The sequence below is a fragment of the Cupressus sempervirens genome, chromosome 11 (assembly GCF_028749045.1).
Source record: "Cupressus sempervirens isolate cs-2001-9-10 chromosome 11, ASM2874904v1, whole genome shotgun sequence".
In the NCBI taxonomy this organism is placed as follows: domain Eukaryota; kingdom Viridiplantae; phylum Streptophyta; class Pinopsida; order Cupressales; family Cupressaceae; genus Cupressus; species Cupressus sempervirens.
In genome coordinates this window covers 254,154,620-254,408,328 of record NC_143128.1, presented here as the reverse complement: position 1 = coordinate 254,408,328, position 253,709 = coordinate 254,154,620, and the positions used below count along the sequence as shown (strand labels likewise).

General features: G+C 35.7%; 1 protein-coding gene across 2 annotated transcripts; it reads left to right on the top strand.

The window, feature by feature from the left end:
• Nucleotides 1-10,483: 10,483 nt before the first annotated feature.
• LOC149529116 (CBBY-like protein) lies at nucleotides 10,484-233,895 on the top strand. Of its 2 annotated transcripts, none has more exons than XM_089810563.1 (11): nucleotides 10,484-11,004; nucleotides 38,690-38,739; nucleotides 39,082-39,145; nucleotides 39,469-39,517; nucleotides 68,421-68,489; nucleotides 69,362-69,423; nucleotides 121,659-121,739; nucleotides 135,628-135,782; nucleotides 135,925-136,009; nucleotides 154,294-154,437; nucleotides 233,470-233,895. In XM_089810563.1, exons 1-11 carry the CDS (start codon nucleotides 10,718-10,720, stop codon nucleotides 233,570-233,572), a joined length of 1,149 nt encoding a protein of 382 aa, XP_089666689.1. In that variant the 5' UTR covers nucleotides 10,484-10,717; the 3' UTR covers nucleotides 233,573-233,895. The 2 variants fall into 2 exon arrangements, 1 of the variants encoding a protein (XP_089666689.1); XR_016358876.1 differs by having other exon boundaries at nucleotides 10,579-11,004; nucleotides 154,326-154,437; nucleotides 233,470-233,791.
• The last annotated feature ends 19,814 nt before the right edge of the window (nucleotides 233,896-253,709 follow it).

Here is a 253,709-nt window from a genome sequence, read left to right as displayed (position 1 = left end):
TGCCCATACCTGTAATAAGGTGGGGAACCCTATACTCCTCCCCTACAAGCCAACCCCCTGATACACAATCTGGTGTAAATCTTGGTACAAATCCATTAGCATCAATGATCCCCAAGCCACTAAGACTCCTGCATCCACTACTCGCATGATAATTGGTATCAGTGCCAACGTCACTCCTATCCCACCTATATATGGGGAAATGTACCCCAATACTAGCTTGCACATGTAGGAGTAAATCTATCTCTCCAAGGCTACTCGATCCAAATGCTCATCCAGTGCAAACTGTCCTCTCTGAATTTGGAATGGCGTGCCTAGCCCTACCAACCCCTGTACCACAACCTCCACTGTCATCTCTCTCGTTGCCATCACTAGTGTCCCCCGCACTGGTAATCTGAAAACCCTATATACATCCTTTGGTGTCACTGTCATCTCTCTTGTAGGCAAGGGGAATGTGTTTGCCTTGTTGTGCCACCTCTCACACAATGTTGTCACCAAGGCCATATAAATTTGTGCGTGGGGCAACCTCGCCAAATATCCCAGACCAATACCCTCGATCCTCGCCCAATCTGCCATTGTTAGCTGATCTCCCACACATAATATGGTTGCCCGTCACTCGCATGACACGAGAGCGTCCAGCGACCACTACGCACCAAAACCAATCACACATCAATATTCATTTGCATACTTTGCTACCCTAGCTTTCCACCCATTCCCCTATCAAACCCCTTATTTTGTCTACACTTTTTCCCTAAACCCGTGTTCCCATGAGTCTGTGAACCTCATGATCCCAAGAGCTATGTTCTTGTGGGATTACTCTTTGATTTTTTCCCCTATCAATTTGTTTGACGCATGATCCCACATGTGTTCCCATGCCAACTTACCCTGGAAATTTCATGGACCCATGTTCCTACGAGATCATGTTTACATTTTTCTCTCCTGGTCAAACCCTATCCCGTTCTTGTGTTGACTTCATCCTTGATGTGAGATCGTGTTCTCGCAAATATATTTGCATTTTCCCTGGCGGGTGCATGATCCCGCTTATTTACCCTCAATCCCACATAAACTTTCTGTCCCAAATTAGTGATCTCACAAAATTTGGTTATCAAGCCCTTTTTGTTCCTTACCCCTAGCTATTCTTGCGGGATCGCGATCTTGCTGATCCCGCATGTGATCCCATTGGACCTGTGCCTACAGGATTATGTTTTCTCATTTGCGGGAACACTCTAAACTAATAAAATTAAACAATACTAGAAAGGTTTTCGATCCTACCGAATGATTTGGTGTCTACTACACTCGTACTCGTCGCACCACATTCGATTGATGCTCAGGTTGTCCAATCACAACCATCATCTCGTCCAAATTAGAGCTCCTAGTAGCAATATCTCCTTGTCCATATGAGAGCAAATAAACCTTTCTATCCCTCTTCCAACCCCTTATAGGCCCCCCAGATGCCCTGTCTTCCTCTACGACTCCTCCAACAACCTCCTTTTGCCCCCTACCCTTCTTCTTGTTGTCGTTTATTCTCCTTTTTACCTTCTTTTCACTCATCCATGTCCTCTTGTACCCCTCCCCCCACCCCCAACTTACTGCAACTTCTTCAAGAAGCCGTTGTGCCTCATTTTCTTTCCCTGCCACCTTCTTGAGGGAGCATCACCTAGTCCATTCTCTCCTCTTCCACTCAAAACTGGGGCAACCATGTTGCTTTAAACAATATTCTTCACGTCATTTATATTTAAACTTCTTTGAAATAATGTTGTGTCAACACTATGTCAAAGAGGGGCAAAATGTAAACACCTAAATTTGATTACATCACTAGGTAATCGTATTTAGTCATTTCTTAGGACACTACTGATGGAATATTTATTATTTAATTAGTTAATTGTCATCCCCTAGTTAATTAATTAAGTTAATTAACTATAGTCCAATTGATCAAATCAAATGATAACCCAAAATCAATTTATCAATTAAAACCCTATTCCTCTATTAAATTAAATAAATTCTCAAATCTATTTAATTTAAGTTCATACCCTCATTTTATTAAATAAATCATTTAATAAAATATCTAAACCCCTAAAATATCCCTAAAACCTACCTTTATCCCTAATCCAACCCATTCACCCATACTAACCTCACTTAACCACCTAACCAACCCATCCCATCAAAGCTAAACCACTTGCCCCCCTAACCCCTTTCTAAGAAAATCCTAATCCCCCTCCTAAACATGTGCACAACTTTAAGCAAGGGTTAAGACTTGCTAACCCAAGCTAAAGTCAACAAACTCATCCTCACCCTCACCCTCCAACATTTATGGCTCTTACATGCCATTAATGACTCTTACATCCCCCTTTATGACTCTGACATCCCTCTTACACAGTCAACCTCCCTCATTACTCCCTTTGACCAACCCTTATCCTATCCTCTCACACTCATCCTGCTTGTGACAAGTGTCACCTCCTTATTGGCTCTAAACAAGCAAAATCCTTATGCTTCCCTTTGAGTGCATCTCAGCCCTCCCTCACCATCCTTGCATCCTAACCATCCATTTCACTACCCCTTGGCCTATAAATGGAACCCTCTCCTTTCACAACTATCATCCACTTTTCATGCAAAGTTATAATGCTATTTTGATAGCCTAAAAACTACTAAAATACTATCATAATGTTGAAACCCCTCCATACCTCCACTATTGAAACCCTCATCCATACACACATTTGATAATCACCCATCCACTTAAAGCTTGAGCACACTGTGAGCATACATCCCCTCTCATCAGGGACATAGCTTCGTCATCATGAGAAGCACTTGAGGAGTTTACCATCCTTGGTCTACTTTCCTCCATATTGTTTTATTTGGTCCTATCTGAAGTGTTAGCTTGTTAAGTTATGTGAATGCTCTTGTTAGTATTAGTATTCCTTTTACACTAACTAGATTAGGTGATACACTTTCAAATTTGCAAATTGGGATCAAGATTTCACAGATAACTAACTGACATTATGGAAAGTACTAAGGAAGGAAGGCATTCCTAAAAAATTCCCAATTATGAAAGGAATAAATGTATATATTCATTCTAAAAGAAATCATGATTGCAAGTAACTATAATGTAAAACTGGGGTATGCCCCTTTTATTTATGTAATTTATGTATAGGACAATTGTCTTGGGCAAGACTGGAGATTTTTTTCTCCATTCCTTCCTACCAGTGTCCGCTTGAATGGAGAATCATGTAACTTTTCTTATTTTAAATATAATTCACATGGCATTGGTCATTTACTGATAAAAAAGAAAAGAAAAGACAAAGGGGTTTATTTTAAGCCCAAATCCAAGTGTGAATGATTCATTTTAAGCCCTTTTTCAATGTCGGGAAGATGCACCAAACAACTTGATGAAAAGCAATAAATAATTTAATAATGAAAAAGGAAGGAACTAATCACTTTTTACAATGAAAATAAGAAGGTTTGGAATGTGCACCTTGATTTCACGCCTAATAATTTATTTTCCCATTTTGCTCCTTTTACCTCTAAATTGCCTTCACAAACTTCAATCAAGTACATGAAATAATGAAGAAATAGGAAAATTCAAATAAAGTACATTGAAATAATTGGTTTCATATAAAATGAAAACCCGTATCATGCATTTGACTATGTGCAAATAAAACTCAAGCTAATCACCAAATGCTCCTTTTTTTCTTTTTTTGTTTTTTGACCTAGTCAACACGATTGGATCTTTATGCTATGAATTTTGCCCCAAAAATGAAAATCCAAAGAAGAGACGTATAGAAAAATTAAAGAGCTTTAATAAAATAGAATTTTTTTAGCAATATCTCTTAATTTGCACCCTAGGGACCCATTTTCCCAAAACATACTAGTTTATTCAAATTGAGTTATTGAGCCCTAATATGGCATCTAAATTCAAAACACAAAGAACTAAGCCCCTGTAGAATTTAAAGACCTTTCAAAAAATGTAACATTTTCTGAAAAAAATGTTGATATGTGACCAAAAACAATTTTTCATGAAAAATAAAGAAAAAATAATAACTCACACAAATCACCTCCAAATATCTGGATTTTGGCTTGAGTTGTCTCTAATACATTGCCTATTTGCAAAAAAAACTTCAGATCTAAATACAAAGTTCTTTGTAAGATATGGTCAAATCTTTCAAAACCTAGGGTTTTGGCCTTCAACTCAACATACACAAGGGTTAACCTAAAAAAGAAAAGTGAGAGCCTTTCAAAACCACTTGATTAGATCCAATAAAAAGTAATTGGAAAATTAGAAGTGATAAATGCGACTTAAATGCAAGAAAATTAAAATACCAAGATTAAAATAATGCAATAAAATAGAGCTATAAGCTTGGTTCTAGCCCCACAGTGGGTGCAAAAAATGTATACCAAAAATCAATATATTTCTTTAAGAGATTGTATCCAAGGGATCCAATAGATTAGGAGCCTTGAATGACGACTTAGAGCTCTTTATCTATGATGTGTAAGAGTGCAAATAGTAGTATGGTGCCTCTGAAATGAACCTAGCTATGCAACCCTTCCAAGGTACACCATAGAACAAGAGATTCAAATGAAGATGTAAGGTAAATGAGATGCAAACTAGTCTATAATGAGGGATGCAGTGAAAAGGAAAGTAAAATCTAATCTACTTGCAAGAAAGTAAAGATCTAAACTAACAATGCAAGAGCTATGTGATGATGAAGACAATGCTATGATGATATGCAAGATGCTCCAACAATGCAAGAATGCCAAGAGTATGGTGGTGCTCCAAAAGTTATATGAAAACCTGCAACATAATGTTAGAATAAGTGAACAAAATATGAGAGAGCCTCATTTTAAACAAAAAATGATGGTATAGATTAAGAGGCAAGATCAAGGGTGGAGAATGAGCCTTGAGTTATCCATGTGCACAAGAATCTCACCTAAGTAAGATCAATGATGATGTTTAAGAGGCAAAAGATGTGTGGAGGAGAATAAAGACTTCACTCACCTTGGAAAGTGTGCACCTCATGTGAGACAAAAAAATATTTTATTATTATTTTAAAATAGGAATAATGCTTTACATGTGCACAGTTAGGATAAGTGGGACTTTATTTAATCAAAAGGGAGAAAGTTCTTTCAATTAAATAAAAGACTTAGGATAAGGTGGCTAAACCATAGGTTATAATCGAATAACAAACAAAGTGATTATTTGATCAAGAATAAGCAATGAATAAATTATGCAAAATTACTAAAAAGAGGACTCATAGTCCAGATGACCATTTTTTGGGTGATTACATTGGGTTAATGGCTATAAGTACATATACATCCATGTGCAGTAGGTGGATATTGGTATGATAGACTTTGATGATATTTCCAATAGGGGTCAAGGCTTAAGAAATAGAGTTTCAAAGAAACAGAGGGATTTTCCCCACAATTACCCACTTAGAAAAAGAAAGGGCAAGAATTTCATCAAAAATTGCATTAGGTGTCCAAGGTAGGGCACCAAAAATAGTTGGGCCAATTTTCCAGTATTGATTATCTGCCACATCTGTTTGATGCATAGGGTTGCAAATTAAAACTAGAAACAAGCTTTTATGAGTCAATCTGAAATATGTAAATTGGAAAGTAAACTTCTTGTTCCATATTGTTGTCCTCCATTTTGTCACTACAAAATGTAGGTAACAGAACAAAACTTTTTCAACAAAATTTTTCATCTCTCTGAGATAATTCACTATTGAATTGGCTAACATTGATCAATCCATCATTCTCAATTCGCATAGTGAATCCTTTTGCTAAAGGATTTTGTCAAGTCTTTTTCATTTTTTCATTTTGTTAGCCTATGCATGAATTTTGAGGCATTTAACGTCCCTTTTTGCATTTTTGAGTTGGTTTTAGTCTTTTTGTTTCCTTTAGTCTCTTGCTTTTAGTTTTCCCTTTGATTTTATTTAGTGCTTAATCAAACTTGTTACTCAAAAAATATATCCATTTAAGTGCCAAAAAAGTGGACTCTCCAAGCTCAAATGCATATTTAAAAATATTAATGCTATATTTTAATGTTGAATTACACTTTAAAAAAATAATAAACTAAATTCACTTTATGTTATATTTTTTAGTTAATGACTTAAATTTATCACTTAAGTGACTATAGAGTACTTTAAGTTATATTTTAATGTTAGAGTTTCTTTTTAATTTTTTCACTTAAGTGATTTTATTACTTTATAGTCCATTTTGATGTTGAGATTTACTTTAATGTTTTATTTTAAAAATATTAAAGTGAAATGTTACTTTTTGAATATATTTTTACTTTATATGTAAAATATATCATATAAATATGATATTTGATCCCTTTAAGTGATATTTGTTCAATAATCAATTTGACATATGCTAAAAAGATCACTTATATGATGCGACTCAACAAAATGTATTTTCTTCTAACATGTTACATGCAAATGCATCTAGAGAGTGAGATTTACCTATTGCATGGAAATACAAATAACTTAAATATGTCATTGCCCTCCAAGAGTACAATTTGCCTTGGATGGTCAAATATAAAGACATGTAAAACCATGTTTTAAAAATATGCAATCACACTCCAAGAGTGCAATTTGCACGTAAAGGCAAAAGTAAAACATGCAATTTCCCTTTGAGAGAGCAAGTTTCTCTTGGGGTGGGAATGTTTGACTTGTGCAAACCAAAAACAAATTTTTAAAACATGTAATGACTCTTAGAGAGTGTGATTTTCCTTGTGGACATGTTTTCCAACCAAATACAAATATGAAAATACCTTCCAACAGTGTGATTTGCACTAAGAGACTATTTCCATGCATTTTTTAAACATGCGATGAGGCTCCAAAAGTGTGATTTGCCTCTTGGTTATCAATACTTGCATGTAAAAGCATTTGAAGGGCATATTTTCCCAAATGCATGCTAGGCATTACATGCAAGTGCCCACCAAGAGTGTGATTTGCACTAAAATCCATAAATACATGTATATTTAAAACATGCATTTGCATCAAGAGGGTGTGATTTTGGTTTTGAGCAACCATAAATGCTCTCAAAATCCATGTTTTTCCTCTTGGACTTCAAAAATGCTACGTGAAATACCTCTCGTAGAGTGTGATTTGGCTTGAAATACATGTTATGTGTATTTACCTTCATTTTTCTCCTCGTGCATTTGCATCTCAAGACCATAATTTGTTTCGTGCAAGGAGGCGTTAACATGCAAAGAGCCTTGGATACCACAATTTGCACCTTCAAGGAAAAATGCCCATGCAATAAGACCTTCTAAGTTAGATTTGTATCAAACATTTGGAGAGAAAGAAAGTTGCAACAACATCTTGTTCATACATGCACATGAATTTTCCCTTGGAGATCGTGAATTACCTTAGAACTTTGAATTTTTCAAAGGTTTTTGGTTGCTACATGCAAATGCACTTGGAGAACCCGATTTTGGAGAAGACTTGTTCATCCAAACTTCTCTTTCCTCCACTTTTGGCTCATTGATCTCCAAGTAAGTTTAAGGATTCAACTTTGTTTGCATTTATTGCTTGTTTTGCTAAAATATTGCATTTTTTGGCTCATTTTTGTCCATTTGCTCAAATGCAACCCTAGTTTTTTGCATTTGGGTTTTAAAAGTTTGGAATATTTTTTGTTGTTGCAAATGCAAAGTTCTTCCAACTCCAACAATGAAATTGCACATAAAGAGAGGTTTTGAATTTGGTCAAATTTGAGTCAAAAGAAAGAGATAAGGTTTTTTTTTTTTTTTTTTTGTCCCTTTGTTTTTGGAGAAAAGTTGAATTTTTTCACCCAAGAATGCAAGAGCATTTTTGTATTTCCATCTCTCACATTTCATCTGTTTTCCATTTGAACTCACTTATTTTCCACTTGTCCATACATGTATTCACACCCTTCACACTTGATTGCATATTTTAATATAAAATGAGAAGTTTTCACCACATGTAATGACATCTAGAGAACCCGGTTTGGGTGAAAACTTAGATTTTAAAGCACCCATACTCTCATATCTCACATACCCAAATGCCTCCAACTTGCATTATTGACCATTTCCAACCTTCCAAAGTGTTCAATAAGTATCTAATCCATACTTCAAACATTCATCCCTCATGGATTTGTCATTGTAACTCAAATCCCAAAATTTTCATGGATCCAATCTCATTGAAAGATGCTTTCATCTTCATGTTGCAACACACTCTTCAAGATATGTCAGAACTTCTTCAAAGAAAAGAGATATCATGTCGAGAAGACATGGTTTGACTCTCAAAAAGCAATTGTTCATGTGGTCTCCACTTTCCCAATGACAACCTTGGAACCTGAGTTTGTGTGGGCATGTGCCAAGCATTTTGATACCAAAAAAAGAATTAAAAATAATCAGTTACAAGATGTTGATGGGAAAGTTATTTTGGGTTTAAGTTCGAACATCCTTAAGATGGTTTTCAAAGTATCAAAAATTCCAGAATGTGCAAATTTGACAAAGTAGAACTCACAACTATGGAATCAGGGAAAGCTTGATTACATCAAGTTTTAAAATGCCAACTAACAATTCATCAAAGAGAATGCAGTGACATAGAATACATAATCTCCCAATTTGTCGATCATCCAAGATTGCACCATCAAGGACAAGACCTTTGTTGATAATCTATATGATTAATTCATGTAGAATGAAGAACTTCAACATTTTCTTGAAGTATTTTTCGACTTTTAAGTTGCAAAAGATGAAATGCATGTGGTGCAATTGCATGTCCTCATGACATGTAATCCAATAATTCTTTTGAGCACCTAGTTTGACTAGGTCAAGGTGATTGAGTTCCTCCCACTTCTTTCTCCTTCTTTCTCTCACTTCTTTTGCCTATATAAGGTGTGCACCTTTCATTGTAAAAAAAAATCTTTTATTTTTATGCAAGAAAGTTCTGCCAAATTTGTGCAATGATAACTTTGATTGTGTATAGTACTAATTTGAAAGAATAATGAATACAAATAAACAATTGGAGCTGAAACTTTGATTGAGAACAATTGTGATAGAGAAAATTAGAAGCTTTGACTGTACATTGTGCATATTGTCTTTGATTCATGTTATTATTATGTGTTTAACAATAGAACACAGTGAGTTAAGAAACAATTAGAGCCAAAGCTTTGACTAGGAGAGATTGTGGTGATACATAGACTAGAAGCTTTGACTGTAGCTTGTATTGCCATCTCAAATTCATGAAAAATAGTTAGAATTCCCTACTTTTGGTCTTTGCGCCCCAATGGTACAACTTATTCTTATAGAATAGATTAAGATAGGACTTAGAACCAAACCGGTACGCTTTCAACTAACCTTTGAGTTGGCGTTGGTTTATCGATATCACCATTTCCAACTATTAGATAGAAGTGTAGCTTAGAGATTTGATCTTTGCCCATTTACTTGCTCCGCGAGTAAGTGGATTTTTTCTTGAAAGATAAGAAGAAAGAACATTGGTAACACCCCTTACAAAATCTCTCAACTTCTTGCTTACCTTGAGTTGATCTAATGAACAGTGAGAAAGGGGAGCCTTCCCTTTAAGGTAGGAGAGACTTTGTCTCACACGTGGCTGGTGTACCTATGTTGTGACTGAATTTGCACAAATTGTTGGTTGCAATATATCCACCCGAGACATACGATCTAGGTCCAGTCGTTCATGTATTTTCCAGAAGGGAGATTATTTATGTCTTGACCAACCAAAAAATTGCAGAATTCTTAAGTCTGTTTTTCTTAGAATCTATAACTATGGCCGTGGAAGCATTAGGCTTGATAACAATAGATTTGGTGTAAGAACATTTTAGATTCTAAGGGTTGGCAAGATTATGTTTGGGGTTGTTCATAGAAGCATGTGCCATTAGGGACTGATGCAACTTTTGTTTTGGGTAGGATGACCTTGCACCTTCATTTTGAAAATGCCATTGCTTTGTTTAGAAGAACCCATAAATCAAGTCGAACAACTTGGAAGGTTGAATAACAATAAATATAAGGGGCCTTCCGTTGGTCGGACGGCCTCCTCGTGAGATGTGCCCTAAGTTGCAGAAGGACCTCAATAAAAATTACTCCACCTATAAACTTTTTATATCAAAATTGATATGCATTTTAATCCAAAATTAATTTTCAATTTAAATTTACTTTCTTATCCCCAAATGTCAGAAAGATAATTATAATTATTAAATAAGACTTCAATTATTCAAACATTTTAGAAGAGGAATTTTAATATTAAAATTATAATAAATTATAAATAATAATTTTATTTCATAATGAATAAAATAAAATAAAATAATAATATTTAAGACAATATGTTGAATAAAAAATATACATTCCTAGAATGTTGTTCATTTTTCACTTTTCTTTTGGTTCTATATGATTGATTGAAAAAGTGAAACATCTCATAGGTGTAATCATCGTTTTCTTCTTACAAAAGCCAGAACAGGAAGTACACCATCGATTTAAAATATCTACGATCAATAAAATATTTTAATATTTTCAAAAAATAACCGCGGACTGAATGCCAGACACAGCTTCTCGATAGTGCAAGAGAATGAACGGCTATAGGTATATATAGCATTTACAAGTCTGAATATGTTGTTCTATGACTCTATTGAATGGAGGACTCGAATTTGAATTCCCTGTTCAAAATCGTGGGTAGGGTTGTACGGGTTTCAGTCCAATAAATTTGTATATCAACATCAAATTTTTCTTTAAATCTTGATAAAAATGGCATCGTGCTCTTCAAGAATTTATGCTCCCCCGCACGGTCTTCTGCTTGGCTTGGCTAGTATTAAAAGAAGCAGCGCAGGCACTTTTAGTGAGAGGCATCTTTCAGGTTACAGGGGCTTAATTGAAGCGAGAATGGAATCTGCTGATTCTCTGCAGAAGGCACAGTTACGCGAGAAAAAGAATAAGAGGGTCTCCTATAGAAATGCGCAAACTAATGGCCGGGAGTTGCAGACCGATGATGATCTAGAAAAGCCTAAGATTGCCATCCTTCTCGAAGTTGAAGGGTATGAGTTAAACGATTTATTTTGATTGATAATTCGGAAAACAATTATCTGACAATAAAATGTCCTTTTTGTACGGCTAACCTTCTGTACGGGAGTTCGTATCTTCAGTCTTCCGTAGTCCATGAATATTGTGCAAAGATACTTTCAATTAAACATAGATAATTGATATTGCATAGTTTTTGATTGGATGGAAGTCTTCCAAAAGGAAGGAACAAATGAAGGAAGGAATTTTACTGACATCCATGACACCAGCGGTCCATGGGACTGAAATTTCTTCAAATCTGCATTGAGAAAGTTATCATTGTGTAATCTTGCTTTTTCAAAATTTCATTCAGACTATTCATTGTCGTCGTATTGGCTACGAGCTGCACATTGTTTGGTGCAAAATCGAGAGGTTCTTTCATCCCACACCTGTTTGGGAGCTTTCCATCTACCAGTTTTACATCTAAAATGATGAGAGCTGCTTCCTAGTTGAGCAAATTATGTTAACATAATTCATAATTCATTATTGAAAAAATTGATAGGTTAATTGTCTCTTAAATTATGTGGCAACATGATTCATCAACGCATCTTAACTATTCTGATCTATCTTACAACTGATTTAATTACTGATTCATAGGCAAATGTGCAGAATTACAGTTCTCATTCTTTGAACTTGTTGTTGTTAAGTGCAAAATATATAGAGGAAGATTGTATTAGGAAGAACGAGAGCAAAAAACAAGCATCAAAGATTGCTTTTACACATAGATTTGAGGGCTGGGCTGCATGCCACTATCCTCTTGTTGCTTTCCAAAGTCTTACTACCTGCTTGATACCTTCACGGACATCGTACATATGTTAGAACATTTCCAAGCAAGTAAAATATGATCAATCATAAATTAAAGAGTACGCTTCACAATGTATTTCAATGGGGAAAATAGCTTGTCCGATTTTCCTTTGTCGGCAGGCTCTGTATTTTTATCTCATCTGATATAGTCTTGGCTGCAGACAAAACCATCTTGGATGCATTTTTCGATTAGGGGTGTTATCAGTCCCAACCAAAAAAGTTGAAATTTTATGACATTTTTGGCTGTGGTCAAGAGCACCAATGATGCTTCTTTTCCTTCATTTTGACAATCTTCTAATTGTTTGAAGTCAGGTGAATTCTGTGCGTATTTTGATTTATTTTCCTCGTTTTGTGCAACCTATTGTCTGATTTTTCTCTCAGGAAGATGAGTCCAGTGAGTGTCATTTGAATGAGAAATTCTTCAAGTGTATGTTTCAGCAATTTTTGCCGACTTCAGCAACATGTGCGATCCATTTCGAGTCATACCAACTCAAATAGGAGGCTTTGGTCCCAAGCTTAGGAACTCAATAGACGACAAAAGAATTTCCATACCTTCTCTTTACAATGCCATTATGTTGCTCAAACTTCCTGTGGTCAGCATAGAATGTCTATTATTATGTTTTGATAATATTGGTTATCTGATTCTGTATTAATTGTTCATAGTAAATTGTTTGTCATTCTTGGGTAGTTATAAGTGTTGATTGGTTGACATTTGTGTTCCTCTTGACAACTTTTCGGTCCTTGAAATATTGTGTATTGCCAACAGAAATGATATGATGTAATCAGAACAACTCCGATCCTTGGCTGATCATCTCGGGTCTCATTTTACAATAATTTCATGTGCGAATAAAGACATTTTACTCCTGTACTTGGCATGCATTGTCCTCTATATTCTTAATTCATGTGTGGAATTTGTCAGATACGATAGTAAACACATCCCATCTTATCACCCTCTCTCTACCTGTATGAGAACATCATCGGCTAATTATACTTGAAAACTAGGCCCAAGGTCTTTAATTGAAGGTATCAAAACATTAAGGAGATACCGACTATCAAGATTGACAATAGACTAAATCTTCATGTATGGCGTCATGGAGGATATTCCATTCATACCATTGTGTTATGGCTAAATAGTTTTTGATCTTTGCCTGCCAGGTTTAGAAAGAAAAACATAGATTTCCTCTATAGTCAATTTCTTTTCTTCTACAACTTCATACTTTTGGAAAATGGGTCTTCATTTCACAAGTCCTCCTGGTTCTTGAGGGATAATTTCCGGCAAGCTTGCTTATAATCTATTATCCACACTCTTAGATAGTTTCTTGAAAATCATGTCACATAGATCTAGCTGGCTCTAAACTTGTTCAGCTTCTCACATTCTTGGTTTCTGGAATGAAAAAATTAAGGTGGAGCTTAAAAGTACTCAAAATATTTTTAACTGCCTAGTCTCCTTAACAACATTTGTCACCTCTTGCTTAACAACGATCAAAAAACTGATGCAAGAATGAAGAAAGAAAGTCAATCAAGCTTGGCACTCTATCACTGTGCATATCGAAGATAATCAATTTCTATCTCTTTTTTATCATCCTCTTTAGAATTTGGTTATGATAAGTAGATTGTTAAGGAAGTAGTTTAACGTTCTTCTTGATGTTATATCTCTTTTAGATGGTCTTTAAATTTTGCACCACTTCCTTATCCATTGAAATAGCCCGAATTCTAGAATGTTATTCCTCTCTTGTTTAACATTGGCTGACCAATGAAAGGATATTTGTCTTTCCCCTGCCATAAATCAGCTGCTGTCCTCAGTAGTTCAAGATTTATGTACAACATAAAATCATAAAAATAATTAGTCAAGTGTAGTTGTAGCATTGCTAGTATCTCAGTGGATTTTATTTCTTAAATTTTAGATCTATTAAATAAAAATTTCAGGATTGACCCACATAAATACTCTGCTAATCAATAACATGATTATAACTATAAGTGCATTTTTGTATAAAATAAATTATAATTTTACAATTGACTAATTAATGATGGATTTAGCACCTAAATTTTTCAATTTGATCATTCATGTATTCCTTTATCTTTAATATAGATGTTTTATTGTTTTTCAAACATACATTTTACAAAAGTATAATCCTATGATTACACAACAACTACTTAGTGAATGACATTCATATTCTAGAATCCATACCATTTAGTCATGCATTTCTGATTGTATCTATGTGCTCAACATATATTCAAGATGACAATCATCTATATCAAGCTACATGGCTATTTGTTCTTCCTACACTAAAAATGATTTGAATTGCAACAAGTACACAATTACAATGCAAGGAGTCGAGCTCAATTAGGTAAAACATTGACTTCTCATTATGGAGGCCGAATTCCAAATCCCTAAAGGTACATAATGTGGACTTCTAAGTCATGTAGACTTTAATTATTTCTAGCATGGATGTAATATCTGTTAAAGTTGTAGCTTTAGTTGGATTGATTCGATCTGATATACATTATTGTTATTGGTAATCCTCATTTCCTATATATACTTATCCATGTTAATAATATATATATATTATTATACATATTATTATTATTCATGTTAATATAATATTATTTAAATGATGATTACACCATACAGACATGTCTCTTAATGAGACGTGTCTCCTCCCATATTTATATGAGATCCAAATCTGCATTTGGAAATTATCAATAACAATGGCTATGATTCTATATTTGCAGAAACGATCTTAAAATAACATGGTATCAGAGCCAATCTGCAAATGTGAAAAAAATTATTTTGATAAACATTGGTTGTGAATGAAATATTGATTCAAATAGCTCGTCATGCTACTCAATCTCATTGCAAATGTTTCCATCAAAAGGAATGGAGAATTGAACGCTTGGATTTTTGCTGGTTTGCTAAACAACAAGGATTTGAAAGAAAAAAAGAGGAATACTTTGTTGATCTGCGCAAACCATCATCAGTTTGTGGTTTTACTTTGACTTTGGCAGAGGCCAGTGCATGAGGCCCCTGCATGGAGTCCACCTCACCTGCATGGGAGTCTTCAGAAGGAGTTAGGCTATAACAATGATGATGTGCTTCCATGTGTGGATTTTGCTCAAACACTACTCACTGCATATTGGCATCAGGTTCAGAATTTGTCATATGCATTGGATGAAAATAAGAAAACAATGCAAATGTTAATTGAAAGATGATGTGGCCTCTTAAAATGAAGCCAACAAAGTAGTACACATGGCCAATATTCCCACGTGGATATCTCCAAGTGTGTGAAAAAAATGCTCCAACGTGAAGTCTGAAAGGTCTTATGCAAATCATTTCGCAGCAGGTCCCAAGATGAGGAGGACAAGGCATGTGGGTAGAATGTTGGAAAGTATAATAAGGGAGTTAGAGACTAATGTAGGTGCACATAAATAAAGGCGACCACAAAGATGTAGTAAGGATAAGGAGGTAATCTGCAGGCTAACCACAACGCTTTGAGGATAACAAAATTCTACATCCCTTTGATGCATTAGAATATATACATCCATGTGAAAAGGGTGGGATTGAATTTATTTCCTTGGTATCTTTACATGTATGGTGAATGTGCAGCCTTAAAGAGAAGACTCAATAAATCAATATCGTGTCTTCAAGCCGCGTAAAATATTCTCTAGAGACAAAGAAGATAGGTTGCCACGTCATTCTTTTCGGGTATTAAGAAAAAGACACATCTCATGGTGATGACGTGACTATTAGCTGCGAGTTTTATCATGGAACACATGAAGACTATCAAGCCCGATATCATGGATTGAAGCAAATAGTTTAGGGTAAATTTAGTCTTTTGCAGAGGTGTCATCAAACTGAGAGAAATGGAAAAGAGATCAAATAGTGAGGGAATAGAATATTAACATAAATTCATACCAAAGCACCACCAGATGTAAAGAATATTCCACATTGTTATAATTAGAGATCGGGTGGACAAGAATCAGTTTGGAGGATTAATATCGACTACATATATTGTTTAAAAACCTCTTCTGACAAGACCAAGTCTATGGAGCAATATGTGAAGGTACAAAAAGATTGAGATCAATCAAGCCACAAGTATGAAGGAGAGCATTCAATAAAGCATTTGGTGATAATGTGGAGAAAGGTTTAATATAATATGAGGCACCCATGGTAGAATAGCCCGCACAAAAGATATTGAAGTCTATAATGGAAGAAATGATTGAGCAACAAAATAATACCTTTAGAGGATTAATGTTTATTCAATATTCTTAAATGGTTTCCTAAATCTTCTAGCTTCGGAGGATTTTATGAAGAAAATAAATTTTAGCGGCAATATAACATCGCTAAAATAAAAGATAATATTAAAATAACCTTCATATTTCTTTTTAATGCTCACTATTGTATCTTATTATATCTCTGTAAATATTAGAATGTTTCTAATATTTAGGTGTAGTCTAGAATAGAATGTTTCTATTCTATTCGACTCTCCTCTTTGTATATATAGATCAGTTTGATCTCTGATTAATTCATTCAAGTATTCTGCCATTTACATTTGTAACATGGTATCAGAGCTAGGGTTTAAACCCTTTGTGCAAATCGACTGAAAAATTGTGTCTTCAGCTACTGGCGTTCTTGGAAAATCGTGGATTTGTTTTCTGCAATTTTTTTTTTGGAAACCCGTGGCTTAGTCTGTAAATCACAAATCCGAAGGTCGTTTTTTCAAATCTGGAGGTCGTTTTTTCAAATTTGTTCACACCCAGATCTCAAAAAGTGGGATTTTTTGGTTTTTTTTTCAAACATGGGTCTGTCTATCCCTGTTGGATATTCTGCTCGTGTTTCTGCTGCTAAGTTTTGTTGTTTTTTTACCTGCAAACATTGTTTTTCTGCCTTTTTGACCTCTTTGGTCGCCGACTGTTATTCTGCTCGAAACCCTAGTTTTTTGACTTTGAAAATTTTTTCTGATCACATATTCTTGGTGGGTTTTTTGAAATCTCAAATGGGTCTTCATCAGATTTTTGTGGGTGCCTCGTTTTTTGTGCGTCAATTTTTGAGCCAACGGATCCAGATTCCGACAACATTTTATTTCTGGATTTTTCGAGCTCTTTTCTGGGTACTTATCCAATTTTTTTGGGTCTTTCATTTTCTCACCTCAAAGTTTGTGCCATTTGAAATATTCACATATTATAAGCATATGTATTAGCAACATTAGAAGTCAGACTCAATTAAACAACAAGCCAATGCTGGCCAACACTCAGAGCAGAAATAATCTATCTACCATGCCTTTATGGCCAGCATACTTGCAAATCATGTGAAATCTTCTGCTTGGTACATCGATTTTGGTGCCTCCCGACATTTCACTCATAGGCGTGATTGGTTTGTTGAATTCACTCCCTATTCTGACTCAGTAATCTTTGGAGGTGGCGAAGAATACAATATTGTCGGCAAGGGCAATGTTCAGATTCAGTCTGGAGGAAGAAAGCTCATGTTTCTCAATGTATGTTATGTTCCTGGCATGAAACATAATCTTCTGCCTGTTAGTCAGATTATGAAGCACTCTCCTCAATTGGATGTTGTTTTCAGTGGAAATAAGTGTTCGATTATTGATCGTGCTTCTCGCATTACCCTTGCTTTCGGTCTTGAGGATCATGGTAATTATAGGCTTGTAGATTCAGGCGATTCTCTTGAGCATGCCTTCATTGCCTAATCATCCGCTCTTAGCAGTCTCTGGCATCAGCGATACGGTCATCTGAACATTCAATATCTAGCACAACTTGCTCGGGATAATTTAGTCCATGGCCTACCTAATATTCAGACCTAGAACCATCGCGTTTGCGGAGCTTGCCAAGCAGGGAAGCAACATAGGACACCATTTAAGAATGGTGAATCATGGCGGGCATCCAGAGTACTCAAGCTGGTCCATGCTGATGTATGTGGTCCTATGAATACTCCTTCTATTACTGGGAATAGGTATTTTTTACTCTTTGTGGATGATTTCAGTCGCAAAATGTGGGTATATTTTCTTAAGCAAAAATCAGATGCCTTTCTTGTATTTCAGCAGTTTAAAGCTCTAGTAGAGAAAGAGTCTGATTCCTCCATCCGTACTCTTAGGATCGATAATGGGGGGGAATTCTATTCTTCTGCTTTCTTTGCCTTTTGTACTACTCATGGCATTAGACGTTAGTTCACCACACCTCACACCCCTCAGCAAAATGGTGTTGTAGAGCATCGAAATCGTACCATCACAGAAATGGCTAGGGCTATGCTAGAACATAGAAATGTTCCCAGAAAATATTGGGCAGAAGCAGTATCCACAGTTGTCTACCTTCTTAACCGATCACCCACCCTTGCAGTTAATCATAAGACTCTTGAGGAATCCTGGTCTGGTCGCAAACCTAGGATCAACCATTTGAAAGTTTTTGGCTCTCTAGCATATGTATGGATTCCTGATGCCAAACGCACTAAGTTGGATTCCAAAAGCCAGAAACTTATGTTTACAGGATACAGTCACACACATAAGGCCTGCAGACTGATTGATGTAAATACTGATCGTTTAATCTTCAGTCGTGATGTTGTGTTTGATGAGGAACTCTGACCATTTCTGCTCTCTGACTCCCCACCACATTTCGAGATTCAGTCTTCAGCAATCTCTGACTTGGGTTCTTCTATTTTATATGAGTCATTTGATGCTACTGATACACCACCTCAGTCACTTCCAGATAATACAACTCCTGCTCTTGCTTCTCATCCAGCTATTTTGACAACATCTGATATTGGCTCCTTGACGCTTCGGCCAAAATGGTGGTCTCAAACGATTAGTGATCTTCGTCCCGATGAACTCATTGAGGGTAGAACCTCTAGAAATAAGAGCCTTCAGCACAACATAGTTAATATAGCTCTTATGGCCAACATCCATAGTATCCCTGAGCCCCAGATATATGCAGAGGCCAAAAGAATTCCAGAATGGGAACAAGCAATGGATGCTGAGCTTTAGAGTCTTCAAAAGAACCACACCTGGGTTCTTTCAGATCTCCCTCCTGGGAAGAAACCCATTAGCTGTAAATGGGTCTATAAGGTCAAGTACCATGCAGATGGTACCTTGGACAAATACAAAGCCAGACTTGTTGCTCAAGGATTCACCCAGCGCGAAGGCATTGATTATGAGGAGACATTTGCTCCGACAGCCAAGATGAGTACTATTCGCATTCTTCTTGTAATTGCAGCTCAGTATGGTTGGAAAGTTCATCAGATGGATGTGAAGAGCGCCTTTCTCAATGGTGAATTACAGGAAGAAGTCTACATGACGCAGCCCATAGGTTTTAATGTTGTCGGTTCAAAACACAAAGTATGTAGACTCTAGAAGGCCCTCTATGGTCTTAAATAGGCCCCTAGGGCTTGGGACATAAAGATTGATCATTACTTGGTTGCTCAAGGATTTCAGCGTAGTTCGTCAAACAGTAATCTGTATATTAAACACTCTGGTAATGATATTCTTTTTTTTGTTGTCTATGTGGATGATTTGATCATTACTGGAAATTCAGAACATTTGATTTCAGAAATCAAACAAGGTCTATGCAGAACTTTTGATATGACAGATCTCGGATTGCTTCATTATTGTTTAGGTATTGAGGTTTGGCAGACTGACAACAGTATTTTTTTGTCTCAGTCCAAGTATGCCAGAAGTTTTCTTGATAGGTTTCGAATGCAGGATTGGAAATCTGCCTCCACTCCTATGAAGATTGGTCTAAAATTGTTCGCACAATCTATTTCTCCTCCTGTAGATGAAACACTCTTCAGGCAACTAGTAGGTAGTCTCATCTACCTTACTACTACTAGACCTAATCTCAGTTTTGCAATCAGCTACATCTCATGGTTCATGACAAACCCCAAGACTGATCATTGGATTGCAGCGAAACGTGTGTTACGCTATGTACATGGTACTTCAGATTATGGTCTTCTTTACACAAGGAGTACTACTCCTCAGCTCAGTGGATTCACCGATTCCGATTGGGTCGGCTCAGTTGATGACAGGAAATCTACTTCTGGCTATGTGTTTAGTATCGGATCTGCAGCAGTTACTTGGACCAGTAAGAAGCAACAGGCACATGCACTCTCCTCTACAGAAGCAAAATATAGAGGAGCTGTCAAGGCAGCTTGTGGAGCAGTTTGGCTCTGGCAGATGCTATGCATATTCCTCAAGCAGGTCCAACTTCTTTGTTTTCAGACAATCGGGGCGTACTCAAACTTGCCAAGAACCCCGTGTTTCATGAACGAACCAAGCACATAGAGCTTCATTGCCATTACATCCGACAATAGTAGAAGATGGATCTATTCAGTTACGCTATGTCTCTACCTCAGAGCAATCAGCAGATATTTTCACAAAACCCCTTGGTCCTGACAAGTTTGTTAAATTCAGGGGATCTATTGGTGTAGTAAATAGATTGAGCATTAAGGGGGGTATTAAAATAACCTTCATATTTCTTTTTAATGCTCACTATTGTATCTTATTATATCTTTGTAAATATTAGAATGTTTCTAATAGTTAGGTGTAGTCTAGAATAGAATGTTTCTATTCTATTCGACTCTCCTCTTTGTATATATAGATCAGTTTGATCTTTGATTAATGCATTCAAGTATTCCGCCATTTACATTTGTAACAGATAATACTATCAATTAAAGTGACAAAATGAATTATTTAAATGGAAATGGTATGAAATGGAAGGATAGAAGAATACAAAATAAAATGAAAACACAATATTGTGATGATAAAGAAGTTTAAATAAAATCTATGCGATAAGCCAAAGTATGAATAATCCAAGTGTCTCATGAAGAGGAACCATTTCTAGAGATACTACCTCTAAAGGATATTAAAAGAGATAAGTAATATTCATTATTATATTTTGAGAACTACCTTTATTTTTGTACTTAATCTCTTATTTATATTTCTATACATATTACAAGAACTATGTACCTTGATCTTTTTCGAGAATGTTCTTGCAAGAAAAAGAGGGAGATTGAGATTCAGAGTGAGACTGACATTTCATTAGAGGCAACCTTGAAAGAGAGGGAACAAATAGAGGAAACATGTATTCTGAAGAGTAAAACACATACGATCTCCTTAAAACCAAGGCAAACCCTACTACATATCAAAGTGAAAGGTGAGAAATATTCTTCAAGGAAACTACAAGGACCCTCTTGAAATTGGGAAATAAGATAGAATCAAAGTAACTATAGAGGGAACATTACATACACCAAGGAGATGATGATATGAGGAATAATAACAATGATGGTACAAGTCTTTATTGATCACTTGGATTAATCAAATGGATTATTAGCAATCCCAATTAGAAGTAATCTATGTGGAATGTTAATATGAAAGGAATATCAATTATGAAAGTAAATAAGGAGATTGTGATTTCATAATGATAGAGGTTGTGAATTTCAAGAAATAATAAGAGGTGATCTACATTTAATGAATGAGGATTAATTTTATTGAAAATATTGTAACGAGTTTGAAGATGTTGGATTTAGGGATGAGAATATTTTGTTAAGTATGAAAACATTAATATAATGGGGTTACCTATAGTTTTCAAGAATTTGTGATGGAAGGATCCACCTGTGCGAAGTTGTTGATCAAAGCATATGTTGAAGTAAGAGAATCATATAAGGAATTTGAAGGTGTGTTACTTTGAGAAGTTGTAGGTCACAAAAGCACAATGAAAGTGATGGTAGTACCTCAAGGTCTTCTTGCACATAAAAGCTACGACATGTGCTAGTGATATAATAAACTAAATCAGCTAGTTTTCCAAGCAGTAATGATTATCTTTAAAAATATCAATTATCATATGAGACATTGATCAAATAGACTAAGATTTTGAGATCTATTAAGCAGAAAGAAGGTTGATACAAAATTGTTCAACAATATAAGAATGAGTGGAAATTTTATATTGTGGGGGGAATAATAGTCAATGTTTCATTCCCACTTTACATATGCTACCAAATATATTGTGCAAACTCAATCTAATGATAGTACCTCCAAAGACCTTGATGATCAAGATGGATAAAGTGTAACATCCTGTTTTCTCGGGTCTAAAATAACATCCAACATACTCAAAGAAGTACAGTTACTACTTCGTTTCATAGGAAGACAGTTATATCATTCATGTTCATTCATGTGAATAAGATTTACTGTTAAAATCAGTTAAATAATTTTTTTTAACTAAATACTTGAAGTACCATCAAATTAAATTACTATAGAAATTAAAAACCACATACCTTGGAAAATTGAGTTCAAATCAAACTAGGGATGCTGCTGCAACCACCCGGGTTAGTCCACAAATACACTATAACAATTTCATATGATGACTATCATCTACAAACCGCTATCTTAAAATCAAATGATAATTTTAAATAAATACCACTATATTTTAAATTAGGGTATCACATACCACTGTATCAATTAGGGCATCATTTACCTTCGGTTCATTTAGGGCTTCTAATACTGCTATCTCACTTAAGGCTTCCGCTACCATGGATTCATCTAGGGCTTCCGATACCATGGATTCAATTAGGGCTTCCGATACTACTGATTTCAATAGGGCTTCCAATACCACGGATTCAATTAGGGTTCCAATACCATTGTATCATTTAAGGTTCCTGTCATCTCTCAAATCAATTAGGGTTTTAGATTCCTTTTCCTCTGATTACTCAATTGTGACAATATCTCAAGATTAGAAAATATACTTACATTTGTTATTTATATATGAAAGTAAAATGATGATAACAAAGAAATACTTCAATTTAATCTTACCTCATAAATAAAAATGATAATACCTGTTTTCCGATAAAACAATTGAATGCATGGCTTATCTCTAGCTAATGCACATCCGACATCTTGAGAGAGGTGAAACATTGTCAGGGGCTTAACCACCCAACCTCGGAACACAATATATCCCTACACGATCTCTAACGAGAAAGGCTCTCCCTACCTGGAATTGACAGGGAACATCATTCCATCCACTGGGCATCATGATATATAACACGCCATAGGACTTGGCAGCAGGAGATCACCATAACAGAAATATGCACGAGCTATTAATTAATGATAAATATTGAAATGTCATAACTGATACTGGTTCATATTATTGATGATTCCTTTCTCACACCTCATCACCCATCTTCTTGGCTACACAGCTAGGTGAGTCCCAAGTATCCGAAACAATTATTCAAGAAGATTACATACAATCATCATTTCACATTATGTGATTATATTCTTTAAAGATCATAAAATTGACAACATTCTTCCTGAGTGAAACATGCATAAGCTATAGAAATGTTTTATGTATGTTTTTATGAATACTGAAGTCAATCTCATTTTGCCGGTTCTCTTCACCTCCTCACCCTATTTAGGCCTCCAAGCCGGTGATTCCCAATTGTTATCAGATTTAAGATCACAATGATATTTTACAACTTCATCACCACATACTGGCATCTTCGCCTGGTGAATTTCTTGGTGTTCTGGTTTCAATACCTCATTCTCAGCTAAATATATTTCAGGATGTATCTGATTCTAAACTGGGTTGATATACTTTTTTTTTATCATGGATCCAAAGATAACTCAAAGTTGCTCTACAAATTCGTACATTTATACATATATACATATATAAGAAAGAATAAGAAAAATCGACTCTATAATTTCAATGTCATAACAAATTTGGAAGTATTCGGATTCTAAAAGAATAGTAATCATGAATATAAACCATTGCTGTAATCTTGCATAGAGCAGTCGACTGAATTCAAAGGATTACAATGATCTAAAAGGATTGAAGCTGGCTTTGGTTTATTATCTCATCAACTTTATATCAAATTGCATAATGAATGTTATCAGAGAAGATAGATTTTTAGGAATAATTTAGAGAGTTGCATATTCAAAAATTATAACAATTATCAGACTTTGATTAGAAACATTGCTATGGCAGTCGAATGATCACTAGAAGGTTATAATGATTTTTGAAAATATATAGATGACATTGTTCATGGTCTTACATTAAAGAAAAAGCAAATTGAAATTGGAAAAACGTTAGCTCTAACAATAGATCTATTTCACTAAAAGGAAACGATACCTTTGCAATGAAGGACGATTAATTCATTTACATCTGATATAGGGACGATTGCATAATTATCACCAAACATGGAAGGAGTGAAACACGTTTCCTATGAGATGCATTTAAGAATCCTTACGTGGCTCTGCCTGGAGACTATGAAGCTCGGGTGTTGAGTGAGTTTTCCAACTCGCGGCAAGAACTCTCAGCCATATGCAAGTATTCACTTGCTATTGTCCCTGCAATTCATTCGTATGCTAACTGGAAGGGTTTGGAAGTATAATGACTTGAAAGCCGAGAGTAGGAATGGATGCTAAAGGCTAGGAAAGAATGCTGAAAAAGAATACAGATGCAGGATGCCAATAAAGGATGATGCCGAGAATGTTTAAAGGTTTATTAAATAAGTTAAAACCTAACCTTACGGCTACCATCAGTTATAAAGAAGCTATTCAAATTCCCAAGGTAACCATTCAGATTCTAAATATTAAATTGACTAAGAAAGAAAAGAATAAGAAGTTGGAAAGAATTGGAAGATTAAAATTCAAAGATTATAATAATACAATTATTATTATTATAATGCACAATTATTAAATGATAATGGTGCCAAATCACTTTTTTATATTAAAAAGCACGTAATTAAATATTTTATTAAAAATAATATGACGAAAGATAAATTAAAATCCTTTAAGATACGTTTTATATTTGAACTCAATTAATTTAATTAAATTATTAAATAACTCATGCAAGTCCTGTAGATGTATTCTATTTCAAATTGTTAGGTCCTTTACCCGTCTGCCCAGTGATGGTGATGCTTTGCCTAATTCTTTTCTGACAATGCTTCCACCCCTTCGACATGCTCCCTGCAAGGAATTTCTCAATAATTAAATTATTTAATCATAATTTAATTATAACGGTTAACCTTTCATCTTAATTCCATGAATTCGCGATTAACGATCAACTAACATGTCATCTTCACTTGAAATCATAATGACCAACTATCTTACCATTTTGCCAGATTATATCAAATTAAACTGCCAACTGATTTCATGCAAACCTCAACGGCTATATTTCAAGCTAGGTCAAGAATTGGGATGTAACATAAAGCGAGGCTCTTGAAGCAAACATCTTTGATGATTGAGATTATGAAATTCTTCTACATTAAGAGGGAGTTTGACACTTCTTCTAAGGTAATACAGGAGCTTAGAAGATTGATACTCAGAGAGAGTCTAGAAATACATGTGTGTAATTGCATGATTTTGATGGACCCACTCCTATGCATATCATGAGGAGTGATGACTTATCACTAGAAAATTAGATATCAGATTCAGAGTGAGTCTGACAAGAATCCTTGGGGAAGAGAGTCTCTAAGGGAGTAACTACTGGACTTGACTTCCCAGGATCATTGTTCAGAGGGAGAATTGTTTTGAGGTGCAATCCTTTGTGAATGATATCTTCTCAATGAGGAAATGTTCTAAGTGAAATTCCTTGTAATGCATTCTTCTCTGTGAGAGAAAATTAAGTTGAAAGCTTTTGTACCACCCTCTGACTAGGTTCATGGTGGTTATTATTTCACATATGATATGTAATGAAAGGTGACGATCTTTCATTGACATATATAAACAAAAGGTAATCATTGTAATATGACGATCTTATAAATGGTAGATCTTTTATCATGACAGACTTCATTAAATTGTTGTCCCAGAGTGCTAGAAGTCATGATAACAAATGGACAGAAGGTAACCATTGTAAGGTGGCGATCTTATAAATGGTAGACCTGTTATAATGGTTCTTTGGGCCGGATTTTGTCGGACACTATGATAACCAATTTGTTATGGTTCTTTGGGTCGGATCTTGTCGGACACCATGACATAGTTACTATTATAGACCAGACTTAAGGTGGTGTTTAAGCTTATGTTAAAGTTACAGAATTTAGTTTAATTGTGTGTTATAAAAGGTGAGATGATATCTCTTCATATACTTGAGAGCATAATGTGTTCTATATCAATCCTCCGTAACTAAGAGGGAGTGTTAAAGTTGTAGCTTCAGTTGGATTGATCCGATTTGATATACATTATTGTTATTGGTAATCATCATTTCCTATATATACTTATCCATGTTAATAATATATATATATATATATATATATAATTCATGTTAATATAATATTATTTAAATGATGATTACAGCATAGAGACATGTCTCATATTTATATGAGATCCAAATCTGCATTTGGAAATTATCAATAACAATGGCTATGATTCTACATTTACAGAAACGATCTTAAAATAACAACATCTAGTGTGGATTTTCAAGTTGCAATTTATGGCATTCCGTTTTTAGAGTTTGGTATAGATATTGGTTGATGTGAAAGGGGTGTTCTACTAGCTAGCTCATAATCTAGATCCTATTAACAATTGTTACTTAAGTTTACTTGGGTACACATAGGACAATTATTACTTTCACTTTATGTCTCAAGTCTCAAGATTAAGACATATATCATAATATGATGCAATCCTATGTTCACATTGGTGTATATCAATAAAGGGTCACCTTTGCAATCTCATAATTATTTATCATCAAATAATTATTTATCAATTTATCATTCGCATCTTTTGGTAGAATAAGAGTATTCTCCATAGTTGATCTCTCTTGTGCTTTCATTAAGTTCCTAGATTGGTTACCTGCAATCTTTAGAAAAATGTTGCATGGTATAGAACCTTCTATACAAACTCTTATGTGGTATCAAAGTTTGTGGACTTGTTAGCCTTGATTGAGAAATCTAGGTTGTAAATCTTGGTGGATCTTGAAGGCTGATAATGTTCTCTTGCATCGAACGATGATCAAGAGAATAAGAAAAAATCGAAAGTAATACTAGATTTGGAGGTTTCCTCTTTGTGGCTTTGTATTCTTAGTGAAGATCAAAGATTGTTGGTGTGAGTTCACCATGAAGTTCAAAGGGTCACTTTTGTCATTTGTTTGTCCAAATCAGACATCTAATGTTTGATTAATGAGGATATGAATATGAGAGGTGGTTTCTATATACAAAAGGACTGCAATTTCAAGGCATTTTGGACCAAAACAGATCCATCCATCACACCCAAAAGGCCCAAGATCCTTAAGATTGATTGTCAAATCATTCAAATCTGAGTGCTTCATTGAGAGCTTGAGGGAAAAAATTGCTTCACTGTATCATTAATGCATTAGCACAAGTTTGTGCCAGAAAAAGTTCGATCATAGCCAAATAGAATATATTGTTTTTTTATTAAAAATCTCAAACTTTTAATCTAAAATAAAAAATGTTTATTGTGTAGGGTATCGCACAGACTATAGTACCCTCGTAGACAAGTTGTACAATCTGATTGAATCCTACTAAGTAATGTGTTTAAATCCCATAGAGATGCATAGTACTAGTCACTCTAATACTCTCTCATTGCTAGTTGAATATCTCACTTTAGGCGAATATTTTGACTACATTGTTGAAAATTATTTTCTTTACAAGTTCCCATGGTGAAAAGGAATATTCTAGTATATTAAAAAGATGCTATTCAAACTTACCAACAAAATAATATTTTGGAGAGTAGAGAGAACATTTTGGGCTTGCATCATCTCCTAACAAGTCGATGTCATAATTTTGGTGCCCATTGTGGATGTCACTTTCCCATCACTTGGTGCCATCCGATTGTCAACTAACATTAGCAAGTTGACCCAATTTAATCTACCCTTATCATTGGAGTTTTTTGGATTGTATATGTCAACTTCATAGGTTCCTAACTCAATTATCTGACCTCCTTTTTAGTCTAATTTTCTTTTGATTTGGGGCAGAATTGTGTACTCTTCGTAGTATTGCTATCAATTTTTGATTTTGGTGCCTAGTGTACTAGAAATTGCAGATCTTCATAGGTGTGGTTGAGTAATTCTCATTTTGGGAACCTTTAGGGCTCCATTCATGCTCCTATAGTAACATTTTTGTTTGTGATTTTTTTGCAAGTGCATTTTTTTTTTCTTGTAATTTGTAGTGGTGTGATCAAATTGACCTTATTTTGTGTAAAGACTACACTTTGAGCTTGCGACCAAATTTGGTATCTATATGTAGTATGTACCAAGATCAAGTCTAGCTTATTGTTTTTACCATTTAATCTCTGTGATGACTGTAAGTACCAGCAAGAATCATTCCTTTGTCATGCAAAATCTATTACTTATTCTCTTCTCTGCTTTCATTTGGTATTAGAGCACCAACCTTGGAGTTGTGTGACGTAGAGAAAGAGTAATAGACATCTCTGTGATGACTGCAATTGCCAAGGAGAATCATTCCTTTGTAATGCAAAATCCCAATCCCCTCTAGCCTTCTCCCTTCCTTTTGAGCCAGAACAAACCAAATTAGGAATTCAAAAACACTGATTGTTTTTGGCGAAACTGGTGTGGACAAGATAAGGGCTAGCTTGTATTGGCAAGCTTCTTCAGTCACCCCGCATTGATTCATTATTGATCGTGGATGCAGGAGTTTTGTATTGGGTGACCACTTGTGACAAAAAATGTCACGAGGGTAGCAATGTCAGAGGATTTGACATATTATGGCAAGTCAAATGATTGTGTGGGTTCGTAAAGTGTGATTTTATATCACAGTGATGATATTTTTATCATATTACTCATTCTAGTCACTGCACTCTATGCAGGCATAGATTTTGATATTTTTTGATTGTTTATAACGTTTGCTTTCGTGATAAAGATGTGTTAGATTTACTCAAACAATTATAGGTTCATTGTTTAAAAAAAGCAGTAGTTATGTTTGAGGACATTTTGAGTTGTCATATCTTCCAAACTTAATAGTGGCTATGTTTGAGTTATATTATGTATGTTGCATTTGAAAGAAATAAAAGAAAGCTGTGTTTCTCTATTCAATACGTAGATCAAAAACTAGCGCAAAGTTATTTGTGGCTTGTGCAGGTGGTGAATTTGATTGATTGAGCCCAGAGATTGATTCAACACAAAGACTATTTCAAGTGTCAACGGTCTTACTTTTCCCAATGGTATTCATGGATTAGGCATTGTTGAAGTTTTTTTTTTGAGGCTAGCACATAGTAAAGTTGATGAGGAAAGAAGCCATTTATTTTGGTATGATTGGTATTATTTTCCAGTGTTCTTGCAAGGTCAAAGATGGAGGTTTAGGTGTTATAAAGATAAATTAGTTATGTAACATAGTGATTTTCTTCTAAGCATCTTATCAAATAACCTATCTTCAAGTAATCTATTCAAGAGGTTTAATAGTGGTTATGGTATAGGTCCGTTACTAATTGATGTCAACATTGTCATCTTTACACACATGTTAAACATCGCTCACATCCTCATGGTCATTTGTGTAAGGATTCAAATGCTTTGAAAGGCTCAAATGTTCCTACTACTAGAGAATTTGATCTGGCATCATATAGATAGAAGCTAACAAAGAAATGGAGGTTGGAGGGCATCTATCATTGTTAGCTAGCTTCTCGCTCAAAGATTATTATTGCATGAGAAGCAACTATTTGTGTCCCTGAAGAGAAGAGGGGGCTTGGCAACACGGTTGTCCTTCCAAGGAGCGATGGGAGGGGGCTGGGGGGCAGGATTTGAATATGATTTGTTGAGCACTTTAAGAGGCATTAGATACACCTGGAGGAGATGTGGACTTTTAGAGGAAAGACGTCTCATGCGTAGACATATCGATGATGAATGTTTCTACAACAATTGAGGAGGTATTAGACACACTCATAGGAGATGTGGACTTTTGGAGGAAAGGTGTCTAATGTGCAACAGTGGAAATTTCAGAGGAGACATGGAATTTCAGAGGAAATGTGTCTTATTATGCAAGGGCGGTGGAAACACTCATATTAAGAAGACAACTTTAGGATTTGTGGTCAAGAGATCCATTGACGCGATTAGTTTGGTATTTCTTGAGCGAGAAAGGAGGATTGGTGAAAGTGCTTCATCATAGTCTCCAAAGCGTTGGTTTAAAACCCTTGCAACTTCCACTCTTGTTCAAATTGATGTAATAAAGGGGAACTTTTGGCGTTATTACAATTTTTTTAGGTTTAGCTTAATAAGAGTATTGGTTATAAAATTGTCAATAATTTGTTATTAATGTTTCCTATTCTAAGCATGATTTTTGGAAGATCTCTACATTGACACTAGCTTATTTAAAGCCATTATCCTATGTACAACCTTTTATAGGACTGCAACTTCCCGACTAACTAGGTAACTATATATTTATTATTTTATTTAATCTAAACCTAAAACTAACCAAATTATTGTAAAACTCCAACTTCCCCCCTTATTACATTAATTCCAACAAGAGTGGAAGTTGTAAGGGTTTTACCCCAACCCTCTAGAGACTTTGATGAGGCACCTTCACCAATCCTCCTCGCTCCCTCAAGAAACAACAAAATTATTGCATCAATGGATCTCCTGATTGCAAAACCTGAAGCTATCTTCACAACATGAGTGTTTCCACCTCCTTTGCGCAATGAGACACATTTCCTTTGAAATACCACATCTCCTCTGAGTGTGTTTAATGCCTTCTCTAGTGCTGCAGATGAGATGCCTTTCCTCTGAAAGTCCACATCTCCTCCAAGTGTGTCTAACAATTCCTCTAGTGTTGTGGAAACAATCATCACTGGTATGTCCGCTCATGAGATGCCTTTCCTTTGAAAGGCCACATCTCCTGCAAGTGTATCTAACGCCTCCTCTAGTGTTTGACATATAACCAACCAAATCATGCCCCTCCTCGCTCCTTGAAGGGACAATTATGACACTAAGTCCCCTCTTCTCTTAAGGGACAAATTTGCCAAATCTTGACTTTAGAGGGACACAAACAATTGCTTCTCATACAATAACCATCTTTGAGTGTGAAGCTAGCTCGAGATGGTGAAAATCCTCCTCCATTGCCTCCAACCTTTTATTAATCTTGTTACAAACTATCCATTTGATGACTCATATGAATCTTTAAAGATGTTGTCTTGTAAAATAAAGATAGTCGTAAAAATACAAGCAATATTCAACATATGTATAACCATTTCTAGAAGATGACAATGTTGACATCAATCAATACTATAATCGATCTTATAACTTCAATATGCCAAACACAAGCTAGATTGAAGGCCTTATAAACTTCACTTTTCAGGCCACTAATCAAATTTAGTGTTATAATCATTTTTAATGTCCACATATAATATGTTAGTTATTGTAACTATCAAATCCCATAAGATTTGAAAGTTGTGTTATCATCTTATGTTTATCACATACCAATCTCTTCTAGACAACTACTTTTTAGGCACTTGAAACTTCATCACATACTATTGTTCTGGCACGTTTGATGCAGGCTCCCAATGGTGCTGCAAAATATTACTCCAGTCTGACACCAACTATTTTTACATTGTCGATTATAGTAGCCTGTGTAGGGAATAGATTTTCAACTTGTAATACTCCAATATTCTAGAATAAGTTGCAAATGGAAGATATGGTTTTCAGTTTACACCACTGTAATAATATCCTTTGGGACTGTGAGTTTTCTCCACCGTTAGGCATTGAAGCATATGTGACTCAGTTGCAAGATAGGCTCAATTGCTGTTGACATTCACAGGTTTCCATCATCAATTTCTACACACTCACTCACTCCTGGGGCTGACTAAAAATACACACTCAATTGCAATACTTTATATTGAATGTCCAATCAAACAATAAACCAAACAAGGAAATTAATAGGAAAATGATCAAAGGCACAGGATGTCTTATTCAATTCAGAGCATAAATACAAGTGTAGTATCTATTTCAGAAACACAAAACTTCTAATCTTTGCTAATCTCCCCTCTTTCAACGGCGATGCATTAGTTCCATGTTGCCATTCTTTCTTCGTCTTTCCACAGGTTTTCCGCTCTCTCTGCTCAATTGTTCTCTCTCCATTCACAACTTAGAGAAAAAACTTCACACCATCCTCCCTCTTGACTTTTAAATCACCATGTTTGCAGGGCTCTACTCACATCGATTCTATGCACATTTTCAACACCATCTTTGTATCAAATTGCAGGAATTCTTTTAGTACCAATTTATTCTTCTCTAATACCAAATGAAAGAGCTACAGTGCAAAAAGGTTGATATCTTAATTCAGATTTACATTCAATATAATTGGATGATCTATACGTTGACACTAGCTTATATAAAGCCATTATTCCTGTGTATAACCACTTACAGCACTGCAACTTCCCAACTAACTAGGTAACTATATATTTATTATTTTATTTAACCTAACCTAAATACATTGAGCATAAAGATCTAGATCATATTTTGTTGGGGGATTCTTGTTTGAGTTATTTGAGGGGGTAATTTTGTGGTGCTTGATTGCATTATTTGGCTTTTTTTTTGTTTACACAATGGAGAAATCTCAAATTGAATTCCTAACTCTAAATAATTATGTTTCATGGAGAAAATTAGTATGGAACTATCTAAAAGGAAAAATGTTGTTTTGGTTATCTAAAGGAAACCAATCCTAAACCTACTAATGCTAAAGAATTGATAATATGAGAGATTAGATGTGAGAAAACACTTGGATGCATATGTTCACTAGTCTATTTTGATTATAATGTCATATTGAATCATGAAAAAAACCTTAGGAGGCTTGAGATTTTTTGAGTTTTTTTATGATAAAACTAATAAAATTAGGGGATGTCAGATTGATGATGATTTGCTTAATTGACATGGGTCTAATCAAGTCTTGTAACCAAGAAGTGTTGGTGGCTAGTGAGCCTAAGGTACAGAACAAAACAACTTATCTTGATAAGAAGCAAAAGAACAAAAGAACATGTTACACAAAGAATCTGACGCCTTTCCCTCTCACATGGAATCATCTAAGAAGGAGAATTCTAAATGTGCATACAAGAAAACAGGGCATGATGAACATCAATGTTATCAAAACTAATTGACGAGTTGAAGCATTTTCTTCAGAAAAATCATTTCAATTTGCTGTCAACAATGTCAGGGGGTTCATCTTCTTCGTCTTCATCAAAGTGAGAGAGATAAGGGGAAAACACTTGTTCTGGTTATAGATTTTGATTTAAATAGGTGGATACTTGAATCTTAGACATCCCATCATATAGCTTCATCACAAAGTATGTCTTTGATGGCTAACAAAACAAATATTGATATCATATAGCTTCATCACAAAGTACATCTTTGATGGCTAACAAAACATATATTGATATCAATGATGAATCATTCGATGATGTTCTCTGTGTGCCTTTTGAAGAGCACATAGAAAATACTGGGGGGAAGGGAGTGTGAATTGATATTTAAAACTTTTAAAAACATATGAAACCGCGTAAAATGGAGAATTAAAGTACAGAGAACAAGCATCAACATGAAGAACACAAATTTCATTTGGAAAGCCCTTTCTGGTAAAAACCCATGGCACTCAATAGATTTCATTAATGAAATGGGCACTCATCCAGATTACATAAGTAAGCACGAACTTGCTGAGAGCACCAACGCTCCTTGAAACACCAACTCAGTTCAGCTGAAGAAACAACTTCAGTTTGAGCACTAACTCGTGCAAAATTCAATAAAACTTTGCAGAATGCATACATCACTTCAAACACCAGTAAAAAATTACACAACACTCCCTCAATTTCTCCCTGTATGCAGCAATGATGAACAATGATTGGAATCAATGGTTGACGCAGGATTGGGCTGTTATCTCAAAAATATATCCTTTGAAGATTCAGGCCGTGAATTGAATAACAAGCTCCCAATAGGTTCCAGAATTCTTGCAGAGATTTGCAGGACTCAATCAAGAACAGGAAACCATAGCTTTACACCACTGATACCCTAATTTTCTTCACCTCTGCAAACACCTCTTCTAAAGACAAGTGATGGCAAGTATTGCACATTAATTTCAGGAAACTATGCTTGCAACATCACCACAGGAATACTCAGCTTTAGGATGTCTGTCTCCAACACAATACAGATGAAAAATATGTTTTATGGTTAAGTCGGCCGCCAGAAAAATATCAGAGGAATGAAGCGCTCAGAAACAATGTGTGCAATACTTAACTTTTTCTTACATAGTAAAAATTAATCCTTTTTACATTGGCATTCTGTAGCATGGTATCTTGTTTGCTCATATACTATTTTTTTACTGTCCATTAGTTATTTGTCATACACGTATGCAATATTTAAGTTGCTTTCATTTCGTTATTCTTGTATGATATGATATGGTACGATAGATTTTAATGACGTCCACAAGGCTAAAGTAGCCTATGGGACCCACACGATCACCTCCCCAAGGCAGGAGCGGAACTGATCTAGCTGCAAAGTTTTGGTTAACTTGTCTCTCCTTCTCTGAAGTTTGATAATCAGAGCCGTTGTTCTTTTCACTTGATCTTCCTCGAATAAGTAGTTGAAGTCCTTGTTCTGCAATATCTCTGTATAACTAGATCTGATGTCATTGTATTCCAGGCAATCCTTGACAAAGTGCTGCTCCATCTCTACTGCTCCCATATTACAGAATAAACACGTTTTGTATGCCCACTCTTCCTTTGGAACTTGCTATCTACTAGTTTCACATCGCAGCCAGTGTGAACTAGTTCTGAGTTGTGCCATCAACATTTTTGCTTTCCAATTAATAGGTGCTCTTATATAGGCCTTTTCATCATGACTAGAAGTGGGGTTAAATTCTTTAATGTAATAGGATTTTTTCTGCCCTATGTGCCTTGTCCATAAAATATTGCTAAATTTTCCCATGACAAACTTCTTTATTTCTTTAATGTTATCCGGGCAAGTATGGATGTTGATATCCCACTTTCACATCCATTTGTCATTTTGCTTCATCCATGTTCTTTTCCATCTGACAAGTTTTTCCTCTACGACTAGCTTGGGGCAGTGATGTTGAAAGATCCCTGATGGATCTCTGCTGCAAATCTGCTGTAGATTTATTTTATTTTTTTGTTTTTTCCTGTTTATTAATGTTTTCTTGTAGAACTAGACGGAAATGCAGAAGAGTTTGTTTGTTTTTGTGTTTTTGATGATTATTCCACATAGAAATGAGAAGTAGCAAATGGCAAGAAAAGAGTCTGAAAATAAATAACAATATGCAGTAAAGTCAGAGTTGATACAAATCGTACTAGGCAAATCTCTGAATTATAGAGCCAAATAAAAGATCCAGTACATTTCCTCTAACAATGACGCCACAACTGGCTGATAAGATGCAAGAATCTGCTGCTGAGTAACCGATTTTTCTATGTATCCAAGTGCTGCAAATGACAGAGTACGGCTGCAAGAAATGGCAGTGTACGGCTGCTAGAATTCACCTCCCATACGCCAAAGAACATGCCCAACAAAACAAACTGTAGGCCCAAGCTGAAGTGGCGTCTACCTTCCTCCTGAATACTGTTGAAACTACTGACAAACCAATACCCAATGCTACTGAGGGTTACGTCCCAGCCAGCAATTTCCCTGGGGTTTGCGTCCCAGAATGCAAATCGCTCAAGCAGAGCAAATCTGAAAAGAAGTGTTTGAAAAATATGCATAATCATGAGAAATGGCGCCCATCTCCTTATAACTCCTTGCAAAGCAATTCGAACCCTAAAGTGACCCCCAATTGGCGTTGGCTATAAAAAAAATGAATTAAATCTTATTTTAAAGTGACCATGTCACTAGAAAATGACCTTTTCCAGCATAGTAATAAATCCATTCACCGAATTGCCCTGAGACCAAAGAGGAAGATTTAGAGAATTTCAAGACCTTTCCAACGAGCTATCATAACATGGGATACGCATCCAGATGAGGCCAAAATTCCCTTATTACTCCAAAATGGCTATTAACTTAGCCTTATTTAAATATTAAACGCTAACTTAGGAAATATTAAAAATATAACCCAAATAGCCACAAACTGCCCAACTAACATCACAAACCATAAAATCATCCTGTCACCTGTTTGTGACTGAAGTCGGAAATCAAGGATCCACTGGCAATCTCATCCCTAAAATCTAGGGATGCTCCTAAAATTTAGGAAACAAGCCCTATCCCTCTGAAACTGAACCCAAAGGGTCATCTCATGGAAACCCAGCCCTGGGCATGATCATACCTCCTAAAAAGTAGGAATGAACCCCATAAATGTAGGAACTGCCTCCTAAAAACAAGGAACATCACCCAATTGATCAATACCCACCAGAAAACCAAGTTCCCTAACACTGAATAACCATACTGGGTCTCTATCCAACCCTGTCAGCCTACAAGACCCCATAATAAGCTGACTCACATGTCTCTGTTAGACTGAGCTAGAGTGGGGATATGACAGATGTGTTTCTAGACCTTGGGTTTTCTTGAAATAGCTTAGCATCCGAACCAATGCGACGGCTTCTAACGGAAAGGAACCCACCTCTGCCAATAAGATCTCATACGACACTATGGTCTTGACTTTAAGATTGAATGTGATGAAGTGTTTTTGAATTCTTTCTACCTGTTGCCATTTCTGTTTGGACATACCATCGCCCCACACTTCACATCCGTATAGAATAATCGAAGTGACCAACAAACCAAAAAGAGATTTCATAGTCGTCCAATCCCATAATTCTACATTCCTCCACTTGTTTTGTAATGAATATCACGCCTTCTAGCTCCCTTGGATTCTTTTTAATCTTCATGTATCTCAATTGAGTTTGTTATGAAAATTTATGCCCAAGTATTTGTACTCCACAATTTCAAGAAGGTTACCCTCAAACAGGAACTTGTCCTGTATACCCCTATTCTTCTTCAGCGAGAAGATCATAACTTTGGTTTTGCTAGTGTTCACTTGCATTCCCACGTCATGGCAAAAACTTTCTAGCGCTTTCAAGTGTTCTTTCAAACCTTTAGCCGTTCTAGCAAGTATTATGATATCCTCTGCATATAAGAGCAATCTTATCACAATGTGGGCCAGCTGTACCCCCTCACCATTGGTCTTGTTTATCCATTCTTCTAATTTGTCAATTTAGAGCCCGAATAACGTTGGAGATAGTGGACAACCTTGCTTAACCTCGATGTTGCTGCCAAAATCCTCTAATAGCCCTTCCATCGTTTTGATTTTAGCTTTGACCTGCTCATACAATATTTGAACAGAAGACCTAAGTTCTTTAGGAACTTCCAACTCTTCCATCCTGTCCCAAAGTTTGTTACGTGGCACTTTGTCAAATGCTTTTTTAAAGTCCACAAAACAACAGTAAGCCTTGGCCCCCTGAGTGTCCCAAACTTTCTCTATCAAATATCTGAGAGTGATGCCGTGATCTATATTAGAGTGTTTCGGTCTAAAGCCTGCTTGCCCTTTTGCTCTTTTACCTTCTGTTTCAGTCCATTTACTGATTTTTTGTTCTACCATGCTGCCAAATAACTTTCCAAAGAGTGGATTGATCATGATGGTTCGGTAATTAGAAGGGTTGTTTATATCTCCATTTTTGTGGAGTGGGATCACCACACTTGTTGTCCAATTTATAGCGAAGCCTTCTCTATTGACACTGTTGAAAATCTTAGTGATGTGTGGTGCCATGGTTTCAACACCCCATTGTAAGTATTCAGCTTGTAGCCCATCTATATCTTGTGCTTTACCAGCAGCTAACCTCCTTATGCCTTGAATAATATCCTTCTGGCTGAATAACTCACCTGTAGTCTTGGTTACCATGATTCTATTTTCTCCTAAATCACACTTGTAGAGGGTCGTGGCATATTCCAGCCATTTGGTTCCTTGTGTGTATTTGAATTGCTTATTTAAATGGGAGCAGGTTATTGTGACTCAAAAATTGTTACAAATGCGTGTCCTGTTCTGGTCATGACCTTTTGCCATTTTGAAACAGAAGTTTTTGTGATTATGCTGCACACTTCTTTGCTAGGCTTCTTCTCAACAAAAGGGCACCAAATTTGTTATGTTTTACAATTTATAATTCTCTTTGTTGCACAATCCTATAGCAAGGCAGTGGTGTCACCAACACAGTCAGGGTGTGTATCTTGATATGCTCAAGTTAAGTACAAAAATATAGCAAATATTATCTCAATAAAGAACCTGAGTTGTAACCAGCCAAAAATGTAAAAGTTAATATGATTCAGGAATTAATAAGAAATATCTTCACCTAGTTTGGAGACAGGTGAGGCACTTCACTTCTTACATACACAATGCATTGTGGATTCGTTTTTGTGAGGATTTTTGATTTCTTTTTTTTAAAAATTAGTCTGCTATAGTTTTTTTGCATACATATTAACTTGTTATTTTTGTTATTCATAAACCATATTCCAGTTTTAATATATCCAGGGCTTTATCAGATTCTGTACCCATATCTGTGTCCAGTTTCCTACATAGAAAGGCTTTATGCACTCACACTAGAGCAAAGCAGATTGTGAGATGCCACCCAACTGCTGGGAAACTGTCAGGAAAACTTCCAACAAAATTCTTAGATTACTGAAAGAATCTTCTGTATTCAGTATCTTTTTTCCAAAATACCACATTATTTGTAAACCTCGCATTCACTATGAAGGCATCCAGAGATGTAAATAGCTCAATTACATTTTTATTCTTAACTTGTAAATATAGAGTAATGATGATTTTAATCATGATTTTCTTCTTGGTATGCTGAAAGTTGAGCCATAATCTTTTTGGTTTTTTGTTGTATCATTAACATGCATATTTTTACTTTTTGAATGCCTTAATGAAATATATAATGCTTCCAGTTGTCAGAAACTAGGACTAATAGAGATGTTGTTTCTGTCTTTATTTTTCAGGGTCATTGCCGATGTTAGCTTCTCATGCAATTGCCATGCGTTTAATGTGGGTAAGTCCAATATCAATTGATAATTTGAGTTGTAATTCTAGCTATTGTTTCTTATTATATTTTTTCACAGATAAGTTAAAAATGGATTGGAATTTTGTTTCTTCTTCAGCTATAAAAATAATGCTAAAAGAATGAAAATGAATACAAAAGGAGAAGAAATACACATGGAGGGAAAAGGATGAAGGTTCTGAGCATGGTGAATGGATATTGAGAAAAGAACAGAAACATGTCTTTCTTCGCATCAGAAGATTAAATGGATTAAAATTCTATGAATGAGTAAGTTGATTGTGTATCAGAGGCCATGTGCTAAGACCATTACGCTTGTGGCTCTGTGAATGGCAGCTTTCCAGAAACTAGGATTGAACTATGCAAGTTGGACACGTCCAGTTTATATGAACCTACTAAGGTCTGGCTTCTGAATTGCTCTTGGATATTATTAAATATCTATTGAATTCGGTTTGCCAGGATGATTTGATTTCAAGTATGCTTATTAATTTTAAATCTTGGTTATATTAAGCAGTCTATTGTATGTGAAAGTCAAATCCAATGCATTCAACCATTTTAAAGGGTTTGTTTCATTTATTTTTTAAGATAGGAATCAATTTCTGTTTTTAATTGTCTTTATACTGTTTGGCATATTTCTAAAAAAATTAGGAATGTGGAACCCATTTGAGGTAGTACCAGGTTGCAAAGTGATGTCAAATTGCAGTTTACTATGAATTTTTGCAGGAAAGCAGGTGGAGATGATAAAAGGATGCTATTTATGTTTTTTGAGAGGGTATGTCTTTCTCTGTATTCCATTCTCTGTACTCTCCTTGTTTCATTTATTAAAAATAATATTGTAATATTTAGTTATAATGCTCAATTAAGCTGTTAGGATAGACTTTAGGAATTTTCTTTATTCTTTTAGTTGTCATCTTCTTTTCTTAGTATTGATCTTATCCTTACTGTGTAATGTCCTCAATTTTAATAAAGTATTTTAAATAATTAATGGTCCCAGAATTTAAATCATATTATAAAATGGACATTTAATTAATTAGTAAGGGGGCCCTTTTTTATTTTTTGACCGTAGATGTTGGCATGTTGGCCCTTTTTTGTAAACCCTCTGGAATTTCTCTCAAGACATTTAAATACCAGCGTGGAGTTTTTTTTTTGATAAGCAAAAGGCCGAGGTCATATTTAAATATAAAAAGAGTACAACCCAACTTGTAAGTGAAAGGACAAAATTGGGTGATGGTCCCTCATTTTAGCCCAAATTTTAAAATATATCCTTTATTCTACATCCAATGGTTATCTCTAAAGATATCCACTCTTGTGTCTTAAATTACCTGAAATGTCACAGAAACACTAACCAAAATAGACAACTCCATATTTCTTTGTTAGATGTTAGAAAACTTAAATAAATATGTGAAATTATAAGATCGATTTGGCGGAGATAGAAACTAATTATGATTAATTGAAATACTGTTCTGATTTAAATGTTTTCTCAACTTCATTCTTGAACTTTGATAATTTCTTTCCTTTCTATTTAATGATACTAACAATAGTAAATATTAAACTTCTCTTCAATCACATCAACTTCAGATGATTGAATATATATATCACATAATCGTACTGAATGAATATATATATATATATATATATATATATATATATATATATATATATATATATATATATATATATATATATATATATATATATATATATATATATATATATATATATATATATATATATGCACAACCTTACTGATTTATGAGTAGCAAACGACAGACTGCAGATATATCGAAGACTGTGTATTACATGCCTTATATTGATGATTTCCATCAGTCATTCGGTCGGCATTAAGTATGGTGGGAAGCAAGCCCATGTAGGGGCATGACCCTACATGGCTTATGCCACGTAGGGCCATGACCCTATGTTGGCATTGCCGACAAGGATGATGGCCAATACTTATATGAATTTGATTCTTTAACAATCGACTTGATCATAACTTCAACTTATGATTAATATGTAATTTGACATATGTTGATTATAATATATATATATATATTTCAAGCTTTCACATATTTTTCTTTCTATTAACACATATATATATATATATATATATATATCAAGCTTGATTTTATCAACATATATTACTCATCATATTTGCTTCAATTCACTATGAGGCTAATATTCTCAACACTCCCTCTTTAGCAAGGAGGGAATTGAAATAGATATAATACGAGATTAAACACCACCTTAAGTGTGGTCTATTAAGTTGTGGTGTTTGGCAAGATTCGGCCCAAAGAACCATAACAAATTGATTTTCATGGTGTCCAACAAAGTCCGGCCCGAAGAACCATGATAACACTTCCTCCAACAAATTTTGGTGTTAGGAGATAGATCAACTATCGATAAGGTCATCACCCTACAATAGTGACCTCACACATATGAAAGATCGTCACCTTTCATAACACAAGTTTGCAAATTGTCTAATTTTCGATTATTCATGAATATATTAACTTACAAATGTATTTACAAATTTGTCATACCAAGTTTACCTCTGAAGTACTCTATTTTCAACCTTGTAAGAGGCTTGGTGAAAATGTCAGCATTTTGCTCATTAAAGCTGATATAAATTAGTTTGATGACATTTCTGTCAACCATGTCTCTTATGTAATGGTATGGAGTCTCGATGTGCTTTGATCGATTGTGGGAAATATGATTAGCATAAAGTTTGATGCAGCTCTGGTTATCACAATGAATCACTGTGGGACTTAGTTACTTTCCCAAAAGTCTAAATGATAGCTTTCTTAACTATACTGCTTCACAAGCTCCCATGGAGGCTGCCATATATTCAACTTCGGTGGAACTCAAGGCAATTGTTGGTTGTTTTCTGCTAAACCAAGATATAATTGCTAACCCAAGACTGAAGCAACACCCTGTAGTACTCTTGCGATTTATAGAACAACTAACCCAATTAGAATTAGTATATCCTTCAAGTTTAATCTCAACATTTTTGTACTTCAAGCCAAGACCAATAGTACCACGTAGATATCTCAAGGTATGTTTAGCAGCCATCAAATGAATCTTCTCTAGTTCACACATGAAATGACTTAAAACATTGGTGGCATAGCAAATATCAGGCATAGTGTTTACTAAATACATAAGTGATCCAATGATCAGTGTGTAGAGAGTGGGATCAATAGATTATGAATTCACAACTTCTTTTAGCTTGTGTAGATTTGTTTCCATCAGAGTTGCTAGAGGTTTACGGTCCATCATCCCAAATTTAGTTAATATGTCATGTGTGTACTTTCCTTGATTTAGAAGAATATGGTCTTTCTTTTGACATACTTCTAGATCCAAAAAGTAGTGTAGAAGGCCTAGATCCTTAATTTCAAATTCAGCTATAAGATCTTGTTTGCATCTTTCAATTAAAGGATCTTCACTTGTTATTAATAAGTCATCAACATATAAAACAAGTATTAACATGTCATCATTAGATATTTGGAAATATATGTTAGGACTAGCTTCATTTTTGGAGTATCCTAGTTTGGAGAGGTAGCTATCTGTCCTTTCATACCAAGCTTGTAGTGCTTGTTTGAGGCCATAAAGAGCTTTCTTTAGTTTACATGTATACAGGTTCTTATCTTTTATAAAAAAACCTTTAGGTTGTTCGATATATAATTCTTCATTAATGACACCATTCAGAAATGTGGTCTTGACATCCATTTGATGTATCTTCCATCCTTTGGATGCTGCAATTGGAATAATTGTCCTTACTGAAGTGTATTGAGAAACTGGAGCAAATTTTTCCTTATAATCAATACCTTCTTTTTGAGAGAAACCTTGAGCAACAAATCTTGCTTTATGTTTTTCAATACTACCATCTGAAGCATACTTGATTTTGTATTACACTTTGATGAAACAACTGATTTGTCTTTTGGCCTCGGTATAATATCCCAAACATTGTTTTGTAATATGGATTGATATTCTTCGACCATAGCATCTTTCCATACTTGACAAGATAGGGCTTCTTCAACAGTTGATCATTCAGATTTTGTAAGCTTAGTTACTAGTGCAGTGTAACAAGATCTATTTATGGTTTTCTTGCTCTCCCTGGAGATTTCATCTGGGTCAACATTATTTTCTTCAATCATTTTTCTTGCCCATAATGGCCTTTTCTTGATATTAGAGATGTCTCTATTTTCTGTGTCCAGGAATAGTTCATTCCCTTGTGACATCTTCTCCCTTTGATTTTCATCTAATTTTGTGATGGGCTCATCTTTTGTACTAGTGGATAGTTCTAAAGCAGTGTTTTCTTCAAATTTGACATCTCTGTTGATTTCAATTGATCTTTGCCCAGGTACATAGACTCTATACTCTTTGGAGTTTTCATTGTACCCAACACATATTCCTTTCTTCTTGGATGGTTCTAACTTGGTTCTCTTTTCTTTAGGTATGTGAATGTAAATGGGGCCACCAAATATTCTGAGATGACTTAGGTCAGGTTTAATTCTTGTAAAAGCTTCTTCAGGAGTTATATTTTCTAGGATTGAGTGTGGGCCTCTATTTTGAATATACACAGTAGTATTAGTGGCCTCCGCTCAGAATGAGAAGTGTAAATTTTGATCATGAAGCATGGCTTTTGCTACTTTAACAACGGTTCTGTTTTTCTTTCTACCAGCCCATTCTGTTGAGGATTATAAGGTACAATATACTTCCTCTTAATCCCAACAGGGGTGCAAAATTCTTTGAAATTTTCAAAGGTATGTTCACCCCCATTGTCTGATCTTAGAGTTTTTATTCTTTTTGATGCTTGATTTTCCATAATTGCTTTGAACTCTTTAAATTTCAATAGAACCTCATTTGATTCTTTGACTTTTAGAAAAAAGATCGAGGTTTTCCTAGAAAAATCATCAATAAAGATTATGTAGTATGAAAATCCTCCTAGAGAAAGTGTTGGCATAGGTCCACATAAAATAGTGTGGACTAGTTCCAGAATTGATTTAGGCTTGTGTTTGCTAGGAGGAAAAGGTCTTTTTACATTCTTTCCTAGAGCATATCCGTCACAAATGCCTATATGGTTTGAATTTAAGTTAGGTGTTCCAGTAGTGATTTTTTCTATATTTGGTAGTGTACTGCATCTAATATGTCCAAGCCTTCTATGCCATATTTTATTAGGTTTTATTACTTCATGATTTAGGGCTTGCTTTTGAATGTTACACAATTTATATAGGGTTCCATCTCTAGTTCCTATGGTGATAGCATTCTTGAGGTTAGTGTTTTTAGGCCAGTACAAAACTTTGTCTTCATTAAAAGTGACTTGATACCCTTCATCAGCAAGTCCAGAGATGGATACTAGATTCCTTTTTATGCCATGTACAAAAAGAACATCTTTCAATTTTAGAGTAACCCCAGTTCTTAGTTGTATAGAATAGGTCTCAATTCCTTTTACTGGACAGGTGGAGTTATCTCCAATGGTGACTCCTTTAGTGAGATAATTTCCAAAACTTTCGAACTTATCTCTAAATCCTGTTATATGACGGGATGCACTACTGTCTATTATCCACACATTTTCGTTGGATTTCATCTCACTTGATAGTGCTGAGTAGAATAATAGATTTTCCTCTCCTTTTGTTTTGGCTAATGAGGCTAGAATTTTTTCCCTTTTTGGACAAAGTCTGAAGGTATGTCCAAATTTCTCGCACTTATAACATTGAACTTTGGAGAAATCTTTTCTATTGTTTCCTTTTCGTTGATAATTTTTCTTTCCTTTATGTTTAAATTTTCTCTTCTTCCCTATGTTATTAGAGACTAAGAAGAGAGCTTGATTTTATCCCTCCTGATTTGAAATGACCCCTCTACAAATTAATCTTGATTCTTCTGAGGTGCAGTCATTTTTAAGTTGATCAGAAGTTGGTATTGAAGGTCTACTTATGACTTGGATAAATGCTTCCCAATATATATGTTGTTCTCGAAGTGCTATTATTGATAATTCTTGATCTTCTACTTTGTTTCCTATAGAGGATAGTTGATTCTTTATTTCAAAAATTCTTCCAAAGTAGGATGAGATTGACTCTCCTTTATTCATTTTTATATTCATAAGTTGATTTTTTAATGTAAGTAGTCTATGCGAGTTGTTGATCTGAAATATATCTTTGATTGTTTTGAATACTTTGAATGCTTTCTTGAGATTTGATATGGAGGGAAGAATATGATCTTTTACTAAATCAATAATGATTTTCTTGGCTTTATTATTTCGCCTTTTCAAAGTGGCTTTTTCTGCCTCATCTTCAGGTATTGAAATATTTGATTCAATGAATGATTCTAATTCCAATTTTTTGAGGATTGTTGTAATTCAAATTTTCCATGAGAAGAAATTTGTTGCTCCTTCAAGCCTATCCTTGACTCTAACATTGTTTGCCATGATGTTTTAAGAATTTAGTTTTGCAATCTCTCTAGCAAATTGGCTCTGATACCATGTGAAATTATAAGATTGATTTGGTAGAGATAGAAAGTAATTATTATTGATTGAAATACTCTTCTAATTTAAATGTTTTCTCAACTTCGTTCTTGAACTTAGATAATTTCTTTCCTTTCTATTCAATGATACTAACAATAGTAATATTAAACTTCTATTGAATTAGATCAGCTTCAGATGATTGAATATATATCATAGAATCATACTGAATGAATATGAATAATACACACATACACACATATATGCACAACCTTACTGATTTATGAGGAATGAACAGCAGACTGCAGATACATTGAAGACTGTATTACATGCCTTATATTGATGATTTCCATCAGTCATTCGATTGGTATTAAGTATGGTGGGAAGCAAGCCCACGTGGGCAATGCCGACAAGGATGATGGCTGATACTGATATGAATTTGATTATTTAACATCGATTTAATCATAATTTCAACTTATGATTAATATGTAATTTGACATATGTTGATATATATATATATATATATCAAGCTTGATTTTATCAACATATATTACTCATCTATACTCTGCTTTGACTTGGCTGTTTGCTAAGTCTCAATTTGGTATGCTTGAAAAAATTCTTAGAGACTTATTGTGGTCGGATGGTATGGGATCCAAAAGAAGACATTGTGTTAAATGGGAGTGGTGCTGCCTTCCTAAACAGTTTGGGGGCTTGGGGCTAAAAGATATTAGAGTCCAGGGGACTGCTTTTGCGGCTAAATGGATATATAAAGCTTTTTTGTGGGAATGAGCCATGGAAGATTCTTGTGAGAAACAATATTGAACTGCCAGTAATTAAAAAAGGTAAACAGTGGGCTAACATTCCGTTTTGGGATATTATTATGGGGGACTTTAAGATGAAGATTTTCAGGTCTAAAGTGTTCAATTCTCTTTGGTCTGCCTGGTCACAAGTGAGGGAGTTCATTTCCTGCAGGAATGCCACTGGGGGTCCTCCTAAATATATTGTTGCTGACAGATCAATTTGGTGGGGATTGTATTTGAATAATAAACCTCTTGCTCTTACTCAAAGCTGTTCTACAAAAAAATGGAATGATAAAGGTATTTCTCTGATTAGTGATTTATTGGTTAATAATAAGCTAGGGTCATGGGATGAGATCTCCAACAAGTATGGTATCCCTAAATCTCAAAAGAAGACATATACTCTTCTGTCCAAAGTGATCAGTAAGGAGAAAGTTGGGAAAATCATGAATAGTGATACTTTTATTAGAAATACAAAATGGAAGGATTGTACTGTTATTGATAATACTTCTACCAAGCAGATTTATGCAATGTTTAAAAGTGATCACTTTGTATTCTTGCGTATAGCTAAATGTTGGGGTCTTGAGTGTCCTTTCTCAAACTGGCAATTTTTCTTTGATTATTTTTGGAAGGGTCCTTGCAAACCCAAAGTTATTCATTTTAGATGGTTGTTATTGATTAAAAAGCTTGCTATCGGATCAATTTTGTCTTCCATTAATGTTGAGCCTGTGATTTGCAGGTTGTGTAATAAGCCTAGGAGTTTTGAGCATGTTTTCTTTGAGTGTATATATGCCAAGAAAATTTGGGCCATTTTCTTTGGGTCTCAAATTGATTGGAAGAGTAGTATTGGCTTTTCATGGTATGAAATCTTGGCTGGTTATGTTAAATCTTTTAACTTGTTTTTTAACAGATTTTGGTTTGCTCTTATTGTTGAAATACTGTGGTTTCTTTGGAAGGAAAGGAACAAGGATATATTTCAAAATGTCAGAAGGTGCCGTATTGAGCTTAATCTTAAACTCATACATTTCTACATAATGTTTGAGGTATCCTTTTGCTTGGAGATCCCAAATTCCAGATTCATGAAGCTGATGCAAGATGGAGTTTTGCAAATATGTAAAGATGAAGTTAAGGCCGCATAGTATATTGAGAAGTTTCAAAGTTTTCTTACACAATCAGAGGTTGATGAGCTTAGTAGTCTTATGGAAAATTGTTATTTGGATTCTGATGGAAAAAATACTGAATACAGACATCATTACACAAAGAGCATGAGTGAAAGAGGGGCAAACACATTTGTTGCCTTAGCAACAACCCCTGTTGATAATCCTTTGCAGCTGGGTCATGGCTATTAGAGATCTTAGGTTCTGCTTCTTTTTGATTACGATGGTCTTTTGAATGTAAAGCTGTATGAAGTGCTCATGTAAGAATTGTGCAGTACTTTATAGGCTAAGCCCCTAGATGTTTAAGGCATCTCCCTCCTTTTTGTATCTTGGTGAGGGCTGGTCTTATATTCTGTGGTTGTTTCATACTGATATATCTCTTTGTTGTGGTTATGCTTTTTCAATATAAAAAACATATATTACTCATTGTATTTGCTTCAATTCACTATGAGGCTAATATTCTCAACAAAAGATACTATTAAAAAGATAAAAACAAGAAACTGCAGAAGGCCATCAATCAGAGATTGAGGAGCAAAAACCCATAAAGTCTTAAAGGAGCATTTGAATAGAAAAGCAAGACTTCAAATTGAATAAACATCAACACACCTAGACCTGATTTATAACATCACAATATACCTTGTTAAAATACTTCTACATACCAATCAGACTGAAACATCTCAAAATCCGATCAAACAGAGAGTGAGAAAGGCAAGAAACTTGAAAGAGGGGAGGCTTCTACCAATTCCTTAAAGGGAGTAATAAAAACCTCCCTTATGACCGCAGATTTCCAACTTTGCAAAGATTTAGAGCTTGTGAATGTAATCATGATACAGTGAGGGGAAGAGTGCAAAAACTAATCATCTCTCTCTTCCTACTTAAAAGAAAACTTGTATTTACCATCTTTTTCGAGCCTTGTAACTAATAATTAATAAGGAAGATGAGGCAATAATTAAACATTCGATGCTAGAAAAACGTTAATCCCCATATTAGCTAACTCATCCGCTTGCTTATTACCTTCCCGATAGATATGATTGAAAATAATTTTGTCATAATATTTGCAAGGTTCTGAATCTATAGCTATCTATTTGCCAGTTAGGAAGGGAACCTTTTCTGTGATGTCCATTGTATGATCTTCTATCAATGCTCACATATACCCACCTCAGATGTATACCTCAGATAAATCACTAGATTCCTCTAGAGATTCACATGATGGTAATTCTGGTTTTTTATTTACAGATATATAATATCCTCTAATCCTTAATATAGTTTATCTTGTGGATTTCAAAATTTTAATGGTTGAACTCTATCGATTGTAATTGAATAGACTTCTATCTGAATGCTAGGAGATGCTTTTGTATGTAGTATGTATGACTGATTTGCTGCTATATAATTCCAGAATCCCTATTGCTTACGGTGGATTGATGGTGTGGAAATCAGTTTATCCATGCCTTGATTTGCTTCTTGCTATTTATTTTTCTTCTAAGTTTCTAAATATATATATATATATACCTTTGTCATTAGAATTGAAAAACTTCCTCTATCCTTCCTTATAGTGGATTATTGTTATTCACGTGAGTATGCTGGTACATTATCCTCTTATGAATTTGTCGTCCCATTGTGCCTTGCTCCCCAATAACCAAACAATGGTTATATACTTTAAGTTAGTCCACTGTTTCATATAGTCTCTATTCAGAATAATAAATAATGAATTTTTGTTGTTCAAATGTCCAATAGTGTTTGTCAGGTAACCAGTACTAGACTGGTGCATTCTAAATATTCTCTTCCCGTGAATTTGATCTAGGCACAGAGTTCTCAATGGACGAGTGTGGGGTATTTTCCTTATCCTAAACTTTACTTCTATCTTTTAGGATATCTCTTTCCTATATTTTATGAGAAATGAAAGAGACGTTGAAATATCCCTAATAGATATTTGCTCGTTCTGACCCAAAATGTATTCAAGACCAAACGTATGCAGCTGTATTAATCGAAAGCAATAGAAACTCCAACAAATATTTATCTAGCTTCTTCTTGGAAATAGTATTCAAACTCAAACATAAATAGATGTAATACGATACAACAACAAACTAGGAGATGCTTCACAAGGTAATAACCTGTTCTTTTCTTAATAACATTCAAGATTCGAGCATATAACAATGCATTACAAACCAGTAATATAAAAATCAACAAACTCTTTAACTCCTTAAAATATGTTATTGCATTATACAACAGCAATACAATAACCAACACTAACGAATCCAATCTTAAATACATATTAATAGTCAGATTGGAATACTAGAATAAGAACTTGTAAGCGCATATGAAACACCTAAACTAATGTCTCCCTAGATAATGGGTTTGCATCCACTGTCTGCCGGCACGAGGGGCCATGTCCTCATACTAGCTAAAAGCTGAAACTTTCCAAATACTCTCGCAAGAGAGAACTGAAACTGAATCATAAATCAAGCATGCCTAAAAGAAAGAGTCTCTTCTCCTTTTAACTCCACAGTTGTGACTCTTTGACTTCCCTCCTGGCTTTTCGTCTTATCTCCCTTGTCGCTTTTGCCCACTTTATAATATTAAATTGACCTTTTATATTTTGAGTTCACGCTCTCTAGTCAATTTTAATATTATATATTGTACGCTTTTAACATTTCTAACGTCCCAGAAAAGGGGACATTACAAATCTACCCTCCTCAAAATTGCTTGTCCTCAAGCAATCAATACTAGGATCCCATATGAATCTGCAGCCAGCCCTAAAGCCCAATCTGAAAACAATTTTGGCCACACTGCGAAGCAAGGTGTCACTCTGCAATCCATCCATCAACCGGATTCCCGGATCCCATATAAATTGATAAGATTTCACTATACCTGTAGACTGTACAACTTTGACTATCCTCGCACCTAGTCTCAAATTGAGGAGAACTATAACCAACTCCTCAATAAGCCATAAATGCATACTGTCAACACCCAAATCCCAAACCCTGTTGTCATAACCGACCGATATTACAAAGTAGAAATGTATCAATGAACTATGCATGACCCAGTAGATGGTGACAACTCGACCAAATATATTGTGAAATAAACAAGCCACTCAAAGAGTGAAAGTAACACCCTGGGTGCATCAAAAAGCATACTGTCGTCATCAAACTGGAGAACCTCCAGGTACATAGGTACTATATGAATAAGAATGATGCTGAAAACCCGGTCCTTGAGATTGAAACATAACTCCCATCAATACTACACCAAAATCTATCCAAAAGTTGTTGTATGCAATCCAACCAACTCCTGTATGGTGTGAAATCGGGAACCCTACTAGGACTGATCCAATGATGAACAACTGTAGTCAATTCACCACTTCCATCCTGTGATCCATAATCATTGCTAGGAATCGCACTAGTATTCCATATCTTGAAATCAGAATCATCTTCTTCATGATAATCAAAAGGAGAGTCCTCATTTATCTCAAAAAGGCGATTATCAAAAATCCAATCAGCATCTACTTCAAATACGGGGTTATTGATAAACTGAATGTGATCTGAAACTTTGGTGCTTGGTCTTTTAGGACAAATCTCCAAGTCATAAGTTTGCTGAATGCTATCAAGCTCAATAATGACTTCTTTGAAAAATTGTTGCCTCACCTTACCCTCATGTTCCTGAGAGTGATTCGTGACCTTGATCTGATTTTCTACTTCCTGAAGGGAAATCCAAGCATCATCTAATGCCTCATGAGTATCCTTAAGCTCTCTATTGAGCTCCGTAATCTCATACCTTTCTTTATTCGGCTGATCAACATGTATTTCATCAACTTTAAGAATGTTATCCCTGTCAGAAAGCAAATACAAATAGTCTAATTTCATAGTTTCAATAGGTGTTTTGATCACTTGCAAATCAGAAATAAGCCAATCTTCTTCCACTCCCTTTTTAACCTTCCTGTAGAGATCCTCAACCATCTTGTGAGTGCTGTCATTACGTACCGACAATGCCACAACCATGTCATTACTAACCTTTAGCTGATTCCTAAAGGTATGCATTTCATTATTGTTATATTGAGACGGTTTATCGTCTTACAATATCATCTTGGATTGTTCCTCTGAATGGGCATCAGAAATATATAGTTCATCATGGAAAGATTCCAATCTTCTATTACCTCGTGTGCAACTGACCTCATCAACTTGCTTGTGAAAGCTAACCTCCAAATTGCCAACATAGAAACTTGCACCTTGATTAACATCTTTTACGTAATCATGGGACGACTGCAAATCAAGGGTAGTTGACTAATCTTCCTTTTCAAGATCCTCTATTTGATGATTTTGGTCTATCGGAAATTCTTCATACACACCTTTGTGCTAGTCTTTTGCAAGGAGATCCTGAACCACATCCAAATACTTTCTTTTTACCACATCAATTTTATTTTGCCACTCTAGATGAAAAATCCATGTAATCACTGAATGGTAAAACATTATGAATTCGGGTAGGAAGTTTTTGATACTCTTTGTAAATGTTGAGTATTTCTGTTCTTATATCTGCTGATTTTGGCACCCACAGTCCAAAGTATTCAGTCCTTTCCATATCTCTTTTTGTGTCTTTGTGTTTCGGACTACACCATCTATATTCATCAAATTCTAGGCTACCACCTTTAATCTCCTTTACATTATTATTACTTCTTGGCAACAACTTCTTGTATTTAACTGTCTCTTGGAGTAATTGTAAAATTCTCGCTTTTCCCTAGAGTAATCAGATGAAGTCTGCATAAGCTTAGTTTTTTGGAACTTGCTTGGGCTAGTGTGCCTAGTTGGTTTGAACTCTAAATCTTTGTCAACATTCCTCTCTTCATGATTTCCATCATCTGATTTTTTAAAAGACATGTTTTGAGCCACAAAAAAGTTGGTATTACCAACTTCATTATTATATTGAACTTTTTAAAGTTTTGAGTAATGAAGTCGAACCTTCAACAATAGAGAAAAACACTTAATATTGTTCTAATATGATTTTCAAGTATAGAAAAACATTCAGGGTGTTCAAATATTCAGCACACAATTTTGTCATTGGTTCTATAACAATGTTCATTTCTTCTGCAACCACTAGTTGCTCCAATACATACTATGAAAGCTCTGTCATTCTCGACCAATCTTGAACAAACCACAGATTTGCTTTTCCAGGTCTAGATGTCCAAAAGATTAATATCCTTTTAACCTAGATAAAATATTTCAGGACTGTGAACACTTCATTTTTTTGATTTCACAGGCTAGCAGGGTACACGGCTTTGATACCACTAAAATATCCCTAACAGATATTTGCTTGTTCTGACACAAAATGTATTCAGGACTAAACATATGCAATTGTATTAATCGAAAGCAGTAGAAACTCTAACAAATATTCATCCAGCGTCTTCTTGGAAATAGTATTCAAACTCAAACATAAATAGATGTAATACGATACAACAACAAACCAGAAGATTCTCCACAAGGTAATAACATGTTCTTTCCTTAATAACATTCAAGATTCGAGCATATAACAATGCATTACAAACCAATAGTATAAAACCAACAAACTCTCTAACTTCCTAAAATATGTTATTGCATTATACAACAACAATACAATAACCAACACTAATGAATCCAATCTTAAATATAGATTAATAGTCAGATTGAAATACTAGAATAAGAAACTATAAGCGCATATGAAACACTCGAACTGATGTCTCTTTGGACAATGGGTTGTGTCCACTGTTTGCCAGCACGAGGGGCTACGTCCTCATACTAGCTGAAAGCTGAAACTTTCCAAATACTCTCGCAAGAGAGAACTGAAACTGAATCATAAATCAAGCATGCCTAAAAGAAAGTCTCTTCTCCTTTTAACCCCATAGCTATGGCTCTTCGACTTCCCTCCTGGCTTTCCGTCTTATCTCCCTTGTCCCTTTTGCCCACTTTATAACATTAAATTGACCTTTTATATTTTGAGTTCACGCTCTCTAGTCAATTTTAATATTATATATAGTACGCTTTTAACATTTCTAATGTCCCAGAAAGGGGACATTACAGATGTATACGCATGCTTTCCTATATTTGTTCAATGTCCATTTTTTATTCTTTATTTTAATTTTATTCTCTATTGCTCTATATGCCTTCTATAATTACTACAAACGTTTAGTGGCAATGCCCTGATCTCTATCTCCTTATAATCCTTGCTATCGATAAATGATTTATCCTCACTAGTAATAGTTGAACTGTCTTGGTTTGTAAGCATCATGTGTTCTTTTGGTCAATATCTTCTTTTCTCCCTTCTCCTTTGTTCTACCGTATCTATTGAACTCCCCTTTTGGTGTTGCCTGTGCTAAATCCTCTCTCTGATATCTTCCGATATCTATCCTTATATCCCTTGAATATATCCCTGCTTATACCTTCTTATATGTTCGATAATAGTAGAAATGCCTCTTACAAAAGTTGTGACTATTCATCCAATAACTCACGACTCAAGATTTGTTCATTATAATATAGTTTCTATAATATAATTTTGTAAAAAGAATTATATATATTTTCATAAATTTATATTTATAATAATATTTTGTTGTATGTTTTAGGTTTATATATACACTTGGAGCATATATATTTTAGGTCAATATCTTAAATCTATTATGTCTTTAAAAGACTATTATTTAATCACGTTATATCATATTAATTTGTTTATTCATCATATCATTTTAATTCATCATATTAATAATATTATCATCATATATAGTAGAGGATATGATTATATTAATAAATATATTAGAAGACATGAATTTCCTTTATAATATATAATAATAAATTATATTATATTACATTTTATTTTATTGATAAATTATTGAATCTTATAAATACGGGGGCATGGCATTTTCTAAGGCATTAATTATGTTGGTGGAATCTCCCTCAACTTCTAAAAATTTAATATTTAAGTATCTAGAGGCTCCAACATAATTGAGCTTGAACCAGTTATCTTGGGGAGCTTGCCAAACACATTCTAATCTCTTTAATTTACCTAGAGTTCCTCCATTACCCAGAAAGGGAGGAATTTTCAGATTAATCCATCTACCTCTCATCCTTTCATCTCAATGAGTCATCTTAGTGTGTTTGGGGAGAGAATTAGGCAATCTGTTGTTAGTTAATTCAATGATGGAGACTCAATCTTTTTCGCTAATTCATCAACATGCAGCTTCTTATCCTGAAAGATTTTATGGTTCCTCTCCTTCCATAGTTCCCATAGAGTTATGAAAGGAGATGTAATCCAAAGGCTGTGATATATATTGATATATTTTATCTGTTCTTAGTAGAGGCCAAGAAGTCAACATACTCTTGATTGAATTTGAAAAAGCCAACATAACTTCCAGTTGTGAACATAGCCAATGCCAACATTAGCTTGAATAAGGGAAGTTAAGAAAGAGGTGGTCAGCAGATTCCTCATTAGATTCACATAGTGGACATCTACTGGGCCCCTTAATCCTAAATTTCTTAAGCCTTTCCGATGTAAGGGCCCTTTGATGAAGGACAATCGATGAGAAAAATCCTACCTTGGGAAGGTGGAACTTATCCCAACACAGATGAAGAGGCAAAGTACACATAGAGAATCCTTGAAGAGATTCAAGATATAGATAACCCATTTTTGAGCTGTACTCTCCATTTTTGCTCCCATTCCATATGAGTTTATCATCCCCTCCCTTAAAGGAGATAATTCTGGATCTTAGAATTGATTGAAGAAGGAATTTCTCTTCTAAGGGAATGTCTTCAACATCAAGATTTCTCCACTTCCATGCAATCCATCTTCTCCAAAAATCACATAGTCCTTCACCTTTGTTCCCCATTTCTCTACCAAATAAGATTTGGCTTTCAACACGGAAGGATAACGAACAAGAGGCTTATAGCCACCCCAGGAGTCTTCCCAAAACAAAGCCTCCTTCCCATCCCCAAGATTCCATGAGAGCTTTTTCTGAATAATATTTCTGAATTTCAAGAGGAAATTCCAGAATCTTGAGCCTTTGAGATGAAAGGTATTTGTGGGAAAGAATCCTAACCCATTTGAGGTTAGGAAACCTAACCATCCTCCATAATAACCTTGCTCTTAAGGCCATTCCTTGACGTTGATATTTTTGATACTAGCTCCACCTGGACTTTTGGATCTACAGATTTGGTCCTAGGAAGGAAGGGAAAACTTATGACGATCTGCATTACCCTGCTAGAATAAGGTTCTAAGTAGACCTTCAATTTCTAACACTTTGCTATTTGAGTGATCCAAACATGAAAGCTGGTAAATAGGTTGTGCTAAGAAAATAGTAGAAACCATAGTCTTCCTTCCTGCTGAGGAAAGCCACTTACCTTTCCATCCAACAATTTTTACTTTTAAATTTTCTACAAGGGGATCCATAGTTTAGAAACATTGTGACCCGAATTGAGAGGGAGACCCAAGTATCTACAAGGCAAGATATCTTTTTTAAAGTTTAAAATAGCGCAAATTTGAGCTTCCAAAGTGGTAGAAGTGTTGAAGAAAAAGATCTCTGATTTATCTCTATTAATCTCCTGACCTGACGCCTTGCTATAGTTACCCTGACTATCTTTCTAGGCATAGGCCTCTCTAGCCGATCCTTCTCCAAATAACATTGTATCATCTACAAAATGCTGATGTGTAGATGGTTCCTCCTCGTTGGTTATTGAGATACCTTTGATGGCTCCTTCTATTCTTGCTTGCATAATTGACTTCCCTAACACATCAACCATTAGAATGAATAGAAAAAGAGAAATAGGGTCTCCCTATCTAAGTCCATGAGAAATACTAAAAAAGCCTATAGGGTTGCTATTTATTAAAAAATACATTTTCAGAGTAGATATATATTCAAATACTAACTCTATCCATTGTCTAGAGAAACCATAAGCTTCAAGACATATGCATAAAAAACACCGGTCTACCATATAATATGCTTTCATAAAATCCAATTTGATGAGCATACCGGGTAACATATTATTTTGAATTGAATGAATAGCCTCCTGAGATAGAATGAATGTGTCATATATCAATCTTCCTTGGACAAAACTTGTTTGTTCCTCACTTATAAGACTAGACAACATCTTTTGAAGTTTGCTGGCCAAGATTTTAGTAAAGAGCTTGTAGAGAGTATTACATAAAGCTATGGGTTTGAAATCATTGAAAGATTCTACCTTATCTTTTTTTGGAATAAGGGCTATAAAAGTATTATTGACTTCTCTCAGTAGGTTGCTGGAGTTCCTAACTCCTTCCAAGGCTTTCATTACATCTTTTCCTATGAAGTCCCAGCATTTCTAAAAGAAAAAAATTGGAAAACCATCAGGACCTTGAGACTTGTTCGGATTCATTTTTGTGAGGACTTCTTCAACCTCTGGTTTGGTGATCATTTGCAACAAGATTTTCTTTTGTTCCACGCAGACTAATTTTGAGACGTTAGAGAGAACACTCCTCTGAGCTGTCAGACTAGAACTTACACCATTATTATATCAAAGTAAGAAATGACTTCTAAGTTGATATCCTCAGTCGAGTTCTTTGGATTTTGTCCATGTCTTTAATAGAAGTAATTTGGTTAATAGCTCTTCTCTGCTTAGAGCTATTATGAAAATATTTAATGTTATTATCCTCGGCTTCTAACCATGTTTCTCTCGACGTTTGTCTCCAGAAAAGTTCTTCTTTAGCCAAAACTTCTTTATATTGTTGCATAATCTTTCTTTCTTCAAGGAATTGAGCCTCTCCCATTCCATTTTCCATAACTTCCTTGTTTAATAATTCCAGTTTGTCTTCCAGAGTTATCTTGTCCTCCAAGATATTTCCAAAGAATTCAGAGCTCCACTCTTTTAACTTGCGTTTGATTACTTTCAGTTAACTAACTACCTGGAACAACTTTGATCCCGAGACTTCCGTTTCCTCCCACCATCTCCTAATAAGATTAATGCAATTGTCATTTTTGAGCCACATTTGCTCGAATTTGAACTGACAATTGCTAGGCCGTTTATCTTCTAGAATTTTAAGCTCCACAGGATAGTGATCTGATTTTGATATTGCTTTAACTTCAAAGTGAAATGAAACTGATACCATTGACAGATCTCCATGACAGAAAAACCTATCTAATCTTTCTACAATATTATTGAACCCTTTCCTTCTATTGTTCCAAGTGAAGGTGTCGTTCGATCTAGCCAACTCCACTAGACCTAAGCTATTTACCCAATTTAAAAATTCTTTTGATGTTAATGAGAGGGTATTGCTGCCTCCTCTCTTTTCTAAAGATCAAAGAATAGTATTAAAATCTCCTCCTAGAATAGATAAATTTTCCTATTCTAATGTTGGTCTATCTTCTAGCTCTTTCCATAACCTAACTTTATCTCCATTGTGAATTGGACCATAGACATTAAACAACCTTGCAAAATTCAGATCTAATTCGTTTCACCATACTACTCATACAATTTTTATGAATTTCTATAGATGAAATCAACACATTTCTAGGATCCCATATTATGGCAAGATCTCCAGAATTCCCTTCAGTAGGGGAATCTTTTATCTCCCTCTAACCTAATGATCTACTGAACTTATTCATTTCTTCACTATTAAGTTTCGTTTCCTAAAGAATAATTATGTCAGCTTTAGTGTTGGTACTGCAACAGTTTAGGAGTTGTTGCCTGTTAGGGGCATTGAGGCCCCTAACATTCCAACTTAAGACATGCATGGCGCTTGGGGAAGGAACTTCTCCTTCCCAACATTAAGAATATCGGTTAATTTAATTTGACCCTTAGCTGCCCCATCTTTTAGATGCAATTCTTGCAAGGATTTCCACCCTCAGTTTCTTAATACTTTCGCACAAATAGGACCTCCCCTACTTGAGAGGATGGCCCCTAATCCTCAAGGACCTGTCAAATCCTCAGCCAACTCTGCTAGCCCTTCTTTGACGGCTTGTCTCTCTTTCCATGTCCTCTACTTCCGAGATTTTAGAGATAAAATAGAGTTTTGCAACTTGAGTTCCTCATCACAAATGTCATTAATGAATTGATTCATAAGATCTTCCACTACCATATTATTCAGGGCTTCTATCAAGATGTTAAGTTTTGCTTCCTTTCTTTTCGGGGTTTCACTTCGATCTCCCTGAGAGTGAGTCGCCTGACTTAATAAATCTTTGCTTTCCATAGCAGTCTGGTTACTTTGGCTTATTGTTAATTGGGGTGGAACCTCTAGAGGGTCAACTACCTCATCTAGATTTTAAACAACGATGACCGAGTTGAGGTGGGGATGAAAGTCTCTAATTTCCCCTTCTTCCCTGTCCTCTTGGTTGATCGACAAATTTTCCTCTTCATCACTCCTTATAGTTTGAGTGTTTATTGCCTTCCTTAGATTATCCCCAAGATGGGGTTGAGACGAAGCTAAATCCTGATATCTACTGAAGAGGCCTTTAGCTAATCGTTGTTTAACAGAAATAATTTTATTATCAACGTTAATATCTAGGGTTTTAAATTCAGTAGTGTTAACATCTGTTTTCACTATAATAATTGGACTAGATGCAGCCAAACCTGATTCTACCAAACCTACATAAGTTCCAAAACTAGATGAGTTTGTTCAGAGAATGTCCTCTTACAAAAAGTCAATTGGCAAATTTGGTAATTAGATAGCTTTTTCTACCTCGAATTTAGCCGATTTTTTGGGGTCAAAAAAGGAACTCCAGTCTAGGAATTTAACAGGATAACCTTTAAAAACTAAAGTATTACAATACAAAAGTTCATCCTTAAGATCTATTTTATCGCAGGCTAAATAAATAAATTCATTTTCCATTACTATTGAGTTAACATGCTTACCCAAAATGCTTTTTAGCCAATTTGCCACATTATTTGCCTTCATCCCTGGACTTGTCCAGCAAGCAAAAAGGCCTTGGTCTTGACATCTCCTTTGACCGTATCCCACCAGTTGGCTTGATAGATAGGAGAGCAGATAATTTGAGAAATTTAAAACATATTTTGAATCTGCTTGACTCACTTATAACATGCATGCTATCAGGCTGTGAAACAAATTGAGAACATACCAAGTTTATGAAAAATCTTGTATTGCAAGCCCTTTTTCTGATATCGATCCATGGATGCATAATGTGCAGGTGGGATTTGCTACTATGTGGCAGCACTTAGTGTAACTCCATGATGATTTAATATTTTTTCATGAAGAATTTGATCGATTACACATTCTATAGACGACCTCTGTATTATAGTAACATGTATGCAGCTTGCGGAAGAATAAGTATTGATGATTATAAATAACTATTGTCAAGCTAAATGCCCAAATGAGTATGATAGGGGTATATCAGAAGTGCAAATTTGTTTGTCTGCCCAAAGCTATGGATCATTTCATAAAATAGAATATTTAAATTTAAATGCATGGTAATCTGGTATTGTATGTCTGATTCATCAAGAACATAGGAAAACTGAAACCATATGTATCGATAGAGTGACACAATTCTTATATGTTATCTGCATATATAGTACAAATCATTATTTCCGAACATAGCTAATCCTGATAAGAACTTTTAAGTTCTGTTTTCTTTTGACAATATTTATTATCAGGCACACATATAATGCTCTACAGAACTGGCCAAACTACCCAACATTGAGAAGTATCAGGTGGTTTCATATTCCTATGATAAATGAAGGCCCTATATTGTTTGAAATGCATGTAATCATGATTGAGTTGTCCCAATGGCAGCATGGAGCTCAAAAATTAACTAGTAACCGGGTCGTTGCCAATATTGAAGCCATGGTTGTAGACAAGTTTTTCATTCCTGGCAGAATCCACGAAGATTCCAACCGCGGTGGGTGCAACATGTTAGGTTGAGGTGAAGGTGATAGGTGCCAATAATGAAAAGATTGCTCAATCAGTGGCATCTTTATTACATGACAAAGGTCACCATTTATGATAGGAATTTCCAAACCACCCACCCAATCTTGATGAAGCACACAGATTAACAGTCAAATGCTTGACAAAATGCTAGCAAATGCACAATGAGATAATTAAGCCGCCATTTGCTATTGAGCAAACATATTTAATGCCTTACAGAGAAGGCATTGAACCAAAATGCAATGTAGTCATGGCTTGATGCATTCTTGAGATAAATACATTGGATGTCAAGTCGAGGGTAGAGGAAGTAAGTTTGTTGTGCAAAAAAGTAAAGAGAAAGATCACACACAACACCCCCTCTCCCCCTTTTCACTGGATCAGAAATCACCCCCCAAGATATTACAAGTTGGGCACTTTATAGTTTAGTGTGTTAACAATGCTGGAGATATTTTCTACAGTTATAATGTCCAAGAAATGGACCCATGTACTGAAGGTAAAAAAAAAGTTCTCAGAATAAGAACATCAAAACAACACTAATATATTGTGCTCGAAAAACTATCCACTTTCAAAAAATAGAATGATCTTGATCTAAGATCATATGTGAAAGTTATAGAAGTTTGAAGTTCAAAAAATGAGGCCTGTCCTTCAAATTCACTGGAGAATCTAAATTTCTAGGAAAAATGGGAATTTTTGAGAAGGAAATGATTACACCACTACACATATCACGAGTTCCTATCCCTTTTCGAAAAAAAATGCACTAAAAAGTACCTCCATATGACTGAGAATGAGTTATTTGAAGATCAGGTACAAAAATGAAAACTGCAATGGTGAGGGGTCCAGTCAAAGCATTCAGATGTGATCTGCTCATAATTGATTTCTCTAGTGCAAAAACTAATTGATACCCAGATTACTTTTTGATGAGACAAAGAGAACCTTAGAAAGTGTTTTTCTTCATCACTTGTAGAAAAATGTGCTTGTAGTGTAAAAAAAAGCCTTCATCAAGAAAACAATGGAATGCAAAAACTCCAGCGTTAGATGTGCTCGAGCCTTATATGGAGATGGGGTTTAGTAGCCTCCCAAATGCAATGGAACCACCAAAAATGCTTCCAGAATGCTCCAATTACCTAGTTCTAAAGAACAACATATATGCTAAACAAGCATTACTAGATCTTCATAAACCTTTTTTGTTCCCCAAAATGTATTAACGCAAGAGAAATCATAACAAAATTTTACAAGATCTCTAAGAATTCATATCTTTCAAAATAGGCTTTGATACCATGTTAAAATCTGAGTAAACAAATTTAAACCAGAATTAAATGAAAGAGTTAGATCAAACAATTAGAAAAAAATGGGCAGAAAAACAATAAGAGATAAACTTGATGAGAATGCTCAGAGGCATAATAACATCAAGAGAAATCTCCAAAACCCAATATCCCAATATTTCCAACATGCAAAATACAAGGCAAGCTGGCCTGTTTATATAGGCAAGAGCTGAGAGGAAACATGGACAAGGTTGAGGCAAGTGTCAAAAATTGGAGGAAGTAGAGTCTTGATAGAACTCAACAATATCCTCTAGAAGAGTTAAGACCCCAATTTGGACTCGACCATATCATAGGAGTTCAGACTTGAGAGTCCAAGTGGGAGTCAATACTTGAGTAAAATGGATAAAGATCACATACTCTAACAAAAAGAACTATAATAAACAAAGAAACACAAAAATGTCAACAAAGCCCAGAAAAAACATCATAGAGGAAGCAATGGCTTAGTATGTTAAGGAATTGAAACTGCTTTCTAGAGGAATCCAAACAACTCAAAAAACCTTCTTTAAAGCGTGAATTTGCAGAGTGATGGCAAAACAGTGAAGGCTTAATAAGTTTGCTGCTATATGATGGTATCAACAGCAAGCCACATTTTTCGGAAATAAATGCCAAAAGATCTCCACATTCTTTTTGAAAATGCAAAATTTAGATTTGGAATGTATCTATTTTGCTTGAAAGCAGACCACTATTTTTCCATACGAACTTGATGCCAACTTTCGATGAATTTTATATTGAAGTTTAAAGTTCGTAAAAGTTCGAATGTCATGGTTGAAATGCATCGAATGCTGTGACTTAGGTTGCCTTGATGAGATCGTCATTAGGATTGAGACCCGTCCAATAATTGCAGGTAAAGACTGAGACAAATTGATTAATATAATTGTGAAACCGTTATTCTCATAAAATTATCAGTCAGCGATTAGATCCTTTTGGAGATTCCTTCAGGCAGATTTTCTACAAAGATATGGAATTACCTTTGAGATTTGCATGAGATGTCAAATAAAGGGAGGGTCTTCTAGGTCTTCTTGAAGAATATGCTATTTTCAATCATGATGGACGAGGTGTCTTTATACACAAATAATCACCTACTACTGGTAGCATGATGGTTATAATGCTAAAAGGCTTACCATGATCTATGAGAATTTCATATGAACACTCAACATCATGTCTACCAGTGTTGACTTGTAGTTTGATGATTTGTGCAATAGACTCCTGCTAAAAGAAAGATGGAAGCAGTTTGTTAGCTATAATGTTTTATTAGCCTTTGCAACCAAGAACGAGGGCAAAAGCAAGTGGCCTTAGAAGAAAGGTCAAGGACAAAAAGTAGATTCTTAGAAGAATATCAAATGCCATTACTGTGTTAAACTTTGTCACATGAAAAAGCACTATAGAAAGAGATTGGTTGATCAGAAATCCAAGTAGGACAGGCCTCCCCCAAAGGCTTATTTCATAAATCTATTTGAGGAGTTAACCTTCTATTCGTTTATGGCCAAATGACTGGTAAATCACTCTAAGTCTTCTATGTGGTATATTGATTCTGGAGCATCCAATATCTTTCGCATTCTTTTATGGTCGAATGACTGGCAAATCACTTAAGTCTTCTATTTGGTATATTGATTTTGGAGCATCTAGATATATTTCAAAGAAGAAGGATTTGTTCATTGAGTATATGACTTGCATTGAGTAGACATTTCAATAGGAACTTTAGATGAATAATGCACATGCCTATAGCATCAAAGCACATATTGATATTGTTACAATGATATGTCATGGTGTTATTCATCTTTCAATCTATAGTGGGACTAAGATTACTATTCCCATTGCTGATTTTTCCATTGGAGTGGTAAAATGGATTCCTATGGTGGAAAGTTTATAGTTCAACGTGTGCACCTCTTCTTCAATGTAATGTCCCCAATTTTTTATGTAATAATTAAATTAAATTAATTAATTAGCTGGTCCCGGAATTTAAATAATATAATAAAAGGACCTTTAATTAATTAATTTGTGCCCAAGCTATTTAATGTTTGTATTTAGGGGTTCCGATTGATTTAGTATATCTCGGACCTATTTTTATTTAATTGTTCCATAGGTGTTGACCGTTGGCTATTTTTGTAAACCCTCAGGATGTTTATCCGAAGGGTATTTAAGCACGGCTTGTAGGTAGTCGTAGGTATGCTTTTGGATGATTTTCTATGTACTGTGAATTCCTGTTGGGATCCTCTGTTCACCATTTCGGAAGTGAAAGATCTTCCCAATTTGGCTTATTTGTGGTTTCGGTGGGAATCAACCCTCACCCTATTCCGCCCGTGTATTACTCGGCTCAGATCTGGCAAATTGGAGTGCCATTATTGTTTGCAAATATTTACATCTATAGTAATCGGTAATTCTTATTGTATAGGTGTACTGGTTTTATTGATATCTCTGGCAAAGGCGATCACTTGTATTCTTTTGTGTATGGCTTAACTTGGGATTTGGCAAATCAGAGCAACATTTTTTGACACATTAATTAAAGGATTGCTCGTGTTAAAGTTTTCTATTACCGTGTTTGAATCTATTTACGCAAGAATAAGTTTGCATCCTCTGTGTGGCGCAGTTAAGTAATCATGTGGTGTTTAGACATTTCCATATGGCCTCCTCATCACTTGTATGATATTCATTCCGACCATCTCCCACACACCACCGTACTTCCCCTCCCATCCACCGTACGATCACTACTTTCTACCATACGATCGGCTGACATATTGTACGTCTCTGTTGCTATTGTACAACCACTCAGTCTTTTAGGCCACGCAGCACGGGAAAGTGACCGCGCAACACGAGAGCATCTCCAGAACCGTCTGAGAAAGTGGTCGCGCAACATGGGTAGTGGCTGCGTAGCACGGGCAGTAGTCACGTGGCATAGAAAGTGGCCGTGTAGGTAGTAGTCGCGCAACACGAGTAGTGGCCGTGCAGCATGGGTAGTAGTCGCGCAGCACGAGAAAGTGATCGCGTAGCACGGGAGCATCTCTGGAACCGTTCGGGAAAGTGGCCGCGCAACACAGGTAGTGGCCGCGTAGCACGGACAGTAGTCGCGTAACACGGGTAGTAGTCGCGCAGCACAGGCTGTGACCACGCAACACAGGAGCATCTCCGGAACCGTTCGGGAAAATTACAGTGGTATTAGAGCTGGTGATTCTGCCAGCCTGTTGGGAGAATGGAGAACTTTGACTTGGATTACACTATGGCTCAGTTTCCATCTGATTGGAGGGCACATTTGATAGTCGAATACTCCAAGAATACTTTTGCGTGCCAATTGTTGGATGGTCAAGTGCAGGATGACCAATACAAGGTGGTTGGCAATGTCATTTACCATAAAGATAGAATCTATTTGGTACCTGAATCGAAGATGAAGGAAATGATTTTGGAAGAAGGTACTTGCACAAATAACATTAACCCAATGCTCGACGATCAACTTGATGAAACTTTGGGTTTTACTAGTGACCCTTCGAATAAGCAAGCTCTACCGGTAGTTGTTTAGCCTCGTGGTGATGTGGATTCGATTGAGGATTATTTGCAGGAGCAATCTTTACAGTTGGCTGATTATGAAATCTATTCCCGAGTAGTAATCATGATGGATTACAAAGATGAATTTGAAGTCTGGGATCTTGGTGACTCAGGACGAAACAATATTTATATCAAAATGGCACAGCGGAGCTTGAATGGTGATCTACTCATTTTAGTTGAATCCAATTATGCACATGTGATCCTGAAGAAGAATGGAGTTTTCAGCAATTTGCATTCGTGCATGGTTTGGGATCCTGGAGTTTGTGTATTGCTTGAGGACAAGCAATCTTTGGCCGGCAAGGATTTGTAATGTCCCCAATTTTTTATCTAATAATTTAATTAAATTAATTAATTAACTGGTCCCCAAATTTAAATAATATAATAAAAGGACTTTTAATAAATTAATTTGGGCCCAAGTTATTTAATGTTTGTATTTAGGGGTTCCGATTGATTTAGTATATCTCGGACCTATTTTTATTCATTTGTTCTGTAGGTGTTGGCCATCGGCTATTTTTGTAAACCCTTGGGATGTTTATCCGAAGGGTATTTAAGCACGGCTTGTAGGTAGTCGTAGGTATTCTTTTGGATTATTTTCTATGTATTGCGAATTCCTGTTGGGATTCTCTGTTGTTCGCCATTTCGGAAGTGAAAGATCTTCCCTATTTGGCTTATTTGCGGTTTCGGTGGGAATCAACCCTCACCCTATTCTGCCTGTGTATTACTCGGCTCAAATCTGGCAAATTGGAGTGCCATTATTGTTTGCAAATATTTACATCTATATCAATCGGTAATTCTTATTGTATATGTGTACTGGTTTTATTGATATCTCTGGCAAAGGCGATCACTTGTATTCTGTTGTGTACGACTTAACTTGGGATCTGGCAAATTGGAGCAACATCTTTCGACACATTAATTAAAGGATTGCTCGTGTTCAAGTTTTGTATTATCGTGTCTGAATCTATTTACGCAAGAATAAGTTTGCATGCTCCGTGTGGCGCAGTTAAGTAATCGTGTGGCCTTTGAACATTTCCATATGGCCTCCTTATCACCCGTACGACATTCATTCCGACCATCTCCCACACACCACCGTATTTCCCCTCTCATCCACTGTATGGTCACTATTTTCTACCGTATGACTAGCTGACATATTGCACGTCTCTGCTGCTATTGTACAACCACTCAGTCTTTCAGGCCGCATAGCATGGGAAAGTGACTGCGCAGCACGAGAGCATCTCCAGAACCGTTCGAGAAAGTGGCCACGCAACATGGGTAGTGGCCGCGTAGCATGGGCAGTAGTCACGTAGCACGGGAAGTGGCCGTGCAACACAGGCAGTAGTCGCGCAACACAGGTAGCGGCCGCACAACACGAGTAGTAGTCGCGCAGCACGGGAAAATGACTGCGTAGCATGGGAGCATCTTCGGAACCGTTCGAGAAAGTGGCCGCGCAGCACGGGTAGTGGCTGCACAGCACGGGTAGTAGTCACACAGCACAGGCTGTAACCGCGCAACAATGAAGCATCTCCAGAGCCGTTCGGGAAAGTGGCTGTGCAGCACAGGCAGTAGTCACGCAGCATGGGAGCATCTCCGAAACTGTTCGGGAACATTACATTCAATTGGTTGCAAATAGATAATTTTCAGCTACCTTTGCTGCACTGAGATTTGGTTCTATGAACAACTTGCATCACTATCATGATTTGCATGCAATAGGCTTGTTCGAGCATCTATACATTGTTTAAAAATATTTATTATTAATTGTGGATTATGTCACTTGATTATAGAACCACTGTTTGTTGATGTGAGTTTTGTGACTACTCCGACATGCATGTTGAAACACTCAGTATTAAGGATGAAATATCAAATATCAAATCCTCTCTTGAACAAAGGCACCACATATGCTAAAGATTTCAAGAAAGATCATAGTGGAGACTCCAAGGTTCATATTTCTATTGTACATAACTCAGTTTAATGATGTGGTTTGTTGGTAACCACACAGGGACTTACACTACTAATTTTGCAAATGTGAATGACTCGGCAATGATGGCTCTTCAACTAATTTGAACCAAGCAAACTAAAAGAGGATTGGGTTTAGAAAGCTATGCTAACTATAACAATGCAAGTCAATATTGATGGTGAAGTGAGACTCTAATTAGCCCTTTCTTTACCAAACTAACTATGCAAAGGAGGGCACTATTTTCTAAGAATGCATGGATCCTTTTCATATTGTCAACACTCATTCAAATACCCAATCATGGTGCAATCCAACTAAACACTTTCAATTGAACTTAGATGCTTGCACTGAGTTTAGACCAACCCTACACTTCTACTTGCAATCAACAAGTACCAAAAGGTCTAAACATAGTTTCACCATAATTCACTAGCAACAATATCTTCCATTCATCTACTTAACTACTTTTACCCAACATAAACAAAAGTCTAATGTAAGTGAGGAAATGTCGAAACCATAGAATACTCCAAACCTTCACAAACATTCACCATGATAACAATAATGAAGAAGGAATAATTTTGGTAATATATTAGCAACAATATCTGCAAACTTACTCTTTACAAATGAGAAACCTCACCTTATATAGGGACTGTTTGACTTCCCAATTAGATCAATAACTAGGCTACAAAACTCAACTCAGGGATTAGACATGCAGACTAAGCAACTATAATTTCTCATGGTGAAGGCTCATTTACTTTTCAACCCAGGGAACATGTACTTGAAACGGGCCAGCACTGCATGTGCACTAAGTACCAGCTAAAGCCATGCTATCTCACAGCTTAAAAGGAAACCATACTGGAAGATAAATGCTTGGAAATAAAGTAATTCAAATGCTTATCAAAACCCAATGCTAAAGCTATCTCATGCAAGCAGCTACAACAAAGTTCCGGACAGAAAAACAGGAAACTTCTCTATGTGGCTTGACTACAAGAACAGTCACAGGAAATTATTTCCAGTGAGTGCAGGAACAATCAAACTCCAGAGCAGTAACTATAACTGAAAGGAAACTAATGCTTAAATGAAAAGGGATAACTCACCAGTGGGCTTCCTTGGATGAGTATATCTAAAGGTCAGTTACACTATAAATTCTGAACTTCATCACTTTATTCATTCATCCAAAAAGTGAAGCTACACATCATAGCTGAAAGCTAACTGAAACTGTACTTGAACTAAAAACTAGAATGCTACATTATATTAAGCTTTACTTATGTCTGGCTAACCTTCGAAGAAATTTCAGATCCTTATTTATAACAAAAACTACTAACAGCCTGACAAAGGAATAGGCCAATAAGTATTATTAAGAACTAGGAAGAAAGAAAACTATCCATTAAATAGGATCTGAAAGAGGGAGCATTGATATCAATCTATATCTTCATTTTCTTTCTTCTTGTTATATCAAAATACCTATAGTCAATAGTTTTTATCAAAAAACTTAATTATAGTGCCTTCTTTTTTTGTGTATCTCATGACTGATCCCTGTTTTTGTTTCTCTGAATACTAACTCCTTAGAAATCATTTCTTAATGGAGTTATATCTTTTATCTTGATCCAGATGGGATGGCCGACATCATATCCAACAAATGAGAAAGAATCATTTCTAAAGAACCTTTTGCGGGAGAAGGTATTAGTATTTTGCAAACCTTGCATAAACATCACAGTTGACCACCAGATTTTTGTACTATATGCAATATTTTTAAAGTATTTTCTCTATTTACTCGACTATCCAAGCTTTATATACTTGATATCCATGCTTTCATTTTTCTTTTGTGATATTTCAGTGTTTGTTTGTTTTACCAAATATTAATGGCATTGTGCCACTGAAGTGCAATGACTCCCATACTTTTAGCAAACATTAAAATGAGACATAATAGCTTTTCATTTCATACCTAGCATGGAGAAAACATGTTGATTGAAAACACATATTAATAGGTTGTAGTTGTATTTAGAGGAAAATTTATGTTTATGCTGTAGCTTGAGTACATACTGAAATCTTCACTGAACTATTACAGAAGTCTTAAAATTTGCAAGATGGTAATGAACTGCATCTTCTCCTATTGTGTAGATTACTGCTATTTCAGTGTTAAATTTTGGTCTGGTGGTTGTAGTTGTTTTATTGAAACAACTCCCAGACATTAAAAAGATTGACATATTCACTGAATCTGTCTACTATTCTGTAGAGTACTATTTTGTGGGTGTTAGATTTTGGTCATGGTGGTTGCAGTTGTAGTTTTATTGAAACAACTGTTGGGCATAATTATTGAAGAATATATTTTAGATGGTGCCATCAGAATTGTTTTGCCTTATTATAGAAATTAGTGGAAGTCACTTTAGACTTGATTGTGCATCTGTTTTAACCTCTGAAGTTTTGAAATTAGTAGGGATTTTGCATAGTTTATCCTCTTCCACGATGCTTTTCTTCCCTTTGATTCTGTTTATATACACAAAAGAACTATAGAATTTATGGTAAACCAATGTAATCTTGATGATTGGCAGCGTTGTGCATTGGAAGATTATGTTAGATCCAGCAGTTTATCTTTGCGGCCAGGAATTGAGAAGTAAGTTTGAATGAACTTTTTATTTAGTCTGAATATGCATTCTGAAGCTTTTATTTGATTTGGTTTTGTTTACTTAAGTATAGGCTGTGGCCGTCTTTTTTCTTTTGACCTCTTCTTATATTCTGGGTGCATTGCTTCAATATTTAAAGATGAATGCCTAGGACTTCTTGTAAATATCTGGATGAGGTCACAAAAAAATTAATTTAGGATTCATCTTTTTGAGTTTTGTTATGAGTTGTAAAATTTGCTTTTTGTTTTGTAATTGGGTGGGGGTCTTTATTTAGGCGTGCCAATGTGAAAAAAATTGCATTACTATCTGGAACTAAGTTGGTCAATGTGTTGTAAATTGCACTAAGTAAATACTAGGACAAAGAAGAGCCCTAAGGATAAAAAAATGTAACTATTGCACACAATATAAAGACCAATACAAGAAGATGAGCTCAAAAAAGGGAATCCCTAGTCCTATGTTAGGAAGAGAATGATATAGCTGTGCGATGATGTGAACGAAATAGAAAGCCCATGAGAAGCATAACCAATGCTGAAAACTAGAAATGATTCATTTGAATCAATGGTTGGAGTATACAAGTCAGACATACCTATGTCTAGTTTAAATCTAGCTAGTTTCATCTAAGTTTGGGTAATGTGGTTGCTATGTCCATGTAGAATGTTATGTCCCCTCTTTAGCCTATCTAGCAGAGTGACACAGGGAGGGATGAAAAACTAGGGCCAAAGGCACACCCAACTATCCAAACCACGATGCAAGAGTTAACGTAGTAGAAACACAACACAAAGAACAACAACCAAAGGAGGAAGAAGAGCAAACACTTTTATTGATTTGCCAAATAATCAGCATACATGCCCAGCTGTAAGGCCTTCTAGGTTATGGCTAGATACAAAATACATTCGAATCCACGATCCAGCTTCAAATTCGGATTTCTAGACACATGCTTCCAACTTTCACATCCTCTCTGTTCTACCCTAAAACTCAATCCTAGGCCTCCTTAAATACTTGTGCAGCCACAGGTCAGCCTATCACAAAATTAAACCTTACACTAAATGCATGCAGAGCCACAAGTTGGCTCACATCAATTATTAACTATCAATATTGAAATTAAATATGTCCAAGATCGGCACAAACCAGAACTAGACACAGACAACTCGGTCAAAGAAGGACCAAGATAAATATTGGCACTCGACACCAACAGGAACACTCGGCATCAACAATAACACTCAACACCAACGAATTCAGTCGGCACATGAAGGAACACTTGGTCAACAGTGGATTGCTACATTAACTCGACATCCACTAGAGCTATAGTAACTCGGCTACAAAAAGTCGGCATCCACTAGAGCTACGATAACTCGACATCCAGTAGAGCTACAGTAACTCAGCATCCATTAGAGCTATAATAACTCGACACCAACATGTAGAATGAACAAAGATGAGCAGGATAACAAAGCAACTCAGTAAGCTCTTGTATCAGACAACCGGGGTTGAAAGAAACGATTCCCCTGAATAATTGATATGTCACAATCTGAGTTGAATCCAACTTAGTTCGAGAAATCCATGATGCATCTTCAATAGGTCTGTTCTTCCACTTCACCAAATATTCATAGTAATCCTTTCCTCTTGTGCTCTTGCCAACTCTCTGATCCAATATCTGTTCAATTTATTCAATCTGCTTCTTAGGATAATCGTTTGATACAACAACTTCATCATTTGACTCATGATACTTATACAAATCAGCAATATTGAATATAGGAGATAATCCATGTCATCAGGTAACTCAACTTCCTAAGCATTACCACTCTCAAACTTCTTCATCGTCAGCTTATTATATGTTCTAATAGGATATCTTCCTTTCTCCAAATTCACAATCACCTTATCACCAACTTCAAAATCATGATGCCTTCTAGACTGATCAGCATTCTCCTTATACTTCTAATTACTTTGTTCCACCCTCAACTTCCTTCTCTTATGCAAAGATTCCATTAAATTAGCAAATTCTTCCCCTGCAACACTTCTCTTTTCTTCACCAGCAATATTTCTCAAATTTGATAGACCTCTAGGTTGCATTCCAGTAACAATCTCAAAAGGTGTTTTTCCTGTACTCTTGTTCACAGAATTATTATATGCAAACTTAGCTTGTGCCAACACTACTTCCCAATTACTTGGCTCATCTCCCACTAAACATCTCAGCAAATTACCCAAGTTTGTATTCACGACCTCTGTCTGTCGATGGAATGTAGAACTAAACTTCAACTCAGTACCCATCTTCTTCCACAAAGTCTTCGAAAAATAACCATCAAACTTACTATCTCTGTCAGAAATAATACTTCTTGGTGATCCATGCAATCTCACAATCTCTTTAAAGAAAAATTCAGCAACATGCTCAGCATCTGATGTCTTCCTACATGTTATGAAATGAGCCATCTTAGAAAATTTATCCACCACAACAAATATAAAATCATACCCCTTCACTGTCTTAGATAATCCAAGAACAAAATCCATACTGATATCAGTTTAAGGATTCTTAGGAATAGTAATAGGTGTGTACAAACCATTATTTTGACTTACTCCTTTTGCAACTTGCCAAACCCCACAACTCTTTACAAATTTCTTAACATCCTTATACATTTGTGACCAATAATACTTAGCCTTCAACAAACTCAATGCCTTATTTATTCCAAAATGTACAGCCAATCCACCACTATGCTTTTCCTTAATCAAATTCAATTTCATAGAACTTTGAGGAATACACAACTGAATACCTTTGAACAACATACTTTCTTGAATAAAATACTCAGCATACTTATGTTATTTGTTAGATTTGGTGCTCTGCACTCTCTCCACGCCTCAAAAAAATCAGGTTCAGTATCATACAACTCTGTCATGTTTTCAAAACCAAGAACTTCAACCTTCATCTCAGTCAATAAAGACCATCTTCTGCTCAATGCATCAACAACTTGATTAGTAATTCCACTCTTATGCTTAATGACAAATGTGAAGCTCTGCAAGTACTCAACCCACTTCATAGATCTTTGGTTCAATTTATGTTGACTTCCCAAGTACTGTAAAGTTTTATGATCAGTATACAACAAAAACTCCTTAGGAATCAAATAATGTCTCCACTTCTTCAATGCTTGAATCTCTTTATCATACACATAATACTTCCTTTTAGCATCATTCAACTTTTTACTAAAGAAAGCAACAGGTTTACCTTCTTGACTTAATACAACTCCTACTGCATTACCACTTACATCACATTCAACTTGAAATACCTTATTGAAATCAGGTAAAGCCAATACAGGTAACTCAATAACCTTTTGTTTCAAAGTCTCAAAACTCTTGTCAGCTCCATGTGTCCACTTAAATTTCTTTTTATCTCCTCTCATTGTTTTAGTCATAGCATTACAAATAGAACTGAAATTTCTTATGAACTTTTTGTAGAAACTAGTCAAACCATGAAATGATCTTACCTCACCCACATTCTCAGGTGTAGGCCATTCCAAAATTGTTTTTACCTTCTTAGAATCCCTCTTCAAACCATTAGCTGAAATCACAAATCCCAAATTCACAATCTCCTCTTGCATAAAATAACAATTCTTCAAATTAATTAGCAACTTCTCCTCTTTCAATCTCTACAATACTTGTCTAATATGCTCAAGATGTTCTTCCTTAGTTTGACTGAATATTAGAATGTCATCCAAATAAACAATCACAAAATTACCCAAATTTTTTTCCAGAACTTCATTCATCAACCTTATGAAAGTACTAGGTGCATTAGTCAAACCAAAAGGCATAAGCAACCAATTATACAAACCATCTTTTGTCTTGCAAGAAGTCTTCCATTCATCACCTTCTCTAATTCTGATCTAAAGATAACCATTCTTCAAATCAATCTTTGTAAAATACTTTGGTCCACTCAAACAATCCATTATGTCATCCATCCTCGGCATAGGAAACCTATATTTCATTGTGATCTTGTTAATAGCTCTAGAATCAGTACACATTCTCCATTCTCCATTCTTTTTAGATACTAATATAGCAGGTACAGGCTTACAACACATGGACTCAAACTTTCTCTGATCAAACCTTTCTGCAACAACTCATGCACTTGTCTATTAAGTTCTTCATTCTCTGTAGGTGTCAATCTATATGGTGCTTTGTTCGGCAAACTAGCTCTAGGAATTAGATCCATACAATGACTTATACTCCTCATTGGAGGTAAACCATCAGGTATATCATTTGAAATAATCTCTTTATACTCATTTAACAATTCTATGATTTCTTCTAGTACTTGGTCAATACTACGAGTTGTCACTCGGTCACCGCTGACTGGTAGTTGCTTAACACTGTTTTCTGGCACTGGGTTACTATTGACACAACTCGGTCTCCTTGGAATTATAACAAAACAAACTTGATTCTTTTTTATTTCCTTTTCAAATTGTTTCCCATTAACCATGCAAATTTTTACAGCGGCACAATTAACCTCATCTGGACTTTCAATCAAAGGCAACAATATTTGTTTCTTCCCATTCACCCAAATAGTATATTGATTCAATCTTCTATCATGTATAACATATCTATCATATTGCTAAGGTCTACCCAATAGAATGTTACAACAATCCATAGGCATAATATCACACAAAACTTCATCAATGTAATGTCCAATTTTGAACGTCACCATGCATTTCTTACTTACCAATATCTTATGCTCATCTTTGATCCATGAAACATGATAGGGTTTACAGCCTTTGCAATTGCAACTTTGTAACCAACTCTTGTGACACCAAATTTGTAGAGCTTTCATGTCAATGATCACCTTGCAACATTTTCCAGCGATCTTACATTTGGTCTTGAAAAGACTTCTTAAAATAGGTTCTTCATTACTTTGCTTATAACATATGGTTCTTCTTATCATTAGATTTTCTCTAGCCTCAGGTCCACTTGGTGAACCCTCATCATCTCCTTGAATCGCAACATTTCTGTTACCTTGCCCTCTTTTAGAGGATCTACATTCAAAAGATCTATGTCCCTCTTTACCACATCTGAAACAATTACCATGAAAACCACCTCTAGAATAAGAATTACCTCTTCCTCAGTAAGAATTAGTACCTCCTCGGTAAGAATTACCACCTCTCCATTCGGTCTTGCCTTTGTCATCATTTTTCCATTTAGATTTTCCCTTATCTTGTATAGAATTGTTAGATCTGCCACCTTCACCATAAGATCTACCTTTGCCTCTCTGGAATCTGCTACCTCTACCTTTTTGTCTTTGTTCATGCTTTTTTGTCAAGATCTCCTCAGCCTTCAAGGCATATTGGTATGCTTCTTCTACACTTTCTAACTTCACAAAACGTATTTCATCTTGAATTCCAAATCTCAATCCATTTATGTACCTTGCAATTTTCTCAATATCATCATCCACATGTCTAGATCTGATGTCCAACTTGTAGAATTCCTCAGTATGCTCCTTCTGACCTTCACACTCATGTCTCTTCACCTCAAATTTTGCATCTTTCTCAACAAGCTAACTTGGTAATCAATAGGAAGGAATTTGTTCTTTACTTTGTTTACCATCTTTGGCCAGGTTTTGATCTTTTCCTTTCCTCTCTTTTGTCTATCAATTTGCAAATGCTCCCACCACAGTGAGGCATGACCTTTTAACCTTGTAACAACAATTTTCGCCATCCTATTATCAGGAGTATTTTCATATTCAAAAGATCTTCTCCATATCAGAGATCCAATCCAACACAACATTGGCGTCTAATTTTCCATCATAAGGAACAACTTCTACAATAGGTTTTGAATTTGCTCGAGACAACACTCTCAACAATCTTACTTCATCTTGGTCTTCTTCAGGTTTTGAATTAGGGTTTGGTGCTACTGCTTCATCATCACTTACATCATCAAGATGCGCTCCTCTCCTCTGAGCGATCTCTACAGCATCTACTCTAGCTGCAATTTGTTTCAATATATCCAATATTGCATTATCAACATTTCCTCTACCTCGAACTATCTTTACAAATCAGGCTCTTGCAAGAGCGTAATCCTCTGCAAGTTATAGGTCAAATCCGCAGATCTACAACCCTATAACCCAATTCATTCAGGGTTGTATATGATCTAATCACCACAAAGACGAACCTCAAACTCTAATACCATCTGACGCAGGGAGGATGAAAAACTAGGGCCAAAGGCACACCTAACAATCAAAACCACCATGAAAGAGTTAACACAGTAGAAACACAACATAAATAACAACAACCGAAGAAGGAAGAAGAGCAAACACTTCTATTGATTGACCAAATAATCAACATACATGCCTAGCTGTAAGGCCTTCTGGGTTATGTTGTCGGTAAATTCTAAATTGTAGCTAGCGTGTAGAATAGTATCTGAACGGGTGCGTGATGGTTGAGTCACCCTTTTGGGAAAGTATATGTACACTGGCCGGAAGGAACTTTGAATCATCATCAGAATCATTGTAATGGGCATAATCATATTGTAAGTATTGAAGTGCATATTGCGTATATGAATAAAGTATCTTTTATGTGTTATATCTTGCTATACTACATGTGATAAGTATCCTTTTACCCCGTACAGTAAACATTTGGCGCCGTTGCCAATCGAATCTGGAATGAAAGAAGTGTTATGAAGATTAATGTTGAATTTGCTCAACAAGGATAGGTATAAGATAAAAGATAACGATGAAATATGCACAGCACAAAAAATTTTAATTTTGGCACAACAGGCGAAGTGCAAACAGAAGCTTCAACAAATTATTGACGAACATTGAGGGGGTGAAGGAGCATAGATGGAGGGAGTGCATTCACCTTATAGATCGAGGAGTGCCAAGGAATTGCTAGAAGAGACTCGACAATGATTGAATTTGGTCGAAGAGACAAGGGAGGTGTTCCTTAACTTGTATACGCTGAGGGTAGGGCATCCAAACAGAAGGGAAGCAACTCGCACGGCTCGAAGTGCCGAAGGAGCACAAGCGTGGAGTGAACTCTTCATTCCCGATACACCCAATGAATGGATACAAGTAGAGAATTGAACAACTTCACTTGAGGAAGATCTTTTTTCACTAGGTAATGCGGTTGTTGGAAGGACGACGGTTGTTCGAAGCAGCGCGGTTGTGTAGAACAATGCGGGTGCTCAGAATAACGCGGGTACACAACAAGTACCATAGAATCAAAAGAAAGTAGCAATGACAGGACCAAAAGAGAAATTGTTGAAGTTTAATGGTGACAGAATGACAGATCCAATCAAACACTGTAAGACGTGTGAAACAATTGTAACAGACGAGGATGATTGGGTCTGGCAGTTTCCAACAACCTTACGGGATGTAGCAATTGATTGGTTTGTAGACGCGGATCCTCAAAAATTGATTACATGGGCAGATGTCAGGAAGGAGTTCATAGTAGAGTTTTGATTGCTAAGGGACGATAATGAAATTGTAGCAGAAATATATAGCACAAAGCAGGGAAAGAACGAAATGATCTGTGCCTATTCAAGACAACTGAAAGAGTTGGTGGGGAAGATGGAGAGCCAACCGGATGACGGATTGAATAAACGATGGTTTGTTGAGGGGCTATGGTTGGCTTTGAAGAAGAAAATGAAGATTGTACCTCCAACATTGTACGTAGATGTGTATAATCGAACGATGGACCTAGAGAGTGAGCAAAAAACAAGCAAGAAGAAGAAGCACAAATCGTTGGACTCAAATGATTCATCATTCGAAAGTAGCAGCAATGATGAAGAATCAAGCAAAATAGTTCGAGCGTTGCAGAAAGATATGCTACGAATGATGAAAGAATTAAAAAATCTGAAAAAGAATCCTGACTTGGTGAAGGGGGAATTGTGGTGTACGGACTGTAAGGTGGAAGGTCACACAAAGGGCTCGTACTCGAAGAAATAATTTTGTGATATTTGCCAGATTGCGGGACATTCCATAAAGAAATGGTCGTTCAGTATGAACTCAAAGGGACACCAGCAAGTGCTACTGACGTAGGAAGTGTCCATCGGAACAAATACGAACAATGATGCAACCTCAGGAGGATATCACAACAATAACCGGCACGGAAGGGGTGGTAATAATAATAACAATAATAACAATGGAGGCCAGAGTCAGATACAGTATGATGCGAGTGGATGATCGATGATCCAGTGCTGTGTGTGCAACCTTTGGGGGCACTTTGCTATAGATTGTACCACGAAGGAGATGCCGTAGTTGCTATGCAGATGGTGTGGTCTGGGAGACCATGAAGATTCGAAATGCCCAAAGAAAGGGGTGAATTTGTTAAGCATCGAAACATTTGAGGAGGAAGCACTAGTCATTACACATGAGCAAGCTAAGAAGGAAAAGTACCTTGATGCAGAGGAAGAAAAGAAGAGGTTGCAGCAAGCACGAATGGAGTTGGAAAAACATATGGAATCAGGAAAGTTGCAAGTAAAAGACACGGTCGATACCTCGAAGAGAAACTTGGCTAAACAAAACATGATAAGGCAGGTAACGCAAATAGAAGTCCTTATAAAATTAAATGACCCTACAATGCCTCAGTTACGGATGATGATTTTGAATATGACACCATTTTGATTCTGAATATGACACCACTTCCAAAAGCAATGGAGGAAATAGGAAAGGATGGTAGTGGAACGACTGTAGCAGACCCAATGCTACTGGCACTCATGACGGGAAGCCATCCGACAGTGGTTGAGATGGGTATCTTAGGACACAATTGTGGACAGAGGGTCAGGCGTGAACTTGTTACTAGAGGATATATGGAAAAAGTTGGGACAACCTATGTTGTGGCCACCTACATTCCAGTTATGGTGGATCAACGTGGAATCAAACCATTGGGAACCTTGATGGCACAGCTGGTAACTATCGGAATGCAACCATTTTTGTTAGATTTTGTGGTCATTACACTGAAAAGAAAAGGGTATGACGCTATCCTTGGACAGGGTTGGTTGGTGCAAGCAAAAGTAAAACATGAGTGGAAACGAAATACCCTATCCATGTAACACGGAGGCCAAAGATTTATAATTCACTTGCATATGCAGATGGTAGGTGAGGAGGCATCGTCATTAGATTCTGAAGTTGAAGGTGAAGGTGGCGATGAAGGAAAGAAGAGAATGGAACCAGACGAAGGAGTGTTGAGATTAGGAGGGTCGAATGATGACGACTTCGACTCGGTGAACGACCTATTCCACTAGTAGATGGAGGATTACGAGCTCTTTCTGAGCTGTAATATGTTAAGGGTCGATGAAGGTGAGAAAAGGAGAGAAAAATAAATGTTCAAAGAAATACAGAGAAGCAGAAGAAGGAAAGGCGATTATGGCTGAAGCTGAAGGGAAAAACATATTGTACGAACCCAGCAAAAGGAAATATTCCATGGACCACGGAAAAAAAAAATGTTGTGCCACAACACGGATTTAGTAGAAAGGTACCGACAACAAGGAAAACACATCGTACGGTCTGCACAAGAAATAAAGAGGAAGGGCTTAATTAAAACTTAAGCAGTATGGAGCGGAGGTTCTAAAATCAAGAATACAGTTAGTGACGACAAAGAGTGGCAGTCGACAAAATTCATGGCACCAAGTTTGAGAATTGCGATTGAAAATAAGTTAGGAGATATGGAAAACCTGAGAAAAAGATTGTATAGTTTAAATAAACTGGACGAGCGATGACTGCAGGCACAATGGGCCACATAAATTACACAAAATAGGCATAAGGTATGGCATGACAAGCATTCAAAATTGAATAAATTTCAACCAGGACAGCTAGTTTTGAAGTATAATGGGCGGAACGAAAGCGGACTAGGAAAGTTCAAAGTGAAGTGGGTGGGACCATACAAGATATGCGAAGTTGGCGATAATGGAGCAATCAAATTATGGACATTGGATGGGAAAGAGGTGCTTGATGTAGTAAATGGGTTGAAGTTGAAAATCTACCCCAAAAGAAATAACGCACCTCCGCATTCGAACAACTTGGAAAAAATATAAAAATAGTAGATAAAGAATGTATATATGTAAGATAAGTAAATGTAGATAATATATGAAGTTGAGCACATTTCCTGAGTACGGCCAGGAAATAATAAAGTAATAAATTCAAAACATTATGAGTGTTGTACAACTATTAGTCTTATATTAGCATATGAGTAACGGAGATGAGCCCTATATTAACATACCTTCGAGAAGAGATTTAGATTAGAATCATATGAAGGAAGATCAAAAGGAGCTATCCGCACAAGTAGTCACCGTACGACCATATGGACAGAAGGAGACACACTATAGCAAAGGTTGAAATGAACTATACGGTCTATACGACAACCATAAATAGGAATGCAAAGACTGTACGACAAAGGAGAGGGCGAAAGGAGGGATAAAAATACCGTACGACTTCAATAATTCACATGTATTGAGCATAGGAGAAGAATATGACTGTACAACTTAGTGGTTCACTAAGCGTATGATTCACAAAACAACACCGCATGGCTGTATCGACAAGAAGCCAAGCAAAGCTGTGCAGCTAAACATTTTGTGTTGCCGTATGAATATCCAATAAATGTAAAACATAATTGTTTGTACGACACAGAGTTATCGAGTGCAGAATGACCACCGTACGACCAGCTTAGTAGACTGTACAACCTTGGAAGGGGTTGTTAGCAAGCAATATAAAATCGACCATGCGGCTAGTTGAGGTAACCATACGGCCTAAGGAAGGTACGACCACCAGACAGCAAAGGAAAAGTGTCGTACGACAATGAGGATTGTTAGGAGATAGTAATGTTGTAGATACCGTACGGACAATATATAGGCATCTAGTTGTTTGAAAGGCATTGTACAATCACAGAGCAAGAAAGTGTCAAAAGGAAGCACATTTCGCGCCGTACGGAGGTAGGGAAATTGACCATCACACAACAAAGGGAAAGTGGACGCCACCATCGTACGGTCTGGGAGGAATTGAATGCAAGCAGGGAAAGTAGATCGAATAAACCACTATAACGACACAAAAGAAGGGTGATAGGAGGTTCTAAAAGAAAAAGAAACGACAAACCAAAACAGTTCGTAATGAATAACGTATGGCGCCGAAGGGAAAGACATAAAGAAGTAGTGAAGGAAACATAAGTAGTTGGTAGAAATAGTATGCGATCGGAAGAAAATCACAAAAATGGTGTGTTCCATGGACTTTTGTGTGGGTTTGAGGGTGCTAATTTGGTGTGTTCCCGAGACCCCTGGTTAGTTCAGTTATCATTCGTGGGAAGTGTGACCAGTTGATGAGACTTGGAGCTGCTGCAGGCATGGAGTGTCTGTTTGCCAGATGTGGAGAGAGCACTGGCGCAAGCCTTTGGAGAGGGTGTTACGCTTTGAGGCATTCGGAATAGGTGTTCAACATGAGGCTGTCTTGATGGATGCATAGAGAGCTCAGGAGGAGCTGACCATCCAGTTGGAGGCAGTAGAGTGACACTTGGCTCAACGTACCCAGGAGTTGGAAGCAGAGAATGCAACGCGGGTGGCTATCAAGGTCAGATTGGCTAAGGTGAGAGTATTGTGTTAGCAAAGGCTATAGATGCAATTTTTTTTTAGAGACTAGTTTGGTGCAGGCACTAGAGGAATGTGAATGGGATGTGACGGAAACAGATCTATCTTGTTATAGTTAGTGAGTTAATGTATTCCACTTTGTTAATCTATCTCGGATATTTTGTAATTGTCATCTGGAGATGACTTATTTTTGGGAATGATGTTGTCGGTAAATTCTAAATTGTAGCCGACAGGTAGAATAGTATTCGAATGGCTGTGTGACGGTTGAGTCACCCCTTCGGAAAAGTATATGTACACCATTCGAAAGGGACTTTGAATCATCATCAGAATTACTTTAATGAGCATAATCATATTGTAAGCATTGAAGTGCATATTGTGCATATGAATAAAGTATCTATTTTGTGTTATATCTTGCTATACTATGTGCGATAAGTATCCTTTTACCCTGTACGGTAAACAGGTTACGGCCAGATACAAAATACATTCAAATCCATGATCCAGCTTCAAATTCGGATTTCTAGACACATATGCTTCCAACTTTCACATCCTATCTGTTCTACCCTAAAACACAATCCTATACCTCCTTAAATACATGTGTGGCCACAGGTTGGCCTATCACAAAATAAAACCTTACATTAAATGCATGCACAACCACAAATTGGCTCACATGAAATATTAACTACCAATATTGAAATTAAATATGTGCAAGGTCGGCCCAAACTGGAACTAGACATAGACAACTCTGTCAAAGAAGGACCAAGACAAATATTGGCACTCGGCACCAATAGGAATACTCGGCACCAACAGATTCACTCGGCACATGAAGGAACACTTAGCATCCACTAGAACTACAGTAACTCGGCATCCACTAGACTTATGGTAACTCGGCATCCACTAGAACTATGGTAACTTGACATCCACTAGAGTTATGGTAACTCGGCATCCACTAGAACTAAGGTAACTTGGCATCCATTAGAGCTATAGTAACTTGGCACCAACATGCAAAATGAACAAAGATGAGCAGGATAACAAGGCAACCCAGGATGCTCTTGCATCACAGAGACATGTGAGTTAGCCTATTATGGTGGTCTTGTAGGTTAGCAGTCGTGGATAGAGACTCAAATTGAATATTCAGTGACCGGATTTGGTGTTTCAGGTAGTTTGTGGGCTTGTTGGGAGCAGTTCCTTGATTTTAAGGGAATTCCCTAATTTGTAGGAGGTTGTGATAGTTTCCAGAATTGAGGCTCCACGGGACCATTCCTTGGTTTCAGTTTTAGGAGGGTAGGCCATGTTCCCTAGTTTCTAGGAGCACCCCTAGATTTTAGGGATGGGACTGCCAGTTGACCCATCTTGTCCAGTTTCAGTCACAGACAGGTGGCAGGGCCAGTTTCATGCTTGGTTAGTTGTTTTATGCTATCAGAGGCTATAGGAGAAATATTTTAATATATTTTAATATTTCCTAAGTTAGCTATTAAATAAATTATAATAAGGCTATTTATATAGCCATTTCAGAGTAATAAGGGGAGAATTGCTTCATTTCGTTAGGTATGCCAATGTTTTATAGCTTGTTGGAAAGGTCTCGAATTAGCTTAACCTATTTTCACTATCCAAAGACATTTTGACCCCTTGAGTTATGATATTTTAATAAAGTAATGTTTTTCCTATAGCTAGACGCCTTTATTTGGGAATTATTATTTTATTATAAAGTGCAAATTGTATTCTCCTCTAGAGTTCGATTTGGATTTGGGAGGAGATATAAGGAGATGAGAGCTTAATTGTGGGGCATCTTTTGACATTTGAAGCTTATGATATATGGAATTGCTCTGGGAGAGCGATTTTGTGGCTTGGGACAAAACCTTCAAGTCTGTATTGTTGGGACGCAAACCTCAACAAGTCCTTAGGTGATTGAATTCTGAGATATTGGGAATAGTGAGATCAAAGGAGCAATTCATTTCTTCCTAGACAACTTTGCATTTGTGAGAGACCCAATTTCAGCTGGGCGACCATTATTTGTAGTTGAGGCATCTGTATTTGAGGCAGGTCGGCTTGTGTTTGGGCATCATTCTACATTATCACACCACGCCATTGATTGGAAAGTGCATACAAGGGTTTGAGAACTGCAAAGTATCATCATTTGCAATTGTAAAATCCTTTGTCAATTGGCATCAACTCCAATTCTGGACAACAACAATCAACATTGGCAATCTTTCTATTTGAATGCATAAATCTGATTATTGTGCCTGGTACAATTTGAGGCATTTCCAGATTGTCAAGTATTTTCAATAATGAATGTTGTTTATTATATGTAGTTCAGATTTCTTTGTTAGTTATCTTTTATTTTTGCATATATGTTCAAAAATCCAAAAACAATTGAAAAACCAGCAAGAAAACAAAAAAATTCAGAACTGAGCAAAGTCTTCCAGAGATGCCAAATGCTAGGCAAAGACTCAAATTGTGAAACAAATAGTAATTTCCAATACCTTCGGTATTGGGGATCTTTCATAGAAAAGAAATTCAAGAAAAGTAGTGGAAAGATTTGGGAATTTGTTTAGTAAAGACACTCAATTTTGTAGCTCATAGAAGTTGGATGAGCATGTAAATGAAATGACCTAGACAATTGAGTGCATTAATGGTTGTGATCTTCAGTTGCGATGACCTGAGGTTGAAGTTAGTTGAATACAACCACCTAACAAGAGTGTACTCCCCCCAATTCCTAATGAATGAGGGAGAAGGCCTTTAGAGTCTCTTGTTTTGTGGATCATAGTTTCAGTTTTTCTTTGAATCCAAAGATGATTTGGTTATCCCATGTCTGAGGTCTCAATATTTGGATTGTTGTAATAACCCCAACCAGTTATAACTTTGTGAAACACCAAATCCTTCTCAAATTCAATTGTTTGACATTTTGTCAAACACTTTGCAAACTAACTCTAATACCAATGTAATATCCTTTGCGCAAACTGACCGATTTTAGCTCAAGGAATATTGTCAAACACTTATATGTTGCCGTTCTCTTTTTTGATTTTTTTGTGTTTCAGATTGTTTGAAATAGTTTGAATGATGCTAAGAAATTTAGAATGTTCACAATTGATATTACAATGAACTAATATGCAAGTGCAGTTCTTTTTGGTATTTTCAATGCATATATATGAAAGCTAGATATGGAATGCATACCTACAACCAACTAACATTTTGACAAACAATTGGCATACAACTATTATGCTGATCATATATGCTATTAGATGGACATTTCGTCAAACAAATGGTATGCAACATATATCTCCTTATTTGAATTCATTCCCATGTACAATGTTACTATGAATTTACCAAGACAAATGGGCTTACAATAATGACTGCAACAATGCCAAATCTGATACTGAGTTATCACTTACAACAACAAAATTATATGCTTAAGATTACAATGCTAACTACTAATAGTTGCAAGAGGAACCTGATAATAGTGATGCCCACGGATGGAGATGAAAGTTGCATAAATAATGTAGTGCGACACTGTTCACGTGTACTCAAGCAGCAAGAAAAAAACGATTACTAATGGCTGCCAAAAATGAATTTTCAGATCTGCACTCAATAGTTCTTCAATATTCTTCAAACCCTTCGTTATTCCTTAACTTTAAGCGCAAATAGAACTCCAAAATGAAGCTCTCCTAAATGCCAAATTAAGTGGATATTTCACCACCTCAAATGGTTGCAACACTGAAGAATTGACGCTCTCCAATGGCTAACTGAAATCAGAAACCCTTAGTTTCTTCTCCCTAGTTTATATCAAATGCAATTGACAATAATTGGATACCTAACAATGGAGCTTTCGCCTCTATTTATTCTTTTCCTTTACCCTTCTAGAAGGAAATAAAATATTATTTAATTCCACTCTCTAGGAGCTTCCCCCTTTCCAATACAATAATTAGTTGTGCTTCTAGAAAATGCACTCTCTAGAAGCTTCCTCCATTCCAATACAATAATTAGTTGTGCTTCTAGAAACTTAAATTAAGTAAACATAAAGTCACCTTTAGATTTATTTATTTATTGACTTTAATTTAATTTATTTCTCCTTATTTCTACACTTACCCTTCGGAGAATGAAAAGCTAAGAACTCCATTGAGGGTCTAAAAGATGGAGAACATTACAACTCCCCAAGTTTAGCTAGTCTCAGTAGACTTGCAATGTTCCTATCCGAAGACTTCACTACAACCAGCATAGAAGAAAAAAAAAATTGTCTTGAATTGTCCAAAACATGTTTTTATTTGCCTCCCAATTCCTTAAAGCTCATTTCTATTGTTTACAAACCCAATGAGGAAAAAAGAGGCCTTTGGGCAAAAATATTGAGGCATTCAAAAGTAGACCAGCAGATTGATAGAAAAGGAGATAGTGTATACCCACCACTTGCTACTATTATAGTTTATATTGTCAAAACAACCTATCATATGCATGTTAGATCTTAAGTTATATTTGATGATTTTTTAATGTGATTACAATGCCTATTATTGATGCAAAACATTGATAACTTGTTTATATGATTTATATCATGTTTGGTAGATGATGATGTTTACAGGTATATGATTTTATGTATATTATGGTTTTTACCATAGTTACATCACTTTTGGGGATGTCGGGACAAGAGGACATGTTTTTGGGCATGTGGGACAGAGGGGCCTTAATTTGGGGATAGCGGGGGGTGGGGGGGGTCATACTATATACTATACATGTAGTACTTCAAATGCTAGTTATGAAAATATGTATAACAATATAAGACATAAAGATGTAAAATACTAATTTACTACAATTTAAATACTTGAAAATTGCATTGAACATTGAACGTGAAAGTCGAACATTGAACAATAAGTATTAGGATTTTAAATACTTCAATCAGCAAATTGAAGAGTTCTAACTTCTTTTATATAAATATTAATAGTAATAGTCATTGATATCAAAAGTATGAGTATCTCATCAAAAAGATGACTCCATTGAGCAACATGATATAATATTCAATACGGCCAATAGGATATTTAATTTTTTTTTAAACAAACCTAATTTTTATTATTTGTGGATAGGGGATGCCCAACCGTCGCCTAGAGGGGTCATGAGATGCCTTCCCATCCTTCTGTTACTCAAGGGACATCAGGATGTCCCCTTATCTCCGCCAGAATGACGACAAGCTTGTGGTGCCACTAGAGATGTTGAAACGACGTCCCTGGTACATCCCCCTCTCGGAGACATTGGGGATTTTTGGGGGAACGCTTCCCCATTTTACATTGGTTTTTACTTACCCCATACTTGGATGTGGATGGTTAGTGTGTATGTTTTACGTTTCTGTTTGACATGTGTGATATGGTGAGGCATGGAGTCGTACTCACTTTCGTAGTGAGATCTACATGATGTATTGATCCCTACCATTGACCGTTGTTTGTTATATATGTTCGTACATGTTCATCTTTGATGCAGGTTTTCAAGTACTAGGCATCAACTTCCTGAATTGCCAGGATAAGCATGCCCTATCACAATATCTCAATGGTAAGAGAGGGGAGATATCAGATATGTTTAAATCCTAATTCAAGCCCTCATTTGTTCTAAAATAGTGGACAAGTCTCTAGTTGACTACCTTCTACGAATTCGTGAAGGTGATGTGAAGTTGTGAACTATTGTTTGAGCATGCGTATGTTGCATCTTTTCTATATTTTGATTTGGTCGGCTTTCCTTCATGTTGCACTCATGTAGGTCAATATTGCATTTCGTCATGATGTCAGTAAAAGAGTAATTAAAGGTTAATTCTAAAGATTAAAAAATTAAACCTTCCAAGAATATTGGAATATTAAATATATAGATATTTAATTAATAGGGATAAATTAATACTTGTATTTATTAAAAGGGAATTAAAAAAAAGTCTAAGATAAAGTTTGGGGATTTAATTAAATATTAAATCTAAATGGAAATTAAGTCCATTCTGTCATGAGCCCTAATTTGCGTGGACAATGCAAATATATATTTAATAAATACATACACTTTATTTAAATAACTTATTATTATTATTGATAAGTATGATATTAAACATTAAATCATAATCAATATAATTTTAATATAGTATAATTTATTATCATATTATAATAGTGCATGATATATTAATATGAGAGTTAAATGTTATATTAGGCAATAAAATATAAAATTTAGATTAATAATACATAAACTAATGTATTATGTAATAATATAAATATTAATATAAGAAATATAATTGATATATTATTAATACAATATATGTTATAATCTAATCATTAATGCAATTATAATATCAATTTAATATAATTATATAATAAATGAAAAGATGCAACTCTTACAATGAAAACTATATCTATAGAATTCCTGCGTTAAGAGATGATCATTAAAAAAAATATGAAGAAAAATAAGAAAGAAATAACGGGAACAATTGGCAATCAAATCAGAGAGAAGAATTGGAAAATATATGTCAAATCGGGTTTCAAAATCTAATGTTTGAATCGGGGACATTACGCATTCATATATTGATGTTTGCTAGTTTCAATCGGATAAACCTATGAATATATATAATTATATATGAGATATAATTTATATATATGGGTTCATTATATTTGAGATATAAGTTTATTATTACAAGAGAGAAATTAATATAATAATGATATATATATATATATATAATGAAATTTGTTATTATGTTATATTAATTTTTCAGATTAATGAATGAACATGTCCCATGAAGGAATATGTCTTTCTATGGCTTATGCTCATTATAAATACAAGAGGTTGCTGCATTTGGAAAACACATACCAATTTGATAGTGCTTAGTACATGTGTAGCGATCCATGAAAATCAACATGGTATCAAACCCATGCTGCAAATAAATGCTAAGAAAGGTAAAAAGAACATAAAGGTGGCTGCATTGCAGAAGAGCTTGTTGAGTTTGTGAATACTGCAGAAGGCATGTCTTTATCTTTGGTCAGTGAAATAATATATTTGGGAAGTGCAGTTTAATCAATATGATTATAACGAAGAGTGATTGAATATTGCATGAGCTTTGACTCACACATTGATGGGCAATACAAATAACCAACAAAGATATGTAAATGAAAATCGGCCTTTGAGATGGGAGAGTATTGAAAGGAAACATATATAAACAATACATATTTGAAAGCAACGAATATGAAGGGCATCGATGGCTTGGAAGAGATAAGTCAATCTGACCACCATGTATTAAAGGGTAGCTAAAAGAAAGATATTTAACTCGTTCCCAGGAAAGTGTGACAACAAGTTTTTGGAAAGGATGATTATACAATAAGTACAACTCATCTACAACCACCCGAGTAGTACTAAAATGTCTTGATGTTAGCTGGCAAGTAAAGAATAACAACCCGATTGACAAACAAACATCAAATGGGCCTTTGGAAGGGAAACCAAAGCATATTGGAAGCATTACGAGGGCAATTAGTAAGGAGAGTGACATGGATAGAGGTTAGACATTAAGTCACCGCCACATGGCATATCTAATAGGCAGGTTTGATGTATGAACGATATTAAAAGCGAGGAGGTCTATATTGGTAGAAAAGACCGAAACTATATATCATGACTAATCGAGTAAGAGGTTAGGATGTGGACAAGCATTGACATCAACAAGGTGTGATTACCGTGCATCACAATAAAAAGAAATCCATTAAGCGTGGTTCCCATTGGTATGCCATGAGGAATACAAAAGCATGGCTCGATCAATGCATGCATGAAGGGAAGTATAGCCAAGACTTGAGTAAAGAAAGATTTGAACTAGGTAACTTGGCATTTATAATAAGTGTTGAGGCATTGAGCATTTTGAGATAATACGAGGTACAAACCCCTTACTTTTACAATGCAATAATAATTAGAATATGTTCTCATATGTTCTATATATCAAAGAGTTATGTGATTGAAACATTTTAGAGGGTAATAATATTATCTTGAATATATATATATATATATATATATATATATATATAATTAGAGTATTATGAATTCTCATTTTAAAAATGGGAATTCACTTTCTCACAATTGTAGATTATTGAATATAAATCTATATAAAGTATAAATATATGAATTTACACAATTAAGAATTATAATGTGAATCATGATAATATTAATGAGAAATATATTTATACTTTTGTAAGTATTTGGCACGAGTTAAACTACTAACATTCTTATTTGTATTATAAGTAGTATTTGCTGTGATCTTTTCCTCCAAGAATGTTTTTGCAGGAAAAGGGAGGTCGATATCGGATTTAGAGGGAGTCTGACACTTCGTCAAAGGTAAAGGAGCTCAGAATATTGATGTTCAGAGGGAGTCTGACACATCCATATGAAGGAGCATATAGAGGATATGTATTAGTTAATCGTTGGAGATCTTGATCATATTAGAATTAGGGGGAGTTTTGACTCGATGTAAATTTTTGGTATCATGCGTGTGACTGCATGATTTAATTGGCCTACCCCCAGAGTACATAATGAAGAAGTGATGACTTCCAAATGATCATCACTTGTATTTGTAGAAGTTATTGGAAGGTGACGATCTTACAATAACTTAAGTCATGATATACATTTAATGAAAATGTTGAAATTGATCATGATGGATTGTATTTTGTAAATCAACAACTAAGTGTTAGATGTCATTCACTTGACAACCTATAGTTGTTTGTGTAGATATAGAATAGGTATTTAGTGAATATCATGTGTTGATATTCTGATATGACAATACTCATGATATCAAAATAGTGGATATCTTCTCATCACAGATATCCTCAAAATTTGTCATTCCTAATATTATCGATGGTGTAATATTTGTCTTGTGTTTATCCTCCTTAGCTAAGAGAGAGTGTTGATGTTTGGTAGCTTCAGTCGAATAAACCTATATATATATATATATATATATATATATATATATATATATATATATATATATATATATATATATATATATATATATATATATATATATGGGTTGTTTATGTTTGAGATATAAGTTTATTATTATACGAGAGAAATTAAAATAATAATGATATATATATATATACTATAATTAATTTTATTATTATATTAATTATCTAATTAACCAATAGACACATCCTATCAAGGGACATGTCTCTTCATGGTAAATACGAGAGGTTTCTGCATTTGGAAAACACATACCAATTTGACAATGCTTAGTACATCTGTAGCGAGACATGAAAATGAACATCATACACACTGTAGACTTGTGTATGCGATCAAAGTAGGCATCTTATACTTCTTTCCAAAATTCTGACAACATGGAATTGAAGGCACAAAAACTGGGTACCCAAATAAATATGAGGACAACCCAATTGAGATCTCAAATGGTGCGAAGAATCTGCATTTAGTTTTTCAAACAAGCATGAAAAAAGAGAGATTTGAATGAAACCCTAGCTGGTTGCAAGAAACTAAAAAATAGCCGATGAGCTTAACATGAGGCTACAAGTACAAATGGCCGTGTGAGCTGCAAACCATTGAATATGAGTTGAATGGACATAGAACAAGCAGACCCACCAAAATGTTGCAAACTGATTTTTGGATGGAAACCCTAGACGAGTCTAGGAATAAATAGACTTGAACGGATTTATTTTGAAAAAAATTAAAGAGCATAAGAGTTCATTGTAAAATTCTTAATTTTTTCGAAAAAGAATTCCTTAGTTGTGATAGCATGTTATTGGGGCCAGATGATATAGTAATGAGATGAACTTGTTATATTAAACAGAGGAACGTGTTACATCCCAATTTTTGACCCAATTTAAAATGTTCATATAGTCGTTGAGGTTCACATGAAGTCAGTTGATAGTTAAATTTGTTATAATCGTGCAAAATGGTAAGATGGTTAGTCGTTATAATTTCATATAAAGATAACATACTAGTTGATTATTTATTATGAATTCATGAAATTGAAAAGGTGGTTAGCCGTTATGATTATTTATGATTAATAATCTGTTATGATAATATGATTTAACTGTGGAGAATTTCCTTATAGGGAGCACGTCTAAGGGGTGGACGTATTGTCAGAAAAGAATTGGGCACAGGAGTATCACCATTACTGGGCAAATGGGTATGAATCTTGAATCACCATGGTCGAGGACCTAGCCACTGCATAACAGGATACACACATTAGACACGCATGAGCTATTAGATAAACATTAAAAAAAACATTAACAATCTTTACTTAATTAAAGTACATACCTTTATTGGATTATGGTTGACATTTCCATCACTTGATTATAAAACATATTTATGTACATGCACATAGATATCAAAATAAAGGTGACACCAAGGTGTTATTTTATACAGGATTTTATCTATTTAATACATACATTTAAATACGTGTACAAGAACATAAAATAATCTTTCATATGAAACATATATTTAGATATACATATTTAAAAGGTACGACCTTGGATAAACATTTAACATGATGCCATCTTAATAAATATATTTACGTGCAAGTAAATAAATATACTTATAAATTGTCCTTGTTTTATAACCTTCGAGTTCTTTTCCATATTTATTCATTTCTTTATTAGAAACCAAAATGTACACTTGGCATATAATATCGGTGTTCAAGAAGACATATTTTAATTCTTTAAGAGTTATGGCTTCTAGGAAGATATATTTGGAAGTCGAGAGAAGGCAGAGACATGAATATTGTCTCCACATGATTTACCTCTGCATATTTTTCCAAGTTATTACTTCATATTCTATCCCCTTTCCGAAGGTCGAAAATCAGAAATATTTTGGAAATTGCATATAGATTGCTTACATGAGGGAATTGATTGTTAAACATCAAGCCAAGGCTCATGTTTCCATTAAGTCAAACCAAGTTAAGTGGTCACTTCCTTTTTGAATGATACATCTTCATTCTTTTATTTTTGCATTCGAAATTATAGCAAAAGGAAGTACATCCACGAGAAATCTATACTGTATTAATAATGAGACCAATCTTTCCGTATTGAGTCAAGACCACTTGTTCATGATAAGTCTAAGCATCTTTATTTTATTGCTATAAGTTAGAATCGAATTGTACTTTTGCAAGTCTTAAGATTGTTTTCACAAGTCATAAAAGTTGTGATATATTGAAACATGTAATATTCATACACTAGCTGAGGATCAGTAGAACGAGTTGGTTTACTCTGAGATTTAAACATTTGGGACTCACCCAGCTGTATGGCCAAGGAAGAGGTGAAGACATGATAAAGAAGTCTGCAATAACATGGAAACAAAATTAGAAATGACATTACAATTTATATATTATTTTTAAAAGAGAAATCATTTAATAGCTCATGCTTTTCCAATTCATTCTCTGTTGTCAAGTCGAGTGGTGTGATTAAGTTCCAGAATGCTTAGTGACTGATAGGGTGTTCTATGTCTATTCCGGGTAGGAAGGGTCTTTGTAGTTAGAGAAAGTGTGGGGATAAGTTTAAAGTCTGTGGTTGGGAGGTTAAACCCTTGACAATGTTTTCCCTCTCCATGATATGCCAGGACGTGCATTAGATAAAGATAAGTTGAGCATTCAAACATTTATTGGTAATAGGTAGTTTTACTTTTATGATATTTATACAAGTAGAAGATATGATGGATTAATTTATATCATTGAATTCGGTGATTTCCTTTGATGAAAGCAACCTTTCTCGTCAGCGTAATTGGTAACCATTTAGATCGGTTGACCTTCCAACTAAATATGGAATATATCTATAAGATTGTTATTTCAGTCTTTCATTTATAAGAATAATGATTATGAGCATATCTTTTAATCTTATGTTACTGCCACAGTTAGCAATAGGAAGAAAATGAATGAAATAGAGGTATTTGATGCCTGAATGATACAGTGGTATCTGATGCCCCAAATGATAGTGGTATCTAATGCCCTAAATGATCCAATGGTAATTAATGCCCTAATTGACACAGTGGTATGTGATGACCTAAATGATCCAATGATAATAGATGTCCTAAATGATACAGTGGTATGTGATGCCCTAAATGATCCAGTGGTAATCGATGCCCTAATTGATATAGTGGTATTTGATGGTAATTGTCATTTGATTTTGATATAGTGGTATTGGATGGTAATCGTCATTTGATCCTAAGTGGTATTTGTGCACTAACCTGGGTGCTTGCAGAAGCATCTCTAGATTGACTTTGGTTTCGAATTCCATGGTATGTAGATTTGAATTTTCATAGTAAATTCATTGATGGTGTTTTCAATTGTTAGTTATGAAGTTTCCGTTTAATTGATTGTTAACAGTAATCTTATTCACATGAAAATAACAGATATATAACATCTTCCTATAAAAATGAAGTAATACTTGCATTTCTTTGATATTTATTTGTTAGTTAAGACCTGGTAAAAGTTGGATGTTACAAAATGAACATTCCTAATAGATTTACAAACGTGATGTTTTTAAAATAAACAAATGTTGACAAAAGACAGAATATGATACTTTCCCATACAGACTAAAGATGACTAGATGACCATTAAAGAAACATTATCTTAGAAGATATTATCCTAATAGTCATTCCCTTGGTCCATGAAACAACAACAGGTGTGTTGGATTGTTTCAAAGATGGTACAAGGTAAAAATTGGTCTTGAAAGGACTAGTACCCTGGTCCCCTTGAACTTACGTTGGTCTTTGTCAATATTATTACTCTTTTTTTTTAAATTTTAACTAATGCATGCATGATCAAAATTTCCTAAATAACAACTTGCTTCCTCTTCTTTTTGCCTACTTGTTTATCTCTGTAGAATCATTTGGCCTCTTGGTCTTAGGTAGCATAATACCCAATTAATTTTATCTAAAATAAATGTATGCGCTCAATTATAGCTGGTGTTGGCATTCAAATCACTGTTTAAGTTGGCTTGTGTATGCCCACATCTAGGAAGAGTAAAATGGAATGGCTTTACGGAGAGGAACTCATGAGTCCAACTCGACTTCTTCCATATTCACAAGTAAATTATTCTTTTTCCATTATGGAAGAAGACAATGAAACTCTCAAAAAGGCTCTAAAGAGGGATTGTTAATACATAGTCATTTTTAGAACCTTGTTTGGAGGTAAAAGTCAAGAATTTTTTTCTCTAAACATCCTCGTATCCTCATGTGCAGTTGGTGTCAATTATTTTAGAAAAGAACTCATCTAGTTTAAAATTGCTCATATCCATGTAGCTATTGGGAAAATTATTGTTAGTGTTCACATATTTCTTAGAATTATTAGTTTTATAGTTTTCTTAATAGGTTATTCTTTAGTGGTCGTATGTTGAGTTTTTAAAACAATTTAGTCTATTTAGGAATATTGTTTCCTTACTAATAGGATATGAAAATCCTATAAATATGTTTTTTGTGTTTGAATGAAATGTGGAAGCACTGTATTGATTGATTGTGTTAAATTTGTTTGCATCTTCTATATTTAGGTGTGCCCATATTCTTAATACAATATTAGAGCAGACAAATTTTTATGTGCCTGAATGTTGAACTGTGCTTGCAATCTTTTCATTGTCAAGTGGTTGCGATATCATTGGTGATGTGGAACAGTCATTTTTAGCACGCTTCATTGCTATCTTCTATAATTTAACCTTTTAAACAATGGGTGTTTTGTATTTGATATCACTTTGTATTACTCTATATTCTTGTTTTGATTTTCTCAATTCATATTTAGAGCCATATCGTTTCTTTGCTGAAGATTAATTTTTTTTTGCGAAAGGTCGACCTTTATTTCCTTGTGTATAGCACAGTGATATATTATTATTGAGGTTTGTGCAAGGTTGTGCATTGTCTTTGGCGTCAATTAGAGGCTTCAATTGTTTCCTAGAGTTGTAATTGTTGAAGCTCGAGTCTTATTTTTGATGTCGCTTCTTCCACTTACTGGTGCCTCCACACAGGAAAGATTGCACTATCTTTCAAAATTGATGAATGTTGTGCTTGATTTTGTTGCCAAGGTTGATTTAGAGTAGTTGTTGTTATATAATAATATTTTGGTTTGTGTTCCTCTATAGTTTGAATGATAATTCCAATGTTTTTGTTGGTTATTTTCTTTTAAAAAATTATTGGAGCTTATAATTAAACTCAATCAGTCATTCTACTTAGGAATTTGTGTCATCAAAAGGTGCATTATTTGCATAGCCCGGAATTTTTTTATAGTTCTATTGATAAAAGGGGTAGCTATTCATAAATGAACTTTCATCGAGAAATTTAGTGGCATAGATTTTCATACATGGAAGATACAATGCAACTTCACTTGATAGAAAAGGATCTTTGGGATGTTGTCAAACTAAACTTAGTAACACTAATTGATGCAAGTGAACTTGCTAAGTGGAATATGAAAAATCAGAAAGCTTTAGGAACTATTGGTCTTGGCTTATAAAAAGCATATTTACACCATGTGGATTTTACAATGTCGGCAAGAGACATGGGAGTCATTAGACAAGCCTTTCAGATCTGAAGCAAAGATTGTATGTATTGAAGATGGAAGAAGGTACAAATATGACAATCATGTTGGGTAGATGTTTCGCAATTGACAATGTGTATAGCTTTTGTTGCAAAACAGTAGTACCAGCCACAACGTGTGAGACAAAGTCTGTCCTACCTTAAAGGGAAGGCTCCCCCTTCTCACTGTTCCTTTGATCAACTCAAGGTAAACAAAAAAGTTTAGAGATTCTTTTAAAGGTTGTTACCAATATTCTTTCCTCTTGTTTCAAGAAAGAATCCACTTACTCACGGAGCAGGTAATGGGAAAGATGGATCTCTTAACTATAGTTCTATCTAAAAGTTGGAAACAATGATACCGATAAACTCACACCAACTCATAGGCTGAAAAGCGTACTGGCTTATATCTATGTCCATTTTTCCTACACTATAAGAATGACTATGAAGCTTACAAACTCCTATGCAATTCTTCAAAGAATCTCTACTATTACGGCATATAGACTTCCAGAAGTTCACAATTTCTAAACTTCAGTCCTATAAGCTATTTCAATTCACAGACATGAAAGTAACTTAATTTTAATAACTTGCATGAATATAAGATAACAATACAAACTATCGTCACAACTTCTAGTTTGTATTACAACAATTGCTTCCAGTCAGAACTTCAAATTTAATTGCTTCTTGAACTCACTTTGTTGTAATACATAGACAAGATGAACATGAATCAAAGTAGTAAACACAAATTTTTAGTCATAGCTTCCAACTTCATCTACCACAATTGCTTCCAGACATTGGTTTAAAACAAATTGCTTTTTATATTCAGTTTTCTTTCAAATTTATACTACAAACCACAATTATGCTTGCACAAAAATGACATAGCTCTCTTGCATATAAAAAAGATGGATATTTACAATGGATGGCACTCCTTAATAGAGGCAAAGGAGTGAGAGAAAAAGGAAGAAAAAGGTGGGAGGAACTCAACCACCTTGACTAAGTCAAACTAAGAAAGAAGATTTCTTGGACTACATGACCAAATGTACATGTAATTGGGTTACATGAACATGGATTACATGCAACCTATCTTTAGAAACTACAAAGATGAATAGACACTTGAAGAAAATGTTAAAACTGTTGATTCTAAATGAATCAATTTTGTAGATTATTAGCAAAGTCCTTGTACTTGATGATGCAATCGTAGAAGTTCATAGGATTGAGAATTCTTGTATTTCATGCTATTGCGTTCACCTTGATAACCGCAATGTTGCATCTTTTGATGAATTCCCAGTTGTCATTTTGAAAACTTAATGTAATCAAGCTTTTCTTATTCCATAGTTGTGAATTCTGCTTTGTCAAATTTGCACATTGTGGAGTTTCCAACACTTTCAAAACCTTCTCAATGATGTCCGGATATAAATTTAGAATAACTTTCCCTGCAACAGCTTTAATTGTTTTTAAAAAAAGTGATTCCCTCACGAACTCAAGTTTTAGGAAATCCATTGGGAAAGTGGAGATCAAATGAATATTGCTTCGTTTGATTTGAAGCATTTATCTTTACGTTTGGATAGTGAAGGTTCTTCTAACATATCTTGACTTAAAGAGTTTGTAGCAACATGAGAAGTCCAAAGAGTGAAAACAACTTTCAATGAGATTGAATCCATGAGGGTTTCAAGATTCAAACAATGATGGAAGATACATGGAGGATAAGTATTCAAAGTATGGTTAAGAAGCTTTTTGAACACTTATGAATGCTGGAAATTGTTCGAATAGGTTGTATTCTAGGCAAGAAGGGCCAAAATCAGGTTTTTCAAGGTGGATTGAATGTAGGCAAAATATGGCTTTGCTTTGAATGGTTAAGATCGCAAGTTGGGAGAATATGGATGTATATGGATGAGAGTTTTGAGTTAACAACATGAGCTTTTCTCCCAAATTCGGGTTTTAGAGATGTAATTACATGTGATGAAAACTCATTTTTTTACCTTGTGTAATTATGCCATCAGGTTTTAGAGGTCCAATTGCATATTTGAGAAAATGGAATTTGGATGAGTTTTGAAGATGGATTGGATATGGAAGATGGAAACATGAAGGATGCTTGCATTGTTTTGATGAACATTCCAACTTTTCTTCTCAAACAAACTAAAACCAAACAATAACAAGCAACCGAAGTATATACAAAATAAAAAATGAAATGAAGAATAAACCTCTTGCTTTGACTTGATTTGATAAGTTTCAACACTATCTTGCACTGCAAATTTGTTTTTGAAGGAAGAACCTTTGCATTTACATAGAATGTGCTTTTTGAACTTATTCAATAACTTTGAACAAAAATCTAGGGCTGCGTTTAAACAAATGGAAGACAAAGAAAAAAATGCAACAGATATGAAAAATGATCAAGAAATGCAAACAAAACCCAAATATTATACTTACTTGGAGAGCAAAGAGCAAAACTTGGAGGAAGAAGTTGGAATGCGACTCTCTTCTCAAAAACTGGGTTTTAGAGACATGTTTGCATGTGTAGATCAAATGCTTTGAAAAATTGAAACTCCAGCCCTAAATTGTGGATTCCAAGTGCAAATGCATGTGTTGAATGATGCAAATGATGTTGCAATTGCCTCCTCAAATGCAGATCGCACTTCTCCAAATGTTTTACATGTTTGAAATAATCTCTTCAAAGGCAAATCAGGGTTTAAAAGGGAAAACACATGTGCATGAAATGATGTAAATGTTAACGACAAAAGCTTCTTCTTCCCAGCGTTTATGCAAATTGTGGTTCTCTAAACACTTTGCATGTACAAGATGGAGATCTTGATTCAAATCGGGCTTTACCAACATTTCTACATGTAACATTTTTTTTTGCATGAAAAGCCCAAGTCGAGGTCTAGCAAAGAAAACATGTGTTGGGAATGATAAATGTTCACACGAAAAGCTTTTGACTTAAATCAGGCTTAACCAACCCATTTACATGTTGCATTTTCCTTCAAATCCCCAGATTGGGGTTCGAAAGAGAAAATGTGTGTTTAAAATACGATGCATTTGAAACGAACATGCATTCATAACTTCGATGCTCAAATGGAGAGAAAAGCTTATTTTAGATGTGAACTTGTGGTGAAAATTGGGGTTTACAAGTTCATTTACTTATTTAAAATAACCTTTCTAATGCAAATCGTGGTTTGGTATGCATGCTCTATGTTGCATATTTGCTTTGCTATGCGAATTGTGGTTTGGAATGCATGGTCCATGTTGCATATTTGCATTCCTATGTAAATCATGGTTTAGATGATGGTTTACATGTTGTATGTTTGCCCTTCTATGCTGTTCTCCAAGAGATTTGCAAATTTCATTTTGTATGTAAAAGGGCAAATTGTGGTTTGCAAATCAAAATGCATGTAACCCCATCCAAACAATCTGTTTTGATGAGAAACAAGTAGTTTTACAAGCCAAAATGTCATTTAAGAAACCATTTACACATTGCATATTCAAAAACATGTAACATGCAACATGTAATTGACCCTCTAAACCATGGTTTGCTTCTTTTTGTGAGAAAATACAGACAAAAAGGAGGGTTTGTTGTAATGTTCCACTTCTATTAGAGACTGTTGGCGTATGGTAGCAACAGATGGGTTGTATGGTGGGAGCAAAGTTGGTTGTATGGTTCAGTTTGAGAGGTCATACATGTGCAATGGGGAGGGTCGTACGGTGCAGGTTGGATGACAGTACGGTTGGGGAGGATGGCCGTACTGTGCAAGAGGCAGCTATATAGAGTGCAACTGGATGGTGTACGGTGGAGGATGGTGGGAAGAACATACAAGGATGTTAATAGCCTTTGATCTGATAAGTAAGATACACCATAAAGATTAAATACGCACAAACATCAATTCAAAATCAAGTCTATAATATAGTTACAAATAATAGTAGTGCTTTGATTTGCCAGATCCAAGCCAAACAATATAGACGGAATAGGGTGAGTGTTCAATCCCACCGAAATTGGGAAGCCAAGTAGGGAAGATCTTTCACTTCCGAAATGGCAAACAATCCAGAACTCCAACAGGAATTCGCAGTACAATGAAATAATCCAAATCACATACCTACTACTACCTACTTGGCATTCTTAAATACCCTTCGAAGAAACTTCCCGATGGTTTACAAAGATAGCTGACGGCCAAACCTACGGAAACAATTGAATAAAAATGGCTCCGAGATATACTAAATTAATAGGCCCATTAACAAAGGTTTGATTAAATAATTATTTAATGACGGGAACATTACAGTCCTTTCGGCCCAAAATTTGCTTGTCCTCAAGCAAATGCAAATCCGATGTTTGGAAACCTTCTGTAATCAACTTCTTCAGTTTTGAGTCAGGTACCAAGTAGATCTTATCGCCATAGTAAATGATATCATCAATAACTTTGTATCTTTCATCATGTATATAGCCATCCATCAACTGACATGCAAAATGGTTCTCAGAGTACTCAACCAATAGATGGGCCTACCAATTATCCAAGGAATGGGGCAAGAAGTTGATTGTTATGTTTTTACTTGCGGCGGCTAGGATCTTATCATGTTTTAAAATGGCCTCCATCTTCTTAATTGTGACTTCCCTTGATCCTTTATTAGACATTACTCTTAGCAGTACCTTGTCATCTATCTCGAATGAAAAATCCATCCTCTTGAAACTTTGGGTGTATTGGTCAAGGGCCTCCATGTACTGGATGCCCAATATAATATTAGTATCAACCAAATCTATGACAAAGAAATCATCTATCAAGGTATAGTTTCCCATGGAAATTTGTAGCTGTGGGATCACATGAGTGTAGGGTAGCAAGGTTCCTCTAGCAACCTTAACCTCAAATCCTCCATGCTCTACTGCATGCAAGCCCTTACCAATGACCAAAGATGTATTGATGAAATTGAGTGTGGTACCACTATCAATCATGACTATGACTCATTTCCCATAAAGTGTGCCACAAACCCTGAAGATACTACTTCCAGCTATTGTAGTGAAGGTAGTAATGGAACCCCCTTTTTGTATTAGGGCACTTATTCCCTCGTACTAGTTACTTTCATCACCAGTCACTATAGGTACTTGTCCTTTGTTGTCATCAGGAAACACTTCAATGTAATGAATCTTTCCCTTAACAAGGCAGCGATGACCTAGTCCCCATGGTTCCCCATGGTTCCTTGCAGGTGAAATAAAGCTTTTTCCTTCGGAGCTCTTGCCGAGAGTCTTCATCCAACGGAGGTTTTTTCTGAATTGGCTCCTTGTCTTTGTCTTCTTGTTGGGACGGTGTTGGCGTAGCTACATGAGTTTTGGAGGAAGATGCGGCCATGTCACACACCTTCTTAATAGCCTTGTTGAGTGCGCACAAATTGAACCCTTTGATCCAGCCTCTCAAAGGCTCTTCCAGCCCATCCATGAATAACATGATTTGACGTCTTTCAGAAATGTCTATGACTAATAATGAAAACCTTTGGAACTCAATGATGTTATTGTTTACCATACTTGTTTGCTTTAGTTGAGCTAGATCTTTAAAGTTTAGTTCAGGATCCTTCCCATCGAAATGGTCAATGAGTCCTTCAATGAACTCAACATAAGATGTTACTTGGTCATAGTCGAGAGTAACCAATCGATGGTGCCACCATTCTTTCGCCCCTCCTTTGAGATGGAGTGTTGCAAACTTGATTGCTTCCTCTTCGGGCATCGGGTTGAGTTGGAAATAGGTGTCTACGTTCAGAACCCATGCCTATGCAGTGATGGCTCCAAATCCATCAAATGACCTGATAAGTTTACTTTTTCAGTCATTCTCCTAAGATCATCATTAAAATAACCACGATTTCCCCTACTTGAATATCTCATTCTTAGATCAACATAGTCTCTGTAAGATATATCACCTTCCATATTTGCGTTCCTCCAATCTTCCCGAAGTTTTTCTTGTATTTCTTGAAAAGTGGGCTCTCTTTCTTTGCGTGGTGCTTGTGTCCTTGGAAGGAAGATAGGTATCAAGGGTCGAGGGCGAGAGGGTTGAGAGTTTGTCCTTTCTGAAACAGAGTTGTCGCTATGCCCATTTTGTTCTCCTATTGTCTTTCCCTTGGCTAATTTTTGTAGCATTTCCTGCATAAACCTTAGGTTTTCGTTGATTCTTATTTAGTTTTTGCTTAGCTCTCTTAAAAGATTCATGAGTTCATAAGATCTTGAGGATCTGCCATTCTACCAAGAAGTTTATTTCACCTTATCCTTCGTATATAAACTTGCATTCACTTCCATAGGGTGGCCGAAACTTGGCTCTGATACCACTGTAATGTTCTACTTTTGTCAGAGATTTTGTTGGCTACGATAGCAACATATGAGATGTACGGTTGCAGCAGAGGGTCATACGGGGGGAGTAGAGGTTGCCTTAGGGTAGGAGCAGAGGTGGCTGTACGGTGGGAGCAGAGATGGCCGTATGGTGGTAAGAAGAGGTGGCAGTACGGTAGAAGTAGAGGTGGTCATACGGTTCAGTCTGAGAGGCTATACGTGTGCAATGGGGAGTGTCGTATGATGCAGGTTGGATAATCGTATAGTTGGGGAGGATGGCCATACTGTGTAGGAGGTAGCCATACGGAGTGCAATTGGATGGTGTACGGTGGAGGATGGTGGGAAGAACATACAAGGATGTTAATAGCCTTCAATTCGATAAGTAAGATACACCATAAATAATGAATACGCACAAACATCAATTCGGAATCAGGTCTATAATATAGTTGCAAATAATAGTAGCGCTCTAATTTACCAGATCTGAGCCAAACAATACAAACAGAATAGGGTGAGGGTTAAGTTCCACCAAAACTGGAAAGCCATGTAGGGAAGATCTTCCACTTCCGAAATGGCGAACAATCCAGAACTCCTATAGGAATTTGCAGTACAAAGAAATAATCCAAATCGCATACCTACTACTACCTACATGCTGTGCTTAAATACCCTTTAGAGAAACTTCCTAACGGTTTACAAAGATAGACGACAGCCAAATCTATAGGATCAATTATATAAAAAAGGGTCCGAGATATACTAAATCAATCAGCCCATTAACAAAGGTTTGACTCAATAATTATTTAATGATAGGAACATTACATTTGTGGGTGCAATTACATGTACAAGTTTTAATTTAGTACATGTTCAATTAATTCACTTAAGTGAAACTCACTTTATAGGGTCCATTAAAGTCCTAATTAAATTAATCATTTAAGACATGTTCAATATGTTCAAAAAGTGAAAAATTATTTAAGTAATTAAAATAAAAATATTAAAGTCCAACTCGACATTAAATTAGATCAAAATAAATCACTTAAGTTATAAATTAAAATATCAAAAAGTGCAACTATATAACTTTAAAACATAACATAAAGTGATTTTAAGTCATATATTTCAAAAAGTGTAACGTTACATCAAATTATTAGGTTCAATATTTAAAATATGTAATGGGGGTTTTAAACCCTCGTTACATATGCATTGAAACCTTAATAACTTTTGATTGAAAACTTCGATTAAATCCCAAGTTAGCTCAAAACGAGGGCATGACCCAAAGCAAGAGATTGAAGCAAACAAAAAGATAAAAGCAATCTAAACAAACACTCAAAAATGCAAAAAAGACTTTGAAGGCCTCAAAAATCAAGTATAGGCTAACAAAATAAAAAAACAAAAAGGACTTGATGAGAGCCTTCATTAAAAAGACTCATTATATGGATTGAGAATAATTGATTGATCAATCTTCATCAATCGAATAGTGAGTTACCTTAGAGAAATATGAAACTTAATTAGTTTCATAGTGTTGCCTCCATTTTGTCATCACAAAATGAAGGACAAGAAATTACACTGTAAGTTTCATTCTCTCCTAAATCAACTGGTTGGCATTAATGCGAAGGTAAAAGATGATGATGCTAAAGCAATACTCTTGAATAGTTTACGTAAACATATGTCTAGAATTGTTTTCACACTAAGGGAACCTTTTGTCTTGGAGGAGTAATATCTACTCTACTCAATCATAACGAAGATCTAGAAATATGAAGAGGTCTTATAAGTGAATAATAGAGCAAGAAAAGGAAAGTACAAATTGAAGCATATTCCTTCAATAGGAAAAATTGAATGCTTCTATTGCAATGAAATAGGACATTGATTATTGAATTTTAAGAAGAGGGATAAAGATCTACCAAATGAGAAATTGGATCATCAGGCTTCCTTAGCTACATAAATTGTAACATTTGGTCTTTTTTTACAAGCTAAATTATAGTCTTGAACTAACTAACTGATTTAGTCTTGTTCACATGACATAGTTTTTCCAATCTATTGTTCAAACAGAAACAAATCTAAATTACAAATGCTAATCTTCCAAGACTACAGATTTAAAACATTACAACTAACTCAGCTGAAAGTAATTATTTAACTACCTCTAGATTTAACTGAGAATAAATGTACTTGGAATGAGATTCAAATGAAATATATATGATCATTTAACTAACTCAATGTATTAATTTAAAGTATATGACTTTCAAGCTTGAAAAGAAAAACTAAAATTACAGGTTTAAAAAAACAGACAGATTATTTGTGAAGCTTCCTTAATCGGTTGTCCAAGCTCTGGCTTTGGTGAGAGAAGAAGCATTGACATAGGCTTAACCTTCTAGCCGCGGACCATTACTCTGCCCCACAAGTTCTAATTTAATAGAATGGCCCTCCCTACCTTGAGGTCGGGCTTGGGATGTTCATTGATCCAGCCATCAGAGTATCCAGGTGAGTTGAGGTCGCAATAGTTATTCGACGAAATAACTGAAGCATCTAGAAAACAACAAGATCAATTGTTCTGGCAAGTCTGCCTAATTCCACCCTAGTCAAGGATTTCAAAATGTGGGTTTATAACCTGATCTCCACCACTCAGCTTGACAACTTATTTCAGAAGTGGAAATTGGATGAGCTAATGTATTAGAAAAATTATGTATGTATTGTTTATTGATATCATTCTTGTATTTTCCTTTTACAGGTTCATCTACACCTCCTCACCATAATCAGACCATCTAGCCGGTGATTCCTCGGTGCCATCAATTAACTTTACAGATATGCCTTGTACCTTCTTCACCATATTTTGGCTCTTAGCTTGGTGAATTCCTTGGTACTTTGGTTTGAATTCAAGAAGATTTACAGAATATTAAATGTTCGAATATTATGATGATAAACAAACTTAAAACTGGAACAATATTATGGCAGTTGATTAACCTCGAAAGATTATATTAATCTTGGAAAGGCTACAACCGGCTTCAACCAATATCTTACATCATTGATAAATAAGAGACAGACTGAAATGGAATACGTATGGCTTTATTTACAGTTCGAATTCTCTTTTACATGAGGATACGACATTCTTGCAAGATTACTGGAAACAAGGAATTCATGTTGATTAAACTTAAGGCCAACTCAACATTAGAAAAAGATAATAAAAGAAAGGTAAATCACTTCTTACGTGACACACTGTCACCGTAGTCGGAGAAGGCTTCTGCTTGACTTTAATCCACTTCTCTGCTCTGTATCTCGTGGTGAGTGATAATAGTTATTAGAGGTTGCAAGTGTTATCAGATTTCGGGTACTAATGACATAGTATTCTAAGCAAGGAAATCAATGAAAAATTCGTGCATGAAAAGAAAGCCGATTTCAAGGTGGTATCCGATACACGACAAAGGTTTGCATAAATAAGTTTGAGCCGACCTTACGGCTACCCAACAGTTACAAAAGATCATACTCAAATCTTTAAGCAATCGGCTAAAAAGAAAATAAAGAGGAGGGAAAAAATGAAAAGAAAAGAAGATGAAGAGTTTATCTAAATAATTGTTATTATTTATATTTATCTTATTTTCTTGATTAAGTTTATAGATATGTAATGGTTAGGTGGCATCGTTAGATTAATATTTTTAATGTAATGGTGCCACTATATTATTATTTACTTACGATCTTAATTGAGAGAATAAAATAATATTTAAATGATATTATTATTTGATAATTTCTTAAAGGTAAGAACTTATGTTTATTTTGTATTGTTTTAATATATATATTGTTTTTACTTATAGCGCATGGGGTTCCACCATGAAATATATTGCCAAGTCCTAATAACCTTGCCACGGTGGTTTTTAGGTCAAACCTGTCACATCTGATGACTGAACCTTATGACTATCCCCTTCCAATGACCTCGTTTCACAATGCTTCCCCTCTCTCTCCGGTCTTCATCCTCTAATCATTCAAAACAACATTCTCACCAAGACATCAATTCAAGATTTATAAATTGCTAATTAAAATCATCAAGTCATCGTTAGGAATCTCATCAACATCATAATAGTTGACTTGTTCATCATCTATGCACAATGATTACAATTAACTGACTCTATTTCACATGATCACGAATAAATTAATACAACGACTAGAATTAACTAACTCAATTTCATATAGTAATTAGATCAATACAACGACTATAATTAACTAACTCAATTTCATATGGTAATTAGATCAATACAACGGCTATAATTAACTAATTCAATTTCACATGAACATGAAGAGATAAGTAACGGCTATAACTAACATGTTATAACAACAACTATAATGAATTAATTCAAATTCACATGAACATGAAAAAATAAATTGGGTTCAACGGCTATAATCAGTTTAAAATTTTAGGGCAAAAATTGGGATGTAACATACCCACCCCTTTAGATTTTTCATCGTACTCGATGAAAATAATATCAAATTGTATTTAACAGATTAAAGTAAAGAAAATGAAATATTTAGTTTTCAACTTCTATGAAAAGATAGGGATGTTTCGGAAAAATATCATGATAATCTTCCCAAGTGGCATTATCTTCTGTATATTGGTCCCATTGGACCTTGCACTGAGTTACCTCTTGATTTCGTAAGCGCAGCTTACATACCTCGAGTATTCTGAGCGGTTTTACCTCTACCACTCTTGGCTCTCGCACCTACAACAATTTTCAATCAATCATGTGCTCATGGTGACTAACAAACTTTTTAAGGTAAGACACATAGAAGACGTTATGCATCCTGACAAGGGCTGGTGATAAAGCAATCTTGTAAGCCATTGGGTTAACAACCTCCAAAACCTCGAAAGGTCCTTCATATCTGGGGGCTAATTTAACATTCTTGCCAAACTCGATAGTACTCTTCTGGTGCTTAACTCTTAGTAACACGTTGTCCCTTACTGTGAATTCTCTGGGTGTTCTTTTAGCATCAGCATAACTTTTTTGCCTGTCATTGGCTTCTTTCAACTTTTGACGGATCTGAAGTATTTTCTCTTCCATTTCCTAAAGCATCTAAGGCCCAATAATGACCCTGTCTTCCAATCAATTCCAACTTACTGGGTTCTGCATTTACGACCATACAAGGCCTCAAAAGGAGACATTTTAATCGAAGACTAATATGAGTTATTATATGCAAATTCAACCAAAGGTAAGTATGTTTCCCATTGATACTATTGATCCATGCAATAAACCCTTAGGAGATCATCTAATACCCGATTTACTCGCTTTGTTTGACCATTTGTCTTAGGATGATAGGCTGAACTTATATTTAATTTAGTGCCCAAGATTGAAAACAATGTTTGCCAAAATCTGGAAGTTATCTTGGCATCCCTATCTGAAATAATTTTCTCTGGAACCTCGTGTAACTTGAAAATTTCTTTAATGAACTTATGAGCTATCTCAGTTGCTCCATCGGATATATTCCCTGGTATGAAATGTGCAACCTTAGTTAATCTGTCAACTATGACCAAAATAGTGTTGTGGCGATTTTGGGTCATAGGTAACCCTTGTACAAAGTCCATGGATATTACTTGCCACTTCCATTCAAGTACCTCATTTGGGTGCAACAATCCTTTTGGGTACCGATGTTCTGTCTTCACTCTCTAACACTCTAAACAACTTGCTACAAACTCAATTATCTCTCTTTTCATTCCCTTCCAAAAGTATAAGGGTTTTATGTCAGATAACATTTTCGTTACTCTCGGGTGTCCTGAATATGGGGCTGAGTGATACTCACCTAAAATTAATCTACATAGTTCAAGGTGATTGGGCACATAAATTCTGTGGTGGTATCTCAACAATCCATCTTCTTCCAAATTAAATTCTGAATACTTGGGGTCCTATAGATCTCTAATGAGTGCCTTGCTGATTTCTGTATAAAACTTGTCATGCTTGAAATGCTGCAAAATTTTGTCCCTCAATCTAAATTTTACCTTAGTCATTGTTGAAATACGTCTTCTTTGACTTAAGGCATCAGCCACCTTATTTTCTTTTCCCTTAATGTAGCTTATGTCGAACTCATAATCTGCTAAAAATTCTAACCATCTCCTTTGCCTAACATTCAAATTTTGCTGGGTGAAAATATATTTTAAACTTTGATGGTTGGATTGGAGCTCAAAAGGTTTTCCAATTAAATAATGCCTCCACATTTGTAAAGCATGTACTATGGCTGCTAGTTCAAGGTCATGAGGTGCATAATTTTGTTTGTAATTTTTCAGCTTTCTATACTCATAAGCTATGACTTGTTCTTACTGCATTAACACACCCTCTAAACCTTCACCTGAAGCATCAGTGATTACCAGAAACGATTTCTGTGGATCGAGTACCCTTAGGATAGGTGCAATAGTCAATTTTTCTTTCAGAAACTCAAAAGCTGATTGACATTTTTCTGTCCAAACAAATTTCTTTCCCTTCCTCTGAAGTGAAGTGATTGGATAGGCTATTCTTGATAAGTTTCTGACAAATTTTCTGTAAAATTTAGATATGTTTCTAGGTATGGGCCATTCTTTAATTGTTTTAATCTTTAGATGGATCTATTGCTATACCCCATGCCGAAGTAATATGCCCTAGGTACTGAATTTCTTTTGGGGAGAAAGCGCACTCTGATAATTTCCCATATAACTTATGTTCTCTAAGTCTTTGTAGTACTATTTGTAAGTGCCTCTAATGTTCTTCATTTTTGGAATATATTAGAATATCATCTATAAAAACGAATACAAATTTGTCCAGACAATCCTGTAATATACTGTTCATTAAGTTCATGAAGGTCGCAGGGGCATTAGTTAATCCAAACGGCAACACCGTAAACTCATAATGTCCATATCCAGTTCTGAAAGCAATTTTATGTATGTCCTCATCCTTAATTCGTAGTTGATATTCTGATCTTAAATCAATTTTTGAAAATATAGTCACACCCTTCATTTGGTCAAAAAGATCATCTATTCTAGGCAATGGGTACCGATTTTTGATGGTGATTTTATTAAGCATCCTGTAGTCTATACATAGCCTCATGGTTGCATCCTTCTTTCTTACAAATAACACAGGCTCCCCATGGTGAAACACTAGGTCGAATCATCTTCTTATCCAACATATCTTGTAATTGAATCTGCAACTTCATTAGTTTTGTGGTGGTCATACTATATGGGGCTCTGGATATAGGTTCTGCTCCTGGTATCAAGTCTATGGTCAAATCAAATTTTCGAGTAGGGGGTAATCCAGGAAGTTCCTTAGGGAACACATCTTGATAGTTCTTCAAATAGGGATATTTTTCTTTGAATGATTCTTTTAATTTTTGCTTGATTTCTGCATCTTCATAAATATAATCATCCCCATATGTGGTTTCCCTTGTATCTTCAACTCTCACTGCGAATATTTCACAACCTTTTCTTCCATATCTTTTAAGTTGCATCACGAAAATCTGTTGTGCTCTAATTTTATGTTTAACCCCTGAAATACTTGTGGGTCTACATCTATCATCCACACAATTGATTGTTTTGGCAAGGCAATCTATCTTAGCCTTATGTTCACTAAGCCAATTAATTCCAATAATAATGTCATAAGACCCTAGCGGAGCTACATATAAATTTAGTTCTGTGTAGAAATTCGGGAAATCAACTTGACCTTCAAACAGGCATTGCTCTACCATGGCCCTTGACTGGTTTGCATATTCGACTGTCCATGGTTTTGCCACGAAACCAGATCTTTTTGGAAATCTGCTTAACAGCCTAGGTGATATAAAACATTTAGTTGCTCCAGTATTAATGAGTATAGATATAGGGTTTCCGTAGATCTTACCCGATGTTTCTATGGGACCTATCTGCTGCTCCGCTCCTATTATCCAATGCTGCGTGAATTCTTTGCTGAAAAACTTGCTACTACTGTGGCAAGGGTGGGCGTTGTGGTTGATTCAAGTTGGGGCATTGCTTCTTAAAATGGTTCCGTCCGCAAATAAAACAACCCCCTGGTGGTCCTCTTTTCTCATTGTTTCTGTCACTTTTGTTCACATGAAAATTTCCTTTGATCTCTTTAGTTCCACTGCTTTTATTCTCAAGTTTGTTCTTATAATTCCTAAATTGTTTTCTTGGCGGTCCAGATTCAGTGCCTTCTGAGTACTAGATAGTCTTTCTCTTATTGTCCCAAATATAATCGTCCTTCTTAACCTTATGTTATTGTCGGACAGCCTTTTCTAAAGCCTCTTCCATGGTTCGTGGTGCAAGAACATCTACGGCTCCCCCTATCCTGTTATTCAGTCCCATGATAAACTTTCTCACTTTCAGGTTAGTGTCTTGTTGGTATGGTGGTACATATTTAAGCAACCTAGTGAACTTCTCCCAATATTACCACAATTTTTCTCAATTACAACTTTGACTCCAATTGCTTCTTAGATTCACTATGCTCTATTTAAACACACAATAAGAACATGAATGAAAAATAATAGAAGTGAATTGCAGGCACTGGAGGCACAACTTCAATTCGTTCTATTGCAATTGTTTCTAGTCACAACTTACAATCCAAATGCTTCTTTCTATCCACTTTTTTTTTCCAAATTTGTAAAACACAATTCCAGTTATGCTTGCACAAGTTCGGTAGAGCTCTTTTCATATAATAAAAGATTAGATTTACAATGAGGTGGACACTTCTTAGATAGGTAAAGAAGTGAGAGAAAGGAGGAAAAACTAGGAGCAACACAACCACCTTGACCTTGTAAAGCTAAGAAAGAAGATTTATTGGATTACATGTACTGAAGGTTGATGTAATCAAATTACATACAATTGTGATTATGTATAATCGATCTTCTGCATCTACAAAGCTAAAAGTTGAATCAATCCTAAAGATTGTCAACAAAAGCCTTATACTTGGCAATATAATCATGAAGCATTGGAAGATCTAGAATCTTCATTATCTGTGAAATGGCGTCAATCTTGATTGCATTGGCATGTCGTTTTCTTACAACTTGGTAGTTTTTTGCAATGGAATCGCACAATTGCCTTGCCTTAAACTTATATGTGGCAAACTTGTTCATTGTATGCACTCCAAAATCCTCTGAATCAAAATCAGCATTAACTTTGTCAGTGAACTCTGAAGTCATTTCTGCTTCGGTGAACAAGTTTTCATCCTCTGTGAGGACCTTGCATCCCCTCTGTTTTAGATCGTTCATGATCGCTATTTCCACAACCTAGCAACTTTCTAGGGTTTCCTATGTCTTTGTCAAAAACTTTTCCATCACATGTTCCTATTGACCCATGAGTTTGTGATATTCATAGAACATATGTAGGGATGGAACGATGTCGTATGTGATCAAGACATCCAAATCCCCTTTTGTCATTTGATCTTAGGTGCCCAAATCTTCTTTCAGGGTGTTGATCTCTTAATTGTCTGTGGCAATCATATCATGGAGCCTTTCCTCAACACCTTTGATATGTTCAAGGACTTTGAGTGCATATTTAATTGAGTGAACTCCCTCTGAGATAACCTCCTTGAACCAAGCCTTAGCTACACTAGCCCTTCGATTCACCAGAGCTGTTTGTGATGTGATGGGAGGATTATTGGTGAATGACCTCATGAAGATGAGTATTCTCTTGCTTCAATTGATTTTTCTTCTCCCAAAGATCATTATTACTCTTTGACAAATTAGAGTGTGTTATGAGCATCCTATAAATACCCCAACCATGATTGTTTCCCAAGTTCAATTTTGGTGAATTTGAAATCAGAGGGATTAAGCTTTTTGGCTGGTTTATCCACCAGAGGTTCTGCAATCTTAGCATACTTGGTCTTCTCAGAATCAACAAGGATCCTTGAGACATCCTTTGCCTTCAGAAGCTTAGACTTGTTTTTCTATGCAGGGAGATCATTTGGGGGTAGTTTGATCTTTCTCCTCTTTATGATTTTCTAAACATGCAGGTAGGCTGAAACCTTCATCTACTAAGACTGGAATAGTGGCTATGATAGATATTGATCCTGATTGTATTTTTGTTGTCATAGTGCACGCCTTAGTTTGCACAGTTGGAACCATGGGTGTACTTTGGGACAACTCCGTCATGAATATCTCAAATGCTACAGTTGAGGTATCAAGTCGGAAAACTTGTCCTTTTGAAGGAGTTGGAAAATCGTCAAACACATTTTCCAAGTTCTCAGATTGTTCTGTTGTGAGGATATGAGTTGCAGAAGAGATAGGGAGTGTTGACATATTCACTTCTGAAATGTAAATTGTACGTGCGATTACAGTGGAGAATGAATCCACATCATTGTCTATGACATCCAAGAATGGTTCCTCTTGAGTAGACGACTCTTGGTTTCTTGGCGGTTGTGGAGGAGATATGACCATTATCTCTTTGTCTTCCTCTTCTTCATTTGATTCTTCTGCTCACAAGGGTTCTTGAGAAGAATCTAAGGGTGGAATCACAACTTTTCCACCTTTGAGCTTAAATTTGAGAGTTTTAGCTAGCTTTGAGGAGGATGAACCATCTTTCTTATTCATGTCCACTTGAGCCTTCCTTCCAATAGGTTTGAAATTACTACAATCTACTCCAACCTTCAGATGATCTCTTTTAAGGCCTTTTCTTTTCAGCTATTTGTTGGTATTCAACAAAATATTTGGAATCTATCAAAGCTAGAAGCTCCCACTTTTTGTTGCCATTGAACACGAATGGGAGAAAGCTCTCCCAGTTGGCTAATGCGATATTCTGGATCCAAGAGCATGCCATCATCCTCAATCTCGACCCCTTCTAGAATTTGAATCATGTTGAGGTCGATGATTTCCTGCAAAGTAAGCTTGCAATAGTCCATCTTGATAATATCTACTTCGCTGCATAAGTCAATCACACATGTTCCATACGATCAACATGGGTGAATGCCCTTTTTATCTTTGAATGCATTCCTCTGTATAGAAGTTGGATCTATCCTTGAACTTCTTCAAGGTAATGAGTTGAAGTTCAAACTCCATAGCTTTCCCCTTGTATAGCGAGGTAAGTGCATATTGACCAATGTGGAGAGGTTTGGCGGTTGTAATACTGAATCCTAGCTTGTGCTGCCTGGTTTGGTATGTTTGCAGTTCTACGAGCTATCTGGCCATTTCCATGTGAATTATCCTATCACTAGGATCTCTTGGCAAAGTGTATGGTTCTCCTTCAAAATGACCTACTCTTAAGTAGGTGAAAGTTGGAAATTGCAAGACAATGTACCCATATTGATTTACTCCCTCCGATGCCTCATTTGAGACATGATTCAGAGGTTGTTTGTTGCATTCATGACAGAGTTGTCATTGATGTCAAATAATTGGTAATAATGTGAAGGCTTACAAAGCAACATATAGAGTTTGGCTTTGCGAGGTTTGAGGAATGCAAATGAGCTTATGCAAATTTGGGATGATGTTCTATAGAGTGTGTAGATACTACATTTAAGAGCGCATAAGGACATATGAAGACAGGACACAGATATGATGGATTTAGTAAAGACAACATTCAAACAAAGTTTTTGTGTAGTAGTTACTATTGTTTGGATTGTATCTCCTAACAGAGAGAATCTGGTCATGTGGACTTGGAAAGAGATAGAAGACAGGATGAAGATGTGGTGGTCAAACGCGCACATCTTGATGAGTTGTCCTGCATTTTGTCACCACAAAATGTCGGTAACAACACGAAACTTTTCCACGCTAGTTTCACGTTTCTCTAAGTTTGAATTTGATATTTAATTGTTTAATGTTGATCAATTAATTAATTTCAATTCATATATCAAATTGTTTTACTGAAGGCCTTCATCAAGTCTTTTTCGTTTTGCTTTTTGTCGAGCCTTTGCTTGATTTTTGAAGCCTTCATTGTCCATTCTTTTCTTTTGAGTTTGCGTTTGCTTGTTTTTAGTCCTTTGGTTTTGCTCATGTCGTGCCTTTCGTTTTTTCCTTCATTTCAGTCTAACCTAGAGGTCAACCGGAGTTGCCAGTCAAGAGTTATGCCCGTTTTAGTGCCTCAAAAGTGGACATTTTAGGTGAAACAACACAAATTAAAAATATGATGTTATATTTTCAATTTGACATTCATTTTTTGAAAAATATAACTTATATTCACTTTTTGTTATGTTTTTAAGTTATTTTAACTTTAAATTTTTAACTTAAATTGACTATAGTGCACTTTATGTTATAATTTTAAGTTGAGTTACTTTTTAATTTTTCTCTTAAAGTAACTATATAACTATACAGTTTCAGTTTAATTTTTTGTTTTAAAAATCAAATATTTATTTAAATGTTACTTTAAAATGATGTTTATATATTATATTTCATAATATGATAAATAAATATTGTTTATGACCCATTTTGTAACATTTTTATAATTTTAAGTGAATTAAATGACTAAGTCTTCAAAAGTGGGCATTTTATATGCAATAACATGTAAAATTTATCAAAAGTGGACTTTTTACATGGCATTGTATATAAAAGTTTTACTTTGGTGGACCTTTTTGATGTCATTACATCAAAAGGTTATCATAACTGGACCTTTTTGATGCTATGGCATGAAATGTGAAATTTTTATATTTAAACATCTAAAAGATGAGTTGCATTTTAAAATATGCTTCCTCCTCCAAAAGGTCCGATTTTACCTATAAGCATGTTTTAAAATATGTAATGACACCAAAAAAGAGTGATTTTAAAGAGGTGCATATTTTAAAATGTGTATGTGACGCAAAAAGGTCTGATTTTGGAGAAAGACGTGTTTTTAACATATGTATTGACCTTCCAAAGGTCTATTTTTGAAGAATAATATGCTCTTGCCCTCCAAAAACCTGATTTTGATCATAGCTTGAGATTTTCTCAATGGATTTGCATGAGATTTGTTCCATTGGAGACGTTTTTGGTTGGCAATGATTTCTCCTCCTAAAATGGATTCATTAACCTAAAAAACGTTTTTGAAAGATTCATGATAGATCACGTTTTTGGAGAAATTTGCAAAAAAATTCATTTTTAATGTATGTTTTTCCTCTCAACCAAATCGATTTGGCATATTTTGGAGGTTACATTGCATTGTAGTTCACATTTTGGTGTTTAATGATCAAAACGTTTTGATCTTGCAACATGAGGAGAAATGTTTTTTGCCAAAAACGTCTCACAAGCATGAACACCCAAAAATATGGAGCATGAATAGGGCACGTTTTGGCATCTCCTAACAACTTCTCCTTATTTGCTGTGCTCTCCCATTCAAATTTGTTTAGTTGGAAAAAGTCTGGGAAGATTTTTTCAAACATTGGAGCATCTTTTCCCTTCATTTTTGGCACATATAAGTGGACTTTTTCTTTCTTGCTTTAAATTCATGCTTATCTTGCTAATTTTATGAATGAAATTACTTGATGGTTGCCATTTGTGAAAATCTTTGCCATGGAAAGTGCATTTTTCTTTTAAAAATGAAGTTTTTGTTCATTTTTATGTTTTTGGTTCTTTCCCAAGTCCCAATTTCGAATTTAAGTGTTGAAGTGCATTGCATCTTGGTTTATTTGAGTCATTTTTCAAAGAGACATTGTTTCTTTTGTGTTTTGTGCTTGCTTGCCGGTTTTCTCCACTTGGAGAAATTGCAAGTTCTTTCCCAAGAACTTGTTTTTGCTTCATTACATGTGAAAGCATCGTCATAATCCACGTGTCGTTTCCATGTCACAACACTTCATCTCTCACTCTACGAAATGCGATTACATGTTTATGATCTCATTCACCATCCGCATATGCATGTAATCCCATTTTCCGCTTCCATTTATACGACACGATTACATGAAATGTCTTACGTGTAATTTCATAAAAAAGGTCCGATTTTGATTAAAAGTCACATTTTGAAAAGTCAAAAAGATGTTAGTTTCACCTCTTATGTACTTTGACTTCTCCTTTTCACCAAAGGTGACTATAAAACTAATTATCTCACTTCCATTTTCCATTTCCATTCCTCCATATGCATTTGCACCTCCATGAGCAAATACATATTTCCGTATCTTTTCATGCTTTCCATCTCATCTTTCATTTACACTTACATACGAAGTGCATCCTTCACCTGCATTTACATATCATTTCACCCTCCACCTCCCGTTACATGTTGCATTTATATATACTCATTTTTCATGCAATAATGTCTTGAAAACTCTAAGTCACTTTTGAAATCAACAATTTTCATTTGCACGCATTCCCATGTGTTTCACCTTCACGCATTCTCATTCCTTTCCATTTCATTTCATCTTCTATTTTCTCACTTTCATACCATTGCATTCCGCATTTTGTTCATTTTATTCCGCTTTTCATTCCATTGCATATGCATATGCTTTCTCTTTGAAGTAACTTTGTTGGATTTGTATAGTCTCTAATCCATTTTTGAATCTGCACTGCTAATCCGGAATTCACTTGTATGGAGATTCATTTTGATGATGTATTTATGTTTTGGGATTTTTGTGTTGTAGCACAAGCACAAGACATGTCCTAGCTATCCAAATCCAAAGGCAAAATGAAATATCAATATGATAAGGAATTGGCCCATGCAGCTCCTTCTTTAGTCATATCTATTTTGGATAATGTGTTTGACAAAAAGATTGGTGATGTGGACGTGGCTGATTTTCTACAAAGAGTTGAAGGTCCAGCTAGTAATGAAGTGAAGTGCATTAGAAGAAGCAACATTCATCTGGTATCTACATTTCCTATGGCGGCTATAGAACCTGACTTTAGTTATGGGTGTGCAAGGCGGTTTACTTTCAAGACAAAGACTATCAAAGATGCTGATGGCAAGGTTATCATTAGCCTAGATCTTGAGGTTATAGAACAAATCTTCAAGGTTCCGCATAAATTATAATGTGCTAATTTGACTAAAAGATCATCATTGGCCTATTGGAATGAGCAAAAGAGTAATTATCAGAAGTATGTCAACCTTTATTGGTTAGACAATAAAAGAAGCAATTTCTCTAGATGGCCAAAGACTGTTTATCGGTCAAATTTCAAACAAGAGTATAAGGATCTCATCATCCTTCTCAGTAGGATTTGTGGTCTTAAAGATTCTACTGATTTTGAGCCGTGGATGTATAAGTTCATGTTTCAAATTATGGATAATAAATAACACATCTTTTGGGGAGAACTCATCAGTACTGCGTTTTGCCAGCAAATATGCAATGTGGGAACATCAGTGCCTTTCTTTATGAATTCTTATCTTGTTTACATTGCTGCTGCCATGGGGTCTTTTTCTGGTCTTTCTACCAAAGGAGATCGTCTTCAAGTTCCTATTTGGGATTAGTAAGACCAAATCACTTTGGCAAATAGTAAATTCCACTATAGAAGAGTCCAAGATGCCTTCTTCGGACATTTCTGGTGTTTGTTCGATAAGCAATTGTCTATCAAAATAGTATTTGATGCAGCATGGGAGAAGGTGAACCAATATGGCTATATTTTTCTTTAGTTTCCCACTTTCACATACTTGAGAGTTGGATATTTCATAGGTGAGTTGTATACCTTACCTAGTTATGCTACAAATCGAATCATCCTAATGGAGCTAGCTAGACAGCTCATGGACATGCAGTGTGATCAACATACTTTGCATAGGCCAGGCTTTGGCATTACCTTAGCTAAGCCTTTGGCTATTAGCAATTATTCAATTATTTCTGTGCTTAAAGCAAAGAACATGGAAGCAAAGTTGTAGTTGATTACCTTAATGAAGTTCAAGGCCAGAATTGATTTTGACTACCGAGAGATGAATTCTCAGATGAAAAGAGCCTACACTCATGTTCATAGCATCGAAGACATCCGGATAGATATGAGGACAAAACTTGACATCATGAAGATGGATTATTGCAGATTAACTTTGTAGTAGATAATTGATCTTAACATGTTGGAAATCCCTTCAAATTTTCAAGTTGAAGATGATGGCGACATCCTTGATCCGGAGTTTCATCAAGCCGGTGTTGATAAGAAGTGCCGTTTTCCTATCCAATGACAACAAAAGGAAGGTACCTCTATCATGGACAGATTTCGATCCATCTTAGTAAACGCCAACAAATGGTTGAAAAGTAAAAGCCTTAAAAGAGTAAATCCTAAGATGGGTTTGGATTGTGGAAGTTTTGGTCCTCCTAGTAGGAAATCACAACTAGAGATTAGAGGGAAAGATGGTGCCTCATCTTCAGATGCCAAGGGTTCCCTCAAATTCAAATTGAAGGGCGGAAAAGGAGCTAAATCATCTCAACTTCCTGAACCAATTAAAGAATCAGTGGAAGAATCAGAACAAGAATTGGAAACAAAATCTGATAAAGGAGATTCAGATGAAGAAGGGGAAATCACGATTATATGTCCTCCAAAGCTTGCACAAGCGTGTACGTCTTCTATATATGAAGAGCTCTTTTTTTCATGAGGTTGATGATGATGTGAAATCATTTTCTATTGTTTTCACTCCTTCCATTCTAGTCTTGGAGGTTAATATCATGGCTCTTCCTATTTCTTTTGCTGCTCCTTGCGTCCCTGCACATGAACAATATGATCACTTAGCAGATGTGTTTGAAGATTTTCCGACTCTTACCAGTGGTCAAGTTTCCCAACTTGATACATCTTTGACAGGATTTGAGCTTTCTATGACAAAATCTTCTCAACATTTTCCTATGCCTTCAACAGTACATATTGAATCTTGCTCAGTCACTACGGATATACAATCTAGATCAATGCCAATGGTCTCCATTGTGTCTTCTTCTTTAGAAGAAAGTTTCAGCTTGCCTGCATGGTTGAGCAAAATAACAACAAAGAGAATGAAAGTGGTTGTTCCTCCTGACAATCTTCCTATTAAGAAGACTAAATCCAAAGCTTTGAAAGATAAAATTGTTTCTCGAATTTTGGTTGATTCTGATAAAACCAAATTTGTTGATGTTGATGAGCCCTTGGTAGATAAATCTGTTGAGGAGCTTATTCGTTTTGACTACAAGTGTACTAAGGTTGAAATTGGAAAGCAATCACATTTGAGTTGCTTGCAAGATGCTCAAGATGTATTGGCTGATGTATCAAAGAGCAATCATGAGCTTTGGGAAAAGAAGAATCAACTGAAACAGGAGGTCTCTCGTTTGAATGAGGTTATCTAGAAACAATCTTCTTAGAGTGTCGTTGTTATGTCTCAAGTGTCTAAAGAGAGAAGGTTGATTGAAGTCGCCAAGTCTTGGATATAGGAAATCATTTTTGAAGGAGTTCGAGCCATCACAGAGATATTTGTTGTTCTTAGGCGTGTCAAAGAGATGAATGAAATGGAGCGAAACTTAATTTCTTCTTTGACTCAAGAAGCAGATAACTTGAAGGAAATCCTTGATGATTGGGATGAAATGGTTAAATTCGATTTAGATGCCTTGGTCTCACGTGATATTCTTCCGTCATGTGACATGTTCTTTAGGTTTCAAGGGCTCATTGGTTATAAAGAGAAGACATTAAGGAAGTTGATAACAAAGTTGCAGGTGGCCTTTGGAGATTGTCAAGTAGTTGAAACAAGTGTTACTTGTGATTTGGAACAAATGGGATGTCGTGTTACTGATGAATCTGATAATCTTATTGCAATAGCGATAGTAAATTCAGAATATACAATTAGGATCAATGCTGATGTAGATTCTGAAGATTTTGGTTCACTTACGATGAACAAGTTTGTCTTGTATAAATCCTTGACAAACCATTTGTTAGATACTACGGCAACAAGTTCCAAAGTTGTGCAATCAACATATGAAAATGCAGTGAAAGTTGAAGCCATATCGAAGACTATGGAAATTGCTGATCTTCCTACAGTGCGTGACATCATTGTCAAATTCAAGGCACTGAGAAACAATCTCTAAGATTGTTGTTTTGTTTCTATTTCTTGTTAGTAGTTGTAAAGAATGCATTACATGAAAAAGCATAATTACATGTAATGTGAGACACATGTATGTAAAATGATGTAATGCGAGTTTCATGTGTAGTTTCATGTAACCCTTTATTTTCTTTTGTAATTAGACTAGGTACAAAGTTGGTTGAGTTGCTCCCACTTTTTTCTCCACCTTTTTCTTAGCTCCTGTGCCAATATAAAGGAGTGCTCCCTCATTGTAAAATCGTCATTGTCTTCATACAAGAGAGCTGTGGAGAAATTGTGCGAGCAGAACTTTGTTTGTGTAAGCACTATTTTGAGAGAAAGTGAATACAAAGGAGCATTTGAGACTTCAACTTTGATTAAGTGAGATTGTTATTTGTGTGGGTTGTAAGCTTTGTCTATAATTCATCCAAGTTGTCTTTGATTCATGTTATCTTGTGTTATTGGTAATTGTATCTCGTGAATTTAATAGAAAAGAGTTAAGAAGCAATTGAAGTCGGAGCTTTGACCAGGAGCAATTGTGAAAGTGTATAGCTAGAAGCTTTGCCTGTAGCTTATACTTCTTTCTTAATTCACAAAATAGTTAAGTTATTTTTACTTTTAGAAGTCTTTGTGCCCTAATTGTAAAGATTTTCCATATAGAGGTACGACCAGACTTAGAGCCAAACCGGTACATTTTCAGCTAGCCTTTGAGTCAGTGAAGGTTTATTGGTATCACTGTTTCCAGCTCTTGATAGAAGTGTAGTTAGAGATTCACCCTACCCATTACTCGCTCCACGAGTAAGTGGATTCTTTCTTGATAGATAAGAAGAAAGGATATTGGTAACACCCATTTTATAAAAATCTCTTGACTTCTTGCTTACCTTGAGTTGATCCAAGGAATGGTGAGAAGGGGGAGCCTTTCCTTCAAGGTAGGAGAGACTCTATCTCACACGTTGTGGCTAGTCATCCTATTTTCTGACTGGATTTTTACCCAAAATTGTCACTTGCAAAATATCCACCCAGTAATGAGCATTGAGTGAAGATTGATGAATAATGTGAGCCGGCATTTGTTTGTAGTTGTGAAAAGTGTAAAGATGTAACGTAACGTGTAAATGTAATATCATAACTTGGTCCTATATTATTATTATAAATTGGGAAAGCCTCAAGGCCGACTCAATAATATGTTTTAGGACATGGTATAAAGGAAAGATGTTTTCCTTGTCGTAGAGTGAGGATCATGAGATCCAGTGTGGATATTTGTGTAATGCGGATATGCAAACTTGTATGTGAGATCCAATGAACCTTATAGCGAATATCTTTTGATCAGAGAAGTGTTTGGTGCAGTAAAGCATGGTGTGCGAACAAAGAGTTGTATTTGGCAAAGAAGTTGTTGTTGGACAATGTTAATGGACCATTGTATTATTAAGTTAGGATAATATTGAAGCTGTTTGAACAATGGGTCCCTTTGTCTTCCTTCGCAACTCCTAATAGGGTTGGAATCTCATAACAGGGATTCAAAGTCTCCTAACAACGATTGATATGTATTGAATGTATTTCATTGACCCCTAATAGGATCCATCCTCTTACAAGGAATATATAGATATTAGTACATCATTTTGTGCATACCATCCCTACTAGGCACTTGTTAGTTCTAAGTCAATCTGACCTTGACATGGCAAGCCTAATTTATAAATTGTAATTCATAAATTTCTAAGTCAATAAGACCCCTAATTTATAAATTGTAATTTATAAATTACAATCCCTACCAACTTGCCATTGGCAAGCCTGAACATGGTCTGGACACCCGTTTTAGATGCTAAGCCTTGGCTGAGTTGGTTACCAAATTCAGCTCATCCTTTCTGCTAGAGTAGAGTCCAGTAATTAGTCTATCAGTGTTGACTTAGTGATTGATAGGTTCAGTTTATGAGGAAAGAAAATGCCACTAAATACGTTCTGAAAATTCTTTGATTTGTTCTTGTCCATTCTTTTTGTACTTGAATATGTAGTTGGTTCAATAATTTTGCTTTTAGTTTTGTAAAGAAACAAATAGTTGCCACAATTAGCTAATCAATAGCTATGTGACGTGCTTATGAAAACTTTTGCAGGTTTGTGGACGATGCATTTGAGGAACAAATACCAGTGATTATATTATCCGCATACAGTAGAAATGGAGAAGAAACTGCTAGGTCTGTCGCATCTAACAGAACCAAATATAGTTATATTTTCCCAAGTGGAAATTTCATTAGCCATAATTGCATATTAATGAATTTCCGACTCTTCTATATAACATTTGATGAAATGTTGACTGCATTTATTTATTTTTATTTGTAGATATGATGGTCTAGGGAGCATGGAAATGATTTTCTTTTTGTATTCCATTCTTTTGCATTAGATTTTCTGTGAGAGTAATTTGGGTATTTACTCCCTGAAATAGTGTAAAGGTTTTGTCAATTGTTTATAACATTTTGATTACTGTTTAATTGAATTTTTAAACCGTTGAGTGATGGACATTTTTGTAAAAGGCATTCATTTTTCTCTCAAAGCTTTCTTTGCATCATAGCAATGCAGTGAAATGAGAATTTTGGTACATATATACTGGACACTTAATTTTTTATAGAATGGATATGAAGCTTAATCGTCAAGAAATGTTTAAAAACAAGTGTGTTGCATTGAATTGAACTTTTGAAGCTCTTTTCCCATACATGCACTCAACACTAAAAAGTTATGGAAAAAATCCATTGGCAATTTCATTGAAAATAGGAAATCTGCATTTATTAGAACTGATCTAACCTATCCTTATACATGCATTCCGTGACCTCAATATTTATGCTCACGTTAGTACATTTATTCACAAATTTTGGACTTAATTTTTTTATCATGATTGACTGTTCTTTGAAGATAATATTGGTTGTTTTTCTATTTATTTTTCAAATATTATTTAAAATAGGTGGCCTTGAAATGCCTTGGACCAGATCCACTTCACTAGGATCCATTTTTGGTAGTTTGAGTGATGTTTTCCTGGCTTAGGCTTTGTATGTGATGTATCCAAAGGTTGTATGAATTCATTGTTGGTTATGGATTTCCATTCAAGTGAGTTATATCTTATTTTCCCTTGAGATTCTTTTTCCTCTCCTCACTCTCAGCATAGATTGATATAAGTTTTGTCTGCTAAAGTTGGGCAAAAAAATTACATCTTCAAATCTCCATGTATTTTACAAAGAATCGCACTCTAGATAAACTTTGTACAATTAGTTAGCACCTTAGAATGGATTGGTACAAGTATGCTATAATTTGTCATGCTACTTTGCATGTTCTATTAAGCTGGGACAATAACCAAAAATATGATATTCAACTTGTTGCTAGTACTAAGTGGAGGGATTACTGTAAGGAAGAGAAACAATTTGCTTGAAGATAGGAAGCCAATGAATCCTTCAAACACCAAAGATGTGGTTCCTACATGTGGTTCCTTTCGATGAGCCTTTGCATTGGTGCTGCAAGTTTCAAATTTGTTCCTTGCATTCAACCTTCCAAGTTTAAAATCTATTCCTTGCCTTCAAAAATTGACTAAAATGCCTTAGACAGGTTTCTTGTAATCAGCAAAAGTATAACACTATGGGATCAGATGGTACCCAACACTTTCATGGAGATGTTACAAGCTGTAAAACATTGAAGAAAAGCACCGACGGGATTCTGAGCTATTAACGCAAGTGCTGGGAGTGATCATTTCTCAAAAAACATGCACTCAATACCTTATGACGGGTTTTTGTATTGCATAAACATGGCAAAATGCTTGCATAAAGCAATGACAAAATTTCATATTGCCTTAGCAAGTCATTTTGATGTATAAACAACAACTTAATGCAAGTTCGTTTATGGATTCGACTATGAATGTTTTGATGCTAAAAAACATACACAATTGAATCTAGAAACAAACTTGCATAAAAAAAAGTTTGTGGAAATCTAATAATGTTAACTTAGACTTTATTGATAATGACGAGCTTTTTAATATGTATAACACATCAAAATCATCATTTTGACCTCAAATATCTAACTACGAGTTTCTGGAGCACAATACATGTCATTATATAATTAAAAATTATTTTTATCATATGTATGACATATAGCAAAAGACATACTTGCATAATGATGGGACTTTATTTTGTCATTGCAAGTAAAAAGAAAAAAGGCAATGGGATTCTCATTTCCACATACATGCAATAGTTTAAATAAAACTTATTCTTAAAACACCTTTGGACGGGTTTTAAGTTATGAAATGCACTAAAAAATCAGCACTTTTAGCATTTTCAGCCAATGATAGGCTTCTTATGAGCATTTGCAAGTCATTTAATAACTTTGAAACTCATATTTTCAAAGAATCCACCTTGTCTTTGGACAGGCTATAGGAATTGTTTTGCATGAACATGCCTCAATTTAAAACAAAAAATAATACTTGCGAATAAGCCTAAAACATCCATTAAGCATGCATTAGTTTAATTAAAAGCCATCATTTTGTTTTAAAGATGGGTTTGTCATGCTTATTTACAAGCATATTAACTTTCAAAGAGAAAACATGTAATTAAACTCAAAAAGCCCACAAATGCCTTATAATCTCTTTAAAAGTCATATATTTATTATATTCCCTTGCAAATATGTAATGGTGGAGTTTTAGTTCCAAATTGCAAGCAAATGACACCCTTGATGACATGTAATGAGTCAATGACTAACAAAAAGCCCACTTAATCAAGATATTAAAGAATAAAAGAAGATATGCAGAGAGGCTTAAAACCCCGCCCATAGTGCACTTAATTCCTCATAATCTCTTGAAATACAACTTTGATTGAGGCCTAAGAAGGCTTGAAATGAGTGGAACTGAAAATTGCAACAAACCTAGAGCAAAACCAAAACCAAAAAATCAACAAACAATTAGAAAAAATCAAAGAAAAACTTGAAGATTACCAAAATTGAGCACTTGAAGAAGAATGTTTTTGCTAGAAAAACAAAAGAAAACTTGACAAAAGCCTTCAAAAATGGAATTTGTAGGATGAGAAATCTAGGCCAATTCAAGGTACCGTTGATTGCCTTTGAAAAACATCCTTTTGAACAAAAAATGAGATTTTGCCTACGATTTAAGGAGAAAATTGTATAGAGTTCTCCAATTTTTGTGAATTCTAAATTGAGAACAACACTCCTCAAACTAATCTCTCATAGAGAAGAATTCATTAACAAGAGATTGCAGCTCAAATGTAACAACCAGTTTCCCCAAGTCTTAAATAACAACTAACATACTTGAGAAATTCAGCTGTTACTTCAGTTTGATAGGAAGACAGTGATAACAGTCATGTTCATGTGAAAGAGATTTACTATTAAAAACAGTTAAACAAAATTTCTTAACGAAGAGCTGAGAACACCATCAATGAAAATTACTATAGAAGTTAAAAACCACATACCATGAAATTTGAGATCGAAATCAAAACTAGGGATGCTTCAGCAACCACCCGGGTTAGTCCACAAATACCACTATAAAAATATTATGTGACCACTACCATCTAAAACCCGCTATCTCAAAATCAAATGATGATTACGATTAAATACCACTATATTTAAAATTAGGGCATCATATACCACTATATTAATTAGGGCATTGATTACCATTGGTTCATTCAAGGCTTTTAGTCATCTTGGTATCACTTAGGGCTTCTGATACCACTGATTCAAATAGGGCTTCCGATACCACTAATCCAATTAGGGCTTTCGATACCGTTGTATCATTTAGGGTTTCAGTTACCACTAAATCAATTAGGGCTTCCGATTCCGCTGTATCATTTAGGGTCCTAGTTACCACTGAATCAACTAGGGCTTTCGATTCCTTTCCTTCCGATTACTTAACTGTTGTAGGAACTCAAGATTAGGAGATATGCACATATAAATGGAAGTTTGACATATCAATTTATCAAATAAATCTATCCTTCTCAACTAATTGTAAAAATAACTATAATTATCATATAACTCAATTATTCTTACCTTCATCTTGCATGTACATCATAAAAGTAAAGATACCTGTTCCGATAACACAATTGGATGCATAGCTTATCTTGTCCAACACACATCCGACAACTTATGGAGAGGTAAAACATTGTCAGGGGCTTAACCACCCAACCTCAAACCAAATCTTATCCCCGCACGATCTCAAACTACCCAGAATAGACAAGGGTCATCTTGCCATATACTGGGCATCTTGGTAATTAACACACCATTGGAGATTACATCAATAGGATTATGCATGAGCTAATATTTATTCATTATTCCAATCTGATTTCATTATTGATTATTGCCGGTTAATTGCACCTCTTCACCATTCATTGGCTTCCCTGCTAGGTGAAGTCCTCAGTGTCCGCATGATTCTGATTTGTTTTACACCTCTTCACCAATTCTATGGCTTCTTTGCGAGGTGGATTTCTCAGTGTCAAAGTATTCTAAATATGTTCGGAAAGTTTATAAAAACATGTGCATTGATGTGGATTTATGTAATCAATCAAGTCTGATACAAATACCAAATGAATTCATAGATGATACAAATACTCAGGAATTCTCGTGCATGGTCTCATATACACTTTAGAATACTTCAGCCAGTTATATAAATTGATCTCTATTTATCAAGCCAGGCTGGTTACAGTTGGTTACTTAAATCAGAGAGAAAGGATTTGAGAAAAAAACGTATTTGATTTGTTCACAATACTATCATTATGAACCAGCTGAAGATGGAAATAAAACTCAGTAAACAAAATAATCGGTTCATGATATACATTGCATCTATGGTATTCAATCATAAAGAAATAGAAGGATCCGCTTCCAGTCGGCTCATCATGAACACAAATTAAAAAGGGAAAACAGGATTCGTAACCTGAACTTGGATTGGGACTCCCGTGCTCCAACTAGTCTCTTGCCCACCCAGTAACTTTGAGGCTACTACCTTACTTCAGTCGCCGGCAGTCTTAAAGAAGAAGATAGGGATTTAGGGGTGTGTAAATAAAAATAATAATCAACTGAGAACTTCCTAACTCAGCTTAATAAGAAAATGTAGCAATATGGAGTTAAGAGAGAATGAGAGATGGAAAGAGGCATCCTCTGCCTAATTCGATCATGGCTTCTTAATGTGTTAGCTGAGACTCCTCGGCTTCCATCCGTTTTCAAGAAGACTATACGAATACCAACATGAATTCAATTTGAAAAGAAAAGAATTAAAGAGGGAAAAGAAAATAAAAAAGGTTGGAAGAGAAGTTGGAAAGATTATAAGATAATTCAAATTGCCAAATATTAAATTGATTTATCATGCCAAGTGTTAATCGATTAAAAGAAAGAATAGAATTGGAAGATTATAATTCGAATATTATTAAAATTCAAACGTTATTATATCTTGAATATTATTATTTATATAAGCACATGTAAATATATTAATGAGGTGACAACACTTAATTAAATTATTATAATATAATGGTGCCATTTCATTTTTATATCTACATGCACGTATATAGATATGTCTATAATAATATGATGAAAGATTATTTAACTTCTTTTGAGGTATGTTTTATAATTCAATTATTGTGATTAAATTATTTATTTAAATAGCTCATGCGGGTCCCACAGATGTATCCTCTTTTTCGAGTTGCTAGGTCCTCAATCCACGTGCTCGGTGATGGTGATGCTCTTGCCTAATTCTTTTCTGGCAATGCTTCCACCCCTTCGACATGCTTCCTACACAGAAATTCTCTTTAGTTAAATTATATTATCATAATAAATTATTTAATTATAAATAATCATAACGGTTAACCACCTTCTTAGATTCCATGAATTTGTGATAAATGATCAACTGACTTGTTATCTTCACTTGAAATTATAGCGACCAACCATCTTACCATTTCACAAGATTATAACAAATTAAACTGCCAATTGACTTCATGTGAACCTCAACGGCTATGTTTTAAATTAGGTCAAAAATTGGGATGTAACATCAAACTTCTCCCTCATAGAAAAGAATTCATTATTAAGGGATTGCATTTCAAACTTCTCCATCATAGAGAAGAGGAATTCATTAACAAGGGATTCCACCTCTATTTGCCCCGTAGGGAATTAGTTAATGCATACGAGAATAACTAGAAATATAACAAAAGAATAAATTGATTCATCAAATGCTTATAGTGTCTACAACAACAATCACGACAATTGAAACAACTACTTCTATATCATCATGATGTCTTGCAATACCATGTATTGCAATCATCCCAACGATCTACTTCTCTGAGTAAGTAATAATCACTAATAATTCATAATTACCTGACAACATCATCTTCCAAATATGAAAGGCATATCTTGATGATGCACAACAAAATAATAATAGTATTTATGAATTGCTTATTTATGTAAGTAATTGTATAATTCAAATGTCAAATTGACCTATCGGTCTTTGACATTTGAGTTTGATATACCTACAATAGATAACTAGAGTGTTACCAAAGAGGTGTCCAAAGACAAGAATATTTATCAGGCTCTGAAAGGCACCCTAAAATGTTGTGCATGAAACAGGGAATGTGCTAGAAAAACTCTAGAAGCAAGCCCCCAAGCCTACAAGAAGAGATTGAAAATTGTGCTTAGAATCATACAAATAAAGGTATCCCAAACAAGAGTCACCATCAATATTGCCACACTTCTTTCCACTTCCATAGTAAAGGATCCCACCTCAAAGGGAGTAGTCAAGACAAAAGGCAGTCATTGAGACATCACCACTTGATTCCAACCTGAGGAAATTTGGAAAAAATAACTAGAAACCAACAAAGGAACAACAAAGGAGAAGACATTTACATAGAAGATTCAGATTTGGATCTACCCCTTATCCAAGTAGCCAATGGCATGAGTAGATCACATAGAGTCATCATCAACCATCTCCACCTGACAAAACCCATCTCTATAGGCAAGGCCATTTCCTCAATGGGAAGAGAGGAAGAGAAGAGCAAAATGAAACCAACCCACTCTAAAATTACAAGAACAATCTCTACCTTAATAGAGGACAACCCCACCTCTAAAGGAATCACATGTATGAGAAACCAGATAGAAAAAATAGGAACCCTTGAAAGAAAGAAGGAAGAAATGCTCCAGGTTCCATCGGAGTTAAACCCAACTCCAATAACAAAAGATCACCCTGACCAAAAGAAGAGATCAGCCAAATGAGGTCGAAGGACAACAGAAAGATCACTAGAAGAAGCAAACACACCACCAAAAAGAGAGGCAAGTTGCTTCAGAGAAAAGAGGAAACCCTCCAAGAGAATAGATTGACAAAAGGACCCCAAAGCCTAGACCCTCAAATGAAGCAACCACGGGCATGAAAACCCAACTACCAACACCACAAAGAGCAATGAAGCAATGGCCAAAGTCTGCTAGAAAACCCTCAACAACCACAAGGAATCCCAAGCTACTGAAGAGAAGGGGATACCACTGCCACAAAAGACAATCAAGAAAGAAAACTTTGAGCTCAAACTCTATAAACACCAAGAACACCACATACCAACCAAAAAGGAGTGCAATGAGGAACAAAGAAAAACCCTCTAAATCAACCTCTACCACCAAAAATAGCATAGACAAGGCCAAGACCAAGGGCCAAAAGGGTATAAAGAAAAGGGCCCAAATGCAACCACAGGTTATGTAGCATGGATCCCAAAAGCAACGCCAAAGGGGCCTCAAAAAATAACCACATAACAAAAAAAGTGATCAAAGCTCCAAAGAAAGCTATAGCAACAAAACTAACTACATCCTTAGAGTCATCCTCAACATAAGTCGCTCCTAAGCTTGCCAAGACATGGCACCAAAAACACACAACCCTGGTCGCGATAGAACTTGACAAAAGGAAAGGGGAACAAAAAACCCAAAAACGAAAAACATGGACCTCCAAGGAAGAAAGAAACCCCAACTGCAAGAACTTGAGATCCTTGATGCAACTCGAACCAAGGAGGGTGGTCAGAATTAACTACCTCATCTCCATCAACATCCACACCATCATCTGGTCTAGCACAAACCCCTTCCAAAACCTTAATAGAGCTCCTGCTCTTGCCTCTCATCTTCATAAAATGAATACGACTCCTATACAATGTTACTATGGTAATTGTGTTATATTATTTAAAATAATGAAAAATGTATATACATAGCATTTATATTGACAACATTTCCTAAAGAAACAATCGTTTGCTGAAAAAAATTAGAAACTATCTAATCAAACTAAAATTACATTGTTAATAATTAAATAATTAAATATACAAGTATTATTCTATGTAATTGTAGAGATTTTTTAGAATGATAACTTTTCTCATGTACGTTTAATATAAGAATATTAAAATTGTAAATGCCCCATTTCTGTGCCTAGCTAAGGATTAGTTATTTCTAGAGGTCTTTTAGGCTAAATTTGTATAGTTTATTTTTGTAAGTCACTTGGATGTTTGGTGTCATGCTATTTATATTAATTCATCTGGATGGTCGGAGAATGCTACGGTTATATCCAAAAGGTAGGCAAGATCAATTCTTGGTTTGATATTTGACATTTATTTGGTTTTAATGATTTAATTAATGTTTAATTTGGCATTAGCTTTGATCTAACTATTTGAATTAAATAGCTTTACTATTAATGGAGATGTTAGGGGTCAAGTGTGCATTTAATATATAAATGTTATAAAGTATTCAATTATTATACCAAATGAGGCACCAACAAATGGAGGCATAAGGAAATGAAAGTGACTTTATATTAATGAAAAAATAATAAAAGGGGGACACTTTACTATCATTTCCCATATGCAAGTTAATATTAAAATGTTAAAAGTGGGAAATTTAAACTAGAAACTTCACGAGAGAATTATCAAGGAGATTTGCGGAAATCATTTGATATACTTGGTTTATTTTATTTATCTCTCTAAGAATCTGGGACACTTGACTTTCAATGCATGAAAACCAAGGGCAAAACCCCTTGGAGTTTCTAGGTGATTTGGATGGAAACCCCAATCCATCTTTGGTGTAGATTTATCCAAAATTCACCAGTGTGCTCATTACTAAATTATTCAAATAATATTTTTATCATTTATGTGATTTCGCACAAGGGTTTGCATATTTTCGGAGAGTTGGACAATGCTCAGCTAGGGTTTGAAGTTCAACACTTTATATAAGGTCTTCAAAGAGAATTTGTTGTTATTAGTCATTTAGATCACCATTTGACACAATTGTACCTTCTTCTAAATATTGGACTTTGTAATTTCAGCTTTATCGTTTACAACACAATGTTATCATTAGCCTATTCCGCTTGGTTCCATAGGCTAACTAGAACTTAGAGGCCATTTGGCCTAGGTAGTTGTGGTTGCATTCATCTTGTGGTGATCTAAGGTAGTTTTGGGGGTACTTAATATTTATAGTAAGATCATTTTGGGCATGTTAGACTTCCAATTGCAGTGGCATGTCAATAATAAATTGGTAATATTGACAAGATCATCTGTTTGTTATTCATATAAATTACTGAGTTGATAAAGTTAAATTTTATTATTTTAACTTTATTAATGCATAGTCTATAGCTTGTGAGAAATATTTAACTAAATGGCCCCCCTCTATTATATAATACATTGGAAGCATAAATAAAAGTTATTGGGGACTTAAGTGAAGAAAAAATATGTTTTATGGCATGAAATATTAAAGACAAAAACAATCCCGATAAAATAGGAGCCAATAAATTGGCCGCATGAAAATAGGGGCAGAAAATATAATCCCAAAATTATAGGAAAGGGTAAAAAGTGATTTTGTTTATCGCACATTGTCAAGGTGAGTGGTTGAGCTCTTAGAAAGTGTTCTAAATGAGATCGAAGAACTATTTTTCAGCATGCTTTAATAAAATATGAAATTTAGTGAAATTGTGATGAATTTCTCTTAAGCGCTTGGAGGACGAAATCCCTCTATGCTAGCATTCTTCTCGCTCTTGCAAGACACAATCAGGACAGTTTATGTTGAGTTTCAAGGTAGAATCTGATCGTTGAGATATTTACTACTACTTTCATTTCCCAACTGCCAAGAGAGTTTGTTTACAAAGGATTAGGATTGTATTTGAGTTGCCTTGCGGAGACAAGCTGCTGGAGATTGGTCTTATCATTTGGGAAGGAAAATTACATACCGTACTGATGAAGTAAGACACAGAAGTGAGTTGCATTGGCTAAAGAAGAGTCTGTTCATCAAATTAGTACGAAAAATTATCAGAAACAGCTATGGGTTTGGAGGTAACAGTTGGATGCCTAACTGGACTGAAATAGTGAATTATATTCGGACGTGTGGAGCCTTAGACTATCATTGCAGCTGCAGATCTGAAACAGCGAATTGGGTATGCAATGTAATGTATTTGTGTCCATGGTATAAGGGAAAACATCACATTATCTATTGTGTATTGCATTGTAATTGTTCCTTTGAAGAAGTTAGTAATGTTATAATCAGAATATTCATCTACAGCTGTAACTTCAATTATCAGAAATTAACAAGTTGTTTTACATTATGTATTTGTGTCCTATTCAGTGGTGTTGGAAATACTACACATTAAATTGGGCATTGAAATGAAATAGAAATTCAATAATCACTTGCAAGTTAATTTTTTGACAAAATTCCTTAGAGTAGAAGAGACCAAAATTCCTTAGAGCAAGGGGGTTACTTCACAGGCTTCCATCCTTGTTTCTGGGTATGTACGTGTCCATATTGATTTGTAATAAACTTCAAATTTGAGAGATTAGAATGTAATTGTAATGATCTGATGCTAATAAAGTGAATTTTATTTCCAAAAAATTAAAAATAAAGTGAACTTTGATTGAGAAACTTGATGTTTATGTTTTATGCATTTAGTATTTGCGTATCTACATGTTCTTCATTATTGGGCATGCAAAGTGTTTGAACTTTTACAAAATGTCAAACATCCAAAACTTTAAAATAAAAAAAACAGCAGGATTTGTAAAGATTCTTACACACACAATAAATAATCAAATAGAAGTTACTTGCACCACATCACAAGTGTATATCAATTACATGACTACAAAAGCAAAGCTAGTTGAAGGAAACAATAGTTTAGATAAATAAATAAATGTTTTAGGTATACAAAACTGATGGACTATGATGTCCATTGCATCAAAACAAAAAAACGCAATGTGGAGTCATAACTATAGCAGGAAAGAGATTGTAGCTTTTAGCCGAGCTGTAATATTCCTTGCCAATTCTGATCTCAAAATGCTGATTAGAGGCTCAAGGAATACCATCAAACACTTTGCATACAACCTCTTCACTTCTTATTTCAATGTTTCAGTTTGATAATAATTGCTTAAAATGAAGTCAATTCTGATTTAAATGCTTTCAAATGGTTACTAAGATGTCTAGGCAAAAAACCATAATGCAAATGTAATTCTTTTTTTGTCTTTTGAATGCATATAGAGAACCTGCATAATGTAAATATGGACTTACAGTGGCTATTGCATTAAAATAAACAGTTGGCATTCAAACTAAATATGAGAGAGACAACTCTTGACATTCAAAATCCTTGGAATTTTAAGAATTGATAATGAATATGCATCTAAATCACCGTTGGCATTTTAACAAACGCTTAGCATGCAAGCTAGGATTAATGAAGTATTTTATTGATAATTCTCGTGCCAAATAGTTACAAAGATATAGCATGTATTTCCCAGAACTTATGAGAGCATAATTAGAGATCCTAGTATGTAAATGCCTTCTGTCAATGACGGTCTCCACCTTACAAAGTATATATTCTACCAATTTGACATGTCCTTGCTGTAGTTGTACATAATCTGCCAGTTGCTTGATTTCTTAATTTATAATGGCAGCCAATATAAATCTCCAGGTCTTCTGTAGATATACCTTCCAATCCTTCAAACCTATATGAAATTTTCCACCTGTTAGCACAAAGTGGACTCAATCAAGCAATATTTCGATTGGTCTTTCTCAATCTCAAACTTGCAAACATTTGAAGAGTTTCCGTTCTTCAATGAGGATAATGGCTGCAAACTGCAATTCAAGCTCTAAACCCCAATTTTCGCTATAAACAAAGTCAGATTCATCCAAGCACAATGAAATTGATCCTTGTCATGTTTTTTATAGTTCCTTCAATAAGGTCAATCACAAAGCTTCTCAATCATATTTCACAAAACTAAAAACATATTTGCTTTTGTATCTTTGGGTGTTGACTTAGGGAAAACATTTAATGAGTCGCTTAATAATATATTCATTTAATGCACTTATAATTTGACATTATAATCATTAAATGTCCTTTTATAATAAAATCATAAAATGCTCTCACTTTATAATATTAAATCCACTATAATTATAAAGTCACATGAAGTCAATATAATATTCCTTTAAAATGATCAAATTGTTTTTAAGTAACACTTTAATAATAATAACAAATTTAAATGTCCTAACTCCATTAATAACCATTATTTAATGATTCTGACTTCATCACTGGCTAAACCATTGCTCCCACTATCAATCTGGATGCGTTACTAAAAATATTAAGGGTTCTTTTCTAACATCCACTGACTTGCTATAAATAGCAAGTCTCTCAAAATGAGCCAGAAAACTCTGAATATCAATGCCTTAGAAAAAATGACAGATCTAGTGATAGAAAAATTTAGAACAGCCAACTGAAGAGCTCCAAAAGTCCCAAACTGGACCCGCTAATCCACCATACTGGCCTAAATAATAGGCTAATCCTTCTAACTTTGATGTGGATGAAGATGGGGACGTTACACAATCATTGCTAGCTCTATGTGGATTCATAAGCTTTTATCTGAAATAGGTATGTAAATACTTCTTTAGCCATAGGAGAATTACTTTGGATAGGGATTGATTCAAGAAACAAAAAGTATAAGTGTAGTTCAATCACTTAGGAAAAAGTCAGAATACAAAAATAATCTGAGTTACTGATAATGTTAGATTACAGTACAGGGTCGTGATTGAGTGAGAATATGATTGGGAGTTTGCTAGGGGATGTAGCCATAGGGTACCTATGGCTACTGGCATACTCTGGCTGTCACATCATTGCTCACAGTGGGTTTTTAAAAATAAATAAAATGTCAAAATGTCCTATAACAAGTATACTATGGTTTCTCTTAATGTCTTTCCTTAACAATGTGTTTTGACCTTAACTCTACATCATAACCACAAACGTAGCTCTTGTATTCAATAATATATGTAAGCATACAGACATTGAATTGTGTGTCAATCAGCTCTCTCACATTCTGTGCCTTTATTCTTCCAGTAGTTTTTAACCTCGCAACAAAACTGTATTTTCATTCTCTTAATATTCCAGTGGCCAATCTATAGCTGAATGCTATCTGATAATTTTCGGGCTTTCTAATCCTGGTTGCATATTTATATGGTTATTTTCTTCTTCTGTGTTCAATTTCTTTTCAGCACAACAATTAAGCATTCTTTCAATTCAAGTGCTTATATATTTGTATCTACTATTTTCATTTTGATTTCCATGGATCTAGTTTGGTTATTTGTGGATAATGATATAGAAGTTTGCTTCGTTCTCCTTTTTATATGATTCAATAATAACAACATATGATAGTTTAATTTAATGAAATTGAGAGGAGAGTTAGCTTATCTTGATTTGGTTATAAATAAGTGCTAATGTGAAAATTTACTAATTAAATATATTTAGAATAGATGCACCATTGACAATGCATTCCATTAAGACTTTTGTATTATTTGATAAAACTGGTTGCCATGGTTAGTGGAGTTTGAAATATTCCCTAAATGATTAAGTACTAAAAAACATAACAGCCTCTTAGCAATTTTGGCTTTTTCTTGTTTTTAACTGAAGAATCAAAGTTTACATACAATGGGAGAGGGAGATGTCTGTCTGTTAGTTGGATGGTGTATAGTTCTCCCTATTGATTTGGGCGATGAATTAAAAAACCAATGCATCTATTATGCATTCACAAGTCTATAATGTTGTTTTCAGATAGCTGCTGTCTGAAAACTGTGTGCTTTGGCAAGTTGCAGTTACATTGTTGAGAAATTGGGTTCGGAAAGAATTTGTAAAACTAGAGTAGTTGGTCAAGCAGAGGTTGAGAAAAGCTTTTATGGACAATTAATATTGGGAAAAGGAATCTCTACTGGGACAGATGAACTTTTAGCAAATGAAGTGGGAAAAGCTGGTATTATCATTTTTATTCAAATTTATAATATAAAATGTAAAAAATCAGTCTCAACACACATAAATGTTTATTTTTATTCAACAAATGGACAATGTGATGATACGATAATGAGGCTTAAGATTCCTAGTATTGTTGTTGGCAGTTGCTGCCGAGAAGCAAAGAGTAGCAGGAGAGGTGGCATCCATGTTGAACCTGAGTGTAGAAATTGATACAACTCCAGATAAAATGTATGTATTCTACTTACTTTTCTATGGCAGTTTTATTTAGCTTCTATGTTATCTTTGTCTTGAATGTATGTTTCCTACTTGTTTTACTGTGGTATTTTATTTTTATAGCTTCTACAATATCCTTGTGTTTTTATATTCACTGTAATACAAATATTGTATTCTTCTAGACTACAATATTCAATTACGTTGAACAGATAAGATAATTCATCAAGACTACCACATGGATCAATGCATATCTTTTTGAAAATTCAATAATTGTTTTATTGTGTCAAAATTAGGTGTAGTATGTGTTATATGTTGAAGTAAGCTAGCAATCTGAAAGAATGAAAACAACTTTCCACTAGTGAAATGAATACAATAGGTATTGTATCTATCGTATGGAAATGGGAGTCTGTAAATAGAATGATCAACCTTACGTGTACAGGCAAGGTAGAGGAGGTGAGAAAGTACAAGTTAAAGTTTGGCTACCCCTCCAAAGGTGCACCACTTATGAGCTCACTGGACATGTGTGTGAACAAGTGGCAAGTGGCAAGTATGCATGTAATAGGGGTCTCAAACGATGATGACATATGTTTCAATGCTATGATGAGACAAAAGTATGAAAAAGCCCAGTTAAACTTAGGCTGTGTGAATAGGTCAATCCTAGAAAGATGAATAGCTAACTAGTTTGACAGTGACTCTATTTACACTAATATGATACTCCTGCTCAAGCTGACCATATTAGATAATTTCCTATTATATACTGAGGCGAAAGAATTGGCATTCCTGTATGTCAGTCTTCTTTGGATTTGATAGATTGTATTCTATGCAAAAGAATCATTCAAGGCAACACTTGGTAATAGTTTATAGCAATGAACACAAGGTTTATATCTAACAGTGCCAATAAACAAATTACATTCATGGACAACTTGTTTTTGTTCATAATACTAAAGTAAACAGCCTTGTGTGCCCTAAATTAAGCTGTTTTAAGTGTGGAAATGTGCAACTAATTCACAAACATGAGCAAGACTGGAAACACCTAAAAAAGAGAACATGTTGTTCGGAAAAGAAATCCAAGTTGTGTTAAAAAACACTTAAGAGTGAGGAGTAACCATTTTCAATTCACTCTCTTCTCCAAATGTACAAAGGAACTTTCCCAAGGGCTTTAGAGAGTCAGAGACATTTTACAACCACATTAGTTTAAAGTTTAAAGTTTAAACACATACATATCAGCTTTATAACTTGTTCAGTAACGAACTCCTAGCAACACTCAACAAAAGGAACCATGGTGGGTTCTGTCTCTCGATCCTGCTAGGGGTCGCCACCCCCAAACTACTGCTCTAATTTTAGAAAATGAGGAATAAAAGTGATTTTGTATTGTGTTATATGGAACAGGAAAACAGCTCTTTCTATCTTTCAGTTTTTTCTAATTAATTGAATTCCTTTTATGCTTATGGTTTCTTGGCTCAATCCTAATTCTGTGTAATGCTGCAATGATTTAAAACATTTATATTTATATTTTACAATTATGATTTTACAATTGATGCTGAATCATTAATTCATCAATTTGTGCTCTCGAGTGTCTAGACACTATTTAATTGTTTGTTCTCAAGACCACTCATAAATGGGAAAAATCTATTTGGAGTTAGAATCTCTTTTGACTTGTTTGTTGATGTAGCATTAAGTGAAAGCATGTTACCTACTTGATGGATGATATCTTAGAAATAATATAAAAATTATTTTGAACATTTACTTCTTCCATTGATCTTTTCAAACTCTTATTTAAGAGGATATAGAGGGCAAGAAAACTCTATTAAGAACTCCCTTGAGGAATTGTTGATCAAGCTTGAAAACATTGTTAATTAGTGAGTGTCCACTCATTCTTACAACTATTTGAGTATCCAAGTTCCCTTAGAAAATGGCTGTGGAAGAGTCGTGTTGTCGGGTTATTGGGTAGTTAGACAGTTGGCCCATCTAAGGGAGTTACATGGCTGCGACAGTTTGCCTCGCAACCCCAGAGACACTATATGTACACATCATCTCCTTATTTGAGACATGTTGGTATGGAGTACATTTGTGTACGATGATCAATGAATGAACATATTATTATCTTTCTTTACATTTCATGATCAATGAATGAACATAGAGACTAATATGCAATTAGTCTCTATTACCCCACGAGGGTAAACATTTGGCATCGCTGCCATTTTGAATCTGGGGAAAGTGACGCAACCAATGGCATACCTCAGGTAGAGTAAATGGGAATACCTCTAGAGGAGAATGTGAGAGTGAACGAAAATGAAATTCCTGAGCTGTTCGAGGGAGAGCACACAGTGACAAAGAACTTCCATATTTTATTCCTCTCGAGTATTGAAACCTTCGTAGGAGAGAATTCGTACGAGAAGAGGTTCTAAAGGACATCGTGTGGGACTCCCTAAACATGAGCCCCACTGCCAACTAATTGTTGCATCAGTTTCCCAGACTGTTTGCACAAGCCTTCGTAGAAAAAAGACGGCAATGCGAGGAGATTGAGTGGGAGCAACGAAGGTAGTAGACCCTTCAGAACTTCTAGGAATAACACCATTGCGAAGCGGAAGAGCAAGATGAAAAAACAGCCGAAGGCCCCACCCATGAGCCCTAGGCCATGGGAATGTAGGTAGAGTGTGAGTGGAAAGAACACTAACCTCTGTAACTGTCGCATTGATGACCATAATGATGTATGGAGACTGTAAATACAACTTTTCTTGTTAACTATGATGTTTTTTGAGGATTAATGCCAAATTAGTTGAACAAAAATAAAAATAGAAATGAACAAAATAATGATGATATTTATGCCGCATGAAGAGCTTTGATCCTCACGCAACAAGTCGAGGGACGACAAAGGCTCAGGCAACTTGTTGACAGGTACAACGGTGGGGTCATAGAGGGTATTTTAGTACTGTAGGAGGTGTACTGAACAGAGAGCATGGTTCGCCTATCTAGCACCGAGAAGTACCAAGGACTTACTTGAAGAGACGCGGCAAAGGTTGAATTTATTTGAGGAGACGAGGGAGGGGTTTCTAAACTTACATACGCCACAGGTAAAGGACCCGGACAATTGTAAAGAGGGAACTAGTGTGGCTTAAGGTGTCGAAGGAGCATGAGTGCACGATGATTACTTTATCCTGGATACACGATTCGAGCAAGTACAGTTCGAGAGTAGACCACGGCTCTTCGCAGAAGTTGTCACACCACAATACATATAGGCACAAGTGTACACACAACAACAACAATCATTATCAACATAGCAACCACCTATAGCACTGCAGTGGCTGCTAGTTATGGCAGGGCTGAAACAAATATTACCCAAGTTTACTAGTGACAGGAAGGAAGATCTTTTCAAACATTGTCGTACGTGTGAAACTATTTGGGTGACAAATTTGTTACCGACAAGGATGAATGGCTCCAACAGTTTCATACAACACTATACGGTGTTGCCATCGACTGGTACTTAGACATGGACAAAGCAAAAATGAATACATGGGACGATCTCAGGAAAGAATTCCAAACAGAATTTAAACTGCTTAGGGATACAATGGGATCATCACAGAGATAAGCAAGGAAAGAAGGAAACTGTTCGAGCATATAATAGAAGATTGAAGGAATTGCTCAGAAAGATGGAAACCCAATCGATGAATGAATTAAAGAAAAGATGGTTCGTCGACGGATTAAATGCACCCCTGAGAAGAAAAATGAGGATTTTACCACCGACATCGTACACTGATGCGTACAATAGAGCGATGACTTTGCAAAGGGAAAGAAAAACTTTAAAGAAGAAAAAGAAAAGCAAGTCATCATCATCTGAGAGTAACGAATCCTCATATGACGATAGTAGCAGTGAGGATGAATCTAATAAAAATGTACAAGCATTACAGAAGGATATAGAACACATGATGCGAGAGTTTAAAACAATGAAAGGAGGCATAGGACGAAATGACGAAGGGGAAATGTGGTGCATGGAATGCAAAGAGAGCGGACACACAAAAGGAACATATCCCAAAATGTCACTATGTGACACCTGCTAGGTGATGGGCCATTCCTCCAATGAATGCCTATATAACTTAAACACAAGAGGGCTACAAGTCCTTTTCACTTAGGAACAACCATCTACCTCTGAGGCTGCCAACGAGCAAACAAACAATGCATCATTTCGTGGGTTTTGAAATAATTGGCGAGGAGGAAGAGGAGGTAATGAAAATAGAAGCTAGATACAATATGATTTGAAGTGCTGACCGATGATTTAGTGCTAGGCGTGTAGCCAGTGGGGCCACTTCGCTCGAGACTGTGACAAGAGCGACACACGGCAGAATTTGTGTTGATGGTGTGGTCTCGGAGATCACAAAGAAGTCAATTGCTCGAAGCCTCGGGTCAACTTAATCAACATTGAGGAAGAAGACACTGTGGTAGTCACTTGTAACCAAGCAAAACAAGCCATATGTCTTGATCCCCATACAGAGAAACAAAGAGTATGGGAGGAAGAAGAAGAAATAGGGAAGGCAATAAAAGTGAAGGGGGATAAACCTATGGTTCCAAGTAGCTTTGGACAAATAGAGGCTGAGAATGACATAATAGGGAGGATATTGCAAATTGCAGATAATAGTGAAGGCAAACCACAATTGGAAGAAAAATACACTTTCATTGGAGAGCAGCGGACGAAATTTTGTTATTGACCTTCGGACGCAAATGTTAAGTGAGGAGATGACGTCAAAATCTGGCTTTGACGGAGAATCTGGGGGAAGGGATGAGGGACGAAAACGGATGGAGCCTAATGACAAAGGCGTGCTGGAACTTGAAAGATGTTCGAAAGATGACTTAGATTCCTTGAACGGCCTTTTCCATTGGCAAATGGAGGATTGCGAGTTATTTTTGAGTTGTAACATGCTAGGAGTAGAAGGAATGGATGCAGAAGAGAAGGATGGTTTTTCGCCGGATTTCATAGAGTACAAAGGATAATCTCAAATAAATAAAAGTCCTACTCACAACTTCGACTTAGGGAAACCAATCAAATATGAAGAACCATCCGTACGTGTCACGAACCTCAGGGATGAAGAGAGTCCACGCAACATCCTAGTTGGCAATGATTGGAATCTTGTGATGAAGGCGAGAGCATTCAAAATCTTCATGGAGTACAAATAAGTGTTCACTTGGAGTTACAAGGACCTGAAGGGTGTACCGCCAGAGTTGTGTGTACACTGAATACCCTTAGTGCCTGGTGCGGTACCCATGCAGAAGAGATCGTACAGAATGAACAAGAATTACACAGTGGGGGTTGACGAAGAGATCCAATGCATGTTGGAGTCAAGAATCATATTCAGAGTTGAAACAAGTGAATGGGTCTCACCCATTGTGATATCATTAAAGGAGGCAAACCATATCAAGATCTGTGTTGATTTCCATTGCTTGAATGTTGCCACTATAAAAGATCCCTATCCCCCTTATGGATACAATCCTTAAAGAAGTTGCTGGACATGAAATGTAATCCTTTATGGATAGGTTTTCCGTTATAACCAAATATCGATTGTGGATGAGGATAAGCTGAAGACCACTTTCATGGTAGAAGATGAAGTCTATGCATATAACCGGATGCCCTTTGGCTTGTGCAATTCACTAGCGACCTTACAAAGAATAATCCTCCATATCTTTGATAAAATGTTCATAGGGAACTTTTGTGCATTCTTGGATGATTGGTCCATCATCAGTGGACAAGATAGAAATTTGGCAGCACTCAGGGGATGCATGGACGGTGTTGTCGTGCCAGGATGGCATTGAACTTGAAGAAATGTAGATTCATGGTACCCTGCGGTAACTGTTGGGGCACATTGTATGTATGACAGGAATGAAAATTGATCCCGACAAGATATGCGTGATCGTAGAGATGGAAGCACCGATCGATGTCAGTGGCATAAAATCATTTTTAGGGCATATTGGATAGTACAAGAGGTTCAGAAAAAAATTTGCTCAAGTTTCATTCCCCCTTGACAAGTTGACAAGAAAAGGTGAACCCTTTGTTTAGGGGACGAAGTGAGAAACCTTCTTTAAGGAATTAAAGACAAGATTGCTAGGGACACCAATCTTGGCATATCCAAACCGGGACAAAGAATTTCACGTGCATGTAGACGCATCTAACTTTGCAATTGGTGCAACACTTGTGCAAATGGGTGATCATGGCTTTGATCATCCTATCTGGTTTGCTAGCATATTGTTGTCAAAGGCTAGGAAGAACTACAACACAACAAAGTGGGAGGCTCTAGGAATGGTGTATGTTTTACAAAAGTTCAGACACTACCGGTTGGCAATGCCCTTAACATTCTACGTAGACCACCAGTAATTGATGTACTTGGTAAACAAACCCATCATTCAAGGGAGGGTGAGTAGATGGTTGTTGCTACTCCAAGAATACATTCACCATTATGGTGCAACCGGGGAAGAGCCACGTTATAGCTGATCAACTATCTCGGATCAGGCCGGGGGAGACGCTGGAAGCAATTAATGATGACTTCCTAGATGCACATTTATTCTATATAGCCATCCTTCCAGAATGGTATAAAGGCATTGGAGAATATCTATTCACTTCACAATTCTCGAGGGAGATGCCACCAGGCGAACGACGAAAGTTAGCATTAAGGAGTAGAATGTTTTCCCTGATAAATGGTCTGTTGTAATGGGGCTAGACCAAGTGTTGAGAATGTTGTCTTGCATTTTGTTATCACAAAATGTAGGCAACAGTGTGAAACTTTTTCAAACTAGTTTTGCATCTCTCTAAGTTGAATTTGATATTCAATTGCTAAGTGTTGATTGATCAATCAACTCCAATTCGTATATCAAATTGTTTTACTGAAGGCTTTGGTTAAGTCTTTTTTGTTTTATCATCTTTTATCTTTTATTATATGCAAGAGAGCTCTAGAGAAATTGTGCCAGCAAAACTATGTTTGTGTAGCACTACTTTGAGAGAAAAATGAATACAAAGGAGCAATTTAGAGTTAACTTTGATTGAGTTGGATTGTTATTTGTGTGAATTAGAAGCTTTGCCTGTAATTCGCATAAGTTATCTTTGATTGTTGTTATCTTGTGTCATTGATAATTGAATATAAAAGAGTTAAGAAGTAATTGGAGCTAGAGCTTTGACTAGGAGCAATTGTGGAAATATTTAGGTAGAAACTTTGTCTGTAGCTTATACTTCTTTCTTAATTCTCAAAATAGTTAAGTTATTTTTACTTTTAGGAGTCTTTGTGCCCTAATTGTAAAGCTTTTTTTCCATATAGAAGTACGACCGAACTTAGAGCCAAACTGGTACACTTTCAGCTAGCCTTGGAGTTAGTGTTAGTTTATTGGTACCATCATTTCCAGCTTTAGATAGAAGTGTAGTTAGAGATTCACTCTTCCCATTACTCGCTCCACGAGTAAGTGGATTCTTTCTTGAAAGTTAAGAAGAAAGAATATTGGTAATGCTCTTTTTACAAAATCTCTCGACTTCTTGCTTACCTTGAGTCGATCCAAGGAACGGTGAGAAGGGGGAGCCTTCCCTTTAAGGTAGGAGAGACTCTGTCTCACACGTTTTGGTTGGTCATCCTATTTTGCAATTGGATTTTTACCCAAAACTGTCAGTTGAAAAATATCCACCCAATAGAGAAGATGCGCCATGGAGGAAGAGGTACAAAGTGTCCTTCAGGAAGCCCATGAAGGCCTGACAAGAGGGCATATGGGACCGGACACAATGACAAAGGAAAATACTTCTGGTAGTGCTATGGTGGTCAACACTCTACAATGACGCTAGAAAGTGGGTTTGAACAAGATTTTATGCCACTCAATCCATCAAATGCAAAGGAGTTGTTTGAACGATGGGGTTTAGATTTCGTGGGACCCTTGAAGCCAAGTCGAGCTCGGAGATGCCACTACATTGTGGTAGCAACCAAGTATCTCGCAAAGTGGGTGGAGGTACGAGTGTTGTTCGATAACTCAGCCATAAGCACAACAAAGTTCATTTATGAGCAAATAATCATACGTTATGGCATACCTATCAAGTTGACCAATGATAGGGAAGGTCACTTCGTTAATCATGTCATCCGACTGCTGACAACCGAGTTAAAAAAGTTTCACTCGTTGTCGAGCCCTTACTACTTGAGAGCCAACGGCCAAGTGAAAGCAGTGAACAAAATTCTTGTGTCGGTCATCTACAAGTCATGTGGGGTCGAGCAAGCTGATTGGGAAGAGAAATCGCCATCGACACTTTGGGCATACCACACAATGTATAAAGTTATGACCAGACAAATGCCTTTCCAATTAATGTTCGAACAAGAAGTAGTGCCCGTAGAATTTATGGTTCCAAGCCTTTGGATAGTAATTGACAATAGGCTGGGCGATATGGAAAGTCTTCCAGAGTGATTGTGTTCGCTAAACAAGCTAGACAAACAAAGACTAATGGCACAATGAGCAACCCAGGTAGCCCAAATTCGTCTCAAGGCATGGCATGATAAGCATTTGAAGCGGACACAATTCCATCTGGGACAATTGGTGCTAAAATACAATGGGGTCAATGAGATTAAGCCCGAGAACTTCAAGGTGAAATGGCTAGGACCCCACAAAATATAGGAGGTGGACAACAACAGAGCCATTAAGTTATGGACTCTTGATGAACGGTAGATAGCAGACTCAATGAATGGCTCAAAACTCAAAATCTATCACCGACGACATGAAGGACAAGCGACCCACCAAGTAAACTAGGTAGGCGAGAATGTTTTTTTAATAATTTTAAAAATAAACTTGGAAAAAAATAATTTAAAAGAAAAGTTACAAAAAGAAAGAAAAAGAGTTCCTGGCGGACACCGCAGACACATTGTCCCTGCAGACAAGAGTCCCGCAGAATATTGCCCGCAAACACAATGTCTACGGCTTTGGTTCCTTGGGGATTATAAAACTCTGTCACTGGCATCTATCTGACCAAAATAGGCCAAGGAAAATATAAAACACAGGGATACCAGGGATAACCAATACATAGCATAGCAACTTACAAGGGATACCAAGCCAAGTATTGTCCACACGCCATCTGGAAGGACCAGTTCTAAGGAAATTCGACGATAATGTATTAAGCAAAACTAGCCATGGACAATAGTTGGAGGAGCTGCGGAGATCACACGACAGCGGGTCATACATTTCTTATTAACTGTTCTACACGGGAAAGAAACAGTAGCAACCATCGCACTAGGAAGAAGGGAAGCATACTTAAGGGTTTTGAAAACTGTGGCCACGTAGAGGAAGAGAGCTATGGTCGAAGGGATAAGAGGAAAGCACCATGGACACAAAGAAGGGGAATTGGCATCAAAAACCCTAACTGTTCTAAACATTTTTACAACATGACAAAACAAGTAACAGTCAAGGTATGCAGGGTAAAGGCAACATTAGAGGGACCAGTTGGAAGCAGACAGTTTCAACAAGGACAAAAAAACATGAGTTTTGGCTTTCGACATTCATGTTGCAAGGGACGGAACTACCTCCAACAGTAAAAAACAAAGTTCATCCCAAGCTACAAGCATCCGAGAAGGAAGTCATTTCCCACGGTGCAATGCAGTTCGAAGGCTTGAACAACAGTGAATGTAGGCGATGGTGGAAAGAGACGCCAGATACCAACCTTGTCAAGCAAATACTGAGGGCATTGGGTCATCCAGATGGCAATATTTTCCATCAGGCTGTTTGAGCAAGTATTGAGAATCATGATTGAATTGTATGAAAGACACAGTAGGATGAGCTCATTCGAATACAAAAAAAGATCCCATGACATTTTCGTTCAAAGCTCGTGATTTTCCCAGAGTTCTTGGCATTCCAAGATGTCATGTCCCCAAATTTGAATGTAATATTTAAATTTAATTAATTAATTAATTGGTCCCAGAATTTAAATAATATAATAAAAGGACGTTTAATTAGTTAGTTTAATTAATCAATATGGGCCCAAGTTAATATTTGTATTTGTGGTTCGGATTGATTTAATATATCTCGGGTCTATTTTTATTTTAGTTTCCGTTGGTATGTGTTGCCGTCGACTATCTTTGTACACCCTTGGAAAGGTTTTTCCCGATGAGTATTTAAGCACGGCTTGTAGGTAAACGTAGATAAGCATTTGGATTATTTATTTTGTACTAGGAATTCCTGTTGGGATTCTTTGTTCGCCATTTCGGAAGTGAAAGATCTTCCCTACTTGGCTTATTCGGTTTTGATGGGATTCAACCCTCACCCTATTTCGTTGCATGTAATACTTCGCTTGGATCTAGCAAATCGGAGCACCATCCTATGGCAAATATTATTCAAAGATTATACATGTTCTATCTCCATTCGTGTTTTGGTTTCCTATGATGAATTTGGGTCTTTGAGTAAGTACATGTCCAAACATTTCTATCTGCACACCATTCACTTCTCCGTGCACAAATTAGTTCATCTTTTGTGTGCCTTCATTGTCCTACTGTACGAAAACCTCCCTTTTCCCTTATTGCATCAACTGTACAGCCTTCCTCAATATTCACAGCTTCCCCCAAGTATTCCGTATGACCTTAGTACCTGCCTCACGAGTATAATTGTCACACTGTACGGACGACATCGTACAGCCAAGTCATCTTGCATCGTATAGCCTATTCCTCCATCGTACTTCATCCTACCACCCGTTCGTCTGTCCTTTTGTTGTTGGTGCACGGCCCTTCCATTATACTGTACTGCAACATCTCCCTCTACACCGTACGATATATTTCAGCCCAACCTCCTCCACCGTACGAACTCCTAACTTAATGTATGGACTATCATTTGTACCCAATCGCTCATTGTTTTGTACTCAAACACTGCTTGGGAACTTTACAGTGGTATCAAAGCTGGTGATCTTGCCAGCCTGCCAGGATGATTGAGAGATTTTGGTATTTGGATCACAGTATGGCGTCGAACAGGAATGGAGAGTGGTGGTTGAAGGCACTGCAAAAGATTGGTAAAGAACTCAACGAGGGTATTGATCTTCCATTAGATATATTGGAAGTTTGTTTGTATCAGGTGAACCAATTACCTTCAAGGTTTATACAGACAATCCTCTCTCTGATTAAGGAGGCCTTAAGTCAACTCAGGCTTTTGAGACACCCTGACAAGGATAAAAGATGGGCAGTTGCAGCATGTCTTAGCGAGGTCTTGAGAATTTCGGCTCCTAAAGCATTGTATGATGATAACACCATGATAGAGATATTGCAATTGATAGTTGACAGCTTTCAGAGTCTTATTGACTTCAGTAGTGACCCTTTTGATAGGAGATCTACAATATTGGAGAATTGTGCAAATGTCAAAGTAAGTAACCTTCTCTTAGATCTTGAATTGCAAAATTTGGTCCATGATATGTTTCATCACTTCTTTGTCACCATCAAGGAAGATCATGATACGAAGATTTCAGTTGCTATGGAGTCTTATGATTTTGTGCATTGAAGAGATGGATGAGATATCCCAACCCATCACATCTATGTTATGGGTTGTTCGTAATCTAGAATGTATCCTCTCTATAGTAGCATATAGATTGGTCAATAATGTTTTCAAACATTGTGAAGAAAAACTACTATCTCATTTGCACAAGTGGGAGAAAATGGATGACAACAATAAGGGTGATGCTTTACATGAGGAGAATGAAGGCATGATTACAGGGCTGCTCCAGGAGGATTTTCTATATCTTTCTACTACACCAACATGGGGAGAACACCAAAAAGATGAAGAGGTTGCTTGCACGGATCTTGTGAAGACATGGATAGATCAGGTTGTGCCCATCACCGAAGTTGTGCCGAAGGTTGTGCCTGTCACTAAGGCACTATCTGTTGAGGAAGTTCCTTTAGTTGCCAAAGTTGTGTCCATCATAGAAGTTGTGCCTATTGCCGAGGCTTTGTGTCTGTCACCAAAGCTATGTCCATCATCATGGTCTTGTTCGTCACTGAGGTTATATGTCCATCATCGTCGTTGTGTTTGTCACCATCGTATTCATCACCATCATGTCCATTACCGACGCCGAGTTTGTGTCCGTCGTCGAGTTTGTGTCCTTCATCGATACGAAGTCCCTCGTCAGGTTCGTATCTGTCACTGTCGTTGTGTCTATCACCATCGTGTTGGTCACCAATGTCAAGTTCGTGTCCGTCATTGAGTTTGTGTCCATTACCGTCATGTTCATCACTGACGTCGTGTTTGTGTTCCTTGTGAAGTTCATATCTGTCACCATCGTGTCCATTGACAACGAGCCCGTGTCCGTCGTCGAGTTCGTGTCCATTGTTGAGTGTCGTAGAGTTTGTGTTTGTTATTGTTGTGTCCAGCATCAACGCTGTGTTCGTGTCCCTCATCAAGTTCGTGCTTGTCACCATCGTTGTGTCTGTTGTTGTCACTGTCGCCATATCTGTCATCATCATTGTGTCTGTTGCCATGTTCGACACCACTATCGTCATCATGCTGTGTTCGTGTCCCTCATCAAGTTCGTGCTTGTCACCATCGTTGTGTCTGTTGTTGTCACTGTCGCCATATCTGTCATCATCATTGTGTCCATTGTCATCATTGCAACCGTGTCTATTGCCAAGTCCATCATGTTCATCACTGTCATTGTATCTATCAACCACGTTGTGTTTGTCATCGACGTCAAGTCTGTATCCGTCGTCAAGGGTGTATCCGTTGCTGTAGTTGTATCCATCGACGACATCATGATTGTGTCTGTCATCATTGTGTGTCTGTCATTGTGGCTGCATCGGTCGCAATAGCTACGTCTGTCGCCATTCAGACATTGCTCGTTGTCGAGGCTTTATCCATCATCGAGGCTTCAACTAAGGTTTTGCATGCCACTGAGGTTTTATGTATAGCTAAAATTTTGTTTGGTGCTGAGGTACTCTCTGGTGAGGTTTTTTTTGCCAAGGTTCCCTTTATTGAGGTACTCTTTGTTGAGGCTCCCATCATCGTGGCACCCTTCAGCGAAGCTCATGTCACCGAGGTTCTCGCAGTCGAGTCCCCCTTCGTCGACATTCTCACCACTAAAGCTCTCTTCATCAAGGTTTTATCTGTCAGGAATATAATAGTGGTTGTGTCAGTGGGTAAGTTTGTGCTAGCATCAGCGTCTATGTGCATGACTCTACACAAAGAGGTTTTTGAACATAATGACATGAAAGATTTCATCAATTTGCGTCATTGGGATCTTAGTGAAGGCCATGAAAATGTTTATATCAGAGTGGCATAGTGGATGCTTAATGGCAGTGGGGTGCAAGGGAGGTTTGATGACAATTCACTCATTTCGGCTGGGTGTTTGATTTGGGATCCTGGTGACTCAGGATATGATAATGTTTATATCAGAGTGGCATAGCCAAAGTTTGATAGCAATGTGCTACTATTGAGAATTGAAGTCATTTCACTTGTCTTGCCAGCGTGTTTGATTTGGGACCCTGGAGCTGTTGATGTTTCGTCAAATGACGGATTGCTTGAGGGCAAGCAATTTTGGGCAGTGAGGATTTGTCATGTCCTCAAATTTGAATGTAATAATTTAATTAATTAATTAATTAATTGGTCCCAGAATATAAATAATATAATAAAAGGACCTTTAATTAGTTACTTTAATTAATTAATATGGGCCCAAGTAAATATTTGTATTTGTGGTTCCGATTGATATAATATATCTCAGACCTATTTTTATTTTAGTTTCCATTGGTATGTGTTGACATCGACTATCTTTGTACACCCTCGAAAAGGTTTTCCCCAATGTGTATTTAAGCACGACTTGTAGGTAGGCATAGACAAGCATTCGGATTATTTATTTTGTACTGCGAATTCCCGTTGAGATTTTTTGTTCGCCATTTTGGAAGTAAAAGATCTTCCCTACTTGGCTTATTCGGTTTCGGTGGGATTCAACCCTCACCCTATTCCATTGCATGTGATACTTGGCTCGGATCTAGCAAATCAGAGCACCATCTTGTGGCAAATATTATTTGAAGATTATACATGTTCTATCTCCATTCGTGTTTTGGCTTCCTATGATGAATTTGGATCTCTAAGTTATTACATGTCCAGACATTTCTATCTGCACACCGTTCACTTCTCCTTGCACAAATTAGTTCATCTTTTGTGTGCCTACATTGTTCTATTGTATAATTATAACAATGTTCACAATATTCAACCATACAACCTTCCTCAATATTCACAACTTCCCAAAGTATACCTTACGACCCTAGAACTTGCCTCACAAGTATAATTGTCACACCGTACAACCGAGTATTTGGCACCGTACGGCCAAATCATCCTGCACCGTACGGCCTATTCCTCCATCGTACTTCACCCTACCACCCGTCCGTCCGTCCTCCTGTTGTTGGTGTACGACTCTTCCATAATACTGTACTTCAACATCTCCCTCTACACCATACGATCTATTTCAGCCCAACCTCCTCCATCGTACGGACTCCTAACTTCATGTACGGATTGTCATTTGTCCCCAATCGCTCATTGTTCTGTACTCAGAGACTCCTTGTGAACATTACACAGGATAGAGAGGCCGCAAGGTGGTAACCAATAATCACAAACTTTCACATGATTAGAAGGAATACTAGATTAAGCTGGTAGGTCGGGAGCTTAGGGTTGACGAATTTGATTCTGTCATAAAGGACACCAAGAGTAAAGGGCTGAGATGTGACTTTGTGAGGGATGGACCTTGGCGGTGCATCATGGATGTCATGAAGAGTCGATTGATAGGGGCAAGTTGGGCTTCTAATATTGCCCTACCACAAATTGTTTTCATGAATGAAATCTTGAATGGGATATTGTATAATTGGGCATCTGCACTCGCTGCTAGAATGGAGGAGTTTATGACTTTGCAACACCATACCTTTTACATACCCCACCATGCTATCAGGTTATTTTTAGAGGCTGCACTTCATCAAATTCTTGCTGATGTATTGGAGGTATCATCGAAAGCAAAGTTGGCACAGGGAGAACTCCATATTTTATTAGTGCCACTTAGACATGGGTGGTACGATGGCTGCCCAAAAGAGGGTGATGCAGGAATTGAGCACTGGTGACACAAAAAATGGTTGAGAAGATACTTCAGAAAGTGATGAGACTACTTCAGAAAGTGTTAGTGCTTAGGCAAGAACAAGGCGGATGTGACCCAAGCAGTGTCTCCACCCAAGTCACTGTTGACACCACCCCTATTACCCACATTGGCACTCTTGGTACCTGCCACATCCACTATTTTGATCCCACCATTCGGTCAAAGGAGACCACGGTTTGTTATGACACCACCCTCGATGATGGTTGAGACCACAATAGTCCTAAATGAGGAGACAAAGGAAAGGGAAGTAGTCCTTCCAGAGATGACCGCCGAGAGTCGGATAGCGGAAGTTGTCTCGGTTAAAACCAGCCCAGATGTAGTGGCAATGGTTCTAGCAAAAGGTGCGATGGAAATGTACTAGGAGCCAGAGGCAGATGAGAGTAGAGCACCAAAGCCTCAGGTCAGATTAGAGGTAATTTGCACAGAGGTTGTCGTCACCATTGCTTCTACCTTGTTGACTAAACCAATGAGCGTGGTGCAGTCGGCCCAACTAGAGATAGCGGATGTCCAAGTGATGGATCGGGCCAGCATGTTCTTGAGACAGCGGTTTCGACTCAATCCTATTGACGTTGGTCCTTCCATTCAGTCCCCATGACAGGAAGCGGGTTTCAGTAGAGCACCAACAACAGCACCACCAGAAGAGAAGGAGAGTTCACTGTCTGAGGATGCACCAGGGGAGGAGACTGCACTAGAACTAGAAGTTGTTGGCACAGGAAGCATGGAGGTTGATTCAGGTCAGCAGATTGAGCAAGAGGATGAGGACAAATTTTCCTATGGGTTGGATGAGGAGATATCTAGGGCATACATCAAAGCCCTAGAGAATGTGCTCGGAAGAGGTCGGGTGATTGAACATCATAGCTTGACTAGAACACGGGAACTATAGTTGATCCGAGCGTACATAAGGAGAACATGCCTTGAGTGGTTCCACTCTTGCTTTGAGGAAATATGATGGCCAGCAGTAGAGACGTCAGAGATGTTGGCAGACTGGGCTACAGAGCCTAAATTGGGACCAATCACTAGCACCATGGAGAGGCTTGCACATGACATAATAGTGGTGTATAAAGGCACCTACTATGCTCAATGGCATTAGGAGGCAAACAGAGTGGTGGCTGAGAGGTCCAAAGAGGTTGATGTGAAGGCTCGAGAGGAGCTAGCTACTCATTTGGCTAGCCAATAGGCAGCTTGGGAAGCAGAGTGAGCAATGCTCTTACAGGATAAGGAACAAAAGAGGCTAAAGGAGCTTGTGCGTAGAGGGAAGCACAAGCCATGGAGGCAACACTCTTGCTGAAGGAGGCTGTAGAGGTCAACACGAGGACTCCAAAGGATTTGTGCATCCATACAGATCAGGTCTACAAGTTGCGCCAGTTGCTGAACACTCCAGGGATGCAACCTCCCCCTTAGTCTTTGTTTTTTTGATGTATTTGTATAGTTGTCTCCTATTTTGTAAGTCCCCAAGAGACGACTTTTCTTTTGGGGGGATGATGTTGTTGGGTTATTGGGTAGTTAGACATATGGCCCATCCGAGGGAGTCACACAGTCATGACGATTCACCTTGCATCATTTCCTTATTTGAGACATTATGGTATGGAGTACATTTGTGTACGATGATCAATGAATGAATATATTATTATTATCTCTCTTTACATTTCTTGTTGAGTACTTCACTTTCTGCACACAATTAGTCTCTTTTACCCCACGAGGGTAAACATTAGTTAACTTTGTTATAGGCCTTTTCCATACATAGCTTAGCTATCATTCAGTTGCTTCTGGTTTGATAGAAAGAATGCCTTAACTTATGGTTCATTATGATTCTGTTGAGAAGTTTCTTTCCTTGAATAAGTGCTTACCTTTCATTAGTAGAGAACAAGATGTGATGTTTTAATAAGTAATGTTTACCATATAGGGTAAAATGATACTTATCGCATGTAGTATAGTAAAATAGAATGCAGAACAAATACTTTATTCATATATACAATATGTACTCCAATGCTTACAGTATGATTTTCATGATTACAATGATGTTCCAAAGTCCCTTCCAGACAGTGTACATATACTTTCCCGAAGGGGTGACTAAACCTTCACATGTCCTTTCGGATACAATTCTACCCATCGGCTACAATAAAATTTACCAACAACATCATCCCCCCCAAAAAGTAAAGTCATCTTCGGATGACAATTACTAAATCATCGAGACAAATTAACAAAATGGAATTCATTAACTGTGACTAACTATAACTGGATAGATCTTTTTCCTTCACATCACATTCACATTTCTCCCGTGCTTGCACCAAACTGGTCTCCAAAAACACGTCGCATTTGTAGCCTTCTTCGCTTCCAACTCCTGGGTACACTGAGCCAAGTGTCACTCTACTGCCTCCAATTGGATGGTCAGCTCCTTCCGAGTTCTCTATGCATCCACCAAGACGGCCTCAAGTCCAACACCTACTCTGAGTGCCGCAAAGTGTAGCACCCCTCTCAAAGGCTTCTCCAGTGCCCTCTCCACCTCTGGCATACAAACACTCCATGCTTGTAACAGCTCTAGGTCTCATCAAACTCACACAAAAGTCCATGGAACACGCCATTTTTGTTATTTTCTTTTGACCCCACACTCTTTCTGCCAACCACTTAGGTTTTCATCATTACTTGTTTATGTCTTTCCCTACATTATTCATTATGAACTGTTTTGATTTGTTGTCGTTTTTTTTTAGAGCCTCCTATCACCCTTCTTCTGTGTCCTTACAGTGGTCTATTCGATCTACTTTCCCTGCTTACATTCGATTTCTCCTAGACTAGGTAAGAAAACTTGCATGTAATTACATTGCTGAAATTAGAATCAGAAATATGATTTGAGCAGTAAGTACAGCTACTTTTCTTAACTAGGAATTTATTTTATATCTTTTGTATATTTTGACAATCACTGATATTCTTAAATGAGCCATTGACTTACAGAAGGTATGTTCATCTTATAATATTTACATCCAATATCTCATGTTACAACCAGGAGTGGAATGTCATGCATATATAGCAGAAAATTGTAATTGTAGTCTCATAACTAATCTCTTGGATAGTATTGATATGCACATTCTGTATTCCAGGTGAGAAATGTAACATTTTTTTGTTTCTTTCGTAGAGGTTTCTGAAGATCAGCCCTTTAGTACACTCTTTGCCACATTCTAATTTTGAATACTCTTTCCAGGTTGAAAAAAATAATTGCATCCTTACGTGCAGGAGCAGAATATGCTGATATACCACTTCAAAAATGCATCCTTCTGTCAGGATGCCAAGCAGGAGTATGTGCAGCTGAGCGCATTGGAATGCCTTGCATTGTCATTCGGAGCAGGTAATAACTATTTCTGTGTAGTAAATAGATACATTTGTCTATGAAAAGGTGCAGTAACTATACGATATAGGTCTCTATGTTGTGTATATATACAATAGTTTGCATTTAACTGTACTGAAAATTTCTGTAGAACTTTAAATGTGTGTATTCTTGAACTAGCACCATATCACATAGGCAGAAATAGTGAATGTAAGTGCACAAAATAGAATACAGCGCTTTATGTTGATGTTTTGTCCAAAAATAGAAGATAAACAACAATAAAGGACAAAAGATACAAAAGACACAACAAGTTTATCCTAGGAAAACCCTCCAACTAGAAGGAAAAATGCAGCCACACCAGTAAAATTTATATTTTACTAAAGAAATGTTCCAATGTACAATGTTTTTCACTTGATGTGATATATATAACAAATAGAGAGAATCTTCATATTACACCTGAAGGTCTCTTCAAATTCCTCAAAACACGACTCTTCATATTCCAAATGCATGCCACTATGCATGATGTATGACACGTCTTTATATTTAACATTATCTAAGTTATTATCACCAACGTCTTCTTCTACTGAAGATGACCTGAAAGGTTATAATGATCATATTTCTAAAAATTGGAGATAAAGATTTGTATTGCGGCTACAATCGTCAACACTCCCTTTTAAGGAGAGGAGAGAGAGAGAGAGAGAGAGAGAGAGAGAGAGAGAGAGAGAGAGATCTTTAGCATAGTAGTCATAGATAGCTGCAACAAAAAATGTCAATGACAAATTGTGAGCAGATAGATATTCATAAAAAACATGTTCTCTCAGCATAACATAATTCATTTAATCACCGAACATGAAGGATTTGCAAGAACCACAACCAACTTTCATCATGGACTTTCTCAGCGTGATGTTGTCATGGAATCTCTCACCATGAGAAGCTTGTAAGTCTCTTACATCACAGACTCTCTCAACGTGATGTTGTTGTGGAATCCCTCAACATGAGAAGTTTGCAAGGCTCTGACATCATGTACCCTCTCAACGTGATTTTGTCATGGAATCTCTCAACATGACAAGCCTGCAAGGCTTTTACATCACAGACTTTGTCAACGAGATGTTGTCATGGAATCTCTCAACATAACAAGCCTATAAGGCCCACAACTAGCTTACATTATGCACTTTCTCAACGTGATGTTGTCTCATGGAATCTCTCGACATGATATCTAGCTCCCATCACAAAATCTCTCAACATGATGACATCTTAGACTCTCTCTACATGATGTTCACTATGATTTACCTCATAAGTGAAAGAGTTTTCATAGTTGTTCGTACAACTTTATTAATTTCACATGAATAAGAACTCATAATCAACAAAAAAAGAAATCACAGTTTAGACTCTTTTCCAACAAGAGTCTCAATTTCTACAATACCAAAACATTAGCATGTATAAGAATGGTGGGGATTCTAGAAAGATTCCCTCTCAACAGAAACAACTTTGATCATCATAAGAAGATAACTGATGAAACCTCGCTCTAAAGCTAAAACATCTCCCTCTCAATACATATCATCAAAGCAACCTTCTTATATGATCTCTCCTACAACCAAGAGAGATTAATTAATAACTCATAAAATCAACTTATTGTATAGATATCAATTTTAAAACAAACCACTATTCCCAATGTTATAAAAACAAGTATCACAAAATACTTATCTCCTTGTTTAGTTTCCTTGGTCCTTTAGTCATAGTAAGCCCTAGTTTGCATATTGTGAAACAGTGCCTCTAAACTTGTAATAACCAACTTTCATAACCCTTAGTTTCCCTCATATTTTAACAATCAAAATAAACTATCGACATAGTTACATGAATGGGATTAACATTTATAACAGATTAATTGATTCTCGTGAAATACCTGAATTAGCAAATGGAGATTTTCTTCCTTTATTTAATTACAATGAAATTTAAGTTGTACGAAAGAGAGATCATTAACTAACTAATACATTTAACTATCACTTCATATAACTAAAAGGAGTAAATGTAACTTCATAAATATATAAATACATATCTTGCTGAACTTGAAATGAATCGCAAAAGGAAATTCAAATACTCGTTGAATCATAACAGGCTAAGAATGCAAACCCGTTCTATCTTGTGCAAGTCTTGGCATTGGTGGAGAGGAGAAGCATTGTTAGAGGCTTAACCACCTAACCATGGACCTAATGTATCCCCCTCTCCCTCTCAACTGAGAATAACCCTACCCTGTACGGGATAAGGCACAAGAACACCATCTTGTCCTGCCACCTGAGCATCCTAGTGTTAGAGTATCAACTAGACAAACAGTTAGACCGTGGAATCCCTCCTATCACCATATCCATTCGACTAGTAGTTCCTAACCTCTAGTGATTACAACAAAACCACTTGCCACTACTCCTATCCTGGCCAAAGATTATACATGGACACTGTGTGCTCGATCACCTTATTGATTTCCAAAACCACAGATTGAAAATCCAAGAGCTTTGCCAATTCTCTGACAGGATTACTCAATCAATTTTGGCCAACAAACGGGAATAACCTCTTGATTTAATTCCCTTGCACTTTAGGCTTTGCTAAACTTAGGCGGGTGAACCTTCACCTTAAACCCTAATCACTTGCTTCAAAGCTTTTCTATAGCGAATTTAAACTTTGTGAGTTATAAGTTGGCAAAATCTTTAAAAAATAAAAGTTGAGTGATTGCTTTGAGATATGTACTTGTGAAATGAATATTATTTAAATGGGAGGAATAATATTTTATGAATTATGGATGGTAGAATATTGAACTTCAAGACCTTGTGTAAAGTTTCTGCAAATTTTGAACAACCAAATTGATATAATGCCTTTCTATACTTGCTAAAGATGATCTTGAATATATCAGACCTGTATAAGAAGTGTTATCTGGAGTATAATAATTATTTTGCAAAATGTTTTATACTTGCTACAAATCGGATAGGGCAGTAATGCTAAAGGAGGAAACCATATAATTTTCGTGTGTCCTTTATCCACATTATTAACTCTTATTTATAAGGTGTAATGTCCCTATTTCCTAGATCAATTTTTATAATAAAGTTAATATAAGATAAATAAATCAATAAATATAATTTATAATTATGATTGGATGGATAGAGTAAAATAAACAAATATTAATTATATATATCATTTATTTTGATCCTATATCAAATGGATATAATATTATATCGATTGATAAAACATTAAATAAAAAGAAATAATAATAATAATAAAATATATAATAATAAAAATAATAATTTATTAAAATTAGGACAATACAATACGAGAGTACAAATGAATATAATATAATAAGAAAATTAAAGTGATAATAATAGTAATATGATATATTATAATTAACTAATATTATCATTGTGTATATTAATTAAAATAATCATAATAAATTAAATAGTTAATTTTAAATAATTATAATAATGAAATATTCTCACTATTACGATAATGATAATAATAAATCTAAGATAATAATTAAAACATTAATAAATAACAATCGATGCCCATTATAATTGTTTTAAAACAATATCATATACCTCGAAATCGATAATCATTAAGGAAAAAAAATGAAATTAAACATTATCAAATTAATAACAATTAGCGGCAATCGCAGGTATGAAAGCGGACGACGTTTGGCAAGATTATTGTTTCATCCTATTAATACAGGATATCAATGAAGGACAAAGAAGGCATAGAGGCAGTGGAAGAAGAGACAAAAGATGTCCACAGAAGTAATCGCAGGCGACACCTTACATAAGGCAGCTAAACGGCATGATAAGTATTCTCAGCAGTGTATAATATAATATCATATCTGCATCCAATCTGAAGTTAATATAGTGCATTAAATCACAGTCTTATCTGAAGGTCGTTAAATCCGTCTTGGTATTAAAATTTCAAATAGTTCACACCAGACACAGCCAGCATTATCATTGCAAGCATATAGTTGAGTATCAGAGACGACAATCAGATCACTGTAGCAGGATTACATCAGACTTAAAATATAATCAGTGCCCCATCAGAAACAGCAAGATATACATATAAATATATCAATTGTTTGCAGAATCAATTTGGGATATTTGTCATTGTATGTGCCAGAATTTATATAACAGATATCTTAATTGCCATTATCTGTTGCCCTTATGGAACTGACATTGTCATTTTCAAATCATTGTAATTAGACATTGTTTAGTAAATGTATTTATAAATAGGGGACATTACATAAGGCAATCAAGAGGCATGTCCTTAGAAAGGACATGACTCTTACCAAGTCGGCCCTCTATAAAATTTATCTTGCCAAAATCAACGTCTAAAGGAAATTATGATTAGTTAGTAAATGTACTAACTATACTATGCAAAATAGAACATAAGAAGTGCCCCATTAAAGACGCCGATTAGGTCATATAAATAATGTATTTAAGAGACCAATCCTTTCTAAGGATCTCCATACTTTACTAGATCTGATGATCTGTAATTCGGACCGGTCATGATTATAAGAGTCATATGGAATTAACACTCCCTCTTAACTTGATAATCATATTGACTAATAAAATTTCTAGCACCATCAATCAAGATGAATAGGCATAGATTGATACTCTATATCTAGATGAATCTTGTAAGCATGTGGTATTATTGAACACATGATATTATCTCATATTACTATCCCTATCATATGACTTATCAGTTATACTAGTGATAACAGTATTGCATGGAATGCAACATACAGGATAGAATTCGGAGAATGATTAAATTCTTCCTTTATCCAAGTTGTGACTCATAGGCATAGAAATGTCTACATTACAATATGATGTTGAACTCATCCAGATTTGACAGTACTTCTCTACTATTCAACACATTATCTAAAAGATCGTCACCTCTTAGATAATAAATACAAATGGTGAATCCCATAATAGTCAATAGCCTGATAATAATAATTTTAATTCAAAATTATTTCATTAATAATTAAAGAATACAAATGTATTATAATTCAAGCATACCAAGTTTTTTCTTGAAGTGATCTATCTTCACGAAAGAGAGAGGTTTGGGTAAGAGTATTTGTTGTCTGATTTGAGTGCAAATGTATTTTAATTTTACAGTATTCCTGTCTACCATATCTCTTACATAATGGTCAGGAATTTCAATATGCTTGGACCTATCATGAAAAATCGGATTCACAGAAAGCTTGATGGAACTTTGATTATCACAATGAATAATAGTAGGATTCGTGGGTTCACCAAATAATCCAACAAGTAACTTTCTAAGCCAAATTGCTTCTTGAGAGGCCATTGCTACGACAATGTATTCAACTTCTGTGGAACTCTGTGCTACTGATGCCTGCTTTTTGCATATCCAAGATATTATCGTTGAGCCTAAACTGAAACATCTTGAAGTGCTTTTTCTATCAATAACACTTCCAGCCCAATCTGAGTTTGTGTACCCATGTATGTCCAAATCAACTTTCTCATACTTGAGCCCAAGGTTAAAAGTGCCTTGTAAGTATCTCATGATGTATTTGACTGCAACTAGGTGAATCTCCTTTGGCTCACACATAAACTAATTTAAAGCATTAACAACATAACAAATATCAGGTCTTGTATTTGTCAAGTACATAAGAGACCCAATCATCTGTCTATAAAGTGTAGAATCTATACAGGGTGATTTTGTTGTTGCTTCCTTAAGTTTATGTAAATTAGCCTCCATAGGACAAGACATAGGTCTACAGTTCCACATCCCATATCTCTTCAAGATGTCTAATGTATACTTTCCTTGATTAAGTATGATGTTGTCAGAGTTTTGCCATACTTCTAGTCCTAGGAAGTAATGAAGGAGTCTTAAATCTTTCATCTCAAATTTTTTGATTTGATCTTTCTTGCATTGATCTATAAGATGATCATCACCTATTATTAGTAAATCATCAACATATACTATCAAAATTATCATATCATCTTTATCCTTTTTATAATAGAGATTTGGATCAGCTTCATTCTTGGAGAATCGTAAATTGGAGAGATACTTATCAATTCTTTCACACCATGTCCTTGGAGCCTGTTTAAGCCCATATAGAGTTTTCTTGAGCCTGCGAACAAAGACTTTAAGGTTATGAGTTTCAAATCCTTCAGTTTGTTCCAAATATACCTCTTCTGTAATTTTTCCATTCAGAAATGTTGTTGTCACATCCATCTGATGTACTTTCCATCCCTTCGATGTTGCAATAGCTATGATTGCCCTTACAGAAGTGTATCTGGCAATTGGAGCAAAGGTTTTTTCATAATCAGTTCCCTCCTTTCGAGAGAATCCCTTGGCTACAAATTTGGTTTTATATTTTTCAATGCTACCATTAGCAACATGCTTGATTTTAAATATCGACTTGGAAGAAACAACAAATTTTCCTTTAGGCCTTGGAACAATTTCCCAAACATCAAGATTAAGATTTTGAATTTCATCTTCAATTTCTTCAATATTCTCTCTCTGAAACTCAGATTCATAATTTTCTTCAAAACTAGGTATATGTGTAGGATCTTCAAAACTAAGGGCTCTTTTGAATGCTAAATCTTCTTCAAATATTACATCTCTACTAAGTTCAATGCTTTTCTAACCAAGTATAAAAACTCTATATGCCTTAGCTGTTTCACTATATCCGACAAAAATACCTTTCCTCCCGAAGAGTTCCAACTTAGTTCTCTTTTCTTTTGGAATATTTATGTATACTAGGCCCCCAAATATCCTAAGATGGCTTATATTTGGTTTAACTTTAGAAAAGACTTCTTCAGGAGTTTTATCTCTAAGGTGGGAGTGAGGACTTCTATTTTGAATATAGATAGCAGTACAAGAGGCTTCTGCCTAGAGATAATATTCTCAATTTTGATCAAATATCATAGCTCTTGTTGCTTCTATAATTGTTCTATTCTTCCTTTTTGCTACCCCATTTTGCTGTGGGTTATAAGGAACAATATACTCCCTCTGAATTCCTGCTTCTTTACAAAAATCTTTAAACAAGTCTGAAGTACATTCCCCTCCATTATCAGTCCTAAGAGTTTTAATTTTGTGTCCTGATAAGTTTTCAATTAAGTTTTTGAATTCTTTAAATCTCTTAAGGATTTCTTCTGATTCTTTACATTTTAAGATGTAAATCCATGTTTTCCTAGAGAAATCATCTATAAAAAGTATTAGTACCAAAATCCTCCAAGAGAAGGAACAAACATAGGTCCACATGAATCTGAGTGGATTAATTCCAAAGCATTGTTAGTTTTTCTAGTGCTATCATGAAATTGAATTTTGGTGTTCTTATCTAGAGCGCATCCTTTGCATATGCTTGAATTATCTTTATTCAACTTAGGTAAACCAGTAACCATCTTCTCCATAGTTGATAAGGCTTTGAAGTTTAGATGTCCTAACCTTTTATGCACATTTCGTTTATATCAACAATTTCATGAATTAAGGCTTGAATAGGTTTTATGTTTAATTCATACAAGTATCCATTTTTTTGACCAATCAACTTTGATTTCTTAAATGAATAGTTCTTAGACCCGGTCATTACTTTACCATCCATGAATACAACATTATGTCCATAGAGTACTCTTTTGAGATGGAGAGAAATACCCAACTTCAATTTCAAGGTGTAATTCCTAATTCCTTCGACTGAATGATAGGAATTATCACCCATGGTAACTTCGCCATTAACTTCTTCTGATATTAAGTCTAATAGTTCTTTGTATCTTGTAATGTGTTGAGATGATCCACTATCAATTACCCATGTTATGCTTGATATTTCATTTGATAGTGCAGAATAAATTACCTGTTTCTCAGGATCATAGTTTTCTTCCTTCCTAGTAACGTTTGTACAATTTACTTATTGCTTTGTATTCTCAGGGCAATTAGATCTATAGTGTTCAAATTTTTCACATTTGAAGCATTTTATTTTGAATAAATCTTTCTTAAGTTTGTCATTTCTTTGATTACCCTTCTTCTTGAGGTGCTTCTTCTTATCTTTATAGGAATTTGTGTTGATTTTCTTCATCTTCAGTTTTTTATTTTCCTCCTTTCTTAAGTTTCTTAGATTATTCTTGAAAGCGATCGCCTTTAAGTCTATTGAAGTCTGGAAGATTGTCTCTAGCACTTACTCCTTGAGAGAATGTTTCCCCATGAATCTGGTAACCCATCTATAGCCATAAGTGTTAGCTCTTTGTCTTCAATTATGGTCCCTATATTTGCAAGTTCATCTCTTACGCTAGATAAGCCTAGGTAACAAACAAAGGTCCACATAAATTTGAGTGGACTAATTCCAAAACATTGTTAGTTTTTCTAGTGCTATCGTGAAATGGACTTTTGGTGTTCTTACCTAGAGCGCATCGTTTGCATATGCTTGAATTATCTTTATTCAACTTAGATAAACCAGTAACCATCTTCTCCATAGTTGATAAGGTTTTGAAGTTTAGATGTCCTAACCTTCTATGCCACATTTCCTTTATATCAATAGCTTCATGAATTAAGGCTTGAATAGGTTCTATGTTTAATTCATAAAAGTATCCCTTTCTTTGACCAATCAACTTTGACCAATCAACTTTGATTTCTTAAATGAATAGTTCTTAGACCAGGTCATTACTTTATCGTCCACGAATGCAACATTATGTCTATAATCTTTGTGTTGTAATAGAGATTGGATTCCTCATTATTCCTGGTACACAGAGTGCTCTTTTGAGATGGAGAGAAATACCCAAGTTCAATTTCATGGTGCAGTTCCCAATTCCTTTGACTGAATGATTGGAATTATCATCTATGGTAACTTCGCCATTAACTTCTTCTGATATTGAGTCTAATACTTCTTTGTATCTTGTAATGTGTCGAGATGATCCACTATCAATTACCTATATTGTGTTTGATACTTCATTTGATAATGTAGAATACAATACACATTTCTCAGGATCATAGTTTTCTTCTTTCCTAGTAACATTTGTACAATTTACTTGTTTCTTTGTATTCTCAGGGCAATTAGATCTTTAGTGTCCAAATTTTTCACATTTGAAGCATTTTATTTTGAATAAAGTTTTCTTATGTTTGTCATTTCTTTGATTACCCGTCTTCTTGAAGTGATTCTTCTTACCTTTATAGGAATTTGTGTTGAGAACATGAAGTTCTTCATCTTCAGTTTTCAATTTTCCTCCTTTCCTAAGTTTCCTAGGTTCTTCTTGAAGGCAATCTCCTTTAAGTCTATTGAAGTCTGGAAGATTGTCTCTAGTACTTACTCTTTGAGAGAATGTTTCCTATGAATCTAATAACCCATCTATAGCCATAAGTGTTAGCTCTTTGTCTTCAATTATAGTCCCTATACTTGCAAGTTCATCTCTTACACTAGCCACTGTTAGGAAGTATGAATTCATAGATTCTCCTTTCTTTATCTGTATATGATTAAGTTGGATTTTTAATGCAAGGGTTCTAGTCGCATTGTTAACCTCATATGCATTTAATAATGCATTCATCATATTAAATGCTATCTGATGTTTCATTAGCATAGGTACTATTTCATTTTTAACCTCATCTAATATGATTTGCATGGCTTTCCTGTTTACTTTAATCCAAATAGTTTTATGAGGATCGGCATCAGGTCGCTTGAATTCTTTATCAACAAACTATATTACATCATTGTCTTCAACAATCATCATAATTTTGAATTTCCACACAATGAAGTGTTCTTTTCCATCAAACCTATCTTCGGGTTTGATTGTGCTAGCCATTGAAGGTAGAAGGAGTTGCTAGATATTTTAAATTTGATTCTCAATTTGCAGAGCGTAGGTTCGACTATCAGAGCTCTGATACCATGTAAAGTTTCTGCGAATTCTGAACAACCAAACTAATATAACACCTTTCTGTACTTGCTGAAGATAGATAGATAGATAAAAATTTAACGTCCGCGAGGCTAAAAATAGCCTATGGGACAGCAAGACAACTTAACCAGACTTAAGTAGCTCCGTTCGTTTCTTGTATAGGATGATGATGAGCCCACCCAATCGCTCAATGTACTCTTCATTGAATAGGTTATGCCAAGAACTGTCACATATAGTATCCGCAAATTTATCTCTACTGCCCTTGTAGGCCTCACATTCTAAAATAAAGTGTTGTTCAGTTTCCACTTTCCCAGAATTGCAGAATCTGCAAATTCTCTCTTTCCAAGCCTCCTCTGGCCTCTTCCAACTCTTCCAGCGCCCGGTCTCACAACGAAGTTGGTGAGAGTCAATTCTCAGTTGAGCAATAAGAATTTTAGCCCTCCAAGAAATGTTGGCTCCTATGTACGCTTTTTGGAGTTGATCACAAGTGGGGTTGAACTCATTTATATAATATATTTTTTTCCTCCTGATCTCACTTCCCCAATTTCTCTTGTAGAATTTCTCCATAACAAAGACCTTTGTTTCTTTATTATTGGTGGATCACATATTGAATTGAATATTCCATTTACTCATCCATTTGATGTTCTGTTGCATCCATGTCCTTTTTCACTTACATAGTGTATCACTAAAGACAACTTTAGGCCATTTATCCTCTTCCATTTTTTCGATTCTTTTTAGATAGCTTAAAAGGTGAACCATAGCAAGTGCCTCGATAAGAGCAACCCCCATTTCACTTAGCATGATATCATATGGAACAGTGCTTTTGATTTTAAACTTGCTTGTGATCAAATGCTTTTGGATTCCTTCAATTTGTTTCCATTGTGCTATTGTAGTGTTGTTGGCCCATAATTCACACCCATAAAGAACAACTAGCAGCACAAGAAGACCGAATAAGGTTTGAATAGTTTTCCAATCCCACAACTCCACTTCACGGCACCTGTTCTGAAGAGCATAAAAAGCCTTCCACCCACCTAATGTCCTTTTATGCCTGCAACTAGACCAGCTTAGTTTTTTGTTGAAATCGATGCCAAGGTATTTATACTCCGCAACTTCTTCAAGAACACTTCCGTTGTAATAAAACTCATGTTGATGTTGTTTTTGAAGATGATCTTGAATATATTAGACCTGTATAAGAAGTGTTATCTTGACTATAATAATTATTCTGCAAAATGTTTTATACTTGCTACAAATCGGATAGGGCAGTAATGCTAAAGGAGTAGACCATATAATTTTCGTGTGTCCTTTATCCACATTATTAACCCTTATTTATAAGGCAGTCAAGAGGCATGTCCTTAGAAAGGACATGACTCTTACCAAGTCGGCCCTCTGTAAACGCTCAATTTATCTTGCCAAGATTGGCGTATAAAGGAGATTATGATTAGTTAGTAAATGTACTAACTATACTATGCAAAATAGAACATAATAAGTGCTCCATTAAAGATGTCCATTAGGTCATATAAATAATGTATTTAAGAGACCGATCCTTTCTAAGGATCTCAATACTTTACTAGATCTGATGATCTGTAATTCAGACCAGTCATGATTATCAGAGTTATATGGAATTAACTCGCTCCTTGAATATTAACCCACTTTTACAACATAAATTGCAGACCAGTCCCTTATCCGACATTGGGAAAATAGAGTCAAACTTTCTCCAAACCCTTATATACAACCCTGAGAGATAGTGCTTATACCATCTACTACTTTATAGATTGAAGCTTCAATTGGCAACACAAATCTTAGTCTAGTTGAATTTAATTTCTTTGGGAAAACCAACTAGACAAAATTCACATAATATTTTCATATGCAAATCTGATAATCAAAGACTTGTATTGAAAATAACCTTTTAAGCCATTAGTAGTAATTGATTTTAAAATCAAATATCACAGGGGATAAATCTGAACAAAGTAGTTAAACTTTGATTTTCAAGATGAATAAAGATAACATGGCTCTTGCATTAAATTAGAAAAATGAATACAAATAGTTTGTGCTTCATTTACAATATTTAGTCTACCAAGATTACGTAAACATCTACTCCTTTTCTCTTTTTATCTATTGTGCTTCTTTTTATTGCTTATTTGTTCTTCCTTCTTCCCTTATTTCATTTATCCTTCTTTATTTTGGTGGATGTGACTTTTCAAATGAAAAGTCATATTATATTATACTTTCTTATTAATTTAATTGCACCTTATGATAATATTAACCAATTGACTTTGTTAGCCAAACGATATACACAACAATTAATAATCAATTTTGCATTCGATAGTTTATTATATGTTATTAAACCCAACAATGGTGGATTCAGGCCTTTGAGTGGAATAAATAATCAAGTCGAGTGATGCAAAATTCACCGGCTCCTGATTTAGTTCTATATACATGGATCAAGTCTCGTTGGATGCATTCCAAGTGTAACATTCTGAAGTTGTCACTCTATGCATATGGCGACTTACTCTTATTCTATAACAACGTTCATAGCCCTACCACTTCTGTTGGTGTAGTCATTTTGAATGGTGCCCTATATCTATCACAATATTGCCGCATATTGCCCTAGTGTAGAAGAAAATCCATTCGAGCGTCCATGATAAGAACAAACAAAATGTTCACAAGTTCCTTTCATGGAAATGCTTTTGTACCTCTCAGGCCTGACTAACTGTGGTCGTGGTCTCCAATTTTGCCACTTTTCAAATCATTTAAACCCAAGAGTTAGATCAGGATATTTGAAAACATTCAATTGACTGCATATGTGGACAATACCGAAACCATTTGAATGAATCGTACCACATGATTTTCCTTCTTGTGTTGCCATGAACTTCTTTCTTGGTGTTTCGAACAGATTAGGCTTTTATCGTTTTTTTCCATAAATCTTGATCCTTATGTGCATTTGACTCCCAAGAAGTGAATGGGAAGGTTGAGTGATGTGATAGAGTCATAGTAGAACTAGAATTGTGAACTAATTGTTGTAGACGCTCTAGTTGCTAAGAGATGAGAGAATATCGTAAAGAGGTTGTCGAAGTGTGTTCGATGAAAATATAGACGGAAGCCATCAATACTGGAAGAGCAAGTACAAGAGAGTGATTGAGATATACATTAGTATTTTTCTTGTGTGAAGACAACATCCTTGAGGTTCTCTTCCGCTCCTTGCCATAATGGGAGTATGGGTTGTTCAGAAGCGTTATGCTAATCCACTCAAGGTTTTAGTGAGGACTTTCGATCGAATCACTTCAAAAATCCATTGCGGGCTTAACACTTGAATTGAAGCCAAAGAACAAGTTTCCACCTAAAGCCCAATTGTGATCCCAAATCTGACCGTCTGTCGTTTGCAAAGCAAAGTTACCCAACTGTGCATGTGCAGATTTGTAATGTCCTCGTTTTGGCTGAAATCATTTTGCATGCCGGATCAGTCTATCACAGACTCTCGTAGACAGGTGGTTGTGATGAGTCATTTTGGCATTTATTTGGCGATTGGATGGCTCATTATGCTCTTGGAGATATTATTTTATTTATATTTTATCATCATTTTTATACGGGGCCTACATGTTATAATTCTAAGTTGAGTTGCACTTTTTTTTTATAAAGTTATTTAGTATAAAAGTGCATTATAATGGGATTTTATAATGGATGTTTCTAGAAGTTCTTAGTAACTTCTTAGGAGAGTAGATAAATAGAGGGCTTGGGCTCCCATTTGGTGGACGGGATTTGGTAACTCAACTACATCTTCTATGAGCATTTGTGGAGCTTGATAGTCTGCAAATATTCAGCATAATCCTTGAGAACAATACCTCTTAAGAGATTGCATAACTGAGGAAGTAAAAGACCTTCTGAACGGTTGCACTTTGGAAGTGGTATTCAGCCATTTCAAGTTGAGCTTAATTTGTATACTTAGACTACCTGAGGGTTTGAGTTTTAAAAAGCAGTCTGAAAAAACAGACCCGAAAAAGTAGTTCGAAAAAGTAGTCCAAAAAAGCAAATCTAAAAAAAGCAAGTGAAAAAGCAAAATAGAAAAAGGCAAAGCAAAAAGACAGCATTGGAGAAAATTATTACAGCCATCTACAACCAGGTTCCTTTGTTAGCATTGCATTTTAGGTGTTATAAGTTTCAGCTGTAGGTGTGCATTATACCAACATTATCATTTTTGTAATTCATGTAAATGCCAAAAGTCTTGGCCATATTTCATAAGCATTGCATTAGAAATTTCATTGCAATTAAGGAGATAATAGTTGTTGGTGTCATTTGAGCAATTCAATATCATTATTTATCAGCTAGTTAGTTTGCATACGAACTGTTTGTAAAAATGCTAGTTGGCTGTAGGTGTTCATTTCTCATGTTTAGATCATATATATGCATTGTATATTGCCAAAATTAGTTGCACATTCATGTTAGGTCATTGTTTAGTCAATTTAGAGTCTACTTGCAAGCATTTTATTGATGCTAAGTGAAGGAAAGAGCCATAAAAGCAAACTGAAATTTTATATCAGTCATATGACCCTTGTATGCAAAGTGTTTTCTTGAACTTTTATCAGCATTTTGGGATCAGATTTGAGCAGGGTCATTACAAGAGTTGACTCTCTAACTCCGGAATTAATAAACGTTGGTCACAATATCATATTGCCAACTGGAGTTTGTTAACAATTACTCTGGATTGAATCACCGTTGTTGGAAATATCATCATATCATCTAGATTTTGCATACTCTCACATATGCTTAGAGAGATAGTTTCCTATATGTTGTCAAGGAATTAATCTTGTTAACAAATTTGTAGAAGGCATCTTCATACACAAGGTCAATGATTTTCTCTAGAGGCGAGTGAGCAAATGCCATGGTTATCCAAAAGTATTTGGACCATAAAATACATTCTATGCACATGGCTTTGAGATTCTGCTACTCTACTTGTTTCTAAAACCTCATTTAGTGACTCTGAAAAAGGGAAAGAATGATCAATTGGTGATTCATTTTGAGTTAGAGCAAGACCGGAAAACTCTTCTATTCCAACAATCTTCATGCGGGTAGCACTCACCACAAGGGCTAAAAGTACCACAAGTGCAAAAAGTAAAGCCTAAAAAGCTAGGGACCTCAAAGTGTATATATCAATTCCTCCAATGGAGTATAACAATTTGGCATTCTGTATTTATCAGATAAACACTTGTGTAGACAAGATGGTTGAGTCACACCACCTGAACCCACTAAAACCAATTACTGTTGAGGGAGAGGAAACAAGATCCTCTTCTTCTGGCATTCAAACTAAATGCCTAAATCTCTTAGAAACTCGACAAACACACACACACACACATATTGCTCAACAAGGAAGTTGTTTAGGTGGACAAGGCCAAATTTTCCATTGAAGGTAGGGCACGAAAATGAATATGTCGTAATCTTCAATGCCAGACTTCATTTGAGTTAGAAGTCTAATGAATAAGGGCTTGATTTGTGTTAGTGCAAAGTTTGTATAGATATACTTGTCTTATACATATAGTTTGTGCTTTCTTTATGATTAAGTTCTTTGGCCATGCCAGAACTTTCCCATCCATAAAGTTAACCCTATATTTGTTTTCTTCAAGAGCAGATATGGATATTAGGTTCCTCTTAATTCTTGGTACAAATAATACCCCCAATGAGTTGTAGAGTGATGCCAAATTTTTTTTTTATGGTGCAAGTTCCAACCCCCTTTACTGGATGTGGAGAATCATCGCCAATCATTACTTCTTCATTAGTTTCTTCTACCACAATATCTAAGTGTTTCTTTGAATCATGTAACGTGTCTTGATGAGCCACTATCAATCACCCAGGTGTCAAATTTGTTCGATGCTCGGCTTGATAGTGCTGAGTAGAAAACAAATTTCTTAGAATCATGTTCTATATTTGTCTTTCCAACCTTAGAAAATAATGCTTTTTGCTTTGTTCTATTAGGACATTTGATTGAATAGTATCTATACTAATTACATCTAAAACATTGAATTTGGGAGACATCTTTCCTTTGCTTGAATAAACTCTTTCAATGAGAATTTCTCTTTCTTTTGAAATTCTTCTTCTTACTTTTCTTATGAAAATTTGTGTTTAAAACATGAATATCCTCATCTATAGGTTCATGTTTGTTCCCTTTTGTCATATGCCTTGATTCTTCTTGTAGACAGACATATATTGATTGATCAAATTCAAGGAGTTTTGATCTTGCACTTATTCCTTAAAAAATGACTCCCATGAATTTGGTAGCCCACCTAAAGCTATAAGTGTTAACTCTTTACTATCAACTTGATATCTAACTGTTGACAATTGACCCCTTAGCTCAGTGATTCTCATGAAATATGCATTGATGGATTCTCCTTTGTTCATGCTTATATGATTAATTTGCCTCTTTAGAGCAAGGGTTCTATTGGTGTTGTTTATTTCAAAAGTGCTTTCAAGGGATTTAAACATAAGGTATGTTTTATAATTCTAACTGCATCTACTATAAGTTTCATAGCTTTCGCATTGTTCTTAGTTCATTTAGTTTTATCCAGGTCACTAGTTCTATATTGTTTTCTTTTACCATGATTCTGAAATTCCCTGATATAAAATTGTTTACACTCGACATTATGAAGAATGAAATGTGGCTGCAATATCAAGAGAGAGTAATCTGATATCTCAAACTTAATCGGATCTTCCTTAGCAAGGCTTCGATACCATGTAAATGTTGATGAAATTTGTTTCAGAGTATGGCAATGAATGTCTTTTTTATTCTCAGAACATGTTTTTCTAAACTATCACTTCCATTTTGCAAGATGTAATCAGATATTGGTCTATGATCAATGTGGAAGCAAGTACTAATTCAATATTAATCTGTGTACTGATTATAATTGCCAAACTCGGAAAGACAGAGCATTTATTGAGTTCGATGCTCTTCTGTCTGTTAGAGTATTAGCAAATATAATTATATTTATAAAAGGTTATGTCTTGGGAGACATGCCCAATCAAGGCATGCTTTTTCATTTGCAGTGATTTATTATGCAAATAAAATCCAATTACCAATCGGTATTAGCATTAGTTTTTGTTAAACAAGCCTCTACCTAACATCGCCGATATTTAAAGCTATATAATCAGACTTCAATCTGATTTAGATATTTGCGATTTAGCTGATCATATGATCATTGCTTGATCAATATATAAGAGGAACATGGAATGTCAAAGATAGAATCTACAAGAGCAGATTAATAATACTTGGATTCAAGAGGTATTATGATTTGATATAAATGATAATCGATGTTTATCGTACAGGGTAAAAGGATACCTAACGCATGTAGTATAGCAAGATATAACACAAAACAGATACTTTATTCATATATGCAATATGCACTCGATTCTTACAATCAGATTAGAATGATGGTCCAAAGTCCATTTCGAATAGTGTACATATACCTTCCCGAAGGGGTGATTCAATCATCACGCACCCATTCGGATACTATTCTACCCATTGGCTACAATATAGAATTTACCAACAACATCATCCTCCCCAAAAGAAAAGTCGTCTCTGGACGACAATACAACAAAATTAAAAAAATAAACCACTAATTACATCAATGCATAGATACTAAACAGAGGGATGCGTCCCTAGTGTAGTGGTCGTCCGCGCCCTCAATTCATTCAGCTCTGCTTGTAGCTTGTAGACTTGCTCCTTTCGAACTTTCAATTCCGCTTCCGCCTCCATCTAATGCCCTAAAGCTAACTGCACCATCCCAACAATCTCTCCTAGCTTTTTCTCCTTTTCATCTACTACTCGCTCCTCTACTGCTAACTGTTCCTTCTCTGCTGCCAACTTCTAGGTAAACTGAGCCAAGTGTCGATCGACTGCCTTCAACTGGATGATCAACTCCTCTCGAGCTCACTATGCATCCACCAAGATAGCGTCACATCCAACACCTACTCTGAGTGCCTCAAAGCATAGCACCACTCCACCTCTGGCAAACAGACACTCCATGCCTGCAATAGCTCGAGGTCTCATCAACTAGTCAAACTTCCCTCGACTAATAACTGAACTGACTGGGGGTCTAGGGGGCATTGCCCCCAGCAGGGTCGAGGACTTTTGTTTTATTACCTGTTTATGTCTGTCCCTTCCCTTCAGTTCATACTTTATTCATTGTGAACATTTTTGATTTGTCGTTCTTTTTTCTAGAACCTCTTATCAATTTTCTGCTGTGTCTGTATGGTGTTTGTCTTACAGTGTTTCAAATGTTCCCTTTTCTGTGTGAGTCATATGCCAGTCCTCCTCAGTTTGTATGATAGTCCTTCCTTCCAGTCCATACGGTATTTTAGTGTACCAGTGGTATGATTTCTACTCCTTTGCCTGGCCATACGGTGGATCACCTGTGATCTCCTACTGCCCTGTACAAGACCGTACAATTGCTACTTCCCTCTTCATGAATGTCATATAGTGACGGCTATGATGAGAGGCCGTACGGACTACTGTACAGTAGCTGGCCTATCATATGGTTATTCTCTTCCCTGTTGCCGTATGGTGATTTTCTGTTGCTGTACGATCGAAGTTTCCACAATATCAATTGTCGTACGGTGTTCCTATTCCTCCAATAGTTGCTAGTGTTCCTTCCTAGTTGCTTTCGTACGGTATGACTTTTTGTTGTTTCTCCTTACTTTCTTCCTCCCAGTGTGCCTATACAGTTGTATAGTGTCTTCCAAGTGTTCACTATTCGAATTACTCTCTGTTTTCCAACGAATGTACTCTCTGTTCTCCTATGAATTTTTATTGTTTCTCCAATTCAATGTTATCTTTCTCTGTTCAACGATATTTATTATAGTCTCCTTTTTTCCTGATGGTCGTATGGTAGTTATCGTACGGTGGTGGCTTCTTTGGTTTTCTAGCTGTACCGAACGGAGATGATTCCTTTGACTAATTTCTCCTATTTCCTGACTAAGACCATACTCTTTGAATCCATATTTCCTTATTATGCCTATCAGCTTAAAAATAAAAGATTTCATTTTACACTTATTTTACATATATACATTAATAATTATTGTTTTTATACTGTCTCTCGATTGTTTGTCCATGAGGGTGCATTATTTCTTTCACGATAGATTTTCAACTTCGACTCATTCACTGCGTCGGCCACTTCCTTTTCGTCTAGCGTCCATAATTTGATTGCCCCATTATCACCAACTTCTCGTATCTTGTATGGTCTAACCCATTTAACTTTGAACTTTTCTTGCCTGAGCTCATTCTGCCCATTATACTTCAAAACTAACTGGCCCAATTGAAACTTATTTAATTTTAAATGCTTATCATGCCCTGCCTTCACTGTATTCTTGATTCTAGAACCTTCACTCTATACTGCTGAAGTTTTTATTAAGCCCTTCCTATTTGTTTCTTGTGTAAACCGTACGATGTGTTTTCCTTGCTGTCGGCACCTTTCTACTAAATCCATGGTGTAGTGTAACCTTTTCTTTCCATGCGGTCCATTCATCGTGTACCGTACGGTGGAATCTTTCCTTTTGTTGGGTTCGTACAATATGTTCTTTCTCTTGTATTGGCCATATGGTATGTTCTTTCCTTCAGCTTCAGCCATAACCGCCTTTCCTTCTTTTGCTTCTCTGTATTCCTTCGGACATTCATTTTCCTCTCCTTTCTGACCTTTGTCGACCCTTAACATATTATAACTCGAAAAGAGCTCGTAATCCTCCATTTGCCAATGGAATAGGCCATTCACCAAGTCTAAGTCGTCATCATTTGGCCCTCCTAATCTCAATACTCCTTCATCCGGTTCCATTCTCTTCTTTCCTTCATCGTCACCTTCACCTTCAGAATCTAACGACGTCGCCTCCTCACTTACCATCTGTGTTTGCAGGTCAATTACAAATCTTCAGCCTCCACGTTGCATGGATTAGGCATTTCGTTTCCAATTATGTTTCACTTTTGCTTGCACCAACCAACTCCGTCCAAGGATAGCGTCATACCCTCTTCTTTTCAATGGAATAAGCACAAAATCTAATAAAAATGGTTGCGTTCCAAGAGTTACCAGCTGTGCCATCAGGTTCTCAATGGTTTGATTCTGTGCTAAATCTGCTGTGAGTAACTGGAATGCAGGCGGCCATAGCGTAGGTTGTCCTAACTTTTTCCCTATATCTTCTAGTAACACATTCACACCTGACCCTCTGTCCACAATCGCGTCTGTCAATACTGTTCCCAAAATGTCCATTTCGACTATTGTCGGATGCTTGCCTGTTGTAAGTGCGAGTAGCATTGGGTCTGCTGCCGTCATTCCACTACTGTCCTTTCCTATTTCCTCCGTCGCTTTTGGAAGCGGTGTCATATTCATAATGGTCATCCATAACTGGGGCATTGTGAGGAGGAGGTCATTTAATTTAATAAGGACTTCCGTTTGCATCACCTGTCTTATCATGTTTTGTTCATCTAAGTTCCTTTTTGAGGTATCAACAGTGTCTTTTACTTGCAACTTTCCTTTTTTCATCTGTCTTTTCGGCTCTGTTTGTGCTTGCTGTAAACTCTCCTTTTCTTCTTCTGCATCAGGGTATTTCACCTTCTTAGCTTGCTCACGAGTAATGGCTAGTACGTTCTCATCACATGCTTCAATGCTTAATAGATTTACCCCCTGCTTGTAATGTCCCTTTAGCTGGATCCTCAGATAATTGAGATTGTTTTCTTTAAAGATGAAATCATTCTCTAATATATTGTCCCTCATTTCATGAAATGCTTAATATGGTAATAACTCTATAGGGATATAATTGTTACTTCATATGAACTAACTTTTATCAGATGACATCGAGTATGATTTTATTTCTAATATATATAAACTTTCTCATGATAGATGGGGTTGTCTTTGATCTTCTTTGGTGGGTTTATGAATCATGTATAATAAGCCTAATATGTATAAGTCTCAGAACAATAGGCTGTTAAAATATATAGGTCTATAATACACCAATAGGTTTGGATATATTTCTCCTTTCATAATTATATATCCATTACCAAAAGCTATGTTGTAATGATTGATTCCCCAACAATCACCTTTCATAAGTTACTCCTGAGCGTGCGCATTTGTAATCTAAGCATTTGTACTTTCCTTATACTTGGTGAATGTATTATTGTTAACTAATGATCTCTCTCTTTTCTAGATAAGAAAAAACTTGTACTGCTTCTTCAGATTTTTTTCCTTCCATCTTACCCATTATTGTTGATAGACAAACTCGTGCTGTTATTAATGTATTTAAAGATATTATATGTGTTCCTGTTGTATATATTCTGTCACATTTACAGCATACAATTTACTATCATGGTGATTATTCCTTCTATTTTATAGTTGCATAGACCCTGTGACAATAATCCTAAGGTGACTTGAGTGTTTTCTCATTGGAGTTCTCTAGTCTTTGATGGCATCTTAATTCTGACCTATCTTCTTCCCTATATGTTTCTTTAGGAATCCTTGATTTCTCTTATGCTATGTCTCTTTGATTCAAAATCACCAAGTATATGCTTTGACTGGTGCAAGCTTATCCTAGATACGACAGTTCCATACTGTTCCTTCATATTTAGCATATATCTGTTAATATTACCTTTCACTAAATGTCACTATTCTTCATGTTCGTTGTTGACTAGATCTCAATGAGCTGATCCGAATGTTTAATTGATGGTATCGTTTTATCAATAATCTAATAATATTCGTACCAAGTCTGAATAAATTCCAAACCCCTGAATATTATCCTGTGCATATAAATTGTTTCTCTATAATATTATATCTGTGCAATCTTATATAATCCAATGATATTACATCTTGTTGCTGACTCTATCCAGGTGTATTTCTGCTTCGATCACTCCCTTCTTCCATATATTCTTTGCTGTAATTCTCAAAGCCGACATTTTGCCATGTTCTATCTTCAGCCTGCCACCTTGACTTGATGAATCTGCTAATGGTGATAGTGTTGGAAGTCCTGGCCTGACATGGCTGGGTAAGTGTTTTCTTATGATGGTTCTCCCCATTTCTCTCCCCCTTGTTTCCTGAGTGTAGTCCCTTATATAGGGTTAATTCCTCTATTTAATATTTCGGACTTCAACCATCGTGTTCTTTGGCAGTAAAATTTTTATTTTAATATTTATATGTTTGCTATATTTAAATTAGATTAGATTATTTAATCTTTTTATTATCATTATCATCATTATCTCATGAGATAATAATATTATTGTCAATGATTATATAGTATCATATTGTACTATTTATATAATATAATATAATATTAATTAGTATATCAAATAGTTAATTGAATAATTCATATTATAATTTATTTATTCATTTTATTTTTATTATTATTTTACTAATATATATAATATTATTTATTAAATTCAACCTTATAAATGTGGTATTATTATTTATTTAACTTTATCAAGTGCAATTATAATTATTTTATATTTATGTCTTTATTTATTTATTTATTCCTTATATTAACTCTATTATTAAAATTGATCATGGAAATGGGGACATTACACTGCTTTGGGCATTTTGAATCTTCGTGGTCTCCCAAACCACACCATTTGCATAATAGTTGTGGCATCTTCTTCATGATACAATCCCTAGCGAAGTGGCCCCAGAAATTGCATGCACGACACTGTATCATTGGTCGTCCACTCGGATCGTATTGAATCTGACTCTGGCCTCCATTATTATTATTAGTATTATTATTTTTGCCCCTTCCACACTAGTTATTGTTGTGATAACCTCCTAAGGTTGCATCGTTGTTCGTGTTATTTCCGGTGGACACTTCCTACGTCAGTAACACTTGTTGGTGTCCTTTTGACTCATATTAAATGGGCACTACTTTATGGAATGTCTTGCCACCTGGCAGATATCACAGAATTGTTTCTTCAGACATGAAGCCTTTGTGTGGCCTTTCTCTTTATAGTCTATACACCACAATTCTCCCTTCACCGAGTCCAGATTTTTTTTCAAAATTTTTAATTCTTTCATCATTCGTAGCATATCTTTCTATAACGCTCGGACTTTCTTGCTTGATTCTTCATCACTGCTGCTACTTTCAGACGATGAATCGTCTAAATCTGACGTTTCGTGTTTCTTCTTCTTATTTTTTGTTCATTTTCCAGATCCATTGCCCTATTATACACATTTGTGTACGATGCTGGAGGCACAATCTTCTTTATTTTTTTAGAGCTAGCTGTAGCCCCTCCACAAACCATGATTTTTTCAATGCATCAACCAGTTGGCTCTCCATTTTCCCCACTAACTCTTTCAGTTTTCTTGCATAGGCATGGATCATTTCGTTCTTTCCTTGCTTTGTGCTATATATGTCTGCTACAATTTCATTGTCGTCTCTTAGCAGTCGGAACTCTGCTATGAACTCCTTTCTAACTTCTGCCCATGTAGTTAGCTTCTGAGGATCCGCGTTTGCAAACCAATCGAGTGCTATGCCCTGTAGGGTTGTTGGAAATTGTCGGAACCAATCATCTTCATCTATTACACCGTTTGCTGTCCATATTGTTTCACACATCTTGCAGTGTCTGATTGGATCTGTTGTCCCGTCTCCATTAAACTTTGGCAATTTCTCTTGTGGTCCTGCCATTACTACTTTATTCTAATTCTGAGGTACCTACTGTGTACCGATGTTGTTCTGAGCACCTGTGGCATTCTGCACACCCGCATTGTTCTAAGCACTTGCACTATTTTGCACACTCGCACTGTTTCGAACAACCGTCCTACTTCCAACAACCGCATTATTTGGTGAGAAAAGATCTTCCTCAAGCGAAGTTGTTCGATTCTCTCCCTGTATTTTTTCGTTGGGTGTATTGGGAACAAAGAGTTCATGCTCATGCTCCTTCGGCACTTCGAGCCATGCGAGTTGTTTCCCTTCCATTCAGATGCTCTACCCTCGACGTATAGAAGTTAAGGAACTCTTCCCTTGTCTCTTCCACCAAATTTAATTGCTGTCGAGTCCCTTCTAGCAATTCCTCGGCACTCCTCAGTCTACTAGGTGAATGCACTCCCTTCGTTTGTGCCACTTCACGCCCTCGGTGTCCGTCGGCAATTTGCTGAAGCTTTATTCTGCGCTACGCCTGTTGTGCTAAAATTACAACTTGTTGTGTTGTACGTAGTTCATCTTTCTCTTTTATCTTATTCCTATACTTGTTAAGCAAATTCGACATGGATCGTCATAACATTTCCTTCATCCTAGGTTCAATTGGCAACGACGCCAAATCTTTACCGTATAGGGTGAAAGGATACTTAACGCATGTAGTATAGCAAGATATAACATAGAACAGATACTTTATTCATATATGCAATATGCACTCGATGCTTACACTCGGATTACAATGATGATCCAAAGTTCATTTCAGATGGTGTACATATACCTTCCTGAAGGGGTGATGAAACCATCACACGCCTACTCGGATACTATTCTACCCATTGGCTACAATATAGAATTTACCGACAACAATCGGTTTCAATAAGATCAATACTATTCTAAGTCATATATATATGTTGATCATGCTAATTATTATCATTAATCTGACTGAAGCTATTAACTTCAACATTTAGTATGGTATATTATATAATCGTTTATTAGAATATGATATTAAATTTATCAAATAATATATTATATTCTTTTTTTTTTCTGAATATAATAATTAATTTTTATTATTTATTATTAAATCTCTATTGTAGAAGGGGTTTATTACATGACTCAATTTCTCTTGTAGTCGCTACCTTATCTGAAAATATAATTTTAGACCAAACAATACAGTGACTAATATTTGAAGCATGGATGAGGAATAGATCACTACTGTTGGATTAACAACTACATTATCATACCAACTCGGTGTGAAAACTCTAGCTAGATTGTAGCCCTTCGGTATGAAGACAACTCCATTTCTAATTCACCACAATTATTTTCAATCAAATCTACACCTCTATCAATGAAATGATCATCATCATACATAGCACTCCATTCATTTTTATCCACATGATAATGTGAAGTTGTTAACTGCTGATAATGTGTCTCATATGGATAAGGTGAAGTAGAAATACTATTTTCACCCTCATTCCCACCAAAGATATGAATCTCTTCTACCATTTGTATGATTTCCTTAACTTTAGAACTAAGACTATCTTCCATGGGAGTAGCTGTCACAGAAATCTGATTTCCAGCATGATATGAGCATTAGTGTGTCATACTCAATTCAAGGAAAAGCTTATCTACCTCCTCTTTTATCTTTCGCATGTTTAAAGGCCATATCCCTGTCTTCAAGCAGTTTCAAGTAATCTAATTTCATCCTTTCCATTGCCCTTTTTAGATTGTGAAGATATGCACCACTAATTCCTCTCATTATTCCCTTTTTCCTTTCCTCAATTGCACCTCCCACAATGTTTCTTCAAAGCTTTTATAGGTATTATCAAAATGTACTAGGGCTGCAACAATTCTCTCATTCAAGACCTTTAGATTATCCTTCAACCTATATGCTTGGAATCGCTCATCTAGACATAAGATTTCAGATTGATCTTTCACATCAGCCTCTATAGTGTCGTCGCCATGATCTAGCTTATGTGTACAAATTTGGACAGCCCTTGGGTTGGGAGTGATTTCATCATTTGCTGCACTATTTCAGATTCATTAGAAATATTCTCCTCTACCTCATAATGCTTAATTTCCTCTTCTATAATGTCATAATTCTTAAAATGTTTGTTAATAACAACTTCCAAGTCACCAACTAAGAGGCTATAGTATCCCTTACCATTATCTATAGCTGATTCCAACTCCTTGCAAGCTTGGGTATCATTATGTTGGAGCCGCAGTGTTGGATTCTTATTTTATTCAATGCCGATCTAAACCTTTTCGGCTGACCCTTTTCCCTTCTACACATGTCATCAAGTGACAAAGTATGCTGACATGTGAAACAAAGCTGCTATTTTCTTATTTTGATTTTGCTTGTTTGTAATGTCCCCACTTCCGTATTAAATTTGAATGTTGTAACCTGCAACCATTCATCAGTATAATATAGAGAATTTGTATGTGAAACACATTAAAAATATTGGATTCAAATAAATATTAATCTTAATACTAACCACATTACCCTTCCTAATCCTTCGGAAGAGATCCTTCTCAAACCACCTAACCCTCTGGTGAGAATTGTATCTCGATCAAGTAATTATATAAAGAACGTCTTCCTTAGACCTCTTTGGGATATCTGGTAACACTACTTGGTAGAAATCCCACCTCTAACCAAGTCTCTTATCTTTGACATATGTTTGACCACTACAATATATATTGTCTCTAAGAGATTCTCTACAAATCTCTCTTTTGGGTTCGAATTCGGAATCCCGACATTCAATCAAGAATGTCCTCTAATCTTTGAGTTCTCTTAAAAGAAACTCGACATTCTAATGAATGCCCTCTACCAAGTTCTTACTTGATCTCTATGAGAACTATAAAGTTCTCATCTCAATCCTTGATTTTGATAATTTTATCTACTAAATGGTTCATATTTACTTATGAAATAAACATATAATATGAACACGCCTCTGGTTCCCTGTAATTTTTCATTTTATAATCCTTCATAGAATATATATTACTTCAATTCCCAACATTTAATATATATTAGTTTAGTTTCTTTAGTTTCTCTACTCTGATGTAGTTCAACTCTCTTAGGCATAATTGTTTTTTAATCCTCCCAAATTTTATTTATCATTTGCGTCCTTTTCAAAGAGTTGCAAACCTTCATAATCACAATCCTTTTGAAAAGTCACAATCCTTCATAATCACAATCGTTTAGAAAAGTCATAACACTTCATAATCAAAGTCCTTTGAAAAGTCACAACACTTCATAATCACAATACTACCAAAAAGTTACAACACTTCATAATCACAATACTATCAAAAAGTCACAACCTTTCATAGTCAAAACCCTTTTGAAAAGTCACGACTCTTCATAATTAAAATAATTTTGAAGAGACAATCATTCATAATTACAACCCTTTCAAATAGTAACGTCCTTTCATCATTGAAAATATTTCAAAAAAAAGTCATTTGTTTTCTTCTCATTCGTCTTCTAATGATCCTTCTTTAACTCTTCTCTTCTTTTTCTCTTCCTTCCTCTTTAAAATGAACTCTCCTCCCCTTTATACCTTAATTTTAAAGAGTCACATTTTTTTATTACATCTCTTGACTTTTTATTAGATTTATTTAAGTTATATTATATTATTTATTTACTTATCTATTATATATTTATTATTAAATCTTATTTAAAAAGATAACATACTTTCTACAATATTCTCTTGTATTTAATTTTATTTATTTATTTGCTCATTGTAAATTTATTATTATTTAATTGTTTTAAATATTTTACTAAATATTATTTTATTGATAATATTTTATATATGTAATTTTTATTTCTTATTTCTGCACTTGAATATGATTTTATTATCATTCTTTATTTAATTATTATTAAAATTATATCTTAAAATGGGGACATGATATTGTTCTTGGAGAACCTGGGACTTGCATGCCTACTGATATTAGCTCATCTTCAGTCATGTATTCCTTGAACCTGTTAATCTTATGTTCAATCAATTCCTCCATGAGCTTGTAAGTCATGGATAAGATTTTATTCTCCCTTCTCCATATAGTCAGTAAATCTGGTTTTAATTGCTTACATATGTCATCATCCTCATCTAGAATTAAAGTCATAATCGTTTTTATGCAAGATCTCACAATGTCTAGATGATGTTTACTAAGTTCTCTTAAGAAACATTAAAACAATCATCTAATAATCTTTTCACAGCCAAGATCCTACATGATAAAAAATCTAGCTTTTTCCATAAACTCCAAAGTCTTTGCCATCTTACCAAAGGTAAGGTTTTTGACATCATATAACCCACACAAGCCGTCCACTATAAATTGAAGAACCCTTGTAAGGTATGTTATCATTATAAGGTGCAGTAAGAGTTGTTATGTTGATGATTTTGCTGAGACAGGAAGCAACTTAAACTCACAACTTCACATGGATGCTTCATTAACCTGTGGCGCACTAAGGCAACCATTGACGGCTGCAAGGCTCAATTTAAGAGTCTCCAATCAGACTAGTCTATTTTGGATAAATGCAAATTACTTCTTACAACTTAGCAAGAAGATTGTCGAGTGATCTCATAGACTCTACTTGCAATCCACTAATATACAAACCATTCCCTAGTTCTTTTTCTTTCTTTTTCTTTGTAGCGCACTAAGGCAACCATTGACGGCTGCAAGGCTCAATTTAAGAGTCTCCAATCAGACTGGTCTATTTTGGATAAATGCAAATCACTTCTTCCAACTTAGCAAGAAGATTGTCGAGTGATCTCATAGACTCTACTTGCAATCCACTAATATACAAACCATTCCCAAGTTCTTTTTCTTTCTGCAAATCTCTTAACTATTCACCATTAAATTCATCTAAGAACACCTTTTTTTTAAAGATTCTCCATTGTCTTTATCTGAATTCTGCTCAATTCTAAAGCACACCTTACTCTGGTATAAATTTTTGTACTACATTTGCCAAAATCTGTTATAACAGCCACAAAGGCTGAAGCTTAACTATTTTCAGAATGACCATTGTAAGATATTGACCTTGGCCCAACTCAAAGATTACATCACTTAGGCATTGTGTTAACTATTTTCAGAATAACCATTGTAAGATCTTGACCTTGGCCCAACTCAAAGATTACATCACTTGGGCATTGTGTCAAATTATGATGTGGAAGTCACGAATTAAAAAATTGTCACTATCTCTGCTTAGTAATTGTGTCAAACACTTTGCTCACTACTATGAGCAAATCTCTGTTATCTGGATTAAAGGGGACTCTTCGAATATCGACCTGCGAGGTAAATTACTGTCTGTTCTGAATCCTAACTACAAAATCTTCTGATGTTACGTCCCTTATCACCTCTTCTATTGTATGTTGCAATACCAAGTCATCTAAATTTGTTGACTGGTAATAAATAAGAACTGATTGCTTTTAGAGAAGTTTTAATCGATTGGTAATTTTTATTGCAGAACTCTGTTTGTTATATGACCTCCGTCTGAGTTTAACATTGTAACCATAATGGCCTTGTATATGTCACAATGTTTCAAACTTCCAACTGTTCCTATCACAAGCTGCTCTTATCAGAGATTTTCAAGGGTATAGTTTGCTGACATAACAGTTTTGTTAAGGTGAAGATTCTGAACTACTCCTTATGATTCGGCTATTAATGCTACACAATCTGGATGAAAATACTAATGAATTTGTGGACCCTTACCTAGCTGGATGTGTGTACTCCCTTTCCTTAACTTCTTTTTACTCTTTTAGTGTACAGGATAAATTTAATGCTCAAACCTTGTTATTGTTGAAAGTCTTCATCAATTCCGTTTCCAACTAGTCTTAAAAAAAATGCAATCTACAGATCAAGGATTAGCTTGTTTGAAGTTGTTATATTTGTCTTCCCGTGAACTACTGGATGTCTCACGACTTCCCTGTCCTATGCAACATAGTCTAACTCCATTGAACAAGTCTTGGAGTTCCTAAATACATTAACACCATGTTACACTGAACAAGAATCTTCCTTTTAGAATAACTCATGGTTCTGGTTGTTGTCAATTCAATAATATTTACTCTTATTTCAAAAGCCACATATTCTTTCATAGGAATTCCAAGAACATTTGAATTAATGCTCAGGATTCATTGAGTCTTGTTTCCTTCTTTAGCATATGATCAATATTATGATTGCACAAGGAACATTCTCCATCTTTACAATCTCTACAGTCCTCTTCACTATTGTCATGCATTTTGTCACCACAAAATGTTGGTAACAACATGAAACTTTTTCAAGCTTAGTTTTGCATTTCTCTGAGTTTAGTTCGTTATTTAATTTGTTAGTATTGATCAACCAATCAGTACCAATTGATATAATGAATCTTTTTACTAAAGGCTTTCGTTAAGTCTTTTTTGTTTTGTTTCTTGTTGAGCCTTTGCTTGATTTTTGAAGCCTTCATCGTCCATTCTTTGCTTTTAAGTTTGCGTTTGTTTGTTTTTAGTCCTTTGGTTTTTCTCATGTCATGCCTTTTGTTTTTCCCTTCGATTCAGTTTAACCTAGAGGTTAATCGGAGTTGTCAATCAAGAGTTATGCCCATTTTAGTGCTTCAAAAGTGGACCTTTTGAGTGCAACAACACGAATTAAAAATATGATGTTAAATTTTCAATTTGACTTTCACTTTCTGAAAAATATAACTTATATTCACTTTTTGTTATGTTTTTAAGTTACTTTAACTTTAAATTTTTAACTTAAAGTGACTATAGTGCATTTTATGTTATAAATTTAAGTTGAGTTACTTTTTAATTTTTCACTTAAAGTAACTATATAACTATATATTTTCAATTTAATTTTTTGTTTTAAAAATCAAATGTTTATTTAAATGTTACTTTTAAATGATTTTCATATGTTATATTTCTAAATATGATAAATATTGTTTATGGCCCATTTTGTAACATTTTTATAATTTTAAGTGAACTAAATGACTTAAAGTTTTCATAAGTGGACATTTTATATGCAATAACATGTAAAATCCATCAAAAGTGAACATTTTACATGACTTTGCATATAAAGTTCAACTTGTTATCAAAAGAGGATCTTTTTTATGTCATTACATCAAAAGATTATCATTTAAGTGGACCTTTTTGGTGTAACTGCATCAAAAGTGAAGTTTTCATGTCTTTGCATCTAAAAAGTGAGATGTAACTTAAAATATGCAAGTGACTCAAAAAGGTCCGATTTTAACCAAAAAAATGTTTTAATATGCAATCACTTCCAAAAAGTCCAATTTTGAAGAACATGTTCTTGCCCTCCAAGAACCCGATTTTGATCATAACTTGAGATTTTCTCAATGGATTTGCATGAGATTTTCTCTAATAGAGTTGTTTTTGCTTGGCAATGGATTTTCCAATATCAAAAATGGATTTATCTTGCTAAAAAACGTTTTTTCCAAATTTCCTCTAAGGGCATGTTTTTGGAAAAATCTTCAAAAAAATCCATTTTTAATACATGTTTTTGCTCCAATCCAAATCGATTTGGCATTTTAAATGTTTGTCATTGCATTGTGATACACTCTCTCAACTTTGGAAGCTAAAAATGAATTCATTTCATGTCTTTTATGAATCACGTTTTTATTAGAGTCAATAATTATTATTTACCCATTTACTTAAGTTTACTTAGTTAAATGCATTTATTTATTAGTTGTAGTCTAGGAGTTGTTGACAACACAGGAGTTTGTTCCTATCTAAGTCATACTTATCTTCTCACCTTGATAAAGGATATTCCACCTTTTGTAGACATATGCTTAGTTGTCACACTTATCTCCTAGCACTTTCTAGCTTGTTCTACAAGCTTTCTATAGGCCTTTATATTCGGGCTCTCCTATTTTAATTTCATATATTTTTTGCATATCAATATTGTACAGCAATTACATATTTCTTTGTTTGCAATATTTCCTCTCTTAGTCCGTTTAGTTTCTCCAAGCTGCACTCTTCCTTTTTTGGTTTCTCTTCAGTAGGTTATTTGCATGCAGGTGATCTTGGCGAGCTGTGAAGTTGGCTTTTATCAACTTCTACATGGTATCAGAGCCTCCCTGTTGCTTCCTAGCTAAAGGATTTTTGAAGCCGCGATTTGGAGACACAAACCCTAGTTTGTTTGTGATTTTTTTTCTTCAATTGGGAGGAAGAGCGATTTTTCGAAGCATTTTGGGCCTAAACATATGCCGCTGTTGAGTTCAAAAGGCTAGTTAGAGTCAAGATTCATATAAAATTTTCCATTTTTGGTTACTGTAGCGTCAAGGAAATTTTTATTGCCCCCTAGAGGCCGTGCAAACGAGTTTATTGCACATTTATTGCAAAAAAAAAATTAAAAAGCATGAAGAGAAGCCACCGCGGACCCACCAGTGCACAGCTCAGGCGCCACTGCCAATGGCAGAGTAGTACCGTGGCCACTGCTCGGCCAACCTGCCACCCTCGCCAGCGCAGCCGCCTAGCCTGTTGCCCTTGCAGCCACTACAGTCGGTTGTGGCCACCAACGCGCTGCCCCTGTGGCCACCTTGCCACCAGACCTACTACTGACACGTGGGCCCTTCTTGCGTGTGCCAATGCCACGTCGAAGTCTCTTTTTTTGCCACGACAGTCATCTAGCCATCAATTTTAATCTCAAGGAATGCTGACATCAACATGATGTCATCACTACATCAGCACACTTGCAAGGTCTCCAAGTCCCTTTATGACCTACTCGCAGTTTTTTAGTCATAACTTGAGCATACGTAGGTATTTTTCTAATCCGAAAGAAGCGCCAAAAAGATGGTTCCGAAACAGAGACATTGGTGCAGGTATTTTGTGGTTTTGATGCAGTTTTGTTGCCTGTTTTTGCAGTTAAAGTCAAATATTCTGTTTTTCACTCCGGCAAGCATATCTTGTGCATCCCATCTCCATTTTTTGAAAACGTTATATTTTTGGAAAGTTGGTTTTGTCTACTTTTCAGAAATGCTGTAATTTCTTTCAGATTCTGCCCCATGCTCTTTCTATCATGTTTTTGGCATTTTTGCTCTATGGTGGATAGCTTGGGTGTTCCAAGTCCGAGGATCATTTTCATGGCATGGGATCTTTTGTTTTGGGTTGTACTATCTTTTGTATCACCTTTTTTTCTTTTTTGATCATTGTTGATATCATTTGTAAGCATCTTTATGCAAACGCACTGAGATAAAATGCCACTCTTGCATTTCGGGTTAATGAATGTTGTTTTCAGACAATTGCACTCGCACTATTCTATAAAGCACCATGGTGGGGTTAGTTATCGTTTTTGTGCCCTCTTCCTTTGTCAACTGAGTGTCCCTTCCATGACATTAGCCCCATGATGTGTCAGTGACACATGCCTTTATAGGTGTTTGTACCACTTCCTCTCTCTCATTGTTCTTGGTTCTTTTTGCAAAGGACTTTTGGCCCACTTTCTCAGTTGCCTGTCACCTCACCTTGTCTGCATTAAGGGGGGTTATTCTGTTGTTTCTAATGCTTCCTTGGTTCGATGTTTCAATAGTGTGAGCTATGTATTCAGTATTTGATCCTATATACTAGGCAATTGTAGTGGCTAGCTACCTATGCATTTCGGTGAAATAGATCATCTACCATATAGACACTCTCGGTTCATTCCTTCTATTTCCGTGGAAGATCTTTAGATTGGCAGTTTCTTTTTTACAGAGTTTGCAGCTTCTTCATGCTTCAGTGATGCTTTTCATGATCTTCTCTTTGTTCCTATTTTTTGGGACATTCCTCTAGTTGGAGGCTTATCCAGCTCTTCACTAGATTTTCAGCTATCTCTTTTTGGAGAGGGGTTTTTCCCATTGGGTTTTCTCTTTTTTCTCCGGTTTATAGAGATTGCATTTCATTTCTTTGCATTTGTACATGGGTACCTAACATGGCCTTGTTGCCGAGACCCATTATGCATTTCATCTTAGTTGTTGTAAGCTTAAGTGCATTCCCCTAAGTTGCACTTAAGGGGGGTGTTAGAGTAGATAATTATTATTTATCCTTTTACTTAAGTTTATTTAGTTAAACACATTTATTTATTAGTTGTAGTCTAGGAGTTGTTGACAATACGGGAGTTTGTTCCTATCTAAGTCACACTTATCTTCTCACCTTGATCAAGGATATTCCATCTTTTGTGGACGTATGCTTAGTTGTCACACTTATCTCCTAGCACTTTCTAGCTTGTTTTACAAGCTTCCTAGAGGCTTTTATATTCGAGCTCTCCTATTGTAATTTCATTTTTTTTTTGCATATCAATATTGTACAGCAATTACATTTTTCTTTGTTTGCAATATTTCCTTTCTCAGTCCCAAGCTCCACCCACCCTTCTTTGGTTTCTCTTCAGTAGGTTATTTGCATGCAAGTGATCTTGACGAGCTGTGAAGTTGGCATTCATCAACTTCTACAATTTTTGCTTAAAATGCCCAAAAAATTGGGGTTTTAATCCACTTTTTTGCATTTTGTAGTCATGTTTTTTGCATTTTGATCCGTGTGTATGCATTTGGAGAAGTTGTTTTTACATTCAAAAGTCAAAAATGACTCAAAAACATGCATTTTTTGGCCACGTTTTTGCAAAAATGGCTCAGATTTTTGCATAAAAAAGTCATGTTTTTGTTCAAAAAATTAAAATTATGCATTTCCAACCCATACCTTTGATCAAGAGGGATTGTTTTTGAGTTTTAAATGCATGATATTGTCTTTGGAGACCATGTATTTGACACTTTAATGTCAAATTTGACCCTTCATTGCTCATTTATTTTTGTTAAATGCAAGTACGGAAAAAGTCAAGAAGTTGTTTGAAAATCTAGATTTGACGAAGAATTGGTCTTCAAATCTATAAAACTTGCTATTTTGACTCTTTAACCTCCAAGTCAGTGAACATTTTCAAACATTTTCATCAATTCATACTTATCTTGCTATTTTCATGCATATTTTAGCTTGAAATTGCACATTTGTCCATATATATGCCATGAAAAGTGCATTTTGCCCTTTTAAAATGATAAAAAATCTCATTTTCACACTTCTGGAATTTTCCCAAACTCCAAATTTGAATTTAAGTATTGAAGTGCATTGCATGTTGACATGTTTGAGTCTTTTGCCAAAGGCATGTGTTTGTTTTGTGCTTGTTTTTGTGCCTTGTGCTTGCTTGTCAATTTTTTTCACTTTAGAGAAGTTACAAGTTCTTTCCCAAGAAGTTGTTTTTACTTTAGTTCATGCGAAAGCATCATCACATTTCACTTCCATTTTCCATGTCACAACACATCGTATCTCATTCGACAAATGCGATTACATGTTTTCCATCTCATTCACCATCTGCAGATGCATCTAATCCCATTTTCCACGTAATGATATCTTGAAAGCCCAAATCACTTTTTTTTAAAATCGGCAATTTCCATTTGCACGCATTCCCATGCGCCAAGCACTTTACTTAAAAAAGAAAAAAAAGAGTTAAAGGTGCTGATGGAAAGTTGTTCCAAGTTTACATCCGGACATCATTAAGAAGGTTTTCAAAGTGTCAAAGACTCCAGTTTGTGCTGATCTACAAAGGAGACATCAAGTTTCCACATGACAACGGACAATTCATCACAGTTAGAGGTTATCAAAAGACGCAACACCATGGTTATCAAAGTGAATGCAGTGGTACAAAGTACAAGAACTTATGATCCTGTGATTATCCAGGATCGCATCATCAAGTACAAGGCCCCTCAGAAACAATCCCTAGGATTGTTTTCTTCTCTTCCTTCTTCTTTCCTATTTGTAGTTGGAGAGGATGCATTACATGAAAGGATGTAATTACATGTAATGCGAGTTGCATGTAACCCTATATTTTCTCTTTTAGTTAGACTAGGTCAAAGTTAGTTGAGTTGCTCCCACTTTTTCCTCCATCTTTTTCTCAACTCCTATGCCTATATAAAGGAGTGCCCCCTCATTGTAAAAATCATCTTTTGTTGTATGCAAGAAAGCTCTGCCACATTTTTGCAAGCATAACTTTGATTGTGTAGTACGAATTTGGGAGAAAAGTGAATAAAAGAAGCAATTGGATTTGAAGCTTTGACTGGAAGCAATTGTGATAGAGCAAATTAGAAACTTTGACTGTAATTTGTGCCTTTTTTTTTTTAATTCATGTTATTATTGTGTGTTCAATAAAAGAGCACAGTGATTTAAGAAGCAATTGAAGCCAAAGCTTTGACTAGGATTTATTGTGAAAGTGTATAGCTAAAAGCTTTGCCTGTAGCTTATATTTTCTTCTAAATTTGCAAAATAGCTAAGTATTCTTACTTTTAGGAGTCTTTGTGCCCTAATTGTAAAGTTTTTCCATATAGAATTACGATCAAACTTAGAGCCAAACCGATACATTTTCAGCTAGCCTTTGAGTTAGTGAAGGTTTATCAGTATCACTGTTTCTAGCTCTTGATAGAAGTGTAGTTAGAGAATCACCTTGCCCATTACTCGCTCCATGAGTAAGTGGATTCTTTCTTGAAAGATAAGAAGAAAAGATATTGGTAACACCCATTTTATAAAAATCTCTCGACTTCTTGGTTACCTTGAGTTGATCTAAGAAATGGTGAGAAGGAGAAGCCTTCCCTTTAAGGTAGGAGAGACTCTGTCTCACACGCTATGGCTAGTTATCCTATTTTGCGACTGGATTTTTGCCCAAAACTATCGATTGCAAAATATCCACCCAACATTCACAATGATCAAAGAAGGAGCTCAATTACAAACTTCTACAACTATCATTACTCCTGAAATTTTTCCCCTTCCAATAATCGTCAGTTTGCATGTTGGAAAGAAACTCTTTGTTTGCATGCCCAATCAAGCATTTCTCAACCACGACAAATCAAAAACTACTAACCGCCCTTGATATATACGAGGATGTTTGAATAATGATTTGCATAGAAATATATACGCCAAAACACTTACAACCCAAACCAAACTCCAAAAACTCTCGTGAATATCTATTTCGACTTTGCCCTCAAAATAATAGCCTTTCCTAGCTTGACGCAACAACTATGTTAGGACGAGCACATAATTGCTTAGAATAGTCAAGACTTAGTATTATGGTCACACTCGGATGCTAAAATTAAATAGAAGCGGGACCATCTCCGTTGAATCATCTATTTGTTTGCATTCATGACAGCTCCAAAAAATTTACCAGCCAATGCTATGGTCCTCCAAAAAGACCACATTTTCAGACTGGAAGGAAATATTTAGAATCTAGCAAATGGCAGGGCCTCATAATTTGATCGTCACCTCCATGGCACTAAGAAATTGGTTCAAAAATTATACACAATTTCCTAGTCGTCGCTTCACTTCCAAACTAAATGAATATTATACTTGACACTTCAATAGTTTTATTTCAATTTAGAAGCTGCAAGGACTATTTCGATACACTTCTTTTTTTTTCTGGAGAAAGAAAAATTAATTATTTATTCCACCTAAACGTAGTATTCGGAACAACTCCGCAAAAATATAATCTTTTTAATATCGGTAATCACAAAATACTTGCACCTTTATTTTCACACAAATGATTATTGGGACCCACAATATTACCCTTCGACATTTAGTTCAAAGCTTTATACTCCTGTAAATGCTCGTTGGAATACTTTGTCTTTTTCCTTGTGGTTTACATTTATGCGACTATAATAAGTTGTCTCCCTACTTTAGTATTGGCTCCATAATATTTCGTATGCGATACACCAATCTTCGGAAAGTTAGAAAGAATACTAATAATAGTGGTGATATTGCTATCAGGATTTAACTGTGTGATTTGAGTCAAACTCATTGACGCATTCTTCATGAGTAGTGATTCAACATGAATCCATCTCTCATGAGAATAAGTGGAACACTTAGCACTCATTGGATCTAGGTGATGCTCATAGAGGTGAAGCACCAGGACTTCCCGGGAGATCACCCATCCTAGTACTACTCCAGCTTGAGCGTGCTTAACTCCGTGATGGATGACCTCTTGGGAAGTCCTAATGCTTCATCTCTATGAGCATCACCTAGATCCAATGAGTGCTAAGTGTTCCATTTATTCTCATGAGAGATGGATTCATGTTGAACCACTACTCATGAAACATGGGTCAATGAGTTTGACTCAAAATCACACAGTTAAATCCTGATAGCAATATCACAATTTGACTTGCTGTGGAAATTATCTCCTACTTATCAATTGATGAGCTTAAGGGGCTTTCTAATGAATGGTTCATAAGGCACAACACTTGGTGAAGGTTTTGCAAATGGGGTTGCAAGCAGAGTGGGTTTAACCATGGAGGGAACTCTGTAGTTAAGCGCTCTCAGGTTGGAGTAGTACTAGGATGGGTGACCCCTCGGGAAGTCTCGGTGCTTCACCTCTATGAGCATCACCTAGATCTAATGAGTGCTAAGGCTTCCATTTATTCTCATGAGAAATCGATTCATGTTGAATCACTACTCATGAAGCATGGTTCAATGAGTTTGACTCAATCACACAGTTAAATCCTGATAGCAATATCACAGTTTGAATTGCTGTGGAAATTATCTCCTACTTATCAATTGATGAGCCTAAGGGGCTTTCTAATGAATGGTTCATAAGGCACAACACTTGGTGAAGGTTTTGCAAATGGGGTTGCGAGCAGAGTGGGTTTAACCATCGAGGGAACTCCGTAGTTAAGTACGCTTAAGCTAGATTAGTACTGGGATGGGTGACCTCCTAGGAAGTCCCAGTGCTTCACCTTTGTGAGCATCACCTAGATCCAATGAGTGCTAAGTGTTCCATTTATTCTCATGAGAGATGGATTCATGTTGAATCACTACTCATGAAGCATGGTTTACTTAGTTTAACTCAAAATCACAAAGTTAAATCCTGATAGCAATATCACAATTTGACTTGCTATGGAAATTATATCCTACATACTAATAATATTCACATCTTATTAATGGCCCAAACATTAACTCATGGTACAAATATTTCTCATGACTTTGATGCTACGAATTTTATACTCTAGAACAAAACATGAATGATGGAATCAAGCCCACATTCTTTCCTTGCAAAAATAATTTAGAATAGTGGAAGTTTGATGCTAAAGATATATCACACATGAGATTAAAATATTTCTTTATTTACCCAACTCTGATAAAAAATTCAGAATTTCAAATATTTATTACTCCAAAGGTGAATCAGTAATGTTGTTCCGATGAAACTTGTAACTATACCCAACAAAATGGCAGGTTCGATGCTCTGGATAATTTTACCCAATTTCTTCCCCAACAATTTCAGAATGTAGCAGATAGTTTTTATGCAATAAAATTGTAATGCCTCGCTAGGGAACCCTAAAGAAATTAACCTAAAGTTTCACTAAGTTTACGAAACAGTTTTTTTTAAACATTAAACAACAAGAGATAACATAGCAGAAGCAATAACTCGCATACATACAACCATCCATAAACAGATTACATCTCTTAAGGGTTCCATGACGTTGAATCACATATATAAGTTTTATTAATACCAAATCTAATACATAACAAATCCACATCATAGAATAACCACAAGTACGAATCCAATTAAATAATATACAATTACATAGGATACCATTTGGCATAACCAGATTGCATAATCATCCACTGTACAAGACACAGGGTATGAAAAGCTCAAAGAATATACATCATGAATAAAATACATCATCTCATAAGATCTCTGATAATCAAGTACAGTACAACATAATATAACCATCCAACATAAATATAAGATCAGAATGAAAGGAACAATTGCACAAGTACATCCAGCAATGACATCCAACTGTCAGATTTCAATGGTATAAGAAACACTACCACCCGACCTTGTGGAACCTAAATGGCCCACTCCCACCATGCTGAGGAGATAATCTCAAGTCCCATACGGATATCGATCCATAAGTCACAACCAACATCTAGGTCAAGGAAATCCTGATAGCAATCTATCTCAAAGATACCAAGACACAAGTAGCATCTAAACCCAGAGGCAACAAGGACACGTAGGAAATCTACTATTTAAGTGGGCAAGTGTCATCGCATGAGCCAACTCTAAGGTTAGCCTGGCAGCCTTTTTGGACTCCGACCCCCTAGTGTCTTGATGTAACATCAGTATCCTTTCGTACAAACAAGGCATACTAACAAAGCAAGGTCGCAACCAAGCATCCTCTCTACTCTCATCTTAGCCTGTACTAACACTCAAGGCATGAGCGAGGAAAAACATTGATTCTTATTAATTCAATTTAAACCCATTTAATGAAATGTTATCGGGTAAATGCACAAACCTGTGTCACCCTTTTGCAAAAGAAAAGGCTAACAAAAGTATAACTGTTCACCTTCAATGACATAAAACTAGTATTATTATTTAGAATTTGAAAATGAAGTAAACTAATGAAATGTGTAGAAATGGATGAAGTTTAGGATTATAATTTTTAATAATTATTTAGAATAAGAAATGATATATTTTCCTATTTTTAAAGATACCTTTTTAGTTGCTGAAAAATGTTGGAAATTAGGAGTCTAGTTCCCACCATAAAATGACATGCAAATAAACTTATTTCCCTTTGATCTCATATTATGTTATAGATAATATGTGTAGTTAGAACAATCAAAAATAAAAATTGGCTTTAGACCTATATTTTCTCTTTTATAACAATTCAAGTTTCAACTTTTTTAAATCAATAGTTTTCATCTCTCACCACATTTTTCAAAATAAATGTATTCCAACCAAAAGAAAAATTATAGATTCTAGAAGAGGACTCTCTCCTCTAGAATGTCATATAATTTTTAATTTTTTTATATGACTTAATTTTTTTTCTTTCTCAAAATTGACATCTTCTCGAGTGTTAAAATATGTACTTGTAGAAATTTTTAATTATAATATACTATATTTAATTAAAACACTATGAACTCTATATGAGAATATTTGCATGATATTGAGCTCTATAAAATGGTGTTTATATGTTATTAAAAAATATAATAAAAAATAGTAAGAGTTATTGAAACGTCAGTTTTTTGAAATAATTTTATTTCTTAGTAATTGGATATTGACTAGCATAAAACATGCATTTAATAGACATTTCCAATTGGAAAAGTGTGAGACTATATATAACTTAGCCAGAATAAATTTATAAAGATCATGTGTTTGAACAAAATTGATTTTTAGATAGAAATACTCAAATTCAGTTGTTCTGATAAGTCAGCTTGAAAGGTGAAAGTTTTGTACTTTTACCCTATCACTTATTGAAACAACTTACAATGGGTTACCCAAGCAGCCTCTTTAGGGCTTCGACCTCCATTGCAAGCCACTTCCCAATGTACACAGATTACCTACCCTAAGCTCATGAAAAGTACAACTCATAAATCACAATTTTCACCTCAGTCCTTTACAAGCAACTAGAAAGCACTTATAGATAAAACACAATATTCACCTCAGTCCTGTGCAAGCAACTGGAAAGCACCTATAGATAAATCACAACATTCACCTCAGTCCTATACAAGCAACTGGAAAGCACCCAAAGATAACCGATCAAAAACTCAAAGGTTACAAAAATCACCTCAATGCTATACAAAAAACTGGAAAGCACTAACAAACAACTAATCAAAACTCATCATAGAAATACATGAATACATCACCATGATTGGGCATAAAGGATTGTGACTAAATAATAACCATAACATCATCACAAAACAAAAACTCTCCAAGCCTCTGGTAACATCTTGATTGGTCAACGTACTAAGTCAAACCTAAAACCAACATCAGTAATCCACACATCACATAAAGTACTAAACAAATGCACCTTTCATAATTCGTTAGGTTTTGAAAACATAAAAGTTCAATTTCAACTACTGGGTTTCAAGTTTTCATTTTTCAAAAGTTAATCAAAATTGATAAAGGTTTCATAAGTTGTATTGATCAATTACAAGTCTCAAGTTCGTACACAAAATTAACTATACTTTTCAAATAGATACATATTTAAATTTAGTCCAATGATCACCTTTATGGAATGGATATCTTTATTTAAAAATATACCCATAAAAGTCTATTTACTGATATTTACACGTTTTTCCCTCTACAAATAAATGATCATTTATTAAATCAATATTAGATTTAAAAATAAATAAATCAAATATACCTTATTGGATTACAACTATAGTCAATTTCCAAATATCCTAATATATGTGTATTTGAATAATAACCAAAAACAAAATCTTTAATTTAAAAGTTATAGAAGTAAATCTAATAATAATTATAAAATTAATAATAATAATATTAAACTACTAAGAAATAATATTTATTGATAATAATAATTAGTAATTTAATAATAACAATAATTTATATTAATATAATAATAAATAAAATATTAAATAAATTAAACTAAATTTAAAAACATATTTACCTAAGTTTTAAAGCTCGTGGGCTATATGGCTGTTGCGGCAGCTCTGCTAACGTAGCAGCAGACTACTACCTACAACAGCAGAGTCTTTTGTGCAGCAGGCCTTTAAGGCCATCGGCAACACTCTTGCAACCATGCGAGAGGTAGGTAGAAAAAGGTGGGAGGAGGGAGGTGGTAATGGCCCACTTCCCAATTTTTTATTTAATTTAATCTTTAATATTATTACCACAATAATGATTTATTACCTTCACACAGTTGGTTTTGAGTTCTGCCAATTGCGAATATGAAGAAAATTGTGAAAAATGTAGGACACCTAAAAAAATAGATCCCAAAGGAAGATCGAAATTTCTCGCCCCTGCGAATAATGACAGACCTTGGAATCACCCCAAGCAGGTTTCAAATCCCCAATAGAGAGTAGCGAAGAATGGTTTTCAAGTCAAATCAGGATGAATGGCGAAACAACAAATCTACTGCAAAACCAAGTGGTTTTGAAACCCTAGTCCGGCTTCATGCAACTTGGAACGTAGCCATCGCCACTAATCAGAAGAACATTGAAGACCACAATGAAGGCTAATGGGAGTAGGTCAAAAATCAGAAAACTAAGAGGGAAAATTGAGACTAGTTTATCTCAAAATCAAGCACTATCGGAGATTTAGCAGCTCAGCGATTAAAGAACCAAGAAACTTTTTCCAAACAAACCAAGTATACCAAAATAGGAGTTAAACCGGAAAAATCTACTCCTCGTGGTAATACCTGCAAGTCTCCCTCGAGCCTTTGTATTTTACCTTGACCCACAAAGGTTTCGGCTATAAACTGCATAACACTGGGAATCACTAAACCTAATCCCTCGAATGTATTACCCCTAGCTCTACAAAACCATTAGTATATATTCCACCTTATAAGAAAAAATTGTTAAATCTATACAAGCTAGAAGACTCGCGAACAATCCACCTCAAAGAGAATAACCCTAATGTGTTCAAATACACTATCATTATCAAAAACAAAGTGAGTGAAAATAAATGGCAAGAATGCTCTGAACTAGGAGCATACGTAATTTGGAATGGACCAGAAAAACTCAAAGCAAAACTGGCAAGGAACATAACAAGGATCTGCAGCACCTGGGTGAGTAATGTAACTCCTTATTATAATCATTCCTTGTATGTTCAACGTCAAAATAACAAAATCAGGAATGAATTATTAAGTATTTCTAATTGTTTTTACAAAGGATTCCCGGTTGAATTTATAGCATGGGTACCAAACTTTAAAGATAGCAACAATTAGAAAACAACAATAGAAAAATGGATCGAATGTGAAAATATTGCTCCAGAATTAAATTACTTTGACATTCTAAAAAGAATAGGGCAATCCCTAGGAGAACTAATAGGAATTGATGCAAACTTTAAAACCTCAAGCAAGATTAAATTCCTGATCAATATGCAGACAGACCAAACTATCATCAAGTCTAAAAAAATTATAACTAATAGATCAATCTATAATTTAACCTTCACTTACTATGAAGGAAAAATCAATGGAATAATGGGACCAAACTTCAGAATGGATAATACTAAGAACAATTTAAAGGATTCACTAAGGAACATTAGAGATCGTGAGAAAGAGGCATGTAACAGAGAAAGGAAAGGCAGTGGTAGCTGCAAAGATAATCCTAAAATGCAAACAAAAGAGATTAAAGAAGCAGAACTAGAGGTTGAAAGGAAAAATATAAAGGAAGTAGAGAATTTAGAAAAAGAATTGAAAAAAATTAAAGAAAACCAACTCATCCTCTCAGAATTTAAGAAATGTGAAGAATGCAAAAAAGAAAAGTCGAGAAGAATTGGACCTCAATATGAAAAGAACTGAATATATTGACTCATGAGGTCCTACTCCTACAAAGTGACATAGAAGATCAAATCATCATAGCAGACTGTATTCACTCAGAGCACAAAGAAAAGACACATAAGGATCTAGAAACAAAAAAGACTATAGAAGAGACAAGGGAATCAGTAACAAATCTAGCAGAAGAAAAATTCAATGAAGAACAAAGAATAATCAGGAATTTGAAGCAGATAAGGTAATCAGCCGGACATCAGATAATGAAAAGGCGAGGATTGACAGACAGACTTGGAAATAGCAAGTGCAAAGAATCAAACTCAGCTCATCACACTTCCAACAGCAGACTCTGATCATTGGAGCAATGTAACCATTCGAAAAAAGCCTAAGCAAAAAAGTTACAAATTCTAGCAGACACCTACAAATGGAAAGGATATATTTGATATTGGTAAGCTAGAGGATAATAGGACAGCAAAATGATCTAGTAAGGAACTACTAATTCTCTTGGATATAGAAACAATTATTAAAGATTTAGAAGCGACAGACAGCCAAACATGTAACCAGGAAGAAGATCAAAAAGAGAACAATCAAATATGGGAAGAATTTGGAATCATGGAGGAGAAAACCCAAACAAATGAAGGAGGAGGCAAATATCCAGAAGAAGAAGAAACCTCAGTAGAAAACCAGTTGCTCAGAGAGCTAATAACAAAACAAGAAGAAAAATAGAGGAAACAGATATACCAGTTAAAATCAGAGAGCAAATAAATTTGAACAATCTGGGAATATCCATTAAATAGGAAGGTCTCAAAACTCCAAACTGCGGAAAACAAAAATCTAAAAGAGGAAGGAAATCTCTTAAAGAACTAAGGGAGGTAGTAGGACAAGCCAAGGAGCAAACAAGGATTAGCAAAAATCTTCAAGCAGGGAAGGGGAAGAACCTTCCCAAGGATCAATGAGAATCACAACCTGGAATGCAAGGGGCTTAAACGCTCCTAGCAAAAAATGCTTACTAAAGTGTAACCTCACAGTATTTGAATAAAAAATCATATTAATGCAAGAAACCAAACTTAATTCAGAAGAAGCTAACAAATTGGGGCTGAAATTATGACAATAAAAATCAGCACTAAAAGAGTCTAATGGAGAGCTTCAGGAGGTCTGGGAATAATTAGGAACCCTCGAAGAGTAGATCCAAACATGTTGTCTATTAACACCAATTGGATGGGATGCAGAGCTTCAAGCTAGAGAAATAACCTCCAATATATTTTAAAGTAACGTCTATGGTCCCACCCAAACAGTAGACAAAGCAGCAATATGGAAAGAGATCAGCTCTTTTATAGAAAGTCACCAAGAAGAAAACGTTATCATTGGAGGTGACTTTAATAAAACATTAAAAAGAGAAAAAAAATATGGGGGTCTCCAGGCAACCTCATGAGCAACAAGGGACTTTAGAGAATGGGCAGAAAAAAACTTATTAATAGATATTCCAACCAAAAATAGGATATTCACGTGGAATAACAGGAGGAAAAACTTTAGTTACAAAGCAGAAAGACTGAACAGATTTTTCTTTAAAGGAGATCAAAGCAGATATTTTGCCATTATCAAGTTTTGATCACTTTCTAGTAAAATTAGACATGATTTAACCTTCAAAACCCATTAGAAACCCTTTTAAATGCAAAAAAATGTGGTTCTTAGATAAAAACTTCACGGAAAATGTCAAAAACTGGTGGAAAGAAGGACTAGTCAAAGGATCAAAAATGTTTTGTTTTGTGTCCAAGTTAAAAATGGTCAAAGGAAAAATTCTAGAATGGAATAAACAACACTTTAATAATATAGTTAAACAAAAACTTAGCATTGAAGAAAATTTGAAGAAGTTGAACCTAGCAATAATTAAATATGGAATGAACAATGAAAAATACATAGAAGAAAAAGAACTACTATCCAAACAGGAAGACATCTTAGCAAAAGAGGAAGTGTTCTGGAAACAAAAATCTCGGGAAAAGTGTTTAGCAGAAGGAGACCGGAATACAAAATTCTTTCATACTAGCACCATACAAAATAGAGCCTTAAATAATATTACAAATATTAAAAACAAAGAGGGCAATATGGAAGATGATCCAACCAAAATTACGGAGGTATTCCTAGACTATTTTAAAGATATCCTTAATAATTTTGACTCCTCAAATCTAAATGCCCAAAACTAGATGCTGAAAGTTATTCTTAAAATTATATCAGAAGATAATAAATTTCTCAACAACCCCTTTTCTTTAACTGAAATTAAAACAACTCTCTTTAATATTAATCTTGACAAATCACCTCAACCAGATGGATTCAAAGCATTCTTCTTTCAAAAATGATGCGAAATCATTAGGGAAGATGTTTGGAAAGCAATTGAAGCCACCAGAAATGGAGGTATTTCATTAGCAGAAATTAACCATACATTCCTTACATTAATTCCAAAAAAAAGTAAAGCTGAGGAACCTAGAGATTTCATACCTATAGCTCTCTGTAACACGATTTACAAAATTTTGTCAAAAGGTCTAGCAAACTGTCTAGAAGGCTTCCTCCCTAAACTTATATTGGAAGAGCAAATAGGGTTTGTACCTAGGAGATCCATACTAGATAGTATATCTATCATCCAAGAGACAATCCATTCAGTGTCAAAGAATAAGGAGGCATGCGTGTTGATGAAACTAGATATTTAAAAAGCATACAACAAGGTGGATTGGAGATTCTTATGCAAAACCCTAGAAGCATTCAAATTCTCGCCCAATGGATCAACGTCATCTATCAATGCATCTTTACCCTGAAAATATCTCTTCTAATCAATGGAACACCAGAAGGCTTCTTTAGCATCTAAAGGGGTATTCGACAAGGAGACCCTATAACACCCTTTCTCTTTATCATCATGGCTTAAGCCTTCGGGAGAACTATTAAAACAACCCAAATTGAAGAAAACATCCAAGGAATAACGGTCGCAAAAAATATTGCTAACATCACCCACCAATAGTTTGCAGATGACACAATCCTTTCAGGTATCAGCTCTAAAACAAAAGGAAATAACTTTTTAAAACTATAAATAATTACAGCAAAGCCTCGAGGCAAAAAATCAATGTAGAAAAATCAGAAATCTTCTTCCTCAATACTCCTCTAGAAGAGGAAAATTATATTTGCAATGATCTAGGATATAAGAAAGGTACCTTCCCATGTAAGTACCTAGGAATATATTTGGAAAAAGGTTCAAAACAGAACTAAGGATGGGAGAAATTTCTAGAAAGAATAGATGAACATATGGAAGCTTGGAAAGGAAAATGGCTAACCAAAGCTGGGAGAACAACTAAAATCAAAGTTGTTCTTTCAGCTCTACCTATTTATGAATTATCATGTTTATAATTACCAAAGAATATCAATAAAGAAATAGAAATAAAACTAAGAGACTTCTTTTGGAAAGGTACAAATGATAAAAAGAAAGCAGCTCTAATCTAATGGGACAAAATTTGTAGGCCTAAAGAAGCAGAGGGATTAGGAGTCAAAGACCTAGACTAGCAAAAAAAAGTACTAGGAGCGAAACAAGTCTAGCGGATGTATCAAGAAAGAGATAGCAAATGTGCCAGAATAATGTATAGCAAATATCTAAATGCAGCAAATAGTGCATCTCTCCTTAGAACCAGGAACCCCCCAAAAAGTTCAATAGCCTGAAATTTTTTATAGAAATGTCGCCCTTTGATCTCTAAGTATGTAACTTGGGATATAGGAAGAGGGGATAAAGCCCTATTCTGGAAGACTCTTGGAATGGGCTTTCCCCCCAGATAAATCTAATTTCTCCATCAATTTCAAAAACCATCTATCCTCTGTATGCGGAACCAAGGTAGCTGATTATATGCAAAATGATCCCTCAAATGAAGAAGTCCCATGGAGATGGAAATCCCTAAACAACTTGGGTCTCCAATTAGAAGATAAAGAGAAATTAGAGGCAATTCTTAGAGACCGCCCTATCAACTACCATGATAGGGAAGACAAGCTCATATGGGCAGCCTCCAAGGACAGAATATGTAATGTTAAGGAAGGATACAAATTAATAATCAATTTATAAAGATGGGAAGAAGTAAATATACCCCTGAATCTTTGTTGGGACCTAGCGAGATTACCTAAGGCAGGCATCTTCCTATGGGCAGGCATTCAAAATCGTATTCTAACTGCGGATAGAATTAGGAAATTGGGTTTTGAAAGCCCCTCAAGATGTTCACTATGCAAAGAAAATTCTGAAACAACAGAACACTTATTTTATCACCATAAATACACCAAGGAATGTTGGGGATGGCTTAAGCATAAACTTAACTAGACCTCCCCATTCCTAGGGTAATGGCAAGAACATCTATCTGGTTGGCCCATAGGCTCAAATTACGAAGTGTATGGAAAAATATGGAATATCACCCCCACTATTCTAATTTGGGAAATATGAAAAGAAAGGAATAGACGAATTTTCAACAATTCAGAATTGAATGCGTCATCCTTCCTCAATAAGATTGAAGCAAGCATTACAAAAGTAATGAACAACAATCTCAGAAAAACAATAAAGAAGGCTCATTTTCAGAATGGGATGCAGAAATAAAAAAGAATTGGCAACATTTGATCAACCCCCTACTCACCTATAAAAATAAGAACAATATAGCCAAAAGTGAATGCAGGTGGGAACCTCCATCCAAAGGATGGAAGAAACTCAATTTTGAGGGACCATCCAAAGGAAACCCAGGGAAAGCAGGAATTGGATGTATAATCAGGGAAGACTCCAGAAACTAGATTATGAAGAGAGCCAAACCCCTGGGCATAACTACCAATAATATCGCGGAATTAGAAGCCTTACATGAAGGGTTAAAAACTTAGTAGCAAGTTAAAAATTAGTAAGATTATAAGAGAAGGTGATTCCCAAATTATTCTAAACGCACTTGGGAAGAGGAATACATTGAATTGGATCTTAAACTCAAAATTACAGAATATTCTCAATCTAATAGATAAGTTTGAAGAAGTCAGACTTAAACATATATTCAGAGAAGGCAATTCAGATGCAGTCCAATTAGCAAATAAAGGGACAGATGGAGAAAATATTCTAAAAATAGCCCCTGATATTGACTATATATCAACACCTTAATCAAGTTTTTAGCATGTTCCCCTCCCCCTTTTATATTCAGTTTTTACGTATTCACAATCTCGTGAATATTATAAAGCACTCATTATTTTTATCATTATTGACACCCTTAACTATTAGGAATTTCCTTGTAATCATAAACCTTTAACAATGATCGACTCACATCTTCCAGCTATCATCAAATGATGACAACATTAACACCTTTCTAGATCCTTCCTAGAGCCCTAAACTAATATTTAATACTTGGTGCTATATCTTTAATGTTCACTTCCGCACAGGAAGTTTTAGGCACTCAATTGTGTCTCAAGGAAATAGAGGGCAATAAGCATGGTTTTTCCTGCTTAGTTCTCATCGCAGTGATTTCTTTTCAATGCTTTAGAGTTGGTTTATGATATGATCACCTAGTTTGGCCTTTGGCGAGGTACCTTTCGTTATATACATTTTTTAATCATACAGTTTGCACTTACTACTAATACCCAATTGGAAGTTAGTATTTTTTACATGCAGATGTTTATAAGAGCACTATCCAAAGGAAGAACACTTGATGCAAGGAATTGGGAACCCAACTTTTCAATGAGCACTTAGTTTATGAAACTCATGCTTAAGATATTTTGTAGTAAAATGTTGCAATAATTAATGCATAATTCTAAAAGCTAATGTTTAATAAACTCATATACTGGGGTATGCCCCTTTTAAATTTGTATATTAAAAGACCTCGGTCCCGAGCAAGATTGGAAGTTTTTCTTACTCCGTTCTTTCCTACCAGTGTCTGTTTGAACGAAAAACTCTATAACTCTTTTTTATTCATTTAATATAATATAAAAGGCTCCGACCATTTACCGATTAAAAAATAATAATAGAAATAATAATTTATTACTGTGGTATTTAATATTTTTTTAAAAAAAAATTCAATCTTAGATCTGATAGGGCAAAGAATTTGAAACAGTTAAATTTAGTAATTAAAACTGGTTTTCTTTTAAAAACCCCTATCCCAAATTCACGATATTTTCTAAATCCATCCCATTTTCCAAAACGAGGATACTCAAACAAGGGTTTTCAAATTGATTTAATCCACAGACAATTCAATAACGAAAATCAACTTTTCTCAAACAAGGGTTTCAACACAAATTAAATTTTGAAAACAAACCCATTCAAACACGAAGAAGACAAAGAGATTTCAAAGAGGAAAATACTGCGCAAAACTCAACAAGATCCTACCTTGGTCTGACGCTAACCGATCGGATGCTCAGAGCTCGCAAGAATTTCCCGTCCTTTCGAAAATCCTCTTTCTCGAAAATTTACTACCTATGGAGAAATGAGGCTCTGATTTCTTAATAAAGACTCACAGCCTTCTCCCTTTAGGGTTTTGGTTTTGCAATCACACGAACCCTTTTCTTTATTATTTTATTTTATTTTAATTTCATATGCAAACCCTCTTGCATTTTAATTAAAATAATCTTTATTAAATTAATTTTCTCTCTCCTTTATTAAATCACATGACGACTTTAATATATTTATTAATTCAACTAATAATAATATTTAGAGTTTATTATTGAAATGAAACTCCTAAGTAAATTATTATTAAATAAAATAAATATAATTACCCCAAAATTAAAACGTTAATTAAATCTTTAAAATTTAATTCTTTTATTTAATTAATTTCTCAATTAATTAAATATAATTAAAAATTGATTTTTCTATATAAATTTTTTGTTAAATTAAATCATTTAATATTCTCTTAATTTGATTTAACTATAATTGAAAATCACAACAGGCCCACAAATCCAGAAAAGAAACCCCATCATAAAAACAAAATACTAAATCAAACTCATGGTCAAAATCTCAAATTCACGTCACTTGACGAATTCGGAAAGGTAAATAACTTAGATACTTGTCCTACTTTCTAGGACAATTGGCTTAGGGTTAGGATTTGGACTCAAGAATTATCTCCCCTCTTTTACCATTGAGATACTGCAATAGGACACGCTCATCCTGGCAATTCAAGGAAGTCGATGCCCAGTACCTGCAATTTGCATAAAATATGAGCATGTACATATAAATATAAATCTAAACTAAACAAGCAATGGTAGGAAGTGGTGCATTGTGTAGATCCCGACTAGCAGTTGACTATGACTTCCTCCCTCAACCACATCAAAAACATAAAATATAAGGTAAAACATACATGTACACCATACACATGCAAGTATGGGATAAGTATCCATAGAAATTGCATATAAATCATCCATTTAAATATCATCATGAAATAATTGAAATCATTGTATACAAGCATCATCATCGAAGAATAATCATGCACACATGAAATAACCGACTATCAAGTAGCTCATCACATAAATCAACTGAGTATGAAATAACATCCAAACAAATCGGGTAACCAAGTACCGCTAATCACAAAACATAACCATAAAACTAGCCTAAAAGAATTTGGCAAAAAGACATGAAAAGTAAACTAGGGGAAATATCCAATCTTAAAAACAGTGACAACAATTATACTGGATAAAAAACAACGAAATGCATTTGTAACTCCAAATGTGAACTCCAATGTGAATTCACCACATAAGATGAATCGGGTTTGCATCCAATCCACCAAAAGCCTAAAAGTTTCTGTCCTCGGGCTTCATCAAGAGAAAGATGGGAGTCTCCCAAAACTGTCCAAAGAGAAATCCATAATCAATCACCAAATCCAAGCATGCTGAGAATAACAAATTCTTCATCCTTTAATGCCCAAACATTGACCCTTCAGCTTCCCTTCCCTTCCTTGTCTCCTTGTCTTGTCAATTTTTCTCTTATTAACCCACTTTATAATACTAAATTGACCCTTTTTGTACATCTGCATTTAACTCTCATAAGCCAAATTTAATATTTGAAGAATTTGACTTTAGATTTCCTAATGTTCCAAAAGGGGGACATCACAACAATTATATTCAATATGATATTCCTTATAGCAATATGCATTTGTTGTCTCTAATATAAACACTTATAACATGGAATATATGATAGGTAATACTGCCTATAGTGATATAGTTGTGTCTGATCCTAATCTAATAACTTGCAACAATGGTGTTGATGTTGTTTTTGATATTTTCTCGCCTCCCTTGCAACCAACGGTGTCATCTCTGATTTGAACTTATGTGCTTGCAACCAAATAAGCAAAATAGGGAATTGCTCAAATGATCAAATCCAATTAAGCTAAGTCACAGGATACGCGAATTTAATCCATGAAGTTCAAATTTCAACGAATTTTTACTCTTTCCAAACTTCATCTGAATTTTATGATATTTAATATAAAAGTGTTATTTATAATAATATTATTTTATTTTAAAATAATATTGGGTTATTTAGTTTAATTATTTAGCAATGTCAAATTATTTTGACTATATTGTGTACATCACTTATATTTAAAAATAAATAAATTTATATATGTTAAATTTAATATTAATTTTTGTTTTTGAATTTTTACCCTTGTTGAATTTTATCCGAATTTTATGATTGACGAACTCGAATTTGAATTCGAACCTTGTGACTTAGCAATTAAGTATTAAAGGTAATAAATAAACTTTTCAAGTCCAATAATTGATGGAATGAGGTTGAACTCCATTAAATATCTTTGCATAATCGAAGGATTGCTTTCTAAGATATATATCTTTCCACAACTACACCTCAAGTAAATTGCATCTTTCCATGGTTAAATCATGATCCTTATTTATTATTTAAATTGCTTCTTTATTATTATAACTTGATCCTCTTTATATAATTGATGATCATAATATCAAGAATTATGATGTCTATTCCAATCATCGATTAGATATGTTAGAGATTCTTGACAATATAGTTAAGGGGTATATATTATAAATTGTTGTAGCTCTTACTCATTGTTCTTTGTTATTATCAATGCTTAGCAATCATAACTGCTAACTAATAATCTAGTACTATTGACGACTTATCTTCTAGTTAGTCAATTCATTCTTTTTAATAGATAGTCTAGGTTTGACCCAATGCTTTTGTTCATCAATTTTTAAACCTTGTTGACAGTATATACCTGAAGCATTGCTGCCTAGAATTAGTCTAGATCGTCACTAAAAAATGTAACAGCAGTCAGTAGATTTTTTTTAGTAGTTACAAAAGAAAAAAAATTCTTTTTGTTTGTACCACTTATATACAGATTTTGGATAAGTAGATCTAAATTATCATTTGTCTCGTGGGAACTAATCATAATTTCTTACATAATACCAATCCTTCTCGTCCATCATTTTTATGTCTTGATCAATTGAGTCAAAAGCATGCTAATTTGTATCGTTACGTTAAACATCACTTATTCAATATTTGTCATCGTTCATATCCTCAACATATGGATCCAACACCTATGATATTTCTTTCATCGTCGTTACTCTTTGTACTTGTTATAATAAGGTCAACATCTCCAACTTAGTGTCTAATTATATTGACCTTTCTTTGAGATCAAATTCATCGTGTTATATCGTTGATTTGGTCAATAATATTGTTCTTTCTAAATCACCCAAAATAGTCAACCTCAACATTCTTACATAGTTTATTGTTTATCGTTCTTCTTTAGTGTTGGCACTTTATTCATTTGAAATATTGGAGACTTGTCTTTACAATTCAATTGTAGGATCATCATTATTATGTTCTCTCCCATGGTTATTATCAATGCTTATCATTGACTACTTATCACTAATGATTCCATTATAGAAGTTATCCATGTCTTATGTCTTGTGTTGTGTGTGTAAATCTCAATTCACTAATGGATTGACTAAGTTTTCCTTTGACTATTGACTCCTTTCAACATTGGAATTACTACCTCAACCCTTCTCTCCGAAGACTTTGCAAAATTGAGATACTTGGTTGATATTATGTGTAAAGGATGGGAACATCACACAAGAGGACGGTAAAGAGGGTCATGTAAAGAAGTCAAGAGGGAACTTACATCATCAAGGAAGCCAAGATGGCACTTACATAGGATCAAGAAACCCCCTTCAACCTTAACCTAACTTCGCAAGTTGGTATGTGTTGATGGGAGGGTGAGAAGTTCATAGGGAAAGTTGGTACAAGAAACCCACTAACCAATCAATGAGGAGGGCTCTAGCACACTTCCTCTTTGGGCTTAGTGTAGAAATGGCTATAAGTAAACCTATCATGTTTCTTCCTCCAATCTTAAATATGCTTGAATGATGTTATTGATAGTATATGATTATGATGTGATACTATCTGAACCTAATCATTGAATGGATATTTGGACATATATTTGTATATGTTGTTTGTATTACAAACACAAGATTCTAATCTAGAATCACAATGTTTAAAGGAATATTTACTTGCTAAAATGTAACCCTTAGCTTAATTCATTATAAGTGATGTTCTAGGGCAAATTATGAAGGGAGCATCACAATTGTTAATCTGAAGTCTTGATATATATCAAGACTTTATTCAAAAATACCAAAACAAACTTTTCAAGTTGCTTGTTGAAAACATGTTTCATATAAGATAGGAAAGCATTTATTGCGTTTAAAGGCATAACCAAAAACTCATAATGCCCAAATTGCATTATGGCATCCAAATGCAGTCTTATGTATTCATTCTCAAACTCTTATCTAATGATATCAAGATCTTGAGTTTATTTTTGAAAAATAAAAAGCTGCATGTAAGTCATTAATCCTTGGCATAGAAAACGGATTTTTGATGGCTTTCTTGTTAAGGGCTCTATAATCAATGAACATGCATAGTCCCCTGTCTTTCTTTTTGACACACTACAAAAGATAAAAATGGACATTTGCTTGGATGAACAGGCCATCTCTAGAAGGTATTTAATAGCTTTTTAAAGTTCATCTTTGCATCTTTTGTAGTGTCTATAGGAAATGGTGATAGTATACTTGGCTTCGTGTTCCAAATCCATCACATGTTCAATCCCTCTATCAAGAGGCCTTCCATGTGGTATGCCACTGAAAACCTTGTTGTACTTGGTGAATGATTCTTGCAGATTTGGATGGTATCCTTATCCTTCTTGAACAATAATAAGCTTGATGACACATTGGTCTACCTACTCAACTTACCCATGGAAAAGCATGCTCTCCATATATGTGACAACACGAGGTCCTTCATCAGACATTCCTCTTAATTCACAACCATTTTTCCATCGGCTTGGAATTTCAACTCCATTGTTTGAAAATTTGAAGTGATCTCGAAAGAACAGAACCATTGAATGCCAAGAATAACATCAATGTCACCAATTCTCACTACATAAAAATCATCTTTGACAACCATGACTTTGAAACCTTCAAGCTTGAGGTTCATTCGTGCTACAACTCCATCAATGAAGTTGTGTAATCTTTGTATCAATGGGAGCAACAAATCGCTGCCCATACAGCACTCAATGAACTTTGAAAGAATCATTCTTTTAATCACTTAAGAGCTGGTCAAAAGTGTCTTCATTTTCTCTATGTACTTCAGGTTCTAGTGCTGCGTCCTCGTCATTTTCCTCCATATCAACTTGTTCTGAATTTTCTAATTCAGATTCGTTAGCTGAATACATTTCCAAATGATGAAATCACTTTTCTCAAAGCACTTATGGTGAAGGGCCCATTGCTCCCTTACATGTAAAGCACAATTGTTCCTTGCTAATTTTGAAGTTCATCGCTCTTCCTTAAAGGAAGGCTTGTGGCCTGATTTGTCTCCTTCTAATATACTTCTTATCACTTTTAACTGAAAGGTCTTATCTTAAAATTTAGTCCTACAAATAGCAAACTTCAAGTTCCTTTCTTTCATGATTGCTTCTTGAATTATTGACAAGTCAAAGTCTTTGACTCACCCCTCAGAGGTTTCATTAGCTTTTCAATGAACAAGACAAGACTTCTTTAAGAAATATTTGGTACCATCACAAAAAGCCATTGGAAATCAGCATTGTAGGCATCAATTTCCATGTTGCCTCAACTGTGCCAACTTGCTAAATTGTAATTTTTGGTTCCTATCAAATCTTCAATGAGTTTATTGATAAACACACCATAGGTGGTAATAAAATTGTGGCCTTGGATTATCAGCAAAGGATACAACCACCCATGAGCTACTCCTAGGTGCAAGATGGCAAACATAGTCCCTCTTCTTTTAACATTGACATCAAAGACAAATGTTGTCCAAGTTTGGAACCCATGCACATTTTATACTTTTGTCACTTCCATAAAAATGAGAAATTGTCTATGTTACACAGGGAGGTGTCTCCTATCTTTCATCCTCTAGGAAATGTCTTGGAAACACGTCTACATATACCCTTCCTTGAAACATCGTGTAACATTTTAGAAATCAACACAAGTTTATGCTTTTCTGTGACAGCAAAGTTACAAATCCAAGTAGGATTTGACATTAACCAATGGTTCTTAGTTGGCACTAAGTTGAATCTATGTTCCATGCATGTATCAAAGTGTTGGAGTTGCAACTTAGTTTGTGTCTTAGATGACATTTCTTGATTTCAACATAAATGTTGTCATTAAAAGTTATATAAAACATAAAATGACAATAATATATTTTTAAAAATTCCTATATACATACATAAATATATGTATGTATGTAGAATCCCAGCAAGTTCTGGTATCGACTATATCTTCCAAACCAACACTACATTAAAACTTGTTGCTTCCGGTAGTGCGCTTCCCTCCGATTTTAGGGGTTGTCTCAACTTCTTCACTATATATATATATTTGTATGTTGGCGTTCCCTATTTTTGGCCCTCTAGGAAATGTCCCAGAAATGTGTCCCCTATCCCTATCCCCAAAACATCGTGGAACATAGCAAAGTGTTACTTTTCTTGAAGCTTGTTGAGAATGCCCCTAGACTACTGGATCTATTCTCTTGTCTTCTCCCACCTCTCGTATTCTTTTGGTTCAGAAACTGATCAAGGAATGTCTCAAATCTCTAGTAGAAAAGTGGCATATTCTTCATAGCATGCTCAAACTTTATTTTTCATAGAAATTGGCAATTTATGCTTCGGTTGTGGCTACTCCCTACAGGTGACTGTAGATTGGAGAGGTCTCCTAATAAGCTCAATAATAGTTCCAATATATTGGTCATTATTACTTTTCTGATAATTGATGTTTGATGTGCTAATTTCTCTATTATGATTTGGGAAAAATTCAAAGTCTGATTCATTTTGTGGAAAAGATGGGCCTTCATTTCAAGCAGGATATCAAACATTCTTTTCATTCTAGCATTCAGATGTTTTGGAGTGTTGATGCACTTATCTTTTTTCATGATATTCTTTAATGTGACTTCAATATCAACCACACGAAATTGATGTTCAAGCCCAACAATAGTTCCAATAGATTGGCCATTATTGCCTTTAAGATTATTGATGCTTAATGTGCTAGCTTCTCCATTTTGATTTTTGGGGAGCATTCAAAGTCTGATTCATTTTGTGGAGAAGTAGAACCATCATTTCATACATGACATCAAACTTTACTTTTGTTCTAGCACTCAAACTTTTTGAAGTTTTAATGCCATTATCTTTTTCCACCATGTTCTTTAATATGACTTCAATATGAACTGCACAAAATCGATGTGCATCTAAGGCTTATGAAACCAAAGGGTTTCTATCCATTGGTTCCTTACAAATATAAGGGTTTTCATCCTCATATCTAACAACTTGAAGACACATGCTAAGAGCAATATTTGGTTAGGGTTTTTGTTGTAGAATGCAATGCTTTCTTTCACTAAATGTCTCCATGTTTTGACAATATTGAAGTCAACAACTAATATGAGATCCCATCCAAAATGTGTATTGAGATATACATGGATCAAGGATGACTGAGGGTATAGCCACCACAATTGATGAATCATCACTATCTTCTTGATCTTATGTTGCACATATAGAGAATCCATGCCAAAATATAAACAATGGTTTGGAATTTAAAAAATGACCATCAATGGCACTCTATGATGTGTTGGGTGGTAATTGGGATAAAATAGCATAAAGGTAGGAATGTTTGAGTTCAAGCAATAGGGATACACCATAGTAGATACGTAGGGATGGGCAAAACCAAAATCTAGACTCTAACAAGATAGTGCAAAGGGTCCAAGTGTCATATGAGCAAAAGGCATGACAAGATTGCAATTTTTTAAATATTGACAAGGGTAGGGGGATTCAAAGCTCTAGATGATAGTGGGAATGGTACTTGGGGAACTGAAGGCCTCAAACTTTGAGTATAGAAAGGAAACTAAGACTAAGAGGTAGGGGTTTTGGAGAAAAAGGTTCATAGGAAGTGAAAACTTAAAAAGTCGAACAAGTTGCACATATCCACTATCCATATTAGACTCACTCAAGTCAATGAAAATATCTAGTTCAACATTCAATTGGTCACCATCATTAACAATATCTTGGATGTTGCTCTACTACAAGAAGCATAATTATATAGAGACACATCCCTCCCATTCTGTCCCACGTCTCAGAGATGAGGGCGCACCGACTTAGGGATTCAATCCCCCCGTTTGCACCAAGGCCACCAGATTCCACCACCTTCGCTGAGGATGGGGGAACGTTCCGGTGTTGACTATTTGCTGATTCGACTATTTTAAATTTATGTTCAATAGTCAATGTTCCAATTCAATGCAGTGTTCAAGTATTTACTCTTTTACATCTTTGTATCTTATATTGCAATACATCTTTTCATAACTAGCATTTTAAATACCATATGTATAGTATATACCATAGTAATGAGAATCATGACGATTCACGCGATTCAACCGTACGATTCAAGCTAGGCAATTTTTCATGAATCGGTCGAATCAACAATTTCTTGGCATGAATCACCATGAATCACATGAATCGCCATGAATCGGCTAGAAAAATAGGGTGGCCAAATTGGGCAACTTAAAAACACAAAAAGAATACAACTTTTTTAATGATTTTTTTTCACATTTCTCTTTCTTATAACTCTAAAAGGCCTATTTGTTGAGTATGACAAAAAGAGAGGAAAAGTGAAAGATAGACTTGAGCTAGAGCTAGAGCAAATAAATTTGTCTTTTCATTTTGTTTACAAATAGACATATGTTTCATGAATCTTCATCTTACATACATTTATGATTTGACAACATTTATAATTCTATATATCTATGTTGTGACTCGTTATGATCCTATGATTTCTATTTACTTCAGCTAAAATTTATATTTTCTTGTTTATGTGATAGATTTATCATTTATGTTCCTTGTTTATGTATGTTAGATTCTATTTGATGATGTTATAGTGACTTTAAGTTATATTCACTAAAGGGTGCATGAAATAAGTTTTAAATTGTTAAAATCTCTAAACTTCAAGGGTTTTTTTAATTTGGCGATTCGCAATTCGATTTGGCCTTGCCGATTTCGATCCTATTTTGATTCTCATTACTTTGGTATATACAACCCCTTGTCCCCCACAACCGTCCCCATGTCCCAAAATTAAGGCCCCTCTGTCCCCCCATTTCGTTGTCCCTACATTGCCCAAGGTGGTGTAACTATGACAAGAAGTGTTGATGTTGCGATCATTTACAAATTCAAAAAGGAATCAAGTTGTTTTGGGAGAATTCCATTGTTCATCCTGTAGGTGAACAGGAAAGAAACATATAACTTAAAGTAAAATATTATTCATTCATCAAATCTTTCCGTACACAACAATAATGTTCAATACCAACATGATGCCAAATACGTAAGTCTAAGCCCCATTTATAACATCTGACACAGTGCCATTGGAACGACACAACCGTGCCCATATCAATAACCGTCGAACTACCCAATTTGTTGGACAACATCATCCCCCCTAAAAAGAAAAGTCGTCTCCTGGTGACTCAAAACTAACAAAATTAGGAGACAACATAGAAACAAACATAGACTAGGGAGAAGGTTGCATCCTTGAAGTGTTCAGTAACTAGTGCAACTTGTAAACCTAATTAGTGCGTATACGTAAGTCCTTCTGTGTCCGTGTGTTAACTTCCACCACCTCCTTCAAGAGAAGTTGCCTTCATGGCCTAAGTCTAGGCTGCTTGTAATCCTTTTCCAACCTTTTCCTTATCTTGCAAGAGCGTTGCTTACTCGGCTGCCCATGCTACCTGTTGATTAGCCAATTCAACAACCAGCTTCTACCTCGATTGCCTTGGACCTCGCAGTTGCAACCCTCTCTGCCTCTGCACGCTGATGAGCATAGTAGACATCTTTATATGCCCCTACTATCTCATGTGCAAGCTTATCCATAGCAATATTGCACAGTCCCAATTCAAGCTCTATAGTCCAATCAGCCAACATCTCTGGTGTTTCCACAGCTAGCCATTCTTTGGCCTCAAAGCGAAAGCGAAAACGCTCGGGAGAGCCCCTCTGGATATAGGCTCAAACCAATTGCAACTCCCTCCTATGGGTCAAAGCATGCTACGCAATAATTTGACCTCTCTCAAGCACAACCTTCATGGCTCTGATGTATGTCATGCATCTCTCCTCATCTGACCCATAATTTAGTTTTTTCCTCAATGTCGGCATCCTATCCATCTGTGGCAGCAACGTCCACCTCCGGTGCACCCTCCTCATCTCTGGGCGCATCCTCGGACTGCGGTACTCTCAACTCGTGTTGCGCTAGAATGGCAGCTACTCCTAGGAATACCTCTTCTTGCCTTGGGAACTAAATGGAGGAACCGGCATCTGTAGGAATGAGTCGGAATTGCTGTCTCAAGAATGCACTGGCTCGGTCCATCACCTCAATACCCTCGTCCTCTGGTTGTGCTGCCTGGACCATTCCAACACTCTAGACCTTTGGCTGTGCTAGCTGGGCCTCACTCATGGGTTTGGCCAATAGGGATGAAGCTATGGTGACAACAGCCTCTGAGCCAATCACGTCTAGTCGAACTTGAGGCTTGGGCTCTGGTGTTTGCATCTCCACTAACCCTGTCGTTGGCATTGCTGCTACTAGGTCTGGTGCAACTAAATCTACTGAGACGTTCCCTGGAGTCGATACATTTGTGCTCTCTACCATGGTCGTGGGTGGAGTCATGACAACTGGCGCATGCCTCTGGTCAAATGGAGGAATAAGCAGGGTGGTGGTTGTCAAGTGCACGGAAGTCGGCAACTAAGGAGTGAAAATTGTTTTAGGTGGGGACCCTGCATCTGCATTCCCAACCTCTGTCGAAGTACTATCTCCCTCCGAATGGGACTGCTCTTCGTGGTATCCTCTCGTCTGCTATCCATGTCAGCATAGGCATCTAAGCTCTGCAGTACCCTCTTCTGGTCAGCCATTGTGCCACCCATGTCCAAATGCCTCTAGTAGAATATTGGGGGTTCTCCTGGTACCAATCTTCCTCTCGGTGGGGCTTCAAACTCATCCGCTAGGATTTTCTAGAGCGCTACTTCAAGGAACAATCCAATAGCATGGTGCGGCATATAGAATGTGCGACGCTGGAGTGTCATGAATTCCTCCATTCTATCCGCGAGGACGGTCACCCAATCATCCATTGTACCATTCGTGATGCCATTCATGAAAGTAATCTCAGGCAGGGTGATATCTGAAGCCCTACTTGCCCCAATTAACCTGTTTTTTATCACATCCATAATACATCTCCAATGGCCTTCCCGGATGAAGTCCCACCGCAGTCCTCGACTCTTAGTACCCTCTACAACGGACTCAAATTCCTTTGGCGTGAGGTCACGTCCCACCAGCTTCACCCAGTACTCCTTACGTTCTTGCGGCAGTTTGTGGTTCGTGGTCAGCACTTTGCAGCCTCCTTGGCCAAGAATGCCAAGAACCCTACTGAAATCTCAAGCTATGAAGGAGACTGTGAGATGATGCTTCTTGTATACAAATGTACTTGTTCTAGTGTGCCTGTTGTATGTTTTGATCATAGTTCTTTATATCGTCTCAAATAGCTGTATGGAAAATATCGGAAGTTGTATCGCCCAATGTACTTGCACACGGATCAGAATTTGTTTGATGAGGTCTGTGTTAGCCATTTTCTACCACCATCTCCGGCACTCACTACCATTCAACCCTTCAAACTGTACTGTTAGATGAGAAAGATCGGCCTTCGGTGCAGATGGTTGCACTTTAGGACGCACCTTCTACTTTTTGCTACTCAATGCTCCTGGCCCTACAACACGGACTCCTAAGGCCAACACTCTCGTATTCTTGTCCATCTCGGCACTATTTTCCTTCAACTAATCTTTACACTATCTCCTTTTCCCTGCAAACTGCATACTCCAATTGATTAACAATCCATTGTTTTGTCTTTATTGTAACAATGATGATTAGGGTTGCTTTGATTTCACTTCTCCCTAGCACATCTTTCTTTAGCCCCTTTCCCACTTTCGCGGTACCGTTTTATTTTCAGCTCCCGTGGAATGCTTCATTCTTCCTTCGTGGCACTTCTTTCTTCAGTAGCACCCTTTTTCTTTTGAGCACCTGTGGCAATCGTGGTCTCAACCTTTTCTTTTCTCCTCCCACTGCACCAGCATAATGCTTCTCCGATGGCAATGGCTTCCTCTTATCACTTTGTCTTTTCTGCAGTCAGGTTGCACGTCTCGTCCCGGGTGGCATCTTAACCTTCCTTCCCTCTCTACGGAAAACACTTATTTTCTTTTCACACTAAATGTTCTTATGTTTTTACTTCCCTCGGATGCTCTTCTCATGTTTCCTGTAGATGTTCCATGCTCTTCTCATGTTTCTTCGCAGCAAGAATGAATCATATATTGAAAGAGTAAATTGGATCTCTGCCCCATCTTTGTGTGTTGATCAAGAAATCAAGAAATTTCCAAGTCATCAATGGCTTCAGTATGCAAGCTAACCTAGGCACTTTGGAGGCATCGATCTCTATTTTCCCTGTCTTGCTTTTTTTTTATTCTTCTTTCCTTATGGCATGATGCTCATTGTGACCTTCTCTGTAGACGGGTGGATCTTTTTTTTTCCTTTCCCATGGGACGCTATTTTTCACTTTCTGCAGAAGCTTTCTTTTCTCTTCACAATCATCCTTCACCATGTAATTTCCGCAAAGCTCCTCACTGTTATATGTCCAGGCGGAGTTCATTGATATTTTTATCTTTGATAGACCCTTCACCGATTTATTCCCACGGGATCACAACTTGTCCATGGGACAATTTCCACGTCTGCCCTATTTTTATTTTATTTTTAAATTATATTTATTTTTTATTTTTTCAAGCCTAATTTTTGGCTCGTATCACCCCTTAACTCGCCTTCCTGCCATTCATGATAGATCTTCAACTTCGATCCATTAATAGTGTCAGGAATTTCTTGCCCATCCAAGGTCCATAATTTGATAGAACCATTATCACCAATTTCTCTGATTTTATATCATCCAAGTCATTTGACCTTGAATTTCCTAGGTTTTATCTCATTGCGACCATTGTACCGAAGCACCAGTTGGCCTGGCTAGAACTTCATCCTTTTCAATGTTTATCGTGCCATGCCTTGCGACGAGTTTGCACCACCTTTGTCGCCCATTGCGCCGTTAATCTTCATTCATCCAATTTGTTCAGTCGATAAATGCGCTCTCGTAGACTTTCCAAATCTCCGAGTCTATTTTCAATTGCAATCCGGAGCCTTGGGACCATGAATTCAGCTGGTACTACGACTTCTTGCCCAAACATTAACTGGAACGGCATCTGTCTAGTCGTGACTTTGAACGTTGTGCAATAGGCCCATAGCACCAAGGGCAACTTTTTCTCCCACTCTGCCTGTTCTACTCCTTATGATTTATATATGATAGCCATGAGAGTTTTGTTTATTGCTTCTGCCTGGCCATTGACTCGTGGGTAATATGGACTTGACAATAAATGAAAAATCTTGAATTCAGTTGTCAGTAATCTGATCACATGACTCACAAAGTGACCTCCTTTGTCACTTGTCAACTAGAGGGGTGTGTTGTACTGTGCGATGATATGCTCATATAAAAACTTTCAATACTTATTGCAAAGTTATCGGGTAGTGCTTGTGCCTCTACCCACTTTGTTAAATATTCAATGGCCACTACCACATATCGACAAGGTTGGGCCCTCCTCGCCTTCAGCGGACCCACGCAATCCAATCCCCAATGTTCAAATCATTCCTAAGCATGGGAAGGGTTTAATGGCATAAAGTCCCGCTTAAGTGGTTTGTCGGCTCTCTAGCATGTATCACAACTTAACACTCATTCCCATGCATCATTGTAAAGTGTGGGCCACCATAATCTAACAAGCAGGACCTTTCATGCAGTTGTGTTAGGTCCCATGTGGCTGCTTGCCGGACCTTCATGGGCCTCCTTCAAAACACTCTACACTTCCTCTTCCATTACGCATTGCCTTAGTACTTGGTCTGGGCCCATCTTATATAGGAGACCATTTATCAATTAGAAAGTTCGGCTCCTTAACACTAGCTTTTTTCATTCGCCTAGTGACATCTCCCTTGGAAATTGGGACGTCGATAGATATTCCCCAATAGACTTATACCATCCTAGAAGGATGGCAATCCTGAACAAGTGTGCATCTGGAAAATCATCATTGACACCTTCCGGTGGCTCTCCTAATTTGATTCGGGAAAGCTAGTTGGCAATGACATGACCTTTCCCCGGTTGCACAATAATGGTGAAGGTGAACTCCTGCAGTAGTAACAATCATCTACTAATCCTTCCTTGGATGATTGGTTTGTTCACCAGGTACATCAGCGCCTAGTGGTCCACGTAAAAGGTGAATGGTGTAGCCAAGAGGTAATGTCCAAACTTTTGTAAAGCATACACCATCCCTAGGGCCTCCCTTTCAGTGGTGTTGTAATTCTTCTCTGCTTTTGAAAGTAGCTTGGTTGCGAAATATGCTGGGTGATCAAGGCCATGGTTGTCGATTTGCGCCAATGTTGCATCTATGGCGAAGTTAGAAGTGTCCACATGGATGTAGAACTTCTTGTCCTAGTTTGGGTATGCCAAGATGGGTGCCCCCAACAATCTATTCTTTAACTATGTGAAGGCAGTCTCCTACTCGAAGCTCCAAACGTACGGTTCTCCCTTTCGTGTCAACTTGTCGAGGGGCAAAGCAATTCGGGCATAGTTCTTTATGAACTGTCTATAGTATCCAATGTGCCCGAGAAAAGATTTCACTCCAGTTACCTCTTTTAGGGCTTCCATTTCCACAATCACCTGCACTTTGTCTGGGTTGGTCTTCAATCCTGACTTGCAAACAATGGGCCCAAGTTATTTTCCGTAACGAACCATAAATCGACACTTTTTAGGGTTCAGTGCTAGTCTTGCCCACTGACACCTCTCCATACATTCCTGGAGTGCCTTCAAATGGTTGTCCTGTTCACTGAAGATGGACCAATCATCCAAAAATGCTTGGAAGTTGTCTACTGACATTTTGTCAAATATGTGTAAAATGATTCTCTCAATTGTAGCAAGTGCGATACACAATCCAAAGGGCATCCGGTTGTAGGCGTATACTCCATCCTCCACCCAACAGGTAGTTTTCAATTTATCTTCTTCAGCAATGGTGATCTGGTCATAGCCTGAAAAATCCATCCATGGAGTACATCTCATGTCCTGCCACTTTTTCGAGAATTGTGTTTGTAAACAGAATGGGGAAGGGATCTTTTATCGTGACAGCATTTAGGCAATGGAAGTCCAATCATATTTGGAATTGGTTCCCATCCTTCATGGATATCACAATTGGTGACACCCACTCACTTGTTTGGACTTTGAATATTATGTTGGCTTCCAACATTCATTGTATTTCCTCATCTAAGCGTGCTGCATGGTTTTTATTCATTATGTACGATCGCTTCAGCACTGGGATGGCTCTGGGCACCAAAGGTATGCAACGAACACACATCTCTAGCGAGACCCCTTTTAAATCCTTATAAGTCTAGGCAAATACATCTTTATATTCCATAAAGATTTTAAATGTTGCAACCTTTAGTACGGGGTTTCAGTCGTCTCCGAAAAGTATGTACCTCAAGTTTTCTGTATCACCAAGATTGATGGCCTCCATTGACGGCTCTTTGTATTTAATGGCCTTCCCTTCAAAGTGATGGGCCTGACTCTCGTTGATCTCTACGTTGCCTTCTTTGTGTTCCACAAACTTTGGTGGAAATACCTCCTTCACACCTTCAGGTTCCTCGATGCCAAACATGTAAGAATGGAAGAGCTCATAGTCATCCATCTGCTAATGGAAAAATCCATTCATTGAATTAGTCTCATCTCCTGAACATTCCTCCAATTCCAAAGTGCCCTCATCATTAGGATCCATGCGAGCTCTTCCCTCATCCATTTGATGTTCCCCGTCTGACTCGAACTCTGACGACAACGTCGTTTCTTCACTTACTATCTGTGTCCAAAGGTCAATGGCGAACTTTTGCCTTCCACTTTCCATCGACAAAATATTCTTTTTCCAATTGTGATTCACCTTGGCTGCCACCAGCCATCCTCTTCCAAGAATGGCGTTGTATCCCTTTTTCTTGAAGGGTATCACCATGAAATCGAGCACAAATGTTTGTGTCCCGATGGCTACCTATTGAGCCACCAGGGTCCCTAGCGGCTTTATCCCCTGTTGATCGGCATTGAGCAGGTTAAATGTGGGTAGCCATAGGGTAGGCTTGCTGAGTTTCTTCCATGTCTCCTTAGGAAGAACGTTCACCCCGAATCCCCCATCCACTATGGTGTTCATCAAGACGGTTTCGAGGATTCCCATCTCGACCACCATTGGGTGACAGCCATTGCTTAATGTTAGCAACATGGGATCTGTAGCCAACCCTCCTGGTATAGTTGGTTTCTCATTTGTCTTGGGCTGGTTTGTGTAGGTGTTAAATAATGTCATCCTTAATTGTGGTATCATTTGTAAGAGGTCTTCAAGTTTGATGTGCACCTCCATTTGCAACATCCGGTTCAATAAGTTGTACTCCCCCTCTGTTCGTCCAAGAGTAGTTCTGTTGATATCTTTTGTACCCTTCCTTGCCCTTTCTATTTCTTCTCGTGCCTCCTGCAATCTCTGCTTCTCGGTGCAGGGATCTGGATACATTGCTTGCTTGGCTTGGTTACGGGTGAGGACGAGGACCTTCTCCTCATCAATGTTAAGGAGGTTCACTTGTTTTGGGCAATTGGCATCTTCATGGTCCCCTGGACCACATCATCGACACAAATTCTAAGGAGTGTCACCCTTTGGGCAATCTCTCACAAAGTGGCCCCATTGGCTACATGCACGGCATTCCCTTGAAGCCATATTGTATCCTAGTCCTGTTGTCATTTCCACCCCATCCCCTTCGATGGTTGTTTCTGTAGCCATTGGATGTGGCATTGTTGTTGTTCCCTTGCATCTCATTATTACTGCTAGAGGTGGATGGTTGTTCTTGCATGAAGAGTATTTGTTGGCTTTGTGTCTTCATGTTATAGGGGCACTCCTTTGTAGAATGGCCCAAATTTTGACAAATATCGCACATCGCCTTCTTAGGACATGCTCCCTTTGTGTGTCCTTTCTCTTTACAATCAGTACACCATATTTCTCCCTCCTCTGTACGGTTAATGGTTCCCTTCATAGACTTGAACTCCTTCCTCATCCGCTTCATGTCCTTTTGGAGGGCCTATACTTTCTTGTTGGGCTCTTCATCGTTGTAGGCACTGCTTTCCTCTTCAGAGGACTCATCGCTCTCAGAGGAGGAGGATGATTTACTCTTCTTTTTCTTTTTCTTTACCGTCTTGCCCTCACTTTCCAAGTTCATGGCACAATCATAGGCGTCTGTGTAGGATGTGGGCGAGACTATCTTCATCTTCCTTCTCAGTGCCCCGCAGAGTCCTTCTACGAACCATCGTTTCTTTAACTCATTGGCAGGTTGAGTACCCATCTTGCTAAGAAGGTCCTTGAGCCTTTGATTATAGGCTCGTATGGTTTCCTTTTTCCCTTGTTTGCAATTGTAGATCTCAATGACGACCTCGTTGTCATCTCGTAGCAGTCGAAATTCTGCTTGAAATTCTTTCTTTAGATTGTCCCATGTGCTGATCTTTTCCTTGTCCATATCAGAAAACCAATCCACCACTACTCCCAGTAGACTGGCTAGGAATTGATTTAACCACTCGTCTGCGTTTGTGACCGAGTTGGCGGTCCATATGGTTTCACATGTATGGCAATGTCATACAAGGTCTTCCTTCCCGTCACCTATGAAATTCGGGAGTTTTTGTTTCTAAGACATTGTGTTTCTTGTCCTTTGATGACCAATTGTGTGTACCACTCGATTGTGTCCCGAAACTATTAGGAATTGGTCCCGGTGGGTTACGTTTGACCACTGTATAATGTCCCTCCAACACTTTCTTGTACCTCGGTTTCCTCTAGTGGCCTCGCCTCCTTTCCTACTTCATGGGTTCCCTCTTGTAGTGGTGTATAGGATGAATGTAGAAATTGTTCCCTTGTCTCCTCGAGCACAGTTAATCTGTGTCGTGTTTCCTCGAGTAACTTCTTGTTGTTTTGTACTTGTCGTTCAAGCAAACTAGAGCACCCTTCAGTGGTTCCTGTACCCTCTAAGCAATTACCGTCTACCACACCCGGTGATTCCTCTGACTGCCCCACAATCTATTCTTTGGCAAGTTGTCTTAGTCGTCATCTTAGTTTGGCTTGGAATAAATCTCCACGCACCTATTGTAATTCATCAATATCCTCCCTCAAGTTCCTATTTTTATTTACAAGATTGGGCATTTGACATATACCATTATTAGAAAAAAATACAACACTATTATTTATTTAATCTGTATACAACATGTGGTCGACTCATGCAACAGTTACAAACTCTTGAGTGCTCTTGGTACCATGGCTCAAAAGTTCGTGGTTTAGTTTTGCGATGCTTTTCATCTCTCATAGAAATTCTTGAGGGTTTGTTAACAACATTCCTCTTGTTTGACTTCTTCCTTGCGTCTCTTCTGCGACAGGTATGCTTGTACAATTAAATGGGGAAGTTGGTCTAGGAATCTATTCATTGTTGGGCTTCCGCGGATTGCATCCCACACCGTGTCCTCTGTAACCTCGTTCTCTATGGCTTCTCTCCATACTAAGGTTTTGAGGCTTACACGGTACAGGATGTGGAAGTTCAAGGTTGCTTTCTACTCACCTTCCAGGAGTTCTGTTTTGTTGTCCTCATTAGTTTTCTAATTGTCTGGTACAGGTATTCCCATTTATCCTCAGCCTTCCATTCGCTACCACTCTGGATTCAAACTAGCAACGTGTGATGTCCCCTTCTAGCTAGAGACATCACTTTAGCTTGTGATTAGCCTATCAGAGACCCTCGTAGGCTAGTAGGATTGGTTAGAGGGTCACCTTGGTGTGGAGATCTTCCAAGGACCTGAGAAGAGTACACTTCTGGGTTGCCAGAGTTTGTTTATTATGAGTTTGGCTTGGTCAGGCTATTTTTAGCAATTTTGGAGTTATAAAGGTGGACCCCTGCTATTTTTAGAAAAGGGGTATGGTCATATGCAGCTCTATCATGTTAGCTCCCGGTTCAGACGACATTCAAAAATGTTGAATAATAATGGAGATATTAATGTTTATTTAGTTAGAATAAACATTATTGGTTTTGAGCTTATATTATTAAGTTATAATATGTTTTTATATTATAACTTAAGTGAGGGTCATGATATCATAAAAGGGGGCCATATTTCAATTAATTGTGGGTCCAAGCTTATGGGAAAATTAAAAGGGGTTTTCTAAGTTTTAATGTAATAACATTTTTTATGTTATTCTTTTATCCCACATTGAGCGTAGAGCCTCATTCTGGAGTTGAGGAGTCTTTATAAACAAACCTTGTCTTCCTTCAAGAGCATGTTATGAGAATTATTTAAAACCAGGGTTTCTACAAATTCGAGAAGAATTCAGACTGTGGAGGACGTAGTTTCTTCAGAGTTGATGCAATTTGAAGGCGTGAAATATCACCCGAATTTTGCCTGTGAGTTGGCTTCATCCAGAAGTCAATATTGTGTTTCAGTAGGAGAAAATTGGATGGATCTGTTTGCAGATTTATAACAGCAGCTACAGTACACGTGAACAGTGCCGTGAACAGTACCGTGAACAGTGACGTGAACAGTGCCGTGAACAGTACCGCGCTACAGTAAATTCAAAATCAGAGATTTAATATTGCAGATTTTGATAGGCGCTGCCTAGAGAGGGAGCAATCAGCAGCGTGTTTGCATTTTGGGAGTCAAAAATCAGGTTTTTTCAACTATTAATGCTGATGTTTTTTTTATGTATTCTTCCAACAATAAACATTGTATAAATTGTATGAGCCATCTGAATAAATGAGTTCGATCAGCATTATAATTAGATTTGAGTTATAATTTTGGGTAAATTAGTTTCAATATTTGTATTCTCTTTTATAAACTTAAAAAAAAACCAGAAGCAGCTTGAAACATTCAAGAACCAACAAAAAACAATCATTACACTGAGGGAAACAAACAGTGATCAGCATAGAGCCTATTTGGGGGTTCTTACTGTGGTATCAGAGCCTAGTTCCTGCCATCCTGAGGGTTTGGGAGTCATATGCAGCCACTGGAAATTGGACCACACAGGTACTATACCCGCAGGAGAGCTTTGATTGACAGAGAACAGCTACAGGAAACAGGAAATATGGAAGAGAGGTATGATGGTAGTCCACCTAGAAACAGGAGGAATAATGATGACCAGGATACCAGAGAATTCTTTCGTGCAATGGTTACAGGGCAGCAGCAGATGACACAGGCATTACAGGCACTCACTACTATGGTAGAAAGGATGAACCCACCTGTTAGACAGAATGGGGAACAGGGAGTACAGGGAGATAACAGGAGTGCTACAGGTAATCAGAGACCACAACGGACCCATTCTAGAACAGCTGATAGGCCTACACGCCCTACATTTGTTCCGGAGGAGCCAGAAGAAGATCCGACAGAGGAGGCGGCAGGAGACCCCATATTTGCAGATGCACTCATGGCTGCAAATGATGAATGGGAATTATTAGCTCCACAGGTTCGGGAGAGGATGACCTTTGAACGCTTTGTTAATCAGAGGAGAGAGCATTACAGGTCACTCAGACAGGATAGGAGGCCTAGAGGTCAAAATAGTGAGCTGAAGAGGGCTACAGGCAAGCTTACTATGCCTACATTTGATGGGAGTGGTAAGATGACAGCTCAAGCTTGGATTCATAAGCTTGACACATTTTTGGCACTGAGGCCAATGACAGAGATTGAAGCTATCAAATATGCCACCTTGCATTTGGAGGGAGTAGCACATGATTGGTGGTACCATGGTATGGTAACACTTCAGCATAACCAGGTGACAGAGTACCAGGACTTCGTGGATAAGTTGGTTGAAAGATTTGATAAGAAAGATCCAGAGATTTACTTCCGGGACTTAGCACAGTTGAAACAGACAGGCAACTTGGAGTATTTCATTGGTGAATTTCAGCGGTTGGCAGTGATGGTGCCAAACATTTCAGAGCGTAGATTGATAGTTCTTTTCATTGAGGGCCTATCCGAACCACTGAGAGGGTGGATAAAGGCATTTGATCCTATTTCTTTACAGGAAGCGATGAAAAAGGCAAGAAGTATGGAACATGCAGTCCCAACAAACAAATTTCAGTCCAAAGGAGCATCTTCTAGTAAGGATAACAAACCATTTTATAAAAAACCAGAGAGGACTGATTTTAAAAATGATTCTAAAGATAAAACTCCAGCACCTTTTGACAGGGAAACATTAAATGATTTGAGGAAGAAAAAATTATGTTTCTACTGTAAGGGACCCTATGATGCAAACCATGATTGTCCTCTTAGGCCAAAGGGAAAAGCTAACAGAGTTATGTGGGCATACTATGAGGAATCAGAATCAGATAATTCAGATCAGCAGTCTGATATAGAGGAAATGGATGGTGGAAAAGAGGAAGACAAGGCTGAAAACTTGTTTGAAATGGAGTCCAAGGATGGGGAAGGAGATGGGCAACTTAGGGAAGCTCGTCTCACTAGTATTAAGCAAGAAGGATCATTCCGGATGAGAGGAGTACTTGCTGGACAGCGAGTTATAACTTTGGTTGATACAGGTGCCACTCATAATTTCATCGATGCTAGGATGGTGGAGAAGCGTGGCATACAAACAGAGGAGTTTGGGGGAATTAGAGTGAGGGTAGCGGATGGCTATGTTCTCAATTGTGATCGTAAGATCACTAGACTCCCATTGAAAGTTAATAATTATGACTTTAAGGCAGATTTCTATGTTGTGCCTATGGGAGATACAGATATAGTTCTTGGGATGAGTTGGTTGCACGATATTGGTGAGTTCACTCTTAACCTCAAGGAGATGGAGATGAGGTTTAAAGTGAATGGGAAGACACATATCCTTAAGGCAATTAGGGATAGTGATCTCAGGATGGTCTCTTTTCGGAGGATGGCTAGATTGATTCGACATAATCAGGTAGAATGGGCAGCAGAGTGCATGTTAATGCCATCACAGGAGGGACAGCAGAAGATTGAATATCCTCCTGATATTCAGGAGCTTAGAGTTAAACACTCTAAGGTGTTTAGTGACATTCCACCAGGTAGACCACCAGACAGGGGTATTGAGCACATCATTGAGTTAGAGGAGGGGGCTAAGCCCATCATGATTACACCTTATAGGCATCCGAAGAGGTTGAAGGATGAAATTGAGAAAACCATAAAGGAGTTACTTGCTATGGGCCACATTAGACCAAGTAAGTCTCCTTTTGCTTCTTCAGTGGTGTTAGTAAAGAAGAAGGATGGGACATTGAGGATGTGCATTGATTACAGGGTGCTTAATAGGAAGACAATTAAAAACAGGTACCCCATTCCCAGGATCGATGAGTTGATAGATGAACTTCATGGAGCTTGCTTCTTCTCAAAGATAGATTTGAGATCAGGTTATCACCAGATCAGAGTTAGAGAGCAGGATATTGAGAAGACAGCCTTCAGATGTCATTGTGGCCATTTTGAGTTTGTAGTTATGCCATTTGGGCTAACTAACGCACCCGCTACTTTTCAGGCAACAATGAATAGGGTTTTCCATCTTCAGTTGAGGAGATTTGTACTTGTCTTCTTCGATGATATCTTGGTATATAGTAGATCTTGGGAGGAACACTTAGTTCACCTTGACACGGTGTTGGATATATTGGGCAGAGAATCCTTGTATGCAAAGGAGTCGAAGTGTGATTTGGGCATGACAGAGTTGTTGTACTTGGGTCACATCATCAGTGCAGAGGGCGTACGCATGGATCCTGAAAAGATTCGTGCCATTGTGGAGTGGCCTTCACCGGTGAACCTTACACAGTTGAGGGGCTTTCTGGGACTATGTGGTTTCTACAGGAGGTTTGTGGATGGATATTCCAGGCATGCAGCACCCTTAACAGATTTGATGAGAAAGGGAGCTTTTTTGTGGACTCCTGAGGCACAGGAGTGTTTCGAGAAATTTAAGGAGTTGATGACTTCTTGTCCAGTGTTAGCATTACCTGATTTCAACAAACCTTTTGAGCTACACTGTGATGCTTCCGGAGAGGGCATTGGAGCGGTGCTTATGCAGGAGAAGCACCCTATTGCTTATGAGAGCAAGAAATTGAGAGGGCCAGAGCGGAGCTTCAGTATATATGATAAGGAGATGTTAGCCATTATGCATGCTTTGGCTAAATTCAGGCAATATTTGGTAGGTAGCAAATTTTGTATCAAAACCGACCATAATAGCCTAAAGCATTTTCTAGGGCAGCGAGATCTCAATGATAGGCAACAAAAGTGGGTGAGCAAGTTACAGTCCTATGACTTTGATATTACATATTTTAAGGGGACGCAGAATGTAGTTGCTGATGCCTTATCACCTAGGCCCCATTTGAGCTTATTGACAGACATATCGGAGGATTGGAGACACTTGATCCTTGCAGAGTATGCGAAGGATACTTGGGCAACTGGATTCATAGATGGGACTATTCAGGACAACAGATACACCCTTGTGAATGAGCTCATCATTTACAAAGGGCGAATATTTTTGGTCCCAGGATCAGCGGTAAGAAGGATGGTTCTGAAATCTTTTCATGATTCACCTATGGCAGGACATCCTGGTTTCTACAAGACTTACCGGCAGATTAGAGAGCACTTCACATGGAAGGGGCTCAAAACAGAAGTACTTCAGTATGTTAGGGAGTGTCTCACTTGCCAGCAGAATAAGCAGGAACACTCCTATCCAGCCGGTTTACTGCAGCCACTTCTGATTCCTGATAGGAAGTGGGAGTGTTTGTCTATGGACTTTATCACAGGACTACCTAGAGCCCAAGGCAGGGACTGTATATATGTGGTTGTGGATCGCCTTACGAAGTTTGCACACTTCTTTCCGATCACTGCTACACAAGTGGCAGAGTTGTTCTTCAAAGAGATATTCAGATTACATGGCTTACCTCGGAGCATTGTGAGTGACAGAGATAGCAGGTTTATGAGTCACTTTTGGCAGGAGTTATTCAGGTTGTGTGCGACAGAGCTCACTCCGAGTACTAGCTACCACCCTCAGACAGATGGTCAGACGGAGATAGTGAACAAATGGGTGGAGGGATATCTCAGAAATTATATAACAGGGCAACAGAAGGCATGGGTAAAGTGGATTTATCTCTGTGAGTATTGTTACAACACCACTTATCACATGTCTATTCAGATGTCACCCTTTATGGCCCTGTATGGGTATGAGGCACCCAATTTTATGGATCTGCTTTTGAGTGACAGTAGAGTGCCCAGTGCAGGTGATTTGTTACAGGAGAGTCAAGACATTGTTAAGACTCTCAAGGATAATATAACTAAGGCACAAAATCAGCAGAAGCAATACGCAGATCAAAAGAGGACTGAGCGGACTTTTGAGGTTGGAGATATGGTGTATCTTATGTTGCAGCCATACCGTCAATCCACTCTCAAGAAGAATGGTGCCGAGAAACTTAAGCCACGATACTATGGTCCATTTAGGATTATCAGGAAAGTGGGAGAGGTGGCTTATGAGTTAGACTTACCGGCAGAGAGCAAGGTGCACAATGTTTTTCATGTGTCACGTCTCAAGAAGGCGTTGGGGCATCATATTGTGCCTTCTACAGTATTACCGCCCCTGGATGATGAGGGAAAACTTGTTTTGATTCCGAAGGCTATCATTGATTTCAGAGAAAGGAACTTGAGGAGACGTACCATCCGGGAATATTTGGTGAAGTGGAAGGATTTGCCGGTAGAGGATGCTACTTGGGAGAGCGAGGAGATTTTACAGCATCCAGAGTTGATATTGCTTGAGGACAAGCAATTTCAGGGAGGGTGGACTGTGATGTCCCCTTCTAGCTAGAGACATCACTTTAGCTTGTGATTAGCCTATCAGAGACCCTCGTAGGCTAGTAGGATTGGTTAGAGGGTCACCTTGGTGTGGAGATCTTCCAAGGACCTGAGAAGAGTACACTTCTGGGTTGCCAGAGTTTGTTTATTATGAGTTTGGCTTGGTCAGGCTATTTTTAGCAATTTTGGAGTTATAAAGGTGGACCCCTGCTATTTTTAGAAAAGGGGTATGGTCATATGCAGCTCTATCATGTTAGCTCCCGGTTCAGACGACATTCAAAAATGTTGAGTAATAATGGAGATATTAATGTTTATTTAGTTAGAATAAACATTATTGGTTTTGAGCTTATATTATTAAGTTATAATATGTTTTTATATTATAACTTAAGTGAGGGTCATGATATCATAAAAGGGGGCCATATTTCAATTAATTGTGGGTCCAAGCTTATGGGAAAATTAAAAGGGGTTTTCTAAGTTTTAATGTAATAACATTTTTTATGTTATTCTTTTATCCCACATTGAGCGTAGAGCCTCATTCTGGAGTTGAGGAGTCTTTATAAACAAACCTTGTCTTCCTTCAAGAGCATGTTATGAGAATTATTTAAAACCAGGGTTTCTACAAATTCGAGAAGAATTCAGACTGTGGAGGACGTAGTTTCTTCAGAGTTCATGCAATTTGAAGGTGTGAAATATCACCCGAATTTTGCCTGTGAGTTGGCTTCATCCAGAAGTCAATATTGTGTTTCAGTAGGAGAAAATTGGATGGATCTGTTTGCAGATTTATAACAGCAGCTACAGTACACGTGAACAGTGCCGTGAACAGTACCGTGAACAGTGCCCGTGAACAGTGACGTGAACAGTGCCGTGAACAGTACCGTGAACAGTGCCCGTGAACAGTGACGTGAACAGTGCCGTGAACAGTACCGCGCTACAGTAAATTCAAAATCAGAGATTTAATATTGCAGATTTTGATAGGCGCTGCCTAGAGAGGGAGCAATCAGCAGCGTGTTTGCATTTTGGGAGTCAAAAATCAGGTTTTTTCAACTATTAATGCTGATGTTTTTTTTATGTATTCTTCCAACAATAAACATTGTATAAATTGTATGAGCCATCTGAATAAATGAGTTCGATCAGCATTATAATTAGATTTGAGTTATAATTTTGGGTAAATTAGTTTCAATATTTGTATTCTCTTTTATAAACTTAAAAAAAAACCAGAAGCAGCTTGAAACATTCAAGAACCAACAAAAAAACAATCATTACACTCAGGGAAACAAACAGTGATCAGCATAGAGCCTATTTGGGGGTTCTTACACAACGGCGCCAAATGTTCAGCCCATAGGTGAACAGGAAAGAAACATATAACTTAGTAAAATATTATTCATTCAGCAAATGTTTCTGTACATAACAATAATGTTCAATACCAACATGATGCCAAATACATAAGTGTGAGCCACATTTATAACATCTGACACAATGCCAATGAAACGACACAACCATGCCTGTATTGGTAACCGTCTAACTACCCAATTTGCCGGACAACATTCACCAACAGCAAATGGACTGAGTTGAGTTGCTTAGGCATTACTACCTCATTTGTAGAATTCTACTAAGGCTACTAGATATCTTCTATTCAATCAAAAGTCAATCATAAACTTGTCAATGTAGTTTGTCAAATTATTGAAGAAGCAACATCAAATGATATGGTGTTCAATACCATTGCCAACAAGTAGAAGAATAGAAGTCTGAATACACAAACACGAGCATATGTGAATCATCCTTCAATGGAATTGACTGTGTCACAAGAAGGGAGCTTTGAAGTCTTGCCAAATTTCTTTAATGTTACTAAATTGCTCCCACACTACACTTGGCAAGCTAGGAAAGGGTTTCCTTTAAAAACTGAATGGCTAGTTTATATTAGTTTTTGTCGTTGGTTACTCTTTTCTTATTTTTATCCTATGTTCAACAATTCTTTTATCTATTAGTATAGGTTTTTATTTCCTAACATAGGCTTTCTTTACACTTTATTTAATTCTCGGTAGGCTAATAAAATGAGCATTGGTATTAGTGGAGTATAAGGTATTGGCATCTTCCACAGAAGTTACAGTTTATAAATTTTTGGAGTCTTGCGGTGTACTTTCATTGATTGTATCTTTCACTAAGCCTATTTGTACTTGCTCTTGTAGCTTGGTTTTTATATACTTTGTGCAGTTTTCATGTTTTTGAGCTCTCTTAATGCTAGCTCACTTGTTGAGCATTTGCATTATTCTCTTGGAGACCAACTCTGTAATGTTATATTGATTTGATGGATCATTTGTATTTTCAGTTTTACAGTATTTCTTGTTTGCACTAATTTTTGAGTTTTCATTTATTCTACAGGTTCTAACTTTTTCCTTTCAATTTAAAGTTGGTTTAGGATCCAAGAATTGTGAATATTTTGGGGAATCTCTAGGGCCCATATCAACATGCTGCTGCCCATACAAGGTCATAAATCTAATGAAATATCAGACCAAAAATACCTTTCTAACTAAAATACTAATCCATAATGAAACCCCACTGAAAAATGCCAAACCTGTAGAATATTACCACCTTGCTACCAATAGCCTATTAAACTCACATATAGAAGTCAAATTAAGGTCTGAGGAAAATAGACCTCATGGAACTCAATGGATAACTTACAATTAACACACATAACATTAAGGATTGAGACCTTTTGAAAACCTTCCTCTACATCATCATCATCATCAAAGCAGTCCAAAAGCACAGGGATTGCATCCTTCAGCAGCAGCACCTTCATCTATAGAGAAATCTCCTCTAAAACCCGTTGGAGACAAATCTGGTACCATCTAATTCCATGGAATTGTTCTTAAAAAGATGAACCTTCAATTGATGTACCAAATTGCCGATATCATCATGCAACAAATAAGAACTGGTTGTTGTTGATAGTATAGAAACACAAGAGAGGAACTAAGCAACATTGAAGATATTCCACTTTCGCTGCATATATCCAGGGTCTCATAAAAGCTTAGCCATTATCGAGAAAATGCAAACACATGAGACTGTCCATAATATTTGCTAATTCCCAAATCTTAATGGCCCATAGCCAAAGATAAGGCCTGAGGTCTTTTTATCCAAGCTTTAGAATCCATCATAGCCTCCAAGCCAAAGACCCGAGATTTATTTTGTATGGGATTCTTAACATTCACTTTCTCTTTCCCTCGTGGACATTGTATTCAACTGCCCAAATCATGCACCACAGGTACAGATGCCAAGGTAGAGAGCCAAGACTTCAACTTCCAACACCCAAAATGAATGAGCCAACTATGGACGTAATCCTTTCCAATGAACAAAATTACCCAGCCATTTTTCCTAATAATTACTTCCCACAGACCATCCTCATTATTTCTTTAGTACTTACCTACATTTTTTCAACCCATTATTGAGTTTAGATTCTAAGTTTATCTCTGTTGTAACTCTCACCTTTTGGCTGCGTTCATTTTGCATAAACAGATTTTCTGCACCATGCTTCTTCTAATATGATATAATTCTTTTTAATAGGGAAATGATCATATGAATTCATGCTTGTCTAATAAAACATTTGATAAAAACTGCTTTAAAATTTAAAATCATGGGTAGCATGAGCAGTTATTTTTAAATTAAACTTGTTGAAGCACCACAGATGATTCAAAAATTAAAATGGCACTTTCTTCCTCAACTGAAACGTGTTTATGAGTAATATTAACTGTGTATGGAAATAGATGAGAATTTTCTAAATTGAGCCTGAATGGTTTTACATATTGCATTTAAAGCACTTTTGATGGTCTAGTAGCTAAATCCTTAATTTCTTAATTTTCAGAAAAATTAATGGTACTAAGAACGGCTGATTTATGTTACTTGTACAGTTCCACATCCAGGGCAGAGTTTCCTTCCGCAACGGCTGTGGTAGAAGGATTTGGATATGGAGAATTGACAATTTCTAAAATATGCAGGATGGTAAAATACTAAAATAGCAAGACATTATTTATGTAAATACCTGTTTCTTGGTCTGCATGTGAAAGTAGCTGTTTAAGCCTTTAAGGTTTTGAAAGATTGGTGAAGCACTATGATGTAATATCACTAAAAGCTAATGTAAAAATAAAATCAGATAGGTAAATGAAAATGTAAAAATACAACTAGATCGAAATATAAAAGGAACTCAACAAGTCTACAATTAGAAAAGAATAATATAGCATCATGGAGTGAACTATAAGAAGTATAGTAGAGAAAACAAATGGTGGGAATACTAGAAATCATACATTTCAATATAAACCTGAGTTGCCGGTTCAGAATCTGGTACGGATGCGAGTTTGAAATTTGTCCAAATTTTTGGGGGTTAAGTTCAGATTCATTTTGGGTTCATCCATACAAAAACATGTGTCTGTGTAAATATATATGCAACAACAAATAAGTCTATACACCACTCTGCTAATAGTAAAGAAACATAGCAAAATACATCACTATATCTATGTTTAGTTCAATAGGATATTAATTGCATCATTTAGCCATACATACAACATGACGCACTTGCTTGATCACATGCATGGGACATATTTCCATATCAAGGGGACAGTTTGAGAATGAAAGGAATCATCAAAAAATAAATGCAGTTATCTGAATTTTTATTTTGTATTGGGTAGAGGAATTCTAACCAGGCTATATCAAAAGTTGAGATTCAAATTTTAAGCCCTAGATTCAAAGCTATCATTGTTTTTCAACAAAATTCCTCTATAATTGTCAATTTGGATTTCTATAAGCAAGATTTCATTTACAAATGCATAAATGACATATAAACCAGGTTTTTTGGCCTTTTTAGTGGTCACTTTTAAGGTTGGGAGCATCGAGTAGACCAAATTAGGCAAAACAAAAACACTTTTAAAAATTAAAAAATATTGTTTTAAGACCGAGTTCAGCTTGGCTTTGGCCACTGGGTAGCAAATTCTTCAAAATTCACTCCAAATTTTGTTTGTTTCTTTGACATAATTTGCACTAAATGTGACTCTATAAGCGAATTTGGAAAGAATTTGACAAGGACTAAACTTTGTATAGAATTGAACCAGACTGAGGGCTGCTAGAGAGAATTTGGAAACTTAGATAAAATGAAGCACTCTACAAGTTCTATAGAAAGAATCAGATCAAAAGTCAACTAAATCTAAATGAGGAAAGAGTCATACAAGTCCACATAAGAGCCATATGGTATGCATTGACAGTAGTCTAAAACTTAATGATTTCTTGTCCAATCTATAAATTCATATCAATCAGGCAATATATTAATTCATGCTTGTCCTTTCTGTTTTAATATTCATCTTAAGGCCATTGACTTGTTGGAAGTTCAAAAATCCATAATATTATTAAGATTGGGATGGTTTATCTTGCATGTAGCGTAATTTCTAAAGAAAAGTTTCTACAAATTATGGTGTCTTAGTAAAAATCGAAGGAGGGCATGTATCATACATGTCATACTATCTTAAAACCCGAGTGCAACCCCATCAACTCTACAACATCAACAACCAACTAGCCCTGTCAACAACATTCATCAACCATTTAGGAATATATCCGATAGTGTTTGTTGACTAGAGTGTTTAGAAAACATAAGATATTGGAATCAAAATTGCAGGTGTATTTAAAAGAGCTTGTAGACATTGAAAATTGTGTTTTACCATGGTACGAAGATTATGTATTATAATTTTTGCATCTGTTATGCTTGAAAGTTGAAATAACATCTTTTGATCCCTAAAAAATCCCCATAATATTATTTTAACATTTCTAAAATATCATTCCAAAAGACATGTTCTCCTTTTTCCTTGATGAATGAAACTCTATGTCATTTCTAGATGATCGTCAGCATAAACAAGAGTAGAATCATCCAACAGAGATCGAGAGAGAATTCGGGGTTAAGTTGATGCCATGACAAATAATCAGTTGATCCCTATTATAAGAGTAGGGAATCTTCATCTTCATAGGGAATCGAAAGGGTTTGTTGCGTCCTACTGTTCAACTAGTCAGTAACATCTATAGGGCACTCAGTTGACCATAGCAATCAGATTTTAGTCAGGAAACATCAAGCCTATGCCTCTATCTTTTCCTTTTATTCTTTTTCTATTGATGTATACTGTAGTAAGATATAGTCTGGGTGCTCGAGACCAATCATATATACATTAGCAAGCACGACACTAGACCCAGATTAATCATAAGTGCAATGTTGCCAATCAATTCATAGAAAGCAATGTATCGCCAACCATACAATCATAGTTGTTATGCCTTATCATTGGATAGTAATAAGGTAAACCGCCTCGCCTTACCATTCTAGAGGAGGCTATTCATTTTAATATCTACATGCCAGTTCTAGAAGTAAAGCAATCTGCATGTCATTTTTTCTATGTACAAAATCCACATCTAATGTTTTATTGAATATTTGGGATGGCACCTTTTTTGCATTTTGCACGAATATAGGGAAGACAACTAATAGGAAAGAGTAGAGCGAAAACATTAGTCCCCGCCATTAGAAAGCATGGACTAACAAGAAAAATGATATTTTGAGCCATACACTTTCTAAATAACCTAGGTCCAATCTTATGGTATTCTCCCGAGTTATTTAGTGTTGATTAAAGATATTAGTGTATTTTAGCATGTTATGTGCACTTTGAGCTACAAATGTCTAGAGGTTTTTGTGTCACAAGAAAATCAACAAGGCTGATCATGGAAAAGTAATACAAAAATATTTATTGTAGCCATGGTTTATTATGGAATAGGAACACATATTTCTTGTAGTCATGGTTAAAATATTTAGGATTTTTACTTTAGGAATAATTGGAGTTAACATAATTTTGTTATGACTTATACATGAATTCCTAATATGATGAAAGATTGATCATATTTGTTTCTTTATTTAATGAAACCGTTATTACTAATGGTTTTTATATTTGTAAAATATATTTTAGGTTTGTAAATTTTTCTTCAGACTATTTATGTTTTAGTTGATTAAGAAAGTATTTTGGTTTTATAATTTCAATATTATTTTTTGCCAAAGGCAAGATATTATGTTCATTAAAGTCAAACTTTTCAATCAATATGAACAATAAATACAAAAAATTGTAATATTTTGACAAAAAAAACTAAAATATTTTTTATGTTTATTTTTTAATAATTTAAAAGATCATTAGTTACAAGTAGAAACTTTAATTTTTTCACATAAAAAATTAAGGTTTATTTAAATTGACATCAAAAATCCTTTTTAAAAGCCAATAAATCAAATTTATCAAATCCAATCACACATATCAACATGTGCACACTTTGTTACTTATTTGAACAACATGAACATGCATATTAAATAAAATAAGTGGCACAATACATCTACAAGTTTCATTTCATTATTGCTATTAATTCATAATATTTGTATTTAGGTCCTTTCTAAAAGTGACATTAAATTTATTTGTGCATATATAATTTAATATAGAATATTAGTTAAGTAAAATTTTAAGATTACATTATACTTTATTTGACAATAAACGTTTAACGTTTTTATTATATTTATTTTGTTTAATTAAAATTAAGAGTATGTATTATTTATTAAAAGATTAATAATCATTTTTATTTTAAAGTTTACAGTAATTGCAACATCATATTTTTCTGTCTTCATGTTGCTATATGATACTCAATGATTGATGTGCTCAAGTTTGGTAGAAGCTCTTGATTTGGAACACAGACTTGCATCCTCGCTCTGTAGTATAATGGTGGTTGTCTCTTGAAAAACACATTTGTTTCTTTTCATCTATGTCTTGAAAACATTTTATGCATCCAGTCATTCTCTCATCTCATTGGAAAGCAAAGCATGTGGTGAATGTGCTTTTTTATGAGTTATTTTTAAGAATGGAGTTTTAAATCTCGATTACATGTACAAGAAAGATGAAGTGCTTGCACATGCAACTTGAAGAATGTAGGTGACAGATAGAAGCACATCATATTCACATGTGAATCTAAAAATTGAAATGAGGAGAGTTGCATAAACAAGACAACAAATTTATACAACAAAAAGTCTTATGAAAAGTAGCAAGAAATCATAACTTCTCCTCAAGAAGCAAGAAAAGAAGTCTTTTTAAACACTTTCAAAAAATCTAAAAAATGCAATTAGTGAAATTTTTTGAATTTAGAAATATTCCAAGATGAAGTGTTAAATACACTTCAAATCTTGATTCAATCATTGCAATAATTGAGTCAAAATTTGTAGCTTGCCAAATGTAGGAAGTTGGAGAGAAAAATTGCATCATTTTAGCAATTTTTTTGACCAAGCAATTGTGACATGTAAAAAAACTGGAGAATGGTGTCCAAAGCATATCAAGTGATTTAAAGATCTTGAATGTAAGCTAGAAAGGATAGGAACTTACCTTGATTGAAACACTTATTGTTTTGATGGTTCAAATTGCTCAAAACTAAGACATTTTTGAGTAAAAATGTGTCCTAGATGGGTTGAGAAATGAAGAAAACACTCAACAAACTCCATCTTTGAATAGCCCACTATGTCTGAGTTAAGATAAAAATAACTTATAGATTTGATAAGTAGGAGATATTTTGCCATAGCAAGTCAAATTGTGATATTGCTATCAAGATAGAATTTGTAGTTTTTGAGTCAAACTCATTGACCCATGTTTCATGAATAGTGATTCAAAGAAATCCATCTCTCATGAGAATAAATGAAACACTTAGAACTCATTGAAATTAGGTGATGCTCACAAAGGTGAAGCACTAGGACTTCCGAAGAGGTCACCCATCCCAATATTACTCCACCTTGAATGCGCTTAACTATGAGTTTCTTCCATGGTTAAACCCACGTAGCTTGCAACCCCATTTGCAAAACCTTCACCAAGTGTTGTGCCTTATGAACCATTCATTAGAAAGGCCCTTAAGCTCATCAATTGATAAGTAAGAGATATTTTTCCACAGCAAGTCAAATTGTGATATGCTATCAAGATTTAACTATGTAGTTTTTTAGTCAACATCGGTCAATGTGTTAGAAATAGATAATACTTAGAGTGGGGGTGAATCAATATTCTACAATGTTTTGCCTACAACTGGATATTGTTAATTACTTTATAACCTGCATATGAAAGTAAACCAACAATATTGAACAATAAATATAATCATACACAGAGAGAACTCACAACACCATTATTTGTTAACTAGGGAAAACCTGGCCAAGCGAAAACCCCAGTGGGGATGATACCCACAAGATGATCCACTAAACAAAAGAATCATGTTAAGGATATTGACTTTGTTAGAAGTCTACGAATTACATATAGTGTCTTGAGTCCTTGTTAGAGGACTAGGCCCTGTTAGAAGCCTCAACCATGTTAGGAGTTGGTAGAGCAATTACAATGAATGTAAGAAGAGCCCACTGCCCTAACATGCAATATACAAATAAGTTTCTTCACAAGAATAGATATACATACAATATTGTCTCACTATTGTATTTCACACTTGCTCTTATCATATATCAAATTTTGCATCATACAAAGCTCGCATCACATACATATCACATTCGCTTGATTAATTCACATCACATCTTAGTTGCGCAAGATATGATCTTTACTTATACTTAGCAAATAATAAAAACTCTTGATCAGTCAACCTTGATGCTTTCACACGCTTGACTGATTATAAAATAACTTTGGGTAAACATCTAGGATGTCGGCCCATCATGATTAAGTAATTATTTTGTTACCAAAATAATTCCTTAAGTTGTACACTTCAATTTATTCATGTGCTCTATTCTACTTTGTTAATTATCTGTACTGGTAATCCTTTTGTAACTTATGTCGTACTGTATGTACAAATCTGCATACTGACATATGTCATCATGACATTGTCATCTATCACTTCTCAACTACGCATGAGCTAACTTGAAGTCTATTATGTGTACATATCATATCTATCTTTGTACTATTGCAAATTGTTTAACACTTGGACAATTTTCTAACTCTAATTACATCATGAAATACCAAAATGGATATGTTTCCATAAATGACAACACTCATACATCTACCTAGTCATATTGCCAACAATCTCCCCCTTTGGCATTGATGGCAACATTTGAAAAAATTGGCTGAGTCCCAAAATGATGTCATACAAAATAATAACTATGAAAAGTAACTAACAAAAATTGCCTTCAAAACTTGAAAATTTTATTCATGTTTTGATGGATCATTACATTCCTTATCACTCGTTTACAATGATATCTTAAATACATAGCTATGTTCCCCCTTACATATACATATACAATTTTACATACTTCTCCCTTACATATAAAAACATGTACATATATAATTTTCCTTACATACTTCTCCCCCTTTGACATCAATGGCAAAGGTGTCAAAAATTTGTATACACAAAACTGTGTTGACTTCCTTTGTTCAACTTGACATTCTCGATATACAATCTGCAAAACTAGCTTTCAGCTTATCAAAATCCTTCTTCCAGTTTTCCTTGACTGTATCAAATATACTGATGAGTGCACAAAGTGCATAGGATACCACTTCAACTGTGCTCAAGTCGATTTAGGAAAAAAATTCATAGGATGCCTTTGCTGCAATACACTCCTAAATTTGCCTCTGCAAAATACTAATTTTAGGTGACAAATATTATTTAAGGATAGAGAATGTCCTTATTACTTTCTCCTTGTCAAATTCAATTCCTTTGATAACATTGTGAATTTTCTCCATCTTTGTTCCAATGTCCTTAATGGTTGCCTCTGGATGTTGTAATATGATAGTGAGTGTTTGAAGCTCACTCATTTGGCCTTTGATTAGATTATCAAATACGGATAGGTAATTGCATGACAATGTGTACTGTCCATACAATTTCTTGCCTTTATCTATGCTCTTCCTCAGTTCTTTAATGCACACATTCAATGTTTGCAAGTCAATCTTGACATTGTTTCTTATTGTGTCAAACAATGATGCATCATGCTTTATTTGTGCTTGTACTGAAGAAATGTCACACAAGGTGAATTCTGCATCAAAATATCTTATCATTTCTTTAGCCTTATTTTGTAAGTCTGGTTCTGTAATAGTGGACTACACTATCTTCTACATTCTTTCCAAAACTTCTGCCAATGTTCTCTCCAAAGTCTTCACAAACTTATTCTTCTCAAGTAGCTTTCTCAAGGAGCTCAGTAGACCTTTTTTGATCATCGTCATCATCAGATATTGCTGGCAATAGTTGAACTGTTGTTGCTGGGATGAGTGAAATTGCCTTCAATTTAGTACCAATAACTATGTGAGGAGGCGAGTTTGCTTGCTAAATTTCCTCAACCTCTTCTTCATTGTTAGTAGGAGGCCTCAACATATATTGGACTTGTTGTCTCTAACTACACACTTTCTTTGGTGGTTCTTGGCATGGAAGGCATGTACTTCACTATAATCTCTTCAGTCTCCTTTACTTCTTCATAGTTGCCTCCCATAAGAAGAATTGCTCTTCTTTTATTCCTTAACAAACACCCAATGCCTTTCAAAATACTTTTAATGTCCTCCTTATTGTTGACTTCATACAATTTCTTAATCATATTCTCTCTCAATTTTGTATCTTCCTCTACTACTCTTTTCTTTTTGTTTATTAATCTATTGTATAAATCTTGTGGTATCTTATTTTGAATATTGTCAAACCTTTTATTCATCAAAATCATGTTTATTACTATAGCATTCTCAAATTGTCTCCTATCCCAGTTATTGTACAAGCTATAATACTTATTCAATTGGACAAAATTGTCTTTATTTATAATCTGCATATTCAGATTTTCAATCTTGGATTTCCAAGCTTTCTTACCAGTTGGTGTCCTGCCTTCTCCAATTGCATGTTTGACTAGTTTTTCTTCAATCTCTTCATCGGACTCCTCAAACTCACTAATTTGCAGCGTCTTCCTTCTCTTTCTAGGTCCACTAAAGGTTTGCTTAACCCTTTTCTTGGGGGTTGGTGTTAGTTCTTACTTAACCTTCACCAATATCTCAGATTTCCTTTGCACAGATGTTGTCACCACAACATCATCAAATTTCCTCTTTTGTTGGTTGTACTTGCACAACTGCTACATAAGTTGCAATAGGTCTTTGTGAAGTAGGCCCTACTACTGTCACATCCACAGATGGTGTTGCAATAGCAATATGTGTGGCTGCCAACACCTTAGTTTTTCCACTAGCCTTCATCTCCTTTGTTATGCCTTTGTTTTCATTAATTCTTCTCTAGTCATGCCTAACTCCTTAAGAATAGATTCTATCTTCTTTTCCACATTCTTTTTAATCTCGTTACTGTGAAGTTCAGAATGAACTTCCCTTATCTTCTCTTTCATAAGTACCCCATCTTAGGCATTCAGTGTCCCTTTCAGACTGCAATATAATCTTTGTGTATCCTTCAACGAGTTCTTCACTCATTTCATAGCCCTTAAGTTCAATAAATTTCACTCTAGGTTTGACTGCCTCCATACACGTGTTAGTCTCTATCATAAAGCATATTTCATCTTTGTACTTCTCAAGGGAGGTAATCTATATTTTTGCTTCATTTCTAATTGGAAACTCTTCACATCCTATATATGTTTCTATCTTTGACATCTTCAAGTCTTGCCCTATAACGTTGGGTGATCATCTTCATAGAGCATTCATTACTATCCCAATTTGTCATTCCAGGAAATTACTTTGTTGCATGGAAAAACAAATGTGTTAAAAGAGATTTGAATCTAAAAACTACATTCTTAGTTTTCTTTAACTTTGCGATGTTGTCCAACAATTGCACTTTGATAATCTCACACATGTTTACTTTCTTCTTTTCAACTGCCATAACATAGGTTGGATGAAAAAATCCTATTGGAACTGAGTTTACTCTAGAGCTATGATTTAGCTTGTATCCTAAAATCTTGCTCAATATTACTCTGACTCCAATATCCTGAATCAGGTCTACTCTAATGTTTCTTCCATCAAAATTAGTCTTTAAATTTGTTTCAACAGTATTTCTTACATTTCTATCAAGTATGGGATTATAGCTTTCATTGATTGAACTTGTGACCTTATGAATTAGGTCATTGTCAATTACAATAGGTACATCACCTATCCAAAACATTTCTTCATGGATTCTACTTAGGATAATTCTACTTCATTCATGATTGTCAAATTTTGTATCAAACACATATTTAATCATGAGGTTTAGTTCATTCAGGTATGTGTACTCGGCTTTTAGGGTTCGATCTCAATTGCACATAACTTCTAAATCCTTATGCATGTCGTCATCACCAATACTCTCAAATTTGTAGTGAATGTAACATCTAACGTCTTCTACGTAAAGTGCATTTGGCATGATTTGAGAAAATGCTCCTAATGGATCATCAATGAGAGAGACAAACGGGTGCTTCTTGAATTTGTACCTAGGTCTCTCACCAACATCATATATTGATTGGCTTGCCATAATGCTTAATTGTTATACTATAAATTCAATTCAAGCTTCATAAAATACCTTGAATAATGTGTATTAGAGCTTTTGCAACTTCGCATTCCAAATGCTTCACTTCGTTCTTTAATTCGTCATCAAATCGCTCATAAATTGCTCCAAACTCTTTACATGATCAAATGGTGCTCACAATTTTGCTAGTAATCCTTAAATCCTTTCAAATTTAACTCTGCATTGAATGTGCATCTACTCTGCCTTCAAAAGGGTGTCAATGATTAACAGTAACCTTGTTTTCTTCCATACGACTTACTGTTACCATAAAAATGCTTGCACACTTGACCATAGCTTGCTCACTTTGTCCTCTACCTTCTGTTGAGTGTGCAACTTCTAATCCTCTCTCTAACATTAGTTTCGATTAACTGACACTCTGTTTCTACTGAAATGCTTAATTTAAATAGGATGAATCACAAACAACTGTTAAATTCAATCTTCCATTAGGTGTATCGAAATACTATTATTCCAAAATTGTATAAGAACTTTATGGATTAATAGCTTTCACAAATACTTCCTTGAATTCATCAACATGTTCTTTAATCACTTACTTCTAGTTGTTGTTGCTACCACTACATTTCTTTTGTCATTTCTATTATTTTTCCTTCTGTAATTAGGATTCCTATTAAAGTTTTTTTTGTCCATTCTGCAAAATCTTGATGTGTGTCTAACGTCATTGCATAACTGACATATAGGTGCTTTTCTTCTCTTATTGGTTTCATTATGACTTTCAGGTGCTCTGCAATTCCTTGCAATATGCCCAAGATTGTTTTTTATTAAGGAAAATAGGTTTTGAAGGGTCCCTAAAACCCTTTACAGATCAAATATGTTTCAATGAAGCCCAAACATAGAAACAACAATCCTAAGGTGAAATAGGTTGCCTGCCAAAACAAGGTGACAAGGGTGGCCTCACAGATAACATAGTGCTTTAGTACCACCTAAACAAGTTTTATTCAGGATCCTGAAACCCCATGGTTGCAAAAGAAGACATATAATCCAAAACCATGTCAAAATACAAGACAACGGGCCAAAAAGACCAGGAGAACCCAAAAAAAATGGGACAACCTCAAAAGACCAAGCGAGCAGCAAGATAAGAAATCTGAGCCTCAAGATTTACATTTTGGTCTCACCTTTTGAGAACGTAAAGACATCAAATGATGGAGTGGAGGGCTTGACCTTTTTTCCTTTTACTATTGTCCATCCATCCTCCACTTCCCAAAAGCCTTCTACCAAACAAAGTCATCCACACCACTAACAGTCCCCATAATCCTCTCAGCGAAGAAGAAATACCACCACCACATGAAAGAGGGGCAACAACTCCTCCAAAAACAAAGACACATGAGGGGCAACAATTGAATCAGCAATTGCATCATCCGAAGGAGGGACATCTGTATTGGTCTTTGCCATAGGGGAAACATTTAAATCATGAGGAACAACATTAGAATTTGCCACCAAAGAATCCTGAGAAGAATATGTCCAAGATTGTTGCATTTGTAACATACAACTTGTTTCCTTTCACCATTAGATTTCTCTCCATCATTAGATCTGCTTTGTGATCTTCCTCTCTCATTACTTAAAGGGTTAGTATTCCTAAACATTATACTATTTGCATTATTAATATCAAACTTAGGTTTCTTACAATCTATTTCTTTATGTCCATAACCATGACAATTATAACAATAGAAATTAGTAATAGGTTTAAAAAACTTACCTATGCAATCTCTCTTCATATGACCAAATTCATTGCATATGAAACATCTACCTCTGAATTCATGTCTAACTTCCTTAGATGATTCAACTTGCTTGGGTTATCAACTTGCTTTTTTTTTTTTGGTTCATCATGTTTCACAAACAAATCAACTAGTTCAACTTCTTTAGATACTTATGAAGTTATGCTTGATTCAATCTTACTCAAATATGATTCTTTAGGGGATTCAACAACTAAATCTAGTTCTTTTCTAATTTCAACTTTCTTGGCTGATTTTTCTCCAACAAGATATCCAAGGCATGTCTTATCATAAGAGGGTCTCTGGTGAAATATGTGTTCATCAATTTTCTCACTACTAGTATAAAGCTTCTCTAACTGTTGTTTAGCTTGTGTCAATTCTCCTTTCACAATAGTGTTGTACTTTTCTAATTCTACATTTTCTATCTTAATAGAATCGAGTTCAAATGTTACTTGACTTAACTAGGATCTAAGGTTTGCATTCTCATATTTCAGATCTTGTTCAATTTTGCTATCATCTTTCTTAAGACTTAACTTCAACAATTTTCAACTCATGCTTCAAAATCTCATTTTCTTTCTTGAGATTTCCTAGTTCATCATTGTTACTAGTCTTCTCTTTCGATTCCTTTTTAGATCTCAGATCATCAATCTTGTCTTTCAATTTTCTAATGTAAACTTTTGCATTCTAATACCTATCTTTCAAGTTATCTCTTTCTTCAATAAGAAGATAAATTTGCTCAAGAGCTTCTTCAAGGTTTCTCTTCAACTGTTCCATATCTATAGGGATCTTACTCAAGTTGTTAAGCCTCTTTTGAGTAACTGCACTCTGATACCAATTGTTAGAAATGGATAATATTAAGAGGGGGGTGAATCAGTACTCTACAATCTTTTTCCCACAACTAGATATTGTTAATTAATTTATAACTTGCATATAAAAGTAAACCAACAATATTGAATACTAAATATAACCATACACAGAGAGAACTCCTAACACGATTATTTGTTAACTAGAGAAAATGTGGCCAAGGGAAAACCCCGGTGGGGATGATACCCACAAGATGATCCACTAAACAAAAGAATCATATTAAGGATATTGACCCTAGTAGGAGTCTACGAATTACATATAGTGTCTCGAGTCCTTGTTAGAGGACTAGGCCATGTTAGAAGCCTCAACCCTATTAGGAATTGGTAGAGAAATTACAATAAATGCAAGAAGAGCCCACTGTCCTAACATGAAATATACAATTAAGTTTCTTCACAAGAATAGATATACATATAATATTCTCTCACTGTTGTACTTCACAATTTCTCTAATCATACATCAAATTTCACATCATACAAAGCTCACATATATATCCTTCACAATAGTTTGCATCACATACATATCACATTCGCTTAATTACTTCACATCATATCTTAGCTACGCAAGATATGATATTTACTTATACCTTGCAAATAATAAAAAATCTTGATCAGTCAGCCTTGATGCTTTCACACGCTTGACTAATTATAAAATAACTTTGGGTAAACATCTAGCATGTCAGCTCATCATGATTAAGTAATTATTTTGTTACCAAAATAATTCCTTAAGTCGTACACTTCAATTTACTGACATGGTCTTTTATGCTTTGTTAATTACCTGTATTGGTAATCCTTTTGTAACTTGTGTTGTCCATACAAATCGGAGTACTAACATACATTATCATGACACTATCCTCTATCACTCCTCAATTACACATGAGCTAACTCAAAGTTTGTCATCCATACATACCATATATGTCTCTGTACTACTGCAAACTGTCTAACACTTAGACAATTTTTTAACTTTGATTGCATCATGAAATACCAAAATGGATATGTTGCCATAAATGACAACACTCATACATCTACCTAGTCATATTGCCAACACAATGAGTTTGACTCAAAACTATACAATTAAATATTGATAGCAATATCACAATTTGACTTGTAGAAAAATATCTCCTACTTATCAATTGATGAACTTAAGGTCCTTTCTAATGAATGGTTCATAAGACACAACACTTGGTGAAGGTTTTGCAAATAGGGTTGCAAGAAGAGTGGGTTTAACCATGGAAGAAACTTCGTAGTAAGCATGCTCAAGATGGAGTATTACTGGGATGGGTGACCTCCCGAAAAGTCCTGGTGCTTCACCTTTGTGAGCATCACCTAGATCCAATGAATATTAAGTGTTCCATTTATTCTCATGCTCATGAAACATGGGTCAATGAGTTTGACTCAAAAACTACATAGTTCAATACTGATAGCAATATCACAACCTATAGATCATCAAAATTGACCAAGGAATACTCAAGATATGAGCATTTGAAGGCCGCCAAACCCATTTTTGATGAAAAATGTCCAAGAAAGTGACGTTTTGAGTCATAAACATGTGCTTTTGGACTAAAAATCGTCACTTTTGGGTGTTTGATAAAAAAAACCTCATATTATGAAGTAAATACACTTTCTTATTGCAAAAGGATGTGCTTTTGGACCAAAAATTGCCACTTTTCTCAAACTCGTGTATTTTTCATTAAAGACACTTTTCAAAGCCAAAATCGTGAGCTTTTGAGTTGAAAATTGCCACCGATGTGCTTTTTAGTTGTAAAATCATTAAGGATGCACTTTTTGATGATTAAAGCATGTGCTTTGGGTTGAAATTCCCCACCTTAAGTGATGTTGGTTACAAGTACATGTTTTAAAAGTAAATATGTGCTATAGAATGGCAAAAGCATGTAACTTTGGAATCAAAATCTTCACTCTCATGCATTTAACACTAGCATGAATAGTTATATGTTTTTTGAATTGAAAAGCATGTCTTAGAGTTTAAAAAGCCTACCATATGCAAAAACACATTAAAAAACCCCTCATAAAGAAGTGAAGACGTGTTTTTGAGGAAGGAAAACACATTTTTTTGGCAATCGCATGTGTTTTTGGGAATAAATTCTCCACCTATATGCTTTTTACTAAAGCTAATAAACACACTAATAAACTTTGAAAATATAATAACTCATGTTTTCAGATCAAATTATCCACCTGTAGTGATTTAAATGATTAAATAATATGTTATTGTGTTTAAAAAGTTCACTTATAGGCATTTAAGACTTAAATTTATTAGCACTGGGGTTTTAATAAGTGTTTAGCAAGTTGATATATTCTTTGTGAGGCAAAAACCCCACTTTTGTACATTTTGAAGTCTTGTGTAGTTAAATTTAATCAAATGACTATAGTTTTCAATAAAGTGACATGAAAATAGACTTAAAAAGGTTAATTTTAGTAAAACATTAAAAACTATAGTCAAATCAACTCAAAATTAGTTGAAATTTAAAAATGGGTCATAAATAATATATCGCTTAAAATATACAATTAATTGGGTCTTAGTTAAAGGCATTTACTTGATATATCACATAATTGGGTCATAAATAATATTTACACTATATAGTTAATATATAATGTACAGATGTCGTTCAAAAAATAATATTCACTAAGATATTTTGAATTAAACCTCAAAAATCAAATCAAAATATATAGTTAATATAGTCACTTAAGTGAAAAATTAAAAAGCAACTCAACTTAAAAATACAACGTGAAGTGAATTATAATCACTTAAGTGGTAAATTTAAGTGATAAAGTAACTTAAAAACATAACAAAAAGTGGATTTATCTTATCAACTTTAAAATATAACATGATATTTTAAATTGTGTAGTGGCACCTGGAGAGTCCACCTTTTGGGCACTAAAATGATCATATATTTTGATCGTTAACTTTGATTAAGCCCTAAGATAGATCAAATTGAAGGAAAAAACTGAAAGCAATGATTTGAGCAAAAACAAAAGACCCAACGCTAAGAAACACACACTCAAAAATGAGAAAAAAATCTTTGAAGACTTCAAAAATTAAGCATAGGCTCAACAAACAAAAAAACTAAAAAGACTTGACCAAAGCCTTCAATAAAAGGATTCATTAATCAATTGGGGTCAATTGATTGAGCAATGTTATCCAATTAAATAATGAACTAACTCAGAGAAAAATGAAGGTATGTTGAAAAAGTTGTGTACTATTATTTACATTTTGTGTTGACAAAATATATGACAACAATTGGCTCTATTTGGGGAATGTTACTAGTTTGTCCTTGGAAACAAGGAGTGACATAGAATCTAATTCTCTAAGTGTCTTCATCCACACCATTGGGCTATAGAGTCAGGCAACCAAAAAAAAAAACTAATCTTACATGACTAAAGAAAAGCAAAACTAGTAAAAAATAAATCTGCAAGCGCACTTATTAAAACAAAGAAAAACTTAACTGATTAAAACTAACCAAAAATGCAAACTTTTAGATTAAACCATTTACTGGTTCAACAAAATAGCTACCTTTTTTTTGATAGCTTGCAATACCCTGCATGTTCACATGTAACTTCATATAGATGGAAAGCAAACAACTGGACCAATGATGTCAAGGTCTAATGTAACATCTCTTGGAAGAGATTGACGAATTCACCCTTTTGAGATGAATCGTGTGTACTATTGCTCCAAGATATGTCCATGAATTCAAAATTCTCTTCTGGAACTGAACACTCTTCTTTGGCTTCTTGAATTATATTTCTATTAGCCTCCAACCATTGAAGATGTCGAATTGGACATCCTCTTGATCAAACAAATTTTGAATTTTTCTTGCCAACTACAACTTGCTTGATTGTTTCATTAATCACTAGCACCTCAAGATGATCAAGAAAATATTGCTCATGTGATTTCAATAATGACATTTTGTACAATCTGCCTCAACATACTGCTCACAAACTTCTAACTTGCGAAAGTCTTTATTGTTTATGAGAAACTTCTTTTCAAGCTCCAAGGTATAACAATTATGCACAGTGCACTCAAGTTCATGACCTTGAGACACAAATAAATCATTTTCAACTTGATTAGAACTTGTTGGCATGTCCTCCTTTATGACATAATTATTGGAAGAAAGATTTTCCTTTATAGCCTTCTCAGATTGCATACACTAGATATGAGAGTCTCTGACTATGTCTTCTTCCTTTTCCTAGAAGAGAATAGCAAGATCACTATTTTTGAACACAAGTTGTTTCACTGTTGTCTTTACTAATGGTTCCTCGAGTACAAGCTTCTTTGATGGTGAAAGCAATTTTTTTTATTCCCAACAATAAAACTATGAGGAATAGTTAGAAGAAGCCTCCTTGGTACATCTTCGTAGAACATGCCTTGAGCTATTTTCTTTTTGAGGGCAAGTAACTCATTTTCTAACCTCCACACTATAGAATGTGTCCCTATGTTAGAAGAAGATGAATTTGAAAAATGATGACTTTCTTTAAATCCTCTTGCTCTCATTCTTATATTCCTAGCAAGAATAAGATCATCTTCAACTTCAATCACCAATGTCTGTGTAGCTAAGAGAATAGATGGGGTTTCTCTCCTAAATAGAAACTAGACTTCAGGAATTTGAGCATTGACAAAGAAACACTTCAAATTGATAGTTGTAGGTTGAGAAGCAACTGGAATTCTTTGTGTTAATTTGTTAAAATGAGCAACAAATTCACACATAGGCATGTGAGATAACTTCTTTAATTGAGCAAGTTGGGCCAACAATGTATGGGCATCTTCAGGAGGCTTGAACCTTTCTTCAAACTTTGCTATGAGAGTAGCCCAGTTTGTGATAGTACATGGTGGTAAATGGTAAAACCAATCAGCAATTGCACCTTGGAGAGTTTCCACGAACAACCTTACAGATGTGTCTGCATATCCAATAGCATGGACATTACATGCAATGTAGAAAGAAAAAATATCTCATAGAGATGTTGTTCTTCATCACCAAATAACTTGGAAATTTTCTTTCACGAAACATCAGGAAGATCATGTAGATGTGGAGCTAGATTCAACAATCCAAAAGCATTTCCCCAAGGACCTTGGGCCATTTACATGTCCTTGGTAAACGCTTGAAACAACTTTAAGAAATAAAATTGCAATGAGTATTTACAATGAAAAAGAACTCTATTCTGCTCCAAATGAAATTATGAGGCTCTTAAATGTGTGTCGTGTTCCTATCAAAGTCACCAAAATTTGTTGAGTGGATATTTTGCAACCGACAATTTTGGGTAAAATTTAATCGCAAAATAGGTAGACCAACCGTAGCGTGTGAGACAAAGTCTCTCTTACCTTAAAGGGAAGGCTCCGCTTCTCACTGTTCCTTGGATCAACACAAGTTAAGCAAGAAGTTGAGAGATTTATGAGGGGTGTTACCATACTCTTTTTTCTTAACTTTTAAGACAGAATCCACTTACCCGCAGAGGGAATAATGGGAAAGATGAAATCTCTAACTACACTTCTATCTGATAGCTAGAAACGGTGATGCTGATAAACTCACACCAACTCAAAGGCTAATTGAAAGTGTACTAGTTTGGCTCTAAGTCTAGTTTTAACTTATTCTATAAGAATAACCTCTACCATTGGGGCACAAAGACTTCCACAAATAGGGAATTCTAACTATTTTTCATGAATTTGAGATGGTAATACAAGTTACAGTCAAAGCTCCTAGTCTATGTATCATCACAATCACTCCCAGTCAAAGCTTCGGCTCTGATTGCTTCTTAATTCATTATGCTCTATTATTGAACACACACTAATAACATGAATTAAAGATAGTAGGCATAAATTACACTCAAACTTTTAATTTTCTCTATCGAAATTGCTTCCAATCAAAGTTTTGAATCAAGTTGCTTCTTTTATTCACTTTTCTTCCAAATTCATACTACATAATTGAAGTTATGCTTGCAAAAGTTTGGAAGAGCTTTCTTGTATACAACAAAATATGATATTTACAATGAGGGAGCAGTCCTTTATATAGGCAAAAGAGTTGAGGAAAAAGTGGGAGCAACTCAACCAACTTTTCTCTGGTCTAACTAACAAGAGAAAGTATTGGATTACATGTCATTACACATGTAAATTGTATTACATATAATTACACAATTGTATGCAATACATCCTCTTCATCTACAAACTTGGAAACTAAAAAAGGAAGAAGACAAAAGAGAACTGAAAAAATCTTAGGGATTGTTCTAAAGGACCTTATAATTGATGATTCAATCCTAGATGATAATAGGATCAGGAGTTCCTATATTTGTGTTACTAAATTCACCTTGAAAATCATGGTGTTGTGTCTTTTGATAGCCTCTGACTCTCTTTGATGAATTGTCCATTGTCATTTGAAAACTTAATGTGATCAAGCTTTTTCTCGTTCAAGTTGTCGTGAATTCTCCTTTGTAGATCAGCACAAACTAGAGTCCCTAGCACTTTGAAAACCTTCTCAATGGTGTCCGAATGTAAACCTGGAACAACTTCCACACTAGCATCTACAACTTTTTCCCTTTGTTTGAAGCAAAGTGTTTTCTCATTCTCACACGAACTCAAGTTTCAAAGCTAACATTGGGAAAGTGGAGACCAGATGAATAATTTCTCCTTGAGAATCAAAGCACACCTTGGTTACTGGATAGCTTCACTCTTTGTAGAAATTCTGGCATATTTTGAAAAGTGTGTCATAACATGAAGACAAAAACATCTTCCAATGAGACCAAATCCATGAAAACTTTGGGATTTGAGTTACAATGATGAATCCATGAGGGATGAGTGCTAGAAGTATGGATTAGATACTTATGAAACACATATGATGGCTAGAAATATAGAAAATATATGTATTTGGATGGAAAGGGCCAAAGTTGGATTTGGAAAGATGGATTGCATGTGGGCAATGCAAGTTGCGATGTATATGGATGTGTGCAAATGACGGCTTTGGTGTTTAAATGTGTGACCTTTTACCAAAATCAGGTTCTTTAGATGCAATCCCATGCAAAGTGATTTACATGCAATCATGACGTGATGTGATCAAGTAATTAGCTTCAAAGTATGAGACTACATGTAAGCGGGTTTGGAAAATAGGTTTATATGTAAATGCATATGAAGAATGGAATTACATGTAGATGCGGATGGAAGATGAGATTACATGTAATCGCATGTGGGGAATGAGATGCAATGTGCTATGGCATGTAATGATGGATGTGGAATGAAATGATGTACTTGCATGAAATGGTGGAAGGTGGAGTGAAGTGAAATGTGATCAAGTTCTTGGGAAAGAACTTGCAACTTCTTCCAAAAGAAGACAATGAAAAAACAAGCAAACAAACAACAAAAATAAGTACAAAAAAAATGCATACCTTTGGTTTTAGACTAAAACATGTCAACGAGCAAGTTGTTTTCATGTGAAAATTGAAATTTGGGGTTTGGGGAAAATCCAAAAGTGTGAAGATGAGAGTTTCCATCATATTTAAAGGCAAAATGTACTTTTTATGGCATATAGATGAACAAGTTTGCAACATCAAGCTGAAATATGCAAAAAAATAGAAAGATAAGTATGAATTAGTAAGCAAATTGAAAATGTCCACTTATTTGCAGATCAAAGAGCCAAAATAGCAAGTTTTATAGACTTGAAAACCAATTCTCCCTCAAATCTAAATTTGCAAACAACTATTTGACTTCCTACACACTTGTAAATAATGAATAATTAATGAGCATTGAATGGTTGAATTTGACATGAGAATGCAAAAAATGTAGTCTCCAAAGACAAAAGCATGCATTAAAACTCAAAATGACCTCCTGGAAATGTCATTTTTGGGGTGTTTTTAACAAATATGTGTCATTTTCATGTAAAATTCTAGGTAATTTTTGCAAAAATGTGGGCAAAAGATGCATGCATTTGAGTCTTTTTTGTTTGGAAATGCAAAAATTTTTACCCAAATGCATATTCATGAACCCAAATGCAAAAATGTGACTCTAAAATGCAAAAAAAATTAATAAAACCCCAAATTTCTAAGTGTTTT

Coding starts and splice junctions, on each gene's coding strand:
- LOC149529116 (XM_089810563.1), top strand. CDS start 10,718: ATGGCATCGTGCTCTTCAAGAATTTATGCTCCCCCGCACGGTCTTCTG. Junction 68,490..69,361: donor AGAACCTTTTGCGGGAGAAG/GTATTAGTATTT, acceptor GATGATTGGCAG/CGTTGTGCATTGGAAGATTA. Junction 69,424..121,658: donor TTGCGGCCAGGAATTGAGAA/GTAAGTTTGAAT, acceptor AAACTTTTGCAG/GTTTGTGGACGATGCATTTG.